At 43.4% G+C, this 288358-nt stretch overlaps 1 long non-coding RNA gene across 1 annotated transcript; it reads left to right on the top strand.

Annotated features, from left to right (window-relative positions):
- The first annotated feature begins 69605 nt into the window (after positions 1–69605).
- On the top strand, positions 69606–203561 carry LOC115088017. Its single transcript, XR_003855690.1, has 4 exons — positions 69606–69660; positions 72479–72713; positions 72915–73163; positions 203427–203561. It is a non-coding gene; the product is annotated as an uncharacterized LOC115088017 (long non-coding RNA).
- The last annotated feature ends 84797 nt before the right edge of the window (positions 203562–288358 follow it).

The raw sequence follows: 288358 nt of genomic DNA, 5'->3' as shown, positions 1-288358 counted from the left end.
GACACATTCAACTCAGGGTGGGTTTGGGTGGGGGCAGAGTTACATTGATCCGCCTAGGGTGCTACAGATACTTGCACTGGCCCTGGTCAACCCGCTGCCCCTGTTAATGTGAAGTCCTGGGCTGAGTGCCTGAGGTGCTGAATAACATGGTGCTGAGTGCCCATTCATCCCGTCACCACACTCACACAGCTGGCATGGGTTTGACCTCTGTCCTTTCTTATCAAGATACTCCTTGTCAGGATGCGCTAGCAGGGGGAGGTTCACATGGAAGGGAGGGGCAGCGAAGACAGGCTCCTAAAGATGTCATTGGCAGAGCTTTAAAACTGGCAGTGGCAGACCCTGCTGCCATACTTGGTTTAGGCCGAACACACACCCTCCCACCCTAATACATGAATACTATATGGGGTAGATCTTAAAAGCCCTGCACACGCAAAGCCCCGGGACGCGCGTAAGTCCCGGGGCTTCGTAAATGGGGCGGGAGGGGGCGTATCTGGGGGCGTGCCGGCTGGCCGTGGGTGTGTTCGGGGGCATGTCCGGGGTCAGGGGGCTGTCCGAGGCGGGTCCGGGGGCATGGTGATGGTTCGGGGGTGGGCCGGGAGGGTGGTCCCGAGTCCACCGGCACTGAGGCCTGTGCCAGGGGATGCTGAGGTGGTGCGCACAATTTACGCCTGCCTCAAGCAGGCGTAACTTGGACATCAAAGGTAGGGGGGATTTAGGTAGGGCTGGGGGGTGGGTTAGATAGGGGAAGGGAGGGGAAGGTGGGGGGACGCGGAAGGAAAGTTCCCTCCGAGGCCGCTCCGATTTTGGAGCGGCCTCGGAGGGAATGGAGGCAGGCTGAGCAGCTCGGCGCGCGCAGGCTGCCGATTTTGCGCAGCCTTGCGCGCGCCGACCCCGGATTTTATAAGATACGCGCGGCTACGCGCGTATCTTATAAAATCCGGCGTACTTTTGTTTGCGCCAGTTGCGCGAACAAAAGTACGCGTGAGCGTACTTTTTAAAGATCTACCTCTATATATATATTTATATTTCAAAATAACCCATAACAAACAGATACTATATATATATATATATATATATATATATAAACTTTTCTATACCGTCATTAAGTTATGTACCATCACAATGGTTTACAATAAGGCACAAACATTAATGTTAGAAAGAAATAATTAAATCTATCCATTAAACAGGTGCCAACAATTTACGGTAACATAGTTTGTTATAATTACTCATAGGTGGGTGTGATACATCATGTCCATTAATTTTAGTGACAGATTAAAAAAGAGAATTTATATATCTTATTCTTTGGAAGTGAGCGAAAAATATATAAAAATAAAAATACATATCCGTGTAGCTTGGGTAGTGTGCGTGGGTGTTCTGCAGATTGCCTCCTATTTTCCTTGTGCTCTACTCTTCTTTCTCTATGTTGTGTTTGTTTAAATAACCATGTTTTAAAATTTTTTCTGAAGGTTTTGATGTCTCTTTGTAAGCGGATCTCGACAGGCATGGAGTTCCATAGCATAGGTCCTGCTAAGGAAAGCGCTCTTTCCTTTACTTGGGTTAGCCCTGCTGTTTTAATTGAGGGGATGGTCAGTAAAGCTTTATTTGCTGATCTCAGGTTTCTGTGAGGGACGTGTACGCGGAGTGCTGTGTTGAGCCATTCAGCTTTTTCATTATGTATTAATATATAGTATCCGTTTGTTATGGGTTATTTTGAAATTAATCTCATAGCTAGTGGACTTTGTTAGTCAGTTATGGAATCGGGATGTATATACTTGCTGTATCTTAATTTTCTATTATATGTCGCAGCTGGGCAATTGTGGGTGGGAATACCCAAGCCAGGGCTGGGGGAACGCATTTGGATTGGGCGGCAAGTTCTCTCACAGAATTGTGTAATCTTACGGGGCTGGTGGTTGAGTTATTAATTGGGTAGGGCAAAGCCTGGAATCAAGGCCCATTTGCTTGGAAACACAGCAAGGAACTGGGTAGAGTTTAGGGCTGTCCTGTTCAGCTAAAGGAGACAGCAGCAAGGAAACTGGGCAATGCTATTAAAGGTTCATTGCAGCTCGGGTACAATAAATATCATTTCCATGTTAAGAAAAATAAAGCTGTAGCCTTTTTTTGTCCACATACTAGGTTTGCCCTGTTGTTATTTGTCATATTTGTTGGTTAGAGAAGGGAATAACTTGGGCCATCCCACTGCACGTTATTTATTAACTTGTAATATCTCTGAAAATACTGTAACTATCACACCTCAAAAAATTGTTAATTTTTTATGATTGACCATCATATTGGGCATCATCGTAAAGTGATCAAACACATCATTTAATGTGCAAACACATCAACTCTGCCATGATTTTTAATCAGTCATTTTTTATCCCTAGTATTGAACACCCATGTTCTTGAGAGCTTCTCGTTAACATTTACTAATTATTTTTTCTGAAAGCTTTTTAAAAAATCTGTTAGCTTTAACAATATAATTATTTTCCTTCACCACTGTGAATTCAAACAGTTAGGTGATCCAGCAGGCTCATCATATAAAATGCAATATTATAAGATGATAAAGCAATCCACTTAGCTGTATGCGGTATCAAAAAGTTCTTAATAGTAGTTCTCAGTAGATAGATATCATTTTTAGCAAGGCGTTGAATCATTTTTCTTAAGTTATTAATCCATTGCCCAGCAAACAATCACAGTCTTAATCCGTGCAATTTATTAACTTGTTCCATGCCACTCATGAATTTATGAAAGGTTATCATATCCTCTTAGTCATCTCTTCTCTAAACTGGAGTCCTAACCTGTTTAGCCTTTCTTCATAAGGGAGTTGTTCCAGCCCCTTTATCATTTTTGTTGCCCATCTTTATAACTATTCTAGTTCTGCTGTATCTTTTTGGAGATGGGGTAACTAGAACTGAATGTAATACTGAAGGTGTTGATGCACCAAACATTCATACAGAAAAATTATATCTGTAGATTTGTTTTCTATTCCTTTGCGAAAAATTCCTAAAATTCTATTTGCTTTTTAGATTGCCAATGTAGGGTTCTGATTTCACCCATGATTCATGAAGGATGATGCACAATTTGATCACTAGGTATAAAGAATAAGGACATTTTTTTGAATAATATTGTGTAGGATACCCCAAGATATTTTCTGCTGAAAATTTAAAAACTTCTGATTTTGCTGGAAAAGCCTGGTTTTGCACTACTACATTATGGGGTAGATTTTAAAAGAAGCGCGATCAGCCTACTTTTGCTTGCGCATCAGACTCAAGCAAAAGTACGCTGGATTTTAGTAGATACGCGCGGAGCCGCGCGTATCCACTAAAATCCTGGATCGGCGCGCGCAAGGCTATCGATTTTGTATAGCCTGCGCGCGCCGAGCCGCGCTGCCTCCCCCCGTTCCCTCCAAGGCCGCTCCGAAATCGGAGCGGCCTTGGAGGGAACTTTCCTTTGCCCTCCCCTCACCTTCCCCTCCCTTCCCCTACCTAACCCACCCGCCCGGCCCTGTCTACACCCCCCCCTTACCTTTGTCGGGGGATTTACGCCTCCCGGAGGGAGATGTAAATCCCCGCGCGCCAGCGGGCCTGCTGCGCGCCGGGCCGCGACCTGGGGGCGGGTACGGAGGGCGCGGCCACGCCCCCGGGCCGTAGCCACGCCCCGTACCCGCCCCCAAAACGCTGCCGACACGCCCCCGGAACGCCGCGACGACCGGGCCCGCCCCCCCGACACGCCCCCGACACGCCCCCCTCCGAGAACCCCGGGACTTACGCGAGTCCCGGGGCTCTGCGCGCGCCGGGAGGCCTATGTAAAATAGGCTTCCCGGCGCGCAGGGCCCTGCTCGCCTAAATCCGCCCGGTTTTGGGCGGATTTAGGCGAGCAGGGCTCTGAAAATCTACCCCTATGGTTTTTTTTTTTTGGTTTTTTTTTATTTTTATTTATGCAGTTTAAAAAGATTTTGACAGCAAATAAACATGTCAATTACAAGGCAATTTATGTATATAATTGATCAAATTGATCAGTACGCAAGACAAACAAATTAAAGGAAAATTCTTTATACATTGCCAGTTATAAGGAAAAGGAAGGCCCCAATTCAATTAGTCTAGAGCATAATTAAGCAAAATTACTTAAGGAATAGGTGCGTTTAAATGCAATTACAAATATATAAACCAATGACCAACCTGGTGAAAGTTCATTTTTTAACTCTTGAGTCTATAAATTTTTTGAGTTCCAATGGTTCTAAAAATACGTATCGCTCATGTAGATGTTTAACGATACATTTACAGGGGAAATAAACTGTCATCTGGGCTCCCAGTTGCTTAACATCTGGACCCATCTGAAGAAAGTTTTTCCTCCTTATCTGTGTATTTTTTGTAATGTCTGGGTACATCCAAATTTTCCCGTTAAGATATAGCTTTTCCCGGTTTCTTAGGAATAATTTTAACACATTATCCCTATCTTCTATCTTTTGAAACTTCACACATAAGGTACCTCTTGACTCAATTTGATTTTCCATTGATTCTTCAATAAAGTCTGTAAGATTTACTAAAGGATGGATCTGATTTAACACATCACAGTTTTCTTGTTTTTTTGAAACAATATAAAAGATTTTTTCTAAAAGAGGGCATATTCTCAGAGGTAATTAATAAATTTTCAATCAAAAATCTCTTAAATTGTTCCAAAGGAGATATTAGTTTAACTGAGGGGAAATTCAATATTCTCAGATTTTTATAACCAAAGATGTGGACTCAATGCCCATCCTCGGGGAGGGACTTGGAAATGGAGTGAATATAGGAGGAAGTTCCAAAGATACTTCGTTGGTAGTAGTAAAGGAGAGCAACGAAGGAAGATCTATATCTTTGGATCCCTCTACATCAACACCTAAAGGCACTAAAGGAGGGGTAGGGCTTGGTAACTACTCACAACCTGGTGAAAGTGTCATTAAGAAAAGAAATCCTCAATTTAAGGAAAATTGTGGTGTCACACTTGAAAATATATGGGAAGTTTTAATGGATTTAAAAACATCTATGAAAAATCTAGAAGTGAAAATGTCTGAAGTACAAACACAAGGGAAAATTGTAGAAGAAAAAGTTAAGAAAAATGCTGAGAAATGTGAGATTTTAGAGAAACAATTAGTTCAGATTCAGGAAGTACAACTAGGGCTGATAAAAGGAGAAACCTCTAACTCTAGAAGGTTAGAGGTACTTGAAAATAATTCTCGTTATAAAAATCTGAGAATACTACATTATGTTTTAATGTGAATTGTGGAATTGTTCCTTCTCCACATGCTCTTTTTTATGCAAAACAGAAAACAAATGCAACAGGCACAGTATGATATGGGGCCAGGATCAAAAAGAGGGCAAAAAATCTACAATAACCAGTACATTGACTCTTCCTGGCCAAGGCCCAATCTGTGAGTAGTTCCACGAAAACCACCAGAGCTGCAGCATAAATGCCTTGCTAACAGTTGTGCTCCACATGTCAAGTGAATTCCTGCTTTAAGAATATAAATAAAGTGAGTCCTTTAAGAATGAATCCATAAAAATCAGGGTAATACATTTAAAGGTAGATTTTTTAGAGTCGCGTGAGATTTCCAGCATGTGCACATGTTATAAAATCCTCTACCCGCGTGCATATGTGTGCATGATTTTATATAAACGCGCGCATATGCGCGTGAATGCCGTCTCACGGGCAAAAGTGGGGGGATTTTAGTAGATGCACGCGGCAACGCATTACGGCCTATTTCCCTGTTCCCTCCCAGTTCGCCCCTGTAAAGGAGCAAACCTCCTAAATCCCCTATCTAACCTGCCTCCCTTTTACCCTACTAGCCCCGACCCCTAAAACCCCGCTGTTTTAATCCTACCAGCTGGGAAGGAGTGGGGGCCTCAGGGTGCCATTAACACCAACTTTTCTTTTTTTTTTTTTTAATTTTTGGAATATTCAGTAAGCCAGTGAGCAGCAAAGTTACCTTGCTAACTTTGGCTCACTTTAGCTGAGTTTATTCAGCCTGAGTGGTTACGAACTAGTTGTCTGTGTGTTACAATTGTGATAGTGGACCCAATGATCGTGTAACAGTCCTACCCTGGCTTGAACCCAGACCATGGTAGGCAGCTGGTGAGGGAGTCAAGGGCGCAATCCGGTCCCCAGAGGCAGGCAGCCAATAAGAGAAGGTCCAGGGCACAATCCAGGTCAGCGAGGCAGGCAGCAAGCAAGAGATGATCCAAGGCAAAATCTGGGTTCAAGGGCCAGGCAGCAAGCAAGAGAAGGTCCAAGGTGCAATCCGGGTCAGAGAGGCAGGCAGCAAGCAAGAGATGGTCCAAGGCAAAATCTGGGTTCAAGAGCCAGGCAGCAAGCAAGAGAAGGTCCAAGGTGCAATCCGGGTCAGAGAGGCAGGCAGCAAGCAAGAGAAGGTCCAAGGTGCAATCCAGGTCAGAGAGGCAGGCAGCAAGCAAGAGAAGGTCCAAGGTGCAATCCGGGTCAGAGAGGCAGGCAGCAAGCAAGAGAAGGTCCAAGGTGCAATCCGGGTCAGAGAGGCAGGCAGCAACAAGAGAAGGTCCAAGGTGCAATCCGGGTCAGAGAGGCAGGCAGCAAGCAAGAGAAGGTCCAAGGTGCAATCCGGGTCAGAGAGGCAGGCAGCAAGCAAGAGAAGGTCCAAGGTGCAATCCGGGTCAGAGAGGCAGGCAGCAAGCAAGAGAAGGTCCAAGGTGCAATCCGGGTCAGAGAGGCAGGCAGCAAGCAAGAGAAGGTCCAAGGTGCAAACCGGGTCAGAGAGGCAGGCATCAAGCAAGAGAAGGTCCAAGGTGCAATCCAGGTCAGAGAGCCAGGCAGCAAGCCAGAGAAGATCCAAGACATAATCCAGGTCAGAGAGGCAGGCAGCAACAAGAGAAGGTCCAAGGCACAATCCGGTCAGAGAGGTAGCAAGCGAATCCGAGGAGCAGCACCAGCACAAGCAAGCCTGTAGCCGAGGCAATGCTGTGCTGAAGAGTTGTGTTTAAATAGACCCAGTTCCCGCGCTAGCGTGGGAACTTCCGGGAACAGCGATGATGTGCCGCGGTGGGAGGGGTCCTGACGCGGCATTCATCGGAGCACGCTGCAGCTGGGGAATGCCGCCGAGGAATGCGGCGACCGGCCCCGATGAAAGCAACAGATGCGGAAGAGCGCTGAATGGTAACACTGTGTCAGTTTAGCCTGGTATACCTTACTGGCTAACCTTCCTGCTCACTAGCTTTTTGAATATTGATTTGTAAGTGCATAGCTTGCCCGTCAACAGAAAATTACACATACAATTTTTTAAAAAGTCACAAATGCAGACATGCGGGAGGAGCTGGCAGCCAATACTGAATGGCAGATGGAGCTTCCCCTTTCACTCTTTCATCTCATTTCTCCATTCTTTTTTTGCATTTTTTTCCCCATGTCACCTGTTTAGTTCTCTCCCTCATCTCTGACTTATCTCAGTCCTCCACCTCTCTCCTCAATGATCCTTTCAATTCCTCTCTTCTGTCACCCCTCTATTTTCCTCCTCCCTCCCACCATCACCCCACCTCAGATTCTACACTCTCTCATTCCTCCTCACCACATATGTAGCCATTAGTTTCATGTCATGCCTGCCTCATAAGTTGGCAAATATGGCCCTAGAAAACTGGGAAAATCAGTGTTGAAGGAAAACAACAGAAAGATACAACTCTGCAAATTATCATATCACATTTATTTATTTACCTGGCATCATGAGCTTTTATTCGCAAATACCTGGGCAGTTTCCTCCTAGCTTATGTCCTCTCTCAACAAGTCATCGCAATGGCAGTCCTCAGCCAGGGGCTGTTCCATGATAACAGTGACACCGCCTCGTCCCCCTTCCCCATACCTCGGGGCGTGAATGCTGCCTCTTTAACATCCCTAACCCCAGCTAACCCAGGGAGCAGAAGACCTGAGCCAAGAATCAAACCCCGTTTTCACCAGGCTGCCCTAGGCCTGGTCACTTTTGATATGTTGGTATAACCATAACAATATTAAAGGCATACATGCAGAAGCATATTAAAGTAATTAAAACCAGCAATTTACTTATCCCATTTTGTGCAATTTTTAGTGATTCAAATTTCTTAAATTCATGGCTATTGATTGGGTCAAACATAATAATACCCATGGCAGCAGTGGATTATGAGAATTATTGTAGCATAAAACTAAATGGATCAAATTATTCTACAGTGAATTACTTGTATTGATTAAATGAAGTCTAGATTAATAGGATGAAATAACTAAGTACTGCTGATCTATTTGCATGAGTGAAAACCACTAAATGGAGTCACAGACTTCATTCCCTTTTTGGCAGTTAAATATGTATCTGATTATAATTAATTATTTACCCTGCATGTGCAGGAAAGTAATTGAATTAGCATACATTTGGAACTTGTGGTCAGCTCCCAATAGCAGCCCAAGTAACTATTTCTGCTTCAGTTTGTAGAGCATTTACTTGCACAGTAGGTATCTGAATTCACCTTTGGACTGGAGAAATGTTTGTTCAGAATACCTGTTTCCTGTACTGCCTGAAGGAGGAGTTAACCGAGTTAGGGGGTTTCTGTGTGCAAAATCCCTTCTCATTATAAATCAGAAGCAATGTTGTTCTTCAGAATAGCTTCTATTTTTTTTGCAAAATAGTTTTTATTAATAAACAGGGAAAAAGCGCACGCAGGCGTGCAAGATCAGAACCATAACAATACCGTACAGAAACAGTACCGGTTACCAGTAAACCCAGTAATCAACAACCGGCCTACATTGCCCTCAATCCCTGATTTTCTGTGTTGTACAGAGCACACCCTCACTCCCATTGCCAGTCCCCCCTCCCCACCCTCCAGAGCCAGCCAACCAAGCATACCACAGACATCCACCATGCACACCTTAACACCCCCCTTCCCCCTCCCCCCGTTATGACCAGGTCAGCGTGTAGCCATTAAGTTGAAGTCCGTCCTGTAATGCCTTAGGAAAAGCATCGAAGCATTTAGTCCAGCATGCACAATAAAGTTTGCCCGGTTTCCGGTTACCAGCCAAAAAGTCTAGGCGCTCCAACTGCCCCAATGAAGCCATTCTGTCGAGCCAAGCAGCAAGTGAAGGAACAGCCGTTGGTTCAGTCCATTCCACCAGGATTGTTCGGCAGGCCATCAGAATAGCCACCCACTCAAATTTGGCCTTTGAGCGGCCTCCCAGAAGGAGGTGTGATGGTAAATTCTCCAATAGCACACTGCCCGTAGCCCCAAGGGGGACTTCAGTACAGGTATGGATTTCGGCCAAGACAGCTGTCCAGAAAGGCTGGAGAGATTGACAATCAAATAGCCTATGAAGCAATGTGCCTTCCTCTGCGACGCACTCAATACAGCTAGTGGACGAGGTCAGCTGCATCTGGAATCTCCAGACATCATCATAGTACGTGCAGTGTAATATTTTAAATTGTATTTCCCGGAGACCAATCGGGCCGATACAGTAAAATCGCGGGAGAGCCGGCGTGCGCCAGCTCTCCCGGCGCGTGCGATACAGTATTTTAATTTATTTTAATTAGGGCGCGTTATTACCCCTTACTGAATAAGGGGTAAAGCTAGCGCATCCAAAACGCGCGTCCAAATGCTGGCTAACAGTGCGCTCCATTGGAGCACTGTACTGTATTGGCCTGAATGTCAGGTATCAGTCGATATAAGGCAGTGAATGACACAATCAGCTGTGGCACCGTGATAGGAGAGTCCAAGACCCTGGTCCATCGTGCAGCTAAAGGCGCCAAATGATTAGCCTTACGGAGCCTTTGTCCCATCTTCTTCCATCCTCTAATGATGTTTGCCAAGCAGGCAGTATCAAAGATGGCATTTGCAAATTTAATATCAGCCTCCAACATAGCCGGCGTCCAGGCAAAGTATCGTAGATAGTGACGAGCTTGGAGGAAAGCATAGAAGTGACGCGTGGGTAATTAGAAGGTCTGTGTCAAGGTAGCAAAGTCCATTAACATATAATAATCTGGATCATACATATGAAAAGCAAACATAAGTCCATTATCCACCCACAGCTGAAAAACCGCTCCACTATCCCGACCCGGGAGAAACTCCATATTCCTCAGTAAGGGAAGTAACAATGAGTGGACTCCCAATATATTACTCAGCCTGCGCACCCACCTCCAAGCCCTTATACAAGGATATAACAGTATCTGTGGGTAATTCACAGTAGCTCTCGTTTCAGTGCGCAGCTGGATAACACTCAAGGGAGAGCAAGGGGCAGACATATGGGCCAGCATCCCGGCATCACAGTAATGATACCATCCCATAAGCCACTCTCCAACAAATTGGAGTTGACATGCCGCATTATAAAGGCAGAAGTCCTGCAAATTAAAGCCCCCCTGCTCACGGGAGTGTTCTAGTACAGTATATGCAAGCCTGGCACGCCTCCCCCTCCACAAAAAACGCTGTATACTGGAACACAGGCGCCGAATATCTGACACCTTCAACCAGCAAGGGATCATATGCAGCAAATATAGGATCTTTGGCACCAGCACCATCTTAACCAATGCGCACCTGCCAAAAAAAGACAGTGGAAGAGGGTTCCAAGCCGTTAGCTGCACCTGTAGCTTAATGATACAGGTTGAAATGTTCAGAGCATAGAGACATTTCAGATCTCGTGGAATCCAAACCCCCAAATACTTAAACTTGCCCGGGGCCCACTGAAAAGGAAAGGTTCCAACCCGTGGAGGGGAGATGAGGGCTTAAAGCTGAGGCTTCCAATTTGGTATAATTAATATGGAGGCCAGCCACCAGGTGAAACTGGTCAAATAATTGGATAATGACAGGTACACTAATACAAGGCTTGCCAACAAACAGTAAAATGTCATCTGCAAACATAGCAGTTTTTAAAGGGTGTCCCCCCACACTAATCCCGCTAAAATATCTTTCCCCCCGAAGGCGGATGGCAAAGGGTTCCAAGGCTAAAACAAACAGCAGGGGAGAAAGAGGGCAGCAATGTAAGGGGAAAGCTTCAGTAGGCATTCCGTTAAGGAGTATAGCGGCACTCGGGTTACTATAAAGGATCTGCAGCCATTGCAAATAGGCACCTGAAAAGTCATATTTCCATAAGGCCCAAAACATGTACTCCCATGATAAGGAGTCAAAAGCCTTCTCGGCATCCAGACTGAGAATCAGTGCCTCAGCCTCTGCCTGATAACTAAGCGCTGCCAAGAGGCGTCTTACATTGCGTACACCCTGACGGCCCGCCACAAAGCCCATTGGTCCGCATGGACCAATGGGCTTTGTGGCGGGCCGTCAGGGTGTACGCAATGTAAGACGCCTCTTGGCAGCGCTTATAAGGCGGGCCGGGCAGACAGGACTGATGCTAAAATTTCAATGTCAACATTGAGCAGGGATATGGGTCGATACGACCTGACCTCCAAGGGATCTTTACCGGGCTTGGGAAGAACTACTATAACAGACTGGTTAGAGTTGGCAGATAACATATTAGTGTTTAATAGATCCCCAAAATAATTTTGTAAAGGAGACAGGACACCAAACCTCAGGATTCTATAATACTCCGACCCAAGTCCATCTTGCCCGGCCACCTTAACCAATTTCAACTTCTGGATCACAGAGTAAATTTCCTGGGTAGTGATAGGGTTATTTAGGGTACAAAGATGTTCCACCGTTAATTGGGGCCAAGAAACTGTGTTAAACAATGACTCTACAGTAGCAACATTCATGGCTTTGGGGCCATACAGCCACTGGTAATATTCTAGAAATCGGGCCGCTATCATGTCGGGGGCAGTCTGGTGTATACCTTGCCCATCCTTAATACCCACGACAGCCTTCCGCAGCCCTTGGGGCTGGACCAAATGAGTCATAAGTCTACTAGCTCGGTTGCCATAGCAGTAGAGCTGGTACCTATAATATCTAAGGGATTTAGACGCCCTCTGGTGAAGCAAGCTATTAAGTGCTTTGCAAGCCTTATCCATGAGGGCTTTTGCCTCAGCTGTAAGCTGTGTCATGTGCCGATGTTGGGCATTCTTCAGAACTGCAGTAAGCCGCAGAATTTCGGCATTGCATTTCCTATTTTTCTTGGCCACATAAGCTATAATAGCCCCTCGCATCTCCACTTTCCCAGCCTCCCATACCGTCATGGGGGTAACATCTGTGGTAGTGTTATGATCTATGTACTCTTTCCAACATCCCTGTAAATAAGTGTCGAGCTCCTTATCCAAGTAGAGGTCAGGGCGCAAGCGCCAAGAGAATGGAGGTCGGGTACCCACCCCACACTGGATATCCATTGTCACAGGGGCATGATCAGAAAGGGATAATGTACCCATACTGGCAGCTTTGACCTTAGGGAAGCTCCGGTCGGAAACCAAAAAATAATTGAGCCTAGAGTAGGTGTGATGCGGGTTAGAGAAAAAAGTGAAATCTCTGTCCAGTGGGTGGAGGACACGCCAAACATCTATTAATTGTAATTCTTGGCACAAAAAATTAACCCCCACCAAAGCATCATTCCCAGAGACAGGTTTTGAAGGGTTATTATCCAGACACTTATTTGCCACTATATTAAAATCAACACCCAGTATCAGAGTATATTCAGGAAAGTCCGCCAGTAAAGTGACCAATTTAGCAAAAAAACACATGGAAATATACATTTGGGGCATATACATCGCAGAACACTATTTTTTGCTGATATAAAGTGCCCGCCACTATGATATATCGGCCTTCCTCATCGCTACAGGTGCGCGCCAACTGAAATGGCAGGTTCTTATGAACAAGGATGGCGACCCCCCCATTTGCGTCTGGTAAAAGAGGAATAATAGCATTGACACACCCAATCTTTCCGTAATTTAGCATGCTCTCCATCTCCCAGATGAGTCTCCTGTAGGAACGCCACCTGCGCATGCATATGTTTAAACATGGTGTTTAATTTGGTCCACTTTATTAGGGAGTGGATGCCATCCAAGTTCAATGTAACCAACTTAACCTGCGCCCTAAGATGGTAGCAATAGATATCCCATAAGAGATATTCACCCCAAGGCCTCCCAGCCTAGGCCTCAGGGGATGAGAAACATACAATACCACACACCTGACCTTGTACCTTGGATTCAACTCGGTAAAACCTACCCCCCTTCCCACCCCCACTACCCCCCCCCCCCCCACTATCACACATACCCCCATGCACACCAATCACCCACACCAGTTGTAACATAACCATACATACAGACCTCTGCTCCAAGAGGCGCAGGGTGATCCCCATCCCGCACTTCCTCTGTCGGGTACCAGGGTCACCCCCCTCCGACCCCACTCCCCTCCCCCTGCCATCCGAATGCTAAACTATATATTCTCGTCCCAACAGAGTCTTAAAATAGTGAGTCCAGAATGGTCCCGTAAGGCGGTTGCGTATACACAGCAGTAGGCTTGAAAACGCAATCCCGAAAAAAGATGAATCGGTAGTAGAATAGTAACAAGAATTTGTTCCATCAACCAAGACCAGCATCTGGGCAATAAACAGGACAGGGGCCAGTTCTAATTATCCAGTGGCTGTTGCAGGCAATAGGCTGGCCTCCGCCAAGTGGTAGTGCCCCCCCAGCAGACAATTCCCTGCTGGTAAAACAAACAGCGATCACTTTCACTGCTTGCATAACAGGGAGTCAAGGCCACCGCCTGCAGGGGTGGGCCAGGTATATGGATGCCTCCCAAACTAGGCAATCAGAACTATGAACTGAGAAGCCAAAACTGACTCACAGAACCAGAATGTCCGCTACCCCACTCCAGGCTGAGGTAGGGAGGCAAGAAATCTGTCCACTTCTTCTTTAGTGGTAAAAAAGAAGGTCTTATTGTTGTGATGGACTCACAACTTTGTGGGATATAACAACGCAAATCGGATGCCCCACTTGTGGAGGGCTGTGCAGGCAGGGGCCAAAATCTTTCGCTGCGCCACAGTACTGGCAGAAAAAGCATTGAACAATAGCAGCCGGTGCCCCTTCTACTCCACCACCTCTTTCTGTCGATAAGCCCTGAGGACTTGGGTTTTGTGGTCCCAGTTAAGTATCCGAGCCATTACCGGCCATGGTCAGCCCTGGCCGTCGTGCAGTGGCCCCACCCGGTGCACCCGCTCACATTGAAGACGATCTGCTGTGGGAGCCATGTCTCCACCACTGCTCTCAGTTCTCCTTCTGTCACCTCCTCTGGGAGACCTATGAGTTTCAAATTATTTCTTCGGCCCCGATCCTCCTGTTCCTCCATCTTAGCCATCAAATCGCGCTGCCAGTCTTAGAGGTCCGCCACCTGGCGTTCAGAGGTGGCTAAGCGATCCCCCAAATCTGAGGTGGTACCTTCTGCTGTGTCCAGCCTTTTAGAGTGTCCTTCCATCACAGATTTTAGATCTTCCACAGCAGTTTGCAATTTATATAATCTTCCATCCAATGCATTGGTAACCTGCTGGGAAATTTTTTGCAGGGCTTCCTTGGTGACGGTAGCTATGACAGGCTCTCCAGTCGGAGGTGCCACGGCCATCTTGTCAGCGCGGATGCGGGGTGGACGGCAAGCTAAGCTGGAGCGTACGCTCTTGTTTTGCATCACCCGTGTTAAACGGGATGGCGATTAGGGTCAGCGGCACGTCCACCAGCTGATGGGGGAGAAAAGCTGCCAAAACGAGTGGCAAAATCTTGATTTTTTACCGATTCGCGGGAGCAGGGCCGCGGAGCTTTCCCCTTGTGCTTCCGCCTCCTTTACGTCATCGCCGGAAGTCCCAGCTTCTAATATTTTGCCCGGTATTGACATCAAGCTCAGTAGTTTCCCTGGATCACATTTGGAACCTTATTTTAAAGCTAGGTGTTATGTTGGCCACCCTCCAATCCTTAGGTACCATAGCTGATTTGAATGAGAAGATGGAGATTACTATTAGTACAGTAAGTCTGTAATTTAATTTTTTAGTTCTTTCAGAATGCTGGGGTATATACCATTTGGTCCCAGTGATTTAGTATTCTTTAGTTTGTCAGTTTACTCTATTACATCTTCCCTGCTCACTGTGATTTGCTTCAGTTCCTAAAAATTTTCACCATGATACTTGTACTTTGCTACTCACAAATTGCCCAGACAGGTTGTGAGAGAGAGAGAGAGAGAAAGAGAGAGAGAGACTTCTTATAAGACCCTCATAGTAGTCAACTATTTATATTTATTTATTTATTTATTTATTAAATTTATATACCGGAAGTTCCTGTATAGTATACATATCACCCCGGTTTACAAGGAACCGTAACTATCGCTTCATTTAGCGGTTTACATTGAACATTTACATTTACATTTACATTGAACATAATAAATCTGAGAAACAGATTAGGATATAATATTGCTAAACATTTAACAAATAACATGCGGGTTAATAAGTAAATAAGTAAGTAAATAAGTAAGTAAATAACATTGAACTTAATTAATCCAGGTAACATTGAACTTGATTAATCCAGGTAACAGTCACATCTCACATATCACATATGTGATATGTGATATGTCACATATCTTATCACATATGTGATATGTGACTTATCACATATGTGATAAGTCACATATCACATATCACATAGGAAGGCCAGCTAGTAACTCGAAGCGAGGTTTTGGTGGTGGTGTAGGGTTTTGGGGCCAGTTTTACAAGGAGAATGAGATGTACGAACAGCACAGTAGACATCAGTGAAGATTTGACATCATTTGGGGTGAGGAAAGTCAGACTAAGATGAAATTACTTCAGTGTTCTCTTGCCCTAGCATGATAGTACCCTGGTAGAGAGTCCATCAAGCTAGGGCAAGAGAACATTGTAGAAATCTCATCTTTGTATGAATTTTCTCACTCCAAATGACATCAAATCTTCACTGAGGTCTACCATGCTGATCGCACATCTCATTCTTTATGTAAAACTGGCCCAAAAACCCTACACCACCACCAAAACCTCACCTCGCGTTACTAGCCCTCCTATAGCAGTATAAATAGTTGACTACTATGTGTGCCACCCCAGAGGTTCTCTCTCTCTCTCGCTCTACCTGAAACTGAATTTGCAATATTTATCATAAATTCTGTTATGGTCATTTCTGGCATATCGTACAGCTTAACGCCTACAAAAATGGTTTAGTTATTTCCAGCGTGTGATAGTGTGCGTTACACTATCATGTGGTGCAATAATGCCCCTTGTTTTCATTAAACTCGCCCAAACCCCTCCCCAATCCCGTCCCTTTGAATACATTTGCATTCACGCCATACTTTGCGATGAATATCTTGTGCGTTATGGCATTATCACAGGTGTTAATACCTTAATGCACTTTGATGAATGACCCTGAATGTTTCCTGCATAGGTATCTCCCCAATACTCTCCTCAGTAAAGATTGAAGTAAAGAATTAATTTAGTTTTCCTGCACATTGTTTTCTCTGAGCACACCTTTTACCCCTCTGCCACCTGGTGGTCAAACCTGAGGCCAACCTGCCAGAACCTTCTTCCCACCACTAATTTTCTACAGACAACACTACAAAAGTAATCAGATGAAGCAAAAGAATATTTATTTAGTACTTTTTTAATGTGGCTTGTACACACCCTAGATTTAATACCTTATTGGGCACTTTCCAATCTTTTACTAAACTTTCCAATTACGGTACTTCAGAAAGCAAATGTAACCCAATGACATAGAACAGGTAATTTGCATATGTTATCATCATTCAATAGAAAAAATTCAATGTAAAGCAAAGATTAATTCTCAGCTTCTTTTATTAAATAAAAGTGGAAATCTTAATCTCCTCAGGTCTTAGCTAAAGTGATACTGTTCAAAGTTTAATATTCCAAGCTAAAATTACTGCAGTATATTTTGAATACAATAAAATTTATCACCTGCGGCTACATGAAAATTGGATGCATTTTTTTTTTTTTTATCAAAGCAATTCAATTCAATAAATGAAAATTATTTTCTGAAGCATTAGTGTTCAACTAAAGACACTGAAAAATACATTTCCACTGCTCCCTTCATACAAGGAGACCAATATCAAACACAGCTTTTTTCCCTTTCTTTTCCATAAATGTTTCTTTTTTGTGATTCAACCAGTGCTGTCATTTCCAGATCCCACTGCTAGTTACCAGAGAAACCTCGCTTGGATAACTCATCCCCCTTGTTACTATTTTATCAGTCATTAACATTCCCTGCTTGTCTATTTAAAAAAAAAAAAAAAAAAAAAAAGCTTTACTTTTACCAACATAGACATAATAAGGTAGATAAAAATGGAGGTGTTCATTCACCAACTCTGCTTTTTACCCTAAGTTTCACAATTGGTGACTCAGGTGTGTGTTTTCTGCTTTTGGCTTGCAGCCCTGTAAGACTGCTATATGGTTCTTAATTTATGCAATGGTGAGATGGATCTGCTGAAGACCAGGGGGATTGAAAGTACCAATTAACTGTGTCACTATGCATGTAATTATGAAAGGTGCCCAATTACAAATGACCTTGTCTTCTATATGAATAACAAGCTGGCCTCTCTGAAAGCATTTGAATAAACAGTAATGATTAACAGCTGGAAAGGGGGGGGAGAGGAAAGAGAAAAGTCCTGGATAGGAAAAGCATTAAGTGATGAAAATGGTTGCTTTAATTTAGCGCTGAGTGTATAATTTATCTCTTTCATGACAAGAGCAGGAATTGAGCTATTTTATGCCACAGATGTAGGACTGCAAGCTGCTTGTTTGTTGTTCTTTTTGGATGGTCTCAAAAGTCGAAGTTGGGGAAACAAAGCTGAAGCTGTTTGCACACAGAAACAAATCTTCAAGATAGGAACAAAATGGCATGCAGAGGGACACAGTGCTTTGATGGGGCATGCAGATCCAGGGTATTTCAAAAGAAATTACATTTCTGTTGGTAAGACATCCAAGAAGAGTTCCTCCCGCTGAGCAGGACAGTGGGAGGGGAAGAGCGGGGAACTATTTTCTGAGCACTGACACAGGTACATTGCAATATTCTGACTTAAATTGATTTCTAGAAATTGCTGGTTCCATAGCATGTATATTGTTAGCCATGGGGACAAAAAAGGGGCATCTCTGTGGGCATGTTTAGGGCAGGGGAGAAAAATAGTGCATGTATATTATGAGCCTGATATTTAGCAAGCCAGCAAGTGGGTAACACATCTTGATTAAGTCTACCACTGAGTATATCTGGATAAAGCTAATTGGATAACTTTAAGACAGTCTTGCAGCCTAACCCTGGAGGATTTGCTGAGTAGCAACTGTTACAAGAGTATCTATTAAGGAGATATGTGAGGCCTTAAAAAAATAACACAGCTCAAAAAAATAAACTTAGCATGCACTGCAGTCAGAGGTACTTCAAGTGCTTTGATAACCTAATCCACCAGGAGCTAATTCACAAGGGGTTATTCACTCACACACTCACACCTTTTATTCAATTTCAAACGTCATCAACCAGGCTCCAGTTTAGGACAGGGATATATCCAGAGAAAGTCTCTGTTGCAGCTGGGCATTGAGAACCTATGGCAATGGTTCTCAAAACTGCTCTGGAGTCACAACTATCTGGTCTGCTTTTCAGGATAGCCATAATGAGTATGCACGAAACAGATTTGCATATAGCAGGTCACCAATATAGAGCATTCGGGAGAAATGAAATGGGAAATAACACAATTTTCTATTTAGTTTTATTTCATTCTTAAAACGAAACAATTGAAAATCCAATGAAATTTTGTTGGTTTTCACATTTAATTTTAAAAACAGAACAAAAGAAAAAAATCATCCATTGGCCCAAGATCAGAGCCTCGCCTAAAGAATAGGCCAAGACCCATAGCACAGGCCTTGGCCTACGCCAAAGCACAATACCAGGGCCTGGGCCTAGACACCCCGAGGCATAGGTCACAGTCGACACAGGTGCCTTGGTCTAAGCCAGGGACCGATGCCAGTGGCTTGGCCAAGACTCCAAAATTTGCAGATGTTGGAAAATTTCCTGGTCTCATTTACCTGATCTTTTGGGGGTCTGACATCAGGACCTGGCTTCCAGGCCAGGCCTAGCATAGTCCTAGGTCCAGGTTGAGGCTCCAGTGTTGGGCCCAGGCCTTGGTCTGGGCCTGGGCACAGGCATTGGGATCCAGCTTCTGGGCCAGTGCCCTGCGTCGGGTCTGGATCTGGGCCAAGGTCCCAGCATCAGGACCTGGCATTGGGCCTGCTTGAGATGTGCCAGAGTTAATTAACTCCTACATCTCCCTCTTCAGCTGAGGTTGCCATTTTGTTGTACCCAAACACCAAGAAGATCCCGTGCTACCGATGCAATTAATAGCAGTGGCTGTTCCCCAAGTAAACTTGATTAATAGCAGTTAATGGACTTCTCCTCCAAGAACTTATCCAAACCTTTTTTGATCCCAGCTACACTAACTGCACTAACCACATCCTCTGGCAACAAATTCCAGAGCTTAATTGTGCGTTGAGTGAAAAATAATTTTCTCCGATTAGTCTTAAATGTGCTACTTGTTAACTTCATGGAATGCCCCCTAGTCCTTCTATTATCCGTAAGTGTAAATAACCAATTCACATCTACTCGTTCAAGACCTCTCATGATCTTAAAGACCTCTATCATATCCCCCCTCAGCTGTCTCTTCTCCAAACTGAACAGCCCTAACCTCTTCAGCCTTTCCTTATAGGGAAGCTGTTCCATCCCCTTTATCATTTTGGTTGCTCTTCTCTGTTCCTTCTCTATCGCAACTATATTTTTTTTGAGATGCGGCGACCAGAATTGTACACAGTATTCAAGGTGCGGTCTCACCATGGAGCGATACAGAGGCATTATGACATTTTCCATTTTATTAACCATTCCCTTCCTAATAATTCCTAACATTCTGTTTGCTTTTTTGACTGTTCCAGCACACTGAGCAGATGATTTTAAAGTATTATCCTCTATGATGCCTAGATCTTTTTCCTGGGTGGTAGCTCCTAATATGGAACCTAACATCATGTAACTACAAGGGTTATTTTTCCCTATATGCAACACCTTGCACTTGTCCACATTAAATTTCATCTGCCATTTGGATGCCCAAACTTCCAGTCTTGCAAGGTCCTCTTCAAAGAGGGAGGCGCCGGAGTTAATTAACTCTGTGACATCCCCAGCTTATGCCATCATTTTAAAGAAGTTGTAATAAGAGGACAATGCTACTAGGCGGAGCTCTGGCCTCTGGGACTGGGCCTGGGCCTAGGTTGAGGCCCTAGCATTGAGCTTGCTCCTGGGCTGAGGCCCTGGTTTCGGAAGCCAAACTCTAGATTGGGCCCTGGCATCGGGCCTGGGCCTTCAGAACCCAGCCTCTAGGCTGAGCACTGACACTGAGCCTGAGTTCAAGCTGATGCCCTTGCATTGGGCCTAGGTCCAGGTCAAGGTTCCAGTGTCGATACCTAGCCTTTGGACTAAACCCTGGCATAGGGCCTGGAACTGGACCTTGGCCTAGGCCAAGTCTGAGATCCTGGTGAAATTCAAGTTCATGATATTGGGAAGGGAGGAATAATAAGCATAAAAAAAAAAGAAAAAATATAAATCTAAACAGAATGTGCAGGAATAACAGTGAATACCACACATTACCATCAACCACCGGGGGAAGGTCAGGTCAGTGCTCGGCCTCCCCACCCGGGGGACCCCGACGCCAGCCGCGCTCGCCGAGGCCCAATCCGGCGATCGCATCGAAAACATTAAAAAAAAAAAGCAGAGAAACGCACCAAGGCCCGCCCAAAATAAAAAGGCAGCCAACCAGAGAGAGCCCTGCAGGGCTTTAAATCCCACCTTGCTAGGCGCCTATGTTTCAGCCCTCACCAAACCTCCTGGACCGTGCATTCCCGATGACCAAGCTCTTAATAAAGCCAATGAACTAGCCAACTACTTCGACAACAAAATTACCTCACTCGTTGCCCCTCTCAAAGGGACACTCCCACACTCAAGCGGCACCAACAACCACAGCTCCCAAGCAACTATAGCACCCGTTCTTCAATACAACACTTACACTACAGAGCTTACATCTCTCGAACCCACGTCCTCCTTGGAAATAACAAACATTCTTAAGAAGATAAAACCTTCTTCTCACCCCCTAGACCATATCCCATCAAACCTGCTGAGTTCCATCACTGACATCGTGGCCAAGCCACTTGTAGATATCATCAACCTCTCTCTCACCCAAGGCCAAGTTCCCAACCAACTCAAGTCTGCAATGCTTAAACCTCTCCTCAAAAAACCTAACCTTCCCACCATAGATCCTGCCAACTACAGACCCATAGCAAACCTTCCTATGTTAGCCAAAATTTTGGAGAAAGTGGTCAACCGTCAACTCTCTGAATTCCTTGATGACAACAATATCCTATTATCCTTACCAATAACCAATTTGGATTCCGGAAGAAAAAGAACACTGAATCACTACTAGCCACTCTAGCTGACACCATCATCTTCAATCTGGAGAAAGGACAACCTTGCCTTCTCGCACTCCTGGATCTGTCAGCAGCGTTCGACACCGTGAACCATTCTAGCTTACTACAACGACTCACAGACATTGGCATCACAGGAGCAGCGTTCAACTGGTTTAAATCCTTCCTTGAGAACAGAACATACAGAGTCAAAATAAACAACAAGGAATCTCATCCCATCCAAGCCAAAATGGGGGTACCACAAGGATCCTCACTCTCCCCCACCCTTTTCAACATTTATCTTCTCCCACTCTGTCACCTCCTCACTAACCTCAAGCTCACCCATTTCCTATACGCGGATGACATACAAATTATCATCCCCATAACGGACACCTTACACAAGACCATGGCTTACTGGAATAAATGCCTCTCATCCATCAACGAGCTTCTAACCAGCCTCAACCTGGTTCTAAATACTAATAAAACGGAGATCCTTATAATAGCACCGGACAAATCTACCCTGCCTACCTCCAGCAACACTCCAAACACCTCAGGATACACCACCTCGCCGCAAGTCAGAGATCTGGGTGTAATTCTAGACGACAGATTCAGCCTCAATAAATTCATTAACACCACCACCAAAGAATGCTTCTTTAAATTACAAGTTTTAAAGAAAATAAAGCCACTCCTACGCTACAGAGATTTCCGCACAGTGCTCCAGGCCATCATTCTCCCGAAACTGGACTATTGCAATTCACTTCTGCTGGGACTCCCCGCATGCTCTACCAAACCCCTCCAGATGGTCCTAAATGCCACAGCAAGAATTCTCACCAACGCAAAAAAAACAGATCACATCACCCCAATCCTCCAGCACCTCCACTGGCTTCCCATTAAATACAGGATACAGTTCAAAAGCAGCATGATGATTCATAAGGCTCTACATAACATATCCCCACTCAACTTAACCTTCAAGCTACAAATTCATACTTCGGATAAGCCGACTAGAAGAGCATATCAAAACAGATTGATTACCCAGCCTGCAAAATCCTCCCTGAGAAAACGCGCTCTATCAACTGCGGGCCCGTCTCTCTGGAATTCTCTACCACCAGACCTCCGCCTTGAGCCGTGCCATACTACCTTCAAAGCGAAACTCAAGACTTGGCTCTTCCTGCAAGCATTCCCTGAGAGCTAAGAACTAGAAGATTTAAAAAACCCTGTCCTTTGGTTTTAATGTATGATTTCTCTGCCTTTATTTAATCTAGTCTATTAATTGCCTATTTATTTAGATCAAGTGTTTTTTTTTTCCTGTTTCAAGTCTTGTTCAATGTAAACTGTTCCATGTAAACTGTTCTATGTAAACTGCCCCCCGGCAGTAGTTCTTCTGTTAACTGTGAACCAGAGTGATATGTATTGTATACAGGAACTCCCGGTATATAAAAACTATAAATAAATAAATAAACCCTCACTCAGGTTCAAAGATAGAGCAACCCCACCATCAGATCTACACTCCAGTTCCCCCTCAAACTCCACTACTCTCCCAGACCCATCAGAGAATCATACAAAGGTTCTCTTCAAGTGCCTCCTAACAAAACTTCACGCCTCACCGCAACCAAAGAACGAGCATTCTCGATAACAGGACCCACTATCTGGAACAATTTACCACCGGACCTCAGGCAGGAACCCTGTCTGCAAACATTTCGAAAAAAACTTAAAACCTGGCTATTTAGCCAAGCTTTCCCTTAATCTTTTCACTTTAGATACTCTACATCTCAAGCCTTCCTTACAACTTACATAACCATTGTGATTAAAGGGTTTTGCTATCTCTCTGTCCTTCTTTCTTCAATTCCCAAGTTTGATCTCCTTGTTATATGTAACCTTTTACCTCCTCTGATTATTTTATTGTTAATCGGTTGATAAGACTGTTTTCCCCTTCCTTCCATGTAAACCGATTTGATATGACACCCGTCATGAAGGTCGGTATATAAAAGAATTAAATAAATAAATAAATAAATAAATCTCTGTAATTTCAAAAGATCAAAAACCCACATAAATATCACCTTCATATTTAATTATGCATTCTTCAGAAAACTTTAAAAAGAAATCTGCACCCATTTCAATTGGGCATTGTCTAAATAACATAAAAGATATAAGCTTTCTGGGGTCTGTCTGTTCAGAACCATATAAACCCTAACCTTAGCTACACAGAACAGTACATTCCTGTTCTGGAAATAAGCCTGATGGGCCAATCTCTATTAGGCTCCAAACCAAATGTCAAAAGAAGGGATGCCTTTGTTTGTTGTTAAAGTAGTGCTTTATACATGCATGTTTGAGCAGTAGCCCTCTGTGTCTGTGAGATGTGTGCAGAGAGTATCCATTTATTATAAGAATATAAGAAGTTGCCATACTGGGGCAGACCAAGGGTCCATCAAGCCCAGCATCATGTTTCCACCAGTGACCAATTTAGGTTACAAGTACCTGTCAGGTACCCAAACACCAAGGAGATCCCATGCTACTAATGCCAGTAATAGTAGTGGCTATTAGGGATGTGAATCGTGTCCTCGATCGTCTTAACGATCGATTTCGGCTGGGAGGGGGAGGGAATCGTATTGTTGCCGTTTGGGGGGGTAAAATATCGTGAAAAATCGTGAAAAATCGTGAAAAAATCTAAAAATCTAAAAATCGCAAAACCGGCACATTAAAACCCCCTAAAACCCCCCCCCGACCCTTTAAATTAAATCCCCCACCCTCCCGAACCCCCCCCCCCAAATGACTTAAATAACCTGCGGGTCCAGCGGCGGTCCGGAACGGCAGCGGTCCGGAACGGGCTCCTGCTACTGAATCTTGTTGTCTTCGGCCGGCGCCTCGCTGAACAACCTCCTGCAGTCGATCTCCTGCCGGCGCCATTTTCCGTACGAAAACGATTCGCGGCGGGAAATCGCTCCCTGACCCCCGCTGGACCTCCAGGAACTTTTGGCCAGCTTGTGGGGGGCCTCCTGACCCCCACGAGACTTGCCAAAAGTCCAGCGGGGGTCCGGAAGGACCTCCTGCCGTCCAATCGTGTTCGTCTATGGCCGCCGCCATTTTTCGGCGCCATTTTGGAAAATGGCGCCGGCTGAAGACAACAAGATTCAGGAGCAGGAGCCCGTTCCGGACCGCTGCCGTTCCGGACCGCCGCTGGACCCGCAGGTTATTTAAGTCATTTGGGGGGGGTTCGGGAGGGTGGGGGATTTAATTTAAAGGGTCGGGGGTGGGTTTTAGGGGGTTTTAGTGTGCCGGCTCACGATTCTAACGATTTATAACGATAAATCGTTAGAATCTCTATTGTATTGTGTTCCATAACGGTTTAAGACGATATTAAAATTATCGGATGATAATTTTAATCGTCCTAAAACGATTCACATCCCTAGTGGCTATTCCCTAAGTCACCTTGATTAATAGCAGTTAATGGATTTCTCCTCCAATAACTTATCCAAACCTTTTTTTAAACCCAGCTACACTAACTGTACTAACTACATCTTCTGGCAACAAATTCCAGAGCTTAATTGTGTGTTGAGTAAAAAAGAATTTTCTCCAATATGTTTTATATGTGCTACATGAAGTTAGCAAAGAGTGCCCCCTAGACCTTCTGTTATCCAAAAGAGTAAATAACCGAGATTTGGCAGGCCACAACAATGCCCATCCTGCTCGCGGCCCAGAGAAGCACACACTCAGTGGTCATGAATGAGGTAGGAGTCAGGGCCGAGACTGGGAGGGCGACGTGATGGGGGGGGGGGGGGGGAGTGGTGGGCACAAGGCAGAATGTTCACCTAAGGCACCTAATAACCTTCCACTGGCCCTGAATATAATTGCCTAACTTTAACTTTAGGTGCCTTAAGTTTAGGTTCCTAATGTTAAGCCAGGTATAGGGATGCCTAACTTTTAAGTGCCCAGCACTGGAAATCAACCCTAAGCCTCTAAGTTCATTTTTCCAAACTGACACCACCAAGCTTTCAGAAGCTTAAATTTAAGCACTTACATCTGGCAAATTTTTCTATTTCAAAAGTGTAAACCTTTTGAATATCAGGCTCCATGTTACTATGGATGCGTTATTTGCTGCTGTTTTCCTTTGGTTACGGCATTCAGGCTGTAAATGAATATTTTTTGGAAGCAAGGTTGGATCATTTCCTTAAACTATTCTCATATTGATTTACGAACTATGCATTTATCCCCCGCTGCATTTACTTTAATTTAATATTGCTCCTGTCTGTTTGTTTAAAATAATTTTTGATTATGTAGCAATCATGGTTCATGTTCTTTATCATTTCATTAAGTTGTTAATACAATTGGCTATTTTTTTTTCCTAATTCCTTGGAAACAGACACTTGTGAGTCTTAGTGAACTGGTTAACTTCTAGGCACATGATTATATTGCATTTCATGTTTCCAATGTACTATTGATATGTATTTTTAGGACAGACGCATGTTACCCAGGAAAGATTTTGATACATTTCTGCTTGTCCTAGTAAGATATTTTTTAAAACAGCACATGGTACACTGTGATAATTAATAGTTAAAAACGCTGATTTGAAAGTGAATGGTCTCGATCATCCAATTAAAAAGAAAAAAGTATTAACTCATCTTAAAAGTATAGGACCTTTTGTAATTATGCTACAGTAGATTGTTTATCATTATAAGAGACATGGGAGAGAAGGGTGATTTTCATAATGTGTAATTGTGCATAACTCAGCACATGTACACATAAGTAGGGGTGCCTGTATTTTACAAACTGTTTAGTGGGAGCCACACAGTTTGGAAAATATCGTGTATCACTACCCCAAACGTTTGGGCTTATGTTTCAGTACGTGCAAATTTTTTAATGTGGGGATGCACATACTATGGTTTATACACCTATTTTATAGAGGTGTGCACATAAATTTTACATATTAAATAATTGTAACAGGTACACGTAATAACCTTGAGTTTATATACCTAGGCAGGTATTTTTATAAAGTTGGCTGATGTATGCACATATCTTGTTTATGAAAATACTCATACACCAACTTCCAAGCATTTGTTCACCGAGATATACACCAGTTCACCCATCCCTTCATTACCAGATCTCCACCCAAAGAATGAAGACAAAAAGAGAAAACGTATTTAATTTCCTTAACTTGATTAGCTGGTATAAAAAGCATTCATGTGTGACTGATGTGATGACATATGCATGTGCACTTCGCTTATAAAACTTATAAATGTACACATTTTGAAATTCCACCCCAGAATAACTTTGTGGGTGCATATTTTTCCACATGGCAGCAACAGTACATGCACATTCCCACTCTTTTGAAAATGTGTTTACCACGCACAGATGCTAGTTATGAGCATATATGATGATTTTACATGTGCAACCCCTTTGTAAGGCTTTGAAAATTAATCACTAAAAGTCACTAGATGGGAGATCCTGTCTCAGTCCTCTGACTTAGAGGGAAGATTGATTAGCTCAAAGGTAGGAAAATTATTATTTTTTTAATCTATATGCTCCAATATCTGATTCACCAGAATTTTCTCAGGCATTGAATAACTTGCAGGGTAATTCATCAAAATGTGTTATGGCGTTAACGAACGCGATAACACATTAACGCCATAATGCATGCGATAATAGCACTATTGCATGGTGCAAATGTAAATTTTGGGAAGGGGTGGGATTAGGGAGGAGTTTGGGTGGGATTTATGAAAATGAGGGGGAATATCACACCATGCAATAGCATAACACATGCTATGCTATTGCATGGTTTTAATGCCGGAATGAACTACACCTTTTTTCCTGGTGTTAAGCTGTGTGATATGTTTGAAATGGTTTATAATCTTGTTTTTCTGTAGTATGTGCATTTCCAGTCTTAAAACATAATAGAAATTCCAAAGTCCTTGCTGCTTTTGTTCCATCTTAGTTTGATTCAGAGAAAATGACTCTTGGCCTAACTCAGATTTGTGGCCTCTTGAACCTACAGCTGTCCTAAAGTTATCCGGTTAGATTAGTTAGACAATGCTGAAAATTGGGGCTATCCATCTAACTTAGCCAGTCAATAGCACTCCACTCTAGAACACCCCTGACATTGCTGAATATGGGTTGGATTTTAAAAGGGTTACGTGCGTAAATCCGGGCGTTTTACGCATGCTGGGCCTATTTTTAAAAGCCCCGGACGCGTGTAAGCCCGGGGCTTGCAAAAAGGGGCGGGGAGGAGGTGGGTTGGGGCGGGGTCAGGATCCCGCCACGACCATTAGAGGGTATCAAAGAGCAGCCATGTGCGCCGGCAGTTGGCTGGCACGCGCAACTTACTTCAGCACCAGGGCTGAAGTAACTTTTAAAACAAGATCCAAAAAAGAAAAAGGTAGGTGGGAAATAGTGGGGGAGGTAGGGGAAAGGAAAGTAAGGTGGGGTGGGAGGATAGGGAACGGGGGAAGGCAGCACAGCTCGCCACGGGATCGGTGCGCACAAGGTGCACAATTGCACCCCCTTGCGAGCGCCGACCCCTGATTTTATAACTTGCACACGCCTGTGCATGGACCCCAAAAAGGTGAAAATCATACAGAATTGGCCTCAGCCAACTGGTCTTAGAGCTTTGCAAAGATTCCTAGGCTATGCCAACTACTATCGGTTATTCATATATGGATGTTCTACCTTGGCAGCACCTCTTACTGTCCTCACTAAAAAAGGATCTGATACCCAGAAATGGCCAGAGGAGGCTGTCCAAGCCTTCAGTAGCCTTGTCTCCAGCATCCGGATCTGTCGAAACTCTTTATCATGGAGGTAGATGCTTCTGCCACAGGGGCAGGAGCTGTCCTTGCACAACACAACGATAAATGTACACTCATGCCCTGTTTTTTCTATTCTAAGAAATTCACGCCTATGGAAAAGATGGAAAAGATGACATAGAACTTCTGGCTGTTAAACTTTCCTTGGAGGATGACGCCACTTGCTGGAGGGAGCAAGACACCTAGTTAAAATATACACCAACCATAAGAATCTTCAGTAACTTCAACAAATACAATGGCTAAACCCACAACAAGCCCATTGGTCATTATTTTTTAACCACTTGATTTTGAACTGCACTGTCCAGCAAAGAAGAATCAGCAAGCAGATGCCCTATCCTGGTCCTTTGAAATGGAAGATCTGCAGGAATCCCCTCACCCCATCATAGGAACTGCAAAAATTCTGGAAGCTGTATCAATTCCAATGCTATCAGGAAAGGCCATAGTTCCCAAACGCTTACAAAAGAACATACTTCACTGGGCATATGACTCCTGGCTGGTGGGACATCCCAATGTAGCCAAGACAACAGAACTTGGGCCAGAAATATAGGATTTCCTTGGACTTTTCTTCAGTGTACCATCCACAAACTAACAGGCAGATAGAGAGGACCAATCAAATCCTCAAAGGCTTCCTGAGGATCTATGTGAATGAACAGCAGGATGACTGGGCCTTTCTACTCACCTGGGCAGAATTCTGCCATAACAATCACACAGGAGACTCTGTGGGGTCATCCCTCTTTAAAATCATTTATGGCAGTCACTCACAGGTTCTACTTCTGATACAACTAATGGTCCTATGCCCTACAAGCTGATGTGGTGGATCAAGACCTCGAAGAATTGTGGCAATGGGCAAGTCAGCTCCTTACTGCAACCACAGAGAGATATAAAAGGCAGCCTGTCTAGAGATGTTGACCAGCACCTCAGCTTAAGATAGGAGACATGGTATGGTTAACACAGTAACCTCTACCTGAAAATTCCTTCCATATCATTTTTGCCTCACTTCATTGGTCCATTTCCAATCACTCACCAAACTGGGGCAGTCTCTTACCAACTGAAATTACCTCCTATGCTCAAAATCCGCAATATCTTCCATGTATCATTGCTCAGGTCCATGCTCTTACTGTGACGTTTATTGTCCATACCCAAGCCGACTGAGATAACCTCTGAAGGAAACACGGAGTACAAAATAAGGACATTCTTGACTTTAAATGCATCAACAACAAACTACAGTACCTCATCTCATGGAAGGGATTTGTCCCTGAAGAGAATTCTTGGGTACCTGCTTCAAACATCCAAACTCCTCGTCTCATTTAAGAATTCCATCGCCTCTTCCCACATAAGCCTAAACCCAGAGGCCTTGGGGGGGATACTTAGAAGGGGGGTATTGTAATGTTTGACCAGCTGTGGGATGGCCCCTCAATCAACCACTCTCACCCTCTGGCTTCTGACTCTGGACTGGCTATCGGCGATCCTCTGGCTTCTGATCTTGGACTGACTTTGGACAATTCTTCCAGCTGTTTCCCAACCATCTTCACAGGGGCCCACATTAAGACCAGCCGGCCCCCGCACCCAAAGGCTCAACCCGCGGAGAATGGGGTTGGTATTGGTGAAGCTCCAGCCGGCTCCAGCCCCTGCACTAGTCCGGCCTTGCCTCCTGATGGTGGTTCCTGTGGGGGTTCGCCCTCTCAGGTTGCATCAATTCCACCTCGGGCAAGGGGTCCACCTTCTCGTCCGTCCCCACAACAGAAATGGATCACCTGTTATTTAAATTCTTATGGAATTCCCCCCCCCCCCCCGCCAAATTGCCATTCAGAAACTTAAAGCATCAAAAGAAAATAGCAAAGAATTTTACAGATTTTTTTATAGTTAATATCAAGATTTTATATAACAACAATAAACTTTATGGTTAATACACAGAGGGGCGGATTTTAAAACCCCTGTGTGCGTAAATCCGGCAGGATTTATGCGCGCAGGGCCCTCGCGCGCCGGCACGCCTATTTTGCATAGGCCGCTGGTGCGCATAAAGCCCCGGGACGCGCGTAAGTCCCGGGGCTTTCGAAACGGGGAGGGAGGGGCGTGTCTTGGGGCGTTCCTGAAACGACGCGGCGTTTCGGGGGTGTGCCGCAGCGTTTCGGGGGCAAGCCCGGGGGTGTGGTGCCGGCCCGGGGGTGTGGTCGAGGCCTCCGGACCACGCCCCCGGGACCGGAGGACGGAGCGGGGCTGCCGGCGACACGCACAAAGTTACGCCTGCTTTCAGCAGGCGTAACTTTGCCGACAAAGGTAAGGGGGGGGGGGGGTTAGGTAGGGGAAGGGAGGGGAAGGTGGGGGGAGGGCGAAGAAAAGTTCCCTCCGAGGCCGCTCCGAAATCGGAGCGGCCTCGGAGGGAACAGGCAGGCCGCGCTGGGCTCAGCGCGCGCAGGTTGCACAAATGTGCATCCCCTTGCGCGTGCCGACCCCGGATTTTATAAAATACGCGTGGCTACGCGCGTATCTTATAAAATCTGGTGTACTTTTGTTCGCGCCAGTGGCGCGAACAAAAGTACCGGCACGCATATTGTTTTAAAATCTGCCCCAGAGTGTACAATAGACAATCCCCATACTTGGTTGGAAGCAGAAAGATGTCTCGCTTTTCCATTTCCTCATTGGATGCTGATTGTGATGAAGCTACCTATAACATTGAAAGATATTCCCATCATTAGTTCTAACCATAGAGCTATGTGTGAACTATATATTAATTTGGAAATACAATTGAAGAATACAGTTTAAAACCCCATTTGATTTAACCCTGTATTTAAGATCAAGAAATTTTGTCTTAACTGGCCATTATGGCAATCAAAAGGGATTTGGGTTTTAGATCATGCATTAGAGTGGGGGTGGGGGGAATTCTGTCTTTCACCAATTTAGCTAAGAAATACAATTTATCTAAGAAACACAATGTATCTTCTTTCCGTGTTTTTAAATGGCTGCAATTGCAAACATGCTTGAAACACTGTAAGGTCCAATTACATATCTTGAAAGACATATACTATTTTTTTCCAAAATGGAATAATCTAGAAATGCTGCTTCAGGATTTTACAAATTGTTGAGGAAATAAAAGAGTTTTAGTTGTATTGGATTAGAAAATACTTGCAAAAGAGACTAAGGGGTCTACGTAATAAAGGTTTTCTCCCATTTTGTATAGTAAATATAACTCTTATGATGGTGAAGAAGATCCTAGGAGAATTTCTAGAGGTGTGAAGATCTGATTCATGGGAGAGTTTGTGGAGGTCTTAAGTTGTTTAAAACTGGGATTACAGCATCAAATAAATGGTGGTTCTGCAATGTAGGAAATGCAACTCTTTCACAAATGCTTTTCTATTATAATATCTATTTTGGAAAAGAGCATGGAATACAATTTCAGATATTTTAAACCTAGAATGAATATTTTTAAATCTTATTCCCTTCAACATTGTTTTTCAATCATAGAAAATTGTTGGATTTTCTGATATCATTAGCAGTGTAATGATTCTCAGTAACTGAAAAAATAGTGGAACGGAGAGCAAGTGATGTCATCACCCTGGATGGCAGCATAGGATTTGAGCTCCCTATAGATGTAGGTTAAAAAGCATAAATGTAGATTTTAAAATGAGCGCGCGCATGACCATGGGCACGCAGTTCCTGGCACTCACACATGGACACGATCATTTTATGACATACGCTCATTCCCAAGTTTTGGGGATTAAAACAAAGGAAGAAGATATGGTGAATGAACCTCAAAAAAGTTTGCAAAGATTTAAAGAGTTCTATCAAGACCTCTACTGAGAGAAGCATAGGACTCGAGAGGCTGATGTGGAGGATTATTTGTTGGGGGTCCAGTTGCCTTGCCTATCCCCAGTCCAGAAAGAAGCATTAAATAAGGAAATCACTGAATTTGAAATTGAGGCAGCCATTAAAAAATTAAAAATTAATAAGTCTTTGGGAATGGATTGGTATGCAGCTCTCTTTTTTTTAATACATTTTCTGGGTGTCGGTGGGGCCTCTAAGAGTAATTTTCAATAGTTTCATTAATGGGGAATCATTGCTTCCATCAATGAAATTGGCTGGCATCACTGTCCTTCCTAAAGAGTGGAGAGATAGTACCATTTGTGGGTCATACAAGCCAATTTCGCTACTTAATATAGATGTGAAGCTGTTTGCGAAAATTCTGGTGGGTAGGCTGGCAAGAGTTTTGACTGATTTGATACATGAAGATCAATATTGTTGGTGTTTGAGGTAGTTGTGGGTGGATCCTTGGGCCGGTGGCAGATGACCATTCCCCCAGGGAAGATCCCGAGAGGGACCAAGGTCAGGCTCAGAGTATGGAGACAGACACACACTAGTTCTTTTATTAGACAGTATATGGAACCACCAGAGGTGGCAGTAGTGAGCTGGAATGCCCGGTTGGGCTGCAGTCCCTCAGATACTGGAACAGTGATCCTGGATAACTGAGCTGTAGAGAAACTGAATATAGTGAGTAGGCAGGGTATGCAGAGTTCAGGAACAGAACCTTGTTGGTAACTCTCACACAATAGTCTCTTAGAAGCTGCCCAGGAACTGGAAAGAAGTAGGCCCTCGAGGAGCGAGTAACTGGTTCCAGGGAACGCTCTGAGAGAGAGATGGTAACTCACTGGTATTGTAGGCAGTGATGACTTCTTGGCAGAAGTGGTATTCAGTAGCAAGTCTGGGTACGTGGGCCCTCGAGGAGCGAGTACCGGTTCAAGACTGCAACCTGAAAGGCAAAGAGAAACGAGGCCCACGAGGAGCGGGTACCCCTAGAAGGTCCGAGGAGGCAGAGTAGCTAGGAGCATAAGGAAACCTTTCCCTTGCAATCCAACTCCTTGCTAACTCGATTAGTTAGCGATTTCAGAGACCTTAAATATCCGGTGGAGATGATGTCACCTCAGGGGGACGCCCCTGAGGTTCGTGCCACTGCTGGTACTTGAGTTGGGGCCGCGCACGCACTCTTAGGCTGCTGGGAAACATGGCAGAGTGCGGCATCTAGCCAGTCTGGGGACGCCAGAGGGGAACGGCACGATGACACTGCAGCAGCCAAACTTCCAACAGAGGTAAGGTGGGCGTAGTGGAGATTTCGGACAGCGATGGTCGCAACAAATATGGATTCAATTTTAGGAAGGAGCAGTGGTGTAGCCACGGGTGGGCAGCTGCCCACCCAATTTGGAACCAGGCCCACCCAACTGGCATCGAAACTGCAAGGCTATCGTGGGATCCCATCCCCGTGACGGTGAAGTGGAAGACCCAGGCTCGTCATGCCATTCCGTGCATTTGCACAGCACACATGGGGAAGCGGTCCTGTGGCCGAATGGCCCATCGATCTTCCTGTTTGGGGGGGAGCAGAAATAGGAGAGGTCAACTGATCTTCCTGCTGGGGGGAGGAAGCGGAACCGGAAGCTGTGTGCAGGCTTGTATGTGTGGATGAGAATGGGTGTGTGGGAATGAGAATGGGAGCTTGAACGTATGTATACGTGGGTGAGAATGGGAGCTTGAATTTGGGTATATATGGGTGAGAATGGGAGCCTGGGTTTGTGTATGGGTGAGAATGGAAGCTTGAATATATGGGTAAGAATAGGTGCTTAAATGTGTGTATGTGTGGGTAAGAATGGAAGCCTGGGTGGTGTGTGGGTGAAAATGGGAGCCTGGGTGTGTGTGTGTGGGTGGGGGGGGGGGGGGGGTTGAGAATGGATCTTGAATGTGTGTATGTGTGGATGAGAATAGAAGCCTGGGTTTGTTTGTGGGTGAGAATGGAAGCTTGAATATGTGGGTGAGAATGGGTGCTTGAATGTGTGTATATATGGGTGAGAATGGGAGCCTGGGTTTGTGTATGGGTGAGAATGGAAGCTTGAATATATGGGTAAGAATAGGTGCTTAAATGTGTGTATGTGTATGTTTTGTTAGGAACTGGGGAACCTATTGGGGAAGGGGGAGTCTCTTCCGAAGGGTAGGGTCTTGCGACTCTATCCTAGGCTGAGTCGCAAGACCCATGCTACGAACCTAGCAGGCAATGGCTCAACACTGACCGACGAGACATCGTAAGAGGATTAATTCCCTGATGAAAGGTCCCAGCGTGGACCTGAAACGTGGCTACGTCGGTGACCCGCTAAAGCATCAGATAAGTCGGGGTGTTGTATGAGCTTTTTTTAAGCCATAAGAGACTGCCAGTTAAGCCCATCTAGGTCGCGCCATCAGCGGCTTTTCAAGATTCATACCCTCTGTTGGGATTAGTTTACAAGGCTGCGTGGAGCGTTGAATCGACAGCATTTTGAATATGTGGAGTGATTTTTTCACTATTTTTGAAACGTAAAATGTTTTAGAGCAATACGATACAAAATTATTTTTAAAAAAGTTTTTTGATTGTAGCACTGTTTGCACATGAACTGTACACATTGGTCGGAGGAGGGATGTTTATGATTACAATTGACATTCATATTACCCCTGGTGGGGATTTATGATCATGCATATGAAACGTTCCTCTCCTTCCATAAAAAATTTTTCCTAGTTAACAGTTTAAAATTTTTTTCACTCTTTTCATGAGGATTTAGGAGTTCTAATATAAATAGTTATAGTCACTATGAGGGATTCGTTTTGAGGTTTTTAAATTAGCATTATAAGGATCCTTCTTAAACATTTTTCGGTGCCTTTTGATAATTCGTTAGCAATGAATGATGGCATAGACTTAATTGGCATCTCAGAGACATGGTGGAAGGAGAACAACCAATGGGACAGTGCTATACTGGGGTACAAATTATATCGCAATGACAGAGAGGAGCACCCGGGAGGTGCTTTATGTCCAGGATGGCATAGAGTCCAACAGGATAAACATCCTGCACGAGACTAAATGCACAATTGAATCTTTATGGGTAGAAATCCCTGGTGTGACGGGGAAGACTATAGTGATAGGAGTATACTACCGTCCACCTGGTTAAGATGGTGAGACTGACAATGAAATGCTAAGAGAAATTAGGGAAGCTAGCCAAATTGGTAGTGCGGTAATAATGGGAGACTTCAATTACCACACACAAAAAAGAGTCGAGGATAACCACAAAAATAATCTAATGGCAAAGAAATGTGGAAATCACAATATTATGAATAATAGCCTAAGAAGGTGTCAGCAAGCCTGACGTTATATGTCCTTATTATAGACACTAACCGGTCTACTCAATCATCCACCGTCATCATTTTTTAATTCTTTAATGCTTCAAAAATATTTTTTATAGAGCTTTTTTAGACTTTTAATTAAAACAGTCCTCCATCCATGGATCTCAAGATGACTCAGACTCTTATCAGAAAAACATTCTTATCGCCCAACACAGGCCGGTGTTTCGCTAACTCAGCTTCATCAGGGGCACATCAAAAATGTTTTAGCAAGAGTCAGTTTCCTAAAATAACCATATTGTAATTAATTTGTGTATCGAATAGCAAGAAAGTAAAAAATACTACTTATCTGATGATAGCATGGCTAACCAATCAAACGGGACCAGACGTCTCAACCATCTTGTCAACAGGAAGATTGGAGGAGCTGAAACTGAGGCTCACGTCTCTTTAAATTCACCCAAAAGTCTGACGTCAATGACCAAAGTCAGGTATGGTTGAGATGTCATAGATTGATCTATAAAAAAGATAATCATCCCAGGAAAGCATGTAAATCCAACTCATTATTTAAGCCAAATGGATGAACAGTATTAAGTCTGTATATCCAGCGTTGTTCAGCCTGCAATAAAAGATGATGTCGATCTCTCCCTCGCCAATGTGGTAATATATGGTCTATTGCACAGAAAAGTAGATCAGCAAAAGTATGTTTGTGTTCCTGACAATGCAACACCAAGGGTTCGTCCTCCCAATTATTTTTAATATTAGAACGATGTTCTATCATTCTAGTCTTCAAGAGACGCTTAGTCTTCCCGATATAGAATAATAAACACGGACATTGAATCAGGTAGACCACCATCGAGGAATCACAAGTGGTGTTGTGTTTAAGAAATACTTTATAACCCGAAGGCAAAATTAGATGATCCTGAATAGACATAGATGATTGGCAAACGGAACAGGTATGACAAGGATAATGAAATCCTGAAGTGCAACTGGATGAAACTGACGTCACAGAACTGTCAGATTTTACTAACAAATTTCTCAAATTTGCAGCGCGGGAAAAAGTGATCCGTGGGGGTAATTGAAAAATCTCATGTACTTGCAGAACATGCCAATATTTTAAAATTGACTCTCGAACCTTACAGGCAGCAGTAGAGTAAGGTAAAATACAAGTCTGAGTCATCTTGAGATCCATGGATGGAGGACTGTTTTAATTAAAAGTCTAAAAAAGCTCTATAAAAAATATTTTTGAAGCATTAAAGAATTAGAAAATGATGAAGGTGGATGATTGAGTAGACCGGTTAGTGTCTATAATAAGGACATATAACGTCAGGCTTGCTGACACCTTCTTAGGCTATTATTCATAATATTGTGATTTCCACATTTCTTTGCCATTAGACTTCAATTACCCCAATATTGACTGGGTAAATGTATCATCGGGACACGCTAGAGAGATAACGTTCCTGGATGGAATAAATGATAGCTTTATGGAGCAATTGGTTCAGGAACTGACGAGAGAGGGAGCAATTTTAGATCTAATTCTCAGTGGAGAACAGGATTTCGTGAGAAAGGTAATGGTGGTGGTGTTACGAGCGCGAGGAGCGCGGTCACCTCTAAAGCAGATGGTGAGCCCTTGGGTAACGGCAAGACTTAGGGAGGAGCCCCAAGCCACACCGTGGGAGGTGAGCAGATGCAGGCATGGAAAGCCGGGTAGGTACTGAAGCAGGAGTAAGGAACAGAGTCTGACCCTCAGCCAGACCTGCACACCCATGGCAACCAACAATGCAATGTTGATTGATGAACGGTCCTCCGACTGTTCCAAGCCCTTTCGGACCTGCCGCTGGGTAACGGCATAGGGCGGCATGCCGGACAAATGACGAGGGCAGACAGAGTCCTTCGTACACAGAAGACATCAGAGACGAGGGCTGAAGCAAGACATCATAGACGAGGGCTGAAGCAAGACATCATGGATGAGGACTGAAGCAAGACATCATGGACGAGGACTGAAGCAAGACATCATGGAGGAGGGCTGAAGCAAGACATCATAGAGAAGACAGGAAATAGGGCAAAAGGACATTGGCACTGTCTCTCAGGGCGCCCTACACAGCCAGCACGGCTGGACTGGTCACGGACCACCCTGTCCTACAAACACGGGAGCGTGACGAGCACAGGGAAGAGGAAGCGGAGGGTTGCTGCACTCCTGGCAGCCTAAAGCAGGTTTGCTGCACTCCTGGCAGCCTAAAGCAGGTAGGAACATCAGGAACTGGATCAGGAACTGGAACAGGAACAAACATCAGGAACATCTGGAACAGACATCAAGGCAGAGACAGGACAGGGAGCCGTCAAGACAAGCGATACCACGGAGGACCTGGATCGAGGAAGAGACACAGACGACTGTGAGACTCAATCCGAAGGCAAGCAGGAACTGAAGTGAAAGTCCTTTTATACAGCTGTATGTGGGCAACTCCCTGGGAGGAGTTCACCTGGACCACCCCTCACTGGCCCTATAACTGAGGTGGAGAGCTGCAGGCCGGCTCCCAGGGAGAAGGGCGTTGCCAAACCAGGAAGTCCAAACACAGCCAAGCAAGCCACAGGCAGGCCTCAGGAACAGCAAGGCCTCCGGCCCTGGAGCAAATCCTGGATGGTACACAGGTGAGGCCCTGGCTTTGAAGTGGCCTCCAGTGGAAAGGTGAGATACCTCCTGTAGCGCAGTAACAGGGGGGGATCATAACAAGTGGGGCCGCTTGGCAATAGTGATCATAATATGATCAAATTTGATTTAATGACTGGAAGGGGGACAGTAAGCAAATCCACGGCTCTCGTGCTAAACTTTCAAATGGGGAAACTTTGATAAAATGAGAAAAATAGTTAGAAAAAAACTGAAAGGAGCAGCTACAAAAGTAAAAAGTGTGCAAGAGGCATGGTCATTGTTAAAAAAATACCATCCTAGAAGCACAATCCAGATGTATTCCACACATTAAGAAAGGTGGAAAGAAGGCAAAACGATTACCGGCATGGTTAAAAGGGGAGGTGAAAGAAGCTATTTTAGCCAAAAGATCTTCATTCAAAAATTGGAAGAAGGATCCAACAGAAGAAAATAGGATAATGCATAAACGTTGGCAAGTTAAATGTAAAACATTGATAAGACAGGCTAAGAGAGAATTTGAAAAGAAGCTGGCCGTAGAGGCAAAAACTCACAGTAAAAACTTTTTTAAATATATCAGAAGCAGAAAGCCTTTGAGGGAGTCAGTTGGACCGTTAGGTGATCGAGGGGTTAAAGGGGCATTTAGAGAAGATAAGGCCATCGCGGAAAGATTAAATAATTTCTTTTCTTCGGTGTTTACTGAAGAGGATGTTGGGGAGGTACCCGTACTGGAGAAGGTTTTCATGAGTAATGATTCAGATGGACTGAATCAAATCACGGTGAACCTAGAAGATGTAGTAGACCTGATTGACAAACTTATACCCCAGAGTTCTGAAGGAACTAAAAAATGAAATTTCAGACCTATTAGTACAAATTTGTAACCTATCATTAAAATCATCCATTGTACCTGAAGACTAGAAGATAGCTAATGTAACCCCCATATTTAAAAAGGGCTCCAGGGGCGATCCAGGAAACTACAGACCGGTTAGCCTGACTTCAGTGCCAGGAAAAATAGCAGAAAGTATTCTAAACATCAAAATCACAGAACATATAGAAAGACATGGTTTAATGGAACAAAGTCAGCATGGCTTTATCCAAGGCAAGTCTTGCCTCACAAATCTGCTTCACTTTTTTGAAGGAGTTAATAAACATGTGGATAATGGTGAACTGGTAGATGTGGTGTACTTGGATTTTCAGAAGGCATTTGACAAAGTTCCTCATTAAAGGCTTCTAGGAAAAATAAAAAGTCATGGGATAGGTGGCGATGTGCTTTCGTGGATTACAAACTGGCTAAAAGACAGAAAACAGAGACGAGAGTAGGAATAAATGGACAATTTTCTCAATGGAAGGGAGTGGGCAGTGGAGTGCCTCAGGGATCTGTATTGGGACCCTTACTTTTCAATATATTTATAAATGATCTGGAAAGAAATATGACAAGTGAGGTAATCAAATTTGCAGATGATACAAAATTCTTCAGAGTAGTTAAATCACAAGCAGATTGTGATAAATTGCAGGAAGAACTTGTGAGGCTGGAAAATTGGGCATCAAAATGGCAGATGAAATGAAATGTGGACAAGTGCAAGGTTTGTATATAGGGAAAAATAACCCATGCTATAGTTACACAATATTAGGTGCTACTACCCAAGAAAGAGATCTAGGCATCATAGTGGATAACACATTGAAATCGTCGGTTCAGTGTGCTGCGGCAGTCAAAAAAGCAAACAGAATGTTGGGAATTATTAGAAAGGGAATGGTGAATAAAACGGAAAATGTCATAATGCCTCTGTATTGCTCCATGGTGAGACCGCACCTTGAATATTGTGTAACAATTCTGGTCGCCGCATCTCAAAAAAGATATAATTGCGATGGAGAAGGTACAGAGAAGGGCTACCAAAATGATAAGGGGAATGGAACAGCTCCCCTATGAGGAAAGACTAAAGAGGTTAGGACTTTTCAGCTTGGAGAAGAGACGGCTGAGGGGGGATATGATAGAGATGTTTAAAATCATGAGAGGTCTAGAATGGGTAGATGTGAATCGTTTTTTTCTCTTTCGGATAATAGAAAGACTAGGGGGCACTCCATGAAGTTAGCATGTGGCACATTTAAAACTAATCGGAGAAAGTTCTTTTTCACTCAATGCACAATTAAACTCTGGAATTTGTTGCCAGAAGATGTGATTCGTGCAGTTAGTATAGCTGTGTTTAAAAAAAGGATTGGATAAGTTCTTGGAGGAGAAGTCCATTACGTGCTATTAATTAAGTTGACTTAGATAATAACGACCGCTATTACTAGCAACGGTAACATGGAATAGACTTAGTTTTTGGGTACTTGCCAGGTTCTTATGGCCTGGATTGGCCACTGTTGGAAACAGGATGCTGGGCTTGATGGACTCTTGGTCTGACCCAATATGGCATATTCTTATGTTCTTATGTATGTGTGGGTGAGAATGGGACCTTAAATGTGTGTATGTGTGGGTGAGCATGGGTTTGTGGGTGAGAATGGGAGTCTGGGTTTGTGTGCATGAGTGAGAATGGGTGCCTGGATGTGTGTGTCTGTGTTTTCATAAGAATTTAAGCCTGGGAAGGGGTGAGAAAGTGAGAGCTTGTATGTGTGTCTGCAGAGAATGTGATCTTGTGTGTGGGGGGGGGGAGCTTATGTGATTGAGGGAGTCTGTGAGAGAAAGCATGTGTGCGTGTTTGTGGAAGGGAAGAAGACAGTAGTGAAAGAAAGACACTGAAAAGGAATTAGGAAATGAGCGACAAAGGAAAAAAATAGGAAAAAGAGACCAGTACCATCTGATTAGAAAAATACAAAGATCAGACAACAAAGGTAAAAAAAAAAATATTTTGAGATGTTTGCAATTTAAATATGTCATCTTTAGGAATGTGCATTTCTTATATTTTTGTATTTTGCTCTTTCTTAATAATTCCACTGTTCAGAAACTTTAGTTTCTCAGGCTATTTTGGTTTTATCTGCATGTTTCTGTTTCTAATTTGTAGTCTCTTATTTCTATATTAGGTAAAGATCAGTCTTTGTTTTGCCTGTGTGTGTGACTGAAATGCAGTTTTTCTGCTAGAGTGTAGTTTCTCTGTAGTAGTAATGCAGCTTGTTCTGTTATTCCTGTAGGTGATGTATTAATGTTCTAGGGCCTGGTGTAGTATTTGCATTGCTGCTTTTTCATAAGGTTCTGTTATTTGAATCCTGAGAGTCAGTGCTGTGACTGTATAGCAAGGTTCTAGATGCCTCTTTCTTTGCAAGAGTTTGTGTTACTTCACAAAATAGCAGTGGAGGGTTATTTTTTGCTGAGGTGACACCAGAATTTGAATTTTTTTTCATGTTAGTTGTAATTTGAATTGCCCTAGCTCTGCGCTGCACCTGTTCTGAAGATTAATTATATTTTATTGTATTTATGATGATTTCTGGTTTTCTGCAAAGATGGTTCATGAAAGAATGCATTAATTTTTGTTTTCTTACATGATTGGCTCTGATTGTTTTCTACACTTGTGCATTTATAAACTGCAATAAATATAAAATAAATTCTGATTAATAAGAAATTTTTAATGCTGGTAAGTGCTTGAAATAATTGAGGTAAATTATTTTAAAGTTTCATACATGATGCATAATGGCTGTTGCAAATTACTTAGAAAGCCATTCTAGGGTGCAGTATATGACATTATCAATAAGAAAACAACTAGTAGACCTGCATGCCTAAAGCCCACCCATATTAACCTTGTACCCACCCAAAAAAATCAATTCTGGCTATGCCACTGGGAAGCAGTACTTCAGATAATATTAGGAAAGTGTTCAATCTAATCTGGGCTTCAAAAGAGCTGAATCAGCAGGCACTGCTGCTAACAATTGATGCAGAAACAGCCTTTGAGAGGGTGAGTTGGCCATTTACAAAGTGTGGAGAAGTTTGAACTGGGGGAAATTTTCATATGTGGGTTATTAGGCTGTATGAGTCTCCCTTGGCATGTGTGAAAGTTAATAGGGGTTATTCTGGTTCATTCAAATTAGGGCGGGACACTAGACAGGGTTGCCCACTGTTCAAACTTCTTTTTGCTTTAGTGATTGAGCCACTTGCTGTGAAAGTTAGAAATAATTAGAATATTAAGGGATATTAAGGGATTCGAATTGGGGGGAGTGACTGACTATAAGATTTCTTTGTTTGTGGACAATGTGATATTTACTGTGTCCAATCCCTTGGTGTCCCTTCCAAACTTGGTAGTTGAAGTTAGGGAGCTATGGAAAAGTGTCAGGATTCAAGGTTAATATGCGTAAATCTGAAGTTTTAAATATATCTCTGATGCCAGACTTAGTAGACTGATTAAAGGATAATTTCCCATTTCGTTGAGCGGCTAAATTTAAGTATCTAGGGGTGAAAATAACTAAAGCTATCTCTCAATTGGCACAGTTGAATTATGTGTTTTAAATTAAAGTATTAGTATCAGAAATGTCAAGTGGAGTAAGACAAATTTAACCTGGCTGGAGAGATTAGCAGTGTTGAAGATGAATGTCTTAACCCGGCTACACTATTTATTCCAGGTATTTCCGATAGCTCTAGCCCTTGGAGATCTGAAACAAATTCAGGGGAAATTTCTGGATATTATTTGGCAGCAAAAGAGTCACCGTGTTCCCAAATCAGTTTTATTTATAGCTAAGGGAATGTGGGGGTATGGGGTCTAGGGGCTCTGCAGGTGGAAAAGTATTATATTTAGAATGGCACAATTGAGGGCAAGTCTGGAATGGTGAAGGGGGGTGAAGCAATGGGTTTATTTAGAGCATTACTTCCAGAATTTCCTGTTACAGGCCTTGTTATGGGTCAAATGAAGCGCTCCCATATGATGAAGGATTTACACAATCCATTTACTAGAAGAATTAGAGGTTTGGATACGCTTAAAGAGAAATTGCTCTCTTGGGGGGCAGTGCTCACCACTGATGCTGATTAGGGAGAGTGCGGGATTTCAAGTTGGGTTATATAATGTCAAGTTTCAGAGTTGGGAAAAGAAGGGTCTGGCTCTTTGGGGGTCAAATTCTGTCTCCACAAGGGTGGGTGCCCTTTGCAAATCTGAAAGAAAAATGTAATTTTGGGTGGGGTGATTTTTCTGCCTATTTAGAAATTTGTAACTACATAAGCAGTAAGTTGGGATCTAAATGGGAGGATAGGGGACTCTCAGTCTTTGAAACATTTGATATTAACGGGTTGCTCATTACAGGGTTTATTTAAAAAAAATGTATAAACGGCTGAGTTACCTTCTGAAGATGCTCGTCTTAAACATGAAAAAGACTGGGTAAAAGATCTGGGTTGTTCTGATGATGAGGACATCTGGAATGACATTAGCTGAAGAGTGGTAATTGGTGGAAAACTTCTTTAAAATATATTTAAGATGGTATTATACCTCTGTACATTTGAGCTCTATGTTTTCAATGTTGGAGGGAGTGTGGAGAAAGATGAACAATGGGGCATATGTGGTGGCTTTGTCCTATAATTTTGTTATACTGGATTGATTGATTGATTGATTGATTGATAATTTTGTTATACTGGATTGATTGATTCTGGACATTACGGGATTTCAAATGAAAGGACCCACTATTTTTCTTGCTATTGGCCTTGTTTGAAGTTATACCAAGGAAGATTGACCAGATGGTAATGCAGATCTTGCTGCAGCAAAGTGCACTATCGTGGTACAATGGAAGTTTAAGAGCGCGCCTAGGAAGCTTATGACGTATCAGTGTCTTTTGTTCATTTATTAGATGGAGAAGCTTACAGCTATGAAGAGAAACAAGCTGGAAAAGTTTGAAGCTATATGGGGAACATTTACAACTTGGTTGGTGGATAGGTGTGAAACATTTCTGTTGAACTGAGGTGGGCGGGTTGGGGGAGTGTTATAACTTGGGGTAGTTGTAATTGTTATTGATTGTGGAAAATTGCTGTATAAAAATAAAATAAAAAAATAATGGAATGTTAAGTGTTTACCACTGGTGGAATACAGTATATGATATACATGTAATATGAGATAGCTGTTGCTGAAAAATGTATTATGATTGGTAGATGGTAGAAATTTGGGGAGCTTTTTTGCTTGCAAAACCAAGACTTGCTGTCAGTGCACAAAGGATATATGATTATGTTGCACTATTATTTTAATCACCTTCTGTGACTTCCCTTGTTTTGTTCTCTCTCTGTTTGGCATTGATATGTTATTGTTATACATTTCATAAGGAAATCTGGACTGAACATTTATAGGCTCCAGGCCTCCAGGTGCATAGAAGGTGACTGATAATAGCTCCCATGCCCCACTGAATGCGATCCCTCTCACTCCTGTTCCTTGATAATCAGGGCTTGTTTAAAAGATTTTGTTACCTCTCAGTAGAACTGGAGAGCAAGGTGACTCCCCAGAGATTGGAGACCACCATCCTAAAGCAAGTGGGAGCATGCTCCTCTTTAGCTGGGGTATTTGGCACCCTAGGTAGTTGCCTGTGCTTAAATACAGGCCTTTGGTAATTGGAGCCATCAGTGGGGACATTTTCTACTGAATCTCAGAAGGCTGAGGAGAATGCTGAGAAGGTAGTGGAGAGTAGGGGGACTACAAAGATGAGTGGAGTAGCCTACTACCTCATTTTGGAGGCAAAAATCTGCCTGCATTCTGGCAAACCCCATGGGTAGTTTTTACCTGCAGGATTTGCCGAAATAATCAAAGCAGGGGGATATCTAAACCAAATTGGGGGATGGAGGAAGGTAGGGAGAGAGAAGAATAGGGAGGCACAAACACCCTATATCATTGAAGGGGAGGTCCCTATTCCTGAGGGGGGACTCTCTCGCAGTAGGTGGCCTTTTGCATGGCAATGAGAAGTGGCTGGCTTGGTGCGATGATAATCCAAGAGATGGGCAGTTTGTCTGACCCCAGTTTGTCTGACCCCAGGTTCAATTCAGAAGTCCATGGTGTATGAGCTGTATTCAACCACGCCATTAAAGAGCACCAAGCGGCTAATGTGTTAAAGTTTTTTAGTGCTATTTCAAGCATTAACACACATTAAAAGCACTGTTATCATTCTTAAGCTAGTTTACAGCACTGTGAACATGCATAAATTAGCTGCAATAGTTTTAAAATTAATTCTAAGCTAAGGAGGTACTTATATGCTAAACTATAAAAAATAGATCATCACTTATTAGTGCAGTGAAAAAGCATGCATGTAAACTGCTTCACAGATTCACTGGTGCAAAAAACAATTACTTTTCAGGGAGCTTTAATTAAGTTTTTGCAATATCATCTGTAAGTGCAATCATATTTATATCTGCACAGTTTAGAATTTGCCTCATTTACATATCATTAACATCAGCCATTAGTATGCACAATAATGAGAAATTACTACTTACCTGATAATTTCCTTTTCTTTAATGAGGACAAGTTAATCCACACCAGTGGGTTATACACCTCTACCAGCAGATGGAGACGGAGCAAAGCATCAGCCTGCCAGTAGTCTTTGCAAAAGCCAACTGTGGACAACTAAAGAATACATGATCATAACCATTAATACAAGCATTCAAACTCCATGAAGTTAGCATGGGGCACATTTAAAACTAATCGGAGAAAGTTCTTTTTTACTCAACGCACAATTAAACTCTAGAATTTGTTGCCAGAGGATGTGGTTAGTGCAGTTAGTATAGCTGTGTTTAAAAAAGGATTGGATAAGTTCTTGGACGAGAAGTCCATTACCTGCTATTAAGTTCACATAGAGAATAGCCACTGCCATTAGCAATGGTAACATGGATTAGACTTAGTTTTTGGGTACTTGCCAAGTTCTTATGGCCTGGATTGGCCACTGTTGGAAACAGGATGCTGGGCTTGATGGACCCTTGGTCTGATCCAGTATGGCATGTTCTTATGTTCTTATGTTCTCTCAGTTAACAGAAAAACATTGAGGTCAGACAAGGAGTGTAATATTACTAATCTAGGGACTGGATTTGACACTTACAAATAATCCCCAGAAACGCAGCCACTTAGGAGGACAATAGCACCACCCAGAGCCAAAGTTAGCTTATGGCCGATGTGGCCTCGGCCATAGGCACCATCCTCTAGGGGCGCCGTCACACAAAAACTATCCGTCTCCAGCCTCCTCTTCCCTCCTCCTGCCCTGGCAGTAAATAGTAAAGCGGCCAGTGAAGCTTCGAAAGCAATCGATCTCCTCCTATTTCCTCCGGCCGGGCCAACGAAGAACAGCGCGGCACACGCTTCTGAGCCCCCTGCCCTGCCCCGGCTATGAAAAGTAGCACTGCCCATAAGGAAGCAATAAACATCAGTCTACTTTTTGGAAATCAATAAAATATTGATAGTTTTTAATTATTGGATGTTCTATCCATCAGCTATTTTAAAATATTTAAAATTTTTATTAGTATGGTTTTAAGATTTATGTTTCTTGATTTTACTGTTTGATGTTTTATGAGGATTGGTGGTATTTCTGTTTTCCATAGTTGAACTGCGTACAGTCTGGTTTGTGGTTTCCAGTTCAGTTTTTGTCTGCACATTTCTGTTTATACTTTACAGTTAGAAATTTGGTGAAGGTCTGTCTGTATTTGGCATGTGTGAACAAGGTGAGGTGCTCTGCTAGTTTGTAGTTTTTGTGTGGGAATCTATAACAGCCTGGTTTGTTCTGTTTTCTTAATAGGAGTTGTTTCGGTGTTTAGGGCCTGGTGTAATATTTGCAATGTTGATTTTTCATAGGTAGGATTGAATGCTGGCAGTTTTAGTGCTGTCTTGGTATGGGAGGTTTAGTATATTGTAATTGCAATTCTGTTTAGTCGTGGCTTTCTGAGGACCAAGCCTATACCTAACATGCGCTACCATAGGCCTAATACCATATTGGTTTCAAGTGCCTTTTTCCTTTTACTTGTTTTGCAGGATTTTCTAGTTAACATCATAGCAATGCATGTAAATATAATATAGATGTTGTTGTAAGTGATGGTGTACTCCCAGTCATTTTGTGCGCAGAAATCCTTCAGAATTATTAAAGCTTACTGCTGTCTCTCCCGACGCAGCCGCATGGTGAGACACGGGTTCCGTGTCGGGGGACTTGTTGAAATATAAGAGCTGCGTTTAATTGAATCAGTGGAGTTGCCATACCAAATAAATAAGTAGCATACTTATGTGACTAAAGTGTGGACTTTTGACTTTCCTGCTCGTATTCCCTTGGACTATTTATATTACATGCAGAATAACTCTCTCTGTGGTTTGTACATATTCAAAAGCCATTTAGACGGATAATGGGAAAGTTATCAGTCTAAATGGCTTAGCCAGATAAGTCGAAGGTGTTCCTGGAGTGGGAGGCAGGTATTCTGGGCTGGAGCAGAGATAGCCAGTTAAATTAATGTGACATAGGGAGGTCTATAGTTAGCCAGATAGATCCGGCTAACTCTAACTTATCCAAGTATTTAGTGGCGTGGCTACGCCGCTGAATATCCTGATTAAGTTAGCCGGATATATGTATTCAGCTAACTTAATTAGTCGCTCAGCGGCTGAATATTTACCTGATATTTTTGGCTCAGAATGGCCTTTTTCATGTAAAAAATGAATAATCATTAATTGTCTGTGGAGAGGGGTGACTAGGAGGGGGTGACACCTAGTGGTTGGATTGGGGGATCCATGACTACAGGGTTCTGAAGGGAACCCTGGTGTACGGCCTCCCAGCCCAGGACTGATACTGCAATGACTGGATTAAATGTAAATATAATATAGATTACCTTGTATAATATACATTACCTTGTATTATATCATTATCTTATATTATACTTCAATATGTTGAACCATATTAATTTTATATAGAACCATTTTATACCTTCTATCTACACAGCCCCATTCTCCTCGTACAAGCATTATTTGTATTTTCCTAATTCCAGATGTTCTGTACTTCCGTTACTCAGTATTATACTTGTTAAGTCACTTGTTATTGTTAATCAAGGATACAGCATACTGTGTACCCTTGCACTCCCTGTTTTCCCCCTCCCCTGTTTTCTGTAATTTCTAATTAAGTTCTATATAAACCAATATGATGTACCCACGAATACCAGTATAAAAAAAAAGTTAAAGAAATAAATTAAAGAAAGTTGAGGTGAAAAAAAGATCCCCGGGAGTTTGAATGAAAGTTCCTGGCACCAAGATCTCTCTACTGGTTCTGATTGAGTTAGAAGCCCAAAGGAGTCGGAGGAAACTGCTGGGTTGTGCTCAGGATGAAGGCTCACTTTTTCACTTGGCCATAGGTGCCACATGGCCTGCTGCGGCTCAGCTAGCACCATCCAGCAGGCAAAGGTGGGTGGGTGGATTAGCCTGTCCTCATTAAAGAAAAGGAAATTATCAGGTAAGTAATAATTTCTTATTTCTTAGCATTCAGATAGGTTAATCCACACCAGTGGGATGTACCAAAGCTTTTCCCAAACAGGGCAGGAGGCTGCCCATGGTCCAATCAACACTGCACACACGAAGGCTGCATCCTCCATGGCTTGTACATCCAGGCAATAATGCCTGGAAGTTGAGTAAGAAAACACATCGTAGCTGGCAAATCTCGACAGGAGACAACCATCTAATCTCCGCCCATGACACTGCCTGAGCCCTAGTAGAATGAGTGCTAACCTGACTAGGAAATGGCTGCTCAGCATCCACATACATGACCATGATAACCTTCTTAATCCAGTGAGCTATCGTAGTCCATGACGCCGGCTCACCCTGTTTACTCCCACTGTGGAGAATAAACAGCCGGTCCATCTTCCTGAGAGGTTTAGAAATCTCCAATACCTCAAAATATGCCGCTTGACACCCAAGGTCCTTAACAGGCAATATTCATCTACCTCTCTCTCCCTACTCAGAGATTGCAGGGATTGATTAATTCTAGTGAAAATCCAAGACTACCTTTGGCCAAAAGGACAGAACAGTTTACAACTGGACCGCTACTGCAGACACTCGGAGAGACAGTTCCCAGCAAGACAGAGCCCGCATTTCAGAAACTGTGCAAAAGTATCGCTCTCTAGTAAGTAACCTCTGGAAGAGGCTATGCAGTGGTCAAAGGTGGGACCCATCAGAATTACAAAACCAGATTAAAACTCCACAAGGGCACCAGCAACCACAAGGGGGCACAAAGATGCTTCAACACTTTCAAGACCGTACCACAACCGGATGAGCTATTCGCATGACCATGGAAACAGACCATGTACCTTCAAGGAGTTAATGGCCAAGTCCTTACATTACCCATCCTGCAAAAATCCAAACTGAACGGGATTTTAACCAAATGAGGATGAACCCCTCATTCCTCACACTAAGCCAAAAACATTCACAAAACTGGAACATATACTAAGGAAGTGCACTTGAAGCAAGGTGGAAAACACCACAGTGGACCTCCCATGCTTCTGCAACCGAGCCTTCTCAAAGGCCACATTGTAAGACAAAAATCAAGATTAATCTTTGAGAAGAATAGGCTCCTGCCATAGCAAATTCCTGTGGACTGGTAATTGGGGAGGATATTCCACCAGAATCCTTCATAGATCTGCATACTACAACCTCCTGGGTCAATCTCTTCGAATCATTCAGCCCAACATGGGCCACAGGGAAAAAGCATATTGAAGCTTGCCTTCCAGCCACTTCAGATCTCTCCTGGGACTGAAGAAGCAAGGAACCTTCACATTGTGTGATGTTGCCAGCAAGCCTAGAAATGGGAGGTCTCCATGGCCCACTATAAGCTAGTATGTTTTGCTGTACCATTCCTTTTCTCCTGGTTCCAGCCAAAAGGTTGCTCAACCTGCCAAGTTGCCACGACTCCCCAAGCTCCCTCAGAGGTGAGAATGTATGTCAGATCAGCGCACTGAGGCTTGGAGACCAGAAGGAAAATAGAAACCCTCACTCCTTTTTTTTTTTTTTAATTTTAACTCCTTATCTGAACTCAGCCCATCCCAGCTGAATTTAGTGCCGGTCAGCTGCTGGGGGAGAGGGCAAAGGCCTTCACTGCTGCGCTTGGCTTCTTGCACCTGCTAGCCTCTCAGCTGTTTCTCTCTCCACAGCTAAGTCCATGCTGGAAAATCAGCTACTGGACTGAGGCACTGATTGAGGGAGGGATCCACAGGTATCACCTCAGGAAAACCTGAATGAGGGAGGGACTGTAAGGCATTACCACTGGAGAGAGGAGCAATTTAATGTCCTTCTTTTCTCCTTCATTTTCTATATTATTATTATTATTTTAAAGTAAACCCCAGTAAGGAGATGCACGTCCACCATCTGCTGGAGACTGAGAATACTGGTGGGCTGCTGCTGGTGAAGGGGTGTATATATATATATATATATACAGCAGCATTTGCTCTGTCTCCATCTGCTGGTAGAGGTGCATAACCCACTGATGTGGTTTAACCTGTCTGAATGCTAAGAAAAAAACATATTTATGTGCATTTTATTCAGTTAGAACACTTTAGTACATCAGCCCCCTAATTTGGAAACATTATGGGTCCTAGGTGCCACAGGGTGGCACTACAGAATGACTTCAGAAGGATGCGGGGCATCAGCCTTGCTAGTGTAGAGCATCCTCATTTGGAAACCTAGTCAGGTCGATGCAATAAAGTGTGCCCAGCCTAGCACACAGATTTATGTGTGGTTCAATGCATGTTTTGGATGTTCTAGACTAGCACCCAATGCAATAAGGAGATTAGCGTGTCCAAAATGTGTAGCCGATAGCATGCATCATATGTAAATTCCATGTAGATGAGGCTATTAGCAATTTCCTCTGATGCAGAAAATCGCTGGGTTCCCAACACACACTTTTTAATGCAGCAAATTTAATTCCAGCTTGGAGCTGGCAATAAGTCAATCGGCAAGTCAAAGGCTCAGGAGAAATTATTAAAAATTCTGTTCTCTGTGGTTCCTTCTACTTAGTATCATTGCGACACTTAAATCTACTGCTTGTGATGTTTAAAATAAATAGCATAATCAAGGACTTGAAAAAAAATTCTGGACGCACAATAGACACGCACAATAGACACGCTCCAGGCCGATTTTGCCTCTTACTATTGTGCGTGTCTATTGTGCGTTCAGAATTTTTTTTTTCATCAAGCCATTGCATTATATGACCTGAAGCAGGATAAATCAATAAGATATCATATGGGTAACCCACAGGCATAACTTCAATAGATAACAATACTACACATATACCTGTGTTTATTTTTAACACATTTTTATTAAATTTTAATTTTAACATAACTTCATAATTTAAATTACAATATATTAAAATTCACACCAGTGCTCTCACTCATACTACATTCACACACATTCCATCACCTATCACTAATACAACAGAATTTGTCTACTGCTAACAATATTAAAATACACACACATACTAAAGCTTAGATAGCACAGTATTTTCTATTATCAACAAATATCCCATCCTATTGCCCTTTAAGTTGTTTCACTATTAATTCTGATTCCTTTTATTCACTATATATTCCTCACCAATTGTAAACTACCATAGTTCCCTTCATGTTCCTCACAAATTATAAACTCCCGACGAAAAGCTTCCGTTTCACCGAGGTGGTTTCCTCAGGGGACTATTTTCAATTCATTCATTTCATTGAATCAGTCGGGAACCTCTCTGTTTGGTATGTGAATATTTGTTCCGTGCTATCAATGATGAGACACTCCTAAATACAAACATATATCTTATATCATCAAATAATAAAATTTAATCAATATCATAAAATGCACTTAACTATAAATAATATATTTACCCAGTCACCAATATGAAATTCCAATAACTGCTTACCTATCCGTTTTTGTATGATCCCTCAGGTATAACGCTCTCTGGCTGTATCTAGCTTTATATAACCTAACAAAATCATTAAATGCAATATATTAATTTACCACCATATGGCTTGAATTCATTCAATTCATTACTACAGTCATACCGACCTTCCAATAGTTATTACATCCAATCCTACTATTTATATTTCATTAATTCCAAAAAGCATTATAATGCCTGAACTCCGTGCTGAACGCCACTACTTGCACAGGTTTGCAGTCTCTATATCCTTAAGCTCTCATTCAAAGACACCAGCAATATGTCACACGATAGTCTCATCTGAAAAAACAAATATAATAGAGCTTATACCACCCTTACTTATATATACTCTTGATTAAGGCTTTGTATATTGTGGACAGAATCTGCTCACCTTCAATCGCGTCTTCCAAACTTACTGCACTTTCTCATCAAAAACGCCGCGGCTGCGCACTACCTGTTCTCAAACCCCAATCAATTTAAAGAACTCTCCTCATGCTTCCATTGGTTAACCATCTAACACGTGGTCCATCAATACTCAAATGACTCCTCCTTCCTACATCTCTGTATCGTTCTTCAACAAAGAGATACCACATTCACTTCATAGAAACGCACTCCATTCTATTTCTTGGTTTAAACCCCCAGGGGACACTGTTCCCCACTGAAATATATATCGTTGTTCCTTTTTAGTCAAAACCTTCGTTATATCCCCTCCTCTCTTTAGTACAACTTGATTCAATACACAGAATCTTAACTCTTGAACATCATGCCTTTTTTCTAGCCAATGCTGAACCAATGGAGCATTTTCCCTTTGTGTTCGTATATTGCTAAGATGTTCAATAATTCGAACCTTAATTTTCCTTTTAGTATGACCTATGTAACAAAGCCCACATGGGCATACCACTACATAAATTACTTGAGCCGTTTCACAGTCAAATCTTTTAGACAAATAATATGTCCGACCTGTAAATGGTATTGTCAAAGATGATGTCATATATACATAGGGACAAACTACACAATGACCACATTGGTATTGGCCTCCCTGTTCGTTCACTGATCCTGATATACTTAAATTAGTTGAAGTCAACATATCCCTCAAGGAGCGTCTTTTCTTATAGGCAAAAATAGGAAAATCCTGAAACACTCCACCATCTTTAATAATAGACCAATACCTATAGACAATGTCTTTGATTTGCATCACTTGATGGGAGAAGGGCAGCGTGCACACCATTCTATTTAACATAGTTCTATTACCAGTTATTAATAGATTCTCTCTATTAGCATAGAGAGCCCGTTTGTATGCTCTCTTTATGATTTTCCTCTTATAGCCCCTTTCCAAAAATCTATCGACCAATTCCTGTGATTTTAACTTGAACTCATCTACTGTTGTACACAATCTCCTTAACCTTAGGAATTGACTTATTGGAATATTCTCCTTTAATCGTTTGGGATGAAAACTAGAAAATTCTAATGTTGTGTTCCTATCTGTCTTTTTCCTGTAAATGGTTGTATGTAATTTCCCTAAATTCTTGTATACATATAAATCCAAAAAAGATATCCTCTGCTGGCTAACAGTGAATTCAAAAGCCAAGTTCTCATCCAACGAATTAATCCATATCTTAAATACTTCCAACCTCTCTCTACTCCCAATAAAAATACAGAAAATATCGTCAATAAAACGTTTCCATATCTTTATCTCTCCCCAAAATTGTGAGGTGTAAATAAACCTACTTTCAAAATTCGCTACATATAAACATGCCACCGATGGGGCCATAGATGACCCCATCGGTATACCTTTCGTTTGATGGTAATATTTTTCATCAAATTGAAAAAAACTTTTCTTCAACACCACTGTAGCTAATTGAATACACAATTGTTTTTTCTTGTCCGAGAAGTCACAGTCATTCATAGTATCTTCAACAATCTTAACTGCTTCGTCTTGCGGTATATTCATATATAATGATGATATGTCCGCTGTCACCAACCACCAATCATCCCCTATATCATCATACTGTTCCAAATTTCTAATGAAATCCGCTGAATCCTTAATATAAGAGGATATTGCCTGAACTTTTGGTTGCAATAAATAATCCAGATATTTAGCTATGTGTTCAAACAAGGACCCAATTCCCGCCACTATGGGTCTCCCTGGAGGAGATTCAAGATTCTTATGAATTTTAGGGACTATATAAAATACAGGACATACCGGTAAACTTTCATAGAGATAATCTGCCAATTTTCTATCAATGATTTTATGCTTAGCTGCTTGCTGAATCAATGAGTAAAGTTCAATCTGGATGCCCTCAGTTGGATCTCTATCCAAAGGATGGTAGAAGTCAATATCCAGCAGTTGTCGATTAACCTCTTCTATATATTGATGTCTATTCATAATGACCAGCGCTCCACCCTTGTCTGCCGGCTTTATTACTATGTTACCATCTTGTCCTAACTGCTGCAAAGCCTTTCTTTCATCCCTTGAAACATTATTATGCACAAACGATTCCCTTTGTTCCAGTTTGGTTAAATCATTTAAAACCAAACTTTCAAAAACAACTAAAAACGGATCCTGCGGGTCCGGGGGCATCCATTTAGAACGTCTAACAAATTTTGATTGTTGATTATAGTCAATAGATTCAGAATCATTGACAGTGGCAAAAAATTTCTTTATTCTCAATCTACGGAAAAACTTATACAACTCAACCCTAGTGTCAAATGGGTCATAATCCACAGTCGGTACAAAACTTAAACCCTTATTTAATATCCCTCTTTCCACTGGCGACAATACTCGAGATGATAAATTTATTACAGAGTCTTTTAACAATTGATCTTTTGTTGGTAGTACTATTTGTTCTATCGGGGGAATCGATAATTCTTGAAACGGTACCCCGTATTCCAATTCCTCCTGCCCCCCCCCCGTTTCTGTGACCGTAAAAAATGTGGATTTTCCTCATTACTATATTGATTCCCCGCACTCATATATTGATGACTACCCCTGTTTTGCTGATACCCTCCATTACTAGACGAATATCCCCCTCTGGGCATCTCCTCTACTGGGTGGATCAATGGTTGTGCAAATGCAACTGATTTTTTTGGTCTCACATCTACTGCTCCTATCTCTTCATCTGAAGAACTTTCTGATGAAGAAAATGTCTTACTACCTCCTTTTCTCTTATTTTGTTTATCCATCCATGGATAGACATATCCTTTTGTATAATCTGTTTGATCTCGGAAAAATTTCTTCATCTTAAATTCTTTAGTTTCTGTTTTAAACTTTTCCATTTGTTCCTGTATTTCCTCTAACTGCTTATCAATCACTTCCCTCTGCGATGTTTCCTGTAACAATTTCAACTGAGCCTCCACTTCCTCCTCTACTTTACCCAGGGTTTGCTGCGTTCGTTCAATAATTAAAATCATTAAATCATACGAACATTTGTTTAATATCGCATTCCATCTTACCACAAAATCCTCCTGTTCAGAAAACAATAGTGGTGCTTTTATAACCCTCAATCCCCTAGGAATTCTCTTAATTTTACAGTACTCCGACAGATAAGAAGCATGCAATTCCATCCTTATAAATTTTTTTCTTAAGGCTACATAATAATCAATGCTTCCTTTGGCGATAATAGTGGAGGTATCATCAAACAAACTAAAATGGGATATGATAGTAGATGCCGTTTGTTCTGAGAAACTGAAAAAATTTTCCATTATTAAATAATCTTAATACAACTTTACATATAATTATGATCAACGGCATATATAACAATCAGTGACTGGAAAAATACCCCTACGACGTAAGGTAACCACAAAGGTCAAATCAATAAGATATCATATGGGTAACCCACAGGCATAACTTCAATAGATAACAATACTACACATATACCTGTGTTTATTTTTAACACATTTTTATTAAATTTTAATTTTAACATAACTTCATAATTTAAATTACAATATATTAAAATTCACACCAGTGCTCTCACTCATACTACATTCACACACATTCCATCACCTATCACTAATACAACAGAATTTGTCTACTGCTAACAATATTAAAATACACACACATACTAAAGCTTAGATAGCACAGTATTTTCTATTATCAACAAATATCCCATCCTATTGCCCTTTAAGTTGTTTCACTATTAATTCTGATTCCTTTTATTCACTATATATTCCTCACCAATTGTAAACTACCATAGTTCCCTTCATGTTCCTCACAAATTATAAACTCCCGACGAAAAGCTTCCGTTTCACCGAGGTGGTTTCCTCAGGGGACTATTTTCAATTCATTCATTTCATTGAATCAGTCGGGAACCTCTCTGTTTGGTATGTGAATATTTGTTCCGTGCTATCAATGATGAGACACTCCTAAATACAAACATATATCTTATATCATCAAATAATAAAATTTAATCAATATCATAAAATGCACTTAACTATAAATAATATATTTACCCAGTCACCAATATGAAATTCCAATAACTGCTTACCTATCCGTTTTTGTATGATCCCTCAGGTATAACGCTCTCTGGCTGTATCTAGCTTTATATAACCTAACAAAATCATTAAATGCAATATATTAATTTACCACCATATGGCTTGAATTCATTCAATTCATTACTACAGTCATACCGACCTTCCAATAGTTATTACATCCAATCCTACTATTTATATTTCATTAATTCCAAAAAGCATTATAATGCCTGAACTCCGTGCTGAACGCCACTACTTGCACAGGTTTGCAGTCTCTATATCCTTAAGCTCTCATTCAAAGACACCAGCAATATGTCACACGATAGTCTCATCTGAAAAAACAAATATAATAGAGCTTATACCACCCTTACTTATATATACTCTTGATTAAGGCTTTGTATATTGTGGACAGAATCTGCTCACCTTCAATCGCGTCTTCCAAACTTACTGCACTTTCTCATCAAAAACGCCGCGGCTGCGCACTACCTGTTCTCAAACCCCAATCAATTTAAAGAACTCTCCTCATGCTTCCATTGGTTAACCATCTAACACGTGGTCCATCAATACTCAAATGACTCCTCCTTCCTACGAATTAAAAGACAGAATTAATCCATATCTTAAGATATGGATTAATTCGTTGGATGAGAACTTGGCTTTTGAATTAATCCATATCTTAAGATTTGGATTAATTCGTTGGATGAGAACTTGGCTTTTGAATTCACTGTTAGCCAGCAGAGGATATCTTTTTTGGATTTATATGTATACAAGAATTTAGGGAAATTACATACAACCATTTACAGGAAAAAGACAGATAGGAACACAACATTAGAATTTTCTAGTTTTCATCCCAAACGATTAAAGGAGAATATTCCAATAAGTCAATTCCTAAGGTTAAGGAGATTTTGTACAACAGTAGATGAGTTCAAGTTAAAATCACAGGAATTGGTCGATAGATTTTTGGAAAGGGGCTATAAGAGGAAAATCATAAAGAGAGCATACAAACGGGCTCTCTATGCTAATAGAGAGAATCTATTAATAACTGGTAATAGAACTATGTTAAATAGAATGGTGTGCACGCTGCCCTTCTCCCATCAAGTGATGCAAATCAAAGACATTGTCTATAGGTATTGGTCTATTATTAAAGATGGTGGAGTGTTTCAGGATTTTCCTATTTTTGCCTATAAGAAAAGACGCTCCTTGAGGGATATGTTGACTTCAACTAATTTAAGTATATCAGGATCAGTGAACGAACAGGGAGGCCAATACCAATGTGGTCATTGTGTAGTTTGTCCCTATGTATATATGACATCATCTTTGACAATACCATTTACAGGTCGGACATATTATTTGTCTAAAAGATTTGACTGTGAAACGGCTCAAGCAATTTATGTAGTGGTATGCCCATGTGGGCTTTGTTACATAGGTCATACTAAAAGGAAAATTAAGGTTCGAATTATTGAACATCTTAGCAATATACGAACACAAAGGGAAAATGCTCCATTGGTTCAGCATTGGCTAGAAAAAAGGCATGATGTTCAAGAGTTAAGATTCTGTGTATTGAATCAAGTTGTACTAAAGAGAGGAGGGGATATAACGAAGGTTTTGACTAAAAAGGAACAACAATATATATTTCAGTGGGGAACAGTGTCCCCTGGGGGTTTAAACCAAGAAATAGAATGGAGTGCGTTTCTATGAAGTGAATGTGGTATCTCTTTGTTGAAGAACGATACAGAGATGTAGGAAGGAGGAGTCATTTGAGTATTGATGGACCACGTGTTAGATGGTTAACCAATGGAAGCATGAGGAGAGTTCTTTAAATTGATTGGGGTTTGAGAACAGGTAGTGCGCAGCCGCGGCGTTTTTGATGAGAAAGTGCAGTAAGTTTGGAAGACGCGATTGAAGGTGAGCAGATTCTGTCCACAATATACAAAGCCTTAATCAAGAGTATATATAAGTAAGGGTGGTATAAGCTCTATTATATTTGTTTTTTCAGATGAGACTATCGTGTGACATATTGCTGGTGTCTTTGAATGAGAGCTTAAGGATATAGAGACTGCAAACCTGTGCAAGTAGTGGCGTTCAGCACGGAGTTCAGGCATTATAATGCTTTTTGGAATTAATGAAATATAAATAGTAGGATTGGATGTAATAACTATTGGAAGGTCGGTATGACTGTAGTAATGAATTGAATGAATTCAAGCCATATGGTGGTAAATTAATATATTGCATTTAATGATTTTGTTAGGTTATATAAAGCTAGATACAGCCAGAGAGCGTTATACCTGAGGGATCATACAAAAACGGATAGGTAAGCAGTTATTGGAATTTCATATTGGTGACTGGGTAAATATATTATTTATAGTTAAGTGCATTTTATGATATTGATTAAATTTATTATTTGATGATTATAAGATATATGTTTGTATTTAGGAGTGTCTCATCATTGATAGCACGGAACAAATATTCACATACCAAACAGAGAGGTTCCCGACTGATTCAATGAAATGAATGAATTGAAAATAGTCCCCTGAGGAAACCACCTCGGTGAAACGGAAGCTTTTCGTCGGGAGTTTATAATTTGTGAGGAACATGAAAGGGAAACTATGGTAGTTTACAATTGGGGAGGAATATATAGTGAATAAAAGGAATCAGAATTAATAGTGAAACAACTTAAAGGGCAATAGGATGGGATATTTGTTGATAATAGAAAATACTGTGCTATCTAAGCTTTAGTATGTGTGTGTATTTTAATATTGTTAGCAGTAGACAAATTCTGTTGTATTAGTGATAGGTGATGGAATGTGTGTGAATGTAGTATGAGTGAGAGCACTGGTGTGAATTTTAATATATTGTAATTTAAATTATGAAGTTATGTTAAAATTAAAATTTAATAAAAATGTGTTAAAAATAAACACAGGTATATGTGTAGTATTGTTATCTACTGAAGCAGGATAAAACAGGTGCTCATATTGCGTGGCCATTGCAATTCTGGGTGCCTGATGCATTTGAGCACTAGGGATGCACAATTCTTCCCTAGCGCACCCTTTTTTACTGCAGCTGCTCATTTAAATATTGCATTGGGTGCCTAGGAGACATGGCTGTGCGCATGTTAGGAAAACGGGTGCTCAATACGAGCACCCGTTTTAACATGTCTTATTGCATTGGCCCCAGTAAGTGTCCAATGGCCACAGCGTGGCACTGAAGAGGGCCTCTGAAAGCTGTAAGACATGAGCTAGATTCAACCATGCCAGTAGAGGGCACCTAGCTTGGAAACATGGCTGAGTCCTTGTTCCCACAGCACGGCACCATGGGGCAGCCTCAGGAAAACACAGTCTGGGAGTTAATTTCAGCTACAATGGCTACAGGAACTGACCTAGCTACCACCATGTGAGCATGCTTGACTTGAATCATTAGCTGCCTAGCTAACCCACAATGTACAGTTAAGAGACAGATACAGGTACTTTGCATGGGTATACAAAAAGATAATGATAAATATAAATAAAACTGTGGCCTTAAATTCCAAAATTTGTTTTTAATTTTGATTCTGGGAAAAATACAGGAGGGAGAGGGGAGACGAGACACGTGCTCAGGGTTGCCTGGGCTATCGGAGGGTTAATACAAGAGATTGTACATAATAAAATGCTGATTAAATAATAGTGTTGACAGTTTTAATGGCTGCATGGCTTAAAACTAACTAATTTTTCTGGTTATCCTTAAATAGGGAAAGAGGTCCCAGGCTAGTAGTGGGCTATGGTCTCATAAATGCCTCTATTTTCTTGTGCCAGATCAAATTTCTGTGCAGTATGCGGAGAAACCAGGTTGTGCAGCTGATCAGTCTCGCAAACAGAATTATCTTCTCTCCCAGGGGATTCCACCAGAACATGTCTGCAATTCTCTGCACCCATCTGCAAACATCAGTTCAGGTCCTTTCCTTTCCTTTCTTGCTGCCTACTCAGGAACAGCTGCCATGGCACCAGTGATAATGGAATAAATCATAACCGAGTGAATGATATACAGTGGTTTAAGAGTTTAACCTCTTTAGGGAGGGAGTGGATTGTTTATAGCATTCATTGTGAAAGTGAAAAGGATATACCGGATGACATCTGCTCTTTGCTTCTCTATACACAGTAGGACGTTTTCTTTTTATTCCAAGTCCAGCGCAGAGAGCAAAATCAGTATTTATTTATTTATTTTTTATTTTTATAGACCGAAGTTCTTGTAAGAACTACAAATCACTCCGGTTTACATAAAACGATGAACTGCCCAAAAGAGAAAGGGGCTTTACATGGAACCATGGAACAGTTGGAACAATATAACCAATGACAATTTAACATAGTAATAAATAAATATTGTTATATACAGTTAAACTATTTAACGTAGAAATAATGACATATTAAGGCTACAATAGCAATACAATAAAATTGTGGTGAACTTTTGAATTCAGAGATTGTATGTGCATTTATTTGTTACCAATTTTGCCAATACTCAGTTCGGGTAGGGATTTTATTGGTATTTCTTTCTTTGAGAGTTATAAAGCTAAATTATATATTTAAAAAATAAACCCCTGCTTGCTCTGCGCAGAGCGAAAAGGGAAGTCCCGTGTGGCAACGGCATTGTTTTCCTTTCTTTAGCAATTAACATCCTGCTTTCTTTTTGTGTTGTTGTGAATGAGTACCATGGTCAGGTTACTTCAAAAACGGGTTTGCTACAAAGAGATCTTCCAAAATGACTAAATCTTGACCTGTTCTGCAGAGATATCAGGAGGCAATTAGAAGAAAAAAAATGTACAGCTGGGAGCTATGGATGAAATCGCCACAAACACTTCCTTGTGGGCATGTGCTACTGCTTTGAATTTTCAATGTAGAGTCATACTCCCAGGTAATTACTCTCTTGTCTCATCCTATCAAACCAATTCATTTTTCATTAATGTTGCATTACACCCTGTACTTTCACTAATAGTTTATTTTGTAGGCAGGTAAAGGGGTGATGCTCCGGTTTGGGGGAGGGATTGTAAATCAGTTGGATATAACTAAAACAGGAGCAGGGGAGGCGGGTGGGCAGTACCAGTTCACATCATAGGAGACAGGATTCTGCTCTCACTGGCAGTGCTATTTAATCCCGCTGGGTGTTTGTTTGTTTTTTTTTAAAGAGGCAGTACTCACCACCATAATGCCATTAGAATCTATACATGCATGGGAATGACTGTCTTTGTGGCTCTTCTTTACCTTCCTATCTAATATACTGGAGTGACTAGGAGGAATTTTGCCTCCAACATTGCTGCACGAAAATAAATCACCAATTATTCTTATCATGAAGACTCTTTTTCTAGCTGTTGGGATCAATGATGCATTCTTCTTTTAAAATATAAGCTGGCGCTCCCCATGCCCATTCATCTGCTTATATAATGCGGAAAACAGAAAAGGCCATCTGACTGAGAGACTGACAAAAACGTTTTCATGAATCATGAATAACGATTGTAAATGTCCTCCTCTCCCTATGTTTTACATTTTGCAACTCCAGCACTGCTAATAATCTCAGCCTTCCTTCCATGAAAAAGGTACCTATTTGAGAAATCCTGATTGGCTTAAATGCCAGATGTTATTCCTTTAGAAATACCTTATTTTAATGGATTTAACTGCTCAAAATATTCATGTCTATAACCTTAAAATAATGCAATAAGAAAACAAACAAAAAAAAAAACCCCCAACAAAATATTTTGCATATAACAACAATAATCCTCTCTGGGCAGGGGATTTGCTGTCAGTTAATGCCCTGTTTAAGATAAAGGTTCTTAGTTCACCACCGTCATTCAGCTCTTCCAGACAGGAAATTAACTACTAGTAAATGTCCATTTCATTTGGGATTATTGTTAAAGTAATCTCCTCTTAAGCTTGTTCACTAAAAAAAGAAAACCATGAACACCACAGGAAGCCCGACCAGAATTCCACTGCTATCAGAAGGGAGATATTATTTTGCTCATCCGAACTGTGGTCTGACAGATAAGGATATGAGAACGATGTCACCTGTCCCACATGGTTTGAAAGAGAAAGAGCTGCAGTGAAGCGGTAGAAAAGTATTTAGGCAACCATTGATGCAAAACCCTTCATATTCATGGTTTTATCGTTATTCTGTTTTCATTAAAAGGCAGGAACAAGAAAGAGTATTAAAAAAAACAACCCACTAGCCAGTCTCTGCCTCCAAAGATGTGCTCCTAAATACTCACGGTGATATCCTCATGCATAAATGTTTTCTACCAAACTTTCCATTCAGCAAGACTTTCTAACTTTTTTAATTTATTTATTTGGCATCTTATATACCATCAATCCATATAGAGATCACAATGGTTTACAAAGTGACATTCATAATTATAACTGAACAAAGATTGGTTACAGAGGTGGTATTCATAGGCAGGCTTTAATATCAAGTGAAAAATTTTCTAGTACATTTTAAAATTGATCTAGTAAGTAAGGCAAAGAGTACAGATATTAAATTGAAATAGTATTCATGTCTTAGTGAATGGTTTTGAGAATCTTGCATTCTCATTTGATTTATTCTTCAAGATTCGATTATTATCTTTTGTTCTTCTTGTTTTGTGGTTCTGTCTATTCTGATGTTTTTAAGTTAAATCATAAGCATTTTTGAATAGCCATGTTTTTAATTCGCGTTTAAATCTTTCTATCTGGTAAAAACCATAATGCCTCAGTCAGAGAATTCCAGAACTTTGGATCCACTATGGAAAACACTCAGGGCCAGATATTTGTACCTACGTGCGGGCGTAGATTTGTGCACACAACCCGCGCGCATGTTATACAATCTGGGGTCGGCGCATGCAAGGGGGTGCACACTTGTGCACCTTGCACGTGCTGAGCCCTAGGGCAGCCCCGATGGCTTTCCCCATCCCCTCCGAAATCGGAGCAACCTCGGAGGGAACTTTCCTTCCGCCCCCCCCCACCTTCCCCTCCCTTCCCTTCCCCTATCTAACCCACCCCACAGCCCTACCTAAATCTCCCCCACCTTTATTTATTTTACACCTGCCTCTGGACTTGCATAGGTTGTGGCCGGCATGCGATCCCCGGGACCAGCGGCAGTGGAGAGGCCTCTGGCTACGCTCATGCCCCGCCCCCAGACCGCCCTGCCCCATCCACGCCCACGCCCCATTTTTTCAAGCCCTGGGACTTGCCCAGACTATGAGCATTTGTGCTCATAGCTTTGCAGTCAATACATTTCTACTCAGCTAAATGATTTCAGTCTTTTTAGGGTTTCATGTCAGTTTAAGTTGCGGTAGTTCTTATTGTATTGTTTTCATATATGTAGAGAGTATTGAGGCTGTGTTTTCAAATGATCTGGAGAGTGGGATGTAAAACTGTAAGTCGTTAGCATACAAGAAGAAGTTATTCCTAGATTCGTCAATAATTTACACAGTGGGAGCAGGTAATATTGAATAGTGTTGCTGAGAGGGTTGAGCCTTGAGGGACAGGTTGTCAGATATATGGTTGCCTAGTTGACTGTTAGATAGAAAGGAAGTGAACCATCTGAGAGCCATGCCATCAATCCCTATGTTTCTCATCTGATAGCATAACAGGATATGGTCTACAGTATCAAAGGTGGCTGTTAAGTCAATTAGCACAAGGCAATAAGATTCATCAGCATCAAGCCCTCATAAAACCAGAGTCTGTTAATGAGAGGAGTGATGTCTCAGTTGAGTGATGTTTCCTAAATCCAAATTGATTTGGGTAGAGAATATTTTGATCTTCCATGAGATTTACAAGTTGGGATAACACTGTTTTCTCAAGAACTAATTGCTAGGAACAGCAAGTTGGATACTGGGCAATAGTTGTCCCAATCGTCAGTTCTACCAGTTTTGTTTTTTTAGGGTCGGCTTTATCACTGTTTGTTTTAATCCATGTGGTATAATTCCTTCTGGTAGTGAATGATTAATTAAGGTTGTGATTGAATGTTAACCTGGTGTCCTTCACAAGGAAATTATTACCAAAAGTTTTGCAACAGTTGTTTTCTCCAGATGTGACTGTGTGTCGTCATGCACAATATCTATAAAGAAAATGAACCCCATTAACATCTCCTCTTTTAAAAATCTCCTACATTAAGACATTCCATTTTATTTCCATCCCTTAGGGTTCTATTTTCCAAGATGCAAGTCCATTAAAATTCTCACTAAAATTATACTATCTGATGAAGGCCATGCCTCTTCTCCATGACTTCTCCAGGTGTGGTGCATTAATCCCCTTGGTCTTCTTTTCTAGTGAGGGGAATGTTGGAGGAACAATAGTAAAAGGTCAGCCTCTAGACCACATAACCAGGGGTTAACATTCCCCAGCTGTGTTACCTGAATCTGTATGGAAAGGGGTGGAGCTGAAAGGGTTACCTTGATAGGATGTAACCTGTACTAGTGAGTGTGAGTCTCCATCCTTCCTCACTACTTTTTGTGTCTAGTCAAATCAGCACAATCCCTATGCACAGAACTATGTAACTGCACATAAAGGGGACCATATTCAGAGGCATTTAGCCAGATAATTTGTGCGTTAACCAGCTAAATGCTGACTTTTGAATATCTTGGCCACATAGCCAACTAAAGATTAGCCAGATATCTCATTATCTAGCTAAAATTTAGCTGGATAGCATAGGGGCATTCCGGGGGGTGTTTCTGGGTGGGTTGATGTTCAGAGTTAGCTGGATAACTTTTCTGACTAACCCTGACTGTACTAAAGTTAGCTGGATAAACTTATTTGGCTCTTTTTAAGAAAGCTGGCTACACTACTGAATACCCCTCCAAAGTTTGCAATTCAGTCAGTGATTGAATATGGATCTCATAATGTTTATTATTTTTCTATCTCAGTTTCCCAGGTGAAGGATCCTTGCATAAGTTATTTCTTCTTCACAGTAAGTGTTCTCCTGGAGGCATGGAGATCCCAAATGCACACAACTGGTTGCTGACCCTGAACAGCTAGATTGGGTCAGACTAGCACCAGAAAGAAGAAAATCTCACAGGGGAAATATCATCTACCAGCAAGACTAAAGTGTATATAACATAAAGATCTTGGGAATTTTCTTCAGGAACTGAAGCTAAATATGTGTGAGTTTGAGTGACAGAAAGAAAAGCATTTTAAGAAAACAAAATGTCATCCCAATTATTGATAATGTGGTCTTATGGGCTACAATATATTTTTTCTATAGCAGATACTACATTGAAAGGGATAGTCCTCCTGAATTTATGACCTAGCAACAAAGGAAAAAGCAAGAATCTTGAAGAACAGTATCCAAATCACAAATAAGAATATTTTAAGAGCATTTTTATTTACCTTGCAGCAAGAGCAAAGAGCTGTAAGAGGTTGGATGGTATTATTTTGCGTGGCAGATCTGATGGGGTAGAGGGGTTTGGATGGCTCATAGGATCCTTAATTTTTTATTTAATTTTTTTCCTAGATTTAACTCAGGCCTTTTCATTGATAGCTCAAAGTGAATTTCATTCAGTTACAGTAGGTATTGCCTTGTCCCCACAAATTTTACAATTATAACCCCTGCTTAGGTAGTTACTACATACCACAGGGGCCATAAGTATTTGTACTTCTAGGGCTGGGTCACACAGACTAACTCTTGCAAAATTTCTTTCCTCCTGAATCCTTTGTTGGGGGGTTGGAAGGAGGACATTTTCCTTCTGGACCTGGAGTGACAGGGGTGCCTTCGTAACTCTTTTCCCTGGGAGAGGTATAACCCTGTTTAGCTATGAGTGCTGAAAGGTGCCAAAAATACCTAGGATTCTCTGTTTGAGAGTCCAAAAGTAATTTTACTGAAGATGAGTAAATCACACAGTTCAAAACAGTCCTTAGCACCACAGCTGGCCTTTTCTGTTTACACGAAGAAGATCGGTAAAAAAAAGCTTTTTACTACGAAATATTAATAAATTCCTTGGTGTTTACCGATCTTCTTCGTGTGGTCACTACTTACAATATTGGATTGGTTTCCAGTTTGTTTCTTTGGACCTTTTCTGTTTACAGTCTTTCCTCTATCTATGCAAGGGTCTCTTACTACCAGGGCAGAGAGACACACACCCTCCAGTTTATGGATTAAATGAGGTTTCCAAATGGGCAGGGTATTATCCTTCTGGTCAGGAAAAATCCCTCCAAAGCTGGCAAAAATTGATTCTATCACATCTGCACAGAGAGTCCCAATCTCTCTCCCCGGGGTAAAGAATTCAAGTGGGTGTCCTCAATAGGTCTCTCAGTTCTCCAATGTCTCTCTCGATCTCTCTCACTTTCACGAATCCCCCGATGGAAGGGATCTACACTGCAGTACAATGCTGATGATGTTCCTTTTACAGGTCAGGAAGGGAGCAGCAAAAAACTCTTCCTCCCAGTTCATTCAACCAAATGTCTCTTCCCAAAAACTGAGTTCAAAACACCAGAAGATCTCTGCAGTGGGTAACCACCATACCTCTGTCTTCCAGGAGGTTACAGAGGGGCAGGTCTCTCCCATCCTGGGCCTCACAGGGAAAGGTTTCCCCATGGCCTCTCTTCAGGCAACCCCCAGGCAACCCCCAGGGGTCTCGTAGGCTTCTTACCAAGAAAAATATTTTTAAAAACCCCAAAACAACCTTGGAAACAAAGCCAGCCAGCCAGGGAGTGGACTGGAAGGGAAGCATCCTGACCTTTTCTTAGAGACACCAGGCAGGGTTTGCCTGAAACCTCCAAACAGGTCCAAAAACCCAAATCAGACAAAAGCTCCTGAACCTCCTCTAACTTCAAAAACAAAACTGCACTGCCTCTGTTACGACTGGGCTCCGGTCAGGAGTCGTGAACACCACCCAGAAGGGTGGCTCCAGATTGAGAGAGACAAGAATGGCTGATACAGGGTCTGGGTCCAGGCTGGGTCAGGGCAGGCGGCAGATAGCAGTGTCTGGGTCCAGGCTGGGTCAGGGCAGGCGGCAGAAAGCAGTGTCTAGGTTCAGGCTGGGTCAGGGCAGGCGGCAGATAGCAGTGTCTAGGTTCAGGCTGGGTCAGGGCACAGTAAGCAGGGCAAGGCAGGTCAGAAGGCCCGTAGGCCACACGCACACACAGAAGGCCCGTAGGTCACACACACACATAGAAGGCCCGTAGGCCACACACACACCGTAAGCAGAGCAAGGCAGGTCAGAAGGCCCGTAGGCCACACATACACAGAAGGCCCGTAGGCCACACACCGTAAGCAGAGCAAGGCAGGTCAGAAGGCCCGTAGGCCACACATACACAGAAGGCCCGTAGGCCACACACCGTAAGCAGGGCAAGGCAGGTCAGAAGGCCCGTAGGCCACACGCACACACAGAAGGCCCGTAGGTCACACACACACATAGAAGGCCCGTAGGCCACACACACACCGTAAGCAGAGCAAGGCAGGTCAGAAGGCCCGTAGGCCACACATACACAGAAGGCCCGTAGGCCACACACCGTAAGCAGAGCAAGGCAGGTCAGAAGGCCCGTAGGCCACACAAGGCAAGGCAAGGAAAAGGCCCGAAGGCCGCGCAGGGCAAGGAAAGGCCCGAAGGCCGCGCAGGGCAAGGCAAGGAAAGGCCCGAAGGCCGCGCAGGGCAAGGCAAGGAAAGGCCCGAAGGCCGCGCAGGGCAAGGCAAGGAAAGGCCCGAAGGCCGCGCAGGGCTAGAGCAGGGAGCCCAGGTGAGCTCGATGCCGAAGCACCGAGGCAACTGTCAGGCAGGGTTATAAGGACACACCCAGAGCATAGAGTGGACAGAGGAGATGGACGGGGCCTGTCCGGAAAGCCAGCACTAGAGGGACCCCTTGTGGTGAGGTGGTTGCACTGCAGCCAAAACTGTAACAGTACCCCCTCCTCAAGGCCTCCCCCTCCTCCTGGGTCCCATCTTAGCAGGGGGTACTCAAAGATGAAATCTGGCCCCTCCGAGGGCAACATCAGCTGGAGCAATTCAACAGGCTCAGATGGCTGAGTCAGAAAGTCTGTAAGTGGTACCGGTTTGAGCCCCTCCGGGGGTGGCAGCAGGACCGGTTGAGCAGGCTCTTCTCGGGGTAGTGCAGCAGGCTCGGACCCCTCTCGGGGCGATGAAGCAGGTTCGGACCCCTCTCGGGGCATTGTAGCAGGTTCGGACCCCTCTCGGGGTGATGAGGCCGGCTCGGACCCCTCTCGGGGCATTGTAGCAGGTTCGGACCCCTCTCGGGGCGATGAGGCAGGCTCGGACCCCTCTCGGGGCGATGAGGCAGGCTCGAACACCTCTCCGGGCGTTGTAGCAGGTTCGGACCCCTCTCGGGGCGTTGTAGCAGGCTCGGACCCCTCTCGGGGCGATGAAGCAGGCTCGGACCCCTCTCGGGGCGATGAGGCAGGCTCGGACACCTCTCCGGGCGATGAGGCAGGCTCGGACACCTCTCCGGGCGTTGTAGCAGGTTCGGACCCCCCTCGGGGCGTTGTAGCACGTTCGGACCCCTCTCGGGGCGTTGTAGCAGGTTCGGACCCCTCTCGGGGCGTTGTAGCAGGCTCGGACCCCTCTCGGGGCGATGAGGCAGGCTCGGACCCCTCTCGGGGCGATGAGGCAGGCTCGGACCCCTCTCGGGGCGATGAAGCAGGTTCGGACCCCTCTCGGGGCGATGAGGCAGGCTCGGACTCCTCTCGGGGCGATGAGGCAGGCTCGGACCCCTCTCGGGGCGTTGTAGCAGGTTCGGACCCCTCTCGGGGTGATGAGGCAGGCTCGGACCCCTCTCGGGACATTGTAGCAGGTTCGGACCCCTCTCGGGGCGATGAGGCAGGCTCGGACCCCTCTCGGGGCGATGAAGCAGGCTCGAACACCTCTCCGGGCGTTGTAGCAGGTTCGGACCCCTCTCGGGGCGTTGTAGCAGGCTCGGACCCCTCTCGGGGCGTTGTAGCAGGCTCGGACCCCTCTCGGGGCGATGAAGCAGGCTCGGACCCCTCTCGGGGCGATGAGGCAGGCTCGGACACCTCTCCGGGCGTTGTAGCAGGTTCGGACCCCTCTCGGGGTGATGAGGCAGGCTTGGACCCCTCTCGGGGCGATGAAGCAGGCTCGAACACCTTTCCGGGCGTTGTAGCAGGTTCGGACCCCTCTTGGGGCATGGTAGCAGGTTCGGACCCCTCTCGGGGCGATGAAGCAGACTCGGACCTTTCTCCGAGCGTTGTAGCAGGTTCAGACCCCTCTCGGGGCGATGAAGTAGGTTCAGATGGCAGAGCAGCAAGGTTAGAAGTAGTGTACATGGAAGACACAGATTGTACTGCCAAGGGCTTGATACCTCGAGCCAAAGTCTGAAGTTCCTGATTTTGTTTCTGGGGGAGCATTTTAGAGAAGGCACAGGCAGTTCTAGGACGTCTAGGGAAGGTGCTCGTTACAGGCTGTTCAGCAGCTGTGGGAAGCAGAGCCCTGCTCGGGTTAATGAGTTCCATCTGTTTTTGTGCTTGCTCTCCTAGAACGGAAGTCCTAGAAGTTCTCTTGGCCAGGTAAGTTTTTGGTTTTCTTGGAGTATAAGCTGCTTTTTGGTAAAAAGTTTTGTGACAAGTTATGCTACAATCTTCTGTTAGTAAACTGTCCAGGGTGAAAACATTCCTAGCTGAGCCAGAAGCAGGGCAGAGTGTGATAGCTCTGGCTGAATCTTTCAGAGGAGAAGGTGGCCCGTTAGCTGTGCAGCGGGGGCAGGGTTTGCCTGGAGGCAAAAGACAAGGAAGACAGAGACACTTCCACCAGCCTGGTTTGGGAGAATTGCAATTAAGGCATTCTTGGTATACAGACACATTCCTTTTGTGACAGTTGCTGCAAATCCAGTGCTCCTGGTCCGAGAGCTGACAAGCTAAACAGTTCAGGTACGTAGGATAATTCAGAGTTTGACAAATGGTACAGATAATAAAGCGTGGAGACTCACCGTCTGAATACTGAGTCCTTACTGTCTCTCCCAATGTAAATGGCTTCGGCATACTGTTACGACTGGGCTCCGGTCAGGAGTCGTGAACACCACCCAGAAGGGTGGCTCCAGATTGAGAGAGACAAGAATGGCTGATACAGGGTCTGGGTCCAGGCTGGGTCAGGGCAGGCGGCAGATAGCAGTGTCTGGGTCCAGGCTGGGTCAGGGCAGGCGGCAGAAAGCAGTGTCTAGGTTCAGGCTGGGTCAGGGCAGGCGGCAGATAGCAGTGTCTAGGTTCAGGCTGGGTCAGGGCACAGTAAGCAGGGCAAGGCAGGTCAGAAGGCCCGTAGGCCACACGCACACACAGAAGGCCCGTAGGTCACACACACACATAGAAGGCCCGTAGGCCACACACACACCGTAAGCAGAGCAAGGCAGGTCAGAAGGCCCGTAGGCCACACATACACAGAAGGCCCGTAGGCCACACACCGTAAGCAGAGCAAGGCAGGTCAGAAGGCCCGTAGGCCACACATACACAGAAGGCCCGTAGGCCACACACCGTAAGCAGAGCAAGGCAGGTCAGAAGGCCCGTAGGCCACACAAGGCAAGGCAAGGAAAAGGCCCGAAGGCCGCGCAGGGCAAGGAAAGGCCCGAAGGCCGCGCAGGGCAAGGCAAGGAAAGGCCCGAAGGCCGCGCAGGGCAAGGCAAGGAAAGGCCCGAAGGCCGCGCAGGGCAAGGCAAGGAAAGGCCCGAAGGCCGCGCAGGGCTAGGCAAGGAAAGGCCCGAAGGCCGCGCAGGGCTAGAGCAGGGAGCCCAGGTGAGCTCGATGCCGAAGCACCGAGGCAACTGTCAGGCAGGGTTATAAGGACACACCCAGAGCATAGAGTGGACAGAGGAGATGGACGGGGCCTGTCCGGAAAGCCAGCACTAGAGGGACCCCTTGTGGTGAGGTGGTTGCACTGCAGCCAAAACTGTAACACCTCCCAGCTCTCAGGAGAGAGCTGCCTTTATTACTTCACCAAGGGGACGGCCATCCCAGCACCCTCAAAGGGAGGGGCTGTACCGAATGCTGCCTGCCCTTCATCTTCATCTCTATGCCCCTAGCTAAAGGAGCTAAATTAAGGGCACCATTGGTAACAAATCCTAGTATATCAATATATCCCAGTTATTAAAAAATATGGAGATGAGTAGAGACTCGTTTAGAAACTTTGCAGAAATACACAAATAATTAGGGATGTGCAGACCAAAAGTTTAAGTTCATAAGTCCATAAGTCGAAAGGGGGGGTCATTTGCGGTCAATATGGACATATGGAGAATTCCATAAGTTGAGTCTATGTCCATATGTGCAAATAAAAATTTAAACCCCTCACCCGCCTTAATCCCCCACCCTCCCAAGACTTACCAAAACTCCCTGGTGGTCCGGCGGGGTCAGGACGCCATTTCTGAACTCCTTTGCAAGGAGCACGTGACGTCGGCGCCACGTCAGAGTGACGCGGCGTCACGTGATTCCCCGCGGGTCCGCTCCCGGAACCCTCGTTGGGCCCAAAAGGCACTTCTGGCCAGCTTGGGGGGGGCTTCCTGACCCCCCCCCCCAAGCTGGCCAAAAGTGCCTTTTGGGCCCAACGAGGGTTCCGGGAGCGAACCCGAGGGGAATCACGTGACGTCGGCGCCACGTCGGAGTGACGCGGCGTCACGTGATTCCCCTCGGGTCCGCTCCCAGAACCCTCGTTGGGCCCAAAAGGCACTTTTGGCCAGCTTGGGGGGGTCAGGAGGCCCCCCCAAGCTGGCCAAAAGTTCCTTTTGGGCCCAACGAGGGTTCCGGGAGCGGACCCGAGGGGAATCACGTGACGTCGGCGCCACGTCGGAGTGACGCGGCTTCACGTGATTCCCCTCGGGTCTGCTCCCGGAACCCTCATTGGGCCCAAAAGGCACTTTTGGCCAGCTTGGGGGGGGGGGGTCAGGAGGCCCCCCCAAGCTGGCCAAAAGTGCCTTTTGGGCCCAACGAGGGGTCTGGGAGCGGAACCGCGATGGACCACGTGACGTCGGCGTCACGTCGGAGTGACGCCGATGTCACGTGATTCCCCACGCGTCCGCTCCCGGACCCTCATGGAACTTTTGGCCAGCTTGGGGAGTTTTGGTATGTCTTGGGGGGGGGATTAAGGAGGGTGAGGGGTTTAAATTTTTATTTAGATCAACAATCACGATTTCCAACGTATTCAACATAGCTATGTTGAATAAGTTGGAAATCCGATCGTTTACACTTCATCACTTTTTTAAGTTAAAAAAAAAAAAAAAGTTGCGTTTTCCATTTAAGTTCAAAACGAATGCACACCCCTACAAATAATTGCATTACAATATATCCACAATAAACATTTAAACATTATATTTTACTAGAGAGCTTAACAACCATTTCTGCCTAGGCTGGACCCAAATGCAGGCAGGCTCCTCGCTTGATGCAGCTACTACCAAGCACAGCGTGACATTCCATCCTACAAAGAAAATGTTAAATACCAACCCTCCAACCACTGATAGTTCACCAGAAAATAATATGGAAAACTGAAATTATTGAAAATCTGATCAGCCCTGCCACTGCTGGCTATGGTGGGTTTCCTCATAATCCTAGATGTGGAGGATGTTTCTCACCATCCTGTAAAGGTAAAATATTACATGACTATGCAACAAGTCTCACTTTCCTTCTCTATTGGTTAACTCCTTGATGTTCCCCAGGGTGGAGACCAGATGACTCAAGCCACTCTCATGTTCATGGAGAAACATTAGCATAGTTCTTCCAATACCTGGAGAGACAAAAGGTAACACATTACATTGATGGTCCAATTCCTCTTGTGTCACTCACAGATTCAGGGCTAGAGGCAGCTCCTGGCCAGCCAGAGTTGGAAACCAACTTGAGTCCCAATGATTGTCCACACTTCCTTTATTGTCAACTATGAGGAATAGCGATGGTTCTACATCTGATGTGGGAGTTGGTTCTCCATCTTTAGTGCCTTCTTAAAGCATCCTGAGGACTCCTGGAAATCTTGTTTGACAAAACCTGCAGAAATAATTCTTTAGGATGTATGGAAAGTGATCACATTTCTAGAGAAAACTGTAAGTAAAAGACTGGACGAGGTTAACATTTCTGCTGACCTTATTAAAGGCCAATTTGCATTTGTTCAATCTATTACTGTTGAGCATGGTGTTAAAATTCAAGCTTTGGAGCTTCAGAATTCATCTCTTCAGGACTTTAAAATTGCCTCTGTTAAAGATAGTGCTTTAATTCATCTCTTCAGGACTTTAAAATTGCCTCTGTTAAAGATAGTGGGGCGGATTTTAAAAGCGCTGCTCGCGTAAATCCTGGCGGATTTACGCGAGCAGGGCCTTGCGCGCCGGTGCGCCTATTTTCCATAGGCCTGCCGGCGCGCGCAGAGCCCCGGGACTCGCGTAAGTCCCGGGGTTTTTTGTCGGGGGCGTGTCAGGGGCGGGGCCGATCGATGCGGCGATTTGGGGGTGGGACGCGGCATTTTGGGGGCGTGGTTTCGGCCCGGGGCGGTCCGGGGGCGTGGCCGCGCCTTCCGGAACCGCCCCCAGGTCGCGTCTCGGCACGCTAGCGGCCCGCTGGCGCGCAGGGATTTACTTCTCCCTCCGGGAGGCGTAAATCCCCGGACAAAGGTAGGGGGGGGTTTAGATACGGCCGGGGAGGTGGGTTAGATAGAGGAAGGGAGGGGAAGGTGAGGGGAGGGTGAAATCGTGATTGTTGATCTAAATAAAAATTTAAACCCCTCACCCTCCTTAATCCCCCCCCCAAGACATACCAAAACTCCCCAAGCTGGCCAAAAGTTCCATGAGGGTCCGGGAGCGGACGCGTGGGGAATCACGTGACATCGGCGTCACTCCGACGTGACGCCGACGTCACGTGGTCCATCGCGGTTCCGCTCCCAGACCCCTCGTTGGGCCCAAAAGGCACTTTTGGCCAGCTTGGGGGGGCCTCCTGACCCCCCCCCCCAAGCTGGCCAAAAGTGTCTTTTGGGCCCAATGAGGGTTCCGGGAGCGGACCCGAGGGGAATCACGTGACGTCGGCGCCACGTCGGAGTGACGCGGCTTCACGTGATTCCCCTCGGGTCTGCTCCCGGAACCCTCATTGGGCCCAAAAGGCACTTTTGGCCAGCTTGGGGGGGGGGTCAGGAGGCCCCCCCAAGCTGGCCAAAAGTGCCTTTTGGGCCCAACGAGGGGTCTGGGAGCGGAACCGCGATGGACCACGTGACGTCGGCGCCACGTCGGAGTGACGCGGCTTCACGTGATTCCCCTCGGGTCTGCTCCCGGAACCCTCATTGGGCCCAAAAGGCACTTTTGGCCAGCTTGGGGGGGGGGTCAGGAGGCCCCCCCAAGCTGGCCAAAAGTGCCTTTTGGGCCCAACGAGGGGTCTGGGAGCGGAACCGCGATGGACCACGTGACGTCGGCGTCACGTCGGAGTGACGCCGATGTCACGTGATTCCCCACGCGTCCGCTCCCGGACCCTCATGGAACTTTTGGCCAGCTTGGGGAGTTTTGGTATGTCTTGGGGGGGGGATTAAGGAGGGTGAGGGGTTTAAATTTTTATTTAGATCAACAATCACGATTTCCAACGTATTCAACATAGCTATGTTGAATAAGTTGGAAATCCGATCGTTTACACCTCATCACTTTTTTAAGTTAAAAAAAAAAAAAAAGTTGCGTTTTCCATTTAAGTTCAAAACGAATGCACACCCCTACAAATAATTGCATTACAATATATCCACAATAAACAAGCTGGCCAAAAGTGCCTTTTGGGCCCAATGAGGGTTCCGGGAGCGGACCCGAGGGGAATCACGTGACGTCGGCGCCACGTCGGGTGAAAGCGAGGGAACGGAGGCAGGCTGCGCGGCTCGGCACGCGCCGGCTGCACAAAATCGGCAGCCTTGCGCGCGCCGATTGTGGATTTTAGCAGATACGCATGGCTACGCGCGTATCTACTCAAATCCAGCGTACTTTTGTTTGCGACTGGTGCGCCAACAAAAGTACGCGAATGCGCATTTTTTGTAAATCTACCCCAGTGCTTTAATTCATAGGTGCTTAGAAATGTTTGAGAATAGATCTTGGACACTTAATTTGTGTATTCTTAATTTTCGTCAGACTCCCCTTATCTCTCCTGTTGAGTTGATGAAGGAATATTTAAAGGAAAGGCTTGGTCTCTCTGAGGACTTTCTTCCATCTTTCCTTTTAGGTATACACTGCTCCTAGCTTATTTCTAGCTTCTGGCTACTTTTTTCTTTTTTTGTTTTTTTTGTTTTTAATATACAAACACTCTAACTTCTGCTTACCAGCTGCCTTACTGACTGACTATTTAAAAATACAAACAGTCTAACTTCTGTTTATTCGCTGCCTTACTGACTATTAAAAGCACAAACACACAAACTCACTAAATAATATTCCCAAATAGTTAACTTTACCCCAATACTTTTAAAAAAAGACAATGTCCCAAACAACAACTTACTGATTCCTTTCAGCCACTAGCAAGGTGATCCTCTCAGTGCTCCCACTTTCAAGAGATCTTTCAAGAGATTCTATTAATAGCAACCAGCAGGGGAAAAAATATCAAAGATCAGTTAATTACACTCCGGGTTGAGAGAGCATATGCCGACCAGAGAGGGAACTCATAGAAAATGCGGTTGGTGCACTGTTCGTGAATATACCATAGAAGGGGTTAGCTGGACCGATCCCATTTCGAGTTATATCATCAAGAGGAAATATGACACCGATTGTACATCTGACAATGTGGTATACAGCATAGTATGTCCGTGCCCTAAAATATACATTGGCCGCAGTAGTAGAGCAGTGAAGCGTAGAATTATGGAACATAGATCAAGATTAAATACTGAGAATATGACAGCGCCCATTGTTGCACACTGTATGGAAGCTCATCATGTTTTCGAGCAACTACAATGGACAGTGATTGAATATTTATCGAAGGGCGAAGGGGACTTGCCTGCTAAATTGAACTATCGGGAACAGTTCTGGATCCATAAATTAAAGTCAGAACAACCCTTTGGGTTGAATGAAGAACTTGACTGGTTGTCTTTAATTTGAATTGTGGTGTTTTGATTGATTCTCTAAGTATTCCCAGGTGACTTTATATTCAGGATGAATAGGGTAGTCATTCAGACCGCCATTTTCAAACACTGGCGAGGAGGCTTTTGCAGCACATGATTTGAAAAAGAAAAGAACTGTGAAAGTTTGGACTGTCATGTTTGAACAATGAAGATAAAGGTGGTTTAACTCCTGAAGAAGGATTCTTGTTCGAAACTTGCGCAAGTCGGGTTCAACGAAGAATTGGTGAAAGACGCCATTTAATTGCAGCTAAGTAACGTTTTGGGCGGTCTGAATATATATTAAGAAGCCGAGTATGGCACATTGGAATTAAGAAAATAAATGAATCACTGTATGAGTGCACTAGAATATTTTATAAATTTCACAGCATTTTACACATTCTAAAAAAAAGAGGTGGAAGGTGGGTGAGTTAATGATTAAAAACCATAAGGATGGGATAACTTTGGTGTTTCCTGCCTCAAGAACATATGAAACCACTACCTTTCATTTTATATAATTTATGAACATTTTGTAAGATGTATATTTTGCAGTGAAATTTATTAGTATACTAGCAGACCCCTGTCACGCGTTGCAGTGGCTGAGTCAGATTCTTTTCCCTCCCTGCCCCTTCCCCTTGCTCCGTCACTCATCCTCTTCCCCCTTGGTCACTCCCCCCCCTGCTTCCCTCCCCTGTCCCCACTCCAACTCTGTCACCTCACACTCACCTCTCCCCTCATTCTTCCTCCCCTGACAGTTACCTCCCTCCTCATTCTCCCTCCCCTCACTGTCACCTCAGTGACTCCCCACCTGGTGAGGGCTGTTTTGTAACCTTTCGGAGATGGTGCACATTTTGTGTATGTGTTTGTGTGTGCCCTCCCCCTTTGCACCCCAGAGTAATCCCCACAGAAACGTTGTGTTTATATAAGCCTCCCCCACCCTTCTTCCCCCCCCCCCCCCCAGCCGGCGAAATAGACTAACCCACAAAAGTTGCAGAATCTCGGAACTGCCCCCTGGCCCCCCCCCCCGAACATGGATGCAAGAACATCCCCACGCCCCCCCCCCCCCCCCTGCAGGCCCGATGATACCTTTCAAAAATGGTAGTTGGTGGAGCGGGCGTTCGTTCCGGCATGGAAGTATTGGCGCCGGGCCCTCGAGGTGGAGCAATGGGAGTGGTCGTCTTGCTCAGATAGTAAGGGCGAAGGTGCGCCGGTTGCCAGTTCAGAAAATGGCGTCGACGGGCCCTCGCCCTTACTATGTCACATGGGCTACTGCCGCTATTGGCGTTCCCGAGTGTCCTAGTAAGGGAAAGAGCTGTCGGCGCCATTTTGATTGCTGGCAGCCGACGGCTGTAGTGTATGCGATGTGTACCAGAGCGGTGTTGCCCCCCCCCTCGCTGGAGCAGCCCGAATTATTCTGCAGTTTTCCGTGTGTTCGGAGGGTGTGGGCATGTGAGTGGGGGGGGGGGGTGAGAGGAGGTAGTTTGTGTGTGAGTTCGTAGTGTGTGGGAATTGCAAACATGTGTCATGTGAGTGGCCTCCCAGTGTAGTAGCATACTGGTATTTAGTGTGTTTTTGTGTGTTTTTGGGAGGGTGTGTGAAATAAGTACAATTGGCATGTGTGCGGGGGTGTGTGAGGAAGGGTGGATTTGTGTCTTTTCGGAGGGTGTGTGAATCGCAAACATTGGTCATGTGTGTGTGGGGTGTGAGCGTTTGTGCAAGGTGTAAGAGCTTCCGCTTACGTCCTCCAGATGTCGCTGTTTTGTGGAACCAAATTTTAAAACTTTTTTACCAGCCCCCGGTGTGACATATATGTAATGATAGTGTAGAAGATCCTTGCCGTATGTGAGGTGAAACTTGTGTCCAAATTTGAACGCAATTGGTTAAGTGGTTGCTGAGATTAGCGATTTTGTACAAACTATTTAACATTTTTATTTATATAGATACGGGGTTCTTTAATATTTTAATTTTTTTCTTAATGGTAACATAGCAAAGGGTCTCTTAAACATAAGATGTTGAAGTGCTATAAAAGTACTGTTAGAAAAGACACTGAGGAAAGGTGTAGGCACATTATTACTGCATGAGAAGTGTGTGTATAAAAATGTTAGTGGTTTCAGGCAAACTTGAGAAAGGTTGTCCAAGTAAGAGTCAGAACAGGAGCAGATAAATATAAATGCTAGTCAAGACAATGGAATATTTTTCTTGGCATTTGTTAAAAAAAAGTGCAAATGGTTAAAGGATTCTGAAAGTGTGAAAAGTATCACTTTTGAGAAAGCAATTATTCTGTAGCCTATAAACTGCTGTGATACTCTAGTCCTTATCTATTCCTTGAGACTAAAATATCTTTAAACCTTCCTTAAAGGAAGACAACTCTGGGATATAGCCATTATTATCCATACTAAAGTCCCAAATAGAATCAAGGTGCAGTATAAGAAGGCAGGGTAAAACCCCAGGTCTTCATTAAGTAAACTTTCTGACTCTTACAGCAGAATTGATTATTATAATTTGTGAATCTGAACATGCTACCCTAAATATAAGAAAGAGTGCACCACCTGAAAGTGATTTTAAGTGTCATGCAGGGTCACTGAGAGAGAAGGAGAGGATGAAATCTCTGCCCTATGACAGACACAGGATAAAGAATTCATAAGTGCCCTAGATTGTAAACTTTAGATGTCTGAAAAATAATGAAATGCAGAACATTGGAAGTGTACATAATAGCTGTACATAATAGATGCACTAGTGTTCAAAGCTGTACTACTGTAATTTGTATAATTTATAATTATAACTGTAGGGCTCTGATGATAACCTCAGCCTAAACATATATGTTGAGTGAAAATTGTCTGAGTGTCTGAGCCTGTACTGCCACATGGTAGGAGTAATGGATGGCCGGCACCATCTTTAAAAATGGCGCGGGCCATCCAGTGCTCCTACCATGTGACAGGGGCCGGCGAATGGCACGGATACTCTGTCACATGGTAAGGGCAAAGGGCCATCGGCGCCATTTTTATTAGTGGCAGCCGACAGCCCGAGAATGGGAAATCACTCCTGGGACCCCCCCTGGACCACCAGGTAATTTAAAAACATTTTGGGGAGGGGGGGGGGAAGCTAAGGGAGCTGTTTTAAAGGGTCGGGGTGGGTTTTTTGTTTATTGACTCGGGTGCAGCCGATAAAAAAAAACCCGATCGGGCCGCACAAAAAAAAAATTAACGATGTGAATCGATTTCGGTTTCGATTCACATCTCTACTAGCTAGTATTATGTGACACCAAGCCACCGAGACAACATTGACCATACATTTTAGTTTCTTTACCTGAAAACTCTATCATGACAGAGTAGACAGAGTCCTGTTTTTCAGTTACTTAAAATACAGCTTCGGAGAACCTCAACCCATGATCATATGAAGAGTTCATGAGAGAGAATCTACCTGAGACTTTCAGCTACTCAGGCCACAAATGCAAACAGCACCCCCTACCGTCAACCTCTAGACATGGTGAGAGGACAAAGAGCAGAATATTTCGACACCAGCACGTTGCACTCAAATCCTTCTTCAAGAAAAAAACACTGATAAGTGTACATTGACACCACGGCCATATAAAGTCTAGCTAGACTAACAGCCATTTATATTTATTTATTTATTTATTTATTCATTCATTCATTTGTTTTTGTATACTGGCATTCATGTAAAAACATATCACATTGGTTTTCAACCTAGGATAGGCATCAATAAACATATTTGCATTTTAAAAATAAACAATTAAAATCTAAATACATATCTGTTTTGCTTAAAAAATATCTAAAATAAAAATAAGACAACTATACATCAGAAAATAAAATCATAAAAACTATAACAATAAAATAAACACCATCAGAGTCAACTGTTGTTATTAAATGCATTGTTAAAAAGCCATGTTTTGATTCCTTTCTTAAAGACTTTGATGTTAGTTTCCATTCTCAATTGCGATGGTAGGGAGTTCCATAAGTTGGGTCCAGCAATGGATAACACTCTTTCTTGAACAGTGTTCATATGGGCGAATTTTAATGTCGGAATCGGTAGTAGACCAGGATTAGATGATCTCATTCTTGTTGGTACGTAAAAATTTAGGACTGCATTGAACCATTCAAGCTTCTCATTGTAAAGGGATTTGTGAATTAGGGAAAGTGCTTTGTGCTGACATCTATAGCCAATAGAAGGTACAGAAAAAGTATATCTCATAGACAGAAAAGGCAACAGTGAAAACAATAAACAGAGGAAAAGTAAGAAGATACAGAAAGAGAAGGAGAGACAAATATTAAAAAAAAAACAAAAAACACACACATACTTACCTAAGAAGTCTCCTGGTAATCTGTTTCATAATACCATTCATCTGCTGATTCGAGTAACATCATCTGGGACAGAATTTACATAAAGAATCAGATTCCTTAAATCACTACTGATTCAAATCATCATATTTATTGGAACTTTATTAAAAGAGAGAACTACTAGGTTATTTATCTGATAGTTAATTTTGCTATATTCAGAACCGGTTCAACTAGTTCCTTGAGTTGGAAAAGATAAGAAAAACAAAAGAAAATTTCATATTAGTTAACATTTGTTTACAAATTGGCTATATTGTGTTATAACATTACTCATTGCAAATATAACAGTGGTAATTCTTGCTGGAAAATAAAATTTACCAGTATTGAAGTGTCTTGAATGCTTAGTGATTTCACCTGATTACATTTAAAGTTTTCTTTTATCTTTGGGTTCTGCTTCCTTCCCTTCCCTTCCCCTGGGAAGTTTTCTGTGTGGGTTCCAGACCCCTTTTCCATGTTACAGAAGATCCAGTAGGAAGGAGAATTCTTTTTTCTATCCTCCCCTTCCTGGTTCCACCTAAAATCCCCTTAGCCATTCAGCACCTCAGCGGGAAGATCACTATTATCATCCAGAGGGGTGGGATTAGACCTGCTTTGCCTTGTGGCCTACTTTAGCCTCCTGCCATTCCTTGTGGCCTACCTTGGCCTCCCTGCTTGCTCTGTGGCCTTCCAGGACTCCTTGCCTTGCTCTGTGGCCTCTTGGGCCTTCCACCCCCAACTTAACTATTGGCGGCAGCTCCATCAAAGCGTTCCTTCTTTCACAGTATTGGCTTTTCCTTATGGGCTTCATGATAGTATGATTTTTCTGCCCACCAAATTTTGACGCTATAGGCGACCTTCTAGTTTTCCTAATGGAAGCATCAGCCCTGCCTGCCTTGCTCAGTGGCATCCTGGGCCTCCCTGTCCTGCCTTGCGGCCTTCTAGGTTCACTTAGCGCAGCCTTGTGCCCTGTTTGGGCCTTCTTGTTTATTGTTCCTTGTTCCAGTCGTGTCCTTTCCAGTCCTTGTCTAGTCTTGGCTTGTCTTGTCTGGTTCTGTCCTGCCCAGTCCATCCTTGTACTGTGCTGCTTAGTCCATTCTTGTCCTTTCCTGCCAAATCCCCATTTCTAGTCCAGACCTTGCTCTCACTTCAAGCCCTTGTTTGCATGTCTTCAGTCCCAGCATTGTCTCCTGATCCAGGCCTTGCCTCCAGTCCTGCCTGTATCCAGCTCCTACCTGCCCTAAGTAGCAGCCTTTGCCCGGTTCCAGCTCACAGCCTGTGCCTGGTTCCAGCTGCCAGCTGGTGCCCAATTCTAGTTACAGGCAGAAGACCTTGCTCTGCCTGTAAGAGGCCCTGGTCAGCTCCCTGACTGATACACAGGTACTAGATACCACCCAGGCCTGGTCTCTCACATCACGATGTAGGGCCTGGTCAAAGAGGTCATTTTACATGCTGATGCAGGAAGTTGTAGACGGCAGAGATAACTCTCTTGTCACATGAGGTCCAGTTATGGATGAATTGGCATGTCCCATTCCAGGAAAACTGCCGCCCTCCTGGGATGTTTCTCTGGACAAAATTCCCAATATGGAACTGACTCTGGACCCCTTCAGGGCTTGCATGCAGTATTCCCTGTAAGTGGTGGGCTGACGTGTAAAGAGATTCACTTTGGGTGTTACGATTGTGAACCTTTTTTGAGCCATTCAGGAACTGATGGCCATGTTCCAGTGCCGGGACTCTCTTGAACTCACCAGCAAATGAAATTGGATCCTCCAGAGGATCTGGAACAGGAGAACCAAGTGTCAGAAGAATGGCCCCTGCTGTGTCCTGAATCCCCAGACCACAGTGATGGTACACTCCTGCAAGCCCCCTGGGCCTAACATCAAAAAGAGGCCTTCTTAGGGCAGGCCTGCCTCACTTGACTCTCCTTTTAGCCCCTGGGTCTTCAATCCTGAGGCTCTCCTTGACTAAGTCTGCCCAGCTGGGCCCGATAGCTGCTTCTCTTGGTCTCTCACACTTTTCCATGGGCCCTGGGTATGGAGCCCTATTCTCAATGGCCTTGCTCACCTCTGTAGAGACTTTGGAATTATCTCCAACCGATAGTAAAGGAGGCCCTGCTCTATCTTCTCTCTGAGCCACAGTTTGAGCCTCATTGTTGTCACTCCCTTCAGATGCTTCAGACAATGATATTGATCATCTTTTCATAACCATAAAAAAATAAAGAATGGCACCCACCTCAAAAATAACAAACAAACATTTGCAAAAATAAGGTGCAATATAACTACAAATTTTAGTGAGTCAAAACACTCTCATATCAAAAGAGGAGATATCATCCTGTAATGCGAATTGCAATCTGCAATCTTTTGCCTTCAATGGGCTTTAAATTGTAGTCATACAATGAATTAAATGTTATAATCATGTATAATCACCTCATAATAGCCTCAAGTAAAATATTCTTTTATTCTGTAAAACTTATGTCTTGAATGAAATCAAATCAAAAAAATGTATCTTTAAAAACAGCTATTCAGAGTCTGAAGGATCACTGTACAACTCCTTACAAAAAGATCCTGACATCAACGATGTTTCAGCACTGCGTACCTGCCTCAGGGGATCAATGAATACTGTGAAAATAACCATCCTGTTGCTATATTAATTCTTTAACATTCCTCTATATCCATAACAATAACTGTCAAGCCTTTTTCTTGGGTAACCCACTTCTAAAAATATAAAATGGCCAAAGCTAAAAATGGCATCTCTATATGGGGAAGTTTCTTCCAATTTAAAGGGACAAACCACATATTCCCAATCCCCCAATAGAATGCTTGGAAAGAATTCAACCAATCAAAAACTCATTCTTCCATCCTCTCTCATGCACTGATAGTTCATACTGTTCTACAAATTTAAAGAGGTTCTCCCGTGATTTAAAAAAATCAATGACATTTATCGAAAAACCTTATACAGCCCTGTAACCTGCCGAATGACCAATGTCTAGAATTTATAGTAGCACTTGTCAATCAATTTCCTTATTAAGCCCACCCAGTTCAACAGATCACAATTTAAATATGCAGAACTGTTCTCTTTGGTGTAAAACTAGATCATAATTTCCTCCTCTAATGCCCAGATTCAGAAATAGTTGGAGGATGTCCAAATGAGGTGGGATATTTTCAATATGGCCACTTCAGTGTGTGAACATTGCCATGAGGGAGACTGTGATGAAGTGACCCTGTTTTCCCTTCTTAACCTATGTGGGACCAGATTACCGTGTCCACCTTAAACCCTATAGAGAAAGAGAATCCTGAGAGCAAGACTCAGCTGGAGAGGATAAGAGGCAGGGCTCAGCTGAGATCAGTAGACTAGGCCCAGGTCTCCAGGAAAAGGCAGCTCTTGTGCAACATTTGCTGTCCTAAAGTTGAAGCCTGTACCTGAATGGTGATTGTATCTGTGTTTACTGTTGAAGGTAAGCATATATGCTGTAATTTGATGTGCAATGTAAATAAAACCACTGAAAGAAGCTTTGACCGCTCATTTATCATGCCACATGTGTCATTTTCTGGATTTGTTTTCTCTATGCAAGGCACAGAGAAATCCCAAGTATCCTGGGGAGATTGAGAGAGAAAATTGTTATGTGTGTGGTCTGCCAAGAAGTTAGAGGCAAAGCAATGCCAAAGAGTTTACATAGTGTGGCTCAAGGAGCACACCGAAGAGAAGCAGTCTACAAAGAAAAGATTTTCTGTTTAAAATACAAGGAGTTGAAAAGAAGATCTGTGGCTCTAAACAAGGTACAGGACACAGGAGTGCACAGATCACTGCGTAGTGTAAAAGGAGTGTAGCTCAGAAAAGAGCACAAAGCCAAACAGTTTAAAAGTTTTTAGAACAGAGAGAGAGAGAGAGAGAGAGAGAGAGAATTGTTTGAATAGGCTTGGCTGTAGGGACAGCCATAAGAGTGTTAGGAATATCTGGGCCTGAGACAGTTAGAAAAAAAAAAGTGAATAAGTTAGTGCCAGAAAGGCAGGATTCCGTTGAAGTTTATGCTTCTAATACTGCCACTGTCAGAGCTGTGCTGGAAGCACCGTGAGCAGGGCAGAGGTTTCCTCACTTCCGGCACAGATAAAAAAGGTATTGGCCAGGATGAGGAAGGGGGGGGCATGCACTATGATTCTTCGTTGGGGGGGAAGGCGGAGTGGCAGCCGAATGGCATGTCCACCGATCGGGACCGGGGACTGTATGCCAGACACATCAGGTTTAAATAGGTTTGGGGAGAAGGGGTTGGGTGGGGGTAAGAGCCTATGGCCTGGCAAGTCTTTAACATCATGCTTTGGTGGGGGGTGGATTGGCCGACCTCTAATCTGAACCCCTTATCTTATAGGGTGACAGCACTACTTACTCGGCTAGCTTTGAAAGATAACTGGTTAAGTAGCATGTTATCCAGCCACACAAGACTGGTTAACGTTAGACCTGGTTAATTTCACCTCTCCCCACAACGCCCATGAAATACACCTTTTTAATCCAGATAAATTCTAACTGGGTAACTAGTTACCTGGCTAAAATGTAGCTGCATAAGAGCTGGGTAAACCATTTAGATGGATAACTATTACATTATCTGTCTAAATGGCTTTTGAATATGGGCCTCATCAATGCTACAATAGCCTTAATGCACATTAGTATGTAGTCTGTCCCCCATTTAGGAGGTGAACATCAACCAGGGGTGCTAAGGGTCCAGGTTCAAGCCCGGATTTGGGGGGGGGGGGGGAATAAGCCATCTTCCTGGGCCCCTGGTGCATTCAGTCACTAGTAAATACAATGGCTCATCCTCCAGCTGAATGAGGCTCCAAAAGTACAGCAAGATCCAAAATAGAAGCAAGGAGGAAAGAATCAGCAACAGGGTTGGGTAGCAGTCACCCCAAAGTCCATCCATTCAGCCAGGAGTAGTAGAAAAAATAACCAAATGGAGACCTTTGATGGTATTCATATTATACATTAAATATCAAGATCCAGGCCAAAATTGAGAAAATCAAAAACGGCATAAAAAATATCAACGTGATGAAAGCAATGGTCTCCTTGTCCATTCTAGGTCTTTTCCTAATCTCCCTTCTCCTGCACCTCCATCCATGTCAAACATGTCCTCCCCAGTGAGGGTAGGACATTAGAAAATGTAACAAGTTCAAAAAAACTCTTTACCTGCAATCAAAATCCAAAAATCCAGGTCTCTTGTTTGCCTTAGTCAAATGTCCAACATCTTCTTCTCACCCCTGCTTCTTCTTGTGCTCAGGCAAAAATATCTCTCTGAATTCAGTCTTTTAGGATATTGGGTATTGCATTTCCATCCAGGCTGAACCAATCTTTATCCAAAAGTCTTATCTCTACTTCCAAAAATCCAAAGCTCCAACCTCCAGGGATAAGGTAAAAGATCCCATAGCCAAGCTCATACTTCTCCCCAACCTCTTGCTTAAGATCCAGGAATGATCTTTAGCTTCTCCAATCCACCAACCCACTCTCTAGTCATCTTCCCACTAAAAACTGAGCATGCTCATGGGGATTTATATATCTCTCACACAAGCCTCACTGACAGATTTAGGTTTTTTTTGCCCCCAAGCACTGTTGGTGCTGTCACCCCCTGTCATCCCCTCAGGGCCGCCATCAGGAATTTTGAGGCCCCATACAGCCAAAACTTGTTACTTACCCTTTGCGCTCCGGGGACTCCGCGGCTCCTCGGCCTCCAGCTAGCAAGCAGACAGCGACGGCCCGCGCGCTTTGCCGGCGCATACTGTCTGACGCGGCGGTGACGTCACAGCCGCGTCAGACAGTGAACGCTGGCAGGACAGAGCGCGCGGACGAGTCTCTGTCTGCGGTGCTCTGTAAATCAATGCTATGTGTGTCTAAAAGACACGCATAGCATTGATTCTCTCCCTTCTCTGGGGCCCCCATATGTGGCAGTAGATCCTGGGGCCCCATACTGCAGGCCCAAGAATACTGCCCTGATGGCGGCCCTGCATCCCCTTCTTCCCTACCCTCCCCCCCCCCCCCAAGATTGGCAACAGGGGGCAGAAGGTCTAAGCATCAGTCTCTCCTAGTTTAGGAGTAGATCCTGTGGAAAACATTTAAAAATTCTGAAGCAAATTGGCAAACGTTTCCATCTTTTATATTATATTATGAAACTAAAGTAGCTTTACACTATATTTATTAGTATCATTTATATTATCTTTATTGGAAAGCAGCAAATCTTCAGCTAGCCTGTTGTCCCCCCCCCCCCTCCCCCAGACTTCTGCTGCCTTAGCACAGGTCTGACAAACCTCCCCCATAAAGGTGGGGGTTATGGCAAGGGAGGAATTCTAAATATCAAACCCCCCCTTTCCACTGCCCATTGCTGGAAAATAAACACTAGAGCAAATGTTACTGACTGGCAAAGCCTGTCACAAGTACATTAGTCTCTAAATGTGCACAAACCTGATTAATATTTACTGTGAGCTTCCTGAAAACCAGACCAGGGTGAGGCCCTCAAGGACTGGAAGTAAATATCTGTGCTTTTCCTCATGCCAGGCCTGTATCCGTATGAAAAAAATATGATTATGCAGCTTACTGTGTGCTAATATGCAGGCAGCAAGGCAGGAACCAGGAAATGTTTCACCTGCAATGAGCATTTCATAGGTATAACAAATTTGCATGTTTAGGCTATTAAAATGTTTCTGGTTGCAGAAAATACAGCCTCCTACTTTCTGTGAGGTAACATTCAACAAGTACGATCAACAATCGTCCTGTAGAAATGATCTGTGTCGTGAAAAGGGCAACTGAATATATTAAAGGATGACCTTCAATAAGGAACTGGCACCTTGAAAGAGAATGGGCCTATGACAGTTGTTTTCCTAGTTACCCTCTGAAAGGAAACTATAATCAAGTAATGAAGTACTGTCATGACTTTCACCTCTATAGGTAAACTATAGAGATGTGTATTTCACCCTGAAAATGTACTCTCAGCTGGTCATACGGAGAGGTCAGAGAGGTGTCTAACTGTAAAACCTATCCATGTACTTATTGACTCTCAGTCATCTCTTCCAGATCCAGTCTGGGACCATGTTATTTATTAAATAAGACTGAGCCGTACAAGAATGGACGTATACTGAAGGAAGGATCCATCAACTATGAGGGAACTTAAGTCTGAGCACATTCTCTCCAGTGTAACGAGACTTTTTTTTGTTAAATCTTTTGTTCTAAATTTGCAATTTTAATTTAACATTTATAATTAAAGAATTAGACTGAGGAAGGCATGTTAGTAGTGCAAAACCTTGCATTCTTAATATCTGTTAACCTTTAAGGGGGACATACTGAGATGGTCAGAGAAGTGTGTTAATTATACCATTTCGCTATGGCACTCCTCCCTAGGAGTGGCCACAGTGGGATAGAGCAACATGAGAACTTTCTAATCCATGGAAGAAAGAAGGCCAGTCTTTTATCGCTCTAAATAGTGTAGGGTTTGGGACGAGGTATTATTTGCCTTTGTCCCTTTTGCTCCATAGTCTATAATGGGTAACTAGGACCACACAGAACATTTTCTGTGGTGGTGTTTCTAATACTGCACTATAGGTAACTGCTCTTAGGGATTCCAGCAGTGGAGTGGGGATCAGACCTGCTCTGAGAGGGTAAACCTCAGGCTCTCATCCTATACCTGTCTTTCTATGGGAGAAAGGAGACCTTGATCCAAGTTCATGGTGAATCAAGGTCTACACAGGAACAGCGAGACATGTGTGTCTGGTGTCTATCTGGAGGTAACAATTCAGTGTGGAAGAAGAAGAGGATAGAATGGAGATGCCTATTTTGTGCTCTGTTCCAGTGATCCAGCAGTCCAAATGAGTTCAGGGAGGAGAGAAGATGAAAGATGTGCAGGAGAGATTCAAGTACTGGAGATTCAGGTACACCAGGATGATCAGGAGCCCTGCATCTGTCCAAGGGAATCCTTAAACCCAGAAAAAGGAGTGAAGGCTTCCCAGGAAGATGCACTAGTGAAATCTCTCTCTGATTTCTGGATTTCTATTCCCAAAAACAGTGCATATTGCAACTCACTATTTTTGAACTATTTTGGTAGAGATTTAGTTTGGAACACCATACCTTTGTGACGTGTCTCCTTGGTGTCACACTATCTACACATGTTGACCTTGAAGGTTAATCCTTTCCTCTTGTGACAAATTCCATCAGGGATTAAGCCCTGGTATTAAGTGTGCCTCACAGCTAAATACTTGGAATGGGAAGGGGGGCCTACATACATTTTTTAAATGGAAAAAAATCATTATTGGAACAGGAGTTGAAAATCCTGGGATTGACTTAATGTTCCTTTTGAGCAGAGTGATCACCCCGTCCTCTGTTAGGACTTGCCTCTGAAATTCTGAATATCAAAACAGAGAGGGAATTGTGCTTATATGTATATATCTCCAATATTTTTTCAAGCCCAGATCAATCACTTTGGTCCTCCTATAGGGATATGCAGAGGCAACAGTTTTGTTTTGGTTTGTTCATTCATTTTGTAAGTTACCTCCATTTGTTTCATTAGTTTCAAACCAAAAGATAATTTTCATGTCTTCATTTTATTTGTATTTTTCATAAGAACATAAGAATATAAGAAATTGCCATGCTGGGTCAGACCAAGGGTCCATCAAGCACAGCATCCTGTTTCCAACAGAGGTCAAATCAGGCCACAAGAACCTGGCAATTATCCAAACACTAAGAAGATCCCATGCTACTGATGCAATTAATAGCAGTGGCTATTCCCTAAATAAACTTGATTAATAGCCGTTAATGGACTTCTCCTCCAAGAACTTATCCAAACCTTTTTTGAACCCAGCTACACTAACTGCACTAAACACATCCTCTGGCAACAAATTCCAGAGCTTTATTGTGTGTTGAGTGAAAAAGAATTTTCTCCGATTAGTCTTAAATGTGCTACTTGCTAACTTCATGGAATGCCCCCTAGTCCTTCTATTATTCGAAAGTGTAAATAACCGAGTCACATCTACTCACTCATTTTCCATTAAAGTCAATGGGGGAAGCAATGCAGCTTATTTTGAGCTTCAAAATTGTGTTTTTCTAATAAACTATAATTAAACTTATGGGTAAACAACATCATAAGGTGAAAGAGAACTCCAAGGCACCAAGACTGTAGTATATTGGCATCAAAAGTGGCATGAATAGCCTAAGGTAAAGGAGCAAAAGGGTACAAGCAGTGGTTGGAGTTTTCTAAGACACAGTCAGAGGAGCAAAGCAGCATCAGAATGTCAAGAACAACCAAAGGCAGCATAAGAGGGATAAAGTGGCACCAATAGTGGCATGAACATCCTATGTCACCATCAAAGGTGCCATAAAAAATCCCCAGGCACTGATAGAGTGTCAAAACAGCACTAAGAGTGCCACAAAACCCCCAAAGTACCATTAGAGGTGCAAAGCAATCACCTACAATAGCAAGAACTCTACATCTCAAGGTATAGAGCCTAGGGCATGGCAGCAAAGCAGAGTAGCAGAAAGAACCCCAAGGTGTAAAGTCTAGGATATTGCATAAGTCTGCATGGTAGAAAGACCCCTAAAGTATAAAGTCTGGGATACGGTAGCAAAGCAGATTGGTAGCAAGACCCCTAAGTTTTAGAGTCTGCTGTATGGAAACAAAATAGAGTGGCAGCAAGAACCCCAAGTTGTAGATTATGAGTTATAGCAGCATAAAAAAGTGGCAGAAAGACCCCAGAGGTGTAAAGTCTAGGGTAGGAAAATAAGGCAAAGTGGCAAAAAGATCCCAAAGATATAGTACGAGGGGTATAGCAACATGGCAAAGTGGCAGCAAGATCCCCACATTGTAGAGTCTGGGATATGGCAGCAAAAAAGATTGGCAGCAAGAACGTATTTTCCATTTTACAGACATTTTACAGACACTTTAAGGTGGATTATATTATATTTAATGCTGAGTGGCAGAAAGCCCCCAAAGATGTAGTGTCTGGGATTTTGTGGCAGCTGGGCTGAGTGGCAGGAATAACCACAAGATGGCTCATAAGGAGAATGATAGCAAGACATAGAGACTGTAAGACCTCCAAGGTTATATTTCAGGAGCATGGCAGCTAGATAGAGTAGCAGAAAGACCCTCAATGTATAGAGTGTGGGAATTACGAATAACACAAAGGCATCAAAACTCCCAAGGTGTACAGTGCAGTCAATCACAAAGAACAAAATGGTGTCATAAACCCAAGGCATACAGAGCGGTCAATCACAAACATCACAAAGTTATCATAATCCCCAAGGTACAGAGTGAGATTAAATGCAAACAGTACAAAGCTGTCATATTCCCAAGGCATCGAGTGTGATCAATCAAAAACAGCACAAAAATGTTATAATCCCCAAGGTATAGATATAGTCAATTGCATACAACACAACGGTGTCATAATCCCCAAGGCATAGAATACAATCACAAACAGCACAAAGATGTCATAATCTGCAAAGCCTAGAGTATGATCAGTTGCACATAACACAGAAGTATCATAACCAACAAAGAAGCAGGGTGGTAGAACTAGACTGAGATTGCAGAGAGGTATAGAAAAATGTAAAACTAGAAAAGAGATGGGGTGGGAGAGAAATTTGTATATATATTTTTCTCTTTTTTAAAAAAATTTTCTGGGGACAAAATGCCCCAAGTATAACCAACAAAGAAGCAGGGTGAGAGATCTAGGCTGAGATTTTAGAAGGGCAGAACAAAATGAAAAACCAGAAAAGAGGTTGGGATGGGAAGAGAAATTTGAATATTTTTCTTTATTCAATTTTATTTTCTGGGGACAAAACACCCTAGTATAACAAACAAAGAAGCAGGGTGGGAGAACTAGGCCAAGATCCAAACAGCAAACAACATAGAGGCACCAAAACTCCTACGTTGGTACATCATAGGCATGTCAGGTAGGCATATTATCAACATGACCCTCAAGTTGATATATCTGGGGCAGGCATGTAAGCATAGCGGTAGCAAAATCACTTAGGTGATATATCAGAGGATTGGCAGCTAGGCAGAGCATTAGCAAAACCCTGAAGTGGTACATCAGGAGTATGGTAGCTAGGTAGAACAATAGCAAGATCCCTAATGTGGTATATCTGGGGCATGGCAGGTAAGAAGAGCAGCAGCAAGACTTTCAAAGTGCTTTCTACTCACATGGAAATTCTGAAAAGCCAAGCAAATGGCGCCAACTTTGAGTGATGAGGGCTCACAATGTCTCCTGCCATTGATATGACATTTTCACTGGGCACAATAGTTGATGGGTAGGAAATATAGTGCTGGACCATCTTGGCAAGGTCAGATCAGAACATGGACTTGTGCACCCCATATGCCAGCACATCTGTGTTCTTGCCCTTGATGAGACAATGTGTCACAGAAATTTAAGATGGGGGGTCTCCTTTTCTGGGGTGGATTGAAGGTCCTTTTGCTAGCTTCTTTAGCTATGGCCTGTGTCAGGAGAGATGGTCCTTTGTGGGCAATGTGGCTTTAATGTTCTGAGGTAGGGGAGGAAGCAGTAGATGATAGGGTGCTGATCATGCTTGCACTACTCTCTGAGGTGGCCACTCTTTTCTGTGCTACATTCCTACTGTGCCTCTACCTATGGCACTCCTCTTCACAAACCCTAGCTACTAGCATCTCCTTCAAGGAATATGAGACATTGGGACTGGAGGGTAAGACTCTCTTTCACGTGTGGATCACAAAGTGTGGCAAGCACATATTTAATTTAGGTTAATTTGAAAATTAAATTTAAAACACATTTCTAGCCCACACAGTCCAAAGTACTTTGTAGATTACATGCATGCATACATAATAAAACATACCGTATATTAAATTAAAATACATATATATACTGGGTGTTGCATAAGTTTTGCCTCCTCCCCCCCCCCCCTCGACCCCCCACTGGATTATCCCACTAATATAATATTTGTACCATTTTGTAGGCCATTCAATTAGGAATTTAAAGTACCTTAATCATTACTTAAATTTATTATTTATGTCCAGAACGTACAATAGTGAAATAAGCGTCAGATTGACCTTATTAAATGAATTGCATTTTGTGAGGCGCTTGATGCTGGAACAACCTTTATTATGAAAAAAATGATTTGCTGAAAAATGAGGTCGAAGTGAAAGCTGGGTTCAGAGGACGTGGGGCAAGACTGCTGCTAAGTGTTTTATGGAATTTGGTGATGGTTGACTGCTAAAATTGGCTCAAGAAAGCCAAAAAATAATTGAAAATTCCAGCAACAAGCAGAAAAAAAGCTGTTACCCTGCTTGTTTTAAAGCCATTTTACAAACTAACAGTGGGCATACCAACTGTTAATTATATGTTCTTTAATATTGTTGATTAAAATGGTATATTGCATGTTTTTATCAGATTTCTAATTGCTGCTGCAATGGGGGAGGCAAAGGTTATGCAATACCTGGTATAAAATAACAGAAATTAAAAACTCATAAGCAGAAAACCCTTGTTTATTACAACCTGCACATAATTTAGGTTCCACTAACGCCATATTCCTGTTTGAAATAAAATGCCTTCGCATGCTTTCTAAAAGTTAAGTAACATTGAATAGTTCTGATCTCATCAGGTAAATTGTTCCACATGATTGCACCAGCTACAAAACTGTCCTAAACTCTCTGCCATGCATGCTTGCCGAACTTAAGAGGCATCAAGAGATTCTGACCAATCAATCTCAGCACCCTTTGTACATCTTAAGAAAAGAACGTACACACATAGAGGTATCATTACTCAAAACCTGATAGATTAATGTCACATTCTTAAATTGGATCCTCCGAAATATGTAGAGCTAATAATTTAGGTTCCACTAACACCAATGCAAAGATCACAAAACAGGGGTAATGTGATTGAATATTCCGGAGCCCATTATCATCCTTGCAGCTAAATTTTGCACTGCCTGCAAACACATCAGCATAATTCCTGTGAAAGCTGCCAAGCCTGCCACTTCCTCCTCTACCTTTTCCTGACATGATGGGATTTGTTGAAGTGTGCTGTCAATTGGGGGTTTAGATATTAGAAAGGAATTTATGTATTGATACTAAACTGTTCTCCAACTGACAGTGTGGAGAACTGTCTATCACACACAAACACTCAGTGACTCCTTTCCAATCCACACAAAAAAAAACATGTTCAAACACTAACAGAACCAAAAAGACTGGCAGCCTGGTAAAACTCTTTTTCTTTTTAGTCTATCAGTGTGCTCATCTTTCTGGTGTCCAGACAGGTAGATCACAATCTCCATACTGTCTCCTACCCTGACCCTCCCACAGTGAAGAGAAAAATAAAAAACAGTAACAGTGTCATAGCCTCTGCCTTTCAGTTACAGTGAGTAAGATTACTACAGCAGAAAGATCAGAAGCAGCCCTTTACCAGTGCCAAATCCATTCTTTTATTTTTCCTATTCAAGTCTATGGCCCATTGAAGTCTATGGCTGTGCTGTGAACAAATAAACAGGTGTAGTACCTATAGCAACCAATTCTTGCCTGTGTGATCTCACAGTCTTGTCAGAAATGAGGCAAGTCAAGTTGACAACGAAACCACAATGATAGTGCAGCATGTTTTTATTTAGCCAATACCTGCTATCTGGATCAAATGGCACTGATGTACTCCTATTATAAAGTCTGAGCATGTATAAGAAGCTCTGGGCTAGGTTTTAAAAGCCCTGCGCGCGTAAATCCTGCCGGATTCATGTGTGCCGGTGCGCCTATTTTACATAGGCCGCCAGCATGCGCAAAGCCCCGGGACGCGCGTAAGTCCCAGGGCTTCGTAAAAGGGGCGGGAGGGGGCGTGTCTGGGGGCGTGTCTGGGGTCAAGGGGTGGTCCGTGGCGGGTCCGGGGGCATGGCGACGGTTTGGGGGTGGGCTGGGAGGGTGGTCCGAGTCCCCTGGCACTGCGGCCTGTGCCGGGGGATGCCGAGGCGGCGCGCGCAAGTTACGCCTGCTTCAAGCAGGCGTAACTTGCCCAACAAAGGTAGGGGGGGGGATTTAGGTAGGGCAGGGGGGTGGGGTAGATAGGGGAAGGGAGGGGAAGGTGGGGGGACATGGAAGGAAAGTTCCTTCCGAGGCCGCTCCGATTTCGGAGCGGCCTCGGAGGGAACGGAGGCAGGCTGCGTGGCTCGGCGCACACAGACTGCCGATTTTGCGCAGCCTTATTTATTTTATTTATTTATTTATTTAACAGCTTTTAATATACCGGTGTTCGTGCGAGCACATCGCGCCAGTTTACAATAAACTTAAGAAAGGAGGAAAGTTACAAAAAACAGGGAGCGGGTGATGGAGCAGGCTCGAAAAAAGGAGGGGAGGGGGAGAAGGGGAGAAAGTAAAGGAGGAAGGGATAGCAGCTGAGAAAGCACAGGAACTGAGAGGTAATTACAAGAGATTAATTGGAGGTTTAACGTGGGTTTAAAACATAGTAGTTTGGTTACATAGTAGCTTATTTACAGCAGTTGGAGGTTATGAATATTGGCTTATTTACAGCAAATAAAGCAGATTATAAAAGATAACTTATTTACATCAGTTAGTACTGGTTGTACATTTTAGTTTGATTACAGGGGTGTGCGGCAACCGGGGTGCGATACAGGAAAGGGTGGGTGAGGGGGGAAGGGTTGAGGGTGGGGCCTTGTGTGCGCCAACCCCGGATTTTATAAGATAGGCGCGGCTACGCGCGTATCTTATAAAGTATGCGTGCACGTATGTTTTTAAGATCTACCTCACTGTGTTTCCTCTCTAGCAGTCTGGCAGCTTTCACAGGAGTTATGCTAAGAAGGACCTGTTTGGAGAAGGTTTCACAGAGTTTTTAAAATAAAGCTAGAAACATTTGGATTTGGCACTGGTAAAGGGCTGCTTCTGATCTCTCTGCTGTAGTAGTTTTACTCACTGTAACAGAAAGGCAGAGGCTATGACACTGTTGCCGGGTTTTTATTTTTCTCTTCATTGTGGGAGGGTCAGGGTAGGAGACAGTATGGAGACTGTGATCTACCTGTCTGGACACCAGTAAGATGAGCACACTGATAGACTAAAGAGAAAAAAGAGTTTTACCAGACTGCCAGTCTTTTTGGTTCTGTTAGTGTTCGAACATGTTTTTTTGTGTGGATTGGAAAAGGAGTCACTGAGTGTGTGTGACAATAGTTTGTGTGTGACAATAGTGATCGGTGCCTCACCAATAGCCATGAGGCAGCAGTGACAGCAGCAGGAAAGGAACGAGAGAGGCTCCAAGGTTTCTGGCAAAAGGAAGAGAGGGGTCTGCCTTCAGTGTGTGCATGTGTATGAACACGAGTCTGCCTGGGAGTGAGGGTGTGTGAATGAATGGATGCCTATCTGGGATCTGTGTGTGTTTGAGAATGAATGTGTGCATGCCTGGGAGGTGGGGGGTGAACGGTATGAGAATGAATGGGAGCCTGCCTGGGGGTCTGTGTGTGTGTGTGTAAGAATGACTGGGAGCTTGCCTGGGTGGGGTGTATGTGAGGGAGCCAGTGAAAGTGAGAGTGAGTATGTGTATGAGAGACTCCAGGAGAGTATAAGCTTGTGTATGGGGGGTGGTGAGAGAGAATGGGTCTTAGGGCCTGAGAGTGTGTCTGCGAGCGAGAGAGAGAGAGAGATTGTGGGTGTGTATAAGAGCATGTATGTATGTGTGTGTATGTGATAGTGTATGTGTGAGAGAGAATGCGAGTATGTGTGTAAGAGAGAGAGAGAGGATAACATTTGTGCACCCAGGTATGGACAGCGGGGACTTTTTTTTTTTATCTTTAGTTTTAATGATTGGGTGTTATTTGATATATGTGCTGTTTTGAAATATTTTATTGCTACTTGGGAAATTTAAAAATATATATATATGATTTTAATTAATAGAAGTTAGTTTTTAAAAGATTTTAAAATAATCTTTTATTAGTATGGTTTTACTATTATAATTGATGCTTGATTTTATTTGTTTTATGAGGAATGGTAGTTCTATTTTTCCATTGTTACACACAGAGTCTGGTTTCTTGGGGTTTCCATTTTTATGTGCACAAGTGCGCACCAGGGTCCCCTATCGTGTAACTTTACTTCTGCTATGGATGCCGTTGTGAAATTTAAAAAATAGGGTAGTCAGCGGCGTTTTAAGAGTCGGTGCTAATGGGATAAAAAGGAGGCAAGTTAGCTAGGGAGTTAGGACTCCCTCTCTTTTACCGGGGCAAACTGGGAAAAGAGGTAATTGCATCGGTGCGTGTGTCTTGTAAAATACCCCCACTTACATGAGCAAGGCGGCATTTGCGCACACATGCACACGTCAATATGAAATCATGCGCACATGTATGTGTGAATAGCTGATTGTAAAATATGCGCACATTTATGTGTGCGGGTCTTAAAATTTATCTCTATATGTTGTATTCCCTTTAGCATCCTACCAGTTTTGGTACGTATGGGATCCTTATCAGCTGTTAATTTCCTCTTATTGTTTGTCATACACTAAAAGCAATAATTTTACGTAGAATTATTTTTTTTTTATTAATGTTCAAACATAAAAAAAGTAACACGTACACATACTGACTCACTAATGTGCACAACTGTGTGATAACCCATGTTACTGACTGCAACTCCAATTATTTCTAATGGGGCTTATTCACTAATAATGGGTGTTAATGTGTGGTAACATGCTAGTGCACTTTAGTGAATCAGTGTAATAGTGAAAAATTAAAACGTGGTTTAAAATAAATAAGGAAGCATTCCATGTGTATTAGAAAGAAATCTAAAATTTATTCTGAAATCATATTCATTCTTACAGCATATGTTGCTTTAGAATATGAGTAATTGACACCAAGAATATCTGTGGCTGTTAGTGAAATTAAGTAGAAATTTAACACAGTTGAGGTTATAATTGAATTGAATCAAACTTATTGCCTAACTTTTAATTCTCTTGTGAAGGAGGAATGTTTTCCATACTTTAATCCCTAACATTATTTTCTGAAAAATACAAACTTTTATTTTGATTCAATGAAGATGAAATACAAAATGATTAAATGAGATTCAATATTGACATACAGAATCAAAATGTCATAAACAGAAACATGAGCATTACATTTTTATTTAAATGATTTATACTTTGTTTATGTGGACCAACCATTCTAAACAACATAGGGCAGGATTTTAAGATTTATGCACGGGTGTAGATTTGTGCGCTCAACCCGGCGTGCACAAATCTACGCCAGATTTTATAACATGTGCACGCAGCCGCGCGCATGTTATAAAATCCAGGGTAGGCACGCACAAGGGGGTGCACACTTGTGCACCTTGTGCTCGCCGAGCCGCGCAGCCTTCCTCCGTTCCCTCCCTTCCTCTACCTAACCCGCCCCCCAGCCCTACCTAAAACCCCCCTTACCTTTAACTTAGAAGTTGCTCTTGCCTCCGGGCAGGCGTAGGTTGCGCCTGACGACCGGCCCGCAATCCTGGGCACAGCGGCAAATGGCTGCTGTGCCTGGATGCTCCAGCCCCACCCCCGCCCCGCCCCCTTTTCAAGCCTAGGGACATATGCGCATCCCAGGGCTTGCGCGTGTCGCTGGGCCTATGCAAAATAGGGGTTTTAAAGGGTTGCGCATATATTACGCGCGTAACGCTTTTACAATCCGCCCCATAAAAAAAAATCAAGACCTGGCTGTTCAACCAAGCTTACGCCTGAGTTTGATTTTACTCACACCTTCCCACCCGGGACAATTCATTATGTCTCCCACCGCAGAATAATTCTTGATTCAATAACAATTTTCTCTTGCCAACTCTAGCTCGCTTGTTTACATGTTTGATCCTAGTCTCTTGTATCTTAGTTTTTCTGTTATTTAAAATGAGTTATTCAAAATGAGTTATTTAAAATGAGTTATATCCTAGTTCTCCATACCTTGTTCTCTGTAAGACACACTATTAAGTCATTTCAATGTTGTACGTAAACCGAAGTGATTAGTAACATTGTTACCAGAACCTCGGTATATAAAAGTGTTAAATAAATAAATAAAAATAAATAAAATTTCAGTGTATAATGGAACACTTAACACTGGAAAAAACATTATCTATATGAAATTAAACAGCTTTATCTATCTATCTATCTACCTTATAAATGGGCTCTGACCGACAGACCGCAAATGCGCAGTAGAGAGCAGCTCTACTGCGCATGCGTGGGCGGGAGAGTACGTCGGTCAGAGCGGAACTAAGATGGCGCTGGGAGGAGCAGCAGCGGCGGATCAGCGGCGACGATATCGGGCGGAGCAGCGGCGGTATGCGAGTGTCAGGCGGGCCGAGCTACACTAGGTGGGAGGAGCGGTGGCAGCGATATTGGGAGGCAATGTGGCGGCAGTGGCATGGAGCAGCTGAGGTGCGTGCTGGGGAGGGATCCCCGGAGACCTCCCGTCTCCATGAGCAGGCCACGCTGAAGAGCATAAGAGGGAGAGGGAAGGGGGTGGGGATTGAGAGTGAGGGAGGGGATTGAGAGTGGGTGGGGAATGACTGAGGGAGTGGGAGGGAGAATGAGGAGGGAGGGAGGGTGTGAGTGAGAGGAGGGAGTGGGAGGGGGAGGTGAGATTGAGAGTGAGAATGGGGGGGAGGTGAGAGTGAGAATGGGGGGGGGAGGTGAGAGGGAGGGGGGAGGTGAGAGGGAGGGAGAATGAGGGGGGAGAATGGGAGGTGAGAGTGAGGGAAGGGGAGGGAGTGGGAGAGAGAATGATGGGGGAGGTGAGAATGAGGGAACGGGGGAGGTGAGAGTGAGGGAAGGGAGTTTGAGTGGGGGCAGGGGAGGGAAGGGGGGGTGAGTGACCGAGGGGGAGGAGGATGAGTGACTGAGGTGAATGAGCGAGGGGAAGGGGGAGTGAGGGAAAAGAAGTGTAGACGGGTGCAGTGTCCGAAAACGGACCAAAATTTTTTTTAAATGTAGCCCGTTTTAACGGGCTTAACGGCTTGTCTATCTATAAAACAGTCTTGTGTCAGTTGGTCACACTGTCGTGATTGCCCATGGCTACTAGGTGGCTTGTGGAACAGTAGAAGATGCACTATGCAAAGTTAATATGCTCAGTTTGCAAAGCGCTGTCACACATATACATACATAGGCACACACATATGCATGCAGACAGGCACATATAAGGACACATACACAGGCACACACACATGCACAGGCAAGCATGTATACACACACACACACACCCCCAAAGCACAGGCACACACAAGCTCCCCCAAACATACACACACACAGGCACAGGCCCCTACACCCACATGCATAGGCATAACATCATACAGGCACACATATTCAGGGTGTTATTGACCAGGCAACCCAAGCAACCCTGGGTACTGTTCGCTCATATGCTCTGCTGCAAAGCCCTGTCTCGCAGGCTCCCACACACAGGGACAGATGGACATAGGCACATACAAGCTCACACAAGCACACAGATGTGTGTGCAAGCACGCACAAGCTCACATAAGTGTGCACAAGCTCTCAGAAGCAAGCACAGGATCACACATTGGCTCATATATTCACACAGGCTTGCTTGAACACACATACACACACACACACACACACACACATATATATATACAGCTACACATATAGGCAGGCACACACACAGGCAGAGACAGAGAAACACAGACACAGACCCTCCAAACATACACAGGCACAGCCGCACCCTCCACCCACACACAGGCACATATATGGGTAGGCACAGGCAGACACATACACACACACACACACACACACACACAGACATAAGTCCCTACACACACAGACACACACCACACACTTGCTGTTATAGACCAAAGGAGTCAAGCAAAGCTGGGCACTTTTCGCTAGAATATACTGTATATAAAGCTTTCAATTGCGTAACATAATGCAAGGCTGGACAATGCGAGTCCTTGAAAGACTCAGAAGCCTGTTTTTAATTAAAATATTATGCACAAACAAAGAACAGGAAATAAAGTGCCCCTAAAACAAATGGTAGCTATGGATATTGGAGATAAATGCAGGATCTACTCAGCAGACACACCAAAATTAAATAAACAGATAAGCTAAAACCTAGTGGGGTAACAAATCTGGAAATGTTCTTCAAAGAGGAAAAGTCAGAAAACATTTTTTAACATATAAAAATGCATGCAAATACATGTGGCCAATTCACTAATGTAGTACATCAGATTTATCACACACTACAGGGTAAAAAGTGTGATTCCCAACTGTCAAAGATACATGATTGATGAAGTATTTTCTTTTTGCAAATGTATCTACAATTGGTTCCAAATTTTGACTGGATTTATTTATTTGTTCACATTTATCATTTGCCCCTCACTGAAGGCCCAAAGCAAAATTGCATAACATACAAAATAAAATGCATTAGAAAAGAAATTACTAAAACAGTATAGCAAAGCCAAAAGAGCAAACACAAACAATATACCATAGTTGCCCAGACAGCAACTATAATAGCAGATTGGTTAAACTGAGAATGGAGGGTTTGATAAAATGCTATTTAATATAAATGTTGATAGACTGCTTTTCTAACAGCTCAAAAATGCAGAGCTACTTGTTGGACATGGCTAACTTCGTTGACTTTGATAAACAAATCTAAAAATTCTGGTTTTATAGGAGAAGCAGATATACACAACTCAACAAAAGAAAAGGTAGATATCAGGACATCTAGGGAGGCCTCTATGTAAGAACAGATGAGTGATGACATTCAAATGGTATACGTGCCAGAAGAGGAACTTAAATGGACTAAAAATGTTAAAAATGAGACCCAAATAATAATAGGTGACAAAATACAACACTGCAACTAGATGAAGACTCAGAATAAGACAAACACTGATGCCTAAGCATGAAAAAAAAAAAGTTTGAATGAAAACCAGATTAGAAATGTAAAAAGACCTTTATACAAACCCTACCTCCCCATAGACAGTATTAGATGTTAGGTAGGTACTTCTCTCTCCAGTAGTGAAACAAAACCAATATATGAATGTTTATTAGGGATGTGAATCGTTTTTTAACGATTAAAATTATCGTCCGAAATTTTAATATCGTCTTAAATCGTTATAGAACACAATACAATAGAAATTCTAACGATTTATCGTTAAAAATCGTTAAATCGTGTTAGTGCGCACTAACGGGAGTTAGTGCGCACTAACTCGAGTTAGTACGCACTAACTGAAAATGATACAAATTGACACTTTCCAGGTCAGTAAAGGTCAGTTAGGAATGAATATGTGTTCCTATTGGCTGGCTGCCCTCTTATCTATTGATGTTAACCAGGTTCCCACTGAGGTGATGGTTGGGGGGATGGGAAATGGAAAATGTTGGTAGTTGACAAAAAAAGTAATGTGATCAGTCAATATGACTAGAACCTGTGCCCTATTCCTGATACCAGGGGTGTTGTGATCTTCCTGCACTCAGTGCCCTATCCCTGATACCAGTCTGAGACAGCTCCCTCCCTGCATTACTAGTGAGAGGCTGGCTTCACAGACAGGGGGGAGCTGCCTGACCCTCACTCCTGACTTCCCCCATGTCCCAGCCAGTGAATGGTGTGTGGGTGAGGGGGGGGGGGGGGAGGATGGTGAAGTCTGAGACAGCTCCCTCCCTGCATTACTAGTGAGAGGCTGGCTTCACAGACAGGGGGGAGCTGCCTGACCCTCACTCCTGACTTCCCCCATGTCCCAGCCAGTGAATGGTGTGTGGGTGAGGGGGGGGGGGAGGATGGTGAAGTCTGAGACAGCTCCCTCCCTGCATTACTAGTGAGAGGCTGGCTTCACAGACAGGGGGGAGCTGCCTGACCCTCACTCCTGACTTCCCCCATGTCCCAGCCAGTGAATGGTGTGTGGGTGAGGGGGGGGGGGGGGGGGAGGATGGTGAAGTCCGAGACAGCTCCCTCCCTGCATTACTAGTGAGAGGCTGGCTTCACAGACAGGGGGGAGCTGCCTGACCCTCACTCCTGACTTCCCCCATGTCCCAGCCAGTGAATGGTGTGTGGGTGAGGGGGGGGGGAGGATGGTGAAGTCTCTCTCTCTCATTCAGCCTGCAACTCCAGCTTGCTCTATGTCTGTACTTACATCACCCAAATTCAACGTTGGCAGTGAAATGCTGTTAAAAAACTAGAGAACGTAGGCTTTTATGAAATTAAGTACTTTAAATTATCTGTAGAAGAAAGGAGCAGGAAACTCTTCACACTCACTCCCAGTTTCTTCCTCTTGCATGAGCTACAATCTGTGTAAGAGAACATTCTTCTCTGCTCTTCAACCAAGTCCTGTCTGCTGATTGGTTTTACTGTCCCTCAAGAGATCCAGATACTTATTAGCTTCTGCTGTTCTTAAGATTAACCCTGTAAGTGCTGCAAGAAAGTAAGCCCCTGCAAACACATCCTGGTCTAATAAAGAATAGTGAATTGCATAAAGCCCACTCACACAAAAGTGCTGGATTATGTAGCACCTTCAAGGCACTATTTCTGAGCTCTGAATGGGAATACTACTCACAGACTCCACCTCCACCTCCAATACCTCTGTGCCCGAATATTCACATAGAAAGGAATTCTTCAGAATCCAGGCTAGATATGAATAGTGAGCTGGGATCACAATATCTGTCTACATTAGGTGGCATAAACTTGCTGTAGTTTCCATGTGTTTTCTTTCATTAACTTACACATAGTATTTTCTTCTCTGATAGGAAAAGTGCTAAGAGAACTGCCTTAGTTAAGATTTTGTAATGTAAGAATGAGGGCATACATGGAAGGAGTCTGTGTAAATGTGTCAGTATTTTTTTGTGTTTCCATGACAACCCATGCTGCAGTTATTGGTAATTAAAATTAGCTCCCTGGTTTATAACTCCACAGGGCCCTTTATTGGATGAGGATAAATCTGCCTGCCGTAGTAAAGCTGTGACATTTGATTTCTCATCACAATTCAGATAAATCCTCCTCCCTTTCTTTCCTTTTCTCTTTATTAAATGAATAAAAAGGCAGGGTGGGAAACAGCACCTAATAAAACGGTAGTTAAAAGAAAATGAACAAAGTAATTGTAAATAGATGTGATATCTTTATAAGGTCCTATCCTCAGCTATATTTGCGAGTTATTGTCTGAGCAATCTATTTTAATGGGCCCAGAAACTTGGTTAGCCTTACAAAAGTTTTATTCTATCCAACTACTGTCTTTTTTTTTGTAACTAATTCTATATTTCTCAGGCTAACGTGGCACATCTTTTTTACTTTCATAATATTATGATTGCAATTTAGGTTTGTATTTCTTTATTAGACTTGTAGGAGGTGTATATAGTCAGAAGCTGGCCAGCTAGCAAACGGGCCGATACAGTAAAAACGCGGGAGAGCGGGCGTTTGCCCGCTCTCCCGGCGCGCGCACAGGCCACTCTCCTGTGCGCGCGATTCAGTATGCAAATTAGGCCCGGCGGTAAAAACAGGTAAATGGAGGCGCTAGGGACACTAGCGTGTCCCTAGTGCTTCCTTTTGGACCGGAGCGGCGGCTGTCAGAGGGTTTGACAGCTCCGTCGGAGCGCACTATACTGTATCGGCCCGAAAGTTAGCCAGACAAACTTATCTGGCTAACTTTGTATTCGTGCCGCTGCATACACCAGTCTGTGTCACAGCTAGCTGAATACGTTTTTCCCGCTAAAGTTATTGGGCTATGTCAGCTAGATAACATTGAAAACTGGTGTTTGTCTAGTTAACTTAGCCAGTTAATGGGCTGTGCTGCCGAATGCCCTTGACCTGCCCACAAACTAATAGGGAAACTTTTTCTCTGGCTATCTTGGGGTTAGTCAGCATGGCAGCATTTTCAAATCCCACCGTTTTTGCTAAATCTGAACTTAGCTGGACAAACAGCACTGAATTTAGACCTCTCAGGAAAGGACATATTACATTTACAGGGTGTTTCAAAATGATGGACCCAGTTTCAAAGCAATGTATTTCACAATGGGTCCATCTTTTTGAAACACCCTGTATTTTGCAATTAACATTAAGTTCAACCAGGGGAGTGTCTTTAAGAAGATCTTAATAGCAGGACAGCAGGAAATGAAATGCAGAGAAAAACCTATTCTGAACACAGTGGAAGTTTGCGGGGGCTTAAAACCACCTTCTAGATTTGCTGATTTGGCAAATAATTACTGTCCCCTGTGAAACCTATATAAAAGAACTCATTCTGGGCTTCCCATGTGGCCTAACAACAGTGCTGAACTCTGCTAAACGTGAGTTCAAGTCCTGGACCTGACTCCTCTTCCTGGGCCCTGCAGGGATTAGTAGCCGCCTGGATGGTGAAAGTACAGGCAATCACGCAACAGTCGCACCTGCTGGCTGGCTTAATGGCACATGTGTGGTGGGTTCCTGAGGAAGTTGCTGTCTGTGCTTCTCAATCAAGAGGGCTAATTTTATGATGCTTGGACTAGACCAGAAGGTGAATGGGATTAAAAATTAATCAAAACCCTGGATAGCTGCAAAAGAAACCAAAGTTACCTTGAGGTTCATATTCAAAAGTATTTAGCCAGCTAACTCGGGCCAAAGAACTGCCCCTAAAGTTAGGCAGCTATAGTTAGTTGGCTAACTTTAAGATAGCCTCCTTAGGCCTTAGGCCGGCTTGAAGGAGTGAAGAGGTGGAAGAGGAAGTGCACTCTGTGGAGAACAGCAAGCCGGGAGGCGGTGTCAGACAGGCTTTGAGCAGGAGTCTTCACCCTGGAAGCCCAGATCCCCCCGGGAGGAGCCCATGAGGACCCAAGCCGCTGGGACTTAGGTGATTGAAGCAAAGAGAAGACTTCACCCTGGAGACCCGAGGTCCCCCCGGGAGGAGCCCGTGAGGACTCGGGCCACTGGGACTTAGACGAGAAGAGGAAGCAGTCCGAAGTCGAGGCAGGCAGCAAGCAAGGAAGACCGGGAACAGGCAGGAGTCAGGAACCAGAGAATCAATACCAAGAACTGAAGAAGATCCGGAACTGGAACTGAAGTGGGAGCTGACACAGAAGAAGAACCTGAAATGGAACTGAAGCAGGATTTGGAAAGAAGAAGATCCGGAACAGGAACTGAAGCAGGAACTGGAACAGAAGAAGATCCGGAACTGGAACTGAAGCAGGAACTGGAAAGAAGCACAAGCATGTCCAGGAACCAATGGGCAAGGACAGCCGAGCACAGCAACTAACTCCCAGCAAGGAACCTCATTGCAAGGCGTCTGACTGAAGCAAGGAGACCGGGAACAGGCAGGAGTCAGGAACCAGAGAATCAATACCAAGAACTGAAGAAGATCCAGAACTGGAACTGAAGCGGGAGCTGGCACAGAAGAAGAACCTGAACTGGAACTGAAGCCGGAACTGGAAAGAAGCACAAGCATGTCCAGGAACCAACGGGCAAGGACAGCCGAGCACAGCAACTAACTCCCAGCAAGGAACCTCATTGCAAGGCGTCTGACTGAAGCAAGGAGACCGGGAACAGGCAGGAGTCAGGAACCAGAGAATCAATACCAAGAACTGAAGAAGATCCAGAACTGGAACTGAAGCGGGAGCTGGCACAGAAGAAGAACCTGAACTGGAACTGAAGCCGGAACTGGAAAGAAGCACAAGCATGTCCAGGAACCAACGGGCAAGGACAGCCGAGCACAGCAACTAACTCCCAGCAAGGAACCTCGTTGCAAGGCATCTGACTGAAGCAGACTCCGGCCTTAAATACTTGCTGGTGTCTGAAGTCACACTGAGGGGCGGTCCGTGGTTCGGCGGGAAAAGCGCTTTAAACTGGGCTTCTTCGCGCGCGTGCGTGCTTAGGAAGGGAGGGGCTGGATTCGGAGGCCTGGCGGCATCTCCACGAGGGAGACGCCGCCGCGAAACAGGCAGAACAGGCCCAAACGCCCGCAGGCAGTCTCCCCGGCCTTCCAACCCGGAGTGCGGCGGTCTGAGCCGCGGACCCTGCCAAAGAAGCCCTGTGGAGAGAGGTAAGAACCCGGTCACAGAACCTGCAATCGGGACCGCAACAAATACTGCAGCTGCACTATTGAATATGCTTCCAAAGTTAGCCAAATTGGTTTATTTGGCTAACTTTGCTATCCGGACTGTGACTGAATAGGAATCTCCTTAGCTTCAAATCCCCCATCATAAATGACAGTGAATGGGATTAAGGCAGGATCTAAATGGGTTTGAAACCCAAGGAGTAGCAGGAGGTTGCCTGGCCAACTCCCCACCCATCATAAAAAAAAATAAAAAGCAAACCTGCTCAGTCAAATGCTTGTCTTCAGTTACAGGTTTCATATCATCGTAGGTATCCTAGGCGGATAAGGAATGAAGGAAGACACAAAGTTCTGGTTACCCATTGTTGCACAGGACTCAGATTTTTCAGCACAGCCCTGATAAAAAGCCATGACTAGGCAGCTGCAGCCTTAGCAGTGACATATGGTAAATTGAGTGAACCAGAGTACAGTAATTCCAAGGACCACACAAATTAGAATCTACGAAGCAACAATAAGTCCTGCCAATTGCCTACACTATCAAATGAAATTAAAAGTTTAGAATCTAGAATTGCCAAAGCAAGCTAGCATGGTTTTTCTGTCACTACACCAGCATTATAGCTCGTTCATATTTTCAGGAGAGATGCAGGTAAAAAAATGTTCTTTTTTTTTTTCCTTTTGGGTTTTTATTTTTATTCTGGTTTTGGTTCCTTTTGAAGTTTATTTCAGTTTGCTTCATTTGCCAAATCAAAATAAACATTTCATTAAAAAAAAAACCAACAACAACAAAGAAAAAAAGAAAACAAAAGAAATGTTATTGTCCCATTTCCCTTCTGGTCCATACTTTACTCCTTCTGAGAGGGTCTCCAGTGTCAAAAGGGGCAGGAGTGATTCCCAGTTATAGCTACCCTGCAATTTCAATTTGAAAATTGCACTACTGCCATTTTGCTTTACGCCTGTACAGCATATGGTTGAACAACAAACTGGCACTGGCCTCGGGCACTATGAGAGGGGCAAACCAGCACCAAGAGTGGCAGGAATCCTCCAAGACACTAGGAAAGGGGCAAAGCAGCAACAATAAGAGAAGCATGAACATCACAAAGCAGCACTGATAGAGGCAGAAACCCGAAGACACCGTGAGAGGTGCAAGGCACTGCAGCACCAAAGTGGCAGGAGCATCCCATTCTGTTTATGTCCATATTGACCGCAAATGGGACCCCCTTTGGACATATGGACATATGAACTTAAACTTTTGCTCTGCACATCCCTATTAGAAGGGGATATAGGGCACCAACAACAGTGCCCAGAACATCCCAAAGCTCTAGAAGTGGATAAAGGGCACCAACAACAGTGCCCGGAACATCCCAGAGCACTAGAAGGGGATAAAGGGCACCAACAACAGTGCCCGGAACATCCCAAAGCACTAGAAGGGGATAAAGGGCAGTAACAACAGTGCCCAGAACATCCCAAAGCACTAGAAGGGGATAAAGGGCACCAACAACAGTGCCCGGAACATCCCAGAGCACTAGAAGGGGATAAAGGGCACCAACAACAGTGCCCGGAACATCCCAAAGCACTAGAAGGGGATAAAGGGCACCAACAACAGTGTCAGGAACATCCCAGATCACTAGAAGGGGATAAAGGGCACTAACAACAGTGCCCGGAACATCCTAAAGCTCTAGAAGGGGATAAAGGGCACCAACAACAGTGTCAGGAACATCCCAGAGCACTAGAAGGGGATAAAGGGCACCAACAACAGTGCCCGGAACATCCCAAAGCACTAGAAGGGGATAAAGGGCACTAACAACAGTGCCCGGAACATCCCAAAGCACTAGAAGGGGATAAAGGGCACCAACAACAGTGCCCGGAACATCCCAAAGCACTAGAAGGGGAAAAAGGACACTAACAACAGTGCCCGAAACATCTCAAAGCACTAGAAGGGGATAAAGGGCACCAACAACAGTGTCAGGAACATCCCAGAGCACTAGAAGGGGATAAAGGGCACTAACAACAGTGCCCGAAACATCTCAAAGCACTAGAAGGGGATAAAGGGCACCAACAACAGTGCCCGAAACATCTCAAAGCACTAGAAGGGGATAAAGGGCACCAACAACAGTGCCCGGAAGATCCCAAAGCACTAGAAGGGGATAAAGGGCACCAACAACAGTGTCAGGAACATCCCAGAGCACTAGAAGGGGATAAAGGGCACTAACAACAGTGCCCAAAACATCTCAAAGCACTAGAAGGGGATAAAGGGCACCAACAACAGTGCCCGAAACATCTCAAAGCACTAGAAGGGGATAAAGGGCACCAACAACAGTGCCCGGAAGATCCCAAAGCACTAGAAGGGGATAAAGGGCACCAACAACAGTGTCAGGAACATCCCAGAGCACTAGAAGGGGATAAAGGGCACTAACAACAGTGCCCGAAACATCTCAAAGCACTAGAAGGGAATAAAGGGCACCAACAACAGTGCCCGGAACATCTCAAAGCACTAGAAGGGGATAAAGGGCACCAACAACAGTGCCCGGAACATCTCAAAGCACTAGAAGGGGATAAAGGGCACCAACAACAGTGCCCGGAAGATCCCAAAGCACTAGAAGGGGATAAAGGGCACCAACAACAGTGCCCGGAACATCTCAAAGCACTAGAAGGGGATAAAGGGCACCAACAACAGTGCCCGGAAGATCCCAAAGCATTAGAAGGGGATAAAGGGCACCAACAACAGTGTCAGGAACATCCCAGAGCACTAGAAGGGGATAAAGGGCACTAACAACAGTGCCCGAAACATCTCAAAGCACTAGAAGGGGATAAAGGGCACCAACAACAGTGCCCGAAACATCTCAAAGCACTAGAAGGGGATAAAGGGCACCAACAACAGTGCCCGGAACATCCCAAAGCACTAGAAGGGGATAAAGGGCACCAACAACAGTGTCAGGAACATCCCAGAGCACTAGAAGGGGATAAAGGGCACTAACAACAGTGCCCGAAACATCTCAAAGCACTAGAAGGGGATAAAGGGCACCAACAACAGTGCCCGAAACATCTCAAAGCACTAGAAGGGGATAAAGGGCACCAACAACAGTGCCCGGAACATCCCAAAGCACTAGAAGGGGATAAAGGGCACCAACAACAGTGCCCGGAACATCCCAAAGCACTAGAAGGGGATAAAGGGCACCAACAACAGTGTCAGGAACATCTCAAAGCACTAGAAGGGGATAAAGGGCACCAACAACAGTGCCCGGAACATCTCAAAGCACTAGAAGGGGATAAAGGGCACCAACAACAGTGCCCGGAAGATCCCAAAGCACTAGAAGGGGATAAAGGGCACCAACAACAGTGCCCGGAACATCTCAAAGCACTAGAAGGGGATAAAGGGCACCAACAACAGTGCCCGGAAGATCCCAAAGCACTAGAAGGGGATAAAGGGCACCAACAACAGTGTCAGGAACATCCCAGAGCACTAGAAGGGGATAAAGGGCACTAACAACAGTGCCCGAAACATCTCAAAGCACTAGAAGGGGATAAAGGGCACCAACAACAGTGCCCGAAACATCTCAAAGCACTAGAAGGGGATAAAGGGCACCAACAACAGTGTCAGGAACATCCCAGAGCACTAGAAGGGGAGAAAGGGCACTAACAACAGTGCCCGAAACATCTCAAAGCACTAGAAGGGGATAAAGGGCACCAACAACAGTGCCCGAAACATCTCAAAGCACTAGAAGGGGATAAAGGGCACCAACAACAGTGCCCGGAACATCCCAAAGCATTAGAAGGGGATAAAGGGCACCAACAACAGTGCCCGGAACATCCCAAAGCACTAGAAGGGGATAAAGGGCACCAACAACAGTGTCAGGAACATCCCAGAGCACTAGAAGGGGATAAAGGGCACTAACAACAGTGCCCGGAACATCCTAAAGCTCTAGAAGGGGATAAAGGGCACCAACAACAGTGTCAGGAACATACCAGAGCACTAGAAGGGGATAAAGGGCACCAACAACAGTGCCCGGAACATCCCAAAGCACTAGAAGGGGATAAAGGGCACTAACAACAGTGCCCGGAACATCCCAAAGCACTAGAAGGGGATAAAGGGCACCAACAACAGTGTCAGGAACATCCCAGAGCACTAGAAGGGGATAAAGGGCACTAACAACAGTGCCCGAAACATCTCAAAGCACTAGAAGGGGATAAAGGGCTCCAACAACAGTGCCCGAAACATCTCAAAGCACTAGAAGGGGATAAAGGGCACCAACAACAGTGCCCGGAAGATCCCAAAGCACTAGAAGGGGATAAAGGGCACCAACAACAGTGTCAGGAACATCCCAGAGCACTAGAAGGGGATAAAGGGCACTAACAACAGTGCACGAAACATCTCAAAGCACTAGAAGGGGATAAAGGGCACCAACAACAGTGCCCGAAACATCTCAAAGCACTAGAAGGGGATAAAGGGCACCAACAACAGTGCCCGAAACATCTCAAAGCACTAGAAGGGGATAAAGGGCACCAACAACAGTGCCCGGAACATCCCAAAGCACTAGAAGGGGATAAAGGGCACCAACAACAGTGTCAGGAACATCCCAGAGCACTAGAAGGGGATAAAGGGCACTAACAACAGTGCCCGAAACATCTCAAAGCACTAGAAGGGGATAAAGGGCACCAACAACAGTGCCCGAAACATCTCAAAGCACTAGAAGGGGATAAAGGGCACCAACAACAGTGCCCGGAACATCCCAAAGCACTAGAAGGGGAAAAAGGACACTAACAACAGTGCCCGAAACATCTCAAAGCACTAGAAGGGGATAAAGGGCACCAACAACATTGTCAGGAACATCCCAGAGCACTAGAAGGGGATAAAGGGCACTAACAACAGTGCCCGAAACATCTCAAAGCACTAGAAGGGGATAAAGGGCACCAACAACAGTGCCCGAAACATCTCAAAGCACTAGAAGGGGATAAAGGGCACCAACAACAGTGCCCGGAAGATCCCAAAGCACTAGAAGGGGATAAAGGGCACCAACAACAGTGTCAGGAACATCCCAGAGCACTAGAAGGGGATAAAGGGCACTAACAACAGTGCCCAAAACATCTCAAAGCACTAGAAGGGGATAAAGGGCACCAACAACAGTGCCCGAAACATCTCAAAGCACTAGAAGGGGATAAAGGGCACCAACAACAGTGCCCGGAAGATCCCAAAGCACTAGAAGGGGATAAAGGGCACCAACAACAGTGTCAGGAACATCCCAGAGCACTAGAAGGGGATAAAGGGCACTAACAACAGTGCCCGAAACATCTCAAAGCACTAGAAGGGAATAAAGGGCACCAACAACAGTGCCCGGAACATCTCAAAGCACTAGAAGGGGATAAAGGGCACCAACAACAGTGCCCGGAACATCTCAAAGCACTAGAAGGGGATAAAGGGCACCAACAACAGTGCCCGGAAGATCCCAAAGCACTAGAAGGGGATAAAGGGCACCAACAACAGTGCCCGGAACATCTCAAAGCACTAGAAGGGGATAAAGGGCACCAACAACAGTGCCCGGAAGATCCCAAAGCATTAGAAGGGGATAAAGGGCACCAACAACAGTGTCAGGAACATCCCAGAGCACTAGAAGGGGATAAAGGGCACTAACAACAGTGCCCGAAACATCTCAAAGCACTAGAAGGGGATAAAGGGCACCAACAACAGTGCCCGAAACATCTCAAAGCACTAGAAGGGGATAAAGGGCACCAACAACAGTGCCCGGAACATCCCAAAGCACTAGAAGGGGATAAAGGGCACCAACAACAGTGTCAGGAACATCCCAGAGCACTAGAAGGGGATAAAGGGCACTAACAACAGTGCCCGAAACATCTCAAAGCACTAGAAGGGGATAAAGGGCACCAACAACAGTGCCCGAAACATCTCAAAGCACTAGAAGGGGATAAAGGGCACCAACAACAGTGCCCGGAACATCCCAAAGCACTAGAAGGGGATAAAGGGCACCAACAACAGTGCCCGGAACATCCCAAAGCACTAGAAGGGGATAAAGGGCACCAACAACAGTGTCAGGAACATCTCAAAGCACTAGAAGGGGATAAAGGGCACCAACAACAGTGCCCGGAACATCTCAAAGCACTAGAAGGGGATAAAGGGCACCAACAACAGTGCCCGGAAGATCCCAAAGCACTAGAAGGGGATAAAGGGCACCAACAACAGTGCCCGGAACATCTCAAAGCACTAGAAGGGGATAAAGGGCACCAACAACAGTGCCCGGAAGATCCCAAAGCACTAGAAGGGGATAAAGGGCACCAACAACAGTGTCAGGAACATCCCAGAGCACTAGAAGGGGATAAAGGGCACTAACAACTGTGCCCGAAACATCTCAAAGCACTAGAAGGGGATAAAGGGCACCAACAACAGTGCCCGAAACATCTCAAAGCACTAGAAGGGGATAAAGGGCACCAACAACAGTGTCAGGAACATCCCAGAGCACTAGAAGGGGAGAAAGGGCACTAACAACAGTGCCCGAAACATCTCAAAGCACTAGAAGGGGATAAAGGGCACCAACAAGCAGTGCCCGAAACATCTCAAAGCACTAGAAGGGGATAAAGGGCACCAACAACAGTGCCCGGAACATCCCAAAGCATTAGAAGGGGATAAAGGGCACCAACAACAGTGCCCGGAACATCCCAAAGCACTAGAAGGGGATAAAGGGCACCAACAACAGTGTCAGGAACATACCAGAGCACTAGAAGGGGATAAAGGGCACTAACAACAGTGCCCGGAACATCCCAAAGCACTAGAAGGGGATAAAGGGCACTAACAACAGTGCCCGGAACATCCCAAAGCACTAGAAGGGGATAAAGGGCACCAACAACAGTGTCAGGAACATCCCAGAGCACTAGAAGGGGATAAAGGGCACTAACAACAGTGCCCGAAACATCTCAAAGCACTAGAAGGGGATAAAGGGCTCCAACAACAGTGCCCGAAACATCTCAAAGCACTAGAAGGGGATAAAGGGCACCAACAACAGTGCCCGGAAGATCCCAAAGCACTAGAAGGGGATAAAGGGCACCAACAACAGTGTCAGGAACATCCCAGAGCACTAGAAGGGGATAAAGGGCACTAACAACAGTGCCCGAAACATCTCAAAGCACTAGAAGGGGATAAAGGGCACCAACAACAGTGCCCGAAACATCTCAAAGCACTAGAAGGGGATAAAGGGCACCAACAACAGTGCCCGAAACATCTCAAAGCACTAGAAGGGGATAAAGGGCACCAACAACAGTGCCCGGAACATCCCAAAGCACTAGAAGGGGATAAAGGGCACCAACAACAGTGTCAGGAACATCCCAGAGCACTAGAAGGGGATAAAGGGCACTAACAACAGTGCCCGAAACATCTCAAAGCACTAGAAGGGGATAAAGGGCACCAACAACAGTGCCCGAAACATCTCAAAGCACTAGAAGGGGATAAAGGGCACCAACAACAGTGCCCGGAACATCCCAAAGCACTAGAAGGGGATAAAGGGCACCAACAACAGTGCCCGGAAGATCCCAAAGCACTAGAAGGGGATAAAGGGCACCAACAACAGTGCCCGGAACATCCCAAAGCACTAGAAGGGGATAAAGGGCACCAACAACAGTGCCCGGAAGATCCCAAAGCACTAGAAGGGGATAAAGGGCACCAACAACAGTGCCCGGAACATCCCAAAGCACTAGAAGGGGATAAAGGGCACCAACAACAGTGCCCGGAACATCCCAAAGCACTAGAAGGGGATAAAGGGCACCAACAACAGTGCCCGGAACATCCCAAAGCACTAGAAGGGGATAAAGGGCACCAACAACAGTGCCCGGAACATCCCAAAGCACTAGAAGGGGATAAAGGGCACCAACAACAGTGCCCGGAACATCCCAAAGCACTAGAAGGGGATAAAGGGCACCAACAACAGTGCCCGGAACATCCCAGAGCACTAGAAGGGGATAAAGGGCACCAACAACAGTGCCCGGAACATCCTAAAGCTCTAGAAGGGGATAAAGGGCACCAACAACAGTGCCCGAAATATCTCAAAGCACTAGAAGGGGATAAAGGGCACCAACAACAGTGTCAGGAACATCCCAGAGCACTAGAAGGGGATAAAGGGCACTAACAACAGTGCCCGAAACATCTCAAAGCACTAGAAGGGGATAAAGGGCACCAACAACAGTGCCCAAAACATCTCAAAGCACTAGAAGGGGATAAAGGGCACCAACAACAGTGCCCGGAACATCCCAAAGCACTAGAAGGGGATAAAGGGCACCAACAACAGTGCCCGGAAGATCCCAAAGCACTAGAAGGGGATAAAGGGCACCAACAACAGTGCCCGGAACATCCCAAAGCACTAGAAGGGGATAAAGGGCACCAACAACAGTGCCCGGAAGATCCCAAAGCACTAGAAGGGGATAAAGGGCACCAACAACAGTGCCCGGAACATCCCAAAGCACTAGAAGGGGATAAAGGGCACCAACAACAGTGCCCGGAACATCCCAAATCACTAGAAGGGGATAAAGGGCACCAACAACAGTGCCCGGAACATCCCAAAGCACTAGAAGGGGATAAAGGGCACCAACAACAGTGCCCGGAACATCTCAAAGCACTAGAAGGGGATAAAGGGCACCAACAACAGTGCCCGGAACATCCCAGAGCACTAGAAGGGGGATAAAGGGCACCAACAACAGTGCCCGGAACATCCTAAAGCTCTAGAAGGGGATAAAGGGCACCAACAACAGTGCCCGAAACATCTCAAAGCACTAGTAGGGGATAAAGGGCACCAACAACAGTGTCAGGAACAACCCAGAGCACTAGAAGGGGATAAAGGGCACTAACAACAGTGCCCGAAACATCTCAAAGCACTAGAAGGGGATAAAGGGCACTAACAACAGTAGCAGGAACATCCCAAAGCACTAGAAGGGGAAAAAGGACACCAAAAATAGTGGCATGAATAATCCAAGGTGAGAGGGGCAAAGCAGCACCAAAGTGGCAGGAACACCTCAAGTCACTAAAAGAAGGGCAAAGTCCACCAACAACTGTGGCAGGAGCATCCCAAAGCACTAGAAAGAGGAAAAGGACACCAACAATAGTGGCAGAAACAACTCAAGGTATCTACAAAAAGCAAAGGGCACCAACAATAGTGGCATGAATAATCCAAGGTGAGAGGGGCAAAAAACAGCCCAAAACCGAGACATGAACACCTCAAGGCACCAAAAGAGGGATAGAGGGCAATAGCAACAGTGGCATGAACAGCCCAAGTCAGCGAAGGAGAAGCAAAGCTGCAACAGCAGTGGAGGAACACCCCAAACCACCAAGAGAGAGAGAGAGGTAAAGCGTTACAAATGCTGACCTGAAGCCAGAGGAAACTCTAGAGAGGGTCTGTAGTGATCTTGATGTATAAATCTGGTCATTGGATCTCAGTATAGGAGTGAAAGTCTAATTGAACCATCTAGTAGCTGAAAGAAGGTAAGCTATCTCTGGATAAGGTCCGAGGTGCTCCTGCTAAAGTCTGTCTTCAGTGTAAATGGGAGAAGGTGATAGTTGGAGGGATGGTTAGATTTGGAGACTGACTTCCCTTTTGTTGTGCTTTTACTGATGCTGATACTTGCATTTGGGGGATGGGGTGCACAGCATGTCACCGATTTTCAAACTCTTCGCTAAGTGGGGACAGCAGTTTCCAGAAGAGAGAATTGATTTTTAGGTGGGTTTTTTTTATTATTATTATTTTTGTTGGGAGGAGTCTTTTACTACCAAATTCCTACCCACCCAAAGGACTTTTCCCCTACTTTCCTGTCACCAGGAAAGAGACTGAACATAAGAACATAAGAACATAAGAACATGCCATACTGGGTCACACCAAGGGTCCATCAAGCCCAGCATCCTGTTTCCAACAGAGGCCAATCCAGGCCATAGAACCTGGCAAGTACCCAAAAACTAAGTCTAGTCCATGTTACCGTTGCTAATAATAGCGGAGACTGGAGAGAAAGGGCTAAGACACTTGGGAGTTTTCGTTTGAAGTGTACTAAGATTTTTGAGCATTGTTTGGTGATTTTGGAATCTGATCAAAATTTCCTAAGTTACAGTAAAGCTTTATTTGAACACCACTTCAAGTTCCAGCCCTGCTGCTTTCCAGTTCAAGGACGTACCAGCTGAGACAATAAGGAGTGAGTACATCCGAGATACTCATTGTGGAGTGTGAGAGACTGTTCCAGGATTCCCACCCCCATGAGCTTAGAGCCCCGGAGACCTGTCCTCCTTCCTGCCAGAAGAACCCTGGCACCCCAATGGCCTACTGTGGAGTCTGGATTGTGTCAGAGAGAAAAAGAGTTCATTGAAAATGAATTATATTAGCAAATTTTAATATTCATTTTGAAAGCATGCAGGCATGGCATGTTAAGATCTTTTCTTCACATATGGATATTTGGGATTTTTTCCTCAATTAGTTTTTTTCTTCTACTCATAACTCTGATCATGCTTTGGATCAAATTTTTATTTTTGATCAGCTTGACCGCTGCAAGGTGAATTTAATGAGGATTCTATATATAATTCCTTGGTCAGATCATCATGCTTTAATTTTAATTGTGGAATCTGAGTTGGGTTTAAACTCCTTTAATAAGGAGTGCAGAATTGTTAGTAGGAAGGAAGTTTGACCCTGAGTTATTTTATGAGGCATGGAAAGGTGTTAGTCTTCAGATTTTATATCTGTGGATGAGGCTATTTTTTTTTTGGTGGAATGGGAATTCAGCTAAGATTTATGATGATTTATCTTGTCCCAAAGTAGTGGAGAAGCAGTTTAAAATTAAATCTGCATTGCATGATTGTACAAGGATCCTTAGGAGAGCGGAGAAAAGAGGGAGGAAGTTAAAAACCATTGAATCAGACAGATGTTACAAAGAAGCTATTGCTTCTTATAGGGTTTACTGTATGATACCAAGAAAAAAATATTTCTCAGGGTTGATTTCTAGTTCACTTAATAAGCCTCTTGAGCTTTTCAGTCTTGTTAAATCTTTAATAAAACCTCCCATGACAGCTGTTTCTTCTACCTCTGCTATATTAGATGCTGAAAAGCTGGCAGAGTTTTTTCATGAAAAAAAACCTCAATCTTTAGTTTCTAACTTTGAACTGGAACATTCTTGGCATGTTATTAGAGATTACATTACTGATTATGATGTGGATTGCAGGTAGTAAGATTTTTTTTTTACCAATATCTATTTTTTCTTTGACAAAAACATATTATCTAGATTAAAGATCCTTAATGTTCATCTTAATCCCTGCCCATTTTTATTAATTAAGAATAGGATTCCATTATTTGAAAATTTCTTGTTACAGCTCATTAATCTCTCTTTGCGATCTGGATCTGTTCTGGATATTTTGAAAAAAGAGCTATAATTAGGTTAGTTTGAAAGACTCATCTATCATTTCATATACTTTAACTAATTAACGTCCAATCTCTAATTTATGTACCAATGCAAAAATTTTAGAAAAATGTATGTTAGGACAAATGGATGATTTTTTAGATACATATATCTTGCATAATGATCAGTTTGGATTTTGGAAAGGGAGAAGTAGGGAGATACTGTTAGCATCCCTGTTAGATGATATTCGATGTAATTTAAAATATAAGAATGGTATTTTAGTCCAGTTAGATGTTTAAATCAGCATTCTTTCATATGCTAAATTATTGAGAAGATTGTTAGATATTGGGATTAGAGGATCAGTATCGAAATGGTTCTATTCTTTTTTTTTTTACATAGGAGATCTCAGTAGGTCTGTATTAAAAACTGTTTGTTCTAGATGGTATTCCAATAATTGGGGAGTCCCTCAGGGATTTGCCTTATCAGCAGTGCTTTTTAATACATTTTTTTGCAGCCACTAGTCTTAGAATTATCTGCCTTGTCTGTAAATTGTAGCGTCTATACTGATGTGCAATTTTATTTGCCAAGTGATGTGACTGGGGAATTTCCTGAAGTTACTTTTAGAGATTGTATGGAACATGTAGGTCATCGGTTCAGAGATAATAATTTGATCTGGAATGTTGAAAATACCACAATTTTATGGCTGGGGTCTTTGCCTATGCCTCTTGATTTAAGGTGATCCTCTCCAGGCAATGATCAGTTACAATTATGTGCAGAAGCTAGGAACTTAGGGGTGTAGTTGGATTTAAAGATAACTTTAATGAAGAAAGGGTGTTTAGAATCACATTTTTTAAACTGCGCTTATTGCATCCCTTGAAGCAGTAACTTCCCTGGCCTTAATTTTAGATGAGTTATTCAATCCATAGATTGTTCCCACTTGGATTACTGTTACTCATTATATGGAGGATTACCTAAATTCTTTATGCATATCTTATATCTTACTCAGAATGCTGCTGCCAGATTCATTTTTTACTTAAAATGCAGTGATAGTATTTCTTCTTATTCAGTAAAATTGCACTAGCTTCCAATAAAGCAGAGTGTGAAATTCAAGATACTGTCTTTAGTACATTATATAAAGCTCTGCATACTGATTCCTTTTGTTTATATAATTCCTTTTGTACCTGCTCACTCACTGTGTTCTGGTTCTCATCAATTGTTAATAGCTTCATCTCATACATCTGTTAGGTTAAATGGCACTCACTCTAAAGTCTTTTCTGTCTTGGACCCTAAATTGAGGAATACTATACTGAATGAGGTTCGTGTTATTACTGATTATATGATGTTTCAAAATAGATTGAAAACCTATGGGGTAGATTTTAAAACGCTTACCCGCGTAGGTGGGATTACACGTGTCAGGCCTATTTTAAAAAGACTTGGCGACACGCATAAAGCCTCTGGATGCATTTTATTGTACTGTATGTTTTATTGTGTATTTTGGTTGTAATCCGCATTGATGCTCTGTGAATTGCAGACTATAAATCTATGGAAAAAAATAAAATTAATAAATACATTCTGGAGTGACAGTTCCCCTAAGAACTGTTGTATGTGGCCTTGGATTTTGGAAGTCACCCAAATAAGGAGTTACAGTTCTATGTTATGTATGCACCTTATGCTTTTGGGGAAAGTTGGTTAACAAATCTAAAAATAAATAAACAAATCTTGCCATTCTTTTGGCCCACAAATGTCTATGTAACGCTGATAATCCTGAATAAGGTCCCAGGAACCACACCTCAAACACAGTCTCTTAAGGTTAAATCTTCCTAAACTGTTACTTCATCTGAGTGTCCATGATTCCCTGAGCAGGGGAAGAATAATCTCTAGACTCTATGCATTGCAATTAATTAAATCCCTACTGTAAAGTTCTTGTATACAGCAATGATCATTTAGGTGTAGACAACAGCAATAATCAAGCTGGAAGCTAATATGATTTCCAACAGAACTGATAAAAGTTCTTTACAATCTATTACATTCTCCATTTTGAATAGATTTGTGACTTTAACTTCCATTAAAGCAGTTTGGGTAATAAAGCCAATTCCAATTATATTTATCAGTTCTTCCTGTTCTTATGGTTTAAGACATTTAAGGACTTTCCCTCCCATAGGGTTGGTAAGTATGGTCTCTACTCCATTTTAGTTGTTACTTGGAGTATAACTGCAGTTCTCATACCTCTCCTGTAGTTCTTCATCCTTCCTTACTATTCATGGTATCTGACAGGCACCTATATTATGTCTCTTTTCATCCCCTTCTTTCTCTAAATGACTCATGTCATCTTTCCATGAGGATACTAATGATCCTTTGGTCCTCACTCAATGAAAGGTACCCCTCCTTTAGATATGAAACAAAAACCTGAGACCCTAAGTAATAGGACACTCAGTAAAAGCAAAAAGAACAAAATCACAGAACATGGTTTAAGTGGATATAGCTAACATGGATTTACACAAGGGAAATCTTTCCTCATCAATCTGCAACAGATAATGATAATGGTGAGCCAGTGTACGTAGTGTATTTAGATTTTCAGAAGGCATTTTATAAAGTGCAACATGAGAGTCTCCTGAGAAAATTAAAAAGTCACAGGATAGGAGGCAATGTTCTGTTTTGGAATATGAACTAGTTACAAGATATGAAACAGAGAGTAGGACTAAATGGTTAATTTTCTCAGTGGGAAAGAGTAAACAGTGGAGTGCTTCAGGGATCTGTACTGGTACAGGTTCTTTTTAATATATATTTATAAATGATCTGGAAAAGGGAACAATGAATGAACAATTTTCAGAAGATATAAAATTATTTTGAATTCTTAAATCACAAGCAGATTATGAAAAATTGCAGGAGGACTTTGTGAGGCTGGACAAGGCATTTAAATGGCAGATGAAATTTTAAGTACATGGGGAAAAGTAACCTACACTTTAGTTATACGATGTTAGATTCCAGATTAGGAGTTACCACCCAGGAAATGGATTGGGACTTCATAGAGATAATTCTTTAAAATATTCAGTTTAAGTGTGTGGTAGCAGTCATAAAAGCAAAGGAAAGGGGAAGAGAGAGCGAGAAAGAAAGAAAGAGAGAGAACCACTGTAGAAACCAATGAGACACTCTACTATTTATACCACTGTAAGAGGGGGCACTTTTAACATGGAGTGGGCTTTTGGTGAGGTTGAGTAGGTTGGGGGGGGGGGGGGAGGGTTACATACACCAGCGCTTCTCAACCGGTGTGTCGCGACACACTAGTGTGTCGCCAAACACCGCCAGGTGTGTCGCGTCTCCCGGTGTCCCACTACCCCGTTCTACTTTCCTTTTGCCTTTTTCCAGCTCACGCGGGCCAATTGGAAGCCTTCGTTCTTCCTATCCCCATTACACAATGGGAAGCCTCCTTCATTCTGCCTGCCCCCGCGCACGCCAATCGGAAGCCTCCTCCCTACCAGTGGGAGTAGGAAGAAGGGAGGAAGCCTTTGATTGGCCGGTGAGGCAGGCAGGGAGGAATTTTGAACTCTGACGAAGCAAGATCGCGCAGTGAAGAGGAAACCCGACCCCCGACGAAGCAAAGCCGCCATGGGAATGGGCTCCCATGGCGGCGAAGAGGAGACCTGACCCCGACAAAGCAAGGCCGCCACAGCCTGTGGCGGCGAAGAGGAAACCCGACCGAGGCCACCACGGGAGCCCATTCCCGCGGTGGCGAAAAAAGAAGGCCCGCCGGAGTAAAGCCGCGGCGGAACTGGAGCCCATCCCTGCAGCGAAGGAAGAAGAAGTTTTTGGTGAGAGCGGGTGCGTCTGTGTGCGTGGATGAGTGCCTGGGTGAGAGCGGGTGCGTCTGTGTGCGTGGATGAGTGCCTGGGTGAGAGCGGGTGCGTCTGTGTGCGTGAATGAGTGCCTGGGTGAGAGCGGGTGCGTCTGTGTGCGTGGATGAGTGCCTGGGTGAGAGCGGGTGCGTCTGTGTGCGTGGATGAGTGCCTGGGTGAGAGCGGGTGCGTCTGTGTGCGTGGATGAGTGCCTGGGTGAGAGCGGGTGCGTCTGTGTGCGTGAATGAGTGCCTGGGTGAGAGCGGGTGCGTCTGTGTGCGTGGATGAGTGCCTGGGTGAGAGCGGGTGCGTCTGTGTGCGTGAATGAGTGCCTGGGTGAGAGCGGGTGCGTCTGTGTGCGTGAATGAGTGCCTGGGTGAGAGCGGGTGCGTCTGTGTGCGTGAATGAGTGCCTGGGTGAGAGCGGGTGCGTCTGTGTGCGTGGATGAGTGCCTGGGTGAGAGCGGGTGCGTCTGTGTGCGTGGATGAGTGCCTGGGTGAGAGCGGGTGCGTCTGTGTGCGTGGATGAGTGCCTGGGTGAGAGCGGGTGCGTCTGTGTGCGTGAATGAGTGCCTGGGTGAGAGCGGGTGCGTCTGTGTGCGTGGATGAGTGCCTGGGTGAGAGCGGGTGCGTCTGTGTGCGTGAATGAGTGCCTGGGTGAGAGCGGGTGCGTCTGTGTGCGTGAATGAGTGCCTGGGTGAGAGCGGGTGCGTCTGTGTGCGTGAATGAGTGCCTGGGTGAGAGCGGGTGCGTCTGTGTCCGTGAATGAGTGCCTGGGTGAGAGCGGGTGCGTCTGTGTCCGTGAATGAGTGCCTGGGTGAGAGCGGGTGCGTCTGTGTGCGTGGATGAGTGCCTGGGTGAGAGCGGGTGCGTCTGTGTGCGTGGATGAGTGCCTGGCTGAAAGCTGGTGTGAATGGGTGCCTGGGTGAGAGGTGGTGTGTGTGGGTGTGAATGGGTGCCTGGGTGAGAGCTGGTGTGTCTGTGTGTGAATGGGTGCCTGGGTGAGAGGTGGTGTGTCTGTGTGTGAATGGGTGCCTGGGTGAGAGGTGGTGTGTCTGTGTGTGAATGGGTGCCTGGTTGAGAGGTGGTGTGTCTGTGTGTGAATGGGTGCCTGGTTGAGAGCTGGTGTGTCTGTGTGTGAATGGGTGCCTGGTTGAGAGCTGGTGTGAATGGGTGCCTGGGTGAGAGCTGGTGTGAATGGGAGCCTGGTTGAGAGCTGGTGTGAATGGGAGCCTGGTTGAGAGCTGGTGTGAATGGGTGCCTGGGTGAGAGCTGGTATGAATGGGTGCCTGGTTGAGAGCTGGTGTGAATGGGTGCCTGGGTGAGAGCTGGTGTGAATGGGTGCCTGGGTGAGAGCTGGTGTGAATGGAAGCCTGGGTGAGAGCTGGTGTGTCTGTGTGTGAATGAGTGCCTGGGTGAGAGCTGGGGTGTCTGTGTGTGAATGGAAGCCTGGGTGAGAGGTGGTTTGTGTGGGTGTGAATGGGTGCTTGGGTGAGAGCTGGTGTGTGTGGGTGTGAATGGGTGCTTGGGTGAGAGCTGGTGTGTGTGGGTGTGAATGGAAGCCTGGGTGAGAGCTGGTGTGGGTGTGAGAGCATTTGTGTGTGATTGAGAGCTTGTATATAAGAGACCATGAGTGTGATTGAGAGAGAGACTGGTCAGGGAGGTGAGAGAGACCGAGACTGTTCGTGGGGTCTAATTGGAGTTATGTGTGTGAGTGACTGGTTGTGGGCGCTAAGGAAGAGGACTGTGAGGACAGAGCTTCAGCAGCCCTTGCTGCTTCCTGTGAGTGCTATTGGCCTGGAAGGGAAAGGAGTAGGAGAGTTGCTGGAGAGGGTAAGAAAAGGTGGCTTTTTAAATTTATTTTTCTTGATTGCCATTTTAATTATTGGGTATTATGCGATGTCTGCTGTTTTGAAATATTTTATTGATATTTGGACGTGTGTTAATAATTTTTATGAGTTTTTAATTGTTGGATATTATTCTGTTCAGCAGCTGTTTTGTAACATTTTTAGTATAGCTTTACAATTATTTCTGTGTGGGGCTCTATAGCAGTTTGGCTTATTCTGTTTTCCCAATAAGAAATGTATTAGTGTTTAGGGCCTGGTTTTAATAGTTGTATTTCTTAGATAGGGTTGTTACTGGTTGAGTGTGTTCCATAATACAGGTGTATCTTTGTGCGGGTTAGTTTGTGTGCATTATTGCAGATCCTGGGACTGTTAGGTGCTATATTTCTCTTCCATTTCTCTAGGTTTGCACTGCATGCAGAGTGGCTTTTTTGGTTTTCCATTCCAGTTTCTGTCTCCATATTTATAATGTGTGGTCTTTCTGTACTTGGTGAAGGTCAGTTCTGGGTGTGTGACAGAGGTGAGGTATTTTACTAGCATGTAGGCTTTTGTATCAATCTTATTTGTTGTGTTTTCTCAATAGGACATGCATTAGTGGTAAATTACTGTCTTTTCATAAGAAGGGCTATTGTGCCTGGTAGTAAAGGGAGTTTGTTTTGCTTTTACTGAGATGTCATCAGAACCAGAATATCTTTTTTGTATGGTGAGTTGTAATGCCCTAGATCTGCTCTGCACTCATTGTGGGGGGTTGAGGGGAGTCCTGTGGATGCAGAGTGCATGTTTACATTTAGCCCCGTGACGGTCACATGCTCAGTGTGTCACGCATGTGAGAACCATCTGTCAGGTGTGTCCCGGCCAAAAAAAGGTTGAGAACCACTGACATACACAATAGGAATTATAAACAGCAGAGTACACATCACTGAAGATTTTCTGTCAGCTCCCTGCAGAAATGGAGCAGAGACAGTGGTGACAGGGTTGTTTCTGCCCCTCCCCCCCCCCCCCAGGCCCTAGACAAAACAAAGCAGAATGTTAGAGCTGCTTACCCTGAGATGAAAGCAGCCACATAGCCTTGATTTTTGTGCAGTTTCCTGGTACAATTGAAAGGCCATTAGAGAGGATGGGAAACAGTGAAGAGACAAAAGGTGAATGCCTCTCAGTCCCATTGCTTCTGGTGAGTTGGCATATATATGTGAGAGTGAGTGTGTGTGTACAGGAGAGTTTAAGAGAAAGCTCACACCTGTCCCCATCCCTTCCACAGTTCCACTTCCTTCGTGTCTTCAGATTAAGCCCTGAGTAGCGTTTAGTATGAGATCCAGTCAGTGTAGCTAATATGCTTTGCAAATTAGCATGGTCAAGATTCTATTGTGGTTCAAACACTTTGAAAAAGAAAAACATTTTCAGACTCTTTTTAAACTTGGCATAATCCTTTTTTAAATGTAGAGATAGAGAAAGTGAATTCCGTAAACATGGAGCAATATAAGAGAAACTGAGTTCTCCAGTCATCTCCAAGTGAATTTCTTTATGAGGGAATCCTTAACAATTCCTGTTGTGAGGAGTGAACTGCTGTGGAAGGATTGTAGCTAAGAAATTTGAGAGAGAGGAAGAAATGAACATAAGAACATAAGAAATTGCCATGCTGGGTCAGACCAAGGGTCCATCAAGCCCAGAATCCTGTTTCCAACAGTGGCTAATCCAGGCCACAAGAACCTGGCAAGTACCCAAACATCAAGAAGATCCCATGCTACTGATGCCAGTAATAGCAGTGGCTATTCCCTATGTAAACTTGATTAATAGCTGTTAATGGACTTCTTCTCCAAGAACTTATCCAAACCTTTTTTGAACCCAGCTACACTAACTACACTAACCACATCCTCTGGCAACAAATTCCAGAGCTTAATTGTGCATTGAGTATAAAAGAATTTTCTCTGATTAGTCTTAAATATGCTACTTGCTAACTTCATGCTCTGAAAGTAAAACAGCAGATCTTGAATTGAGTATGAATTGTTATAAGAAGCCAATAACGTTCTTGCAAAAGAGATATGTAAAAGAGGGGATATCAAGGACCCCCCCCCCCCCCCCTTAAAAGACCAGGACCAAATCATTTAGCCTGGTCCATCTTAAGTCAGCTCAAAAGGAAATTCTGTTTCCCTAAGCATGGGAGAAAGAGAGCAAGCTCAGAAAGGTTCAGACACTCAGGCCCCAGGGATAAAGAGAAGGCAGCTTATTCATCATTTCTGTCCTGTGTGTTTAGCTTTTACTTCATGAGGAGAAGGCAGTTCCTGCTGTCTTAACAGTGAGTGCTGTAACTATGAATTGTGCTGCTGAGGTAAGCAGAGCAGACTGCTTCTGTTACTACTTTTTCTACACTGCAAATAAAGCACTGCTCTATGAAGGAAAGGCTGGACTCCAGAGTACTCTGTCCCCCAGCCGTACTAAAGCCAAACACTGCTCATGCTGTGTTACAAGGTGTTACATGATCAAATTTATGCCTTTCAAAATGACTTTGGCGGCTGTGTTCTGATCAATCAGTAATTTTTGAGTCAAACTGAAAGAAAGCCCATAAACAATTGCAATAGTCAAGAATGCTCAACCCAGGTGAGTAAGTAAGGATTCTAAGATCTCTGCCCTCTAGAAAAGGTCAGAGTCATCTTATGTTTTGCAGAAAACATAAGATTTCTGAGCAAGACTTGAAACATGCAAGGAAAAGCTAAGTGCTGGATCAAGAATGACACCAGAGTTCTGGCTGTACGTTTCAAAGGAATAACTCTTCTGGCAATTTGTGAGGCAGATAACAATTTACTGCTGGTATGCCTAGTGAACCACATTGCTTCTGACTTTTCAGGATTCATTTTGAGTTTGTGAGTGTAAAGCTGCAGCAACTACAAAATTAGTTCAAACCTCTCATCTGGCTGAATTTTTACATTCTGGCTACCCTGTTTGATTCATGGGTGAAAGGGAGTGTTGCCTTCCAGACTGGCTCTCTGACTTACTGGAAGGATAAATTGATGTCTAAGGTGCAAGAAGGTAAATGGCAGAGGAAGAGAAGCAGTGGAGATCTAGCCTAGGAAATAGTGGGTTCTCCATACAATGCTGTTACTGTCTTATTAGAATAATAAGGAATATTGATTACTACCCACTAGTATTTTTTTTTGTTCTTTGTTGGTTTTAAGGAAGGCCAGCTTTTCTACTAATATGGTACCAGCCATGAACTATGTAGACTCAGGATGCCCCTTTACAAGGAGAATACCCATTCATTAGGCACACTGGTTGATGGATAGTAAAAGAAATGCTGGTTGTTCTTGGCAAGGTCCGGCCATTCTTTAGCCTTTTGTGCCAAGTATGCCAATGGGACTGTGCCCTTCACTCAATGGAGTCTCCAAAGTACCACATCACTGCAATTTTCACAGGAGTCTCCTTTGCTGGGGGATTCCCGGCTGAAGCTATGGCCTATGGCAGGACAGCCCATTGTGTGGTGGCCTCGGGGGGAGTAAGGGGATGCTGGAAGAAAGTGGGCTGTCCTGCCATAGGCCATAGCTTCAGCCGGGAATCCCCCAGCAAAGGAGACTCCTGTGAAAATTGCAGTGATGTGGTACTTTGGAGACTCCATTGAGTGAAGGGCACAGTCCCATTGGCATACTTGGCACAAAAGGCTAAAGAATGGCCGGACCTTGCCAAGATCAAGCAGCATTTCTTTTACTACTCATCAACAAGTGTGCCTAATGAATGGGTATTCTCCATGTAAAGGGGCATCCTGAGTCTACATAGTTCATGGCTGGCACCAGATTAGTAGAAAAGCTGGCCTTCCTTAAAACCAACAAAGAACAAAAAAAAAAAATACTAGTGGGTAGTAATCAATATTCCTTATTATTCTAATATATCAGTGTATGCTATACATTTGAAATGTGGCATCAAATGTGACAAAGAATTGTTTGCAAAGAAAAAAGCAAAAATTTACAAGGAATAAAGGAAAGAAAATGATTTTTTTCACAATACGAACTTGGCATATATCAGGCAGTGGAATGTTTCTGGTTAAATATCATTCAGAGCACCATATTTGATGCCACATTTTAAATTCATAGAGGTCAATATTGAAAGGCATTTTATTATATAACTCAGAAGTTATCTGGCTAAATGGCAATTTTTTGAATATTGAGTCACTTATCTGGCTACATTTTAGTCGTATAAGTCATTATCCAGCTAAAATGTTGCCTGAAAAAAAGGAGGAGCTCTGGGGCAGAGTAAATGTATCCAGTTAACTTAGCTGATTTTCAACTATAACCAGCTAAATTAGCTGGATAACTTTAGACCTGCCCCAGAGCAGGCCTTGTGTGGCTGGATCACCTGCCACTTAACCACATATATTCAAAAGATATCTGGTTAAGTGGCACCAATATGCTTTAAAAAGGCTTTGCTGTGGGCCTCCCTGTGCTTGAGATCAGCACAGAGGAAATGCTAGCCCTATAAGATTTGACTCTGGCAGGGGCTGGCACACAAAGAGGAACAGCAGATTGGGCTCCCCTGTCTGCTTCCAATTGTATGTGTGTGTGAATGAATGAATGAATGAATGAATGAATGAGAGCCTGACTGGATGTGTATGAAGAGGAACCTAACTGGATGTGTGTATGTGAATGGGAACCTGCCTGGGAGTGTGTGTGTGTGTGAGAGAGAGAGAGAGTGAGTGAGTGAATGCTAACATTCCTGAGTATGCATGTGAGTGAATGGGAACTCGACTGGGGGGGGGGGGGGTGTGAGTGTGTGTGTGTGTGTGTGTGAGTGAGAGAGAGAGAGAGAGAGTGAGTGAATGCTAACATTCCTGAGTATGTATGTGAGTGAATGGGAACTCGACTGGGGGGGGGGGCGTGAGTGTATGTGAATAGGAATTCGACTGGGTGTGTGTGTGTGTGAGTGAGAGAGAGAGAGAGTGAGTGAATGCTAACATTCTTGAGTATGTATGTGAGTGAATGGGAATTCGACTGGGGGGGGGGGCGTGAGTGTATGTGAATAGGAATTCGACTGGGGGTGTGCGTGTGTGTATGTGAATGGGAACTCAACTGGGGGTTGTGTATGTATGTGAATGAATGGGAACCTGACTGGGTATGAGTGTGTGAATGTGAGCCTGCCTCTGTGTGTGTGAAAAATGTTTGTGCTACCCCACTAATCCATGACATGCTCAGGATGATTGGAAATGAAGTTCAGTGAATTTTCTATCCTTATTCATTTTAGTTATTGGGTGTTAGTCTGCCAGTTTGAAATATTTTATTGCTGTTTGGAAAATGTTTAAAATTTTGAATGAACTCTTAATTATTGAATATTATTCGGTTCCTTAGCTTACTGGAGACATTCTTTTCTATTACTATGGTTTTACTAATAGGATTGATTTATATTCCTTAATTTTATTGTTTGATTATTTATGAGGACTGGTGATCTTTGTTTCTCCTTTGCCTTTCCCACAAGTCATATTGGTGTTTTAAGTCCTGGTGTAATATTTGCAGTGTTGCCTCTTCATAGATAGGGTTGTTCATGTTTGAGTGCTGGCAGTTAATACTATTTTAGTATGGGAAGTTTTACTATATCATTATTATCATTTATTTTATTCAGGACCTTCTGAGGGCCAAACCCACACCCAACATGTTACAATAGGCCTAATACCATATAGGTTTACTAGGTGGCACTATAGCAGTGCATGCAATTCTATAAAACAAAATGGTACCAGCTATGGGGTCAGCTGGCACCATTTTTACATAATGGTTAGTGGAAGACTCCTGCCAAATTTTGACATTGATGTTCAGGGGGCATGTCAATTTTAAAAGTTTAGATTGCTGGAGGGAGCATGGCTTCTTACTGTGAGGAAGGGGTCCTCCAACAGAATGTGAGACTGATAGTTTCTACTGTGTTTTGGTTACTGGGAAAAACATTCTGTATTAAAAAAAAAAAAAAAAAGAACCAGAAGGGGGCAGCACAGTAATTGTTCATACAGGGATAGCAAAAATGCTAGCACTAGCCCTGCCAATGACTGCTGGGGGATCCCATCCCACCCAGCAGCAGAGATGGAGGAGGATGAGTGACGGAAGGGAAGGGATAAGTGGAAGGGAAGAGGTGAGTGAGAGGGAAGGGGTGAGGTGAGTGATTGAAAGGGAAGGTGTGTAAGTGATTAGGAGGGAAGGGAGGGGTGAGTGACTGAGGAAAGGAAAGGTGAGTCGGAGTGAGGGATGAGTGACTGGGAGGGAAGGGAAGAGGGATGAGTGAGCAAGACTGAAGGGGAAGGGGGAATAAGAAGAGAGTGTAGAAGGGTATGTGTATGTGTGTGTATGACAGAGAGAGGAGAAAGTTTGTATATTTCTTCCACCCCTGTTGCTCCATCTGCTTTCCACTATTCCTCGACAATCTCTGGATGACTGAAAATCAAACGTTCCCAGTTATGGAGATGGAGTGAGCCCGTGTATATGTGTGTGTGTGAGGAAGAGAGAAAGCTTGTATGTGTGTGTGTGTGTCAGAGAGAGGGATTGTGTGGGAGCATGTGAGGAAATGTTTGAGAACATGTGTAAGTGTGTATTTGAGAGAAAGAGAGAGAGAAAGGATAGAGTTAGTTTTTCCCCCTTCACCCAATCAAAACAAACTTAGGTTGACTGGACATCAAAAGACTCCAGATATAAAGAGCAGGAGATCTTTTTAATTCTTATTAATTTGACATTTTGTGGTATTATTTGATGTCTGTTTTGAAATATTTTATTCATTTTTGGGGAAATATTAAAACAAAATTTATGAGTTTTTAATTATTGGATGTTCTGTTCATCAGCTGTTTTAAAATATTTATTCTTTTTATTAGTATAGTTTTACTATTATGAATGATTTATATTTCTTGTTTTTATCTGATGCTTTATGAGAAATTGTGGTGATGCTTTTTTTCCATTGTTTCACAGCATGATACAGCCAGGCTTATTACGGTTTCTACATGTTTCTATTTCTCAGACATAATGACACATTCTCTCAGACACAAACATGCACAAACTTTTATGGTCTTTGTTTTTTTGTTCTGTATTTGGTGAGGGTCTGTCTGTGTTCTGCATGTGTGAGGGATTCTGCTAGCAAAGGGGTGGACAACTGGCATCTTGTGAGCTTTATGCACTGATTGTGGCACCAGCAAGTCTTCTGGAGATTGTGGATGCCAAGAAGGGGTGAGAATGAGAAAGGGAGGGGTTGCTGCAGGTTTTGGCTGTGGGGAATACTGGAGTGGATGACAGTCACTGAGAGATCCCATGAGCAGCAGCATAACAGCAGAATGTTTTTGTGAATCTTTGTGTCAGAAAGAGAAAGTATTTGTGTGTGTGTGTGTGTGTGTATGTGTGTGTGTGTCTTTGTGTCTGAGAGAGAGTGAGTGTGTGTGAGAGAGATTTGTGTGTCTTTATGATTGAAAGAGTGAGAGTGTGTTAGTCCTGGGGGAATCTGCATTACTACGGAGTGCAGAATTTGCGCAGAATTCCCCCCTGCGCAGAAAATGGCAGCGGAGACCCCGGAATGCCGCGAATAGAGCATGCACTGTTCGCAGTGAAGATGAAGGCCCCGATGTGCTCCGAACGGAGTGCACGCCATTTGCGATGAAATGAACGTGCTCTGCTCACAGGAAGATGAAGGCCCCAGTGAGAGTGAACGTGTGTAGAGAGGTGTGTGTAAAATGAGGGGAAGAGGGGTGTGATAGAGGGAGGGAGAGGGAGGTGTGAGAGAGAACAGGGGAGGTGAGAGAGCAGGGGTGTGTGAGAGAGACCAGAGAGGATAAGCAGGGGGTGTGAAAGAGAGCAGGGGGGGGGGTGCTTGAGTATGGGTGCCAGAGAGAGGGAGCCTATATGAGTAGATTGTGAAGGAGTGTGTATGTGTGAGAGAGATTGAGAGCTGGTGTGTATGAAAAAGGGATCGTGTGCATGTGAGGGTGCTAGCTTGCATGAAGGGATTGTGTATGTGAGAGAGAGAGCATGTGTGTGAGAGAGAGGGGGTGTGTGAGAGAGAGACATAGGTAGCCTGTGTGAGGGTGTATGCATGAGAGAGAAAGGGAGCTTGTGTTAGTGAGTATGCAAGAGAGAGGGACCCTGTATGAGATGTGTGTGTATGAGAGAGTGAGGGAGCCTGTATGGGGGTATGTGTATGTGCACTAGAGAGAGGGAGCATGTGTGTTAGAGAGCGAAGGACAGAGAGAGCCTGTGTGAAGGGCAGTGCTGAGAACAGGATCAAACTCTGGGAGTGACGATAAAGGTTGAGCCTAGAGGTTGTTGCGTCGGAGGTGGACCCTTGGGCTGAGGTGGGGTTGACGCAACCCGTAGGCAAGGACCTACAGGTCCCCACTGTCAGCAGGTGGAGTGGGCTGGCTGAAGCTAGAGGCCACTGGAGCTTCACCTATACCAGCCCTCATTCCCCTCGGGTTGAGCCTTTGGGTGCTGGGGCTGGCAGGACAGGTGGGTCTGAAGTTAGCTAGAGATGGAAGGTGATGCAGCCCAGAGACAGCAGCCAGTAGATGGCATAGTCCTATCCTGACGGCTTTTATAGATCGCCTTCCTTTGTGCCTTTATAGTCCTATCCTGGACAGGATTCGGTACTGGAACTCAGGCGCCAAAGGAACAATAAGTAACTGGAGGCGCTCAAGCAAAAGAAGGTCTAAGCCTTGTAAGTCCACGTCCAGAGGATAGGCGAGGGGAGGCGTCACTGACAGGCAAGGATGAGAGCTGGTGGCAAGTGGAAGTTGTGGCAAGCAATGTAGAACTCTGGACACAGGAAAGTCTGTAGCGTAGTTATTAAAGCAAGGTTCAGAACATGGAGAAGGCAGGCGTAGTCAATCAAGGCAATGGTCAGGGCACAGAGAATGCAGGTGTAGTCAGGCGTAGCAAAGGTCCGGGGCTGGAGAGAAGCTGAAGAGTAGTCGGGCATAGCAGAGGTCCGGGGCTGGAGAGAAGCTGAAGAGTAGTCAGGCGTAGCGGAGGTCCGGGGCTGGAGAGAAGCTGAAGAGTAGTCAGGTGTAGCGGTGGTCAAATCCAGAGTCAGTCCAACACATAGATGAAACAGGAACAAGGAGAACAGGAACCGGGAACCACAGGAAACAAGAACACAATGAAGAGACGATTCTCGGATAAGCAACAAGTACTCGGAGTATGAGGAGACCTGTTGCAAAGGCAACGCTATGGAGCAAGGCCTGAGCTTTTATACGCTGAGGAGTCTGACATCAGCATCTGGGTCTGCGGCCAGGTTCCTGATGCGGGCCCTTTAAAAGAACTAGTGATGCGTGCGCAGCTAGGAAGTGGCGCGGCGCTGATGGCAGCATCTCTCCGCAGGCCACGCGGAGAGGCCCAATGAACAGGGACATTGTGGCTGGCAACACTGGGTAGCGTGGCAGGGCAGGAGGCACTGGAGAGAACCTGAGGTCGGAGCTGGCAGCCTACCGCCGCCAGTGAAGAGGAGCCAGGAGCTGGAATCCATCTGAAAAGGTGAGAGGGCCGCGCTGCAGGGCTGCTGCGGGCGGCACGGGTAACAGTGGTGGAGGGGAGAGATACTGGCAGGTGGAAGAGTTGGGGCCTGAAAGGGCAAAGTGGCCAGGGGAATAGGGAGAGCGAGTGGAAGGGACAGTCTTACAGAATTTCTAGGGAAATTCTGTTCAAAATATTTAAAATTCTGCATCTTTAAGAAATTACATTTTAAATTAATACAGAAAAAAGTTATTACTTAAAGGCTCATGTAAATTGTGTTATTTTGACCAATATAAAGTTTGCAGAATTTTAGGATTTTGGGCGCAGAATTTTTTTTTTGCACAGAATTCCCCCAGGAGTAGTATGTGTGTGTGTCTGTGTTGGAGAGATGGAGACAGTGCAAACATGTGTGTGTGAATATGTCTTTCTGCCTGAGAGATAATGTGTGTGAATGTGTCCGTGTCTGTGACTGAGAGCATATGTGTGTGTGTCTCTGTCTGTGTGCGTATCTGTGTCTTTGTGTCTGAGAGAGGGAGAGTTGGCCTTTTCTTTCAAATGTGTGGCATGGGGAAAGGGAGGGGTCATCTCTCACTCACCCATAAAAGGCATGGCGGGTCTCTGCCTCTGTGAATTCTGGTTTTGTGGTTCTCGACTTATGAAAGGTTAGCCAGCCGTGGACTAACTTTAGCCAGATTACTTGTCCACTGGCTACTTTGCTAAACATTATCCTCATAGAGTACACTGATGTAGTGGAATGATAAGAAATATTGATTACTCTCCATTTGGCAGTATTGTAACAAAGTGAAGAAGAATCCATATGTTCCCTTTGTTTAACTGCCACCTTACTACCCCATTGCTCTGTACCTTTACTTGCTGTACTTTAACCTGATTGTACCTGTCCCTCCCTGTACATATACCTGACCATGATGTTGATCTTTGTACTACCCATCTAAACTATCCTTCCTGTCGAAATTTGTAAACCATTGTGATGGCATACCCGAATGACGGTATATAAAACTCGATAAATAAATAAAAAAATAAATAAATTTGAAGAAAGTGCTGTAATTATGTGTGTTTGTGGATCCTTGGATCCTGTGGAGGTGACCACGCCCATGGGGAGGAGCCCCATAAGGAGCCACAGCACTGGGCTAGACTTGTACTACACAAACACAAGAGTTCTTTTATTTAACAGCTTGAAGAGAACCACCAGAGGTGGCAGTAGTGAGACACGTCTAGTAGTTGCAATCTCAGGGACCTCGGCAGAGGGAGCCCTTCTCTCCTTGATGACGCCAGGAGGTTCCACAGCAGGTCTCCCAGTGAGGAGATACTGTGAATGAGATAGACTGAGAGTTAGAGTACTCACTAGGTGTTTGCTGTTGATATGCGATTCCACCAGGTCTGTTGTAGAAGGTACAGGCACCGAGGCAGGAAGAGCAGGCCCTCGAGGAGCGAGTACCTGTTCCCTGTAAGGCACCTAAAATAAAGCAGAGGGTCCCCAAGGAGCGGGTATCCAGGTTAGCATGTACCCCGAAGGGCAGAGAGAGAGAGCTTCCTTCGGCAGCACGGAAGCGGCAGAGTAGCGTAGACAAGAACGGATTCGAGTCCTTGCTAACTCGGAGAGCTAGCAAATGAGTGAAGGTAATATACCCAGATGGTGTGATGTCAGCATCACACCATTGGTTTGCACCAAGGGTGGTACAAAGATGTGGGTGCGCGCGCACCCTAGTAGATACCTGGGAGAAGCAATGGCGGGATGCTACACCATAGCCGTTCAGGGGACACCAGAGAGGTCGGCTTGTAGATGCGGTGGTAGCCATCTTGCCCAGGTAAGCGGGAGGAGCCGTGAATAAGGTGAGGCAAAAGGGGCAAAGCCGTCGAGGACCGACAGATGCAACAGTACCCCCCTTCAAAGAGCGTCCACGCTGTTTCCTACCAGGTCTTGGTTTTTGAGGATGTAAGTGATGAAAATCCTGTAGCAACTCTTTATCCAGGATATTAGACATTGGTGTCCAAGAGTTTTCTTCAGGGCCATACCCATCCCATGACAGGAGGTATTCCCATACTCTGCCTCATCTTCTCAAATCGAGAACCCGGTCTACTTTATATTTGATGTCTTCTTCTGCATCTATAGGTGTAACATCAGGTATCTTGTTGGAGAACTCATTAAGGATCAATGACTTCAATAGTGAGACATGGAATGCATTGTGGATCTTTAAGGTAGATGGTAGCTTCAGACTGTAGGTGACATTGCCCAGTCGTCAGAGAATGGGAAATAGTCCAATGAAACACGGAGCAAAGTGAGCTGAAGGAAGTTTAAGTCTTAAGTGCTTTGTGGAAAGCCAGACTTTATCACCAGGCTTAAAGTCTGGAGCCTTACAGTGATGAGCATCGTATCCTTTCTTTGCTCGAAGTCCTGCTTTAAAAAGCATCTCTTTTGTCTGAGTCCAAAGTTGTTGGATATCTTTGGCAGTAGATTGAGCTGCCGGGGATGAAACTGATAACAGAAGTGGCAGTGGTAGTTGTCCATAGACCACTTCGAATAGTGATCCAGTGGATGTTGCTGGATGAGAATTAATGGCAAATTCTGCCCAGGGCAACAGTTCACTGCAATCATTCTGGTGAGTGTTCACATAGGCACGAATGAACTGCTTGAGTATCCTGTTCATCCTCTCTGTTTGCCCGTTGAATTGAGGATGATATGCTGATGTGAAGGCGAGGGAAATATCGAACTTCTTACATAGTGTCTTCCAGAAGTTAGCTGTAAATTGGGCTCCTCAATTGGAGACTATGTGCTTAGGCAAGCCATGCAGGTGGAAGATGTGCGTAATGAATAGTTTGGCGAGCTCCATGGAGGTGGGTAAGCCTGGGAGAGCCACAAAATGAGCCATCTTCGAAAACCGATCTACGGTTACCCAAATGGTGTTGTTTCCTCCTGAAGATGGTAAATCGACCACGAAGTCTATGGCATTATGTGTCCATGGTTCTTCTGGCACTGGCAAGGGTTGGAGTAGACCCCATGGATGACCCTGCGGCATCTTCTGTTTAGCGCAGTTAGCGCAGGAAGCGACGTAGGAGAATGTGTCTTCCTTCATGGTGGGCCACCAGTAATAGGTCTGAAGTTTAGACAGGGTTCTACGTTGGCCAGGGTGTCCTGAAAATTTAGAGTCATGGGCCCAAGCCAATAACTTCTTTCTGAGGTTCTTGGGTACGATGGTCTTTCCTGCAGGTACTGAGTGGCTAGCTGCCAATATGACCTTCTCTGGGTCAATGATGTGTTGCAGTTCCTCTGGAATGTCCTCAGAGAGAAATGAGTGAGATAGAGCATCAGCTCTGATATTCTTATCTCCAGGGCGGTACTTGAGCACAAAGTTGAATCTGTTGAAAAACAGAGACCATCTCGCATGTCTATGATTCAGGCGCTGTACGTAGTGGAGGTACTCCAGATTCTTATGGTCTGTGAAGACCGTTACTTGATGTTGCGCTCCTTCAAGCCAAGGGCGCCATTCTTCGAATGCCATCTTAATAGCCAGAAGCTCCTTATCTCCTATTCTGTAATTTTTCTCTGCAGGAGAGAAGCAACGGGAGAAGAATGAGCATGGTTGTGGAACCTTTGAATCACCAGCCTGGCTTAATACGGCCCCTACGCCAATGTTTGAGGCATCGACCTCCACAATGAAAGGCTTGGAGGGATCTGGGTGTCGAAGACACAACTTGCTTGAAAAGGCATCTTTTAGTTTCTGGAATGTGGCTATAGCCTCTGGAGACCAATTAGTAACATTGGCACCTTTCTTCATCATAGCTGTAAGCGGCACTGTAAGTGACGAGTAATTCTTGATGAAGGTCCTGTAATAGTTGGTGAAACCTAAGAAGCGGCTGAGAGCTTTTAACCAGGTGGGGTGCGCCCATTTCTGGATACGCTCCAGATTCTGTGGATCCATTTGAAAGCCTTGATTGGAGACAATGTAGCCTAAGAAAGGCACTGACTCTTTGTGAAATTCACATTTGGATAGCTTGGCATAGAGATGGTTCTCACAGAGCCTCTGTAGTACTTTCTTAACATCCTCCAGATGAGTGGTCATGTCTTGAGAGAAAATCAAGATGTCGTCCAAATAAATAACAACATACTTATAGAGGAGATCCCGGAAAATGTCGTTCATTAAATTTTGAAAGACAGTCGGGGTGTTGCACAGGCTGAAGGGCATCACTAGATATTCAAAGTGGCCATCCCGAGTGTTGAAGGCCGTCTTCCACTCATTGCCAGCTCGAATGCGAAGTAAATTATAGGCTCCTTTCAGATCCAGTTTGGAAAAGATTTGAGCTCCTTGTAATCTGTCAAATAGCTCTGATATGAGAGGCAGAGGGTAGCGATCCTTTATTGTTATTTCATTGAGGCCTCTGTAATCTATACATGGACGTAGTGTACCATCCTTTTTGCCCACAAAGAAAAAGCCTGCGCCAGTAGGGGACTTGGATGGTCTTATGAAGCCGTTTTGGAGATTTTCCTGAATATATTCGGACAAGGCTTTATTTTCTGCCACGGACAATGGGTACACTCTACCCTTGGGTGGCTCCGTATTAGGCTTCTGTTTAATAGTGCAGTCAAGGTCTGTGAGGCGGAAGTACATCTGCAGCTTCTTTTAAAAAGACATCTTGGAAAGATGCATATTGAGGTGGCGCCCCAGCATTAGTAGGGTGGTAGGCATACAGGGTAATAGAGCTACCTCCATCAGGCATTTATCATGGCAGTCTGGACCTCATCTTGACAGTTCTAGTGTAGCTCAATTGAATTTGAGGCATATGCTGCTGCAGCCAAGGTAATCCCAGTACTATAAGGGTGCATGACCTTCTCTAAAACAAAGAAGGAGATGGTCTCAGAATGGAGGGCACCGGTCCGTAGACACACTGGTTCGGTGTGTAGTGTTACTTCACCCGGTAAGGGCTCTCCATGGATGGATGAAAGAAGTAGTGGAGGCTTCATGGTGGAAGTGGGGATCCATAGGTGCTCCATTAATCATTGTAGAATGAAATTGCCTCCTGCCCCGGAGTCCACTAGGGCAAGAGTCTGGTACGCTAAGGGTCCACAGATCAAAGATACAGGAAGAGAGAGCGGAGGAGAAGGAGTGGTGAGACCGAAGATGAGTCTTCCCGCAGGACTTAGGTCTGCCAGTTTCCCGGACATATAGGGCAAATTTGGACAGCATGACCAGCTTGTCCATAGTACATACACAGCCATAATTTCTTCCATGTTCTTCTCTCTTTTGATGTCAGGTGGCTGCGGCCAAACCGCATAGGTTCTTCTTTGCTGGCTGCTGGCACTGAAGGAACAAACCTGGGTGTGGACTTGACTGAAACTTCACCCAGAAAGGGTCTCCTGAACCTTATCGCAAAGTTGGCAATCGATCCTTGTTACCAATTTCACTAGTTCAGCTAAGGACTCAGGCATTTCATGAGCGGCGAGTTTGTCCTTCAGACGGGACTTCAGTCTTTCAAAGAAGAGGGTCTTCAGACATTTCGGGTCCCAGGATAATTCAGATGCCAGTGTATTGAATTCTATAGCGAAGTCAGCTAGTGGTTTGTTCCCTTGAGTCAGGTGAACCAAAGAAGATCCTGCAATGGTATACTGGGCAGGATCATCGAAAACTGACTTAAAGAGTTCGAGAAATCCTTCAAGGTCATGAAGAATCGGATCCTCGCGCTCCCACAGTGAAGAGGCCCAAGACATTGCTCGTCCATCTAGATACGACAGGATGTAAGTAGTCTTGGCATAGGCTGTGGGAAAGTGGCCAGGTTGTAATGCAAAGTGCATGCAGCACTGGTTAATGAAGTCTCTGCATCTCCAGACTTCTCCCAAGAAGCGGGTGGGAGCTGCAAGAGGCACAGTAGTCTTGACGTCACCTCAGATGGTTTAGCTTCTTTACCTGAGGTGGAAGGCGAGTTCATCTGTGTGTGCAGTAGATTAAATGCAGCGGTCAGTCCCTCCAGCATACTCTGCTGTTCGGAAATCCGCTGGGCCAGGCCTGGAATGGCCTGCAACGCAGTGAGCTGAGCCGGATCTATGGAGTTAGCAATCTGTTATAATTATGTGTTTGTGGATCCTTGGGTGCTGTGGAGGTGACCACGCCCATGGGGAGGAGCCCCGTGAGGAGCCACAGCACTGGGCTAGATTTGTACTACACAAACACAAGAGTTCTTTTATTAAACAGCTTGAAGAGAACCACCAGAGGTGGCAGTAGTGAGGCAGTCTAGTAGTTGCAGTGTCAGGGACCTCGGCAGAGGGAGCCCTTATCTCCTTGATGACGTCAGAAGGTTCCGCAGCAGGTCTCCCAGTGAGGAGATACTGTGGATGAGATATACTGAGAGTTAGAGTACTCACTAGGGGGCAGATTTTCAAAGGGGTATGCGTGTAAGATACGCACGTAACCCCTGAAAAGCTGCCCCTTCCACTCCATGCGCGCGCCAAGCCTATGTTGCATAGGCCCGGCGGCGCGGACAAGCCCCGGGAAGCGCGTAAGTCCCGGGGCTTTCCTGGGGGGACGTGTCGGGAGGGCATGTTGTGGCTGGTGCGTCATAGGGGGGAGTTCCGTGGGCGAGGTCGTGGGCATGGTTCTGGCCCGGGGGCATTTCGGGGGCATGGCAAGCGTAACCTCCTTTTGAAATATGATTTTTGCATGAAATAATTTTCTATGTGCATTAATTATTCTTTGATCATTGGATTCTATTTACAGGAACAATGAAGCAGTAATATTCTTAAGTCATCTCTTTAAAAGAATATCTCCTTGACGTAGCCATTTTGGCGAAACTTTGGCTAATTGTTGGAGAACATGAGCAGTTTCTGTGGAGAATTATTTTCAAGAACAACAAGATAAGTAATGGTCTATCTTTGCGAGTTTAAAGTTCAGTATACTGATGAAGAGCCCATTGTGGTTCAAAGCTAAAACGCTGTAGCAAAGCAATGGTTATTGAATAACACAATATTATTGCTTCTTTGTTCTTGCAAATAGAATCCAATGATCAAAGAATAATTAATGCGCAAAGAAAATTATTTCATGCAAAAATCATATTTCAAAAGGAGGTTTTTATGACTAATGATTGAATATCACCAGGATGACTATTTAGTTAGCCCTTCTGGTATCTGAAGTCTTTCCCTCCTATTAATAAAAATAAATAAATAAAATAATACAAAATATATAAAAGTTTAATGAAAAATTTTATAAATATTTTTTGTCATCAATGGTGTACTTTTAAATAGATATACAGGTGTGGGTTTACATATTTTGACATTAAACACACACGTTCCAGCCCTTTTGAATATTGGATAAATGGTAGTGGCAGAGTTTTTAAATATTTATTTATTTTATTTATTTGCTTTTATATACCGACATTCGTTGGCGTACATCACATCGGTTCACAAAACAACAATTGGAATAGTATGACAAGAGGTCGTACTATTTTACATTTAACATAAACTGGTTGGAACTAAGTATACATAGAAACGAGAAATTAGGAACGAACTTTCATAAATGAGTGGCGGTAAGCCTTGAGGGGGCACATGTATCCAGTATATACAATTAGGCAGGAGAGACGGTGGGTATTAAAGGGGGGGTGGGTTAGGTGGGGTGTTGGTTGGCGTTTAGGAAAAACCAGGTTTTCAATTTCTTTTTGAAAGAGTGGATAGAGGGTTCCAGTCTGAGTTGGGGGGGAAGCTTGTTCCAGAGGGTGGGGCCAGCTACAGAGAAAGTGCATTGTCTGGTGGAGGAAAGGTGTGCTAGTTTGGGGGGAGGGATGATAAGAAGGCCTGTGTTTTGAGATCGCAGATTTTTCTGGCTGTGGAGTAGTTGGGGAGGGTCGTTGGTCCACTTGATGTTTTGGTTGTTGATGGTTTTATGAAGTAAGGTGAGAATTTTGTATTGTGACCGGTGTGGAATGGGGAGCCGGTGGAGTTCTTTTAGTATAGGAATGATATGTGTGCTGAGCGGTTGATGTTTGTGAGTGATCTGGCTGCTGCATTTTGTAGCAGCTGGAGGGGTCTTAATGTGGAGGCAGGCAGTCCAGTGAGGAGGGAGTTACAGTAGTTTAACTTGGAAAGTATGAGGGACTGTAGGACAGTGCGGTAATCATGGTGGAAGAGGAGAGGTTTGAGGTTTTTGAGGACTTGTAGCCTGTAAAAGCCCTCTTTGATTGTCCTGCTGATGTGTTTTTTCATATTGAGATCCAAGTCGAGGGTGAAGCCAAGATCTCTGACCTCATTGGTGAGGGGGGGTGTGGTTGGCTGGAGGAGGAGTCACTGTCGGTTCTAGTAGAGGGTTTGTTAGTTATGTGTAGTATTTCAGTTTTCTTGTGGTTGAGGCTGAGGGAGATCTGCGAGAAGAGGTTCTTTATTTGGGTGGCAAGGGTATCCCAGAGTGCGATGGTGTTGGTTAAGCTTTCTTTGATGGGGAGGAGAATCTGGACGTCATCTGTGTAGATGTAGAAAATGAGGTTCAGGCTGGTGAGGAATTTACAGAGCGGGAGCATGTATATATTGAACAGGGTTGATGAGAGGGAGGATCCTTGGGGAACTCCGTGAGGAAGTGGGTATTGGTCAGATTGGCAGATGTTAAGTTGAACTTTGTAGGAACGGTTGGAGAGGTAAGATTGAAACCAGTTGGGGGTGTTTTCTCTTAGGCCGATCTCCTCCAGTCGTGTCATGAGAATGTCATGGTTTACGGTGTCAAAGGCGGCAGAAATGTCCAGTAGGATGAGTAAGTAGGAGCGACCGGCATCTATGCCTCTCAGGGCTGTGTCTGTGAGAGATAATAGGAGGGTCTCGGTGCTTAGGGACTTTCGGAAGCCGTGTTGGTTGAGGAGCATAAGGTTGTGATTTTCTAGGTACTCGGAGAGTTGGAGGTTCACGTGTTTCTCGATGATCTTGGATATGAAGGAGAGATTTGAGATAAGTCTATAGTTGGAGAGGTCGGAGGGGTTGAGCTGTGGTTTTTTGAGGATTGGTTTAATTATGGCACATTTCAGAGCTTCGGGGAAGATGCCTTGTTCAAGTGAGGTGTTGATTATGTCTGCGATGGGTTTGGCAATGATATCGGGGATGAGTTTGAGAGTCTTGACTGGGTTTAGACTTGACTTGGGTTTTTTGTGAGGTTTAGAAATTGTATATTTTTAATGACATGTTTTTTGTTTTTATATTTTATTATTATGTGTTCCTCTGAGATTTGTAAATCAGTGCACTCTAAATTTTATAATTAAATTTGTATTTTTTTTGTTGCGTGGAGTGTGGTAGAGTAGATATTTCTTTTGGTGGGGTGTTTGATGTCTTTAAAACCTCTTTGCTGGGTTTCCTTGAAATTGTATGCGAGTGATGGGAGAACTGAGTGTACACCTACACCAAACCCATGCCCACACTTTTTTGCCTCAGGGTCTGGCTGTGTTGCTGCCTGCTATCATTTTTTTGCTGCTGCTGCTCGGCCTGGTCCACATACCCTGCCCGTGTTCTGGTTCAGTGCCTTTTGTTATTGTTGCCAGTTGCCATTCTTTCTGCTGCTGTCCAGCCTGCTCCTGCTGCCCAGCCTAAAAAAAAAAGAAAAGAACCCTCTCCTCCCATGCCCCTCTCTGGATGCCTCGGAATCTTTTCACCACTCTTGCTGGCCTGCTTGGTTGCCTTGCCACTGATTTTGTCCAATGCCCTGCTATGATGTTGCCAGAATTCTTTCTGTTTTCTCTCTCACACAATGTTTTGGGGTCTTCTTGCCACTATGCTTGCTGCTCTGCCCCTCACTCTATGCATTGGGAGTCTTCATGCCACTATGCTTCCTGGCATGCTACTCTCTATGCCTTGGGGTGTTCATGCCACTTTTGTTGCCATTTTCCCCTCTTTTGGTGTTGTCTGTGTTCCTGCCACTCATGGTGTCTTGGCATGTTGTTGCCTCTGCTTCTGATGCCTTCCTGCCTGCAAGTTTAATAAAACATGGATGGAAAACCGCAAAATTTGAGTGGAAAATAAGATGTATTGCTTCTGCCGTTGATTTTAATGGAAACGAATGACCCAAATAAGACAAATGAGCATCTGATCTGAACCAAATGAATTGAACGAAACTGGAAACTAAAATGAAAATCTGAACCAAACTGAATATTTTTTCTGTTCACAACCCTAAAAGCAACTTTACTTCAGTCGTTCAGTTGGAATCCTGCCAGTGCTAGTGCCTGTTGTAATATGTTGGGACCAGGGCCGGTGCAAGATTATTAGGCAAAATTTCCAGCCTGCTACCCTCGCCCTCCCACTCCTTGGCACACTCTCCCTACACACAAACTAAATTATGCATTTATAATTTTTTACACGAAAATGAGCATTCAAAGTATAGTCTTAAGAGGTAAAAATATCACTTTATAACATGCATATACATATGCACTACTGTGGTACCAACCAGAAAAACCTTCAGAACAAAGTAAAAAGGACACTTGGAATTGGTATTAAGCCTATTGTAATGTTTGTTGGGTGAGGGCTTGGCCCTCAGAAAGTCATGAATAAACTATATTACAATTATTGTAAACCTCCCATACCAAAACAGCACTAATTAACAGCACTCAAACAGTAATAACTCTACCTATGAAAAAGCAACACTGCAAATATTATACCAGGCCCTAAAACACCAATACATCTCCTATTAGGAAACTAGAACAAGCCAGGTTTCTATAGGTCCCTATAGAAGCTACAAGGTAGCAGGTTACCTCACTTCAGTCATACATGCAGAACATATACAGACCTTCACCAAATACAGAATAAAGATACCATAAACAATAAATAGAAATGTGTAGATAAAAACTGAACTGGAAACCACAAGAAACCAGACTTTCTGTGCAGTGCAACAATGGAAAAACAGAAACATTACCATTCATCAATAAGCCAACAATAAAATCAAGACATACATTATCAATAAAGTAAAACCATAGTAAAAAGAATAAATATTTCATAACAGCTAATGAACAGAATATCTAGTAATTTAAAAGTTAAACAAATTTTCCAAAAACCAATAAACTATTTAAAAGACACATCAGACAGCACCCAATAATTAAAATTAATAAAAATAAAAAAAATTCCCTGCTGTCCATACAAGAGATCTTTTGAATACCAGATACCCTGAGACTGTTGTGGATTAGCATATGTACACACATGCTTGCTCTCTCATACAAATACAGTAATTAAAGAATCCCAAATGATCAGGAAACCACCGATAATACTCCTGTATCCTGTATATATATATAGTGGGTTAAGGATTATGTATTATTTCTCAAAGTGACCTCATACACCATGCCCTGGAGGCTACAGGCTCAAAAAGCTTTCAGCAGCAGGGGCCTTTTTAATCATTGGTCACACAAGATAAGTGTACCTCTATTTAGCTCCGGACAAGGGAGCAATTGCAAAATATCTCTCAGTGACCAATGATTAAAAAGGCCCCTGCTGCTGAAAGCTTTTTGAGCCTGTAGCCTCCAGGGCACGGTGTATGAGGTCACTTTGAGAAATAATACATAATCCTTAACGCACTATATATATATATACAGGATCTTTGTTTTTGTGCTCTCTCGTACATGCATACACATGCCCTGTCTCTCATACATTCACACATGCCCCCTCTCAGATACACACACATGCTTTCTCACTCACTGCCCCTGCAGCACAGGGTAACAGCCTCGTCCTTCAGCCCCCACAGCTCACGGTGCTCTTCCTCTTTCTTCAGACCTGCGGGGGCTGACGCTTCTCTGCCTCCTGTATACCTTCCTACAGCTCAGCAGGGATTGTGGCAGACATTACGGCTTCCTGAGTGGGCAGGGTCACTCTGCTTGAGGAGACACTCTTCTTCTTCCTGCCTGCGTGCTATAACACCATGGCGCTTTCTCTTCCAGGTGAGAAGGCAGGAAGAAGGAAAGAACATGCCGATGCCACCCCCCAACCTGTGGTGCTCTAGACAGTCGCCTAGTCTGCCTAGTGTTTCCACCGGCCCTGGTTAGAACAACACAACATTAAACTTGTGGAGCTTCAGTTCCAGTCACCAAAAACAGTCCATTTCATGTATCCCATCCTCATCATCAGTATTATGTATGAAGCGGAGGACACAAAGTTTGCTGAACACAGAGAATCTTTATTGCACTTATATTATAGATACAGTCCTGTAGCACCCTCGCCGTTTGGAACATTGGCTCAAGCACAGCCAGCATATGAAATTGGAATCAGTCTGTTCCTCTGGTACCTGAGAGGCCAATAAGCTACAAAACTGAATGACAATGAATAATACAGGGATAATAGAATTTATTTTTTCAAGATTTTTAGATTCCTTTTTTACCAATCCTGAAAGTATTCCTTAACCATATATTGAATTTCAGTTTGTAGGTTCATCTTTGGGCTGGCTCTTTAACGACACTAGAAATGGATTAATCTGTATGCCAGAAGCAAACAGTGGGGAGTGGGAATGAATTTGGCAATATTTTATTTATTTGTATTTATTCAAAAGTTTATATTCCACTACCTCCAATCAATCGAATGTTCAGTGTGGATTACAAACAAACACAATTCTTACAGCATATAAAAACTAAGACAGAACAATTAAAAACATAAGCATACAACATGACCATCAATCAAATGCTGCCCTGAATATGACTGTTTTTAGCTGTTCCCTAAAATCTTTCACATTACTTTGTGTTCTAACTCGATCAGGAAGGAAATTCTACAGTGCAGTTGAGACATCCGAGAAAGCTCTGGCCCTAGTTTTCTGCAAATGGTAGGAACTGTTGTTCACTGGGACCCTTAAAAAAGCCTTATGAGCTGATTGCAAGGCACGACCTGGTCTGTACCACTCCAGCTTTTTCTGTACTGCACACTTTTCACCTGAATACAAAAGTTTATGCACTATGGTGATAGCCTTAAATTTAGATCTAAATGTCACCAGCAGCCAGTGCAACTCCCTTAATGCAGGCTGTATATGATCACTCCTACGTAACCCCCAACAGGATACGTGCCACAGCTTGTTGAACAAGCTGTAATACATGCAGTAATAGCCAAATCATCACTTGCATTGACTGATCAGTATGAACAATGGGGACTGATGTATAAAGCAATTTGTGCCAGACACATTCTGCACCTGGCACAATCAGAGCACCTAAATTATCTTGGATAAAATCACTAATTATGCCTGTTGTTGTCATTCGCGGTATACTCTAGTCTGTATCTGGGCCTGTGCTAGTAATGTAATGCTGGGGAGTCTTTAGATATTACATATGCAAAAAAGAAGAGATGAATCACTACCTTTTTTTATTTTTTTTAATTGCCCATGATTTTCTTCCTGCATTTTTGGGATTCTATTTTAACTTGAATTAGCTTCTATTGGGTTTACAGGCACATGAGCCTTCAGGAATTTTTCCTCCTTCCAACTCAGCATAGCCATCGCAGCAACAGTTCTTGACCATGAACCACAGAACAGTAACTTCCTCCAAATCCTGGCTAACATGAATCCCCAAATCTGGCCACTAGGTATTGCTGTGGAATGACAGCTGAGATGACTTGTTCCGAGGAGAAGGGCTGTAAATGCTGCCCCTGCAGCAAACCCCTGCCTTGCCTGGCCTGGGGAGCAGAAACCTGGCCTGGGAAGCAAACCCAGGGCTTCCAAGTGGCAGCGTACAAAGCTTGCCGCTCAGCCACCAGGATGGCTCAGAGAAGCACTTTTTAATGGAGCACACATGTTGACCAATTTATGAAGCTGTGACTCACCAAGTTATGTGGCTAAAAGTAAGTTTTACAAAGCAAGTGCACTTAAGAAAGAGAAAATATTAAGTGGCAAGTTTCTGGGTCTAGTGAAATAATTGCATCCAAATTAATGATCATGTGCTCCAAATATGCCACAAAGTTCTTACCTTGTCAAATGTCTTTTCTATTATTGCTTCAGCACCACCAATTCATTTCCTTTCCATTTCTCATCTAGAGAATCGCTAGTGCCATGCCATCATTAACATCTGCAGATTCTTCATGTGGGTCTTCTGTTTTGCTGGCTCTGTCCTCTTTTGTCTGACTCTCCAGAATGACCACTTATGGTTCAGTGTCACCTACCACCCCATGTAGATCCAGACTCATTACTTAATTGAGATCATCCACAAGTTGACATAATGCGTGCTTCTGCCTTGATTAGGAGGTTACATTAAAATGTGTTGCAAGGAAAGCCTCCTTCTCATAGTCCAGTGGTCACATCTGAAGAAAGGGCATGTGTGAACTTGTAAACTCAGATCCTACAATCTTTTTGGTTAGTCCCTTTTCAATGGCATCACAGCCTATGAAGACTCGTTTTCGCCAAGACCAATTTTTTTGGCTACTACAGCTCTACATTACAAGAGAATCAAGCCAGCTTGGCCGAGATGGTAGCTTAGATAGATCCAAGGGGGGCACACTTGAAATCCTTCCCTTTGAAAATTGCCACGGGGACAAATGACACGGTCACTTGCACCCGGCTTTCTGCGCAGGTGAATTTTCGATGGAAACCTCTTGACATGGATATGAAATACTATCTGTGAGTGGGTGTGCTTTTCCTCCCCCAGCCTAATCAGGACCCTGGGAACACTCACCTCTCGGTGTGGCTATAAGTACACACAATTGTTCAACAATGCATGTGCTTTTAGCCACTTTCAGAGAGGGCAATTTTCAGACAGGCAGCACAGCTAAAATGCTTTATGTCCACAGAAATCACTTGCTTCAGGGGAGTGGGGTCAATTTTCAAATTACCCACACTGCTGCAAATTCTGCGGGTTCCTTTTACCTTCAGTTTTTGCATCATTTTCCAAAGGGGAAAGTATGCATGCACTTTTATTTCTAAAATTGCCCCAGGGAAAACTAATCCACAGAGACTGTCACCTGCTTTTTCTGTGGATGCTTTTTTCTGATCAAAACTGCATGTTTTGAAAATCCAAAACTATGCATGTAGTTTTCCCTCCTTCCCTAACCTTGCCCCAGGAATGCCCAAGAACATTTCCACTTCAATGTGGATAAAAGTACATGTATTAAAAACATAAAAAGATAAGAAGTGCCAAATTGGGCCAGATCAAGGTCCATCGAGCCCAGCATTCTGTCTCTGACACTGGCCAGACCAGGTCACAAGTACCCATTAGATCCCCAGTACTTGATCTATTTCATGTATCTCAATCCCAGGAATAAACGCTGGTTTTCCCAAGTCCAGCTGTGTTTATGGACTTTTCCTTCAGGAACTTCTCCAGTCCTCCTTTGAATCCCACTTTGTTAGTTGCCTTGAATTTGTCCTCCAGCAACAGATTCCATAGCTAGAGGATGACTTGCTTTAAATCTACTGGATGATAATCTCATAGACAGTGTCCCCTAGTCCTATTATTGTTCGAAAAGATAAATAGCCGTTCCCTATTTTCTTGTTCCACCCTACTTATGTTTTTATATATTTCAATGATATCCTCTCTCAGACATCTCTTTTCCATGCTAACTTATTTAGCCTTTTTCCATAAGGGAGCTTTTCCGTCCCCTTAAGAAGAACATAAGAAGAACATAAGAAAATGCCATACTGGGTCAGACCAAGGGTCCATCAAGCCCAGCATCCTGTTTCCAACAGTGGCCAATCCAGGCCATAAGAACCTGGCAATTACCCAAAAACTAAGTCTATTCCATGTTACCATTGCTAATGGCAGTGGCTATTCTCTAAGTGAACTTAATTAATAGCAGGTAATGGACTTCTCCAAGAACTTATCCAATCCTTTTTTAAACACAGCTACACTAACTGCACTAACCACATCCTCTGGCAACAAATTCCAGAGTTTAATTGTGCGTTGAGTAAAAAAGAACTTGCTCTGATTAGTTTTAAATGTGCCCCATGCTAACTTCATGGAGTGCCCCCTAGTCTTTCTACTATCCGAAAGAGTAAATAACCGATTCACATCTACCCGTTCTAGACCTCTCATGATTTTAAACACCTCTATCATATCCCCCCTCAGTCGTCTCTTCTCCAAGCTGAAAAGTCCTAACCTCTTTAGTCTTTCCTCATAGGGGAGCTGTTCCATTCTCTTTCTTGGGTTGTAGCACCTAATATGGAACCCAACATTGTGTAATTATAGCATGGGTTATTTTTCCCTATATGCATCACTTTGCACTTATCCACAATAAATTTCATCTGCCATTTGGATGCCCAATTTTCCAGTCTCACAAGGTCTTCCTGCAATTTATCACAATCTGCTTGTGATTTAACTACTCTGAACAATTTTGTGTCATCTGCAAATTTGATTATCTCACTCGTCGTATTTCTTTCCAGATCATTTATAAATATTTTGAAAAGTAAGGGTCCCAATACAGATCCCTGAGGCACTCCACTGTCCACTCCCTTCCACTGAGAAAATTGCCCATTTAATCCTACTCTCTGTTTCCTGTCTTTTAGCCAGTTTGCAATCCCTTTATCATTTTTGTTGCCATTCTCTGTACATTTTCTCTGTCATTGTCCACTAAGTCTTTTTTAAGATGGGGCAACCAAAACTGCACACAATGCCAGAAATGCACACAGTGCTCAAAGTGTAGTCGCACCATAGATCTATACAAAGGCATTATGATATTCTTAGTTTTATTCCTCATTCCTTTCTAAATAATTTCTAACATTCTATTTCCCTTTTTGACCGCTGCCAAACACTGAGCCGAAGATTTCAAGGTATTCTCCACAAGGACTTCAAGGTCCTTTTCCTGGGTGGTGACTCCTAACACAGAACCCAGCATCATGTATCTGTAGTTGGGATTGTATTTCTCTATGTACATTATTTTGCATGTGTCCACATTAAATTAAATCTATCATTTAGAAGCTCAGTGTCCTAGCCTCACAAGGTCCTTCTGCAATTCTTCTCAATCTGCAGCTGTTTTAACAACTCAAAATAATTTTGTGCCATCTGCAAATTTGGTCACCTCACTCATTGTTCCTTTTTCCAGGTCATTTACAAATAAGCTAAATAAATATCATGTCTCAAAACACACTCTTACACATCCAGTAATGACCTTTCTCCATTTGGAAAACTTACCATTTATTCTTACCCTCTGTTTCCTATCTTTTATCCGGTTACCAATCCAAAATAGGACACTAACTCGGATCCCATTACCTTTCATTTTCTTAGGAGTTTCTCATGAGGGACTTTGTCAAATGCCTTTTGAAAGTAGGGATGTGAATCGGTTTTCTGTCGGATGAAAATATTGTACGATATTTTCTCATCCGTCAGGTGTCGGGGGGGGGGGGAGGGGGTGTCCCCGAAAGTGATAGGAAAATCCCACGAAGTTTTCGTGTGGTCTTCTTATCATTTTGGGGGAGGGGACGGGAAGAAAGGGCACACAGAAAAACAACCCCAAACCCACCCCAACCCTTTAAATCGAATTATTTAGAATTCCCCACCCTCCCGACCCCCCCCCCCAACACTTTTCTAAAGAACCTGGTGATCCAGTGGGGGTCCCGGGAACAATCTCCCGCTCTCAGGCCATTGGCTGCCACTAATCAAAATGGCGCCGATGGCCCTTTGCCCTTACCATGTGACAGGGGCCAGCCAATGGCACCGATAGCCCCTATCACATGGTAAGGGCAAAGGGCCATCGGTGCCATTTTGTTTACTGGCAGCCGACAGCCCGAGAGCGGGAGATTACTCCCAGGACCCCCGCTGGACCACCAGATACTTTAGAAATGTTTTTTGAGGGGGGGTCGGGAGAATGGGGGATTCTAAATAATTCAATTTAAAAGGTCAGGGTAGGTTTTGATTTTTTGGTTCGGGATAGCCAAAAAAAAAAAGCATTCAGAACCGCGGGAAACAAAGATTTCCCGTGGTTCTATGAACCTGATATGGAAAACTAGTCCAGTACCGATTCACATCTCTATTTGAAAGTCCAAATACTATACATCAACCTGCTCATCTATATCTGTATGTTTATTTACATCTTCAAATAAAATCTAATAAATTTTAAGGCAAGACTGTTTTTGCTCACCCCGCTAGGAGGGCGGAGTTAGCAATCTATTAGGTTCCAGCTCCTCTGGGAGGAGGAGTTAGCAAACTGTTGTGGCTCAACCTGTCAGGAGGGTGGAGTTAGCAGTCTGTATCGACCAGCTCCTCCGAGGGGAGGAGTTGGCAATCTGATATGGCTAACCCCACCAGGAGGGCAGAGTTGGCAACCTGGTATGTGCTGGTTCCTGTAGAATGAAAGAGCTAGCACTCTTATAATTCTGCTTTGGAGTTGAGCAATCTGAGACAGATCCGCTAGGGAGATAGCACTTAATATAACCTCTGTACTGAAGTAGCAATCTGTTATGGATCTGTTTCCTTGAAGAAGGAGTAACAGTGATGATACTCCGTAGGCAGAATAGTGAACTAATGTGGTTAGCTCCCACAGAGTGGTAGATGATATAATACCACTCTATTAGTGTAAGGAATGAACACTTAGTAGAAATGGTGAATCCCTGGGCTGATGGCAGATGACAGCACCTCCAAAAGGAGATCCTGAGAGGAACCACCAGCTAGGCTGGAGTATTGAGACAAACACAGATAGTTCTTTATTAGACAGGATGTAGAACCACCAGAGGTGGCAGTAGTGAGCTGATGTGCTCGGCAGGGCTGAAGTCCTTCAGATACTGGAACAGCGATCTCTGAAATGCTGAGCTGTAGAGAGAGACTATAGGTAGTGAGTAGACAGGGTAAGCTGGATACATAACCAGTAGTGGGTGATACACTCACAATGGTAGATGTCTGTAAGATCCTCTTATGCAACAGAGAGTCTTCAGTATTCAAAAACAGGAGCCACAGGTGAGTTCTGATTCCTGTAAACAGTCTGAAATAGTAACTCACAATAACTGTGTATGAGATGGCTTCTGGAATAGAAGAGAGTTGAGGAGAGTTGAGGAACATAGGCCCTCATGGAGTGAGTACCGGTTTCTATCTGCAATCTGTATTAGCAATCCATAAGATATAAGTATGCGATATCTTCTGAGAAAGAAGAGAGTTTGTGAAGGGTTTTAGGAACATGGGCCCTCATGGAGCGAGTACCGGTTCCTATCTGCAATAACGCATGATCTCCGGACCTGCGATAACGTCTTAGACAGAAAGGAGTCTTTGGGATTAGGAGCGTAGGCCCTTGTGGAGTGAGTACCGGTTCCTATCTGAATAGAACTCACAGTGTTCTCGTCTGCAATCGCTTCCAGGCAATAGGAGTCTTCTGAGTCTTCAGGAACATAGGCCCTCGTGGAGCGAGTACCGGATTCCGTCCTTTATCTGAAATCAAGAAGAGAGAGAGTGGGGCCCCCGAGGATCGGGTACCCCTAGGTAAGTTTTTAGAGGCAGAGCAGCGGAGAAAGTTTCCTCCTTGCTAACTCGATTCGTAGTTGCAAGCAAAGGCCTTTTATGTTGGAAGCAGATGATGTCACTACAGGGGGAGGCCCCCGAGGTTCGCCCCCTTGCTGGTACAAGTCTGGAGCGCACGCGCCCTTACGTCATCAGGAACATGGCGGATCCATAGCATCAAGCCAGCCCAGGGACTCCAGGACACAGAGGTAGAGAAAAGCCGCGGCAACATCTGTCCATCAGAGCCGAAGGGAGTCGTCACAAAGGTAGAGAGGGTGGAGCGAGGGCAAGAATAGGCACAAATGCAACAAAGACTTCCCTTTGCAAAGACCACATTGATTTTATGAATAGTTTCAACCATTTTGCTCAATACAGACATGTTGGAGTCATTTTTGTTACTTTTGCTGAGGATGTATATAGAAGGTATTGTTACGCTCACCGCGCATCGGCTGCACCAGCCCCGCTCGCCGCAGTTTCCTGCTTCATGCGGCCGGCTGGCCACCTCCTTTTCCTCCATGCCTCTCCCACATGGCCCTGGCCCCTCTTCAGCAATGCTGGACTGATGCAGGCCTGTAGGACGCCGCTGTCCTCCCTGCCTGCCGGGCTCGCCCTCTAGGCGCGTGACCCGGGTTCCCTCTTAAAGGGACAGTGGAGGAAATTCCTGCAGGCTATGTTGGATGATGTCATCACTCCTGGCCTATTGAGGCCCGCTCCTGCTGCTCCTCCCTGACTTGGCAACGAGTCTGCTTTACTTCGGTGGAGTCTTCTGTGCTTCGTTGGTGCCTCGATCCCTGTTCCTACCTTCCGACTCCTTTTAATGTCCCTGCTCCCTTCCTTTGGTTCCTGCGGATGGATCTTATGGCTTCTGCCCTCGGACTGGCTTTCGGTGACTCCTCTGGCTTTGACCTCGGACTGGCTATTGATGATTCTCTGACTTCTGATCTTGGACTGACTTTGGACAATTTCTCCCGGCGGTTACCCAACCATCTTCACAGGGGCCCACCTAAGACAAGCTAGCCCCCACACCCAAAGGCTCAACACGTGGAGAACTGGGTTGATATTGGCAAAGCTCAAGTCGGCCCCTGTACCAGCCCGGCCTCACCTCCTAACGGTGGGGACCTGTGGGGGTTCGCCCTCTCAGGTTGCGCCAGCTCCACCTCGGGCAAGGGGTTTACACTCTCATCCGCCATCACAACAGGTAGGCCATATGGATTCAGAGTTTTCACCCAGACACAGACTAGTTTGAAAGCCACAGGCCAACCTCTGAGTGAACTGTCTCCTACTGTGAAGTGTTTATGAACAGGAAAGAGTCTGTTTATTTAGTTATTCCACTAAGTCTATGATGAGAAAGCCTGAAAGAGAAAGTGAAGGCCATACAGCTGTGCCTGAAATTTGATAAGAAACAAAAGGGAGGGAATATCACTGTTTTCCACAAGCATTTGTAGTGTATAAGGAGAGAGAGAGGAGAGAGAGCTCTGGACATGATGGTACAGGCTGATCCTTTGGAAATGTAAGCTTTTTATATCTATGTAACAATTGTTAGTATCTACCATTACTTCTTCTGTGTAATCTGATTTTATTTGTTCTATCCTCCTACTGCTCAAATAAATTCACTTTCCTAAATATCTGGAGCCGTGATGTACTGAATCAAAGTTTGTGTGTGGCTCTTTGTTTTGGGAATAAGTTCCTGGATTCAAGCCCCCAGGAATAATCCCAGTAATTGTGAGTGTTTATTTGGGATAAGCCCCTCAGGTAGCCCCATTGTAAACCCCAGTGAGATTAGACCCCCAAGGTCAGAGCCCCTGGGCAGAATACCAATGTGCACGGCCTGAACCCATAACAAAATTTGCAACAAGAATGCTGGATTCCAGGTGAAAGATTTATGAGTTTTTAATTTATGTCCCTGTGTACTTCTTGATCTTTTTGTGTGAAGGGCAGATTTGTTTATTTTGGGAGCATCTAGTTTGTATTAAACATTTTTCTTGTAATCTGCAGAAAACAGGATAGAGCATAAGAAAACCTATTGAGTAAACCGAGGTGATGTTTTTTTTACGTGCCGCGGTATATAAAAAAATCAATAAATAAATAAATACCGAACATTGTGTGTATTTAACTTTAGCATCATGTGGTCACAGAAGGTGTCATTTGTTACAATGCACAATGCCCCAAAATAACAATAAGCAGAGCACAGCCTTAATATGGCTACTGTTAGATATTACAAGTGCTTGGTCACAATGCCTCAAGATCTTGACAGATAAATTGAAAGAAGAAAACTGTAATAAATTAATGCAGGAGAATTTATCTTCTGCCCATTTAGGAGAAGATAGACAATGCTATGAGCAACGTGAGGCTGATTTAAATGAAAAGCTAAAAATGAGTAGTATCCAGAATGAGGCTTAAAAGTCTGAAATTACCTGTTTAAATAAACAGTTACATGATAAAGATGATATTTTAACTGTGCAGCTATTGTTTTAGCAAAAATATTTTGTAGAAGCAAGGAGAAATCTGTTTCATTGTAAACTGTTTTTTTCTCTCTCTTCCTTCTGTCTCGAATGACCAAGTTTGAAGGAATGTAAACTATTCTGCTTGCTGTTCTTAAGCAATCAAAAACTCATAGTTAGAAAAGAGTGAGAATTTTTTGTGGAAGTTAAGCAAAGCAGTAGTTCTCTATTTTAACTGTGTAGGCCGTTTGCTTATTTCTTACTTTGTGATATTTTATTTATTTATTTATTTATTTATTTATTTATTTAAAGAGTTTTCTATACCGATATGAATAAAGACATCATATCATGATTTAAAAGATTAAAATTAACCTTTCTTTGAATGTGAGGGTTTTTTTTACAGATTGAGAAGAATAAAGGCTGGCTGATCTGTGGGATAAAGTGCAAAACCTGAGTTTTTTTCTCTCCTAGATTTTAACAGATCTGTTTTAAAAATTCTGATTTTTTTGATGAATTCTGGATCCAAAGAATTTTATTTATTTATTTATTTATTGCTTTTAAAATGCCTACTTTTTGAGCTTTAACATTAGATAATTGTTTACTGTTTGTGGTTTTCTATCATTAAGTGTACTGTTTGTGTGTCATTACATGTTGTACATGTTACATTGTGTTCAGATGAAGACAGAGTTTACTGACTATAGAAAAGTGCAATGAATAAACAATAGCTTCTGACGTCATTTAAGTGAAACAGACACTGCTGAGGTTTTATGGGCAAAATGTTTTAAATAATGTTCTAGAGTACAATATGCTAAGGGATGATAATTGATTTTTTTCCTCCTTTTCCCTTGTTAACTTTTGTTTAAATTCAGTCACAATCCATGAACTTGCAGGCAAGGAGGTACTAAGAGGAGATTTTTGGTTTTTTTTTTTTTTCCATACTGGGTTGGTTTTTTTACAAGTACTTGTGAATTTTTTCCCCCTTTCCTTTTCCTCATTCCACTTTTTGGGTTTACATTATGTGCCATGATTTTATATGTACAGTTTGAATGAATGAATGAATGAATGAATGAATGAATGAGCATGGAGGCTGCTTTTGTCTGAATATTGTGGGGAACTTATTATAGGAAAGTGGGGAAAGAAGGGATTAGAAATTATGTAGCTGCCTTTTTGAACTATGGCAAAATAATATTGGATATCCATATGAACAGTGTATATAGAGATTATTACATACAAGAAGTTATAGATATCCATATGAACAGTGTATATAGGGATTATTACATTCAAGAAGTTATTGATGTTTATTCTAGAGTTTCATATTTACTTAATTTCACTTTTTATTCATCTTATATCAGATATTAATCTATAAACACAAACATCTGAATTAGAGATGAAAGTGCAGAGGCTGTACTTCGAGGACAGCTTCCAGAGTGCTGTGCCATGAGAACTGTACACATCATTTGTCACTGACCTCATAACTTGAAATCATCCCACCCTTTGCCACAGAAGATAACTTGAATCCTTCATTTTATGGACTAAAGTGCTCAAAATGTCCTTATTCCATGGGGGTGGCCTTACATAGACACTGTTTTTAAGCAATATTTATATCTATATCTCTTTGAAATGTAATAACTGATTATCATGATGAAATATTTTTATAATACACTTAGCTAATACCTAGTCACATTGCTCTTGCAAATGCTACTATTTTGATTCTCACATTAATGATACAATCTGATTTGATGCACTTTTATTACTCCATAGTTATTGTTGTCTGTGTTAATGGCTCAGCAGAATATGCTATCTTTACATCAATCTGACACCCAGATAGTAATATTTTTTTGTAGAAAAAACTAGAATAGATTTTTGAAACAAGAATTTTTGTTTATTGTTTTTTGCACCACAGGGGGGGGGGATTATGTACTATACCTGAGTTTTAACTGTTCCAGATACCTAAAAGAGAAGGAGATTAGCAGACTGTATGCTGCCAGTAGGAGAGGCCGATGAACACTTCATCGAGGGGTGGAGTGGCACCCAAATAACTACACATGTGGATACAGTCTATACTGAGCACAGTGTGCCTGATACTGGTTAATCAATGAAAGGTGGCCTATATATCCTGATGAGCTGGGTATCACTCGGAAGTCAGAGAGGCCAACCATACACAATAACCTGCATGGAGATCACAGCAGATAACAGAAGATACTGAGTCCATTTGCTGTGCTTATGTCTAGCAGGCCAGAGGCACGCCTTGCTAATGTTTCAAATTGGGAAAATCTCTGAGTCAGTTAAACCTAGGGCCATGCAGCTTAGATGGGGTTTAGGTATTCTTGATAAGGGTATTCTGACCAATTGCACACAGGGAGCAGCAATGAGTTAATGGGTTTAGCTTTTCTTGCCAATATGGTAGTAGCCCTGGTCTTTTATATTTGCTAATCCTAAGGGGACAACTGTTTAATGCATGTATATATTCAACAAGTAATACATTGTTCTGATTAATGCTGACACCAATATAACTATAGATTGTGAAACTTTTCATCCAGCAAATGTCAGTGGGAATCCTCTGAATCCAGGGGTAGAATAATTTGGAGTCATTTTTTGTTACTTTTGCTGAAGATGTATATAGAGGTTAGGTCAAATGGATTCAGAGTTTTCACCCAAACACAGACTAGTTTGAAGACCACAGGCCAACCTCTGAGTGAACTCCTATTTACTGTCTTGGACTGTGAAATGTTTACGAACAGGAAAGAGACTGTTTATTTAGTTATTCCACTAGGTCTATGATTAGAAAGCGCCAGAGAGAGAGAAAGCAAGAGAGAGAGAGAGCGAGAGAGAGAGAGTGATGTTCACACAGCTGTGCCTGAAATTTGATAAGAAACAAGAGGTAGGGAATACCACTGTTTTCCACAAGCATTTGTAGTGTATAAGGAGAGAGAGAGAGAGAGAGATCTGGACATAATGGTACAGGCTAATCCTTTGGAAATGTAAGCTTTTTATATCTATATAGCAATTGTTAGTATTTACCATTATTACTTCTGTATAACCTGACTTTATTTGTTATATCCTCCTATTTTTCAATTAAACTCACTTTCCTAAATACCTGGAACTGTGATGTACTGAATCAAAGTTTGTGTGTGGCTCTTTGTATAGGTGATAAGCTCCTGGGTTCAAGCTCCCATGCATAATCCCAGTAATTGTGCGTTTATGTGGGATAAACCCCTCAGATAGTCCCAGTATAAACTTCAGTGAGATTAGCCCCCCCCCCCCCAGGTCAGAGCCCCTGGGCAGGATACCAATGTGTATGGTCTGAACCTGTAACACAACATTAGGCTCACTGGTCTATAATTTTCCGAATCACCCCTGGAGCCCTTTTTAAAAATTGGATTCACATAGTCCACCCTCCAGTCTTCTGGTACTGTGGCTGTTTTAAATGATAGGTTGCAAATTACCACAAACTTTTATGAGTTCCTTTAGAACTCTAGGGGGATTACCATCTGCTCCTGGTGATTTGTTGTTATTTAGTCTGTGAATCTGATTTACTACATTCTCTAGTTTCATAGCGATTTCTTTTAGTTACACAGAGTTATCACCACCAAAAAATTTTGATGGTGTGGGTTTGACCCCCAACATCCTTCTTGGAGGTAAAGAGTTCATTTAGTTTTTCTGCTATTTCCTTTTCCTCCCTGACCACCCCTTTTTCCCCTTGGTCATCTATAGACCAACTGATTCCCTCTCAGGCTTTTTGCTTTGACTATCTCTATGGCAAGCTTGTTTTCAAATTCTCTCTTAGGCTGCTTAATTACTGTTTTAAATCTAACTTGCCAGTGTTTGTGCTCATCTTTATTTTCCTCACTTGGGTCTGCTTTCCATTTTTTGAAAGATGCTCTTTTGGCTTTTATTGTCTCTTTTACCTCACTATTAAACCATGTCAGCAGTTTGCTTGTCCTTTGATCATTTTTAATGCATAGAAAACATTTTGTCTGCATCTCAAGGATGGTAACATCCTCCTGCACAGACAGTGTTTTTAACCTTGTGGATTGTCCCTTTCAGTTTTATTTGTTCACTTACATAGAGGTGGACAATTTTCATGCAACTAAAACACCTTTTATTTGCAGAAATCCCTTTAAGAATTTGTCTGGCTAAAAGGATTTTGAAAATTTCCTACCCTCTCAATGGGTAAAAGTAACAGCACTGAGTGGAGGTGTTCCTGGGAGTGGGCATAGGGTAGGAAATGCAACAGCACATGCAATTTAGCATTATAAAAATGATGCACACTGTTTTTCAGGAAAAAAATCACCTGCAGAAAATGCAGGTTTTAATCTCTCTGGGCAATTTTTTTCTAGTTAATTTTCAAATAAACTTTCCCTTTTAAAATTGGTGCAAAGTCCATGTAGGAAAATACCTGCAGACTTTGTAACTACCCACTGACATTTTAAAATTGCCCTCTGTCTATTTTAGTTAACTGTTGAGATTCCTAAGGTATTTAGCTCAAGCAATGCAATTAAATTACAAACTGTGATTTAATTATTAGCTTATAAGTTATCTGCTCAATGAATAACACATATGAGGTCCATATTCAGTAGGCCGGTAAGTGGACAAGTTATCCGGCTCAAAGTTAGCCAGATAACTTCTCCCATATATTCAGTGGGAGAAATGTCACGATGAATATACCAGCCTAAAGTTATCCGGATAACAAAAAAACCTAACTGACTGCGATTGAAAATAGACGGGTGGATTTTTAGTTATGCAGCCTTGTGTGGCAGGATAACACATTATCTTGAAAAGATATCCAGCTAAGTATTGCTGTCATCTACTAAAGAAAAAATAATTTGCCCCATCCCCTCCCTCTCCCCCCCCCCCCCAAGTATAAAGTATCCTAAAATCCCCACACCCTAAATCTCTTTATATCTTAGAAATGTGCCTCGTTTTGGAAGCTGGGTTCCCATCCCAATGTAACCTTTAAAAGGAGCTCAGTTTGCCTCGCCCCTCTCACCCACCCACTAGGAAAAATGCGCGGCTCCCACAACCCATCCCTATCCCTGCTAATACCTTTTTCTTCTTCGCCAGCAGCAAGGGACCGTCTTCTCCATTCCAGGTGCTTCCAGTGCTGCCTCTGTAAAAGCAGCACTATAAGCATAACCTTGAGCGTAATTGTAAACCTGAATGCAAGCTCTAAGGCAGGTCTAAAGTTAATATCCGGCTAATCTAGGATAAACCCGATATTGGGCTAGGTTAGCCAGGTATCTCAGCCCCTCCGTGGAACTCCCCTGAAATGCCTCTTTTTTTATCTCACTAAATTGTAGCCGGGTAACTAGTTACCCGGCTACAATTTAGCTGGATAAGAGCTTAGCCGGCTATATTTAGCCATTTAGATGGATAACTATTACATTATCCATCTAAATGGCTTTTAATTATAGATCTCAAATTTATGTAAAATTAAAATAAAGAAAATAAGCCAATGAAATAATTTTCACAATACATATTTAAAAGCCATTAGATGGATACCGTAATAGTTATTTGTCTAAATGGCTTACCCGGCTATATACAGCACTTATCCAGCTAAGATGGGGGTGTTTTGGGGGCAGGCAGGAAGCGTTCTGGGGAGGAACAGGGTTATTTGCTTAAATTAACTGGCTAATTCCAATATTTAAGAAAGCTGTCTATATTCAGAGATGTGATGGCACTGCTGGATATATCCTGCTAGGTAGCTGAATATGGATCTCTACATATTTCTTCTACTGCATCACAATAGGCATTGCGCAAAATAATTTAGAAAGTAACTAATGCATATAGGGGCGATTTTTAGTAAAGCAGCTAGGTATAAGAAAGCTAAGTTTTAAGCAGTTTAATGTCTTAACTGGTTAAGTCAGGGGTGCCAAAACTAGGACAAGTAGACTTAGCTTTACAAACTGTTTAAATATTGACCCCTTGTAATGAATTTTCAAAAAGAAACTACCTGAGGTTAAAAAAACTACCTGTCTTACTTTGTGCCTGCTGTATTTGCAGGTTGACTAAGCTGGAAAATACACATTTACACATGTGTGTGAATTTTTCCTCACATGACCCAAACACATCTCCCGGAATGCCCATTCTTTCAGCAGCAAAATATTTACCTACTTTGCCTGGGGCAGGTTTCTAAGCCAGTAATTTAGGAGGTCAATATTCAGTACCATTTAGCTAGATAAGGGCCTTATTTTCCAGGCGGATCGCATGCGATAAGGGACGTTTTGCAAGCGAAAAGTCCCTTATCGCGTGCGATACCAAGATAGGGGCGGAGTCGGCCCCGGAAGAGGAGGAGTCAAGGCGTCACCGGGGCTGACTCTGCGAAGACGCCGCGGACGACGAAAAGGTAAGGCCCTTTTCGCGTCCTAGTTCGCACCCAATAGCTACACCTTCTATGGTGGCGCTATCGGGTGCGAAACCGGCAGTGATCGCACCGCGGCGGTGAGATCGCTGCCGGCTAGCGCAGGACCGCCCCCCGTTTCGGCCCCCGCCCCTCATTACCTAAAGTATCGCAGGCCTGCAATACTTTAGAAAATGAGGCCCTAAGTTTGGATTTATTAAGTGGCAGCATCTGAATATCTGTCCACATTCAGTCGCTGCTACTTAACTAGTTTGCCTGATAAATAATTGTCCAGCTAACTGGCTAAGTGGTGGGCAGGACAGGGGCTTAATGGTGAGGAGCTACTTATTAGGCTTACTTAGCCAGATAAGTTAGATATGCAATTAAGCAGGTCTAAAGTTAGTCAGATACACTTACCTGGTTAACTAAAAGTTATCCAGGTATATTCTGTGGTATGGCAGATATGTTAATCTGGCTAACTTTCCTAGCTGGCTACCTTTTGAATATCTATCCCCTTGTGCCTAACTCTGAACTTAGCAACCTGGATCCCTTTGATAATTGACCTCTGGGAGAACAAATGTCAAAGTGATTTACCTGGATAAACTGGCTTGGCTGAAAATTCTCTTATTCTGCCTATCTAAAATAATACAAGCTGACTTCTGTGGCATGAAGACCATGTGTACTGAAAGCCGGTGAATGGACACACTATCCAGCTAAAGTTAGTCTGATAATCTATAGCAGATATTCAGCAGGAAAAGTCTCCCGCTGAACCTACTCACCTAATATTATCCAGATAATTTTTTAAATTTAACTGGCTTATATCTGAATTTAAAAGTTAGCTGTGTATTATCCAGTAAATATATGTCTGCACATGTTGCAGGTGCAACAGCCCTGGGCACCCATGTAGTTTTGCTTGGAAATTTAGCTCCTAGGATGACAGGTATAGATTGCCCATGCCCTATGTACTTTACAGCTGTGTGGGCTATTTGAAAATTGCCTTCTGTAGGTTTGCCTTTTCGGTGTGCAAAATAAATCTAAAGGATCCTACGACACATGAGAATTGTCCGCACCAGAATGTTCATTCCATTCACTCTCTGGATCATCTCAGTACAAAGGACAACTTCAATCTGGCTTTCACAGCTAGACCCTCCTCCGGGCTGTGTCCTCTTTCAGTCTACCTGCTTGATTGGTGGCAAGTTTGTTCTGGATTTGCCTTTTCAGGTCATGACAATATTTTTATAAGTCATCTCTAATGTATAATGTCACTCTTAAACAACTAATTGCATTTCAAATTTCTTCCCACAATTTGACTTAGTGATCTCCTGTGACTTTAGCCATATTAGGTGCAATTCATACTTGATTTCTCCAAAAATACTTCCAGTTTCACATAGTTTTCATTTTTCTTCAGTGTTCCTCTTGCTCTCTGTGAACATTTGCATGCTATTTTTCAAATGTCAGCTTTTGAAACTTTTTATTCTTATGCCTTTCTCTCTAATTAAGAAAGGGATAGGTAATAAAAAAAGAAAAAAAGGTGCTGTTTCATTTCCGGCTGCTGCTTGGCCTCCTCTCCACGAGAACACCCTGGAGAGTCCAGCTCCAAAGTACAAGCACATCCTTGGTCTCTCTTCTCTTACAATCCTGTAGCCTCCACGCCACTAATGAAACGCCATGAGTCTCGTCCCTAGCTGACCAAGCCTTTCTCTCCTGCCCACACCACACCTAGACTCCTACTCTACTTAACCTTGTCTATTCTTCCCCTCAATGCTTTGGCATAGAGATCTCCTTGGCTCCCTGCTTTAGTCACTCTTGGTTTGTGGCCTTACAAGGCCTTTCCTTATGTTCTTGTGTGGCCTCTGGGGCTTCTGATCTCTTTTCTGCCTTGTTTGCTCCTATAACCCTTGGGCCTTCTGTCCCCAGTTGTTCCCATTTTTTCTGTGGCCTGCGGGCCTTCTGATCCTGCTCCTGTCCTATGGCCTCCAGGCCTTTTGCCTTGTTTCCTGAGTAGCTCTGAGACTCCTAAATCTCTGTCTGCTTCTAAGCCTCTCTCTGCCTTGCCTTTTGGAGCTTTCCTTGCCTACACTGCCTTCAGGCATTCTATGTTCCATGTTCTGTGTAATCCTTGTCCTGTCCTAGTCTGTATTGCCCTAGTTCCTGTTCTAGTATTCCTGCTCCATGCTTACCTGCACCCTGGTCTATCTTGTCCAGTTTACTCTTCCCTGCACTCAAATCCAGTCTGTTTCTGCTGTTCTAGTTCACTCTTACCTGCACTCAGATACAGTCTGTTCCTGATGTTTTAGTTCACTCTTGCCCACACTCAGATCCAGTCTGTTCCTGCTGTTCTAGTTCACTCTTACCCACACTCAGGTCCAGTCTGTTCTAGCTGTTCTAGTTCACTCTTACCCACACTCAGATCCAGTCTGTTCTAGCTGTTCTAGTTCACTCTTACCTGCACTCAGATCCAGTCTGTTCTAGCTGTTCTAGTTCACTCTTACCCACACTCAGATCCAGTCTGTTCTAGCTGTTCTAGTTCATTCTTACCTGCCCTCAGACCCAGTTTGTTCTGGTGTTCCAGTCCTCCACAGCTCCATTCCAGCCTGCATTCTGCTCCATTCCAGCTGGCATGTCGCTCTAGAGCCCTATTCCAGTCTATACCCCACTCCAGAGCTTCATTCCTGCCTGCTCTGTGTCCTTGAACTCCAATCAGATTGCTTTTGTCCCTTGCTTCAGCCTCACCAGACTATCCACACTCTGTTCCAGTCCTGCTGTCCTTCACCACTCCAGGAGGTGGTGTCTACAACACCCACTCTATGGCTGCCTTCACAACAAGATGCCATAGCCAGGCATTGCTTCTAGAAGTGGGGGCAGGGCTCTGCACCAGCCAGGTGAGTCAGCCTTGGTTCAGTATTTCTCCTGTGATACCTGCCAGACCTTAAACTATCCACATTACCTGCAATGTATCGCTTGCCAGTACCCAGAGCATGAGTTTTGGGCTTGCACAGGCTGTGGAAAAAAATGTGTTTGTGTATCATGAATGTTTAACTTGCAGAACACTTTGTCCAGGTTGGTGGAATTGCCCCTGCATTCCCAGCCTTATACCCCTTGAGAAACCCTGCCTATTCTGTGCAGTCATCAAGCCAGTCTCCAAAAGAGCTGGAGAGTGCCTTCAAAGACAGAGCCTCAACCAGAGCAATGGTTAATCCAGACTACCTGTGTGAGGATGGCTGGAAAAGCTCCCAGCACAGTCACTCAGAGTATCCCAGCCTGCCTGAGCAATGAGACACCTGCCATACCAAAGCAAAATCTGGTTATAAAGAAAAATAATTCACCAGTACCGATTGCAGCACTGTTTCAGTAAAAACCAGTGTTGCTAGCACTGCAGCAAGAGAATTCTCCATTTACCGAAGCAGTTCTAAAGGCACGGGTTCTGTGAGAGCTCGGGGGAATTCTTTCTTATACCCCTAAAGTGAAACTTGCTCTCAAGTACAGCCATAGGGAGCACATATTTCTGAATGTCTTTGAATCCTTGTTGCAATCCACAGAGGTGATGCCATAGCCCAAATTTACAATTTTTAACGATTTAAAAAAAACAAAAAAAAAACACGACGATCAGATTTCCCTCCCTCCCCAGCCAAAATCGATCGTTAAGACGATCGATCACACGATTCACACCCCTATTACCCAGTCAATATTGGGGTAATTGAAATATATTAACACGAAGAGTCAAAAATTATCCACCAAAACCATATGCTGTCAATATTAAAGTGGAACCAAATCAAATTAAATGATAATAGCTATAGAAGGCATCAGCAAGCCTGACATTGTGTGACTTTTTAATCAAGACACCAACCGGTCTTCTCAATCATTCGCCTTCTTTGCATTTTTATTAATTCAAAAAAATATTTTTTGTCAAAAATGTTTTGTTTTTCTTAAAAGGTCCTCCATCGGTAAAGATAGACTCTTAATCATTTAATACTTAAACATATTGCAGCCCAACACGGCCAGTGTTTCACCCATAAGCTTCTTCAGGGGCATGTGAAGGACGTCTAAACAAGAGTCTTTATCCTATAGTAACAATAAATGAAACATTTGTAAAATCTTATCAAAAAGAAGGTAGGAAAATCATATACTCATCTTAAGATTTAGCCAGCTACCCGTTCATCAGGACTTCATGTCTCAGCAATCATAACCGGAACACAGAGGAGGAAAAGAAGCCAAATCTCACGTCTTTTAAAACGTTCGAGGTCGTGTGACGTCATTAATTACGCCAAATATTCATGACGTGTCTTCTTACGACAATCCTATCAAGATAGACAGTGGTGGGTATCAATTTTTTTCTGTTTATCCAAGAAATGAATGTAAGTCCAGCTCAGCATTGAGTCCCATAGGAGCAACGGTATTTAAATGAAAAATCCAACGTTGTTCTGACTGTAAAAGCAGACGTTCTCGGTCACCACCGCGCCAATGTAGCGGGATATGATCAATTCCACAAAAACGTAAATCAGAAAATGAGTGATTGAGTTCTATGCAATGCGTCACAAGCGGTTCATCTTCTCTTTTGTTTTTGATGTTTGATCAATGTTCTATCATCCTTGTTTTCAGTGTCCTCTTAGTCTTTCCGATATAAAGAAGTTGACATGGAATTGTATTAGATAAACCACCATGGAAGTGTTACAAGTAGTAATGTGTCTTAGAAAAATCTTATATCCAGAATTTACAGTGAGACTATGTTGAATATTCATAGATGAACCACATACAGAACAATTTAGACAGGGTTGATGTGAACAAATAGAAGGCACTGACTGCATGGGGTCAATGGAACTATCATACCTCACCAAAGTATGTCTTAAATTGGTGGCCCGGGAAAAAGTAATGCGGGGAGGTATTTTGAAAATCTCATGTAATTGTAACACGTGCCAATTTTTCAAAATTGAGCGGCGTATTTCCAGAGCAAATGATGAGAAGGGAAGTACACAGGTGTGGCATGATTCTGTCTCTGCCGATCACGGGAGGAACAACCATTCACGATGACAGTATTTGGCTCGATGGTAAGCTCTTCGAATACATTTACGTGGATAGCTGCGGGCAAGGAAACGATCCTGTAAAATTCTTGACTGATGTTCAAAATCAGCTGTGGTTGTACAAAGACGCCTAGCTCTAATAAATTGACTAACAGGTAAATTAGTCTTCAGACTCATCGGGTGAGCACTAGTATAGTGTAAATACGTATTAGAGCTGACAGTCTTACGAAAAAATGACGTCACAAACTTTCCTTCAATTAGAGTGATCTGTATGTCCAAAAAGGTGATAGAACTCGATTCAATATTCGAAGTGAACTTCAAATGGGTATTACAGGTATTCAACCATATAGTAAAAGCCCTAAAACAATCTTCATCACCTCTCCATAAAATAAAAACGTCATCAATATACCGCTTCCACGTTATTAATTGTAGTTGAAAGGGGTGATTTGTTAACCATTGCGACTCAAAGCAATCCATATATAAGTTTGCCAAGTCGGGGGCCATAGTGGCCCCCATGGCGGTGCCACAAATCTGTTGAAAAAACTGATGGTCATAGGCAAAACAATTTTTCTTCAGGGCAGTTGATAGAATCTTTTTCCTGTTGAACTCTATACCCTCCCGGACATAAAGTGCCTCACCCCTACCAAGTTGATCCTCCCTAACATTGCGATATAATTTGTACCCTGATATAGCACTGTCCCATTGGTTATCCTCCTTCCACCAAGTCTCTGTGATGCCAATTATGTCAATCTCATCATTTACTGCTATACAATCTAACTCTCCCATCTTACTTTAGATATAGGCAATAAAAAAAAAAGGTGCTATTTAAAGGCTGTATTGCGATTAGGGATCTATGTACACTACTTAACCCTGATAGCATCAGTTCTGGCTTTTAATGTAGCTCCTCTTTTATTAGTATCCTAGAGGGTAGTGGTCACACTCAGTCCCTGGCCTAAGTCCCTGCCTAAGTCCCTGCACATGGTACATGCAGGGATGGTAACTTTAAAACAATACACGTGCATAATATGCTGGATATTTAAATTCTGCGCACAGCTGTGTGCTCCTAATTTTAAGCTGTCACTCGAGCAAAAGTATTTTGCATATCTTCCTTAGTACTTTGCTTTAACGGGCACAGGTAAGCGGATTTTAAAACATGCTCACGCGAAGGCCATTCCCAGGTTACCAGGTTACCAATCCATCAGTTTGCCCAGTCTGTCTCGGTCATCCAGACCCCTCTGGTTCTTCAACCTGCAGTCATGTTAGGCCTAAAAAGCGATTTCTGCAGATTTACACCTCATCAGGAGCAGCAGTAAATATACGTGGCTAAAAAGTCATCGTGCGCTTTGGCCGCTAGATTTAAAATGTGTATTTACATGCGTAACTGTTGGTCCTGCCCCGGAATGGTCCAGACACGTCCTAGCTGTGCTCCTTTTTTTTTTTTTTACTTGCACCCACGTATACACGTGCATAATATCTGGCTTTTAAAATATGCTTGTGTATATGGGCCTTGTAGAGCGAGCAACGCTTTTAAAACTCGCCCCAAATGTTTCAATACCAATAATATTTCCAATGCAAGAAAATGCCTACACTCTCTCCACCTATTTATAAACATATGTGTGTTTATTTTAGGTGCGAAAAACTATAACATATACCCATACTAATCCTGATTTATATGCAGGGGCAAGTATTTTATAAAGTATGCGCAAATACAGTTTTGAAAATATTTACTTCACATGTACTTTAAATCACTAGTTCGCTGATACATCTGACAGTTCACCCAGTCCTTCTCCAGTTCACCTAGACCCTAGAGCATTTCACTCTGAACTCCCCCTGTTCACCCAAATCTTCGACCCAAAAATTGCAGACAAGTCTGATTTACACTTGCGCCAGTCATATGAATAAATTTGGGTAATGCATATGCATATATCTCCTACAAAATAGCGACTACCTTGTGTACTTCTGAACCACCCCTTTCATTTGCCACTAAAATGTATGCGCAAAATGGAAAATAGTTGCTTACTCTTGGAAACCACATATAAATGACCACATGCTGCTTATGAATTATGGGGTCGATTTTCAAAGGTCCGCGCATGTGCGTTCATGTGCGCACGGTTCTCGGCGCGTGTGCATGGACGCGGTGATTTTATAACATGCGCGCGGGGTGATTTTAAAAAACAACTTGCAGCGACGCGAGTAGGCCTTTCCCAGTTTCCTCCCAGTTCGCTCCAATTAAAGAGTGGACCTGAAGAGAACTTTCCTATACCCCTACCTACCCTTCCTCCCTTTTTGTACTCTCTTCCCTAACCCTATCTATCTTAGAACTTTTTGTTTTAAAACTTACCCTCTCCTCCGAGCAGGTGTAAGTTTTGCGCGCTGGCCGGCTGCCAGCAGGCGTTTCCCCGGGACAGGGCCTAATGGCTGCTGTCCCGGCTGGCCTCCGCCCTGCCCCCGGCCTGCCCCTTCATCAAGCCCGGCACTTCTGCACATATCTGGAGAGACGCATGTTGGCCAGGCCATTTTTAAAATGCGCTCGGTGTGTGCAAGGCCCGTCACACACATATCTCCTGGATTTTATGCACACCTGCATTTGAAAATTTGGGGTGATACTGTATATGCTATTTTTTAAAATCAAAAACCCATTTGAAAATGTGCCCCATACTCTTTTGCTTGTATGAATAAAGTTTTGTATAAAGAAAAGAAACATTATGAGCATGACAAGATTATAACATTTGGCCAGCATGATGACTGTTTAATGATTGCAGGTTTTAATTGTAACCCAGGCACCTTTCTGAGTTACTAGTAAGCCCTGGGAAAGAATGAGCGCAGTTAGAAAGAGATAATTAGGGGAGGATGTATTTGTGTTTAGCAAACCTCCCTTTTAGGGAGCTGGAATGGACGTCCCACTCAGAGGTTTTATAGCAGAGCTCCATCATGGGCTCTGGGGACAGTCTAAGTTTGCAGTTCAGGAGGAAGTTTGCAGATATTTTCCTCAGTTGTATTTTGGCCTACCTGGGTCTTGGACTCCATCCTGCCTGGAATCCTTAAAGGCAGGTCAAGGATATTACTGGTGTACTCTTCTCCCAAGGTACAGAGTGGTTGTACTGAAAATATTTTTGAACTATACTTAGTAGGAGACTTGCTGGACACCTAGGCCTTTCCTGGATACAGGGCATGGGGAACTCTGTGTCTGAGATGCCCAGTGATAGGGAAGACTTGCCCTGAAGTGGTGGTGACCCATTGCAAGGGACAACTCTGGAGGCATTTCCTTTTTGGGAACCAGAAGTTATTTTTTGAAGTTCTGGCAGGAAGTGTTTTCTGCCCATCATCCTAGCTATCAGTGGACCTGTGAAGCAGCGTTCCATCCAGGTTCCCTCCCAACAGGGATCCCCATCGAGGAAAGAGAGCTACTAACTGTGAGTAAGAACTATTTACAATACTGAGGATGCCCAATTGAAGTCTTCAAAAGCTCCTGGGGAGAGAGAGATTTTACTCTCTGTGCAAGGACAGGTTTTGGCCAGCTTGGAAGGGATTTCCCTGCCATCTATGCGTTGCCCTGCCCACGGGGACTGCCGTCCTCTAGTCTAAATCAAGATGGGTGGAAAGTTTCCTTGCCTACTAGAAAAGACTCCTGCACAGACAGAGGATTAAGGAATTGTGGCCAGAGAAGAGAAAAGACTGCGGCGCTGGAACCATATTTATAGTGCCATCTGCAGCTATCTTATTCAGTAAATTTAAGTTTGGACACTTACGTCCAGTATCTTTATTTGGGCATGTAGAATTCGCAGAAAAAAGAGATTACCCCTCTCCCAGGGATAACGAAGAGGAAGTTAGCCACCCCTGCACTGGGGCCTGAAATAACACCTTTCTTTCCCCAGCCAAAAGGATCCACATCCTGGGGAAGGGGCATTAGAGAACAGCTAGCCAGGGTTTCTGCCCCAAAGAACTTACAAATACTTTTAGGGCCCCACCCGTGCAGGACACGGACATTGGTGTGGGGTTACATAATATTTATATATATATTTTATTTTTTTTTTAATTTATCTATTTATTTATTTATTTAAAATCTATCTCTCTCTATATATATATATATGGTCTTGTCTTATATATCACAGTGAAAGATTCTAAAAAATATTTTTAAAGATTTGTTTGGGTTTTGCATCTACCTTTTGGCAATCATTATGAAATGGTCCTGATTCTAATTCCTTTAGAGCTAGGATAGGAAGAGGTAATTGAGGGAAGGATGCACCATTTTGGCACAGCTCCTCCCCTGAGGCTGCTGGAATGGCCAGCCCCTTGGGTTACAAAAGCAGCTTCATCACTGCAAGATGTGACATTCTTTAGTTAGTAGCTAGAGGAGAGGGAGTGTATTTTGAGTTAAAGTTTTGTTCCCCTGTTCAGCATTAAGCCTCATAGCTAGGAGAATCCTGCCTGGAATAGGAAGAGAGCAAGTGCCCCACTGGCACTGGCCTCAGGGGCTGTTTATGGCCTTCTTGAATTGTTTCTTTGGGGATTTTTGTCTGTGAGAGCCCTGTTACCCCTGGCTGGTGGATTTCAGGGAGTCCCTGGTTAGGATAGATCAGGAGGTAGGAAAGATTCCTCTGCTCTCCATCCCCACATAAAGTGGTTTGGAGCAGAGTTGACTTGCTTGCAGAAGGATTCCACTTTTTTACGTTTTGGTGAAGATATTGTCCTGTGTTTTGGGGAAAATTTGTGACTATCTTTCCTGCCCTGAGAAGGAGAAGATCATGAGAGATGCTGGACTCTGCTGCCTGGGATATTTCATCCAAGAGATTCTGTGAATCATCTTAGAAAAGAACTTTCAGTAAGAACTTTTTTGATACATCTGAGGACACCCATTTGGAGTCTTCACCCTAGGGAGAGGTAAAATTGGGTGACTGTCCACAGACTAGGACCTATATTTTTGTATGCCAAAATTTTTAGGAGATTTTTTTTTGTATCCAACTAGGATACCCCTGTCTACCTGGGAAGCCTTCCTTCTTCCTTCTTCTGGAGAGAAAGAGTTTTCCTGATCCATACTGAGAGACACTTGCACAGATATAGAAAAGATTGGAGACCTGTGATTCCCAACTGTTTATGCCAAGAACGGATATGAATTGTGCCATTTTGCCAACTAAGAACTTCTGCAGTAAAGAACTGTTTTGGATGCTCAACCTGAGCCTCCAGCGTATTTTGTTGGCACTCACATTCCTATTTGGTGAACTTATACCTGGGGATCATGGAAGGATCTGTGACAACATATGACTCTTCCTATTTTCTATTTGCTCATATCAGCTTCGTAGTTACTTTTTTTTTTTTTTAATGTGCCTTTCTCAAACCCTAGCCCCCTCACTCTAGACAATCGCATTCCCATGCAAACCTCATTTCCCTTTTGATGTTTAAATTTCGTGATGCAAGCCCTTTAAGAAGTCAGGGTCAGCATGCACAGCAATTTCTTAGCAATTCACATACAAGATGAGTGAATGAAAGATATATTACTTTTACTGTTGATTTTTTTTTTTTTTTTAAATACTAGGGGGAGTCAATAAACAAGGTGGATTTAAACGGTTTGATGTTATGATTAAACTCACCTTGGAATTGACTGCCTTTGTTTTTCTTATGGTAATTTAATTATGAAAGCTTATGAGAGCTCTGTAAATGGACGATAGCTAGGGTTGAAGCCTTGATGATGGAGGCTGCTGCTCACAAGTTTCTGATATGCTAATTCAGTCCCTTCGTGCATAGTTTTAATAAAGAATCCTTGCAACAGATCCCTCTAAAGGCATCAATATAAATAGAGATTATATTTACCCTAAGGCACCTTTTTTCCACAGACAGCAATCCCTAGCCCAGTCTATCCTAGTTTTTAATTAAATGTTAATGCTTGGTGTAAAAAAAAAAAAAAAAAAAAAAGCAATATTAGTTGCCAGCCTTCAGTTTTTCAAGGGAACCTTCATTTCTATTTTTTTTTCTTCCAGATCTAAGGGACAGAAATGTCAACATTTTAGGATCAGAATCTTAAATTAGAGTTCACAAGTTCCAAAGATACACCTTCATGCTCTTTGTTAAAAGAAACTTCCTGGTTATATACAAAAGTCTCCCCAATGAGTCTCACCAAGTCCAGAGCACCAGTAAATAATTTGAGGGTGGAGTAGTGGTTTGCTGTTTTTCTCTTCTCCTTAAAGCCTGTGTGCTTATACCGTCCTGGGGATGGAAAGTGTGCAGCAGGAGCATAGCACCCATGGATTTCTGCAGGGCGTACGTCTGCGTTACAATAATTACTTTATAGAAAGACATACTGCACCGTATGAACTTTGTGGGACTTGCTGAAAAGCATTGTTCCTGCACATCAACATATCATCAATACATAAAACAAAAAAAGAATCTTGTTGGTTTGGGGTGCAAAGCAGATTAATTGAGAGCACAGAAATAAAGCTTGATGAAAATTTAGAATAAAAATATGAAAAGAAGAACAGAATGGTGGAAAGTTTATAGTTAAAAGAGAAAAAGGGGGTGAAAGGAATGAATGGAGTGGAGTGAGATAAAAAAACAAACAAAACAAAACAGAGGCTGCAGAGATCCAGGGAACAAAGCATGAGAATTAGTGCCCCAAAATAGTAAAATAAATTCAAAATATAATGAAAAGAAAAAGCCATGAAAAAGGAAGAAATTTATGTACACATTCTCTTGTTGCAACACTGTAAAAATATACATATAAATGAGATAATAACAGTAAATGATGGCAGATAAAAGACAAAATAATCCATCCAGTCTGCCCAGCAAGGTGCTCGGGGTAGTAACTGCCACTCTGTGCAGGTTACCTCCTTGCCTTCTTGTTCAGGGCCACTCCATGCAGGTTACGCACATTCAAATAATGTTACCACATTAACCTAGTCCTTCACTTTTATCCTCTCGCTATTAGGGATCCTCTGTGTTTATCTCAAGCCCTTTTGAATTCAGTCACTGTTTTTGTCTTCACCATCTCCTCCAGGGGGGCATTCCAGGCATCCACCACCCGTTCCGTGAAAAAATATTTCCTGATGTTGTTCCTGAGTCTTCCTCCCTGGAGTTTCATGTCATGACCCTTAGTTCTACAGCTTCCTTTCTCTTGGAAAAGGTTTGTCTCTTGTGCATTTTAAATACCTTTCAGATACTGAAAGGCGTGTAACATACCCATCTGTCTCTCCTCTCCTCTAAGGTATACATATTTATGCCCTCGAGTCTCTTCTCATTTGTCTCCTGTAAATAATTCATTTATCATTGCCCCGACCTCCCCACTCCAAAATTGCAAACACAAATAGAGCAACAGTTTACAGTGATCCAAAAGAAGTGCATTTACACGTTCCCAATATGAGACTTCAGATAACAACTGCAGCTTGAACAACATCCTGCCCCTGTAAGACAAAGGGAAGTTGTAGTGAAGCAACAGAATTGCCTCAGGAAATAGCTAAATATTACATTTGCCTTTTGATATAGATATTTTCGTCGAAAATTAGACCAGTCAGGCTATTTCTGATTGCTATTGCGATTTTGTTGTTTTTTTTTTTACTGGTTTTGCATTATTTCCTCGAGTTCATGGTGAGTGCTGCTGTGCATGTGTCTATTTATGTTTTTGCAGTATTGTTTGGAGGCATGATTATTGATCTAATTTATTTGAAGATGGTGATAATAATGTTGAATATATGAATTTCCCCCTTTAATCACTGCGTTGTTCATTACATTTTGAATTCATTTTGTTGTTTTGGGACATGCTCTTGTCTTTTCTATCTGCAGTCCAATTGCTTATGTTCTTGATCCTGGGTTTGCTGCCTTTTGTGTGGCTTTCTTACAGTGCTGCAATGAATACAAAGAATAAAAAAAAGTTGAAACTAAGATTTAAAAATGTTTAGTTCTAAAAATAATTGTAAGGATAATTTTCAAAGTGATTTACACAGGCAAAAAGTATTTTAGTATGTTAATCAGGTTTCCCTACAACATGTATACTTTTAGCCACATTAACTGGATGATTTCCTGGAATGTGTTTAGATTGGGGGAGGAAACGTACACAGGTAGATGACACTTTCAAATCTTAGCCCTTACTTTTCCAGCAGAAATCTACCCACAGAAAAACCAAGTGTAAGTGACCATGCATCCTTTGTACCCACAAGTTTTAAAGTGAAAGTGCATGCATACTTTTTCTTTGAAACTTGGTACAAGGCCTGTGGTTAAAAAGTAGGAATGAGCATTTGTTTCAAACAAATGGTTAAAACATGAGGAACGAGTCCATCTTGTGTTTCATTTGTGGTTCCCCCCTCCCCCCCAAAATGAATAGAGGGATCCCAAAATAATGGTAAATCTGGAGCATGGCAGGTAGACACAGCAGCCCAAAGACCCCTGGGATATGGCACTGGAGGCAGAGCCATAAACAACAAGAACCTCCAAGGGGGGTACATCTGGGGCATGGCAGGTAAGCAGAGCGGGAGCAGCAAAACCCCCAACGGTTATATAATCAAGGGCATGGCAGGTAGGCAGAGCAGTAGCAGCAAGGCCCTCGGTCTTTGATGCCCTTATACTGTTTACAATTCCATGCACTGTCTTGGCGGTCAGTGTTCATTGGTACTATGCATTAATTCTATAATCACCACCATTATACAAGTCCATAGTTGATCTAATGAGCTCTTCGCAGTTTCTCTGTATCGGCCCTAGGTAAGTAATATGGGCACGGCTCGATCTTTGAAGTTTGACTCTGATTCCAAAAATGCAACAGACAATCTGACTCAAAACAAAATGTAAAATATGATGAAGAATTAGAGTTGTTTCATGGTAAGAAGCCAGCATCTGCAAGTCCAGGCACAATGCAAACATCCAGGGACAACAACCACAGTGACTGTGATAATGAAGAGGCTATTGAAACACAGAGTTCTCACTCCCAGCAAACACTATTTCCAGATAATTCCATGCTCATACAGCCAAAGGTTGAATTAAAGGCTTGGAAACAAACAAAAAACCACTGTATATTAATGAGGACCTGCTTCAAGAAACACAATTGATATGAAAAGAAGAGAAAACCCATTATGCAAAAATTGCAATAATAATGGTCATATGACGGGTATATACAGGATTCAATAACTTGAGTAATTCAAAGAACCTTTAAAAAGTAATACAATAAAAAAATTCAATGAAATAAATATAACTTGTAACTACAAAAATAGAAAAAGCAAGAAAATACTCCCAAGAAAAAATCCTTCCCAATTAGATACTTAAATACTTGATTCGTGTTTGGTTATCTGAACTCTTCCATTTGAAAATTACATCAAGGCATCCAGAATAAGTCCATACTTCCTGATTGCCCACACAGTCTAAACTAAGATGCCTAAGGATAGAAAGATGAATTAGCCTGGCCTCTGAAATGTGATAATGTCTAAAAGTTCCCTTCTACCTCTCTATTCTGATCTTAGATGTCTATGGCCCTACTGGCCACTAGATGGAGTACTGGTAATAGCAAAAAATGATACCTATGTGTTCTAAGACGAATCTTCCAACAAGTGGAAGGTCAAATGAAGTGCAGAGTTGTTCTGTAGTGTGTGTAGGGGCCAGGAAGGCAGGGGCACATGAGGATCCAGAGGCCAATCCTTCAGCTATCTTCCACTCCTACACAGTCCCAGGATTCAAGACAGGGTTCTTTCCAATGGGGCAGGAATGAATTATCCAAGGCCCAGGATAGCAGGAGTGACTCTTGATTCAGTGCCCTGGGAAAAGTATGAAATCTCTTTCATCTTCCAGGAATGTTGAGCGCCAACAAAATACACCAGAGGCTTAGATATGAATATCCAAATTAAATATTTACTGACAAAATTCTTAAGTAGCAGAAATGGCACATCACATCAGATATTGGTATGAAAGGGGTGAAATTTAGAGTTCTCAAATTTTATTTGTGCAAGTGTCTCTCAGTATTGGGCAGGAAAACTCTCAGCCTCTAGGGCTTGTAAGTCCCCATTGAGTTGAGTAGGATATCCTTAGTTGGGCAGAAAAACCCTTTCCAAAAATACTGAAGGAACAAATATTACATCTTTGCACAGACATCGCACTCTATATTTTCTCATCAAGATGAAGACTCCAATAGGGTATTCAGATTGTCTATCAAAACAGTTTCTTACTCACAGTTCTCCTCTTCTGATAACAAATAGGGTCTTTCTTAGGAAAGGCCCAGTCAGCAAGGAACACAGCAGCTCTAGCAGATGTCCCCTTTTCAGGGCAGAAAGAGTGGCCACAAACTTTCTCCCCAGTCACTCAAAGAAAAATCTTCACAAAAATCACTGGAACTCTTCTGCAGCGAGTCACCTCTGTTCCAGCCCACGCTATGTGAGATAGAGAGGAGTAGAATCTTCCCTACCTCCTGATCTATCCTAGCACAGGGAGTCCGTGAACTCCCATGCACCAGGGGTACCAGGGCTCTCGCAGAAAAATACTAAACATAAAGAGTCCAAAAGCCCATAAACAACCCTGAGGCCAGCACTAGTAAACACTTGCTTCCTTCCAATTAAGGTAAGTCGCCAGACGAGGAGGCATAGTAGGTACCCTAAAAGGGGAACAAAAATGCAAATTATAAAAACTCTGAACTCTAACTCAAAATGCCACACTGAAGCTATGCTCAACACTATGAAACCCCAAAGAATAAGAATAAGATAAACAAACACCAATAATGATCTCACTTTGAAAATGTAGATGTGTCACCAAAGGCTCATATATATCAAAGAATATGAATGACCATCATAAAGCACAGGTCTAAGCACACTAAGGGATGCTTTATTAACCTCAACTTTGTGCTAGAAGTTTTAATCATCAGTTATTCATGATTTGGACATAAGAACATAAGGACTTGCCATGCTGGGTCAGACCAAGGGCCCATCAAGCCCAGCATCCTGTTTCCAACAAAGGCCAAAACCAGGCCACAAGAACCTGGCAATTACCCAAATACCAAGAAGATCCAATGCTACTGATGCAATTAATAACAGTCGCTAATCCCTAAGTAATCTTGATTAATAGCAGTTAATGGACTTCTCCTCCAAGAACTTATCCAAACCTTTTTTGAACCCAGCTACACTAACTGCACTAACCACATCCTCTGGCAACAAATTCCAGAGTTTAATTGTGTGTTGAGTGAAAAAGAATTTTCTCCGATTAGTCTTAAATGTGCTACTTGCTAATTTCATGGAAGGGCCCCCTATTCGTTCAAGACTTCTCATGATCTTAAAGACCACTATCATATCCCCCCTCAGCCGTCTCTTCTCCAAGCTGAACAGCCCTAACCTCTTTAGCCTTTCCTCATAGGGGAGCTGTTCCATCCCCTTTATCATTTTGGTTGCCCTTCTCTGTACCTTCTCCCTCGCAACTATATCTTTTTTGAGTTGCGGCGACCAGAATTGTATAAAGTATTCAAGGTGCCGTCTCACCATGGAGCGATAAAGAGGCATTATGACATTTTCCGTTTTATTAACCATTCCCTTCCTAATAATTCCTAACATTCTGTTTCCTTTTTTGACTGCTGCAGCACACTGAGCTGATGATTTTAAAGTATTATGCACTATGACGCCTAGATCTTTTTCCTGGGTGGTAGCTCCTAATATGGAACTTAACATCGTGTAACTACAGCAAGGGTTATTTTTCCCTATATGCAACACCTTGCACTTGTCCACATTAAATTTCATCTGTCATTTGGATGCCCAATTTTATGTCTCACAAGGTCTTCCTGCAATTTATCACAATCTGCTTGTGATTTAACTACTCTGAACAATTTTGTGTCATCTGCAAATTTGATTATCTCACTCGTCCTATTTCTTTCCAGATCATTTATAAATATATTGAAAAGTAAGGGTCCCAATACAGATCCCTGAGGCACTCCTCTGTCCACTCCCTTCCACTGAGAAAATTGTCCATTTAATCCTACTCTCTGTTTCCTGTCTTTTAGCCAGTTTGCAATCCATGAAAGGACATCGCCACCTAGCCCATGACTTTTTACTTTTCCTAGAAGCCTCTCATGAGGAACTTTGTCAAACGCCTTCTGAAAATCCAAGTATACTATATCTACCAGTTCACCTTTATCCACATGTTTATTAACTCCTTCAAAAAAGTGAAGCAGATTTGCGAGGCAAGACTTGCCCTGGGTAAAGCCATGCTGACTTTGTTCCATTAAACCATGTCTTTCTATATGTTTGTGATTTTGATTTTTAGACATTTTCCACTATTTTTCCTGGCACTGAAGTCAGGCTAACCGGTCTGTAGTTTCCCAGATCGCCCCTGGAGCCCTTTTTAAATATTGGGGTTACATTTGCTATCCTCCAGTCTTCAGATACAATGGATGATTTTAATGATAAGTTACAAATTTTTACTAATAGGTCTGAAATTTCATTTTTTAGTTCCTTCATAACTCTGGGGTGTATACCATCCGGTCCAGGTGATTTACTACTCTTCAGTTTGTCAATCAGGCCTACCACATCTTCTAGGTTCACCGTGATTTGATTCAGTCCATTTGAACCATTACCCATGAAAACCTTCTCCATTGCGGGTACCTCCCCAACATCCTCTTCAGTAAACACCGAAGCAAAGAAATCATTTAATCTTTCCGCGATGGCCTTATCTTCTCTAAGTGCCCCTTTAACCCCTCGATCATCTAACGGTCCAACTGACTCCCTCACAGGCTTTCTGCTTTGGATATATTTTAAAAAGTTTTTACTGTGAGTTTTTGCCTCTACAGCCAACTTCTTTTCAAATTCTCTCTTAGCCTGTCTTATCAATGTCTTACATTTAACTTGCCAATGTTTATGCTTTACCCTATTTTCTTCTGTTGGATCCTTCTTCCAATTTTTGAATGAAGATCTTTTGGCTAAAATAGCTTCTTTCACCTCCCTTTTAACCATGCTGATAATCATTTTGCCTTCTTTCCAACTTTCTTAATGTGTGGAATACATCTGGACTGTGCTTCTAGAATGGTATTTTTTAACAATGACCATGCCTCTTGGACATTTTTTACTTTTGTAGCTGCTCCTTTCAGTTTTTTTCTAACAATTTTTCTCATTTTATCAAAGTTTCCCTTTTGAAAGTTTAGCACGAGAGCCTTGGATTTGCACACTGTTCCTTTTCCAGTCATTAAATCAAATTTGATCATATTATGATCACTATTGCCAAGCAGCCCCACCACCGTTACCTCTCTCACCAAGTCCTGTGCTCCACTGAGAATTAGATCTAAAATTGCTCCCTCTCTCGTCGGTTCCTGAACCAATTGCTCCATAAAGCTATCATTTATTCCATCCAGGAAAGTTATCTCTCTAGAGTGACCCGATGATACATTTACCCTGTCAATATTGGGGTAAGTGAAGTCTCCCATTATTACTGCACTACCAATTTGGTTAGCTTCCCTAATTTCTCTTAGCATTTCACTATCCGTCTCACCATCTTGACCAGTTGGACGGTAGTATACCCCTATCACTATAGTCTTCCCCGACACACAAGGGATTTCTACCCATAAAGATTCAATTTTGTATTTAGCCTCATGCAGGATGTTTATCCTGTTGGACTCTATGCCATCCCGGACATAAAGCGCCACACCTCCTCCCGAGTGCTCCTCTCTGTCATTGCGATATAATTTGTACTCCGGTATAGCACTGTCCCATTGGTTATCCTCTTTCCACCATGTCTCTGAGATGCCAATATAGGGGGTAATTTTCAAAAGGAGTTACATGCGTAAATGTAGCTACTATTGTAGCAATTTTCAAAAGCCATTTACTCAAGTAAAGTGCACTTATGTGAGTAAATCCTATAGACAAGTCAATGGCATATATTGTAGCAATTTTCAAAAACCCACTTACTTAAGTAAAGTGAATTTACTCCAGTAAACCTGGTTTTTACTCGAGTAAATGCTTTTTAAAATCAGGCCCTAAGTCTATGTCATCATTCACTGCTATACATTCTAATTCTCCCATCTTACTTCTTAGACTTCTGGCATTAGCATACAAACATTTCAAAGTTTGTTTTTTGTTTGTATTTTCATTCTGCTTTTTAATTGATAGGGATGTTAGAATTTTTTAGCTCAGGTGAGTTTTTAGTTACAGGCACTTGGACTACTTTTCTAATTATTGGAACCTCACTGTCGGGATGCCCTAATTCTAATGCATCATTAGTATCTTTTAAAGATACCTCTCTCCGAACCATGCGCTGCTGAGCGACTGTCGGCTTTCCCCTTTGTTCTAGTTTAAAAGCTGCTCTATCTCCTTTTTAAAGGTTAGCGCCAGAAGTCTGGTTCCACCCTAGTTAAGGTGGAGCCCATCCCTTCGGAAGAGACTCCCCCTTCCCCAAAAGGTTCCCCAGTTCCTAACAAAACTGAATCCCTCTTCCTTGCACCATCGTCTCATCCATGCATTGAGACTCCGGAGCTCTGCCTGCCTCTGGTGACCTGCACGTGGAACAGGGAGCATTTCAGAGAATGCTACCTTGGAGGTTCTGGATTTAAGCTTTCTACCTAAGAGCCTAAATTTGGCTTCCAGAACCTCCCTCCCACATTTTCCTATGTCGTTGGTGCCCACATGTACCACGACAGCCGGCTCCTCCCCAGCACTGTCTAAAATCCTATCTAGATGACGTGTGAGGCCCGCCACCTTCGCACCAGGTAGGCATGTTACCAGGCGATCCTCACACCCACCAGCCACCCAGCTATCTATTTTATTTATTTATTTTATTTAGCATTTTTTATATACCGAGGTATAGCAGAGTAGCCTTCACTCCGGTTTACATTTATAACACTTGATACATTGAAAAGATTCCTAATATTCCTACATTCCTAATAATCGAATCACCAACTATGACGGCCGACCTAACCCTTCCCTCCTGGGCAGTAGGCTTTGGGGAGATATCCTCAGTGCGAAAGGACAATGCATCACCTGGAGAGCAGGTCCTTGCTACAGGATCCTTTCCTGCTGCACCTGGTTGGTGCTCTCCCATCATGAGACCTTCTTCCTCCAAGGCACCACCAGGGCTGCCAGTCTGAAGTTGGGACTTGACTACTGTCCCTGAAGTTCTCATCTATATACCTCTCTGTCTGCCTCTTCTGTCCAATGCTAGGACGGCCCTCCCATCAGCTATAAAGATTTTTCACACCTATCAGCTTTTGTCGGGGTTCAAATTGAATTTAGATAAAACTGAGGCCATGGACATTCTAGGGAATCTCAAACCTGACTGGGTTGATTCCCGGTAAAATGGGCGAGCTCCACTATTAAATACTTAGGGATCTCTATCCATGCTGACCCCAAACAGTGGTATGGATTAAATATTGCCCCCACGATTGGAAAAATGACCACCAAACTGACCAGCTGGAAATCTCTCCCGTTAACCCTTCAAGGACGTATTACAGACTTAAAGATGGTAATTGTGCCCCAGGTGTTGTATAAGCTTCCTATGTTACCAGTTCTGATTCACGATAAAGATAAGTGCACTTTGCAGAAAGCAATACGGACCTTTATATGGAACGAAAAGAAGGCCCGGTTGTCTTATGCTACGATGATGTCAACAAAAGTCCAGGGAGGGTATGGATTACCGAATTTTCATTTATATTCCCTAGCTGCAAATCTCCGTTATCTGGGGGATTGGTTGTTTGGTACTTCAGAGTACACCGACCCACAGATGATCAAAGCTATGTGTACTCCCTTAGATTCAAGTTACGTATTACATGCCTCGGGTTCTGAATATAAAATGTTGAATCTACCCTATATAATAATTAAAACGCTTAGGAAGGTATGGAGTGTAACACGTAGGATCCTTGAATTATCCCCGTATGTCTCCCATCACTATCCAATGAGATGTTCCTCTATGGTCTCTTTGTCTGTCCTTCCTGTATACCAGCAGCTTAATGTAGGCCATAACTGGCCTTTAGAGATATGTTAGACCCCTCAACAGGTCAGGTGCATTCTTTTGAACAGTGGCAAGCTACATTGTGCTTCGGTCCACAGTATTTTTTAATATATGGTTACTTAAGGGCAAATTGCACGGCTCTGTTAAAGAAGGCACAAGGGGACATTGATAATACTAGATATAAAGGCTCGCTATCTTGTTTGTATGCCTTTTACAATTGTAATATGTCATATTCAGTCTGCATGAAATTACTTTCCCTCTGGCCCAGAGATTGTCAAGAGGAATTGGATGAGCTGATGCTTAAGAACTCCTATGTGTCTATTACCTCAATCACGAATAATGTTGCACTTCATAAACTCCAGCAACATATATTCCATTGCATCATCTATTCACCTGCTCACGCTCATCGTATGGGAGCTATAAAATCAGCTACCTGTCTTAAGTGTCCAGAGACAGATGCAATTCTAACTCACTGTTTTTGGGATTGTCCTACTATTAAGGCTTTTTGGAGCAGCTCCCATCCAGCGCTGCTTATCGGATGTTATGCAGTCGGACATCACTTGGTCCTGTTCATTTTGTCTTTTAAATAATGACATTGGAGATGTAAGCTTGAATGTGGAAAACTCTGGGTTTATCTCCAAGGCATGTTTAATAGCTAAGAAATGTATCTTGCTTAAATGGCTGGACACTGCACACCACCAACCAAAGAGATGTGGAGCGCTCTTTTGACGGAACCTCTACCAATTGGAATATGGATCCATGTTCAAACGTTTAATTAACCCCAAGGAAAAAGCGACTATTCCAAGAGATTTGGTCCACCTATTATAAAACACTTTCACCAACAATCCATCAGCTTGCTCCATTAGACGTATGAAAAGGACCACCCCAGAGAATATAGTTTTCTGATCTGATCAGTTGAGGGTTGGGCTAATTGAATATTTTCTTCTTTGCTTATCCTTTTGTTTTACTTGTCTCACTATGTGTGCCTTTTTTGTTTTAGGTGCATTTGTATACATTAACTAACTAACTGCTATTTGCTATATGTAATAGGCTGTATGATATCTCTGCTGCTAAATTTGCTGGGGATACTATTTGATTAGGACATGATACTATTTGGAGGTTTTGAGGTTCTCTACAGGGCGGGGGGTGAGGGATTAGGGTTCACATGTTCAGACTAGAAAAATTGGAAAATGGGGGACTGTCACGGGTCTTTTTGTGTATTACTGTGTTCAATTGTATTGTATTGTGGCTGTTTCCTAATAGTATTAAAAAAAAACAACTATATAGATAGACATAGCCTAATGGAAAAGAGTTAACATAGTTTTAGAAAGGGGAAGTCTTGTCTTACCAATCTTTTAGCATTTTTTGAAGGCATGTGATGAAATTCCCCAGGAGAACCTTCTCGAGAAATTGCAAAATTATGGGATAGGAGACAGTGTTCTATTGTGGATTGGTAACTGGTTAAAAGTCCTGGAAATAGAGGGTATGACTAATAGAGATGTGAATCGTGTGCCAGATCGTCTTAACGATCAGATTCAGCTGGGGGGGGGGGGGGGGAATCTGATCGTTAAGATATGTGAATTGGAATTGTTTCCGATTCCAATTCACAATCGCTAATTTCTTTTTAGGGAGGGCCCGCGCCGCTAAAAAAAAAAAAACCCACCCGACCCTTTAAATCGACCCCCCCAAACCTTTTAAAATTACCTGGTGGTCCAGGGGGGCCTCGGGGGCCTCGGGGAGAGATCCAGGGGGGCCTCAGGGAGAGGAGAAATCCAGGGGGGCCTCGGGGAGAGATTCCCTGTTCCCAGGCATCAGCTGTTTAAAAAAAAAAAATGGCGCCGATGCCCCTTTGCCCTTACCATGTGACAGGGTATCCGTGCCATTGGCCGGCCCCTGTCACATGGTAGGAGCACTGGATGGCCGGCGCCATCTTTAAAGATGGTGCCGGCCATCTGGGAACGGGGAATCTCTCCCCGAGAACCCACTGGATCTCTCCTCTCCCCGAGGCCCCCCTGGATCTCTCCTCGAGGCCCCCCGAGGCCCCCCTGGACCACCAGGTAATTTTAAAGATGGCGCCAGCCATCCAATGCTCCTACCATGTGACAGGGGCCGGCCAATGGCACGGATACCCTGTCACATGGTAAGGGCAAAGGGGCATCGGCGCCATTTTTTTTTAAAAACAGCTGATGCCTGGGAACGGAGAATCTCTCCCCGAGGCCCCCCTGGATCTCTCCTCTCCCCGAGGCCCCCTGGATCTCTCCCTGAGGCCCCCCGAGGCCCCCCTGGACCACCAGGTAATTTTAAAAGGTTTTGGGGGGGTCGATTTAAAGGGTCGGCTGGGGTTTTTTTTTAGTGGCGCGGGCCTCCCTAAAAAAAAGGGTCGGGAGGTGGGGGGAGGCTAAGGGGTGTCGATTTAAAGGGTCGGGTGGGTTTTTTTTTTTAATCGGGCCATCGGCGCCATTTTAATTAGTGGCAGCCAAAATGGCGCCGATGGCTCGAGAGCGGGAGATCACGTCGGGACCCCCCCCCACTGGACCACCAGGTAACTTAACATTTTGGGGGGGTTCGGGAGGGTGGAGAAGGTAAGGAATTGGTTTTAAAGGGTCGGGTTGGGTTTAGGAGTTGTTTTGGTGTGCTGGTTTTCCCACCCTCCCCCAAATAATTCCCGTGCCCTATTTAACGATACAATACAAATGCCCCTGATGATAAATCAGGGGCATTTGTATTGTATCGTGCACTCTAACGATTTAGAACGATTTTAAAATTATCTGACGATAATTTTAATCGTTCAAAAACGATTCACATCCCTAATGATTAAATGGTCAGTTAGAGGAGTACCACAGAGACTGATACTGGGTACTGTGGGTAGGACTAAATGGTCAGTTAGAGGAGTACCACAGAGATTGTTACTGGGACCTGTGCTGTTCAACATATTCATAAATGATCTGGAAAAGGGAACAAGTGAGATCAAATTTTCAGATAACACAAAATTATTCAAATTTGTTAAAATGACAACAGATTGTGAGGAATTACAAAAAGACCTTGTGAGACTAGGAGACTGGGCAACTGAATGACTGATGAAATTTAATGTAGAAAAGTGCAAAATGATATACAAAGGGAAAAAATAATCCCAACTATAGGAACACAATGCTAGGTTCTGTACTGGGAGTCATTACCCAGGAAATGGATCTTGGAGTCCTTGTGGCTAATGCATTGAAATTCTCAGCTCAGTGCATGGCAGCATTCAAAAAAATGCAAATAGAATGTTAGGAATGATCCAAAAATGAATGGAGAATAACATGTAAAATATCATATTTCTTCTTGAGTATTAATGCAGTTCCGGTCACCCCCATCTCAAGAAAGACATAGCAAAACTAGAAAAGGTGCAGAAGAGGGCAACAAAAATGATAAAGGGGATGGAATATCTCTCTTATGATGATAGGCTATGCAGGTTAAGCCTCTTCAGCTTGGAAAAGAGACAGCTGAGAGGAGACAATAGAAATTTATAAAATCATAAGTAGGGTGGAACAGGTAAATAAAGGATGGTTATTTATCTTTTCAAATAATACTAAATGAAGAGGATACTCCATGAAACTAACAACCAGCAGATTCCAAACAAATCATAGAAAGTACTTTTTCACTCAGCACACTATCAAACTGTGGAATCTGTTGGCAAAGGATGTGATCAAGGCGACTAGCATAGTAGGGTTTAAAAGAGGTTTAGACAAGTTCCTGGAGGAAAAATCCATAACATATGACTAGCCAGGTAGATGAAAGAAAGCTATTGCTACCCTTGGGAGTGAGTAATTGGAATTAGATCTACCTTATGGGATCTGCCAGGTACTTGCAGCCTGGTTTGGCCACTGTCGGAGACAGGATGCTCGGCTTGACAGAACTTGGTCTGCTTCAAATCACAATTTATATGTTTTTATGTTCCTTGTGAAGGTGGTGGAGACAAAAATTCAAGAAAACATGAGATAAATAGTAACACATGGGATCTCTGAGGGAATAGAAGGATTATAAAGCTGAATTTGTTTTTGTGGATGGGCAGACTGGATAGGCTGTATGGTCTTTTTCTGGCATAAAGTTTCTAGGTTTCTATTAAGCCGATATTTAGAAGCCATTGTAGGGCCAGGGGGCGGGTCCTAGCTCCGTGGCACGTCCAGATTGAACATACGATTTAAGGAAGTTCCTGCCTGCACTTCCTTGCCTTGGCAATTGGGTCGGCACTGTAAGTGTACTTAGAAACATAGAAACATAGAAATGACGACAGAAGAAGACCAAATGGCCCATCCAGTCTGCCCAGCAAGCTTCACACATTTTTTCTCTCATACTTATCTGTTTCTCTTAGCACTTGGTTCTATTTCCCTTCATCCACTTGGTTCTATTTCCCTTCATCCAAGTGAAATATCTAGCTTGATTAGTTAGGGGTAGTAGCCGCCGCAATAAGCAAGCTACACCCATGCTTATTTGTTTTACCCAGACTATGTTGTACAGCCCTTATTGGTTGTTTTTCTTCTCCCCTGCCAATAAGCAAGCTTCTCCCCTGCCAATAAGCAAGCTACACCCATGCTTATTTGTTTTACCCAGACTATGTTATACAGCCCTTATTGGTTGTTTTCTTCTCCCCTGCCGTTGAAGCAGGGAGCTATGCTGGATATGCGTGAAGTATCAGTTTTCTTTTTTTCTCCCCTGCCGTTGAAGCAGAGAGCTATGCTGGATATGCGTGAAGTATCAGTCTTCTCCCATGCTGTTGAAGCAGAGAGCCATGCTGGATATGCATCGAAAGTGAAGTATCAGGCACATTTGGTTTGGGGTAGTAACCGCCGTAACAAGCCAGCTACTCCCCGCTTTGTGAGTGCGAAACCTCTTTTCTTCTCCCCTGCCGTTGAAGCAGAGAACTATGCTGTATATGCATTGAAAGTGAAGTATCAGGCTTATTTGATTTGGGGTAGTAACCCGCCGTAACAAGCCAGCTACTCCCCTCTTTGTGAGTGTGATCCTTTTTTCCACATTTCCTCTTCCTGCTGAAGCTTAGAGCGATGTTGGAGTCACAGTAAGCATGTGTATGTTTATTTAATAAGGGTATTGTCTCCAGGCAGTAGCCATCATTCTGGCGAGTCACCCACTCTTCATTGGCGGCCTCTTGACTTTATGGATCCACAGTGTTTATCCCACGCCCCTTTGAAGTCCTTCACAGTTCTGGTCTTCACCACATCCTCCGGAAGGGCATTCCAGGCATCCACCACCCTCTCCGTGAAGAAATACTTCCTGACATTGGTTCTGAATCTTCCTCCCTGGAGCTTCAAATCGTGACCCCTGGTTCTGCTGATTTTTTTCCTATGGAAAAGGTTTGTCGTTGTCTTTGGATCATTAACATCTTTCAAGTATCTGAAAGTCTGTATCATATCACCTCTGCTCCTCCTTTCCTCCAGGGTGTACATATTTAGATTCTTCAATCTCTCCTCATACGTCATCCGATGAAGATCCTCCACCTTCCTGGTCGCCCTTCTCTGTACCGCCTCCATCTTGTCTTTGTCTTTTTGAAGATACGGTCTCCAGAACTGAACACAGTACTCCAGGTGAGGCCTCACCAAGGACCTGTACAAGGGAATAATCACTTCCCTTTTCTTACTCGATATTCCTCTCTCTATGTAGCCCAGCATTCTTCTGGCTTTAGCTATCGCCTTGTCACATTGTTTCGCCGACTTCAGATCATTAGACACTATCACCCGAAGGTCCCTCTCCTGCTCCGTGCACATCAGTCTTTCCCCCCCCCCCCATCGAATACAGTTCATTCGGATTTCCACTCCCCATATGCATGACTTTGCACTTCTTGGCATTGAATCTCAGCTGCCTAGTTTGCCTCCGCATTCACAGTCTTCTTCCAGTCTTGTTCCAGCCTTGTTCCAGCGTCCTACTGTTCCAGCTTTGTGCAGCATCCTTCTGTTGCAGCGTCCGTCTGTCCCGTCTCCCCAGGTAGTACCCTCGGACTGTCTTTCTGGTACTGACCTCGGCCTGTTCCTTGACCATTCTGCTTGCTGCCTGGATCCTGACCTCTGCCTGCCTTGTGACCTCGTCTGACCTCTGGAACCTGACCCTTGCTTCGTTGACTACTCCTCGGACTGATCCTCGGATTCTGACCACGGCTGCCATTGACCACGTCTCCTGATTCTGGCTTTGTCCCTTGCCTTGTCATCGCCTACGCTGTACTGGCCTTCCTTGGTTCTCCAGACCTACAGCCTAGTGACCGACCACGCTCCCTTGCTGCTCATGGATACGCCTCTCTACTACCTCTCCAGGAGACCCTGCGAGGCCCACAGCTGTCTCTGTCTTGAAGTCTACCACACTATCTGGTTTGCCTACCCAGTGTGCTGAGTTCGAAGACGTCTTCTCGAAGCAGAAGGCAGCCATCTTGCCTCTGCTATGCAAGTGGAATTGCCCTATAGAACTTCTGCCGGGCACGATGCCTCCCAAGGGCAGAACTTATCCATTGTCTCATCCAGAAACCCTAGCAATGTCTGAGTATATCAAAGAGAACTTAGAAAAAGGGTTCATTTGACCCTCTGATTCTCCCACTGGATCGGGCTTTTTCTTCGTCAAGAAAAAGGACAGCAATTTATGCCCTTGTATTGACTACAGAGGACTCAACGCCATAACCTGAAAAGTCCGGTACCCCCTGCGCCTTATCAGTGAGCTATTTGACCGCCTTCAAGGTGCACGGATCTTCACCAAGTTGGATCTGAGGGGTGCGTACAATCTGGTACACATCCAACATGAAGATATCTGGAAAACCGCTTTCAACATGAGGGATGGTCACTATGAATATACCGTGATGCCCTTTGGGCTATGCAATGCCCCAGCGGTATTTCAATGCCTTATAAACAAAATCCTCCGAGACCTCCTGTACTCATTCATAGTCGTATATCTTGATGATATCCTGATCTTTTCCAAAGACCTTAAATCCCATTGAGATCATGTTTGGATCATCCTCCAACATCTAAGAGAAAATCACCTTTATGCCAAGTTAGAAAAGTGCCTCTTCGAGCGAAATCGCTTACCCTTTCTAGGTACATCATATTCGATTGAGGGGTCTCCATGGATCCAGATAAAGTCCAGGGGATCCGAGACTGGTCCCAGCCAGTAAGCCTATGGGCCTTACAATGTTTCCTTGGCTTTACTGATTATTACAGGAGCTTCATTGTCAATTATTCTACTCTAGCTGCTCCGCTCACCGCCATGACCAAGAAAGAGGCTAACACTCGTGTGTGGACTCCCAAAGCACAAGCCGCCTTTCAGATGCTAAAAGAAGCATTCTGTTCCTGTCCCTGCCTTCAGCATCCAGACCCAAGACACCCATTCGTCATTGAAGTCTGCAATTAGAGCAGGAACTGTCTTAAGTCAGTTTTCTCCAAAGGGTAAATTGATACCTTGTTCGTTCTGCTCACACAAGTTCTTTCCTACAGAGCAGCATTACACCGTTGGTGACCAAGAACTTCTAACTATCAAGTTGGTGCTCCAGGAGTGGCGCCCCTGGTGGAAGGGGCACAATATAAATTTACCATTTTCACTGACCATAAGAATCTTGAGCACCTTAAAGAAGCTCAACTCTTGAATCCTAGACAAGCCCAATGGGTGCTCTTCTTTGAACGGTTCAATTTCGTACTACGTTATCGCCCAACTTCCAAGAACCTCTGTGCTGACGCACTATTGAGATCCTTCGAACCAGAGGATGTTCCTGATGTTTCCAGACACATCATAGATCCTGCCTGCGTATCCCTTGCTGTGACCACTACAGTTCCAGTTGGGAAAACCATCGTTCCATGTAGATTACGTGAACGAGTTCTGAAATGGGCTCATGATTCCAAGTTGGCAGGATACCCGGGTCGTGCCAGGTCCCTAGAGATGTTGCGGAGATATTACTGGTGGCCCAACATGGTGCAAGACTCTCGTAACTATGTAGATTAATGTCCCATCTGCGCCCCAACAGAAGCCTCCTACCGGACGGCCTTGAAGCCTACTCCAACCGCTCCCAGGGCCCTACCAGGGAGCCATTCTACACTGCTCCAGGGCAAGGGTCCACCTCCAAGTGCAACACAAAGCAGCTATATTTGGAGCTATATGCAGCTGGAATTTAGCCATATAATTCAGGGGTGGGAGGGAGGCGTTTCAGGGTGGGCCAGAGTTAGCCGCATAAGTTATGCAGCTAACTTCGATATTCGGAATTAGCCACTTAACCAATGCAGCTAACTCTGGTCACGCCTTAGGGCTGTCCTAAAGTCAGCCAGATATACTTACTTATCCTTCTAACTTTAAGATAGCTGGACATATTTAGCGGTGTGAATATTGACTTCTATATTTCTATGTTTATGCATAAGATGCTTCTGATATTGGATATTTACGAAGAATTGTTAATATCATGTTAATGAAATGTATGACCTTGCAAGAAAGATATCTCAAGCCCTTAATACTTTGAAAAATTCCATACTGAATAAGATTCTGAAGATTTTATCCAGACCTAAAATCTAGCTTTAAGTGACTTATTATAAGTTCTACATAGTAAATGGATTCATGGATTTAAACAGGAATCTCTGGCCCTTCCAACTCTGTGTTCTAACCATTCATATATGTTTCACTGATATTTCACCACTCCAACTGTTCTATAGTGGTAGAAAAGTAAAACATTTTGGGCTAGATTTGAAAAAAATACACGTGCTTCTATGTGCGCAAATTTATAACATGCGCACGCATTTATAAAATCCAAGGTGGCACGCGCAAGGGCGGGGGAACATATGCAAAATTGTGCGGGAACGAGATTGGGGCTCCTCCAGTTCCCTCCCAGTCTGCTCCAATTTAGCAGCAGACTGGGAGGGAACTTTCCTACCCCCTGCCCTAACCTCCCTTCCCCTTCCCCTTCCTCTCTCCTCCCCATCCTCTAAAACCCATTTTTTATTTTGTTTCCTTTTGTTTTGCAAGTTATTTCAGGGCTCGACCTGAAGTAATTTGCGCGTGCCGGCAGCCGGCCGGACCACCCCAGACCGCCCTCTCTGCCCCCTAGACCACCCTGCTCCGCCCCCCTGGCCCACACCCTTTTGAGGCCCCGGCACTTACACACATCTGAGGTTTACACGTGTGGCTGGGCCTGTCTGAAAATTAGCCCAGCGTGTGTAAGGCCCGGGATTTACGCACTCCAGGGTTTTAAAATCCAACTTCAATTTCTATGCCTTCTTTAGTTTTATGAAGAATTTGATATATGAGGTGTGTGTGTGTGTGTGTGTGTGTGTGTGTGTGTGTGACCTCTCTATTCATAATGGACTGAATTTTCGAAAAACTTTACACACATAAATGGGCTTTTGAAAATTACCAGAGGGAGGGCTTGTGTGGATGTAAATATGTGTACAACTCATGCATGTATTTCTCATGCACAACAAATAGGCTTTCTGGGGGGCAAGTTTGGAATGGGGATATCATTTATGTGTGCAATGTCAATTTTCAGAAATAAGCGTGCAAATGTTTGTGCACATATACACCTGCTCTAGAGCCCTACCGGTAATTTTCAAAGCAGACTTACTTGCTTTGAAAATTCGGGCTGAAGTCTGTGCGTACTTTTCACTCGCATACTTTAAACCCACACACACAGTTATAAAACTATCCTCTTTGTGATCAGCTCAAGCTTTGTCTTATGTCAGAGAAGAGTGCAAAACAGGTTAAGGTTTGCAGTGAACTACTCAAGACACTTTGATATTGGGGATTGATTAATTTATTTAGTCAGATATTCTGGTGCAGTGATTATATTGTCTGAGGTCCAGGACAACTTTACTACCCATACATTTCTTGCATTTTACTTTTTAGATAGCTGTAAGAGAAAAAAAATTAGGCTCATTCTGAGAATACATTATTGCATAGTGAGTTAAAGGGTTCTAGCAACAGACTCTATTATTTTCAGAGTGATTTATTGAGATACAACAGTTGTATTCTCTGCAAAGCTTTGCCAGATGAAGTTTTATGAAAAGATTAAGTTTCAATTACTGTTGACATTTAGAAAATGGTATGATACAGAAACCATCCCTATCTAAACCCCAGAGCCATCAACCAGCTCTTTTCCATCAGCCTGGGCGACTTGAAGGGTCATCTTTAGCAACAGTTATCCAAATGACAACTGACATTTCTGTGCCCTGCCATCCATAGGAGTCAGTGACACTTAAGTCAATTTTGATATTTATGGATAGCAATCATGCATCATTTCCAATAGCTGTCAAGAATACACTGAAACCACTACGCTGTTTAAACTCTGAGGCTGCTGTAGGCATGATTATAATGAGGTTGCATGAACATTTTTTTGTCAGAAATATATTTATATATAAATATGTTCACAGCATACATATGTAACCCTTGGTTGGTGGATTGTCTATATCTTAAAGGGCCATAAATCATTTATATCCTGGGGCTCTATCCATTGTATTATTTCTCTTTCTTTGCTTGTCTCAATGTATGGGTCCTTTCTATTGAGTGGAAGGATGACCTTCAAGGCCCAGGTGGTGTAGTGAACTTCCCTTTCTCCTGTATGTTGCTAACTCCTTCTTTGATGGAGCTGCAGGGAATAGACTGGACACAGATTGGGTATTCAAATAAAATTTTACTTTTGTTTCTTCAGCATAAATAAAGCCCAATCACTGTGAAACTGCTTCAATTTACATCTGTGCTTCTACTAGTTCCACTTCCTATCACTGAATTTCCTTACAGTCTTTCTCTCTCTCTCTGAGTATTGTCCTTAATCTCAGGCTCCTGAGGCAAGGCTCATCCCTCGTGGATTTAGAGGATAAACTATCCCAGTTGGGCAAGGAAATCCTAGATGTGAGGGGGTTCCCCTGAGTCCCGAAAAATCCTACCTGAGATGCAAAGTGTCCAGTCTTCATCATCCCAGCCTGTGTCCTGTGTCCCCAAAGGGTACAGATTCTCAGGGATGGGTCTCCAAATATCTTGTCTCTTCTCTCTTGTCTCAAGTACTCTGAACTCTTCCTGATGTGACCTCTTACTGGAAAAAGGTCTGTTACTGAAAAAATGGGCTATTAAAGCCCAACTTCAGTACAACAAGAGTGGAAGAAAACTTCCTCAAAAACCAAAAGGGAATACATAAGAACATAAAAATTTGCCATACTGGGTCAGACCAAGGGTCCATCAAGCCCAGTATCCTGTTTCCAATAGTGGCCAATCCAGGCTACAAGTACCTGGCAAGTACCCAACAACTAAGTATATCCCACGCTACTGATGATAGTAATAGCAGTGGCTATTTTCCAAGTCAACATGATTAATAGCAGCTAATAGACTTCTCCTCCAAGAACTTATCCAAACCTTTTTTAAACACAGCTACACTAACTGCACTAACCCTGGCAACAAATTCCAGAGTTTAATTGTGTGTTGAGTCAAAAAGAATTTTCTCTGATTAGTTTTAAACGTGTTACATGCTAACTTCATGGCATGCCCCCTAATCCTTCTATTATCTGAAAGAGTAAACAACCAATTCACATTTACCCATTCTAGACCTCTCATGAGGAGTACTGCATGAGGGACCCCTGTCCTACCGGTACCAGAAGGCTCGAGAGCGTTGACGAGGCATGGAGTAGGAAGGAACATCACGGAAGGTAGGAACACCAGGACATAGGAGAACGAAGACACCTGGACATGGACCTCAGGCACGAAGACATGGAACACTGGACGAGACAAGGAGCTCCTTGAAAAGAAGAAGACCTTACATGGATTCTGGCAGGCCGGAGTCTCCAGAACGAAGACTCGACAACAATGCAAGGCACTGGAATGAAGAACGGAGCAGCCCTTTATAGGGCTAGAGCAGGAAACAGTCATCCAGGTGGGGCCCAGACACTTCCTATGTCTGGCCCTTTAAAAGCTGAAGAAAGACGCGGCCGCGCGCCTAGGCAGAGTGCAGGAAGCTGTGCAGGACCGCGGACAGTGGCCTGCACCTTCGTCATCGCGGCAGATGTAGAAGAAACAGGGCAGGGCCTGAGAAGCAGGCCCTGATGTTGGCAGCGGCTCCAGCCGCTGTGGGGAACCCCGGGGGCGGCACCAGCCGCCAGGCCAGCCCGGGGATGTGGCCTTAGCACCGCGAAGACAGAAGCGGTGATGGGGGAGGTCCCAGGCCCCGAAGAAGGCCACAGTTCCGACCGCGGAGAACAGGTGCCACACAGGCGGCCTCCGGGCTGCAGGTGAATCTTCAGGCCACGGCTCCGGCCGCGTGAGAAGGCCGACGACGGCGTCCTGCCGCGTCAGCTGATGATCAGCATAGTGGTAAGTGTGCCTGCTCGCGGGGGGACCCGCGGGCAGCACTGGTTCATAACAATATCTAAAAGAAAAAAAAAGGATAAAACCTAAGTAAGACCCCCAGGAGTTTCCAGAGACCCCTTGTCCCAACTCCCTGCCACTCCTGGAGGTGGCCATAATTCCTCCAGAAAGCGCCCCCCCAGCTGCCAGCTCCCCATTGCCCACCCTAGCCCACCTTCCTGATCCCCCCCAGACTTACCAAATTCAGTCTGGGCCCAGGAATGACCCTTCCACTCCTGGACCTGGTAGCCACCATTTTCCAAACTGGGGCTGGCTCTTTGCTCCTATCATGTGACTGGAAGCCCCAGGTTTTGAAGTTTGTCGGGGGAATCTGTGTGCATTGTTTGCAAATAATGCGTAGAAAAAACCCAATAGATAATAAAACATGAAAGTTCATGTTTTTTTCTATTGCTTGGTTTTAAAAAATGACATCCCTAGTAAATAACCATCTCCTGTTTATCCACTTGACCCAACTCATCATTTTTTAAACCTCTGTCATATCTCTTCTCAGTCTTCTCTATTCCAGGCTAAAGAGCTCTGACCTGTTTAGCCTTAATTCATTATGAAATCAATTCATCCCCTTTATCAATTTTATTGCCATCATCTGTTCTTTTTCTAGTTCTACGAAGTCTTTTTTGAGATTCAGCACCCAGAACTGTAAGCAATATGGATCAATGCAGAGGCATTATGATATGCTCCGTTTTATTCTTTTATTCTTCATCCCTCTCCAAATACTTCTAGCATTCTATTTGCTTTTTTGACTGCTACTGCATGCTTAGATGAGGATTTCAAAGTATTATCCACAAGGACTCCAAAGCCCTTTTCCTGGATGGTGATTTCTAATATAGAACCCAGTACTGTATACCTGTAATTGGAATTATTTTTCCTTTTGTGAATCACTTTGCACTTGTCCACATTAAATTTCGTCAGCCATTTAAATGCCCAGTCTTAAAGTCTCGCAATGACTTTTTGCACTTCCTCGCAATTCGCTGCTATTTTAACAAGTTTGAATAATTTTATGTTATCTTCAAATTTTATCAGCTTACTCACTGCCCCCATTTCCAGATCATTAATGAATATGCAGAGGTGCAAATAGATTTTAATTCTTACTGGTATTGTACTGACCCCCAACTCAAGCTGACCCACTAACTAGAAAAATTTTCTGTGATCATCAAATAAAAACGTCAAAGTCTCAATATCCAATTAAAGTGTTTATTTATTTAAGATATTTTTACTCGCTTTATCTCCTGGATGCCTAAAGCAAGGTACAAAACAGAATTAAATTTGTACGCTCATCTACCCAGATGATTAGAAATCCAGAGGAAGAATTTCAAATGGGCAGCCTGGATGGGGTAAATGGCCTTTACTTGCCATCATTTCTTTAACAGGTAGGTTATTATAAACAAACATGTTACATTTTTGTAATGCATGTCATTCAAATGGGATTGCATAGGTTATTATCAGATCTATTTTTATTATTTTTAGTTTATTTATTGTAAACCGATATAATGGCACCCCGATATGTCGATATATAAAAATTAATAAACTATAAACTATCTGTTTGCATTTGGATAATGTATTCACTAGGGTTGCCAACTGACTCCAGATTTTCAGGACAGGGAGTTATTCTGATTTCCTTATTGCATTCCCTAAGAAAATCAAGACTATAAGTATCTGCATGCAGGGGAGTAAAACCAGGTCTGGATCAACCCAGGGCCGATGCTAGCTTTTATGCTGTCATTCTCTGTCTCAGGCCTGCCAAAAAAAGCCCAGCTCCTTCCAACAATCTAAACTTTAAAAATTGTCACCCACTACCCTCTGGGTCTTCACCCCCCTCTCCCAGAACTCATTGGTAAGCAATTATTATATCCTTGTACCCCCGCCCCCTGCTCTCTTCATTTACACGATTAAAATTATGCATTTATAATAGATTTTACATGAAAAAGAATATTCAAAGTACAGTCTTCTGAAGCAAAAAAATAAAATTCATAAGTATTTGCATGCACTTCTTTGGTGCCAACCAGAAAATCCTAAAAAAAAAAAAAAAGACACTTGGAACCATATGGCATTAGGGCTACTGTAATGCGTGTTAGAGGAGGATTGGACCCTCAGAAAACCATGAATAAATTACAATTACAACATAATAAACCTCCCACACCAAAACTGCCAGCACTTAAAAAAGTAACAACCCTACACCAGGCCCTAAAACACCAATACATCTCATATTAGGAAAATAGAAGACACCAAGCTGCTATAGATTCCTACACGGTAGCAGAATATCCCTCCACATCACACATGCAGAACACAGGCAGACCCTCATAAGAACATAAGAACATAAGAAAATGCCATACTGGGTCAGACCAAGGGTCCATCCAGCCCAGCATCCTGTTTCCAACAGTGGCCAATCCAGGCCATAAGAACCTGGCAAGTACCCAAAAACTAAGTCTATTCCATGTAACCATTGCTAATGGCAGTGGCTATTCTCTAAGTGAACTTAATAGCAGGTAATGGACTTCTCCTTCAAGAACTTATCCAATCCTTTTTAAAAAGAAACCATAAAAAATACAGGAAAAAGAAACCATAAAATAAAAATAGAAACATGCAGACAAAAACTAAATAGGAAACCACAAGTCAGACTCTATGCAGTTGAACAATGGAAAAACAGAAATCGCCAATCCTCAGACATTATACATTAAAATCAAGAAATATAATAAATGATTTAATCATAATAGTATAAACATACTAATAAAAAGAATATTTCAAAACAGCTGGTGAATGGAAGATCCAATAATTAAAAACTCATAAACAAATTGTTTTAAATTTCTCAAACACCAATAAAATATTTCAAAACAGCAGACATATCAAATAGCATTCAAAAATTAAAACTAATAAGGATAAAATAATTCACACTCTCTGTACCTGGAAACCTTTGATTTCTAGTCACTCTGAGATTGTTGTGGATTAGTGAGTGAGAGATGCATAAACTTTCCCCTCTTTCTCTCTCTCATAGATATATATCTATTCTTACACATACATACATACATATGCTCTCTCCCTCATACTCGCAAAAGTTCCCTCTTAGATACACATGCTGATATGCACATGATTCCTCTCTCATACACATTCTCACTCACACATATCCTCACAGATGCTCCCTCCTTCATATACATGTTCACACACTCACATGTTCCCTCTTATATACACATTGTTGCGCTGGGGGTGAATTCTTGGACTGAGGTGGGGTTGACGCAACCGGCAGGCAAGGGCCTATGGGTCCCCCATCAGGAGGTAGAGAGGGCTGAAGCTAGAGGGTTGAGCCTTTGGGTGCTGGGGCCGGCAGGACTTAGGCGGGCCTCGAGATTGGACATCAAAGGCAGATAGTTCAGCCCAGAGACAGCAGTCAGCAGGTGGCATAGTTCAATCCTAGATTGGTCCCAATACAGGAACCCAAGCACCAAGGAACGAGGATTGACTGAAGGTGCTTGAGCACACATACATGCTCAGACACCCACATACACTCCACATCTGCTCAGACACCCCCCCCCACACACACACACATACATGCTCAGATACCCACACACTCTGCTTATGCTCAGACACACAAACAAACATACACAAGCTTAGTCATGCACAGGTTTCCTCCTGCTCATACATACATCAAGGCCTCTTTGTGTTGGCTATCAGTGCCTTCCCCCGCAGTATGCCACTGCACTAGGCCCAGAGAGGTGGGCAGAGTGTGGTGGAATCACGGTGTACTGCGGTTGCTGTACTCAAGGGCAATGGTCTCGATGCTTCCTGTCCAGGCCACGGTGATTTAGCAGCTCTAGAAACCAATGTCAAAGCCCACCTGGACATGGTTGTTCTGCCGCTAGATGGCAAAAGAGAGAGATGTTGACCAGCCATCGACACATGCAGGCACTGCTGCTATTGAACAGTGGGTGCTTCCTGCTTGCTAGGAAATCTCACAGCCTCTGCCTCAGAGCCGGGGGAAGGGGAGGGGACAGCATATCTTTCAATTCTCTTTTTTTGGGGCCGATGCAATAAAGTCGCGTAGAAAGCGAGTGCTGAACAGTCAGCGCTTGCTCTCTTAATGTGCGTCATGAAAACCAATGCTGGGTTTATCGGCATCGGTTTTCCTTAGCGGCAGACAGCCACAAAAACCGAAGGTGATAAACTCGGCGTGGGTTTTCAGCGACCTAGTCACGAAAATCAATGCCGGGTTTATCGGCGTCGGTTTTTGTGGCTGTCCGCCGGTAACGAAAACCGACGCTGCTAAACTCGGTGTCAGTTTTTGAGATGGGTCCGACTGTAAAATTTTTTTTAATTTTTTTAATTTTATTTCTTTTCTTTTTTTGATGCGCACAGCTATTAACGCCTACTCCTGGCAGGCGTTAATAGATGGTTAAATGTGAGTTTGAGATGCACATTTTTCTTTTTGCATTGGGAGTGAATGCTTAATAGCCTCATTCACATGCATTTGCATGTGAAGAGCGCTATTACATTCATTCCGCATTGGATGCGCGTTGAATATGCACTAATCCCCTTATTGCATTAGGGGATTGATTAGCACCTATTCTACCAGTGTCCAACTGCAAGTTAAGAGTGCACTCAGCTCAGCGCACCATATTGCATTGGCCCCTTTGTGCTCTGCCTAGATAGGACTTGATTGTTCACTCTACCTGGCCTGTCCTTTCTTCTGTCAGTCACAGATGCCTTTTCCTTGCAGCTCACTGCTGCTGGAAGCCCCTGGAAGCTCGTTCATGCCCCCCGTTTGTGTACCCCTGCTCTAAGCTACTCTTTCATTCATATATATTTTCATTGATTGCTCATCTGACCTAATCTTTACCCTCCACCTGTCTCCACAGCTTAATTTGTAGACAAAAAGGAAGTGGAACTGTGGAGCAGGGGGAGGGGAGGGCAGGGCAGGACAGGGTGTGAACTCTTTCTCTCTATCCCACACATATATGCGAACACACTCTTTGCACTTTCTCCTCCGCAGCCATTTTTCACCCACCAGTGCTCAGTAAGCACAGGCAGGTGAATGACAATTGAAGGTTGAATGCTGTTGGAGGCTGTGGATGGAGGGTCACTAAGGCAAGGAGGAAAAGGAGGGTAGAAATAATGGGTTGCTCTCTCTCTACCCTCCTCTTCCTCCTGTCTGACCTGGGGATCCTGGTTCTCCATTCCAAGCCCCCACCCTCCCCCCGTGATTCCTCCAGTATTCCTTCCCTCCCCAGTGGTTCTAGATCCTTCAAGTCTCACCCCGAGTTCATGGTGGTTCTCGAGCCCCTATACCCCAGCCTCTAAAGGTCACTAATTCCCCATTCCTGAAAAATTATCCTTTCTAGCAACTCTTCTCTTCCTCCTTGGCCAGTAAAGCACATGCATCCTCTCTGAGCTGAAATCAGCTGGCTATCCTCTGCCTTGGGGTAAAGGCAGACTGGCATGCACTACTTGCTCTTCTCAGCCTCTTCATATCGGGTAGGGAAGGATCTGGAATTCAACATTGTATGCTTTCTTTGCTTTCTCAGGGGAGGAAATAAGGAAGCAGCATCATGTACTTTCCTCACTCAGTCTCTCCCTCCCCCACCACACACTCTCCTATTCCTTTCTCTTTCCTTATTCACTCTTTTCCTGCCCCCCCCCCCCCCAATTCCCTTACTCATAGACTGCCCCCTACTCTTATCTCACCAAACCTCACAGTCCCTCGGATCCCTTCACTCACACCCTACAACTTTGATCCCTATACAACCCACAGCCCCACCAATCCCTTCACTCATTCTTTTTCACTCAACGCACAATTAAGCTCTGGAATTTGTTGCCAGAGGACATGGTCAGTGCAGTTAGTATAGCTGGGTTCAAAAAAGGTTTGGATAAGTTCTTGGAGGAGAAGTCCATTAACTGCTATTAATCAAGTTTACTTAGGGAATAGTCACTGCTATTAATTGCATCAGTAGCATGGGATCTTCTTAGTGTTTGGGTAATTGCCAGTTTCTTGTGGCCTGGTTTTGCCTCTGTTGGAAACAGGATGCAGGGCTTGATGGACCCTTGGTCTGACCCAGCATGAAATTTCTTACGTTCTTATATTCTTATGTTTTTAGCACCTCCACATCCACTCACTCACTCTCCCCTCCCTCCAATCTCCTCACTCACTCTAACACATTCATGCTTTCCTCTTATCCCTCTATTCATTCTCCCACCTTCTCCATCATCGTCTCACTCACTTTCTTGCCCCTTTCCCCTCCCCTAGTATGGTTGCCAGAGGTGGAGGGACCTGGAAAGCCAGCACAGAAAGTAGAAACCTGGCTAGGAAGATGACACCCAGTAGCGACAGAAGCAGAGGGGCTGATAAGCATTCACTTTGTGTCTCTTTGACCTTGGCGATTATCCCTCAAGGTCTCCTCAACTGTGCCAAGAAATTGCACAAAAATAAAGGCCATATGGCTACCCCCATCTCAGGGTAAGCAACTACAACACACTCTACTTTACTTTCTCTGGGGTCTAGGGAGTCGGAAATGATACATGCCATCATCAGCTCTGCTCTGTTTCTGCACGGGAGTTGGAACTGATTTATACTGCCAGCTCTGCTCTGTTTCTGCAGGAAGACCAAAATTGATTTACATCACTGGCTCTATTCCACTTCCTTGGATACCAGAAAAAAAGGTGGCAGAATGCCATTCTGGGTTGTTCCACTTGAAATTAAGCTTTGGATAACAGACACTAAAAGGGGTTAAATTAGCACAAATTTGAAACTTGTGAGCTGGAGTATGAATCGTCAATGTCAGGGTTGAAGCTTTTTCAGACTTGTGCTAATTTAAACCCTATGGGCCAGATTTTTAACATGCGCACGGGTGTAGATTTCTTCGCGTAACCTGGCACAATTGTGCAACTTGTGCGCGCCGAGCCGAGCAACCTGCCTCCGTTCCCTCCAAGGCCGTTCCGAAATCAGAGCGGCCTTGGAGGGAACTTTCCTTCCACACCCCCCCCCCCCCGCACCTTCCCCTCCCTTCCCCTATCTAACCCGCCCCCCAGCCCTAACTAAATCCCCCCTGACCTTTATTGAAGAAGTTACGCCTATCTCTGGGCAGGCATAACTTGCGCATGCCAGCTCTCCACCCCCAGCCCAGTGGCTGTTCCAGAGGCCTCGGTCCTGCCCCCGGAACGCCCCCGGGCAGGCACCCCGCCCACGGTCCCGCCCCCAGAACGCCCATTTTTTCAAGCCCCGGGACTTATGCGCGTCCCAGGGCTTGTGCACGCCGCCGAGCCTATGCAAGATAGGCTCGGCACGCACAGGGGGAGGCAGGGGTAGGTTTTCTTCTGTCAGTCACAGATGCCTTTTCCATGCAGCTCACTGCTGCTGGAAGCCCCTGGAAGCTCGTTCATGTCTCCCGTTTGTGTACCCCTGCTCTAAGCTACTCTTATATACTCAATATTTTCATTGATTGCTCATCTGACCTAATCCTTACCCTTACCCTTACGCATCTGACCTAATCCTTACCCTTACGCACGCAACCCTTTGAAAATCTACCCCTATGTGTAAGCAGGATAGTTCTGGAGAGAGAGAGAGAGACTGCACAAGAACATGAGAGGGCAATATTCAAATGGTTTGTTTGGCTAAATTCAGGACTTAGCTGGACAGATCGCAGCCTTTTAAAATTCCCATGCTCTGATCATCTCCAAGTTATCTGGTTAAGTAATTAGTCCAATAAACCTTATAGAAATAACTTGAAGATGTTCTGGGGATGTTCTTGGGTGGAGTTAAGTTAGCATGATAAGTTATCTGGTAACTCCGATATTTAGAGTTAGCGGGGGTAACATATCCTGCAAAGTCTGGTTGTGCCGGAGAACAGTGCTCAAGTTAGTTGGGTAAGTTTCTTTGGCTAACTGGCTATATTCAGCAGAGTTCCTAATTAGCAATGCTGCACTGAATTTCCGAGGTAAGATATCCAGCTAATTTTAACCGGATAACTTGTCCATTCATCGTGCTAGTGAATATTGGATCATAATTGTGCACAAATGTGAAAATATAGGCAAAACAATTGCAACATGGTATTCCATAAAATGGCAAGTCAGATTTGTAAAACAGTTTGGGCATTCAATCTGAAAAAGTATAGTCACGCTTAACTTAATCAATCACGAATATATATCAGTCTGGATGGCATGAACGGGAGAGTTTCCAGGTAGGGACCCTGAATGTTCTTTTGTCATAGGCTTTCAAACAAGTTGTAGGTAATATCTTTTATTGGACTAACTTATTATATCTGTGACTAGCTTTCACAAGCTTTGCTCCCTTCATCATCTCAATGTGAAAACAGTACAATTACTCTGGGTTTAAATGGTACAGATGAAGGATGCATAGCTCTTGAAAACAAGTTATAGTTGTATTGAGTTAGTACAGTGCAAAGGTATCATCTATAGCTTGTTTGTTGACCCTTATTTCTACATATTCAAGTAGACTAAGAGTAACCAAAATTCTTTGCTATAGGGCTTCAAAATTATATATACTAATAAATATACAATAAATTATTAAAAAAAAATAACCAAACCTCATCCTGCATTGCATGCCAGTTCACATGATTTTAGTGCCTCAAGCTAGTTTATTTTCTGGTAATGGGATGACCTTGTTGGTTATCAAGTTATATACTCAACACTTTATAAACTAATCCTATAATTCTCCTCCTAGAGCCAGATGTAGCCTCTTAACAGACTGTAAGAGGGGAAGCATAATGAGCAGCAGGCTGCTAACGAGGAAGCATCTGGTGCCAAATGACACTCTTCAGAGATACAAGACCTCAGAGTCTGCAGGGTGCTAATCTTTCCCCAATTAAAAACAATGGAAAATGTAATTAGAATTTCCAGCCCCAGTTGTGCCAAATGTTATTAAGCAAAAAGAAGCAAATTTGTAGGGAACTCTGTGCCTTACCAATCCCAAGGAAATAACTCAGTTATGATTATGGAATAATGAAATGAAAACAGATTCCTAAAACTCTATACATTATAGATGATGCATGGATAATTTATGATTTTCTTTGTCAAATATAGTTGCCCCCTTAAAGATTTGAAAAAGCAAATGTTTTATTTGTATGATTATCTCATGCTCCGGTGGGGCCATAAAAGTTTTTATTGTTGGTTCAGGGCTGGATTTACTCCTGGCTAACTCTAACATATTTCCCTTTTCCCCAGGGTCAGGATCCTTTGCTGGTGGGGGAAAGTTCTACTTTCCTGGCCCAGAGTAACAGGCGTGTCCTTTATACACAGCTCTTTTACTTCGGATTTTCCCTTGGGAGAGGGGACTTGTCCTCATGGTGAGTGCAGTAGTTGATAAAGAAATACTCAGGAGTCACTTGGCTAGTGTCCAAAATCAAAATCTTTACTATTGAAATCACTGTTGGATTATGGCACCAATAAATTAAACGGAAACACCACAAAATTATCTCTTGTAATCCTTTTTTTCACAATCTCTTTACTCTGTCTGTGCAGGAATATCTTAAAACCAGGCAAGGGAACGTCTACCCTCCAAGGTGTGTAAAAATAGAGCTCCCAGGTGGGCAAGAAATCCCTTGGTGGGCAGGAAACCCCTTCCAAACTGGTTAAAAAAAAACCCTGTAACTGACGTGTCTCTGCATAGAGAGCTCGGATACTTTCTCTCCCCAGGGATGAAGACTCCTGTGTGTGGTGTCCTCGGTGTTCTCAATTAGTTTGTTACTCACCGTCAGAAATTCTCTTAGGCACTCTTGGTACTTAGATCCCTGGAGCAGCTCGAATGTCCCTTGGATGGGCAAGAAGAGGGGCAGCTAAACACTTCCTCTCAGATCTTTTCAAAGCAAGTTTTTCTTCCCAAAAATGAAGTTACCCCCAGAAGGCCCTGGCACCAGGTCATCACCTTCCTCCATCCTCATTGAGGGTGAAGAGGGGCAGGTCTTCCCTAGCCTGGGCAGCCCCAAAAACCGGGTTCCCCGTTCCCAGAGTCCAGGTGGTGCACAGGGTCTCTCCAAGCTTCCTACAAATTAAAGGGGTTTTTTTAAGCCCAAAATATTCCCTGGATGCAAACCTTACCCACCAGGGAGTGGATAGGAAAGGCAGATCCCCGATCCAACTCTTGGACTATCAGCAGGGTTTGCTGAAGTTTTCACGTAGGCCCAAAACGCCAAACCAAGGCAAAAGCTCCTTTATACCTCAACTAACTTAAAAAATCAACTCACACGGCCCCCAGAGCTCTTGGCAGAGCGCTGCAATAAAATCTGTCCAAGGGAGTGGCCTCTCCAGCACCGTCAAAGGGAGGGCCTGTATTTGAATGGTGCCTCCCCTTTCAGACTAACCTTCACTGACTAGCTAGTACAGGAGAACCCAGTATGACCGTAGGGTCCACTACACCAACTTATTGCATTTATCAATTAAGGATCATACTTTACACAAGGGAGAAAATACCTCACAGAATGGGGCTTTTTAATATACCTACTATAAATCTAGAATATTGTGTGTAACGGACCCTATGGTCATGTTACCAGTAGGCCTCGGACATGTGCATATTCCAGATAGAACATATAGATTAGAGAGGGGGAAAATACCATACAAAAACAGCCCCTCCTCTTGAGGGTCCTGTGATGGTCATCCCCCTGAAGGTTTTAAGCAGCTCCCTAGGGTGAGTCTGGAGGCAGTGCCTTTTGGTTTTGCTAAGATTAGGAGGTAGTAGGAGCCTTTTTTTTTCCCCATTGGCTTTTCAGGCCCAGTCAAGGGAACCAGGCTTACTCAGCCAGGGGATCCTGATCAAGGCAGGGAAGGTATTCCTTCCAGATCACTCTCTGTTTGCTTGGGATTTCCCTCTGGGTTGTTTTCCATGATTTTTATATCCTGATTTGTAGGAAGCCTGGTGGAACCTTGTGCACCTCCTGGGCTCAGGACCTAGGGAACCCCGGGTTTGGGGCTTCATAGGTTAGGGAAGACCAGCCCCTCTAAATCTTCAAAAGAGGACAGTGGAGGTGGTGACCCGGTGCCAGGATCTTCTGGTGGTAACTTAATTTGGAAGGGGAAAGACTTTGCTTTGAAATCAAGAGGAAGAGTTTGACTGATCCTTCCTACGTGAGAGGAACACCATCTGCGATCCAGAGGACAAGTAAAAGAGCAAGGAATTAATCAAACTGTAAGTAAGAACTTTTCTTGACATCTATGAAGATGCCCACCCGGTGTCTTAACCCCTAGCGAGAGAGAGGTAAATTGCAACTCTGTGTCAAGTGTACCACTTGAACAGTTCTAAGTTAAATGTCTCCTGTTTATAATGTGTTACCTCCCTTTTCACTTAAGTTTGCTAAAATCAAAAACGTTTATCACACCAAATCAATCCATCCCCATATACACTATCACCGATGTTATTTTTATGTACTACCTTAAGATTCTCTAGTAAGGTACCTATGTAACCAATCATGTTCATTGCTTGAAAACATCCCTGATTATTTTTTGTAAACCGATGTTATATACTAGTTTGAATGTCGGTATATAAAAATAAATAAATAAGTCTGGTTTTGCCTTTTGTTATCCAGGGATGGAGGGAAAACCCTACTAAACTAAAAGGGTACCTTGTTAGCATAAGGCCATCACTTTTCCAAACTCTGGAGGGCAGAGATACCCTGTAAGAAATGTTCCTGCACAGATTGAGAGAACTGTTAGAACTCTGATAGGCCTAGAGCCCCTGAGAGGCTCTAGGCCTATCAGAGGGCTCAACAAAGGCCTTTAAATTACCGCACCTCCCACAGGCGTCGCGCGCCCAAAGGAGCGCGACCTAAGGGGCTTGCCCCTTAGCGCGCCCCTTGGAGCGTCCCAGAGCAAGAGCCATTACCCACCCTTATCCATCCATCCAGCGATCACACATCCACCCATCCAGTCTCCAGAAGCATTCATCCAGTCTCCTGCAGCACTCATCCAGTCTCCTGCGGCACTCATCCAGTCTCCAGCAGCACTCAACCAGTCTCCTGCAGCACTCATCCAATCTCCTGCAGCACTCATCCAGTCCTCAGAGGCACTCATCCAGCAGCACTCATCCAGTCTCCTGCAGCACTCATCCAGTCTCCAGAGGCACTCAACCAGTCTCCTGCAGCACTCATCCAATCTCCTGCAGCACTCATCCAGTCCCCAGAGGCACTCATCCAGCAGCACTCATCCAATCTCCTGCAGCACTCATCCAATCTCCTGCAGCACTCAACCAGTCTCCTGCAGCACTCATCCAATCTCCTGCAGCACTCATCCAGTCCTCAGAGGCACTCATCCAGCAGCACTCATCCAGTCTCCTGCAGCACTCATCCAATCTCCTGCAGCACTCATCCAGTCTCCAGCGGCACTCATCCAGTCTCCAGAGGCACTCAACCAGTCTCCTGCAGCACTCATCCAGTCCCCAGAGGCACTCATCCAGCAGCACTCATCCAATCTCCTGCAGCACTCATCCAGTCTCCTGCAGCACTCATCCAGTCTCCAGAGGCACTCATCCAGTCTCCTGCAGCACTCATCCAGTCTCCTGCAACACTCATCCAGTCTCCAGAGGCACGCATCCAATCTCTAGCAGCACTCATCCAGGCTACAGAAGCACACATCCAGTCTCTAGCAGCACATCCAAGCTCCAGTAGCACTCATCCAGCACCGATCCAACCTGAACAATAATGTACTACCGACCACGCACCTACAAATCACTCATCCCAATCATGATTTCCCCCACTACACAGTTACTAGGCCTCACCCTATTCACCATAATCCTATTCAACGCCCAATCTCTCACCAACAAAACTCTTATACTCAACGACATACTGCAGGACACAACCCCAGACGTTTGCGCCATAACAGAAACATGGCTCAAATCCACGGACATCACACTCATTAACCAATTACCAACGCAGACTTACGATTTCTTCTCCATCCCAAGACAAAAAAAAAGAGGAGGGGGTATCTTCCTAGCTGCAAAAAAATCCTTAAGGTTCTCACACCACCCCATCAGTACAGTAACTAAACTAGAACTAGGATTGTTCAAATCAGAACAACTCCAAATCCTGCTAGTCTACGCCCCTCCAGGCTTACTAGAGTCAGACTCCTCTCCTATCATCGAAACCATAACTCTGCATCTCAATCTTGACTCCCCTGCTATAATCCTGGGTGACTTCAATTTACATGTTGACAAAGTTCCCCTCTCTACAAACTGTGAAGCCCTCCTCACCGCACTGTCAGCGATGGGATTCAGACAACAAATCAATAAACCCACCCACAAAGCAGGCCACACGCTCGATCTACTCTTTACAAACACTGGTATTTCTCTTACAAAACAACCAAATTGCAAAAAAGTCCCATGGTCAGATCACTCTCTAATCTCCACCAGCTTTTCCTTACCTCGATCAGACTCCAAACTCAACTCAAGACCCTCTTTCCTATACAGAAAACCTTGCAACTCGGAACATCTAAGTAAAGCTCTAACCTCGAATCTACCACTCATTGAAGTATCTACCCCTAACGCTGCCCTCCAATCCTGGTCCAAAATAACAAAATCTATAGCAAACACTCTCTGCCCACTGACAACCAAAACAAGGTCTGCTAATACATCCAAACGACATCCCTGGTATAATGATGAACTACGAAAACTCAAACAATTACTTCGGCAAAAAGAAAGAAAATGGCGCAAAGCCCCTTCACCAGCCTCACTCTCTGATTACAAACGATCACTCCATCTTTACAAAAGTACCACATTGAAAATCAAAAGAGACTACTATGCCCGAAAGGTTCATCATCTCAGCTTTGACTCAAAAGCTCTATTCGCCTTCGTTTCCAGCCTCACTAAACCTATCACTCCAGATATACCACCCGAACAAGCCCAGACTAAAGCAGACGAATTGGCTCTTCATTTTAACAAAAAAATATTGGATCTCCTTAATCAGCTGATTCCAAACACTACGTCTCCAGATAACACATATCTTCCCCAAAATAAAGACATCCAGCTTAATGCCTTTGAACCCATCACAATCACAGAGATACAAAATGTATTAAAAAGAATGAAACCGTCATCACACCCATTAGATCAAATCCCTACCAAAATGCTTCTTCTTATCCCGGACACAATAGCAAAAACCCTAGCAGATATTATAAACTGCTCCTTATCACATGGCATCTACCCAGATGACCTAAAAACTGCCTCAATCAAGCCACTGCTAAAAAAACCAAATCTAAATGCATGTGATCCCAACAACTTCCGCCCTATTTCCAACCTACCATTTATAGCTAAAATCATGGAAAAACTGGTAAACACCCAACTATCCAACTACCTAGAGGACCACAGTATTCTGTCCCCAAACCAATATGGTTTTCGCAAAGCCGCAAGCACCGAAACGCTACTAATTTCACTCATGGACTACCTACTCTCTGGTATTGATAAAGGCCAAGCATATTTACTAATCCTCCTTGACTTCTCGGCGGCCTTTGACACCGTCAACCACGCCCTTCTTCTAAAACAGCTGGCAAACATTGGTTTAACAGGTGCCACACTAAACTGGTTCAAAACATTTCTAGAAAACAGAGGATACAGAGTCAAAATTCATAATAAAGAATCCCAATACCACCCTTCTAATAGAGGAGTGCCGCAAGGATCATCACTTTCACCCACCCTTTTCAATGTCTACCTGCTACCACTCTGCCAACTACTTACAAAATTAAGCCTGAAACATTTCCTTTTTGCAGATGACGTACAGATCGTAATCCCTATAAAAGAATCAATCTCAAAAACAATGGAATACTGGGACAGTTGCCTATTAGAAATTAAACTTCTCCTCAACAGTCTAAACCTTGTACTCAATGCTTCGAAAACAGAATTCCTGCTCATATCACCGGAAAACAATAACACACTTCCTAAACCACCCACAATCCTTCAAACAACCCACGTAAGAGACTTAGGAGCCATCCTAGACAATCGTCTCAACCTCAAAACATTCATTAACCAAACCACCAAAGATTGCTTCTACAAATTACATATCCTGAAAAGAATAAAACCGCTGTTTCACACTCAGGACTTCAGAACAATCTTGCAAGCAATAATCTTTTCCAAACTAGATTATTGCAACTCATTACTATTAGGCCTCCCAGCTTCTTACACCAAACCTTTACAAATGGTTCAGAACTCTGCAGCCAGAGTCCTTACAAATTCCAGGAAAATTGACCACATTTCACCTATTCTCAAAAACCTCCATTGGCTTCCGATCCACTATAGAATCATGTACAAAACCATTAACATCATTTACAAAACTATCAACCAACACACGCAACTCGACCTACAAATACCACTTAAAAAATTCACCTCCGCCAGGCCTATCAGGGAACACTACAAAGAGTCACTCCAAATTCCAAAGGCCAAAACCTACCAACATAAATCCTTGAGTCTCAGAGCCTTCTCATCAGCAGGTCCAGCTCTCTGGAACTCGATCCCACCTGATTTGAGACAAGAGCCATGCTCTTTAACATTTAGGAAAAGACTAAAAACTTGGCTTTTCAAAAAAGCATTTCCAAGCCTTGAATAAAACCTCCTCTCACTAGCACTAACTCGTATGCAATAATGGAATGTAAACACGAATCAACCAACCTCAAACCCTCTCTCACTAATTCCTGCTGAATATTTATCATACTATTACCATTCACAACTGTGTCATATTTATTCATTTGATTACCTATGTACCGTTTCATAGTCTTATTTTTTCACTTGCTATTCTAATGTATCAATAGGCTGAAATGTAAATATTGTGCTGTTCAATTTCTCCCCTTCCATCCCAAGTTTATTTTCCTTGTTTTTTGTAACTTTCCCTCTCCCTTTTTCTGATTCACTGTATTTAAAGTTCAAGGTTCTTATTGAAAATATTGTTTTTTACGTTACGTTATGCTTTACACTCCTTGTTATTTGTAAACCGGGTTGATGTGATGCCTATCATGAAACTCAGTATAACAAAAACAATAAATAAAATAAATAAATAAATAAAAAAAACTGTTGTGACGTCACTTTCCTGTGGTGCTAAGGACCAAGTTGTTTGTGCCATTTCAAAACTGCTTATCTATCAGTAAACTTTATATTTGGATATTACTCAGAATCTGGAGTGATTTTTGGCACTTATAGCCCATAGTGTGTGTGTACCCCTCTTCCAGGGTTATAAAGAATATGAAAACCAGCCTTTCAGGGCCCTTAGCAATCAGGACCCTGAAAGGAAACATTTCCCCTATGCAATAAAGAACTCACATCTTAGGGAGAAAAGAGACTGTGGTTCAGTTAGCCATGGTTCCAGCCCCAAAGAGACCAACAAATTATTTTATGGCCCCACCGGAGTACAAGCCCGCTCCCGGAGCTAGAGCTACATGTGGCTCAGTATTTCTCAACTGGCATGCATAAATGGACACTGTGAAGCTATATCACCTTTTTCCAGACCTTATTAAACTACTCCATCTTTGGTTGAAAGGGGGTAGACTCAGGAGTAATCTTAGGAAACATTTCTTTACAGAGAGGGTGATGGATGCATGGAACAGCCTCCCAGTAGAAGTGGTGGAGACAAAAACAATATCTGAATTCAAGCAATCATGGGATAAATGCAGGGGATCTCTAAGGAAGTGATGAGAATTATAATGCTAAATTAATTGGACAGATGGGCAGACTGGATGGGCCAAATGGTCTTTTTCTGCTGTCATGTTTCTATGTTTCTATTATAGGGAGGGTAATTTTGAAAACCATTGCCACCAGCAAAAAAAATGTTTTACCCACGGAATTGGACTATTTGAAAACTGCCCTGGCTGTAGTGCCACTACATGCATAACTTTACTCGCAATGAGAAAAGGCTTCCTGGGTGGAGGGGCGGAGCCGGAGAGGGGATTCGCTCAAATTGCATACTTCTAATTTTTAAAAGTATGCATGTATTTTTTTTAGGGGGGGGGGGAAATTACCTGCATAAATTAGCAGCTATAAATGTGTGTGTGTGTGTGTGTGTGTGTGTGTGTCTGTGCACCCGCACTTTTCCTGAGATAATTTTGAAAATGAAAATACATGGGTACTTTTCAATTTGAAAACTGGGACAAAGCCCATGAGTAAAAAGTAACCATGAACTTTGCACCAGTGAAGGCAATTAGAAAACTATCCCTTTAAACATTAAGTATCAGAATACATTTTTTTCTGATTTCTAATTCTTGCTGAGAGAAAGAATAGTGCTGCGATGTACATATTTGACATTAACCACATTTAGACAAGGATATAGAAGTTAGATTGCAATTAACTGCTGCCAACTCATTTACCCTCCTGAAAAGAACAGAACAAATAGCATATTGGTGCTCTGATGAAGATGACATTTATCTCCTCACATATCTAATAATAAAACATGAGAGTACGCATTAATATATTTCAGCACTCTGAGTGACTGTCACAAATCTGGCCGCAAGGCAGCACTCCCACCAACAGGGGTCCTCAATGAGCCAAGTTCAAACCCATTCTAGCAATCACCTTGAATGCTGCATGATGCAGTAAGGCCAGCCCTATAAGAACCTCTCTCACACTTTGCTCGGTGCTAGGGTTGCCAACTGTCTCCAGATTTTCAAGACAGGTTGATCAAGCCTGGGTTTTATCCCATTAAATACAGGGACTTGTAGTTCCCAATGATTAATGCATTCCTTAGGAAAATCAGAACCAGGGTATGGTCTACAAGACTCCAATTCAAACAGAACTGGACAGAGATCTGGTAGAAGACATCCAAATGGTGGTAAAGAAGGGAGAGGTGTTCCTTATTGGAGATTTGAATCTGCCAGATGTGAATCAGAGTATCCCTTCTGCAGAATCTACAGGAAGTGGAGAGATAGTAGATGCCCTTCAAGGAGCTCTGCTCAGACAAATGGTAATGGAATCTATGAGGAATGGTGTGATACTTGACCTCATGCTCACTAATGGGATAATGCCTCTAATGTCCAGGTAATTTCTCACCTGAGCACCAGTAGTCATCAGATAATATGTATGATGTCACAGCCAGGACAAAGAGAAGTCACATGAAGATCCAAGTTTTTAATCTAAAAAATATCTACTTTATCAAAATGGAGGCATACCTGGAGGAAGAACTAGAAGACTGGGAGAAAATGGGTGAGGTGGAACAACATGGGCTAAATTAAAAGGAGCTATTTAAAACTCAACAAATCTATATGTTAGAAAATTAAACAAAAGAACGAAGAAAAAGAAACCGATCTGATTCTCAAAGGAGATGGATGAGAAAATAAAGGCAAAAAGAACAGCATTCAAAAGTACAAAGGATCCCAAAAAGAGGAAATCAGGGAAGACTACCTGGAGGAATTGAGAGAGACAAAGAAAGAAATCAGGAAAGCAAAAGGTTAGGCAGAAGAAAGGATTGCTAAAGAGATAAACAAAGTGACAAAATATTTTCAGATATATAAGAATATGGAGGAAGGCCCGAAGTGGTATAATAAAATTGAAAGGTGAAAAGGGACGATGTGTGGAGAAAGACAGAGAAATAGCTGAAATATTAAACAAATACTTTGGTTCGGTGTTGCCCTGGAGAAGGAATATTGCTGACTGACAAGATGGGAAGAACTAGGAAAACTGAAAGTGGACAAGGCCTTAGGGGCAGAGAAAGTACATCCCAGGATGCTAAGGGAGCTCAAACATTTGCTGGTGGGTCTGTTGAAAGAACTGTTCAATAGATCCCTGAAACAAGGCATGGTGCCACAATATTGGAGAAGAATGATTGTTGTCCCACTTCACAAGAACAGTAGCAGAGAGGAGACTGGAAACTACAAGCTGGTTATCTTCACCTCAGTGGTGGGAAAATAAATGGAAACTCTGCAGAAGGAAAGGATAGTGAACTTTCTATAATCCACCTGAGACAGCATGGATTCACCAGGGGAAGGTCCTGTCAGAACAAATCTGATTGATTTTTTTTCGATTGGGTGAAGAGCATTTGATGTGATTTACTTGGATTTCAGCAAAGCTTTTTATACAGTTCTACATAGGACGTTCATGAATAAAATGAGAAGCTTGGGAATGGGTTCCAAGGTAGGGAAGTGGATTAAGAACTGGTTGACTGACAGGAGACAGTGTGTAATGGCAAATGGAACCTACTCTGAAGCGAGAACAATGTTAAGTGGAGTGCCTCAAGGATCAGTTTTGGGTCTGGTTCTGTTCAATATCTTTGTGAGTGACATTGCGGAAGGGATAGAAGGTAAAGTTTGTCTGTTTGTGGATGATACTAAGATCTGCAATAGAGTGGACACCCCTACAGGATTAGAGAGAAATGAAAGGTGATTTAAGAAAGCATGAAGAGTAGTTGAAAATTTGTCTACTAGGATTCAGTGCCAAGAAGTGCAGAGTCATGTATCTGAGATGCAGTAATGCAAAAGAAGTGTATTCAATGGGAGGGCAAAAGACTAATGTGCCAGACCAGTAGAGGAACCTTGGGATGATAGTGTCTGGCGATCTGAAGGCAGTGAAGCAATGTGACAAGATGGTAGCTAAAGCCAGAAGGATGCTGGACTGCATAGAGAGAGGAATAACAAGTAAGAAAAAGGAGGAGAGAATGCCTTTCTACAGCTCTCTGGTGAAGTCTCACCTGGAGTATTATATTCAGTTTTGGAGACCTTATCTCAAAAAGGATAGGCGTAGTATGGAGGTGGTCCAGAGAAGGGCGACCAATATAATGTGGGGTCTGTATTAGAAGACTTATGAGGAGAGGCTGAAAGATCAAAATATGTGTACCCTGGAAGAAAGAATATGCAGGGGAGATATGATGCAGACAGGGCCAGTGCAAGGTTACTAGCTGCCCTATGTGAAACTTACAACCTGCTGCCCCCCCCCCCCCCTTCCCTGGGCACACCCTCCCTACACACAAATAAAATTATGCATTTATAATATTTTTATATGAAAAGGGGCATTCAAAGAACAGTCTTTAGAGGTAAAAATATCACGTATAACATGTATATTTAACTTCCTATCCTTCCTCCATCTATCATTGTAATTTCCTTTCTCAGTTGTCTGTAAACCGACATGATGTTTTTTTACGAATGCCGGTATATAAAAGTTATAAATAAATAAATAAATAAATAAATCTTATATTTACATGCACTACTGTTAGTGTGTGCCAACTAGAAAAACCTGCAGAAAAAAGTAAACATGACACTTGAAATGGATTTATGCTCATTGTCATGTTTCTTAGGTGTGGGCTTGGCCCTCAGAAAGTCATGAATAAACTGTATTATGATTATTGTAAACCTCCCATACCAAAACAGCACTATTTACCAGCACTCAAACAATAATAACTCTACCTGTGAAAACACGACATTGTAAATATTATACCAGGCCCTAAAACTCCAATACACCTCCTATTAGGAAAATAGAGCAAGCCAGGTTTCTATAGAGCCCTACAAGTTATTATAAATGCATCACTTCAGTCATACATGCAGAACATAGACAGATTTTCACCAAATACAGAATAAAGATACCACAAACTATAGAAACTTGTAGACAAAAACTAAACTGGAAACCACAAGAAGCCAGACTCTTTATGCAGTTCAACAATGGAAAAATAGAAACATCACTATTCGTCATTAAACAAACAATAAAATCAAGACACAAATTATCAATAGAGTAAAATCATACTAATTAAAGGAATAAATACTTCATAACAGCTAACGAATAGAACAACATCCAGTAATTTAAAAATTATACAAATTTTCCAAACACCAATAAACTATTTAAAAACAAGACACATTAGACAGTACCCAATAATTTAAATTAATAAAGATTAAAAAATCCCCTGCTGTCCATACCTAGGATCTTTTAAATTCCATTTGCCCTTAGATTGTTGTGGATTAGCAGGGAGAGAGAAGAAGGGTTGTTGCTCATAAACTTTGTCTTCTCTCTCTCATACGTACACACATGCTTGCTGTCTCATAAATACACACATACCCTCTCTCTCATATATGCACACATATATGCGTGCCGTCCTGACCCCTCAGCATCGGACCCGACCGCCTCCCACGAATCAGAGGCCTACCTCGCTGTGACTCCTGTTCCGTTCCTGCTCCGACCCCGAACCAGCACCACCCCGGACCCATCGCAGGAGCGGCACCCTACCGGAAGCGACGGCGAGAGAGAGACGCCGGCTGGTAAAAAAAAAAAAGTAAATAAGTGAGAGAGATGCCGGGAGAACGCAAGGTGAGGGGTCATCCTCCTCCACAAGTAAGAAACCTAAACTAAACGCACAGAAGAACGCGCCAACGGACAGGGCCGCCCACGAACCCTCCCTGAGCTCCCTAGCCTCCAATCAAGAGGTAGGAGCTGTGTCCACGTGGACGCCTGGGAGGCCGGCCCATTCAGCCCTTTAAATTTGGGCTCCCTTCAGCGGCGCTGCACACCGAGCATTGCGTGCCCAAAGGAGCGCGACCTAAGGGGCCTGCCCCTTAGTGCACCCCTTTGTGAGACCCAGAACCCAGGTCAGAAGCCCCCCTCGGTAAGCAGCCTTCTCCCAGCACTGCCTCTCGCGACCCTCCTCCAGCTCTCATCCAACTTCCGTAAGCACTCATCCAGCTTTCATCCAGCCACCTCCAGCATTCTTCCAGTCTCTTCCAGCTCTCATCCAGCTTCCGCAAGCATTCATCCAGCTTTCATCCAGCCACCTCCAGCATTCTTCCAGTCTCTTCCAGCTCTCATCCATCTTCCGCAAGCACTCATCCAGCTTTCATCCAGCCACCTCCAGCACTCTTCCAGTCTCCTCCAGCTCTCATCCAGCTTCCACAAGCACTCATCCAGCAATCAACCCACCCTTTCTGTACAACTAGATCATAATGCTACCTGGACTCCCAATCCCCATTCTCCAGCACAGTATCTTCAACACAGGAAAAGCAACAATGCAATATTCCTTTATCATTTTGGTCACCCTCCTCTGTACCTTCTCCATCACAACTCTATCTTTTTTGAGATGCGGCGACCAGAATTGTACACAGAATTCAAGGTGCGGTCTCACCATGGAGCGATACAGAGGCATTATGACATTTTCCGTTCTATTAACCATTCCCTTCCTAATAATTCCTAACATTCTGTTTGCTTTTTTGACTGCTGCAGCACACTGAGCCAACGATTTCAAAGTATTATCCACTATGATGCCTAGATATTTTTCCTGGGTGGTAGCTCCTAATCTGGAACCTAACATCATGTAACTACAGCAAGGGGTATTTTCCCTATATGCAACACCTTGCACTTGTCCACATTAAATTTTATCTGCCATTTGGATGCCCAAACTTCCAGTCTCACAAGGTCCTCCTGTAATGTATCACAATTCGCTTGACAAGAACCACCTTTACCCCTTGTAGTTCCCCCACAACAGTAATATAGTGGCCATTGGAGTCAGAATAACATTTATCCTTCATAAAGGTAACTTGCTTACTAATCAAAATAGGCACCCCCCACTGCCGGGAGGTAAAGAAGGAAAAGCAACATTTACCAACGCATTCTCGCTGCAGCTTCTGGTATTGCTCGTTGTCCAGATGGGTCTTATGATTAAAAGCAACATGCACCCCATGCTTTTGCAGTTCACCAAGGAGCCTCTTCCTTTTAATTGAAGAATGCAATCCATTGATGTTGAGAGAGGAAAAAATAAAACTAGACATAAAATAAACATTAGCATATATCCATTGTACCATAAGAAGAGGGATCTCCCAGCACAGATCCACTCCCCCCCCTCCTGAAAAATTGCAAGTATCCAAAATAGAGAAAGAGTGATACTCAGGTGAGTGTCCAGCCATATAAACCCATACACACACAAACACACATACCATCCACACACCCATCCAGTCCCCCAACAAATTATTCAGCCCAATCTCTCAAACCCCTGATCAGGAGATGTACCCCCAGTGCACCGGCAAAGATGTGGATTCTTTCTTCCTCGCTGGCAAGAGGCACTCACACTCAACCGATGCCTCCCAAAACCGGAAAAGTCCCCCATCAAATAGCCCAACCACATGCCCAGGGGCAAACAAAAGTCTCAGAGTCATAGGTGAGGTTTCATGTGATAACAGGAACCAGAACAATAAAACAAGGCATGCCTCTCCCAGCTGCAAAAAATAGAAAGAACAAAGGCAGATATGGAGGTATGTATAAACACAGTTCAGAAAGTTCCAGCAAATGCGAGCAGGTGGCGACAAAGGTCAGAATAAAAAAAAAACAAAGAAAAAATAGATATGAAATTTGCACCGATACTGACCAGAAAGCTCAAAGGTCCTTAGATGCCACCAGTGAAAAACAAATGCAAGAAAGAGTTCCATTAAGAGCTGTACCATCACTCTGGAAGTTGACCCATAAACACTTTTGCCTTGAACCGAAGTAATCAACTTAGTCACCCCGTTCAGAAAACCTCACAGGGTATTGAAGGGAGAACTTGATCCCATGTACAATTGTGTGCAATACGGGGTGAGCTCTTTGCATGCTGCCTGTACTTTGCTGGAGAAATCTGAGAAAAGCAGCAGTTTGGAACCTTGAAACATAAATTCCTTTTTACTGAGATATGCTTGCAGAATTTTAGCTTTGTCTGTGTAGTTCAGGTAATGGACAATCACCTGACGAGGCTGCTTCTGGTCTGGCCCTCCGGCTCCCAATCGGTGAGCTCTTTCAACTAAAATTGGTCTGTCTTTAAGGTCAAGCTGCAGTTGCTCGGGGATCCATTTTTCACAGAGCCGCATCAATACTTCCCCGTCCACCGATTCAGGGACCCCCACAATGTGCAAGTTATTTCTGTGGATATGGGTAAATGTATCATCGGGTCACGCTAGAGAGATAACGTTCCTGGATGGAATAAATGATAGCTTTATGGAGCAATTGGTTCAGGAACCGACGAGAGAGGGAGCAATTTTAGATCTAATTCTCAGTGGAGCACAGGACTTGGTGAGAGAGGTAATGGTGGTGGGGCCGCTTGGCAATAGTGATTGTATTATTAGCCAAAATAGTTGGCATGGCTGCTTTTGCTATTGGTATTGTATATGATTTTTGCAGTTAATGATTAATTAAAGACGAATTTGAAAAAAAAGATGGAGCCCATCCTTTCGGAAAAGTCTCTCTCTTTCCCCAAAAGGTTGTCCAGTTTCTTATAAAACTGAATCCCTCCTTTCTGCATTGAGACTCCGGAGCTCTGCCTGCCTCTGGGGACCTGCACGTGGAACAGGGAGCATTTCAGAGAATGCCGCCCTGGAGGTTCAGATCCATAGAGGCTAGAGGCTGGAAATAAAGAAAAGGATGAATGCGGGTAACCTGCGAGGAGCAGCAGTTACTATCCTTAAAAGAAGGCATGGGGTAACCTGCACAGAATGGTAGTTAGTTACTACATTTAGCAAATGGCCTGGAGATAACCTGCATGGCATGGCAGTTAACTATGCTTAACAGAAGGTTTGGAAGTAACCTGCATGGAGTGGCAGTTACTACTCTTAACAGAAGGCTTGGGGGAACCGTGCATGGAGCAGCAGTTATAAACATAAGCAGCTTGCCGTGCAAGCTCGAGGGACCATTTGGTCTTTATCTGCCATCATTACTATGTTACTATTGTTCCATTAATTTGTTTTATTTTTCACGTTTTAAAGGTCTTACATTTGCAGTGACATTTAACTGATGTCAATATTTTCTGTATAGACCAGACCTTAGAAGATCATAAAATGTGCCATATTGGGTCAGACCAAAGGTCCATCGAGCCCAGCATCCTGTCTCTGATACTGGCTAAGCTAGGTCACTGGGAAGTACTTGACAGATTCCAAAGAGTAGATCCATTCTTTGTTGCTCAATTGTAGGAATAAGCAGTGGCTTTCCCAAGTCTACCTGGCTTATACTTATGGGGGCCGGATTTTAAAAGCCCTGTGTGGGTAAATCCGGCCGGATTTACGTGTGCAGGGCACTCGTGCGCCAGTGCGCCTATTTTGCATAGGCCGCCGGCGCACGCAAAGCCCCGGGACACGCGTAAGTCCCGGGGCTTCGTAATAGGGGCGGGGAGGGGGCGTGTCCGGGGCATATCCGGGGTCACGGGGCAGTTTGGGGCGGGACCGGGAGCGTGGTGCCAGCCCGGGGGCGTGGCCGAGGCCTCCGGACCAGCCCTGGGTCGGGTGATGGCGCGCCAGCAGCCTGCTGGCGCGCGCAGATTTACGCCTGCTTTCAGCAGGCATAGATCTGCCAACAAAGGTGGGGGGGGGGTGTTGTTAGATAGAGCCGGGGGGGTGGGTTAGGTAGGGGAAGGGACGAGAAGGTGCGGGGGGGAGTGGAAAGAAAGTTCCCTCCGAGGCCGCTCCGAAATCGGAGCGGCCTCGGAGGGAACAGGCAGCGCACGCCGGGCTCGGCATGCTCAAGTTGCACAAATGTGCACCCCCTTGCGCGCGCCGACCCCGGATTTTATAAGATACGCACGGCTACGCGCGTATCTTATAAAATCCAGCGTACTTTTGTTCGTGCCTGGTGCGCGAACAAAAGTACGCACTTGCGTAAATTTATAAAATCTACCCCATGGGCTTTTTCTTTAGAAATCTCTCCAAACCCCTTTTAAACCCAGCTATGCTAAATGTCTTGAACATATTATCCAGAAAAAACTTTTCTAATTCTGCTATATTTTTTTTTTTAGATAGAGAAGCCAGAATTGCAAACAATACTCAAGGTGTGGTCACACAATGGATCAATATAGAGGAATTATGATATTTTAAATTTTATTTCAGTTATTTTGGAATAATTCCTAACGTTCCATTTGTTTTTATGATCACCACCACACAGTGAGCTGAGGACTGCAGCAGAGAGACGTCACTCCAGAACATCCTCCAAGTAGAGGGCGCCATTTGAAACAGGATGTTGGTAAAAAATGTCTGGATCCCTGGTCCCTGGCCTCTGGGCATGGTCCTGGACTGGGCCTGGGCCTAGGCTGAGGCCCTGGTATTGAGCACGGGCCTTTGCCGAGATCTGGATGTCAGTACCTGGCCTTGGTGTTGGATCTGGGTCCAGGCCTTGGACTCAGCACTAGGACCTGATCTCTGGTTTGGGCCCTGGCAATGGGATCAGGCCTCCGAGACAGGTCTCCTTCTCGGGTGTGGGCCTGAGACAAGGCTTCCACATTGAGACCCAGCCTCTGGGCCAGGCCTCAATGTTAGGCCTGGGTTTGGGCAGTTCTTCAGTGTTAGGCCTGGATCTTGGCCTAGGTTAAGGCCTCAGTGTTGGGACCCAACCTCTGAACTGGGTCCTAGAGTCAGGACTGGGCTTAAGCCCAGGGCCTGGCAATGGGACCCAGCCTCTAGGCCACATCTAGGCATTGGGCCTGAACCTAGTCAAGGCCTTGATGTTGGGCCTCCAAGCTGGATCCTGTATTGGCCACAATGATGTGATCTTCCCCCCACCACAGTTGAGGTAAGTACGGGATGGGAAGATTCCTGGCCTCAGCAATTTTGGGGACCTAGGTGAGAAGGGGTGCAGGTGGGTATTTTTTGTTTGGAAACATTAAGTTTTTTCCTACACATCCCTATTAGGGTAGGTGGGTATTGTTTGCCTGATGGAAAAATAAACCTTTAAGTAATGGGGTGTGTATTTTTGTTTTATTTCCCTCTTCTTTTCCTCTTTTTTAAGACAGACTTTTAGTTGTTTGAAGATTTTTTTTCATTTGCACACACAGTCATCCTGTTTGTGTTAAAGAAATACTAGTGTATTCATTTGGTGCATTTATGTTGGCTTACTACTATATATCTTCTGTTTTTCACTGTGCTTGCCTGCTAATTTCTTCCCAAAAGTAAAAGTGATAAACTGAATCTTTTTGTTCATAGTAAATTGGTGTATTCTTTATAGCAGGTGAGGATGTGTTTGGGCCTGGGGGTATCTGGAGCTAATAGGAAGAATATGGTGGAGACTTTCTAAAAGTGGCATCAAGGCCACTTGGACTTAGGTGGGCCTTGCAGGGTCTCCCGGAGAGGTAGTAGAGAGGCATGCCCATGAACAGCAAGGGAGCGCGGTCAGACTCTAGGCTGTAGGTCTGGAGGAGTAAGGAAGGCCAGTACAGCATAGGTGATGATAAGGCAAGGGACAAAGCCAGAATCAGGAGACGACGTCAATGGCAGCCGGGGTCAGAATCCGAGGATCAGTCCAAGGAGTAGTCAACGAAGCAGGGGTCAGGTTCCAGAGGTCAGATGAGGTCACAAGGCAGGCAGAGGTCAGGATCCAGGCAGCGAACAGAATGGTCAAGGAACAGGTCGAGGTCAGTACCAGAGAGAGACAGTCCGAGGGTACTACCTGGGGAGACAGGACAGACAGACGATGGAACAGAAGGACACTGGAAAAGAAGGACGCTGGAACTGTAGGACACTGGAACAAGACTGGAACAAGACTGTGAACGCGGAGGCAAACTAGTACACTTACAGTGCCGACCCGATTGCCAAGGCAAGGAAGTGCAGGCAGGAACTTCCTTATATCGTACGTTCAAACAGGGCGCACTGCGGAGCTAGGACCCGCCCCTGGCCCTACAAGAGGCTGGCGGTCCGCGCATGCATGCATAGGGGCATGGCCAACGCCACTGGGGGCACCGAACTCCCGCGTGAGGCCTGGTGTGCAGTGGAAGGCCCGGCGACCGCCGCCGCAGGACGCCGAGGCCTGGATGAGTTTGCGGCTGCCGCTGGGGAGGCCAACCCGTGACCTACAGAGGAGCTAGTGAGGTGAGCAGGCCCGTGCGTGGGCCGGGCGTGGATGGGGCGTGCACAGGATATTTGCAATAACACTGTAATAGCATTACCAGTCTATTCAAGGCAAAGGCAAATCCTATAGTATTATTTATTTAAAATTACTTATAACCCACTAATCACAGCACTGGCCATTCTAAGCAGGGCACAATATACATAAATAAAATATATAGAAATAAATACTACATTACAATTCCAAAAATAAAACACACAAAAATAAAACCACGTATCAGCATAATACAGCTTAACCAAAAGCTTGTATACATTGGTAATGCTTTAAACTTACATAATTCTTTTACATCCAATATGGAATGCAAATCTATTGCAAAAGAGTTACATAATTTAGGACCCACAATGGAAAAAGCCCACTCCCTTGTTGAAACTAATTTTACTTCCTTAATTAAAGAAATAATTAGTAATCTTTGATCCCGTGACCACAATGTACATTGAGGGATAAAAGGAGTCTTAGGGATCCATATTCAGCCACTTAGCAGCTAGATAAGTTAGCTGGATGCACCTATCTGGCTAACTTAACCAGGGTGTCTTAAAAGTTAGTCAGTTAGGTATATCTGGCTAACTTTAGACCCGCCTGCAGTGCGGCCAAAGTTAGCTGGTTAGGTTCACCATCTAATTCTGCTCCTCCCCAGAATGCGTTCCACTTGTCCCAGGAACGCCCCGACATATACAGCTAATTCTAGCCGGATAAAGAGTTATCCGGCTAGAATTTAGCCGGATAAGTTGCCGAATATCATGGCTAAGCCATTTAGACAGATAACTTGAAAAGTTAATTGTCTACCCCAGAATATCTTTTAAATACCCTCCATGTACTACTTTAAAAATTAATAAAAGCACTGTAAACACTATCCTGTGTTGCACATATTTGTTTATTTAAAATTACTTGTCTTGCTCTCTCTTAGGTATTCTTTCAGTTTCCCAACTGATTGCTCAAGAAATCAAGTCGGTTGCTGTTAATGAGTTTGCATATTATACTGGAACAAAACAAATTTCATCAGCATATATCTCACATTAATTAGTGCATTGGTAGTGAAACCTCTAACTAATTAGCGCAGGTCACACTTGAACAACCTTAGCCACCTTTGCTGTGTTCGACAACTAGTGAGGCAGATATAGGAACTCAGTGAAGTTTATTATACAAACTTTCAGCCTTCTTTGCTATCCTGAGTGTTGCTAATCAGTATTCCTTCTAAACTAAATAAAAGACATAAGATCAACTCAACCAAAATCTAGTGGCCAGCTAGACTCATCAGCAGGGTGAGTCCAGTGCTATCCCTTTAAATTCGCAGTGGCGTACTAAGTAGGGATGCGAAAGGGGGCAGTCCACCCCGAGTGACAGCCAGGAGGGGGATGTCATCAGGAAGGTTAAAATCAGCGGTGGCCCGAAGAAAAGAAGGGCTGCAGTGGAGCCCTTTCTGCCACGGCCTGAAGAAAGAAGAGGCCTGGTAGGTCTCTGGCAGAGCCCATCCCGCTGTTGCCTGAAGAAAGAGAGAGCCCAGCAGGACCATGACTGAGCCCATCCCACCGTGGCTCAAAGAAAGAGGAGGCATGGCAAAGCTGCAGCATAGCCCTTCCTGATGCAGTCCAAAGAAAGAGGAGGCACGGTGGGGCCATGGTGGGAGGTGGAGGCCCTGTGTGTGTGTGTGTGTGTGTGTGTGTGTGTGTGTGTGTGCGTGCATGTGAAAGAGCCTGTGTGTATATGAGAGAACCTCATGTATATGTTTGTGTGAGTGAGAGCCTGTATGCATGTGTGAATGTGTGAGTATGTGAGAGCCTGTGTGCATGTTTGTATGGTGTGTGAGAGAGCCTGTATATACATGTGAAAGTGAGAGAGGATGTGCATGGGAGGCTGTATGCATGTGTGAGAGTGTGTGTGTGTGAAAGAGAGGGTGTGCATGAGAGCTTGTGTGAGTATGTGTGTGTGTATGAGGTAGAGAGAGCCTGTGTATGTGAGAGCATGGGTATGTGTTTATGAGAGAGAGTATGCAAATAAAGTATGTGTATGTGATATAAGATAAAGTTTGCACAGCCTCCATCCCTCAATCCATGACAATCTCAGGATGACTGGAAATCAAAAGATCCCAGGTAAGGAGAGCAGGAGATTTTGTTATTCTTATTAGATTTAAATGTCGGTTGTTATTTGATGTGTCTGTTGTTTTGAATGTTTTTGAGGTTTTTGAGAACTTTTAAAAAAAAATTTCATTTAATTATTGAATGATGTCCTGTTTGTCAGCTGTTTTGAAATATTTATTCTATTAGTATAGTTTTACTACTATGATTGAGGTATTTCTTGATTTATTTTAGTTTTAAAGGATAAATGGTGTTTCCGATTTCCCATTGTTGCATTGCACATGCAATCTAGCTTCTTGCAGTTTCCAGTTCAGTTTTTGTTTGCACATTTCTGTTCATATTTTATTTTGTATTTGGTGTCAGTTCACCTGTGTTCTGCATGTGTGAGTGAAGTGAAGTATTTTGTTTGCATGCAGTTTCTGTGAAGGGATCTATAACAACCTGGCTTTTTCTGTTTTCCCAATAGGAAGTATTTTGGTGTTTTAGGGCCTGCTGTAATATTTGTAGTGTTGCCTTTGCATAGGTAGGGCTGTTACTGCTTGAGTGCTGGCAAGTAGTACTGTCTTGGTATGGGCAGATTACTATATTGTAATTGTAATTGTTTATTCATGTCTTTCTGAGGGTCAAGCCCATTCAAATGCACTTTCCAATAGGCCTAATTTCATATGAGTGTCTTTTTTTGCAGGATTTTCTGCTCAGCACCACAGCAGTGCATGTAAAAGTAATAAACACGTTGTTGTGATATTTTTACCTCAGAAGACTAAGAATGTCTTCTCTCTTGTGAAATCTGTTATTATTCATACCTGGTTTTTAATTGTGTGTGGTGAAGACTGGGAAGGTAGGGGGCGCGAGCCTGTAAAATTTGCCTAGTGTGCCTAATACCCTTGCACCATCTTGTGGAGAGTGCACTACACACAGAGCCCCACCATTCAACCATCTTCCACTTCTCCAAGGGGGCAAACACTGAGGAAACATGGGAGGCAGGTGGTAGGGCTCTCTGGAGTGTGGCAGAGTTGCCAGCTTCCTAGAAATATTATCATTGACACTTTGCCATTCCTCTGGGAATTCTACAGCTTTTCAAATCACTGAAAGGGCCAGACTCCAAGTGGATTCCTCCCTTGGCCCTCTTAATGATGTCACCTGTGCACTTCTGGGGGAAGGGGGGGGGGGTTGCCATCTCATCTCTCACCTCAGGCAGAAGATTAAACTTGAGCCAACCCTGGCTGAAATATGTAACACCTGGATCCCAGAACTTCCTGGTTCACCATGCACTTACGTATCGCAGGCTAATAGTTTTGACTGGCTTTACAAAGTTTTGATGGTTGTACCTTATGGATACATAAGCGTTAGAATGGGGGAGCCTACGAGGGCCATGGCCACCCCAAAATTTCAGTTGGGAAAGCATTGGTGGCAGTGAACAGAGCATTTCCCCTCTCCCTCACACTCACCCTGGAAAAGCAACACTGGTGGCAATGGGCGGCACAATCTACCCTCCCTTTGACCCATCCATATCCCCTAAGCTCACCAGCTCTTCTCACTTTGAAACAAGAGGATACGGCTCCTCTGGTGCATCCTCCCTCCTCCCTTGCTGGGGCCTAAATGCTTGGGCCTCGCCCCTGGCAGGGGAGGAGGGAGGACATATGTAGGCAGCGGCTGAATATGACCCTCTCTGTTCTTAATATATCCTGTTCTCTGTCGTGAGCTGAACTGTGGAATTACGATATCCATATTTTAAAATTCCAAGTTAGGACTGTCCCATCTGAGCCTGTGAATGGCGTTAGGCTCTGCAGATTGGATAGTGCTTTACCATCAGGCTAGCTAAACCAAATGGCTCTCCATGCTCATTAGCCAAGTTCGGAAAATGGTCCTCCATCGCGTGTCCCTTTGATCAGCTTATGGATTTTCCAGATACTTTTTGTGATCATTATCGGATCCTCTTTCGACCTCTGTTATCCTGCAGTCCAAGATACAACACTTCTTACTCCCTCCCAACTAAAATGTTTCTGCAGAGCTTGCAAATATAAAAAAAAGTGTGCTGGAAATATCTGCCAGAAGAAAGATGAGAACTTAAAGAACAATGAAGAAGCCAATTGTATAAGTATCACGGTGACTTGTGATACAAATAGAAATACATGTGCAATGACCCTCTGGGATTCATTATGACATATGGTCCTAGTTCTTACTCTTTTGAGCTAGGATAGGAGAGACAGCAGTAGGGAAAGAGGAGGCTCCATTCTGAACAGCTCTTCCCTTTAGATTACTGGAATGGCCAGCCCTGGGGATTATAAAAGCAGCTTGCATCAGTGCAAGACTGGGCAATGTAACTTTGGTTTTTGTAGTTAGAGGAAGTAGGACATTTTTGCCTTTGTTGGATTTTGGGCCTCTCTTGGTGGTCAGGCTCCCTTTGCCTGTATCCCTGAGATTGAGATGAAGGGGAATTTCCCTACCAGTACCACCCTGTCCGGCTAGGTGTCCTCCAAAGCATTTGTTGGTTCTTTTGATAAGTTTTTTGGAGTTTGTTGTGAGACCCTTGGTTTTGCACCTGTATGAAGAATACGGGGAAGCCTTTTTCCTGGGGGGATCAGGATAGGGGAAGACTCTGCCCCCTTCATCCTCAATCTGAAGGTGTTGGCTTGGTGGTGACTGCTGCAATACATTTGCAGAGTTTTTGGACTTTTGAATGTATTTATTTATTTGGGGAATTTGTGGAGTCCCTGTGTAAGGTTAGTTTAGGGGATAAGGAAGATTCTGCTGCTCTCTATCTCATCTCCAGTGGAGAGACCAGTCAGTGATCTGATGCAGAGGACTTCCACATGTAACCCCATCCTGGTGTGCCTGTACTGCATGGGTGGGGCCATAAAAGAATTTGTAAACTCTTTGGGGCAGGAACCCTTGCTAGCTCTTCTTTATGCCCATTGCCCCAAGTGGTGGATCCTTTTGGTTGAGAGAAAGGTTTACTCTCAGGGCCCAGTGCAGGGGTGACTAACTTCCTTCTGAATGTCCATGTGTGTATTGCGTGCCTAAAATAAATACTTTGGACGCACTGGCTCAATGTCCAAAATAAAACTTTACTGACTAAATAGTTAGATGGAATGGCACAATTAAACAAATCCCAGCACCACAGTTTTTCCTCCCTTGATTACAATCTTTATCCGCTATCTTTGCAGAAATCTTTTAAACAGGCAAGAGATCCATCCACCCTCCTAGATAAGGCAAAGTGGTGGCCCCAGTGGGGAGGTAGGAGAAACCCCTTCCAAAGATGGCCAAAATCCTGTCCATGCACAGAGATTAAATCATCTCTCTCTCCCCAGGGGATGAGGACTCCTGATAGGTGTCCTCAATGATTTTCAAAAGTCTCTTACAGTTAGTAGATCTTATTCATTTTAATATGATAGGAATCCCTTTTGGGAGGGATTCAAGCTGGAACTCTATCTTCACAGGTCCTTGGATGGGAGGAAGGGGGCAGAAAAACATTTCCTTCCAGATCTTCACAAAACAATTTCTTCTGGTCCAGGATAACAATGTGCTTGTTGCAGCCATGTCTATAATGTTTATGCATCTATTGTTTGCCATGGTTTCCTAGAAATCATGTTCTGTTATATTTTATTATGTATGTTTTTATGTACCCTATCCTGACTACTGGAAGGTGCAGGTAAAAAGCAATTTTAAATAAATTAAATAAATGACTCTCCCAGTAAGCCCCAGTGTCTATGTCCAGATTGGGGATGGGCTACAATCATGTAGAGCTAAAAAAACAAATAAATTATAATATACAGAGGATGGCTGGTATAATTGTTTACCCACTAATTAGAAATGAAAACCCAGTGAGGTATTACTACACTAGTTCATCAAGTTGTCTCGTCTCCATAGGGAAAATTCATATTTACTTGAAAAATGAGATATCTATCAGAACATAATGTATTTATACTATATTTCCAGCCACCTGCACATTTTCATTAATGTGCGCTCTGTATAGGAAATTAATTCCACATTGTAGCAGAAAGGAAATGTAAAAACTAATTGATAAAGTGCATTTGGACCGCCGCAAGTCTGATTTTGATGAGAATTGTAAAGCAGCCACAGCCGAAATTACATTTTCTGTATCTTGTAGAGGACTAGCAGAAAGCCATTAATACAGAGAATGATGCTGGAGAATCTTTAAAGAGCTGGTTTTATCATCATTTCTTCAGCCAGGATAAGAGAAAAGGTTAAGAACAAAATCTGAACCAAAAAAATAGTATTTATCACTTTCTATACTTTAGAAGCGAAAATACTGAAATAGCCTTTCTGTCCTTTATATCCATCCTATAGTACAGGGAGAATAGCAGTGTATTATGGATGCAGTATACTAATACCTTGACCTTACATATCTTGACTCGGGCATACAGAACCATCTTCAATGTAATGATTTTGCTGGACTCCGCTTGAAATGATAACGGGTAATGCTCCTCCCTGCAAATTTAATAGTGAATAATAATATGATCTAGCACTCCTGTTTCAGATAACAGCTAAGGTTAATGACTGGAAGCTGCACTGGGGAGAACCTTCATATTTCACTGTGTGTGGCTAGATGAAGTTTTAGAAGCTTCATAAATAGGCTCCTTTTGTATTTTTAGATCCTTCATGTTTGAGGTAAGATGTTCCCACTATAGATTTGTATCTACGTGCTGATGTACTACCAAGTGAAATGTTAAGAGCTAGAATAAGTAAGTGTGTTATATTATCACATTCAGTGCCTCATTCCTTCTGCTATCCTCATCAGTACCAGGGTCTCTTGCTGTGGCACTGCTAAGCCCTGGTCCCTATGGGTCATCTGATCTCTGGTCTGCCTCTTAAAGGGGCTGGCGAAAGACTCTGCTACTGCTACACTTGCATTTTATTTCTAGGTCAATGCCAAAGAGTCACGCTTAAGGGCCTGTCCCTTAGTGTGTCCTTTCGTGCACCTAGAGTATGTGCTTTAGTTCTTTTAGTTGCTAAGTTGGGCTGAATGAATATGATAATGTATTTATTTTATCCTTCAAGGTTTTGGTCGCAGTGTCATTCCCTGTGTAGCATACGCCTGTTCTGTTGCCTTCTTTGATTTGATTGCTGTATATTGTCTGTTGTATTTGACTATGATTATGGTGAACTCTGCCGGCCATAGTTTGAGGCCAGGTTGTAGTCTATCTCTGCACCTAAGTAGGGAAACCCATGCTGGGGGAGGGGCGCCACCCCCAGGGCCAACCTATACAAAGGTCAGTAAGGGCTGCTATACTTAAGAATGGCCAGTGGTGTCCACCCATGCCTGCCACTGCCCATGTCTGAGCACCAATTCAAGTGAATCAGTGCACTAGGGGGCAGCCACCATGTGACTGGACTGAGTCTGCATCCCCAGGACTGCGTGCTCACCACAGTGCCAGATGTCTCTGGCTTTGGGGATAAGCAAGGTGATGAGATTGCCCTTAGTAAAGCTCCACGGTGTGGTATTATCTTCATCCTCCCATTCTTATCCAGATCGGCCGCTGGAACATGGCAGGGTCTTGTTTTCAACAGATGCATAAACATTTTTAAGAGCTATGCTTTTATGCTCAGGAAGTGTGTTGGCATATCAGTCACTCAGTCGCTTCTGTGCCACCACAGGAAAAAAAGGGATTTGGTCTGTGCTGGCTTTGTTTTCTGCCCTGACATTTGCACTCCGAAAAGTACCAGTTCTGGTTATACCAGCAGTGGCTTGGCACCAGGAATGGGCTCTCAGATTGAGAGGCTGGATTTGGATGTGGTCATATGCCAGAGAGGATGCTACCATTTTTGCCAGTGGGCATCTGCAGCATGAGCTGCATATATAGATATATACATAGATATGTATATATATGTGTGTATATGTATGTAATGAAATAATTCAATGAATTTGGCAAAAAAAAAATGGGGATCAAGCATAACACAAGAGAGGAAGCACAGCACCAAGCATTAGACAAGTTAATATTTGGAGTATAATAAATAGCACTGTCGCTTTAATCACTGTGTGGGAACACGAAGTTACTGTATTTGTGGGCTATTACTAATGATTTAACACTCCTGTAGAATGCAGACAGGACAGAGGATTCAGACTGAAAGTGCTATTCATTTCATGGCTAATGATCCATGACGGACAATAAAGCAATAAATCTAAAAGCTGAGGTGAGAGCAAACCAATAAAATCTAAAGGATGGAATAGAAATAAAAGAACAAAAGAGACAAGTAAAAGTGAACAATTTGGAGAAGCAATAATCTATGATGAACAACTACAACAATAAATCTAGATGCAGAAGTAAAAGCAAAAACAATAAAATAACAAATCTAAAATAAGGTACCACGATATTGTGCTGAACTTTTGTCTTGGTAATGCTTTTCTTGGGATTTAAAAAAAAAAATTTTTAACTTTACTTACAAAGTTTCTTGAGGAAATGGCCCTTGTGGAATTCTGTGTATAAGCAAAGTACTGTGGTGGCGTGTTAGATCAATATTAACTTAGTCCAATAAAAGTGTGTAACCCCTATCACCGGCACATAAAATGGTGAGAGGAGCTGTCCCAAAAAGATGATGGTCTGGCGCTCTAATTTATTTTGTGGGTTAAACAACTTGGGTCATGCAGATGGTGAAGTGGACCCTATTGGAAACAGTGGGGCAGACAACTTTTTCTTGGCTCGTCAGTGAGGGCATCGCCTATCCTCCCTTCCATGAACCTGGTCCCCCACCTCCACCCCACTATTTCTCCATTAGTGCTGGCATAAATAAAGACTCCAAAATCAAAGTCACTCCACTCACGGCTTCTAAATCTCCCAATTTTATTTTTCCTGGATTTTCCAGCCAGCAAATATGTACATTTTCACAAGAAGTAAACAGTCAGTACTGAATAATCAGAGTTCATGGAATATACCTTCAGAGTAAAACATACACTATAATAAAACTATATGGTACCCCAAGGGTTAAACTACCATGCTCCCAGTCCACACTTGAATGGAAATTAGATCTTTTCAATCTCCCATTATTTCTCCTGTTCCTCTCTACAACTTCTGGGACATAAAGTGTACATCCCCAATACTCCTCTGGTTGCTCACAATCTCATAACCTCAGGAACTTCTCTTCCTTCATCCTTGGGCCTCACACTTAAACAATGTGTAGGATTCCCTGGCCTCCTCTACACTACAGTTTTCCATGGGGCTCCCCTCATCGTAGGACATCCCTTCATCTAGGCATTCTCTTCCTCAGGGGGAGGAATTGCAAGCTCTCCACTCTTCAACCTCGGGCCTTTTCCCTTAAGGGGAAAAGCCCCTGCAGGGCCCACTCCATACTGGAAGGGGCCCTGGACTCCACCAGACCAGGGGCTGGCTACTCCAGGACAACTACTTCCTGGAGGTCCCTTTCTTCTCCAGCTCCAACCCAGAAAATGCCACTCCTGCCAATTTGACTCACAATTTATACCTTCCTAGGACACGTCCCACCAAGGAGATTATCCCATCCTCTTAAGGGGAAACCTGCAAGAAAACTCCTTGGCAAACTCTAACATCACACATCTCTATAATACACAATGTAAACCATTGCTCTACATTACACCAGCCATCATCCAGTGGTCACATGATAGAAATGTAAACACTTTTTCACAATATCTCAATACCAGAAGACTCTAGGGGTCTGGCTGTTGTGCCAGAGTGGGCAAGCAATTCAACTTAGATGCTTCTTGTGTCCTTGTTGCCTCTGTTAAAAGTATAAACTGGCATAGAAATGGGCACAGTTGAAATGATGAATTTAGTAATTAGGACACCTATGACTTCAGTTCACATATATCAATTTTTGGTCCAAATTAATGATCCTGATGTGAAAGGCATTGCATTCTTTTGCTATATCACATACATGTGCTTATCATATTTTGATATACCTTTTTGGCTACAATAACCCCCTCTAAAGCCCAGAAGTGTGACTGTCCAGCACCCACTGGGACTGTCTCTGAACCCCACCTGGCCTACACTGGATCACCAATGACTATCACAGTGCCCCATGAACTACCTCCCACGGAGAACAGGAAAACATTGGCGGCCAACTGCTGTGCCAGAACACCAATGACTGACTTTGAATCTCACCTGGTCCATGCTGGACCACCAATGACAGCCTCAAGAACCACCTCCCATGGGAAGATCAACTGAACATAACTGGTGGATCCCAGCTGTCAATTGCCTCCGGTAAATTGGAATGGAGTTGCTGGTGTCAAGAATGTTGGTGTCCAAGTGTCTGGTTACAATGGGATGTCAACTATGGTGTGTTCTTCACAATTGCCATGAAGGCTTGCCCATTGTACTCTCTTCTTAGGACTACATGATGGGAGAGACTTTATTTTCCAATGGTGTGGTTCTGGGTAAGCCACACTAGGATGCTTCTTTTAAGCCATTGCTTGTTGTGCCACCAATGCTGATCTCCTCTCATCCTGTGAGTATTTGCCCCAGTGGTCACTGGATGGTCACTCTTCTGGCCTTCAGACTTGCATTTCTCACTTTTGCTTGTCTTTACTTTTGTTTTGTAGGTGGGTGCATCATTGGTGTTTGGTGTTGCAGTTTGCACAAATGTTTGTTAGCTCCTGCTTTTCCTTCCAGCACAAATGCAAGTTCTAGGCTTAAACATCCTTCTAAAAAGGCTGGTCTGTGTAGTTTATTTATTTATATACCATTTATTTTGGCACTTCAAAGTAGATTACATTCAGTTACTATAGGGAAATACCTACAGTACCTGAATGTAATCTGCTCTGAAGTACCCTGAAAAGTGGAATATACATCAGATAAATAAATATAGAAGGAATTACAAATTCCTCTGGAATTTATTGACAGAGGATGTGGTTAGTGCAGTTAGTGAGGCTGGGTTTAAAAAAGTTTTGGATAGGTACTTGGAGGAGAGCTCCATTGACTACTATTGATAGGGTTGACTTGAGGAATAGCCATCTACTTAATGTTTGAGTACTTGCCAGGTACTTGTAGCCTGAATTGGCCACTGTTGGAAACAGGATGCTGGGCTTGATGGACCCTTGGTCTGACCCAGTATGGCAATTTCTTATGTTCTTATGTTCTCATGATTCATTGTGGTATTTTTTATTTAGGCTTTTTGCATATCCTGAGCCTTGCCTGTTTTGGACCATCCTCTTTTTAGGATGTCTCTCAGGAGAATATATTGCCACTGAGCACGTACAGAGGGTCATAGGATTGGTGGCAGAGGGTTCAGAGACATTGAGTGAGTTAGTGGTGCAGTGAAGAGGAGTATTGTGAGTAGAGTTTTGAAAAGATCTTCAAGGCCTAGTCATTTGAAGAGGTTTTTGGAAGTAAGAGCTTTTTTGAGAAGACTGGAGAAGTGATTTTTGATATTTTGGATTAGTACCTAACTGAAAGGGAGGACCTCCTGAAAAGATGGGCTAGATCCCTGGTTTTGCATTTTATGCTCAGTTAAAAGCAGGGTGGAAGATCATTTGAATTTTTTTGAAAGTTTTGAGAAGTGTTTTGGAGAATCCATCTATTTTTGAAGCTTGGGGAAGTTTATCCATCACCCTTGGTGTATATTTGTCATGGAGGATAACTTACCTACCCCTATTGGGGAGGGCATTTTAGACTAGGACACAATCAAGAGAAGGAGAGTCATCAAAAAAAGCACCATAAACAAAGAAACATACTTCTTTTTGATTTGTATTTTTCTCTTCTTACTAATGATTTTTTGAATCATTGTGTGGATTTCATTTTTCAAGTTTAGGAAACTGTTTTATGATTTGAACACCACTCTTGGACTCTGAGCTTTTATTCAAGTGTGCCCTTTTGGACTGACTGAGTACTGTGAGTACTGAGCAAAGAGTGAGAGTGTATGTGCAGCCTGTTTACCCCACCACAGCACTTAGGGCCCTGGAGGCTCAGATCTTCTCTGCTGTTGAACCCTGGCCCCTAGGACTTATGTTTGGTGCATGAATGTAATAAAGGTCCAGGAGAGAAAAAACAGCCCTGGGATTTTGCTATAGCCCCTGCATCAGGGAGCCTCCATGAGAGGGGGGTTACACAAACAAATAGTCTCATTGCTCAGATGTTACTCAGAAGCCATGCAGTTCCCTTGACAGTACAACACAAAATCAAGGACTGGAGATGGGTGGATGTGGAGGACGGGAGACAGATAGATGTGGTTCCTGTTCATAAAAGTATGTTGCGCGGGAAGGTGGACCCTTGAGCCAAGGTGGGGTTGATGCAACCCGTAGGTAAGGACCTACATGTCCCCACCATTGGCAGGTGGAGTGGGCTGATAGAGGCCGCTGGAGCTTCACCTATAACAGCCCTCGTTCCCCGTGGGTTGAGCCTTTGGGTGCCGGGGCCGGAAGGACTTAGGTGGGTCTCTGGTTGTAGTCGAAGCAAGAGTTGGTTCAGCCCAGAGACAGCAGGGGAGAGATGGTACAGTCTTACTCTGGACTGGATAATGTCCTGGAAACTCGAGCGCCAATGGAACGGAGGCAGACAGAGGGCACTCGAGCAAAAGCAGGTCGAAGCCTGAAGAAACCACGTCCAGGGAATAAGTGGGAGAGGCGACCAAGGACAGGCTTGAGTCAGGGCTGGTGGCAATCCAAAGGCAGTGGCAAGCAAGGCTGAGGTCTGATCATGGAGATAGTCAAGTCCATTGTCAGGAAAGGCAGAGGTCTGAACACCTTCCAATCTTCAGGTACATCAGCTGATATTAATGATAGGTTACAAATTAATTGAAATAGGTCTGAAATTTCATTTTTCCGTTCTTTCAGAACTCTGGGGTGTATACCATCCAGTCCAAGTGATTTACTACTCTTCAGTTTGTCAATCAGGCCTACCACATCTTCCAGGATCACCATGGTTTGGTTCAGTTGATCTGAAACATCACCCATGAAAACCTTCTCCGAAACAGGTATCTCTCCATTATCCTCTTCAGTAAACACCATAGCAAAGAAATCGTTTAATCTTTCTGTAATGGCCTTATCTTCTCTAAGTGCCCTTTTAACCCCTTGATCATCCAACAGACCAACCGACTCCAGACTTTCTGCTTCAGATAAATTTTGAAAAGTTTTTATTGTGAGTTTTTGCCTCTATGGCTAACTTCTTTTCAAATTCTCTCTTAGCCTGTCTTATCAATGTCTTATATTTAACTTGTCATTGCTTATGCTCTATCCTATTTTCTTCTGATGGATCCTTCTTCCAGTTTTTGAATGAAAATCTTTTGGCTAAAATAGCCTCTTTCACCTCACCTTTTAACCATGCTGGTAATCATTTTGCCTTCATTCCACCTTTCTTAATGCGTGGAATACATGTTTTTATGTTTCCAATAAAAAAGATTCCATCTCATGGACGCAAGGCTTTCTTTTTGCAGAAAACACACTTAGAACTGGCACATAACATCAGGATAAAAGTGGTAATTGTGCTTTAATAAATAAGTATGCTTATGGGGGGGGGAAGGGGGGCAGGAAGGGAAGAATTCTGTGTTCTAAAGCATTTCATCCAGATGAGATTTACCTAGGACAACCTGTAAAGTACAAAGTTTGAGACCATCAGTCATTTTAAGGGAAAAGATATCCCCAAGAGCTGTAAGTTATTTTAAAACCATCAATCTCAGACTAAGTTTGCTGAGTAAATAATTAAAACTTTTTGGAATTAAACTGATAAAACTAAGCAAATAAGACTAAAAAGAAAGTAATGGCTTTTTTCAAAATAATGTGGAAACAGAATGTATAATCTCCAGGGAGGAGGGAAGAATGTTTTTCCAGTAAAGTCAATAATCTACCCTGCAGAACTGAGCATGACACCTTTTTTTTAATGGCAAGCAAGACATTGCTCAAGTTCAGATCAAGTAGCTGCCAGAAGAAAGACACAATAGGAAGATATGAGGTCATGAATTAAGCAATGCCTCTCACTGTGTAAGAACTCAGTGCTTTCTTTTGCTGGAAGCGGTTAAGTAGTATTTAGAGTCCTAAAAGGAAATAAATAACTTTGGAGTGAATAAATTATTAACACAAACTGTCTTACTGAGCTTCAGAATTTTCAAATAAATGATTTATGGGCCACACAGTGGAACTTGGAAAATTAACATTTGCCAGATTATTTATTTTGCCACCACTAAACAAAATAATGATGAAAGGGATGTATTCAAATCATAAACTGGTTTAAATAATTATTTACTGCATGCAAATATATCATAGGCCAAGGCACATAAACTGCATTAAAGGATTTAAGTGCATGAAGCTCAAAGGCCAAGGGCTTTCAGCACTGAGTACATTGTCATCCTTCCTGACATGTGTTAGTGATATATAAAGTGTCCTGGGTGTTGCGCATCCTGGCCGTGTTGGTGCCGCGACTGGGCCTGCTCACCTCGCGCTGCCCTCCACAAGCTCTGGCTCTTATTCCCTTGCCTCGGCTGCCAGCTCCCAATGTTCCCGATGCTCTCCTCGGGCCTCTCCGGTTTCCTCCACGCCACAGGCCTCTCAGAGGAGCTCCCATAGGCGCGCACGCGGCCGATGTCTCCACATTTAAAGGGCCGAGGGTGGGAACCTCGGCCCAGACGCCTCATGATGATGTCAGATAGCAGGACTATAAATAGCGAGGCCTAGTCACCAGGACCTCGCCTTGGCAATCGGGTCGACACCTTCGGTGTAGCTAGTTTGCTGTCCTGCATTCCTGTGTTCATGTCCTGTTCCAGTGTTCCTGAGTTCCTGTCTTGTTCCAGTGCTCCTGCCTTCCTGTGTTCTCGTGGTCCTCTGTGTTCCAGTGTCTGTCTTGATTCCTGCTCCACGTTCTTCCTCCTGTTGTACCTTCTCGGACTGATTCACGGTACTAACCCCTGCTTGCCTGACTACATTTGACAGGTGCCTGGAACTTTCCACTGCCTGCTGTTTGACTACTGCCTGGAACTGACCTCTGCTTGCCTGACCATGTTGACCACCTCCTGGAACTGACCTTTGCTCATCTTGACTACGCACGGACTGATCTCAGAACTGACCCTTGCTTTGGCTGACCATCCTCGGACTGATACCCTGGTTTTGACCCTTGCGCTATACTCGGATACTCTGTTTGCTCCTGTGACCACCAGATTAGCCTGCTTGGACATTGCCTGTGGCCTACATCACACTAGACCAGTAGGCACTGCCTATCTTGCCCGGGAGACCTTCATTTCCTGTTGCCTTCCTGAGGTCTCTGGTGATCCTGGTTCAGGTCTAGTTCCTCCATTCTTCACCAGCTGAGCACCTTTGTTCATGGTGGGCACACCTCTCCGCTACCTCTCCGGGAGACACTCTGAGGCCCACCTAAGTCCAGGTGGTCTGGGTACCAAAGGGCTCAACCTGCGGAAACCATGGATTGCTATTGGCGAAGCTCCAGCTAGCCTCTGTCTCCTTGTGTGCTCCGCCTCCTGGTGGCAGGCGCTCTCCGGGTCTCCCCAAGATTAAATTGCAGTTTTCAAACAAATCTATAGCTATTGGCTACTGCTATCTTCTCAGCTATGACTAGTAGCCTTCAGGCTAGGTAGCATCACTTCTGGGCTATTAAAATCTTCATATTCCTCTCAAAAGCATGATGAATTCCTGGTGGGTATGCAGTAAGGTTTAGGGCATGTAGTTGCTGCTTTGGTTTCTGCAACAGGGCAGGTGACCCTCCACTAGTGGCCCTCTGCAACCCTTATGACAACATATGGTGCCAGGCAGGCTAGCGAAGGTAAATGTCAAACACCTTGATGTTCTAGTGATTTCATTGATAGCATATCCCCTTTCTTATATTATATATGCAGAACATCCTGCATGATAACTCCCTAAAGATTCACAACAGGAGCCTTGACTGGAGAGCAGCAGCCCAGATGAGGGCCTAATTGCTATATGGCAATATACCCTGTGCAATATCATGTTTGAGGTATAGGCACGTCATGTTCTTCGACAGCATGCAATATGTTTTCAGCAATTCATTATATTGCCTATGGATTTCCTCTGGGAAGAATGGGCAAAGGTCCAGTTGCAGGCTTTGGCCACATTGTGGGCTATGTTTTTTGTTTAGGTGACAACAGTGTTACAGAGTTTGGAGCTGTGAGTCCATTATGTTTACAGCAAGAGGCAGCAGGCTAACAGTATCCTACATTACTACGCTTGACAGAGGTGACATCGGGCGCTATGGTGAAATATCTTACCTGATCATTTTCTTTCTAGGTAAATCCCTACTCTAGGGATTTCCTCTCTCCGCAGCCAGTGGAGATAGAGGGCATCCCTCCCCCCTCTACTTTTCACGTACCATCATGTGCACTATAAGAGAGGTTTGATTCAAGGCAGCCGCCAGTAGCCTCTGCCAAAGCTGATTCTTGACTACCTTAACTTTAATGAAATTAGCTAACACAAAAACAACAACACACAAAAAAAGAGAGTGGTGATTGGAATTCAACTTATTAGGAGAGACTTTGTTCTACTCTCCTAACCATGGGAACCGAGCCACATGTAATTAAGACAACAATTTGACTGGTGCCTCTAGCTTCCTTCTTTTTGAGCTCTACATAAGGGAATTACTTGGGTTATAAAATTAAAACAACTATATTTGGGTTTTTAGGGGGGGGGTTTCTGTTTTTGAATGTGTTACTCTCTTGAACTGAGAATTGATCATGAGAAAGGGAAAAGGAAAGATAATGAGGAGAGCTTAAGTCCAACCTACCCCCTGGTGTGGAACCAGAGCGAAATGGAGGGAGATGAATCTTTCTCCATCTTTTCCTAAATCTGCTTGCCCTTCCCAGGTGGGAATAAGACTGGTCTAACAGAAGTCAAGGAAATACGGTACATTTATCAGGTAAGATATAATTTCACCTTCTTTACCCTCCAACTAGAACAGTCATTAATCTAGGGATGTACCAAACCAACTACTCCCTTGGGCAGGAAGAAGAGAGCACAGCCCCCAGGATACTGGCTCTAAATGCTGTATCTGACTTGGCTAGTACATCCAGGTTATAGTGTATGGTAAATGTGTGTAGGGAAGGCCATGTGGTAGTTCTGAAAATTTCTTTGATGCCACCTTTGACACCTCCGCTCATGCTGTTGCTTGAGCCTTGGTAGAGTCCACTCATAGGCCCAGTGGTACGTCCGTCCCTTGCAGAATATACACCAAAACCTATTGACTTCTTAATCCACCTGTTTAATGTTTGGAGGCTGCTTCTCCTTTGTATGGGCCACTATGCAACTTGAACAGCTTAACCAACCTTCTGAATGTGTTCATGACTTTAAGACATCTCAGTAATGCTGCCTGACACCCAAGCAGTTAACTCTGAGTTTCTCTTTCCTGGCTTGTTCTCCCTGAAAGTTGGCAGCGTGATTGTTTGGTTCAGATGAAATGGTGTCATTACTCTGGGTAAGAACAAAGGGACTGGCCTAAAGGTTAGTGCATCCTTGGAGAACAATAGGTATGGGACTATGCAGGAGAGCGCCTATACCTCAGAAATCCATCTAGCTGAGCAGATGGCCACCAAAAAGACCATCTTCAAGGAGATGTCCTTGAGAATTGCCTGCTCTAGTGGTTCAAATGGAAGGCCAATCAATGGCCTGAGCACTAAATTGAAGTCCCATGAAGGGACTAGGGAGTGGATAGGAGGTCTTATGTGCTTTACTCCTTTAAGGAAGCAAATTACATCTGGATGCATTGCTACACATATTGAGGTAGATCTTCAAAAGGTTCGCGAGCGCGTACTTTTGTTCGCGCAGCAGGCGCGAACAAAAGTACGCTGGATTTTATAAGATACACGCGTAGCTGCGTGTATCTTATAAAATCCGTGGTCGGTGCGCGCAAGGCTGCGCAAAATCGGCAGCCTGTGCGCGCCGAGCCGCGCAGCCTGCCTCCGTTCCCTCCGAGGCCGCTCCAATTTCAGAGCGGCCTTGGAGGGTACTTTCCTTCGCCCTCCCCCCACCTTCCCCTCCCTTCCCCTACCTAGCCCACCCCCCCGGCCCAATCTAAACCCTCCCCCCCTTACCTTTGTCGGCAAAGTTACGCCTGCTGAAAGCAGGCGTAACTTTGCGCGCGCCGGCCAGCAGCCCCACTCCGTCCTCCGGTCCCGGGGGCTGGTCCGGATGCCTCAACCATGCCCCCGGGCTGGCGCCACGCCCCCGGGCCCGCCCCGGGCCCGCCCCCGAAACGCCGCGTCATTCTGCAACGCCCCCGACACGCCCCCGACACGCCCCTTTTACGAAGCCCCAGGACTTACGCTAGTCCCGGGGCTCTGCGCATGCCGGCGGCCTATGCAAAATAGGCGCGCCGGCGCGCAAGGGCCCTGCGCGCGTAAATCCAGCCAGATTTACACGCGCAGGGCATTTAAAATCAGCCCCATAGTGAATAGCGGCAGTGCTTTACAAATAATAATCAACTTAGGAACAAGAAAGAGTAACATATATTAACTGCTAAACATGGCGGGGGTTAACTAAGAAACTAAGCTAGTAACAAGTATTTGGTTACATTGATTAAATAAGGTTTGAAACATTGTACAAAGGAAGCATTTACAGGGATTACTGGATGCATTTAAGGGAATGCAGACGTATAATATATACAGTAAAGATCTTGATCGAGAGGGAAATACATACAGGGGGCATGGAATTGCATGAAAAAATAAAGGATGGCAGAGGAATAACTTCTCAGTAGGAAGGAAAAATTAATGAAAATTTAAAGGGAGGAAAGTGCTGTCGAAGTGAGGAGGAGTAATGAGGAGAATTGAAAAGGGCGGGGAGAAAAAATAACAATGGGGCAGGGATTGCACAAAAGGAGTACAGAAGAAAGTTACGGATTGGGTGGGAGGGAAACTAAGAAATACTCCTCCCTGGAGTTTCAAATCATGACCCCTAGTTCTACTAAATTGTTTCCAATGGAAAAGGTTTGTTGACGACCATGGATCATTAAACCCTTTCAAGTATCTGAAGGTCTGTATCATATCACCCCTGCCCCTCCTCTCTTCCAGGGTATACCTTTCAGGTTCTTCAACCTCTCCTTATGCACAAGTATATCATGAAAAAAGCAAAGAAAATAATCAGATCCAATCAATCATGTAATAAAACAAAAATTAATGTATTCTTTCATGAATCCTCTTTGCAGAAAGCCAAAAATCATCAAAACTATAATAAAATAGCATTAATTATCAGAACAGGTGTAGAGCAGAGCTAGGACAATTCACATTACAACCAACATGAAAAAAAAATTATTCACATTGTGGTGTCACCTTAGCAAAATATATCCCTCCACTGCTATTTTGTGAAGTAACTCAAACTCTTGCAAAGAAAGAGACATCTAGAACCTTGCCATATCATACAGTCACAACACTGACTCTCAGGATTCAAATAACAGCAACCTTATGAAAAAGTAGCAATGCAAATACTACACCAGGCCCTAGAGCATTAATATATCACCTACTAGAGTAACAGAACAAGCTGGACTGCTACAGAGAACTACATGCTAGCAGAAATATTGCACTTCAGTCACACACAGGCAAAATAGAAACCGACTACAAATTAGAACAAATTGCTAAAATCTCAAAATATTTTTTTTTTACCTCTGTTGTCTGATCTTTGTATTTTTCTAATCAGTTGGTCCTGGTCTCTTTTTCCCATTTTTCCCTTGTCGCTCATTTCCTAATTCCTTTTCAGTGTCTCTTCTCCTGTCTTCTTCCCTTCCTCCCTCATGCTTTCTCTCACAGACTCCCTCACACACACAAGCTCTCATTCTCATATGCTCTTCCCCCCCCCCCCACACACACAAGCTCACATTATCTACACATACACACAAGCTCTCAATCTAACATGCTCTAGCATACACACACACATACAAGTTCTCACTCCTCACCCCCTCACACATACACACACACACACACCCCGCCCAGGTTCCCATTCTTATGCACACAAAGATGTACACCCAGGCTGCCATTCTCACCCACATATACACATTCAAACTTCCATTCTAACTCACACATACACACAAAGCCTTTTCATTGGGCACTGCCAAACTCCTACTACCGCTGCCACCACAGGGATGGGAAGGGATCCCCTGATGATACTGCAACTACGGCCCTCCTTTTCCCCGTTGCAGGGATGATATCCCATGATGGTACTGCAGCTCTGGCTTTCTTCTTCACCATCACAGGGATTGGATTGTAGCTCCGGCCCTCCTCTTCCAGTGTGAAACAGCCATAGTTAGGTGTGTCTGAGCCCAAAGTGGGTGGGCCATGGCCCACCAAGGCCCACTTGTGGCTATACCACTGTTGATCCCTGAAAGGGTATCGCAACCCAAACAGACTCAAACAGTCACTGTTTAATAAGGGAAGTTTACTACCCTTTTTCTAGTGGTGTCATTTGAAAGTTTAAGAACCTAATCAATTTGAGTGGGTGACTAGAGAGCTAAATCAGAGGAGAGTGTTGGATGAAGAACTTAGATTTCAGCAATTTCTACATGGGCAACTGATAGAGTGTCCAAGGTATGGGTTCTAAAGTGACAGACCGGGTTAGAAACTGGTTGAGTGAAAGTGAAAGACAGCAAAAAGTAGTGGTAAATGGAGTTCAGTCTGAGGAAAGGGGAGTTACCAATGGCATGCCATAGGGTTAGTCCTTGATCCAGTTCCTTTCAACCAATTTGTTAGCAGCTAGTGATATTGCTGAAGGGCTAGTGGGACTTTGTTTGCCTATTTGCAGAAGATACTAAAGTCTGCTGAGGAAGGTGTGGAAATCATGAGGAGGGATCTAGCAAAGCTTGAGGAATGATCTAGAATCTGGCAGTCAAGATTTAATGCTAAAAAATGCAGCGTTGTGCATGTGGATTGCAAAAAACCAAGGGAGCGGTACAGTATATATGGGGTGAAGTTCTGTCCATAAAACAGGCACAGGATCTGGGGGTGATGTTATCTGATGATCTTAAGGTGGCCAAACAGGTAGCCAAGGCAATGGCAAAAGCCAGAAGGATGAATAGGGAGAGGATTAACCAGCAAAAAAAAAGGAGGTGGTATTGTGTCTGTATAAGTCTCTGGTGAGACCACATTTGGAGTGCGTACACAATTCTGGAGATGGCATCTTCAAACAGATATAAACCAAAGAAAGTCAGTCCAGAGGGCAGCTACTAAATTAGTCAACAGTCTTCATGAAGTATAGAGGGACAATCTCAAAGATTTAAACATGTATATCCTGAAGGAAAAGAGAGATATGATAGATATATTTAAATAATTCTAAGGGATAAAGCACAGGAGACAGGCCTCTTTTAATGAAAAGGAGACTCTGGAACAAGGGATCATGGGATGAGGGTAAAAGGGGGTAGACTCAGGTGCAATCTAAGGAAACATTTCTCTGAATATCTTTTTTTGGGGCTATCATGAATATATATATATATTTTTTATGAGTAGTTCCCTAATGCCACAATACTGTCCTCAGCTCTCAATCTGTTAGCTTGGGTACCTAGACAGTCAGTTAAACCTTATTCCCAGCTTCAAATACCAGAGAAAACTCAGTCTTGAATACCAAACAACATTTATTTAAATGAAGAACAGTTCAACACTCACAGAATGGGAATGCATCAAGAGTAGCCACACAGAAAGGAGACTGTGAATAGTTCTTTCTGGAAGCTCGGTAGTCCAAAGGAGGCAACTGGAGCTGAGACAGAAACTGTAGAATGTGGATGGTGAAAAGCAGTGCTTCTGTGTAGCTTGAAGCAGGAGTAAGAAATGCTGCTAGCCTGTAGAGAGCCCAATTCCAACTGAAGAAAATCAAAGGAGGCAAACTGTCCCAGATAGTCCTAGGGGCAAGAGACAAATTAGAGTAGGCAAGAGAAAGCAGACGGAAAATAAAGCAAAACAGGAAAGATCCAGTAAGGAGCTTAGGGTCATTGTAAAGATAACCAATCGTGAGAGAGAGCTTTACCACAAGTAGAGAACTCAAGCTGTGCAATATCAATAAAATGACATAGAGTGACAGCATAATAAGGAAACCTATATAAATATTTTTATATACACTGCAAAGGCAGAACAATCACCATTTCAGAGCGAAAAATTATCTGAGTGAATTGAGCCCTATGGATTCCATTTTTTAACTGATAAATATGAGTATTATTATTCCTATGTGCTTTTTTGAATGCTGAACCGGGCACAAAGGAGCCAATGTGCTTTTAAGCATTCTAGAAGAATGAGCAACAGAGGCAAGGGGGAGAAATTGCAAGCATTAGGATTAAATATAGGGAAATGGTTAGCATGTACCAGTCTAATTAGTATCCTGTCTGCAGGAACAAGTCACTTTATTTTAGATCTTGGATGACAGAATTGGAATTCAAAATGTACTTTTGAAGAGAAGGTCAGAAATAAATAGGTGAAGTTAAAAAATGACAAATGTAAGATACTACACTTCAAGTGCATAAATGTGAAATAAGGATTAGCCCACTAGTTAGTGGAACTGCAGGAAAACATCTGCAGGTTAGAGTGCACAATGAGCTAGTTAAGTTATGGGAAAGGCAAATTCAAAGGCCATTTGCCTGGGTAAATGTACAAGTGGGGATCAGTAACGTGCTTACTTTTACCCACAATCAGAGTAAGCATTCCCTGAGGGCATGTTTAGGCCAGGAGAGAGAAATAACACACGAAGATTACATTTTTTTTTAAATCTCTGCATGTTATTTTGAAGGGAAGCTGATGCACATCTTTGCCTACACTTTTTCCTGGGGTACTTTCCAAACGAAGAGTATGCTCATATTTTCCTTTTGAGAAGTGGCGCAGGGAAAAGCACTGCAGACTTTGCACCTATGCAGGCAGATGTGAAAATTGCCCCTATTGTACTTTAACTTTAAAAAAAATGAACATCATGCTGAAATGTATTAACAGAAGATTCACGGGTAAGTCAGATTAAGTGATTCCCTCAATCTCTGTTGCATTGGTAAGGCCTTTCTTGAAATGCTATGTCCAGGTTTGAAGCCCCCTCCTTTAAGAATAACACAGATAGTTATAGAAAAGCCAGAAAAGAGTTCCAGGTAATTATGACCTATGAAGAAAGGTTGCAGGAGCTTATTTAGCTTAGGGAAAAGAAAATGAAAGGATGACTTGGTAGAAGCATTAAAATGCATAAATAACGCACAAAAAGCAAACATTTTTCCTTGGAAAGGAAGTTCTAGAACAAGAACATAGAAAGAGTCGTAGATACACAGTGGAGGTTAAAACAGCAACAGAATGTAAGAAAGCATCTGTTAAGAAATGAGCCTGTATAACTGTTATAAAACCTTAAAAAAAAAAAAAAAAAGTTTCAATCTTCATAACATCCAGAGCCTCCAAAATGACTTTTTACTTTGAATTGGAGTAAAATGCTTTAAATAGCCCGGACAGGGAAAGATAAGTGGGCTGGTTACAAAGTATCTCTATGTTATAAACATTACAAAGGCAATCGTATTGCAGAAGAAACGTTGCTGCATCTTTGGGGCTTAAGGAGACCATCCTAAAAAAAAAAATTCTGAGAAGTTTCCAGCTGTTCTGATTCATATTTGGAAAAAAAAACCAAAACAGCAGCAAATACACTGGGAGCCCTGCAAGACAAATTCAGGGATATTGGGAACATGCTGAGGGATAAAACTGTCAATGTGTTTGTGCAGCTGGAAGGAGAATGATAAAGATCAGAAAGAAACACACGTAGCAGGAAACAAAGTCCACAAGAGGTTGTCACCTGTTGGTTTTGGTAATGAGATGACTCCTGAGAAATATTTTTATATGAAGCATGTTGTTTTTCTTGTGTCTATTTGACCTAGAGCCCACAGTCTGAAAGATAAAAAAATTCTACATTTTAAAGACCAACTGGTGTGAGGCCTAAGGCCTTCTACATGTCTGGCCTTATTTCAGTTGCAGCTCCAGAACAGGATTCAGGAGGAGCACTGGCTTTTCTGTAGTGAGTTTGTAAATATGGCATAGGCAAAAAGGTTTTTAGGATGTTAGGAAACTTTAAGAGCAGGAGAGATGGGGTGAAACCACATAAAAGATGGCACCTTTTTTTTCTCATGGTTTAGATAAAGAGAATGATTATGCATGTTTAACTACGGGGGCAGAGGGCGAGATAGAAAAAGGGAAGAGGGAGTTTCCTTGCACATGACCAGTATCTGGAAGCAGTGCCCTGTTATGGATTGGTAACTGGTAAAAAGACAAGAAATAGAGTAGAACTAGTCAACTTTCCAAACGGAGAAAGACCAACGGTGGAGTGTCCCAGGGATCTGTACTGGGACTGTGCTGTTTAACATGTTCATAAATGGTCTGGAAAAGGGAACAAAAAGTGATCAAATGTGCAGATGACACAAAATTATGCAAAGCTGTTAAAACAGCAGCAAACTGTGAGAAAATGAAATTACAAAAAGACCTTGCAAGACTAGGAGACTGAGCATCAAAATGACAGATGCAAGTTTGTGTGGACAAAGTGATGCACATAGGTAAAAATAATCCTAATATAGGTGGAAAATGCTGGGTCCCGTATTAGAAATCACCACTCAGGAAAAGCATCTCAGAGTTTTTGTGGATAATATTTTGAAATGCTCAGCTCAGTGTATGGCAGTGATCAAAAAATGCAAGTAGGATGTTAGGAATTATTTGGAGAGGAATGAAGAATAAAACGATGACTATCATAATGCCTGTATATCGATCCATACAGCGTGACTGCACCTTGAGTATTATGTGCAGTTCTGGTAACTCAGTCTCAAAAAAGAGATTGTAGGTACTAGTTACCACGTTCCCTAATGGGTTCGATGAATGTATACAAAATGGTTTTGTTTCCTAAGTGCTTGTATTTTTTTCAGACCCTTCTCTTCCAATTAATGTTGAAAGATGTTTTATTAATGGATAGATTGCTTTTAACATTTTTGTGGAGGGGGCTAAAACCTAGAATTCCATTACCATGATTGAAATTGGGCTAGTCCCAAGAAAGTTTGACTTTACCAGATTCAAAAATCTATAAAGAGGCTTGCCTTCTGAGAACAGTTAGGGACTGGATATATATGGTACTTCAGTTTATGTTGAGTGTGTAGTCAAATGTAACAGTCTTTGTATCTTTGAGCTCTGTACTCCATGCCAAAGGTAAGAAATTCACTTCTGAAATATGGAACAGTATATTGGTGTCACCATTGTGACTGACTTGGGTGTGGCTTCTTAGAGTTTAGCAAGGCAGCTTGGAAACAATTCCATGCCTCCCAATCCAGGGTAGTGTGGATTTTAATCATTTTATTGCAGGGATGCAAGGAAAATCCTTTTACAATTTGGGTAAGATTGGGGATCACTCAAATCTAGCATGTGCTAGGGCAGAGTGGTGAGGGCCACCCATGACAGGCCCTCAGTTCAGTTGAATGTATTCACTTAAGTGATTGCTTACACTTGTAAATCAAAGTGATGTACATTAACAAAAAATAAGAAACTAACAATAAATAAAACTACCGATTAAAATAACATAACAAAAACACCAAGCAACAGGAATTAAATTTAAAAGAGAAATCAGTAAAACAATATTAAAAAGTCAAGGAATAAAACAAGTATTGAAATAGTTAAAATGGAAATGGAAACTAATACTAAAAATATTTCTTAAAAAAAGGCTAAAAGAAAGTGATAGCAAAAGTTTAAATAGACTATAGCTGACCAGTGACAATGAGATGGACAGTGAAATGCTAAGAGAAATTAGGGAAGCTAACCAAATTGGCAGTGCAGTAATAATGGAAGATTTCAATTACCCCAATATTGCCTGGGTAAATGTAACATCAGGACATGCCAGAGAGATAAAGTTTTTGGATAGAATAAATGACAGCTTTACAGAGCAAATAGTTCAGGAACTGATGAGAGAGGGAGCTATTTTAGATCTAATTCTCAGTGGAGCAAAGGATTTGGTGAGAGAGGTAATGGGGTGGGGCTGCTTGGCAGTAGTAATCATAACATTATCAGATTTGAATTAATGACCGAAAGGGGAACAATAAATAAATCCATGGCTCTAGCATTAAACTTTCAAAAGGGAAACTTTGATAAAATGAAAAAAATAGAAAAAAAACCAAAAGGTGCAGCTGCAAAGGTTATGAGTGAACAACAGGCACGGACCTTGCTCAAAAATGCCATCTTAGAAGTGCAGTCCAGATGTATTCCATGTATTAATAAAGGTTTAAGGAAGGCCAAATGATTGCTGGTATGGTTAAAAGGTGAGGTGAAAGAGGCTATATTATCCAAAAGATCTTCCTTCAAAAATTGGAAGAAGTATCTATCTGAAGAAAATAGGAAAAAAGCATAAGCATAAGCATTAAATGTAAGACAAGCTAAAAGAGAATTTGAAAAGAAGTTGGATGTAGAGGCAAAAACTCATAATTAAAACTTTTTAAAATATATCCAAAGCAGGAAGCCTGCAAGGGAGTCAGTAAGACTACTAGCTGATCGAGGAATTAAAGGGGCACTTAAGGAAGATAAGGTAATCGTGGAGAGGCTAAATTAATTCTTTACCAAGGAAGATGTTGGGGAGATACTCATTCTGGAGATGGTTTTCAAGGGTAACAATTCAGATGGATTGACCCAAATCACGGTGAACTTGGAAGATATAGTAGGCCAGATTGACAAACTGAAGATTAGCAAATCACCCGGCCCAGATGGTATACAACCCAGCATTCTGAAAGAACTCGAAAAGGAAACTTCAGACTTATTACAAGTAATTTGTAACCTATCATTAAAATCATCCATTGTACCTGAAGACTGGAAGGTGGCCAATGTAACCCCGATATTTAAAAATGGCTCCAGAGGTGATCCGGTGAGCCTGACTTCAGTGCCAGGAAAAAATGTGGAAAGTATTATAAAGAATAATATCACTATTGTAGGAACCCAGAAAAACATTTTTAATTATCTTTTCTATTATATATAACACAATATTCAAGTGTAATAAGAACACGTCTTTCCATTAAAAAATACATAAAAATGTTTTTTTCAAATTTTTAAATACCCATTTTCTATGGATTAATATCCAAGAAATAACCTACTCTTCTGCTTACAATATTTTTGAAACAAATAACTCTTTTACAAAGGTATAAATTCTCCAAATAAATTCAATCACAGAGGCTAATAATATCACAACATATTCAGGTATATAGTGTCCCAAAGTCTCATGACAACAACATTTTCAAGGTTTTAAAAAAACACAGTCTTCTAAGGCTGTCTTCTACCTCACTGTTGTCATTAGGTAGATCTTTTATCACAATGATGGTATTTAGATAGGTTTTTTCACCCCAACATGTAGGCCAGATATTTCACCGCACAATCAGCTTCAGCAGGGGGAGTGCAACCACTTAATCAGCATTCACAGCCTACCCGTGTATTCATCAAACATTTAGCATACATTTCTCAAAAGAGAGAGAAGGACTTGCCTACAAACAGTGAAGGAAGGCTTTGGAAATGTATGCTAAATGTTTGATGAATACATGGGTAGGCTGTGAATGCTGCTTAAGTGGTTGCGCTCCTCATGATGAAGTATTGAATCCCAAATATGCTACAATTTTTTTGAAGGCGTGAATAAGCATGTGGATAAAGTTCAATCAATAGATGTGATGCATTTGGATTTTCAGAGGGCACTTGACAAAGTTCCTCATGCGAGGCTTCTAAAAAACTAAAAATGAATGAAATGAATGAGGCAAAGTCCTTTTGTGGATTGCAAACTGGTTGAGTTGTTGAGGAGTTGAGAAGAGATTTTCGGTGGGTCTTTGCTTACCAGTCCAATGGAGTGAAGATTTGAGAGGAATAGACATTACCACAAGATGGGCTTTCAGATCTGCAAAAGAATAAAGAATAGAGGAGATTTTTAGGAAGAATTTACAGTTTTTTTCCCAGTAGCCTGTGCAGAAAGGTCGGTCAGTCCCTTGCTGGCAGGGCTGGTGTTGGATGGCATGGTAGTTGCCTGCTCATGAACAGTTAGCAATGCTACAGAAGGTTGCCTTCCACATGACCAGAAATAGTGGGCTTTGACTTCTATGCTATTTTGCAAGAGTTTTTTTGAAGAACTGTTATGGAAAAAGGTTTGGTAAAAGACTATTTATGAGTTTTGAGCGCAAGCGTTTCTTTTTTCTGCCTGGACAATGATTCAGTAACATCAAGAGGCGCTGTAAGATCTTATGCCATAGACAAAGGGATTGTGGCTATTTGGCTATTATTATAACTTTGTGTTGCTCTTTATGTTTTTGGTCATCCTAGTTTGGACATTTGTTTTTTTTTAAACTTCAGTAAATTTTGAGTCAAACGCCACAGCTGACTCCTTGGGGCTTGCTACATCGGGAGGATTCCCCTAACAGTGAGTGCCAACTAATCAGTGACTATGAATGGTATGAGAGCAGCTGATTGTGACACAGATCCCCTCCATAGCACCAAGGACCCTAGAACTGTATATCTGCTCCCCAACAGTAAACCCTGGCACCCAGGACAGAAATCTGTTGAGTTTGAGCAAGAGATCGAGTGAAAAACTGAGGCCCTGGACTTTGTTCGAGCCCTCGATTATATGGCTCCAAAACCAAGATTGTGCTACACATCTTTTTCCAAGGGCTACCCCAGACACTATGACAGGAATAGGGATGTTCTTCCTCACCTGCGGGGGTATGAGGTCACATTAGGAAGAATCAATAGAAGTTACTTTGTTTGGGAGGCTTTTCCAGTGTGATTACTGGACAAGAGAGATCTGCACACCAGAATGTAGGTGGCAATAATGGGAAAGTCCATGGAGGCCGGGTCCCATTATCCTAAGATAGTGGTTCCCAATGCTGTCCTGCGGAACCCCCTCCCCCAGCCAGTCGGGTTTTCAGGCTATCCACAATGAATATGCATGAGAAACAATTTGCATGTTATGGAGGCAGTGCATGCAAATTTTCTCTCATGCATATTCATTGTGGATAGCCTGAAAACCTGACTGGCTGGGGGATCCTCAGGACAGGGCTGGAAACCACTGCCCTAAGAGTACCTCAAAACTAGTGGGCAGTAAGGAAGAAACCCGTAGTATATTAAGATTTGTGGTGATTCTAACTTTTTGGACTGTGTACTGTCTTATTTTGCTTTCCTGTATGGATTGCACTGTGCTGTAAGGTGCACTCTACTGAATTTATTCATATGCATCCATTATTCCAATAAAGGATTTAATTTCTGAACAATACCAGACTGTGTGGCAGTGGGTTATTTGAACTGGAGAGTGTCGACCTCTTAACAGCCTAAGAACCTTGAAAAACTGTAACTGCCAGGAAAAAAACCCAAAGGAGCATGGTGCATCTACCTATTCCATCGATCCCAAATGTTCCTCAAAAGTTCTAGTTGCTGGTAGAACAGGGGCTATGCCTGGATCTGAAAATTTAAGGTTCCTGGAGAGAAATCACAAAATATATAAGCAGCCTGTGCCTGTCAAATCAATTATTTGAAGAGCAAAGTTCAGAGAAAGAGCCCTTTTAAACTTTTGTACAGTGTGTGCAAGAGGTCATTGAGCAAATAACCTGTCCTCAGCCTAAACAGGATTAAAGATATTGCTTCTGTTTGTTAAACTATAAATTTTGTTCCAGGCCATACCAATAGACATAAATTAGATTTCACCAGATTTATTTGATGGAAAGTAGCGGAAAACTAAAGGAAGATAAAAATATTGTTATCTGATGTTACCCAGCTATGTGATTTTTTTCAGATAATTGATTTCCGGAGGCATGAACTTATTGCAGGCATATATATTCTATACTTGGAAATCTTTCATTATCTTTGGATTTGTCACATAAAATATTAATTTGAATGATTTATTTTCATTTTATTGAAAGATCTACATATAGCTGCTGTCGAGGACCAATTGTTAGTATGAGTGAGAGCAATACTGTAGTCAATGTAACCATTTTTTCCCATCTTTCAGTAGTATAAGACTCTAGATGAATAACATTTGATTTTCTTAAGGTGCAATCCCTCTTCCATAAGCTACTTGCAGTATATTGAATAAATAATAATAATAATAATAATAATAAATAACATTGTTTAACTCCAACCTTTGCCATTGGGTTTTATATAAATATCAAATTAAAGCCTGATGATGGGCATGAATATTTTCCTTGATTGTTATTGTGGATTCCACTTCTTAGTGTCTCTGATTGCTGTCCTTGACAACTCATGTCCATTCTCTTCAAACCCATTCACACTGCCCTCTTCTATTCTCTAGCTCCTTCTCCATATCATTTGTTTTTGCTTCCAAACTCCCTCTTTCTCTTTAGAATTAGAATGTATAGCAGTGAATGATGACATAGACTTAATTGGCATCTCAGAGACATGGTGGATGGAGGACAACCAATGGGACAGTGCTATAACGGGGTACAAATTATATCGCAATGACAGAGAGGAGCTCCCGGGAGGCGGTGTGGCGCTTTATGTCCGGGGTAGCATAGAGTCCAACAGGATAAACATTCTGCATGAGACTAAATGTACAATTGAATCTTTATGGGTAGAAATCCCTTGTGTGTCGGGGAAGACTATAGTGATAGGAGTATACTACCATCCACCTGGTCAAGATGGTGAGATTGACAGTGAAATGCTAAGAGAAATTAGGGAAGCTAACCAAATTGGTAGTGTGGTAATAATAGGAGACTTCAATTACCCCAATATTGACTGGGTAAATGTATCATCGGGACACGCTACAGAGATAAAGTTCCTGCATGGAATAAATGATAGCTTTATGGAGCAATTGGTTCAGGAACAGATGAGAGAGGGAGCAATTTTAGATCTAATTCTCAGTGAAGCACAGGATTTGGTGAGAGAGGTAATGGTGGTGGGGCCGCTTGGCGATAGTGATCATAATGAGGTAGATCTTCAAAAAATACGCACGTGCATACTTTTGTTCGCGCCACCGGCGCGAACAAAAGTACACCAGATTTTATAAGATATGCACGTATCCGCGCATAGCTTATAAAATCTGGGGTCGGCATGTGCAAGGCTGCGCAAAATCGGCAGCCTGCGCACGCCGAGCCATGCAGCCTGCCTCCGTTCCCTCCGAGGCCGCTCCGAAATCAGAGCGGCCTCGGAGGGAACTTTCCTTCCGCGTCCCCCCAACTTTCCCTCCCTTCCCCTATCTACCCCACCCCCCAGCCCTACCTTGAAGCAGGCGTGACTTGCGCGTGCCGCCCCGGCATCCCCCGGCACAGGCCGCAGTGCCGGGGGACTAGGGACCGCCCTCCCAGACCGCCCCCGTACCATCGCCATGCCCCCGGAGCCACCCCGGACCGCCCCCTGCCCCCGGACATGCCCCCTGGACTTGCCCCCTCCCGCCCCTTTTAGGAAGCCCCGGGACTTACGCACGTCCCGGGGCTTTGCGCGCCGGCGGCCTATGCAAAATAGGTGCGCCGGTGCGCGAGTGCCCTGCGTGCATAAATCTGGGAGGTTTTACGCGCGCAGGGGTTTTAAAATCTACCCCTATATGATCAAATTTGAATTAACGACTGGAAGGGGGACAGTAAGCAAATCCACGGCTCTCGTGCTAAACTTTCAAAAGGGAAACTTTGATAAAATGAGAAAAATTGTTAGAAAAAAACTGAAATGAGCAGCTACAAAAGTAAAAAGTGTGCAAGAGGCGTGGTCATTGTTACAAAATACCATCCTAGAAACACAATCCAGATGTATTCCACACATTAAGAAAGGTGGAAAGAAGGCAAAACGATTACCGGCATGGTTAAAAGGGGAGGTGAAAGAAGCTATTTTAGCCAAAAGATCTTCATTCAAAAATTGGAAGAAGAATCCAACAGAAGAAAATAGGATAAAGCATAAACATTGGCAAGTTAAATGTAAGACATTGATAAGACAGGCTAAGAGAGAATTTGAAAATAAGTTGGCTGTAGAGGCAAAAACTCACAGTAAAAACTTTTTAAAATATATCTGAAGCAGAAAGCCTGTGAGGGAGTCAGTTGGACCGTTAGATGATCGAGGCGTTAAAGAGGCACTTAGAGAAGATAAGGCCATCGCGGAAAGATTAAATTATTTCTTTTCTTCGGTGTTTACTGAAGAGGATGTTGGGGAGGTACCCGTACTGGAGAAGGTTTTCACAGGTAATGATTCAGATGGACTGAACCAAATCACGGTGAACCTAGAAGATGTGGTAGACCTGATTGATAAACTGAAGAGTAGTAAATCACCTGGACCAGATGGTATATACCCCAGAGTTCTGAAGGAACTAAAAAATGAAATTTCAGACCTATTAGTAAAAATTTGTAACCTATCATTAAAATCATCCATTGTACCTGAAGACTGGAGGATAGCTAATGTAACCCCCATATTTAAAAAGGGCTCCAGGGGAGAACCGGGAAATTACAGACCGGTTAGCCTGACTTCAGTGCCAGGAAAAATAGTGGAAAGTGTTCTAAACATCAAAATCACAAAACATATAGAAAGACATGGTTTAATGGAACAAAGTCAGCATGGCTTTACCCAAGGCAAATCTTGCCTCACAAATCTGCTTCACTTTTTTGAAGGAGTTAATAAACATGTGGATAAATGTGAACCAGTAGATGTAGTGTACTTGGATTTTCAGAAGGCATTTGACAAAGTTCCTCTTGAGAGGCTTCTATGAAAAGTAAAAAGTCATGGGATAGGTGGCGATGTCCTTTCGTGGATTACAAACTGGCTAAAAGACAGGAAACAGAGAGTAGGATTAAATGGACAATTTTCTCAGTGGAAGGGAGTGGGCAGTGGAGTGCCTCAGGGATCTGTACTGGGACCCTTACTTTTCAATATATTTATAAATGATCTGGAAAGAAATACGATGAGTGAGGTAATCAAATTTGCAGATGATACAAAATTGTTCAGAGTAGTTAAATCACAAGCAGATTGTGATAAATTGCAGGAAGACCTTGTGAGACTGGAAAATTGGGCATCTAAATGGCAGATGAAATTTAATGTGGTCAAGTGCAAGGTGATGCATATAGGGAAAAATAACCCATGCTATAGTTACACAATGTTAGGTTCCATATTAGGTGCTACTACCCAAGAAAGAGATCTAGGCGTCATAGTGGATAACACATTGAAATCATCAGTTCAGTGTGCTGCGGCAGTCAAAAAAGCAAACAGAATGTTGGGAATTATTAGAAAGGGAATGGTGAATAAAATGGAGAATGTCATAATGCCTCTGTATCACTCCATGGTGAGACCACACCTTGAATATTTTGTACAATTCTGGTCGCCATATCTCAAAAAAGATATAATTGCGATGGAGAAGGTACAGAGAAGGGCTACCAAAATGATACAGGAATGGAACAGCTCCCCTATGAGGAAAGACTAATGAGGTTAGGACTTTTCAGCTTGGAGAAGAGACGGCTGAGGGGGGATATGATAGAGATGTTTAAAATCATGAGAGGTCTAGAATGGGTAGATGTGAATCATTTTTTTACTCTTTCGGATAATAGAAAGACTTGGGGGCACTCCATGAAGTTAGCATGTGGCACATTTAAAACTAATTGGAGAAAGTTCTTTTTCACTCAGCGCACAATTAAACTCTGGAATGTGTTGCCAGAGGATGTGGTTAGTGCAGTTAGTATAGCTGTGTTTAAAAAAGGATTGGACAAGTTCTTGGACGAGAAGTCCCTTACCTGCTATTAATTAAGTTGACTTAGATAATAACCAGCGCTATTACTAGCAATGGTAACATGGAATAGACTTAGTTTTTGGGTACTTGCCAGGTTCTTATGGCCTGGATTGCCCACTGTTGGAAACAGGATGCTTGGCTTGATGGACCCTTGGTCTGACCCAGTATGGCCTGTTCTTATGTTCCTCCCTTTCTGTTTCATTTTTCTTTTTCTCCTTTTTCCCACTCCCCATCTCTCCTCTCCTTTCTATCTTTTTTCCCCAACTCTTCCCCAACTTTCCTCCATTCACCCCTCTCCATCTCTCCTCTACCACTTCCTGAATCCCTTTCTTCCACATCAGAGAAATTGTATATTCCTTGAAGGGGGAGCTATACCATCATGGGGCAATTTTGAGCAGGTGTGAGGCTTAGGAATGAGGTAACATTGGAGGCAGTATTCACAAACTCCAGGGAGTACCAGTTATCACACAACAGTGATACCCACTGGCTAGGCCACTAGCTAAAAAGTTCATTTATATTGAATTCCAGAGGGAACTGAGGTCCAGGCCTCACAAAGACTGTGACTGCAATGGCTTGGCTAGGTAGGGGGAGGAGGGGAGTGGTCAGTGATGTGCTAACAATTTCTTATCCATGCGGCCTTCGCCATCTTTTCTTTATTCAGTGAGAAACTCTGAGATAAATATTCAAAGCCATTTAGTTGGCTAGCTCACAAGTTATCCAGCTAAATAGCAATTTTTTGAATATTGAGCCAATTATTTGGCTAAATTCATTGAGAAGGGGAGGAGTTAACCTTAGATATAATATATATATTATAATATAATATAATAAAATGTATAATATATCCTTAGATATAATGACAGCTTCCAGGAGGTGGTAGGTAAGGCCTGTGGACATGACGCTGTCAGTGGGTTCATTGATGCTGGATGCACAAGTAGGAAGATTTGGGGGTCAGGTTTTGACTCATTTGCTGTGGTATATTTTTAATATTTGTAAAAAGATACTTGTAATGATATATATATTGAAGTTTGGACAGTGAAAGTCTGTTAATTTCTTTATTTTAATTATAGCACAAGATCTAAGGATTATATATAAAGGTAGCATGAAATTGTAGTTCTACTTGGAATATATTTAATAGACTCATTGAGGTGAATAAAACAACTTACAAGCAGTGCAGAATTGCTAATCAAGATCCCCTTGAAGAAGCCCGGGTTCTGGGTGGAATGAGGTCCTTGTTGGGGCTTGCTCAAGTGGTGAACTCTGTAAGTCGCACATGCCAGTTCAGATGGTGTACTGGTGAATTATTTCTATACTTTAGGATTCAAAGACTCAGTTCCCAGACATACCATTGTAATTTACAGTGAAGTCATGTACTTCAGAAGCCTGCTATATATGCCTATTTGAAAAATCTGTGATTTTGCCCAAGAGGTTCATCAACGAAGGGGCGGATTTTCAAAGGGGTATGAGCATAAGATATGCGCGTACCCCCTGAAAACCTGCCCCAAGCTCCCTCTGCCTATGTTGAATAGGCTCGGCGGCGCAGGATGCGTGTAAGTCCCAGGGCTTTCATGGGGGGAGCGTGTCGGGGGCATGTTGGGGGCGTGTCACAGCAGCGCATCATCCGGGGGCGAGGCCGCAGGCGTGGATCCAGCCTGGGGGTGTGGTCAAGGCCTCCGAAACTGCTCCTGGGCTGAGGAATCACGCGCCGGCGGTTGGCCGGTGCGTGTGAGTTATGCCTGCCTTGGGCAGGCATAACTTTTCAAACAAAGGTAAGGAGGGTTTAGATAGGGCCGGGGGGTGGGTTAGGGAGAGGAAGGAAGGGGAAGGTGCGGGGGGGGTGGAAGGAAAGTTCCCTCCGAGGTCGCTCCGGAGCAGCCTCGGAGGGATCGGAGGCAGGCTGTGCGGCTCGGCGCACGCAGGCTGCCAATTTTGCACAGCTTTGCGCGCGCCGACCCCAGATTTTAAAAGATATGCGCGGCTACGCGCGTATCTATTAAAAGCCGGCGTACTCTTGTTTGCGCCTGTCGCAAACAAGTATGCACGGGCGTACTTTTTTAAAATCTGCCCCAAAATGTGTTCATGTTTAGAGAAATTAAGAAAAGAGAGAACAGTTGAACATTATTTTTACTATTGCTTCACAATGATTATGATATATATATATTAGAGATGTGATTCAGCCGAACCTTTCGGTTTGGCCTTCGTTATTGGCCCGCCGCGGGAAATTTCGTTTTCCCGTGGTTCGGGCTGATTTTATTTCAGCTGCCCCCGAAACGATATCCGAAACCTGTCCCAACCCTTGTAAAGAAAAAAAACAAACGAACCCAAACCCATCCCAACCCTTCAAATTTAATTAATTGCAAACCCCCACCCTCATGACCCCCCAAAACTTGCCGAAATTCCCTGGTGGTCCACTGGGGGTCCCAGGAGCGATCTCCCACCCTCGGGCCATCAAAATGGCGCCGATGGCCTTTGCCCTTACTGTGTGACAGGGGCTATCAGTGCCATTGGCTGGCCTCTGTCACATGGTAGGAGCAATGGACGGCTGGTGGCATCTTAAAAAATGGCATGGGCCATCCATTGCTCTTACCATGTGACAGGGGCCGACCAATGGCATTGATAGCCCCTGTCACATGGTAAGGGCAAAGGGCCATCGGTGCCATTTTGATTAGTGGCAGCTGATGGCCCAAGAGGGGGAGATCGCTCCTGGGACCCTGCTGGACCACCAGGACTTTTGGTAAGTCTTGGGGAGGGAGGGGGTGGTCACGCAAGTCTTTGGGGGTCGGGAGGGTGGGGGGTTACAATTAATTAAATTTGAAGGGTTGTGGTGGGTTTGGGTTTTTTTTTTTATGTGCCCTTTCTTCCCCCCCCCCCCCCAAAACGATAAGAAAACCACATGAAATTTCATGGTTTTTCTTTTATATATAGCTGTGTGTATATAGAGATATATATGTATCTATCCTCACATATGTAGCTTAGATTGACATTTACGTGTGGGGCTTTATAATTACAGAAAGCTGGTAGCCAATACAGTATAAAATGAAATTCAAACACTGGCACTGACACTGATGACAGGGCTCTATATATTTGAGGGAAAGGCTATCTATACATGCCTTTCAGAACACTAAGATCCTTAGTTTCATTATCAATACAATTTAATAGAAAAGTCACCCAAAGCAGATCCTTCTTGAGGTCAGCACCTGCCATCTGGAACTCTCTCCCAAAAGAACTACAAGTAATTCATGATTATTCTCATTTTAGGAAGCAAATAAACACAGTAATATAGTAATGACAGCAGATGCAAACCAAATGGTCCATCCAGACTGCCCAGCCACTCCATGCAGTTTACCCCCATGTGCCCTTTTTTTCATTTAAAACTTCTGGCCTCTTGGGATCCGCAATGTTTATCTCATGCCTTTTTGAATTCATTTACTGTTTTTGTCCTCACCATCTCTTCCAGAAGAAATTCCAGGCATCCACCACCCTCTCTGTGAAGAAATATTTCCTGATATTGATTATGAGATGTCCTCCCAAGAGGTTTCATTTCATGACCACTAGTACTGCAGTTTTCTTTCCAATGAAAAATGTTTGAAGTCTGTCCATCATTAAAAACCTTTAGATATCTGAAGGTCTGATCATGTCTCCCCTGCACCTCCTCTCTTCCAGGGTATACATATTTAGATCCTCCAGCCTCTCCTCATAAGTCTTCTGTAATAGACCCCACACCGTTATGATCACCATTCTCCATCTTATCTCTGTGCTTTTTGAGATAAAGTCTCCAGAACTGAAAACAATACTCCAGGTGAGGTTTCACCAAGGACCTGTACAAAGGAATTATCACCTCCTATTTCTTACTGGGTGTTCATCTTTATATGTAGTCCATCATCCTTCTGGCTTTAGCTATAGCCTTGTCACATTGTTTCTCTGACTTCAGACAACACTATTACCCCAAAGTCCCTCCCATCACATGCAGCTCTTTTGGATCACTGCACCCCAGATCCATAACTGCTTTTCTTGGCATTGAATCCTAGCTGCCAAATATTCAACCATTCTTCAAGCTTTCTTAAATCACTTTTCATTCACTCTACTCCTTCAGGCATGTCCACTTTGTTGCAGATCTAAGTATCATTCACAAATAGGCAACCTTTACCTTCTATCCCTCCCACAATGTTGCTCATGAAGATATTGAAAAGAACTGTTCCCAAAACAAATCCTTGTGGCATTCTGCTTAATACTGTTTTCTCTTCAAAGTAGGTTTCACACTGTCTCTTGTCAGTCAATCAATTTGTAATCCATCCCACCACCTTGGCGCATATTCCCAAACTTCTCATTTTATTCATGAGCCTCCTATACAGGAGTATATTGAAAGCTTTGCTGAAATCTAAATAAATCACATCAAGTACTCTTCCTTGATTCAGTTCTATAGTCACCCAATCAAAAAAATTAAATCAAATTAAATCACCTTCCCCTGGTGAATCCATGCTGCCTCAGGTCTAGCAAACCATTGGATTTTAGATAATTCACTATCCTTTTTTTCATCAGAGTCTCCATTCATTTTCCCACTGCCACTTGGCCTGGCTCTTCTGTCAAACCCAAAATGCAAAGAAACAGAGAGATTGCGGGATACTACCTGGCATCATCTAAAATGCCTTAAACAGGCTACTGAATTATGTGGCCCCAAATATTTTTGTTGCATGTTATTTATTATAAAATAATAACATAAGATTTGCCATACTGGGTCAGACCAAAGGTCCATCATGCCCAAGTTCCTGTTTCAAACAGTGGCCAAGCCAGGTCACAAGTGCATGGTAGAATCCCAAATGGTCAGTAGATTCCATACTGTTTCACCCAGGGATAAACAATGGATTTCCACACGTCCACCTTAATAATGGTTTATGGACTTTTCTTCCAGGAACTTGTCTAAATCTTTTTTAAACCTAGTTATACTAACAACTTTTACCACATCCTCTGGCAACAAATTCAAGAGTTTAATTATACATTGAGTAAAAAAATATTTTCTCCTATTTATCTTAAATATATCACCTAGTAATTTCATTGAATGTCCTCTAGTCTTTGTACTTTGTGAAAGTGTAAACAACTGATTTACATTTACCTGTTCCATTCAACTCATTATTTTATAGACTTCTACCATATCTCCCCTCATGCATCTCTTCTCCAAACTGAAGAGCCCTAACCTCTTTAGCCTTTCCTCATATGGAAAATTGTTCCATTCCCTTTATCATTTTGGTCACCCTTCTCTGTACCTTTTCTAATTCTATTTCTATTTTGAGATGCAGTGACCAGAACTGCACACAATACTCAAGGTGCCTTGATAACTGGAGGGAGGATGCTAAGGAAATCTACTGAATTATTTTCTGAATTAATTCACTAGTATTTTCCATTATCTTGCTTTCAGCACTTAGTATTTTTTGTGCACCTTTTTATTGCTGAAATGAAATATTTATTGCTGCTGTTTCATTTGCTGCTACTTTAAAATTATTATATACTATTTTTGTAAAGCTACAAATGGCCTTTGCACATCTGCCACTGCTCTAATGGACTTTAAACTGCCTTCAATGAATTTCATATTAAAAAATGCGGGTAATAAATTGAAATAAATAAATAAGACTGAGAGGTCCATAAAAGGTGCTTATCCATGGTGTTTCAAAACAAGGAAGCTTAAGAAGAATATATAGATATAGATAGACATATATATTTAGCACAAGAGACAAATACTGATAGATATAGTGTCGCATCACATTTGGCCGGTTGAGATGTAGGCCGGTGACCTGCAGAAGCGCCATGCAGCAAGGATGCCATCGCAATGCTGCCTCCCCCTCTTTGAAGTGCCGGCCTTAGGTATGATGTCTTAAAGACCCCATAGCAGGAGAAGTTCAGCCAGTGTGCCATAATGACATCTACACAATTACATAATATATAGATAGATAGATAGATAGATAGATGGATGGAGAGATAGATAGATAGCTATAGATATAGAGATATAGAGATATCTACTAGAGATGTGAATCGTGTCCTCGATCGTCTTAACGATCGATTTCGGCTGGGAGGGGGAGGGAATCGTATTGTTGCCGTTTGGGTGTGTAAACTATCGTGAAAAATCGTTAAAATCGTGAGCCGGCACACTAAACCCCCCTAAAACCCACCCCGACCATTTAAATTAAATCCCCCACCCTCCCGAACCCCCCCAAATGCTTTAAATTACCTGGGGATCCGGCGGTGGTCCAGAACGGCGGCGGTCCGGAACGGCCCCCTCAATAGAATCGTGTTGTCTTCAGCCGGCGCCATTTTTCAAAATGGCCGCCGCAAAATGGCGGCGGCCATAGACAAAAACAATTCGACGGAGGAGGTCGTTCCGGACCCCCGCTGGACTTTTGGCAAGTCTTGTGGGGGTCAGGAGGCCCCCCCAAGCTGGCCAAAAGTTTCCTGGGAGTCCAGCGGGGTTCTGGGAGCGATTTCTTGCCGCGAATCGTTTTCGTACGGAAAATGGCGCCGGCAGGAGATCGAGTGCAGGAGATCGTTCAGCGGCGGTCCGGAACCCCCGCTGAACGACCTCCTGCAGTCAATCTCCTGCCGGCGCCATTTTCCGTACGAAAACGATTCGTGGCAAGAAATCGCTCCCGGAACCCCGCTGGACTCCCAGGAAACTTTTGGCCAGCTTGGGGGGGCCTCCTGACCCCCACAAGACTTGCCAAAAGTCCAGCGGGGGTCCGGAACGACCTCCTCCGTCGAATCGTTTTTGTCTATGGCCGCTGCCATTTTGCGGCGGCCATTTTGAAAAATGGCGCCGGCTGAAGACAACACGATTCTATTGAGGGGGCCATTCCGGACCGCCACCGTTCTGGACCACCGCCGGATCCCCAGGTAATTTAAAGCATTGGGGGGGGGGGTTCGGGAGGGTGGGGGATTTAATTTAAAGGGTCGGGGGTGGGTTTTAGGGGGTTTTAGTGTGCCGGTTTTCCTGCCCTCCCCCTTCCCCCGATTTACGATTTTTTAACGATAAATCGGGGGAGTTGGTATTGTATCGTGGCCCTAACGATTTTTTGACGATTTAAAATATATCGGACGATATTTTAAATCGTCAAAAAACGATTCACATCCCTAATATCTACATGTAGATATGTAATGTATGTAGATATAAGTAATCATGTAATGAATGTATTTGTTGTTATAGCTTTGTAATGACTTTGAGTTTAAAAAAAGTGGAAATCAAATTAAAATAAACAAGATATAGATTTATTTCTCACTCATGTATATAATCTCTTCTTCTTGAGCTCATTTGGTCTTCAGCAACTATGAATATGTGTTCTTCATGGTTCTTTCAGTCTTTAGATAGGCAGCAACTTCTGTGGCTATAAACAGCCACATACAAATGGCTGACTGCTGCAGCAAATGGACACAGCTATGTCCAAATATGTATATATATATATATACACAATATATATAGCCCAGAAATTTCATTCTGTTCCTTTGGGTTTCCAACTTAATCAAAATCAGCTTCTACCTCATAGAGCCCTATTTCTATAAAGTGCTCCTGCATTTAGAATAAGAAGATACATTTCACTTGATCCAAGACACTTCTGTGGCTCTGATCCAAAGGTATACAAGCCTTCAACAGCAGCAATAAAACTGTGCAGCGAAGGGAGCAGGGGGTCAGTTCTAAAGCCAGACAGATATATTTGATATTAGGCGTAGTTGAGTTGATTGATATTTTTCATTTATTTCCTCTTCCAGCCGTACATAGCTTCAGGGTCCCCCCTAAACAATATACATTTAACTCAAAGAACGGCAATGTTCTGCTTATTAAAAAAATAAACACTTCATCCATAGGAGTAAGCTGAGGAACAATATCACATAAGGTTATTGCCTATTTACTACATAAATGACATCTACACAATTACATAATATATAGATAGATGGATGGATGGAGAGATAGATAGATAGCTCTCTCTCTATATATATATCTACATGTAGATATGTAATATATGTAGATATAAGTAATCATGTAATGATGAATGTATTTGTTGTTATAGCTTTGTAACCACTTTGAGTTAAAAAAAAAGTGGAAATCAAATAAAAATAAATAAGATATAGATTTCTTTCTCACTCATATATATAATCTCTTCTTCTTGAGCTCATTTGGTCTTCAGCAACTATGAATATGTGCTCTTCATGGTTCTTTCAGTCTTTAGTCAATATCACAATACATATCTATCCTGGATTTTAAGTATGAGAAATTAAATATAAAATGACTATCCTCAGCTGGTTACTGACATATAATCATTTGCAAGTTGGACTTCTAATATTTTATGGCATCCAGATTAGTTTAAATGTAGCAAAATGTTGCTTTCAAAATAAGCAATTAAAAATTATTAATAATAAGAAAAGTTTTAATTAAACATAGTGCAGGAGGTAGTTAACACAATAATACAATTTAACAATAATTTAAAATCTTAGTTTGAAAGTAGCATGTCATTCAAATGCAGTCTTTTAGGAAGGAAATGAATAGCTCAGGTGCACTACATAAACAGTTTTAAAAACTTTTTATTTATAGATTTCATATTAAATACAAAACCAAAACCTTGCACAGAAACAATGGAGAGATTCTGAATGATACAACAATCATATTGAAAGGAAGAATACGGCTAAATAATCAAAAGGAAACCCACTCTCCATAATAGTCCTTCCAATCCAGGGAGGTGGATATGAAAAAGAGGAGATTCAATAGGAAGCCAAACTAAGGGCCTCATTTAAATACACAACTTCATTTTCGACTCTAAGGCTCTTTTCTCTTACGTCTCCTCTTTAACCAAACCATCACCTCCCACTATCCCAGACCACCAAGCTCTCAACAAAGCAAACGAACTAGCCAACTACTTCAAGACAAAAATCACCAACCTTACCCAATCAATCACATCCAACAGCCTCAACTTAACACACCATCTCACAGCCTTGCCGTAACAAAACACAAGCCTGGATTCATTCGAGCTCACCTCTTCACTGGAGATTGAAAATACATTCAAAAAACTCAAACCATCCTCCCACCCATCAGACCCATTACCAACAAATCTCCTCATTGCCATACCAAACACCATCTCAAAACCAATTTCAGAAATTATCAACACATCCCTTTCTCAAGGTTTAGTTCCTAACCAGTTAAAATTGGCAATCCTGAAACCATTACTAAAGAAACCAAACGCCTCTCCATCAGACCCAGCTAACTTCCGACCTATCGCTAACTTACCACTCATCGCCAAACTGATGGAAAAAATTGTCAACAAGCAACTGTCAGAATATCTGGAAGATCATAACATTCTATCCCCAGCTCAATACGGCTTCCGAAAACGTCTAAACACTGAATCTCTCTTACTATCTCTTACTGATACCATCCTCGTTAACCTGGAGAAAAAACAATCTTACCTGCTTGTTCTTCTTGATCTTTCTGCTGCGTTTGATACGGTAAAACACACTACACTTATAGACCAACTAGCCAACATAGGGATCAAAGGTACAGCTCTCAGATGGTTTCATTCCTTCTTAAGCAACAGATTCTACAAAGTCAGGATAAACAACAAAGAATCGCATCCAATCCTTACAGAGCAAGGAGTCCCGCAAGGATCCTCACTTTCTCCCACCCTTTTCAATATCTACCTTCTCCCTCTCTGCCACCTACTCTCAAACCTCAAGCTTACCCATTACCTCTATGCAGACGACATACAAATCCTTCTCCCGATTACAGAATCCCTTCAAAAAACTATCACATACTGGAACGAATGCCTACAGCCTATTAAAGACTTACTCTCAAGCCTCAACCTAGTATTGAATGCCAATAAAACCGAAATGCTCATTGTCTCTCAGGATCCCCTCACAATCTTTTCTAGCCTCTCTCCTCCAAACGTAAATAACATGTTCTCACCTGACATCAGAGACCTTGGAGCATGGCTTGACATTCATCTAAACCTAAAAAAGTTTGTAAACAATACCACAAAGGACTGCTTTTACAAACTGCAAGTCCTCAAAAAACTCAAACCCCTCCTTTACTTCTCCGATTTCAGGCTAGTACTACAATCCATCATATTATCTAAGCTCGACTATTGCAACTCCCTGCTACTAGGTCTACCTACCAACACCATCAAATCATTACAGATGGTACAGAATTCTGCTGCTAGAATTCTAACAAGCACCAACAGAAAAGATCATATCACCCCAATCCTTCGTAACCTACATTGGCTTCCCATTAAACAAAGGATACTCCATAAGGTACTCACTATCATCCACAAAGAGATAAACAATCTAGCTCCCATCACGTTAAGCGCTCAACTACAACCGCACACATCTTCTAGACCAATTAGAAGTGCTTACAGAGGAACACTGCATGCCCCGCAAGTAAAATCATCATTGAGCAAATGAGCGCTATCTTCAGCAGGCCCCCACCAGTGGAACTCGCTCCCCCCTGATCTAAGACTAGAACCCAATCATCAAGAGTTTAAAAAAAGATTGAAGACTTTTCTTTTCCAACAAGCCTTTCCTGACTCTCAATTCAACAGAAACGGAAAGACTTCCTAAATATGAGACATCCCCTATTTATGGACACCGCACCAAGTCCTTCTTTCAGGACTCTGCAACTGGACAACAATCTTTGAGCTCAAAAATTCATTTTACTTTATTATATATATTTTGCATTGTTTATATGCCATTATTCTACTTTAATTAGTTAATCTGTATAGATTATATCATATAATATAATTTTTATTTATTACTATGTTAAACTATAATATTTATTTATCACTATGTTTAATATGTTAATTGTCATCTAGTTATATTGTTCCATCGGTTCTACTGTTTTATGTAAAGCCCCTCTCTCTGTTGGGCAGTTTTTCGTTTTCGTTTTATGTAAACCGGAGTGATTTGTAGTCTCTACAAGAATTTCGGTATATAAAAATTAAAAATAAATAAATAAATAAATAAATAAATATATCGCATTGGTAATCATTAAGGGGCGTTTCCCATGCAAATAAGGCTTTTTTCGTGCAGCGGGGAAACTTTGCGTGCCGCAATGTTTTCGCGATTTGCGCAAATGTATACGCGAATCGCGAAAACATATTCGCGGTGCGCGATAAAACAACCAAAGAAGCATCGCAGTGCACAAAAGTGTCCGGACAGCCTATTTTGTGAGAGAGAGAGAGAGAGAGAGAGACGTACGAAAAGAACAGTGGTCTCTTGTGAAGATTTGCTGGCCTTCGGAGTGAGGAAACTCACTCCAAGATGAGATTTGGGCAATGGTCTCTCAACCTAGCTTGATAGACACTCTACCTGGGCAACAACAAGCTAGGTTGAGAGACCATTGCCCAAATCTCATCTTGGAGTGAGTTTCCTCACTCCGAATGCCATCAAATCTTCACAAGAGACCACTGTTCTGTTCGTACATCTCATGTTGAATGTGAAAGTGGCCCCCAACCCCCTACACTCATACCTAATCCCCACCTCGAGTTACTAGGTGGGCCTCCCATAGGGATACAAATACCTGTCTAGGGAGCAGCTACTATAGCAAGTCTCTCTCTCTCTCTCTCTCTCTTTCTTTCACAGCCCATGATAAATCCTCCCTACTTTACATTAACTCCACCCCCTGAATGCAAATTGTGTTAATAGCTGTTAGTGTGATTTGTGGAATTATCTCCCACAGTAACTCAATGGAAAAAAACATTAGTATGGATTTCCATTCTTAAATATATCAATGTAGTCTACTTTAACTGCTGGGGGATACAAATGAAACAGTTATTTTTTTTCTTATCAATAAATTTCCTCAATTGATCTGGAGCAAAAAATAAAGAGGTCAATTTTAAGACCTGCGCATGGACGTCCATGTGCGCGCGGTTCCCGGCGCGTGTACATGGACATGCCGATTTTATAACATGCGTGTGCGCCGGCACACGCATGTTATAAAATCTGATGGCCGCATGCACATGCGTGCCGGATTTTAAAATCCACATGCGCAGGTGCGGATGGCCTGCAATTCATACATGCAGGGGGGGATTTTAGGAAAAATATGCACAGCGATGCAGTCGGGCCTTCCCCATTTCCCTCCCAGTCCATTCCAATTAAGGAGCAGACGGGAGGGAACTTTCCTATCACTAACCCTACCCTTCCTACCTCTTCCCCTTTTCCCCCTCTTCCCCCTCTCCTCCTCAACCCCTAACCTAACCCTAACTATCCCTAAGTTTTTTTATTTTAATACTTACTGCTCCCCCGGAGCAGAAGTAATCTCCACGCGCTGGCCAGCTGCCAGCATGCATTTCCCTGGGACAGCGGCTAATGGCACTGTCCCGGGCCCACCCCCCACCCCACCCCTCCCTGCCCAGACCACGTCCCCGCCCCACACCTTTTGCAGGTGCTTGATGTGCAGAATGTGCCAAGCCCATTCTGCAATGCGCGCAGCGCGCACCAGGCCCGGCCATCTTGCAGATTTTATAAAGCAACTTTTCTAAAATGTCCTTGTACAGTACTAATTTTAGGATGATTTATGTCAAGTCATATAGCAATTAAATAATACAGTTAAAATCCCCTAAATACTAAACATTTTCCTGCTCCAATACACAATTCTGCAATAAATTCTAATAACTCTCATGAAGAGTCAGGGGCCAACAGTGCCTGATATACTAAAATCAATTTATAATCTTCCATTTATAACATACCAAACATTCCAACCCCTTCCACTGTTTAGATTTTGCCAATATCTAAGCGGAGAGATGAATGTCGCCTCTTCCACCCTGCTTTCCAATCCAAGGCTGATGGGAAAAAATTACTCTGGTGGGGATAATTGGGCTCAGCTAATCTCTTCTTCCTATTTTACCCACATTCCCATAATACATAGAAAGGAAAAAAAAATTCTTCTATCAGGTCACACATGAAAGGATTTTTATTATTTATAGAATGTGAATTGATAAGACCCACATTCATCTTCTGACAGGATAGCTCTCTCTGTAATGGTGTCACAATCTTACTCCACCACCTCCTATGTTCTCTATATACAAACTTGTTCGAATTTTGAAGCAAAAATTATATTTAGAAATTACAAGCTGATAGCCAACAGATGTGTTTGTTATATAGAAGGCTTATTAGTTATGAATGATACAACAAAAAGCATACAAAAATTAATTTGAGGTACAGGACTTCTAGATAAGCAAGATTTACTTAAAAAGAAGAGGTCATTGTACTTTGAACAAATTGAGAATGACCTGATATCCTTGAATTTCTGGTTTGGCATTTCTATCTTTTTCTTCTGCTCCCCATGCTTCTTCTCACCCTTATTCTGAAACTGCATAAATCAGGGCTTCAAAACCCGTCCTGGGAATCTGCATGGGATAGTCACAATGGATATGCATGAAATAAATTTGCATGCACTAATTCCATATTCAGCCGCAGTGTGGCTTAGATAGATAGCCAGATAAACTTATCCAGCTAATTTAGCCAGTATTAGGGATGTGCAGCAGGGAGGGATTCGTCCCATTCAGTATTCGTATTCGTCGGTACCAAATCCGTTGCATCTGTTCTCGGGGGACCTCGATCCATTCATTAGTTACATATGTATTCGTTTCCCAAAAAAAACCCTATCCCAACCCTTTAAATTTAATTAACTACAACCCCCCACCCTCCTGACTCCCCCCCAAGACTTGCCAAAAGACCCTTGTGGTCCAGCGGGGGTCCTGGAGCGATCTCCTGCACTCGGGCTGTCAGCTACCGGTATTCAAAATGGCGCCGATAGCCTTTGCCCTTACTATGTCACAGGGGCTACCGGTGCCATTGGTCAGCCCTGTTACATGGTAGGAGCACAAGATGGCACCGGCTGTCCATTGCTCCTACAATGTGATAGGGGCCGACCAATGGCACCGGTAGCCCCTGTGACATAGTAAGGGCAAAGGCTATCGGCGCCATTTTGAATACCGGTAGCTGACAGCCCGAGTGCAGGAGATCGCTCCAGGACCCCCGCTGGACCACCAGGGACTTTTGGCAAGGGTCAGGAGGGTGGGGGTTTATTCGTTAGTGATACGTTGTATTCGTGGGGGTTCGCCATACGGTTCACAACCCCCACGAATATGGCATATATGTTGCGGACTACCAATACATTGCAAACGCATGCACACCCCTAGCCTGTATATATTTTGAGCATCAGGTTAGCATCTGTATACCATCTGGTGGACTTATCCAGTAAAAGAAGATTAAGAGGTTTCATTCTGAGCATCAGTTTAGCAGTGTGACAGCACCGCTGCATATATCCAGCTATCATAAAGTTAGCCAGATAAGTTATCCGGCTAACTCTGAATATTGGGGTAAGCCAGATAACTCATCTAGCTAACTCAACTCCTTCCACCCCAAACTTATCCGGTCAAATTTTAATCGGATAAAATGTTATACGGCTAAAATTTAATTTGATAAATGCCCAAATCTTCATTTAGTTGGATAACCTTTGAGTTATCCAGCTAAATGCTTCTGAATATGGACATCACTGCATCTATAATGTATGCAAATTTATCTCATGCATATTCATTATGGATATTCTGAAAATCCAACTGGCTATAGGGTGCCCAGGAAAGTTTTGGGAGGCCTATAAGAACATAAGAATTGCCATACTGAGTCAGACCAAGAGTCCATCAAGCCCGTATCCTGTTTCCAACAGTGGCCAATCCAGGTCACATGTACCTGTCCTGACAGGATCCCAAACAATAGATAGACCCCATGCTGCTAACACTTAGGGATAAATAGTGGTTATACCTGGTTAATAACAGTTTATAGACTTCTCCAGGAACTTAAACAAACCTTTTTTAAACCCAGCTATGCAAACTGGGGTAGATTTTCAAAGGGTTATGTGCTTAACCCCAAAAACCTGATCCTGCGCGCGCCATGCCTATTTTGCATAGGCTTGGCAGTGCGCACAAGCCCCGGGACGTATGTATGTCCTGGGGCTTTGAAAAAGGGGCAGGAAGGGGGCAGGGTGGTGGGCATGGCACCAGTCTGAGGGTGGGACCGAGGCCTCCAGCACAGCGGCTGTGCCAGGGGATGGCGTGCCAGCAGCCGGCCAGCGCGCGCACGATACGCCTGCCAGTCTTTATATAAGTGGTATTTAAGTTGTATATACACTTTTGCATATAAGCTGCACCTTTGTTTTTAGCCTATCTGTTACCGTTTAAAGTTACTGTTTTTACTTTCAATACTTCTGCACTTTGTAATTACTCATTCCCCCTCCCCCCTCCCTGTTGATTGTACTTTCAGTCTTTTAGTTGCAATGTAAACCGGTATGATGTTTGCATACTAATGCCGGTATATAAAAATCTTAAATAAATAAATAAGTAAAACAAGGTAGGGGGGGATTTAGGTAGGGCTGGGGGGTGGGTTAGATAGGGGAAGGAAAGGGAAGGTGGGAGGAGCAGAAGAAAAGTTCCCTCCAAGGCCGCTCCGATTTCGGAGCGGCCTCGGAGGGAACAGAGAAAGCCATCAGGGCTTCCCTAGGGCTTGATGCGTGCAAGGTGCACAAGTGTGCACCCCCTTGTGCGCGCCAACCCCGGATTTTATAAGATGCGCGTGGCAGCGCACACATGTTATAAAATCGGATGTACATTTGTGCGCGCCGGTTAGTGTGCACAAAGGTACCCCGCGCGCGCTGTTTCTAAAATCTGCCCCACTGTCTTTACCACATCCTCCAGCACTGAGTTCCAAAGCTTAATTGTGCATTGAATGAAAAAAATGTCTCTGATGTTTTAAATGTGCTACTTTATGTAGTGTTCCTAGTCTTCATATTTTTTGAAAGAGTAAATAACCGATTTACGTTTACCCATTCTATTCCACTCATAATTTTATAGACCTCTGTCATATCCCCCTCAGCTGAACAACCCTAATCTCTTTAGCTTTTCCTCATAGGGGTGCCATTCTATCCCTTTTATCATCTTAGTTGTCCTTCTTTGTACCTTTTCCAGGTCAGCTATATCTTTTTTGAAATGCAGCCACCAGAATTGCCCACAATACTCAATATACAGAGGCATTATGACATTCTCTGTTTTATTCTTCATTCCTTTCCTAATAATCCCTTACATTCTGCTTGTTCTCTTGACCACCACTTCACACTGAGCCGCCCTGCTCTAGATGTAGATTGCCAAGAAGCTGCAGAATTCTGCAGCCACCAGAAACTCTGCCTCCCTCCTAGGTTCCCACCAGAAGTCTGCAACCTTTCACTTGTCTTTCCTCTGCAGGGTTCTGAACTGGCTCCATATTTTCAGGACAGCTGATCCGCTCCTGATTTTAACCCACTGCATGCATGCACAGACTTGCAGTTCTGATTTTCTTAAGACAGGAAGGTCTGGGATAAAATCTTGGCTAGATTCAAAGTAAACAAAACCAGCTGGGTAACCCTATTTTCCTTGTAGAAAATAAAAACAAAACTAATAAAAAAAAAAAAGGGAAAATCAGTGCCACCTAATCACAAGACATAAAATAAAATATGAGGAAGATGCAGGCAGTTAAAAACACTGGTCTCTCTTTGGCAGTAATGTCAGACAAGGCTTGGATATATAAATTGGTTTTCTCCCCCTCCTTTCCCTTTCTGTATACCATCCGGTGGACTTGTCCAGTAAAAGAAGATGAAGAGGTTTCATTTTGAGCATCAGTTTAGCAGTTTGCAGTGGGCTGCAGCAACATTTAAGTGACGTTTTTTCCTTCTGCTTTATTGGTACCGTTTTTTTTTAGAACTGTTTCATTCCCCTGGACACAGGATGAGTCAGTTTATGGTGAATTTGCCCTCTCTTGGGTTCAAATGGGATTTTGCAGAGAAATGATTACCCACAATCTCTATTTTGAACAATCCTTTTTTTGCTCCTTGAAGATACATGATTTTTTTTTATTTATCCCTTTTTCACTTAACATTTTTATTGTAAATTGAGTAAAACTGATTTTTGAAGTCTTTTGCATTTTCATATTGATTTCAGCCACCATCTTTCTGCCCTGCTTCTATACCATGTTCATATATATTATATATCATGTTCCATGATTTTTTGTAATTAAGTTTTTTATTGTATTTTAGATGTTTTATTAAGAATGTTATGTATTTGATGATTTTATGATTATAATACTGTAATTCAATTTTATTTTAATTGTGTATTTTACATTTGATTGTAAACCAATGTGATGTTCCCTATGAATGTCAGTATATAAAAACAAATAAATAAATTCCCTTTCTGATCTGCCTTTCTACTTTGCTTATGCCACTCATACCATTTTTTTTACTTATCCCACTAGTCCCCAAATCTGTCCTATTGACCTCACAACCAATTGAATTTTCAGGATATTCACTAGGAATATACATGAGATATATTTGCATGCATTGAAGACTCACTTTATGTATACATGCTAGAGATGTGAATCGTGTCCTCGATCGTCTTAACGATCGATTTCGGCTGGGAGGGGGAGGGAATCGTATTGTTGCCGTTTGGGTGTGTAAAGTATCGTGAAAATCATTAAAATCGTGAGCCGGCACACTAAAACCCCCTAAAACCCACCCCCGACCCTTTAAATTAAATCCCCCACCCTCCCGAACCCCCCCCCCAAATGCCTTAAATTACCTGGAGGTCCAGTGGCACACTAAAACACGGCACACTAAAACCCCCTAAAACCCACCCCGACCCTTTAAATTAAATCCCCCCCCCAAATGCCTTAAATTACCTGGGGGTCCATAGAGGCGGTCCGTAGCTTAAATTACCTCCGTAGCCTTAAATTACCTCCGTAGCGGCGGTCCGTAGCTAAATCGGGGAAGGGGGAGAGCAGGAAAACCGGCACACCAAATCGTGTAGTCTTCAGCCGGCGCCATTTTGCAAAATGGCCGCCGCAAAATGGCGGCGGCCATAGACCAAAACGATTCAACGCAGGAGGTCGTTCTGGACCCCCGCTGGACTTTTGGCAAGTCTTGTGGGGGTCAGGAGGCCCCCCCCAAGCTGGCCAAAAGTTCCTGGGGGTCCAGCGGGGGTCCGGGAGCGATTTCCTGCCGCGAATCGTTTTCCGTACGGAAAATGGCGCCGGCAGGAGATCGACTGCAGGAGGTCGTTCAGCGGGGTCCCTCGCTGAATGACCTCCTGCAGTCGATCTCCTGCCGGCGCCATTTTCCGTACGGAAAACGATTCGCGGCAGGAAATCGCTCCCGGACCCCCGCTGGACCCCCAGGAACTTTTGGCCAGCTTGGGGGGTCAGCGGGGTCCCTCGCTGAATGACCTCCTGCAGTCGATCTCCTGCCGGCGCCATTTTCCATACGGAAAATGATTCGCGGCAGGAAATCGCTCCCGGACCCCCGCTGGACCCCCAGGAACTTTTGGCCAGCTTGGGGGGGCCTCCTGACCCCCACAAGACTTGCCAAGAGTCCAGCGGGGGTCCGGAACGACCTCCTGTGTCGAATCGTTTTGGTCTATGGCCGCCGCCATTTTGCGGCGGCCATTTTGCAAAATGGCGCCAGCTGAAGACTACACGATTTGGTGTGCCGGTTTTCCTGCTCTCCCCCTTCCCCCGATTTAGCTACGGACCACCGCTACGGAGGTAATTTAAGGCTACGGAGGTCATTTAAGCTACGGACCGCCGCTACGGACCCCCAGATAATTTAAGGCATTTGGGGGGGGGGTTCGGGAGGGTGGGGGATTTAATTTAAAGGGTCGGGGTGGGTTTTAGGGGGTTTTAGTGTGCCGTGTTTTAGTGTGCCGCTGGACCCCCAGGTAATTTAAGGCATTTGGGGGGGTTCGGGAGGGTGGGGGATTTAATTTAAAGGGTCGGGGGTGGGTTTTAGGGTGTTTTAGTGTGCCGGTTTTCCTGCCCTCCCCCTTCCCCCGATTTACGATTTTTTGACGATAAATCGGGGGAATTGGTATTGTATCGTGGCCCTAACGATTTTTGACGATTTAAAATATATCGGACGATATTTTAAATCGTCAAAAAACGATTCACATCCCTAATACATGCCTCATGCCTCATGATATCTAGAAAAACCGGACTGGCTGTGGGGGTTAATAGGACAAGTTTGGGACCAGTGAGAAAAGGTAGAACTATGGGCTTACATCAAGGCTTCCCAAATCTGCCCCTGGGACCCCAGAGGCAGTCAGGTTCCCAGGATATCCACAATGAATATGCATGAGATAAATTTGCACATATGGGAGACCCAGTACATGCAAATTTATCTCATGTACATTCATTGTAGATATCCTGAAAATTTGACTGATTGTGAGGTCACCAGGGCACGTTTGAGGAGACATGGTTTACAAACACTGGTAAGACAGAATGTCCTTTAAAGAATGGATTATGAAATCATAAACAAGTTTTGATCAATATCAGTGGGGAAACATCGTGTGTGGCGATGTTTTCGCCATTCGTGAAAACGTTAGTGCCACACGTGATATTTTCCCACTGCACGATGATTCTTTCAGTCTTTTATTGCAGTGCATGATATTCCCAGACAGCCTGTTTCAGGGAGAGAGAGAGAGAGAGAGAGAGAGAGAGAGAGAGAGAGAGAGAGAGAGAGAGAGAGAGAGAGAGAGAGAGAGAGAACCTTACTATAGTGCCTATGCCCTACATAGGTATTTTAACCCCTATAGGAGGCCCACCTACTAACTCGGGGTGGGGATTAGGTATGAGCGTCGGAGGTTGGGGGCCACTTTCGCATTCCACATGAGACCTACGGACAGAACAGTGGTCTCTAGTGCAGATTTGCTGGCTGTCGGAGTGAGGACGCTCACTCCAAGAAGTGGTTTGGGCAACGTTCTCTCTACCTAGCTTGATGGACACTCTACCTGGGCAACAACATGCTAGGTGGAGAGAATGTTGGCCAAATCTCCGCTTGGAGTGAGCGTCCTCACTCCGACGGCCAGCAAATCTGCACTAGAGACCACTGTTCAGTCCGTAGGTCTCATGTGGAATGCGAAAGTGGCCCCCAACCCCCGACGCTCATACCTAATCCCCACCCCGAGTTAGTAGGTGGCCCTCCTATAGGGGTTAAAATACCTATGTAGGGCATAGGCACTATAGTAAGGTTCTCTCTCTCTCTCTCTCTCTCTCTCTCTCTCTCTCTCTCTCTCTCTCTCTCTCTCTCTCTCTCTCTCTCTCTCTCTCTCTCTCTCTCTCTCTCTCTCTCTCTCTCTCTCCAGCCTGAAACAGGCTGTCTGGAACTATCGTGGATGGCGGTAATCCTTTTCAGGCCTGTAACGCAGTCCATAACGCGAGGTTGGAGTTGTAGTTATTAGCCGCGCTAACACTGCGGCTGTTTCGCCGCACACGATACACAGGTTCCCACTTTACATATGCTCCGCCCCCTGAATACCAAATGACTAATTTGCATTCGCAAATCGCGTTAAGATTTGCGAATTTATCGCACGCGGTAAAGTGCTTGGAAAATGAGGCCCATAGTTAGGACAAGGTGGAAGAGCTTCTGGTCATGCCCAGAAATAATATCTTACATTGGAGTCTCAGAGGTAATATCTTACATTGGAGTCTCAGTGGTCAGTGAGAGGATAATAGAATATCTTGCATATCTAGCTATTTTGTCTAGGATATTCAGTGGGGTGGCTGTGCCACTGAATATACCCAGATAATTAAGAATCAGCCGGATTAGTTTATACAGCTAACTTTAGACCTGCTCAATAGCAGTTCTAGCTGATCCTTATAAGTTAGCTGGATAAGTAGCCATGCCCCAGAATTTCCCCATGGTGGCCTGTGAATGCGGATGAGTATTCTAGCATCACCACTTAGCTGCATACGTCTGAACTTACCTAGCTAAGTGGAGCTGAATACAAACCTCATAATTTTTACCTTTATGTGCTTTATGACTCCATATGTCTCCTCTTTCAGTACAACTGCTGTACACTCATAGAGCAATATAAACCAATAACCATGTCCTGTCTCCAAAGGTGTTTTTCCAGTTTATTCATTGTTGTCCTGCTTTCACAGTGTTTTGCTTCCAGAACAGCATTTCTTTTTCTGTTTGCTAGTGCTGTTATTCATGCTTTATTCTGAATAGTTTCTTGTTTTCTGTTATATGCCAATTGGTGGTCAGCCTGCAAATGCACTGTTTAGAACATAAGAACATAAGACTTGCCATACTGGGTCAGACCAAGGATCCATCAAGTCGAGTATCCTGTTTCCAACAGTGGTCAATCCAGGTTACCAGTACCTGGCAGAATTCCAAGGGGTAGATAGATTTCAAGCTGTTTATCTCAAGAATAGGCAATGGATATCTGCAGCTCTACCTTAATTACAGTTTATAGACTTTTCCTCCAGGAACTTGTCCAAATGTTTCTAAATACCTCTACACTAATACATTTTACCACATCCTCTGGCAACAAATTCCAGAGCTTAATAATGTATTGAGTAAAAAAAATACTTTCTCTTATTAATTTTAAATGTATTACCTACTAGTAACTTAATTGTGCTATATTCAGTGCAACTGGCTCTAAAAGGTTAAACTTTGACTTGAAGTAGGGGTTTCCGGGTGTTTTTCTAAGTGTGTTTTCAGTCAGCTCTGACCAGCTCTATTTGGCCTGTGTGATTCAGCAGCTATTCTTGCCAGATCTGCAGAATAATTCTCATTTTACTTGAATTTATTTCTGTGGCCCAGATTGCACTGGTCGCTGTTATCTCCAGTTTATGCACAGTAGGATTTTATTTGTTTTGCCTGTTAATAAAGTTCGGAGTTGAAGAAGTGGCATCTCTCTGCAAGCAAAGATCAAGTTAAGCTGTTTCAGTTGCACACAGGAAACGTGCAGTGGACACAGAATAAACCACTAATATTTATTTCCTGCCTTATCTTCTTTCCAGCTTGTTGCAAGCTTCCAAGTTCTCTTCCCTGTTGATTGTAACTTTGACTCATTCCTACCTACTGTTTATCTTTCGTTTACTTGAATAGTTACCCCAGTTTTATTCTTGTTAATTGTAAACTGATCCGATATGGTTATTTACTATGAAGGTCGGTATATAAAACTGTTAAATAAATAAATATACATTATGCTACTACTCTTTTCAGATATAATAATCAATAATCAGAATAATAGGAGCAGCCTTTGCTGATATCACTGCTGTAATCCATAAACAGGCTGAAGACAACTATGAACGATTATGGTAGAACTGCTACTAATGCTTGATGATTCGCATTTGGAGTTATTCCTGCTTTTCTTTAATCATTTCATTTTAGATAGGTCGTTTTACGGTACATGGTGTGATGCCTTGGAAATGTGTGCAGTTTATCAGTCAAAACATCATTTCATAAATAAAGAAATGTCTTTTTTGTTCTTGGAATGAATCCTCCTCTAGTGTGTGAGAATGGGGGAAAAAAAGAGTATAACATGACTAACTACTCACTGTGCACTCAGTGGGAATTCTTCAGTAATTGAGCTACTATTTTTGGAGAAAGGGCCAACAGTTATAGTCCAGACTGAGACACTTCCTGGCATACTTATCACTGTTGCAGCATTTATCAGTAAATGAAAGTTCAGTATATGATTAAAGTCACAGATAGACAGATATTGTCAAAAGCATGGGATAAAAGATAAACACGAGATACATCTCATAATGTTTGGTAATAGCCCACCACACAATGCTCCAAATATTTCTAGATTCGTAGAGGCATTTGTTGCTGGGCAAAAGAAAGGTTGTGGTTGGTAGCGTGGTGGCCATCACCTCTGTTGGCAATGGACATGGAGATAGTATAATTTCAAGTAGCTTTTCAACATAGCCGAAGTCCTCCAGACTAACGCTTCCTGGAAAATGGAAAATAACTTTGAAAAAAGTGTGCTTTTTCTGGACGTTCACAATAGTGTATGTCAGGAGCTACCGGTTCCCAGGCTGCCACTGTCTATTCTTCTGCCTCTGATTCCCCAAAGCTACTTCCTGAGAGGGCCCTGTCATATACGTATTTCCAAAATGGTCAGTGTTTTCCTCTTAAGCATGTCCAGTATTAGAAATAAGTGGCATCCACCTGTCAGGGACATTTCACTTTCACCGACTCAGGAGTCAGCCCTGATGTGGTGATTCTGTAAAATGATGTGCCCCTGAAAACAATCTGTGGAGCAGGCTTCAATCATCATAAAAAGAATTATTCACTACTAAAACACTTTGGAAAACAGAAAACCAGAAAATTCATTCTGTGTGCACATGTTTCAATACAGTATGCATTTGCAATTTTTTTTTTTGCTATCAAAAATAAAATATGAATTAACTTTGAAGTTGAAACCTAAATGGGAGTCACATCTGGCACCTTGCTCACAGCAACATGTAATGAATGTCAAAACTGCAGATGATCCCAGGAGAAGCAGCAGGCAAGCATTAGAGCTACATTCATGGCACTCATTCATTGAAAAGCTTTCATTTCTGGAGCTGTCCTATCTTTGCATGACATTCATTAGTACACACTTGCATTGTGCTCTAAAAGTTCAGGAAGTTTGTCAGGGAACTTTATTAAAAAAAAAAAAAAAAGATAGTATAGCAGCTTCTTCCCTGGAGCTCTTCTCTTCAGGGTCACGACACACTTTTACTTTCAAAATGAAATGCAAACACAGAATCTGAAAACTGCATGGAGATCACTCCCACTCAGAATCTAACCTTTGATTTTGGGAAGCCTTTATCCCTGCACAGCAATCACAACATTGCCTAACCCCGATCAAAGTCAGTAGCTCAGTAGCCTGACAAAGCTACAGCACAGTTTTAAAAAAAGACAGCATCTTGCTGTTCCCAGATTTTAAGCAAACAAGTTTACTCATGAAATAGTAATATATAAGGTTTCAGTGTGCAGGTAATGTGATAAAATAATAATTTCATGATTTTTGAAAAGTACATGTCACATTTTTTCCAACAATTTTATATTAAAGCTAGGTACTGACTAGTTTGTAACACATATTTGGCAAAGTTAGTTGTCTTTTCACATGCACACAAGAGATGCTTATTTTTTCCCCCATTCCTGTGATCTGATTTCCATTGCCAAACATGGAATTGTTAAGTGAAGTTGGCGGAGATTGTCATATACTGGTTTTCACTTCATGAAAAAATTGTAGACTGAGCAGTACTTAGCATGTCTTAAAGGCATACTCTGTTATGATTGTGGACCCTTGGGCCGGGACGAGGACTGGCGCTTCCACAGAGGGACGGCCCTCAATGGTTCTCGTCGCCGGTTGGTGGTGCAAACGAGGCCAACCCAGCTGGAGCTACCCGGCGTGCACACATGTGTGCTCGGTTTTATAACATGTGCGCGCAGGTGCCCATAGGTTATAAAATCGGGGGTCGATGCGCTCAATGGGGGGTGCACAATTGTGCACCCTGCGTGCGCCAGCGCCCACGGGCCTCCCCTATTCCCTCTCAGGCCGCTCCGATCGGAATAGCACACGCACATGTTGTACGCCCGCGTGTACATTTGAAAATCCACCCCTATTTGTACACCTTTTAGGATGCACGGTTTTTTTTTTTCACATACATTTTTACTTAGTGCTTAAATTTCTCTTAGGCAAAACTGTATTTCATAATTTCATGGATTGATTGGTTTGTGGCATTCAATTTTTAAAGCATAGAAATTTAGGGAGTTTTAATTTATTTATTTTTATTTTTTGTTTGAGCATGTATGTGGGGACAGGTCAAGAAGCTAAACAAAATTAAAAATACAAATATAAGGCCTGTAAGAATAGAAATAAGCTTTAAGACTATGCCTTTAAGACATGCTAAGTACTGCTCAGTCTACAATTTTTCTCCTAACCCCCCCCCCCCCCCCAATTTCTATTATACCTTTTGCGCATGCCGGCAGCCTGCCGGCACGCAATACTCCAACACAGCGGCAAATGGCCGCCGTGCCGGAGGCCTCTGACCCCCACCCTCACCCCCATCCCCGGACCGCCCCTTTAGTAAAGCCCCGGGACTTAGATGTGTCCTGGGGCTTTATGCGTGTCACTGGGCCTTTATAAAATAGGCCCGGCGCGCGCAACCCCCTCCCCCCCCCCCCCCTACGCATGTAGGGCTTTGAAAATCCGGCCCACTGTGTTGTGAGGTTTTTGCCAAGGCTTTAATTCTAACTCTGATTTACTAAAGCCTTGTTCCCATTCTATTCCCATGGGCGAAAAAGCTTAGTAAATCAGGCTCTCTATATCACTAGGTTTCTGTCATGCGGCATTCTAGTAGCCATACTGGCCCTTGTTTCACTAGGTGGCTTTATTTAGCCATAGGAAAAGTGGGCATTCCAAGGGCAGGGTGAGGCTGAGGGAGACCACTATCGGCATAATATTTGATTTTCAAAATGCCTGCACATAATTTGAATGATTAGGTTAGCACCCTCCTTTGAATACTGCAAATCTGTGCATGTCCTTTTCTAGCATCCTAATCACCTTCCTCTCAACCCTAGAGGCCCAATCAAATTACATTTTTTAACTTTAGTGAAGTTTGACTTTATTTCAAATACAAACATATTTGAAAAGAAAAACCGAGGATACATTGCAAGAAAAAGCAAGAAAAAAAGATACAATATATTAAAGAAATATTTCAGCAATGCTCTCCTAGTAAACACAAATACATGGGGGGAGAAATAAAATGGTCTTAGGTCAAATCGACCATACAATCTATATAAATAAAAATGTTAAATAGTTTGTACAAAATCGCTAATCTCAGAAACCACTGCACCGATTGCTTTCAAATTTGGACACAACCTTCCTTTCGCATACGGGAAGGTTCTTCTGTACTTACATTACAGATATGTCACACCTGTGACAGGTAAAGGTTCAAACATTTTTTCCTGAAAACAGCGACATCTGCTGGACGTAAGCGCCATCTGTTACACCTTACACTAACACACGCTACACTAATCTTTTCGCCATTCCAGGTCCACGTTTCCCTTCCTTTTTCATACATTTGCCCACTTTTTTCACCACAACAGTGTGGGGGGGGGGGGGGGGAAATGTATGGCCATCTTATACAGCGAAGATAACAATTTCCTTTACAGCTAAGAAACACCCACCACCCTCCTCACACCACCCACACACATGCCAAATTATTTTACTTCCCACACCTTCCGAACACACACAAAACCTGACAAAAGTCCTGGCTGCTCCAGCAGGGGGCCAGGAGCGGTCTGGGACACATCGCCAGGACTACGGCCGTTGGCTGCCAGCAATCAAAATGGCGCCGACGGCCCTTTCCCTTACTATGCCACTCGGGGACACCAATGGCAGCGGTAGCCCATGTGACATAGTAAGGGTGAAGGCCCGTCGGCACCATTTTCAGGACTGGCAATCGGCGGCCCTTCGCCCTTACTATGTCACAGAACCTACCGCTGCCGTTGCTGGACCCCAGTGACATAGTAAGGGCAAAGGGCCGTCGGAGCCATTTTCATTGCTGGCAGCCGATGGCACAACACCAATACATCGCTCCCGGACCGCTCCTGAACGCCCACTCCACTGACAAAGATTTGTATCAGGTCTCAGGGGGTCTGGAGGGTGGGGGGGTTGTACTGATTTAATTGCAAACATCTTGGGGAGGGGTCACAATGGGGGGGTGTTTCATTCATTCGGCAACTGTTGGGGATGGCAGGAGGGTGGGTAACTTTATTTCGCTGGGCTGGGGGGGGGCAGGAGGGTGTGGGGTGGTTATTTACAGAGAACAGTTGTGATGGGGGGTTTTTTAGGGGAGGGGAGTTCACACACAAACAGAAAGACAAAAGTTGCACGATCTGGGGAAGGCTCCGAAATAGCCCTCCCCAGACCGCAAAACAAAATGGGGAGTAAAAAATTGGTTGACACTCCCCTATTTTGCTACATAACACGCACAGACGCCCAGGGACAGACCACATTTAGCACCAACTATTTTCATTTTTTTTCTTTTCACACTCTGCATCCTAGGTGCGTCTTATGGTCTGGGGTGTCTTAGGTAGGAAAAAATACATTACTTTCATTTGCATTTCACTCTTTCTTGGGACATTGCGGTCCCATTCACCTCGGTCATTTAACAGACCGTTCAGCCATCTGCTTTACTTCAGCCAAATAATGCCTCGCCGAAGATCAAACTTTATGAAGCAGTTAATTATCCCACAGAATTTTTGAATTCACTCGACCTCCCAGGCATGCCACCTTACATACTACAATTGAAAATCGGCGTACCAATTATCATGTTACGAAATGTCAACCAGCCAACGCTTTGCAACGGCACACGACTTGCTGTCAAAAATTTGATGAGCAACGTCATAGAAGCAACAATCTTGACAGGACCTTTCAAAAGTGAAGATGTCCTCATTCCTCACATCCCTATCATTCCAACAGATCTGCCATTTCAATTTAAGAGATTGCAATTCCCAATTCGATTGGCGTTTGCAATAACCATCAACAAAGCTCAAGGACAATCTTTACAATTCTGCGGTTTAGATCTAAAAACCGATTGCTTCTCACATGGACAATTATATGTTGCGTGTTCAAGAATCGGCAAACCTGACAATCTCTATATCTGCACAAACAATGGAACAACTAAAAATATTGTATACCCACAAGCATTGCGAAATTAAACATATTACAGCCATGCACTTTCTCTTTTCTTTCTTTTCCACTTAACCAGGCTGTGCCATAGCAACGCGTGGCCGGGTTCAGCTAGTTCAAAATATAAACAATAAAATAATAGCTGCCTGAAGTAACACTGCCCTCGTATATAAAACACATGTTAAGTAGGTTGAGAGGGCACAGTACATCTGGCCACGATGAAGTACCGTAGTTGCTCAGGGTCAAAGAAAACATATTTAATAGCATTTAGTTCTACAATACATTTACATGGACAAGGTCAAAATAGTGCCAGTTGGCCTGACTCTGCACTATGCCTCACATATATCCCCATGTCTTCATTTTAGGCTTGTACAAGTGTAATATATAACACTAAAGCAGTCTCTGTGACAGAGAGCTTGTAAAGCACTTCTGCTTTCCAGTGTCAGCTGTAACTCTCTCAGTATTCTATAACTGTAAAAACCTTTCCTTACAGTAAGATCCCTACTGTCCTGATGCAATTGAAAAAAAAGTAGCTCCTAAGAGATACTTTAAAAGTCTACTCAGAGTAGTCTATAACCTTTGGCACACCCCTGCTACAGATGGAATTAAAGCGTATATTTTTTTGGTGTTATTTGAATTAGTCAAACTTCTCAAAAGCCTCAGGGAAGCTGGTCACAGTGCACACTAGGGGGGCAGATTTAAAAAAAAGTACACACACCGGGCGCAAACAAGAGTACGCCAGATTTTAATAGAAACGCGCGTAGCCGCGCATATCTTTTAAAAATCCGGGGTCAGCGCACACAAGGCTGTGCAAAATCGGCAGTCTGCACGTGCCGAGCCGCACAGCCTGCTTCCGTTCCCTCCGAGGTCACTCCGGCACCCCCCACCTTCCCTTTCCTTCCCCTAACTAACCCACCCTCTGGCCCTAACTAATTCCCCCCCCCCACACCTTTATTTCAAAAGTTACGCCTGCCCGGCCATGCCCCCCGGAACGCACCCGACATGTAGCCATGTGTCTTTTATTATCTCAACTTATTTTTTTTTAAATTGGGACTACTTTGTCATCATTCAAAATGCTCCTGCTTTCCAGGATCCCTCCCCTGCACACAACCATGGCTCATCAAAATATGAGAGAGAGAGAGAGAGAGAGAGAGAGAGAGAGAGAGAGAGAGAGAGAGAGAGAGAGAGAGAGAGAGACTGGCCATGTTGTCAGCTCCCTAGATAGGTATTTGTATCCCTATGGGAGGCCCACCTAGTAACTTGCGGTGAGGTTTAGGTATTAGTGTAGGGGGTTAGGGACCCCTTTGACATTCAATGTTAGATGTATGAACAGAACAGTGGTCTCTTGTGAAAATTTGATGACCCTCGGAGTGAGGAAACTCACTCCAAAATGAGATTTGGGCAATGTTCTCTCCACCTAGCTTGATGTTACCCAGGTAGAGAGTCCATCAAGCTAGGTGGAGAGAACATTGCCAAATCTCATCTTGGAGTGAGTTTCCTCACACAGTATTCAAGATGCGGTCTCACCATGGAGCGATACAGAGGCATTATGACATCTTCCGTTTTATTTTCCATTCCCTTCTTAATAATTCCTAACATTCTGTTTGCTTTTTTGATCGCCACAGAACACTGGATCAATGATTTCAATGTAATATCCACTACGATGCCTAGATCTCTTTCCTGGGTGGTAACACCTAAAATAGAACCTAACATTGTGTAACTACAGCAAGGGTTATTTTTCCCTTTATGCATCACTTTGAACTTGTCCATGTTAAATTTCATCTGCCATTTGGAAGCCCAATCTTCCAGTCTTGCAAGGTCCTCCTGCAATTCATAACAATCTGCTTGAAATTTAACTACTCTGCATAATTTTGTGATATCTGCAAATTTGATCACCTCACTCATTGTACCCCTTTCCAGATCATTAGAGGAGAGATCAATTTTCTTGTTACAGTCTTTCAGCAAACTTCCAAAGCCCACAAGTAGATCCTAGGTGGCATCCAACATTACAACTGTGGATTCATATTTGGAAAAAGGGACTCACCGGGAGGCTGTCAATGACCGGGTCTCATATTTTTGAAAGCCCCTCGGCTTTCAAAAAAAAGCTAAAGACTTAGCTCTTCATCCAAGCTTTCCCCAAAACTTAACCGCTGGCCTTGGTTTAATAACAGCTTGGTCCTGTTCACAATGTCCTCTCTCTTAACTTTTAGCCTTGGTTTAATAATACCCTCACCCATTTCCCAATGTACTCCCATCCACTGTATACCCACTCGTTAAGCGCTTCCATTAAGCTCACTTTGGAGGTCTCATGGACCAATTTACTTCATATTATAGAATAATTCTTTCACTTTCCTTGTACCATTCCGGTATCCACTTGCTCACCTGTACAAATTGTACTAGTTGTTCTAGTTGTACCAGCTGTACTAGTTGTACCAGTTATACCTGCTGTACAGTTGTCCCCGTTGCATCAGTTGTACCTGTTGTTCCAATTGTCCTAGTTGCACCAGTTGTACCAACCTTACCCACTGTTTTCTCTTATAATCAGTTGTACCAATTCTGGGCTTCCTTCTTGTATTCACTTGTTCTGTGTATTGCCTTCTTGTATTCACCTGTTCTATGTATTGCCTTTGAGCTAAGTTGCAGTTCCCTGTAAACTGGGATGATCTGTATCTCATACAGGAATCTCGGTATATAAAAATTAAAAATAAATAAATAAATATCCTTCAATGTTGACCCCATCAATAGAACCAACTCTCCCTGGTCTGCTACTAGTGAAAAGGAGGTCAGACAGGCAGATCCTTTGAGTAGCAATGCTGGTAAAGACTGCTCAAATGCCAAACCTTCACAAGCCCCTTTCCAACGGAGGCACCATCAGGACATCATCATTCCACGCCTAAAATTGCTGTAGGGTGGCAGTTCTCAGTGGCAGCCAATGATCCGTGGAACTGAATGTGACCTCTCCAGATGATGCAGGCACTCCTTCACCCTGAATCACAATGCAGCCTCCAGTCCCAATTTGTGCTGCTGATACACAGGGCATGTACGATGGAATTAGCTGCTGCCTGGAAAGAAGAGGGGTATTAGGAGGAAAATCCCAGACCATCCCTTTTCAATTTGATGACATAACAGAGGATAAGGTAACATAAATGAGAAAAGTGTGGAGCTGCTTACATGCCCTGCTTCACATCATCTTCTTGCATGCTTTGCTCTTATGCATTCAATATAATTTTCATAATTATTTGATTACTGCAGACTCCGGGTTTCTTCTCTGATCTGAGTGCAAACACGCTGGGCATCTATAATTATTAATCCATCTCTGTACTATAGCTCTTGCTGTAGTGACAGCTGTTTGATTTCTGGTTGGTACAGCAACAGTGAGCCTCATAAACATGTCTGTTAGTATTAGCACATTTTCCACCCCATTAGTACCTGGCTCTAATAATTTATAGTCCATTGTCAGCACTTCACTGCGTGTAAGAAAATGTCTAAATGCAGCTTTTTCTCTTGGGAAGAAATCTTTAGCAAAAAATGCATCTTTAACACTGCTGTATTCATTTAAACACATCCTCAGCCATATTTCAGACTTTTCAAAGTATCCCCCTCTCAGATGATCTGCAAAATCATATTTGGCTAGAATTGCTTCCAACTGTAATGTGATATGCCCAATGAATTGTAGAACTTCCTGATAATAATCAAGAGGCTTTTCCATACATCAGTACCACTGTCTCTGTTTGCATATTAAGCGATTTCTTTGCAGCCACAGTTTCTTTTGGCTCTTAGACCAACTGGATATATCTGATACTCTATTACTTGTTGTTGCTGCTAAGACCGAGCTCAGGTCAGTATCTTGTTGTTGAAAATGATACAAAGAATCTGGCAAGTATTCAGTTAGGGCTGAATGTGACAATTGCTTAACTAGGCAAGTCTCTATGTGATTGGTTGTTCTCTTTTTCCTCCACAGATAATATTTCCTAACTTCTTTTAGCTCAATTACTATAAAATCTCATCATCTTTGGCTTCTGATTTGTCTTCTGATGACAAGTGAGAGAGCACAATACATCAGCTTTTGTATACATCAGTACCACAGTCTCTGCATATTAAGCAATTTCTTTGCATCCACGGTTTCTTTTGGCTTGTAGACCAACTGGATATATCTGACACTCTATTACTCTATTCTGTCTGTCAGGCTTATAGAAGATTTCAAAGATCAATTCCACCAGTTATGCAATCCAACTTTGCTTCATGGCTTGGATATTGGCTATTTCTAGAAATCTGAGTGGATTGTGATCCTTGTGAACAGTAAATTTCTTATACATCAGGTAGTCCTTGTCCTTTCCTGTCACAGCCCATTTTAGTGCCAGCAGCTCCAATTTATGCAGGTCCCAACTTGTGTAGGAGATTACCTTTTCCTATCAATCGTCATCTTGGCTTAGCACAGCTCCTAAACCCCTAAAGCTGGCATTTGTGGACAATATGAATGGAAGCACAAATTTTGGGAAGGCCAGAACGTGTGTAGCAGTCACCTTTTCTTTGAGAGTTTCAAAAGCATGTTGACACTCCTGGAGTCCAGATGAACAGCTTGGATTTATAGTTTTTCTTATGTTTGCCCATAAGCTGGTGCAAGATTGATGCAATTTGTGTGAATGCAGGCACAATGTGTCAATAGTAGAGATGTGAATTGGAACCGGAATCAGTTCGGATTCTGGTTCCGATTCACATGTGCTTTTTTTTTCATCGGGCCCAATCGCGGTTTTGTTTATCGGCTGCGCCCGAGCCGATAAACAAAAAACCCACCCTGACCCTTTAAAATGAATACTTTAGCTTCTCCCACCCTCCCGACCCCCCAAAAACTTTTTACAGGTACCTGATGGTCCAGTGGGGGTCCCTGGAGTGATCTCCCACTCCCAGGCCGTCGGCTGCCACTAATCAAAATAGCGCCGATGGCCCTTTGCCCTTACCATGTGACAGGGTATCCGTGCCATTGGCCGGACCTTGTCACATGGTAGGAGCACTGGATGGCCCGCGCCATCCAGTGCTCCTACCCAGCTTTGGACTCTGCTACGACCTGCTGGAGGCGCCAGCCGTCTGGAACCCACGACCTGCAGAAGGTGCCTGCATCCAGACCTTTCTACAGTCTTCAGAGGAGTCGCCTAAGTCCCAGCGGCCGGACCCCTACAGGCTCCTCCTGGGGGGGTTGCGTGCCTCCAGGGTGAAGTCTTCTATCAAGCCTCTCCAGT

The sequence above is a fragment of the Rhinatrema bivittatum genome, chromosome 3, assembly GCF_901001135.1.
Source record: "Rhinatrema bivittatum chromosome 3, aRhiBiv1.1, whole genome shotgun sequence".
NCBI classification, from domain to species: domain Eukaryota; kingdom Metazoa; phylum Chordata; class Amphibia; order Gymnophiona; family Rhinatrematidae; genus Rhinatrema; species Rhinatrema bivittatum.
The sequence above is the reverse complement of the archived record's forward strand: the minus strand, read 5'-3'. Positions and strand labels throughout refer to the sequence as shown.